The 263,697-nt window shown below is 49.9% G+C and overlaps 1 protein-coding gene across 4 annotated transcripts; it reads right to left on the bottom strand.

Moving 5' to 3' along the window:
• Positions 1 to 25,732: 25,732 nt before the first annotated feature.
• On the bottom strand, positions 25,733 to 239,285 carry LOC144828333 (casein kinase II subunit alpha-like). Of its 4 annotated transcripts, XM_078686445.1 has the most exons (14): positions 238,843 to 239,274; positions 129,226 to 129,359; positions 106,120 to 106,231; positions 101,963 to 102,064; positions 97,633 to 97,683; positions 93,799 to 93,876; positions 85,013 to 85,072; positions 58,038 to 58,121; positions 46,172 to 46,282; positions 44,961 to 45,062; positions 31,719 to 31,819; positions 29,428 to 29,576; positions 27,705 to 27,785; positions 25,733 to 26,261 (listed from the first exon to the last, which is right to left on the bottom strand). In XM_078686445.1, exons 2-14 carry the CDS (start codon positions 129,324 to 129,326, stop codon positions 26,146 to 26,148), a joined length of 1,248 nt encoding a protein of 415 aa, XP_078542571.1. In that variant the 5' UTR covers positions 129,327 to 129,359; positions 238,843 to 239,274; the 3' UTR covers positions 25,733 to 26,145. The 4 variants fall into 4 exon arrangements, with proteins under 4 accessions (XP_078542571.1, XP_078542572.1, XP_078542574.1 ...); XM_078686446.1 differs by lacking the exon at positions 93,799 to 93,876 and having other exon boundaries at positions 238,843 to 239,285; XM_078686448.1 differs by lacking the exons at positions 129,226 to 129,359; positions 238,843 to 239,274 and adding an exon at positions 109,975 to 110,127.
• Positions 239,286 to 263,697: the final 24,412 nt, after the last annotated feature.

Genomic DNA, 263,697 nt, shown 5'->3' with positions numbered 1-263,697 from the left:
CGTGCCCTTTATAATCGGCTCACATAGTTGTGGGATGATTTACACTGTTGTACCATCCTCCTTTCTTTGATGATGGAGTTTACTAAAGCCTGAACCTTCTTTCTAGCTCACTTAAGTTCTTATTTTCATACTTTCCATGAGGTAGTAGTACCTTCTTTCTTATCAGCTCGAGGTAAGAGGGCATCATATAGGACCAAAAGCAGGTGGATTAAACCCACCGTTGCTTTAACTTTACTATACTAATTTTCAACACTAATCCTTTATGGGTTCCGGAGTGGCGTGCTACTCGCCAGAAAAGCACTTCAACACCCATCAGGGGTAACAAGTGCTGTATGAATGCAAACCTTTCTTCCCCTTTTATCCCTCCCCTATCCTTCTCACTCCAAATAACTGACTAATATCCAACACTGAAATTACTTTCTTATTTCACGATATTAATTCACCACTAATCCTTTATGGGTTCCGGAGTGGCGTGCTACTCGCCAGAAAAGAGCTTCAACATCCATCAGGGGTAACAAGTGCTAGATTGCAAACCTTTCTTCCCCTTTTATCCCTCCGCTATCCTTCTCACTCCAAATAACTGACTAATATCCAACACTGAAATTACTTTCTTATTTCACCATATTAATTCACCACTAATCCTTTATGGGCTTCCTGAATAGCATGTTTCAACACCCCATCAGGGGTAACTAGCGCTATATAAATACAAACCTTTTGTCCTCTCTATCCTTCTGTTATCATTCCAAATCCAAATAACTGACTAACCTATCCACCACTTAAAATGTACTTGCATGTTTCACTATACTAATTCAACACTAATCCTCTATGGGTCCCAGAGTAGCGTGCTACCCGCCGAAAAAAAGCACTTTGACACCTCGTCAGGGGTAGTAAGCGCTATATAAATGCAATTACACTACAATACAATACAATACAATTATTCAGGACTAGATGTTTCTTTTCCTAAATAATTCAAGGAAGTTATGCCAGATGGCTATCTTCATCAAGAAATAAGTAGAGCTGGAACTTGGGAATCTTAACATACTCTCATTAATTATTCTCATTTGCGTCTCATGCCGAATGATGGAGAAAGTTGTGCTTCAGTTCTGTGAAATCCTAATTTACCATTTCTATGAACAGGATTTCTTTTTTGTTTTACATTTAAATTGTGGTCACCATTTAGGCATTAAAATGAACTTGCCTTGCATTTGATGGCCTTTGTTTACATTTCTTCTCAAAGGAATCTATGCTTAGGTATACCTCATGTAATGCAATGTAATGTAATGAGCATTTCTACCGCGCAGCTTCCACTCCAAGGAGTATCTTGGCGCATACACAACTCAGATGGAGGAGTTGGAAGGGGAAAAAAAAAAGAGGTGCTCTGATTTCTGATCACACATTACACTAAAGTCCTGCAAATGGAGTCGGGCAATGAAAAGATCCAAGTTTTCAATGCCTTCCTGAAGGGGGCTTCTTGAGAGAAGGACCGTAGAAAAAGAGGAAGTTTGTTCCAGGCTTTAGACCCGAGTACAAAGAGGGATTTGCCACCCTTTGTGGCTAGTTTAAAATGCGGAAGGGAAAGTAAATTCTGGCTTGCAGATCTCAGACATCGCGATGGATAATATCTTTTAAACCCATTATATAAATAGGTTGGGCCTCGTTGGTGGAAAGCCCGAAAGGTAATTAAGAGAAGTTTAAACAAGATTCTTTTACCTATTGGCAGCCAGTGAAGGGTGTTTAGGGCTGCTGAGGCTGACGATTTACGAGGCAGGCGTAAAACAAGGCGGGCTGCCGCGTTTTGGACCATCTGTAATTTGTGGAGGACAATTTTATTAGCTCCAACGTATAATCCATTACAGTAGTCCAGCCTAGAACTTATTAAGGCCACTGCGACTGTTTTCCTCGCCGATAAAGGGAGAAGATCAAAAAACTTCCTTAGTGCCTTAATGATTTGAAAGCACGTGCCTGCTACTGCTACAGCCTGGGGTTTAAAGGATAGCTGGTTGTCAAATTTCATGCCCAAATTGCGAGCAGATGCAATTGTATTGGGGGGCACTTCAGCATCCGAAGGCCAGCATGCTGTTGGGGAAAAATAATTGTAATTCCCAATAGGGAGAATCTCAGTTTTTCCGGCGTTACACTTTAAATGGTTATTAGTCATCCATTTAAAAATTGCTGCAAGGCAGTCCTTGAGGTCTTCCTCGGCACCTGGGCGCTCCTTGTCCAACACCAAAATCAGTTGGGTATCGTCAGCATATGAAATAGAACTGATCTTGAATGACGCGATCAGTTTCATCAGAGGTGCCATATATAGATTGAAAAGAACAGGGCTCAAACTAGAGCCCTGCGGCACCCCTGAGCTGACGTTTTTGGCCTCAGATTGATATGGTCCTAAAACTGTTATTTGGTGTCTGTTGGTAAGGAAATTCCTACACCAGGCCAACACCTGTCCCCCTACTCCTGCGGCAGCCAACCGGTCCACTAAGATGTTATGAGAGACCGTATCGAAGGCTGCCGACAGGTCGAGTAGGATGAGGACGGCCTTCTTTCCTTGGTCCATTGCTGCCCTAAGTGTTTCTGTGGTATATAGTAGGGCTGATTCGGTAGAGTGTTCTGACCGAAATCCTGACTGATTAGGATGGAGAACGTTATTCTTCTCCAAAAAGTTAGTCAACTGACTATTGACAAACCTTTCAGTCAGCTTGGAAAGAATGGGTAACAAGGAAATCGGGCGTAGGTTGGACAGGGTAGTAGGATCGGCCAGGGCCTTTTTTTGGAGCTGCTTAACAGCTGCCAGCTTCCAATCATTGGGGATATTTGCCGTTGCTAGAGAGGAATTGATGATTTTGTTAATCATTGGATTAACTGTCTCTATTAGAAGATGCAGCACCGGGGGGGGGCAGGGATCAAAGGGGGAGCCCGATTTGCTGGCTAAGATCGCTTTGGCGGATTCCTCCAAAGATACTGGGGCAAAGTCATCCAAGCAGGGGGAAGATATTGTCTCCCCTCTCTCTTCAACATCCATTGTTGCAGCAGTTCCTGATGGAAAGGCATTTGTAATGGCCAGGATTTTATTGTCAAAATAGTCAGATATCGCATTGCAAAAGTCTGGCGATGGAGGGATTGCTTGCGATAGAGCTGAAGGATTCATAAAATCCTTAACAATCTTAAAGATTGCTTTTTGTTCCTGGCCAGCCATAGATATGGCCTGCAGATAGTATGTTTTTTTTGCTGACTTTATTCCTGCATGGTACTTCCGTCTCGCTGCTATATAAGTAATACGTGCAGTTGTGTCGTATTTTCGACGCCACCTCCGTTCCATTGTTTTTACTTCGCCTAATTCAAGCTTAAGATTTGTTGAAAACCAGGGGGCATTCTTTTTTGCCTTCCTGGATTTGGGATTTTCATTTCTGGATGATTTAAGTAACGTACCTGCTTCAGCAATCCAGTGACAGAAAGTCTGATTATCAGTGGAGGTACAATCAACTAGAACTGGTAGGCTAGTCTTGAGTTTCTCAACAATGTCAGGTCTGCTGGCTAATAGCTTCCAATCCGGAAGAATTTTGGTATGCGATTTGTCATTACCCTTTAAAGGCCTTATAGAGGGTTTCGGAGTCCCAATTATATTAAAAGGAATTAAAAAGTGATCTGTCCATACCTGAGGACAAGGGGGTTTAACTACCAGACTGGGATAATTAGAACAAATACAGTCTAGTAGATGTCCTGCATGGTGGGTGGGTTCCTGATTCACAAGAGTGAGGCCCAGCACTTCAATTGTGTCTAAAAAACCGCTAACCCCAGAATCATTTGGGGACTCAAGGTGCAGATTGAGATCACCCAGAACTGAGAAGTTAGAGAACCTGAGTGTTAGATCGGTCAGCACCTCACCTATAGAGTCCAAGAATTTTATAGGAGAGCCCGGGGGACGGTAGATGAAGGCCCCCGAGAAAACAAAGGAGTCCCGAATTTCCAAAGAGAAGGCTAAAGCTTCTGCCTCTTTTATTTCGGTCAGTTCTTCGATGGAGCATTTAAAGATGTTTCGATAAATAATGGCAAGTCCCCCACCCCGTCGTTCATGTCTATCTAAACGCTGAATAAGAAAATCGTGAGGCAAGGCTATGGCAGGATTACACCACGGCTTTCGCCACGTTTCTGTGACCAAGAGCCAGTCCAGATGTGATTCGGTGATAAGGTCATGAATGTTCTGGGCATTTTTCACTAGGGAGAGTGCATTAATTAAACCACCTCGCACTAGAATAGTGTCTGTGGGTGTCTCTGTTACTGGTACAGGGCTTAATGTCATGTGACAATGGACACAACTAACAGGGCCATGCCAACTGTGAGGTAATATGGAACAATTACAGGGGCCGCGGGGCCCCTGAAATGATAACAAAAAATCACGAGACAGACCTGGATCAAGAGTTTGCATTACGGCAGGTATAGATTTTGTCAGAGTCAGCCGCCTTCCGCGCCTCCTTAGCGCTGACGGGCGCAGACGGGCAGACTCTGGCTTGACTCAGGCGAGAGTCAGGCGAGAGTCAGGCGCTTCCGCTGCGCGTCACCGCTGCGCGGAAAGGTGTGAGCTTTAAATAGAGCCTCACCTGATGTCCAATCAGAGCACTAGAGCGCTCTTGCAAGTGGCGTGGTCAGAGTCCATACCACCCCCAAGATGGCGGCAGGCGCCTCGAGTGGCAGTAAAAGAAACGCTGCAAGCCGCTCTACAAACGGTGAGGGGCACAATTACAGTGCAAGTCTGTGGGCGCAATGATAAATGATAAAACCAGGGGCTAAGAACACAATTTTAAATAAAATGACAAAAACGGGAATAGTTAAAATTTAAATAGCGCTGTGCACCTAGTCACCCTCTAGCGCTAACGCGCAATCTAAAACTAAGCACACCTTTCCCAAAGATCGGGAAACTCAAGGTGCTCGCCCTAAATAGAGCCTCACCTGATGTCCAATCAGAGCACTAGAGCGCTCTGGCAAGTGGCGTGGTCAGAGTCCAAACCACCCCCAAGATGGCGGCAGGCGCCTCGAGTGGCAGTAAAAGAAACGCTGCAAGCCGCTCTACAAACGGTGAGGGGCACAAATACAGTGCAAGTCTGTGGGCGCAATGATAAATGATAAAACCAGGGGCTAAGAACACAATTTTAAATAAAATGACAAAAACGGGAATAGTTAAAATTTAAATAGCGCTGTGCACCTAGTCACCCTCTAGCGCTAACGCGCAATCTAAAACTAAGCACACCTTTCCCAAAGATCGGGAAACTCAAGGTGCTCGCCCTAAATAGAGCCTCACCTGATGTCCAATCAGAGCACTAGAGCGCTCTGGCAAGTGGCGTGGTCAGAGTCCAAACCACCCCCAAGATGGCGGCAGGCGCCTCGAGTGGCAGTAAAAGAAACGCTGCAAGCCGCTCTACAAACGGTGAGGGGCACAATTACAGTGCAAGTCTGTGGGCGCAATGATAAATGATAAAACCAGGGGCTAAGAACACAATTTTAAATAAAATGACAAAAACGGGAATAGTTAAAATTTAAATAGCGCTGTGCACCTAGTCACCCTCTAGCGCTAACGCGCAATCTAAAACTAAGCACACCTTTCCCAAAGATTACTCATAAGTAATGACTGTGACAAAGAAATGGGATATAGAATATAATGGCCCAAATACTTACCGGTAATCTTCATTACTCTTTTTTTTTTTTTAAACATGTTTTATTGGTTTTGAAGTTGAGATGCACAACACAGTGCAACAGGCCTAAATGTAACATAGAATGTTCCCCAATAAAGCAAATACAAAAAATAAATGCCTTCTCGCCTTTACCCATCCTGCCCATAGACTACCATAGAAACATAAAAATGAATAAATTATTGAATTGTTCGTTCCGCTCCCTTCAGACCCCTCATTATCCATTGAGTGACTGGATCTCATCAGCGGACGGGTTCCAACAATATGTCCCGATAATCTGGCCAGGCCTGACAAATCTTGAGGTGTTTCTGGGGGCAGCTCCTCAGTTTGTAAATTGCTTCTATGCCCATACAGTGGTCCATCCCCTTCTTCCACATGGGCACCGAAGGGTGGATTTGCTTCCTTCTAGTCTTTAAAAAAAAATATATATTTTTATTAACTTTGCTCACAGGTACATAAAATACATAGCAGTGTTCAATTAGCAGGAGATAATTGGCAATTCCTTGTACATATATGGGCAGATCATAGCAGCTTCCTTCTATTCTTGAGCTATATCCCATATAGCTAGTGTCAAGCCTAAGAACAAGAGGGTTCATTTCTATCTATTGCCGCCAGATCCTCAGTGATGTGTAGTAGGGCCAGTTTCGGGTCCATTGGGATCTGCCATACAAAACTCAACCCATACAGGCCGTCCCCCTGCTCCGGTATCGATTCAATTCAGGGCAGCTCCACACTGTGCAGACAAACGTGCCATCTCAAGTACCACATGTAAGACAGGATGGGGAAGCAATCACTCCCATCCGTCACAGTTTATGGAGCGTATAATATACTCTATGCAAATATTTGCAGTAAGACATTCGGAGTCTAGCTGCTATTGCAGCCATGTGAGGTGTCCCCGGAACCTCTGTCCAGTCCTCAACCTCCAAGGCCCCAATGCCAGCCTCCTAAGCCACCTGGAGGGCACCAAATGCATCTGGCTGGTTGGATATTAGGGACGGATAAATTGTGGCGACTTTGTGTTGACTTGGGGAGAGGTGTGGCGCCGCGGCCAGGGCGACTGATGCTGGAATTTGAGGATCACGGTTCGATCCCTGGCGCCGGCGGCAGATTAGCCCAGCACCAGGTAACTCTGGGCAATAGCTTGCCTAATCGTTCCGACGGCCTCCAGCGCCTGGAGACCCTTACGGGTGATTGTTCACGCTTTACAAATGTGGATTATTATTACTTAGGTCTCCCATGAGGAGTTCACCCTCCAGTGGACTGAATTTAGGAAGGCCCGGCAGGGTGGCTACGTATGGGATGAGGGGATGGCGAAGCTGAAAGTATCTGTGCAATTGGCTGCGATGGAGCTGATATTCCTCCTGTAGGGTGTGGAATGATTTGAGGACTCTGCTGCACATAACATCTCCAAGGGTGGGAACCCAAAGAGGTTCCACTTCCAGAAACCTTCCAGGGCAGAAAACTGCCAGAGCAATTGGCCCCGCCTGAGCGGCATCTCTCACGTTAGTCTGCTCCACCACCCCATCCACTGGAGAGCCGAGCGCCTTATATTGAGGATGGTTCTCGTTGCAGGGGGAAGGTCGTGTCCCCCACCTCTGCCATAGAGGTATGAGACTAAGGGGGGTATCTCCCAATGCCCATTTTTCAGAGGCATACGCCGGGTCTCCCTGTACGTCATACCATGAGTCATTTACTATCCAAGATGTGACGCAAGTTAATATGATTCAACATCTGCAGAAGCCATTCCCCCACTAAAAGTGGATAGAAAACATTTACAGAGGGTGACCCGAAGGGGACCCCCTCCTCAGAGAAAAGTCGTGAGTATGGAGTTCAGCTTGCGGGACCACTGCCTTGGTATACTGTATGGGAAATTCTGCAGCTGGTAGAGAAACTGTGGTAGGTAAAAATGGCAGACTGTCCAGTCAAAGACAGAGGGAGAACAGTCCAGACCTTAACGCCCTCCAATACAGGAGCCAGAACTGGCTCTAAGTCAGCCAACCGCGCTAAAATCTTCATTACTATTAACTCTGCTCTTCGTTGTCACAGGCATTAAGCCCGCTCTCTATCCCTCACTATCTAAGCGGCCTTCAACAAATGTTGGTACTGACAGCAGAATACTGGAAAAGCCAACTCTATTATGGCATCCAGCGCAGAATGCACAAGGCTTGTATTTTTAGAATTTCTTGGCATTACCGTTCTCTAGAAGTGGGATTCACATAGTAAGTAATGACTGTGACAAGGCTATGTAGAATTAAGAGTAATGAAGATTACCGGTAAGTAGTCTGACCATTAACCCCCTATGTAAGGTTGACACATTTTAGAAATACTGTCACTTTTACATACTTTGAGGTTCTAAAAGGACTTGGAGATGGCACATAAACTATAGGTCATGAAAAATGATCTGTATTATTTTTTGGCACTGCAATTCTCTGTTTGAGTTTTTTTTTAAAACAGTGAGCACTAGCTTAGACGACTCTAAAATACTTTTGGTGTGCTTTAAAATTGTGTTTCTTGCTATAAGTTTATTTAAAAAAAAAAAGGAAAAATACAAAATTTGGATTCTTTTTTCATCACCAGTCGCAGCCTCAAAATACCATACAAGGAGGCAAACTACTAGTCAGGTGAACGTACCCTCCCACGTGACGGGCGTTGAGCACAGTCATTTCCATGAGACCATTTGGACCATCAGCCTGGAGGGTTGATCCCATCTCCCTGAGGAGCGTCTAGGTGAAGCCTTGCTGAGACTGTCTCCAAATATTTTACTAGGAGTAAGGAGTTGGTTCTTGGAGTTCACTCACAAGATGAGCTGAAGTTGTCGTAACCAGGAGTACAGTGTTCAGACAGCTGTGCATCGGTTTGAAGGGAGTGGACAAGAGGAAAGCGAGAATCAAACAGAGAGTCCAATGTGACTTGGGGAGAAACGTTTGTTAAATCTTTAAGGAACCTCAACACTAAAGGTGATTTGAGCAAAGAAGGCCGATCCGGCAAATGTAAAAAGGCCGACAAATAACCTTTAATGGTGCCTGTGAGAAACCTTTTTTTTGGGGGGGGGGGGGGGGGGGTGAGCCCTTCTCAAGTAGCAGCCAAAATCCCAGTCAGGGTGAATCACAATAGTCACTTAATTAACCTGTGCATAACCCTCTGGTAGCTTGGCACAAAAGGAGCCAGGCTTAAGTTAGAGGCAATATGTTAAGTGTTTATGCAGCACTTCAAACAGTAATAAAATGAAAACACAACACCAAAAAATCCCACATCAATTTTGAAAAATAGAGTCAAACTAAATGTAATAAATTATTTGACACCAAAATGACAAAAAAAAATTTGTAGAGCTGAAGTTATGTATTTTTTAACGTTTAAAGTGAAAAATAGTGGCTATAAGATCCAAGTGCCAACTGCAGACATCAAGTTGCGCAGGACCTGGGCAAAGTCGAAAGTTAGGACCGACTAGGATGGAGCGCGGGACGGCTACACAAAGTTGATTGGAGCCAGTCTCCGTTGACCTTTCAAGGAAAAACATCTGACAAGGTTAAGTTCAGCAGGGCAAGGCAGCAGGTGGTGTCTGAGGAGGAGGTATCATTGTCAGGGAGCCGCTGGATGAAATGGCGGTGAAGAATCCTACATTTGGACTTGGTCTCTTTTTCAAAAGTCAAAAAATCTTGACCAGGACGAAGCTGCAGGCTGTACTTAACAAGGGCTCCACGTTGCCAGATAACCCTTCGGCAAGGAGCCACTGAAAAGGATTTGTTGCTGCGGAGAAAAACATAGTGGAAGCTGCTACCAATTCAGGCCAACCGGTCATGCACCTTGAGCAGATTGATGAGCACATAGGTCCTGATCTTCTTTTCATTCTGTTAACACTTTCTGGGCAAAACTTATTTAAGTCCCATGTTTTGGATTTGGACTATCCGGGCACCTTTTGCACCACTTCCAAGGGTCCAGGACTTGAGGTGAGCCACTTGGAGGGCCAATACTTACTCTGGCTGAGACCAGGGGCAGGTTCAAGATGGTTGGAGTCTTTTCTGTCCCTAAGGCTCTGATCAGGAGGCAGGTCAACTAGTCCTTGGTGGCACTCTGGAAGTCCTGGGTTCAAGGGGGAGATCAGGTCTCAAGCAGCCTGGCAGGCATCTGAAGGCACAGGCAGGCTTCAGGCAGCAAAGCAGTCCTTCCTGGTACAGCAAGGCAGTTTTCTGAAATACACAGCTGGCCACAGCAGCAAGCAGTCATCAGAGTTCTTCAGCAGGTCCAGAAGGTGAACTGAAGAGTGGGTCTGAAGGTCCCATTATTATACTTGATGCCTGCATTAAAATGAAATAAATTCCTGGAGGCTTCTCTCAGAAGTGCCTGGAATTTCGTGTCTACCTATCCTTGCTCCAGCCTGGCTGCAGGCACTAAAGGCTTGTTGAAAGTTCTTTGTGTGTGAACAGGGCCCAGTGTATTGATGTATAAGTGGGGCTGTGAAACCCAATGCATCCTGCCTGAGATGGCCCTTTCAGGCACACCTAGTTTCTCTATTGTGTGGCTAAATAGGAAGAATAAACAAAAGGCCTATTGCCACTCACACCTAGTCATGTGACACAGCAACAGGCTGCAGATATCAAATGGTTAGGACAAGACAATGCTAACTTTCTAAAAGTGGAATTTTAAAAATTGGGACTTAAAATATGACTTTACCATTAAAGAAGATTTTAAAATACAATTTCTCTGATACCGAACATGACTTTGCTAGTTGCTCCCAATCAAGAGTTAGCACTTATTAAATGAAATAAGGTACGCCAATGTTACCCTATGGAAGAAGTAGGCCTCACAGTAGTGAAAAACACATACTTCAAAACATATGTCCAACTTTTTAATTACAATGCACCCTGCCCTATGGGGTGTCTAGGGCTTACCTTAGGGGTTACTAATATGTACTAAAAAGGGAGTCTGAGACTTAGCAAGGGTGTTATATTGCCAAGTCAACCTGGCAGTTTAAAACTGCATCCTGCCTGCAATGTCAGACCTGGGCCAGCTTTTAAGGCGCTACTTAAGTGGATGGCATGCTGCCTGCAGGCCCAATAGTAGCATTTCATTTACCAGCTCTGGGTATATGGTATACCACTTTACAAAAGTCTTATAAGTAAATTAAATATATCAATCAGATGTAGGCCAATTTTATCATGTTTTAGGAGTGAGCACAAGCACTTTAGCACTGGTTAGAAGTGGTAAATTGCACAGAGTCCTAAGTCCAACAAAAATGAATTCAGAAAACTAGCAGGGTGAAGGCAAAATGTTTGGGGTGACCCTGCAGAGAAGGCCAAGTCCAACAGTGCCCAGTGCAAGTCCTTGTTGGGACAGACATTTTAAAAAAAGCAAGACATCTGTCAGTTTGGCTTATAACAGGTCTGTAATGTGGGTGCTACAGCAGGCCACAAACCTGCCCCAGTGACCAACGTAGACAGACTTTGTAGACGGATGCCTAGCAGCACGGATGACATCCACAACTTTAGAAGGAAGATTGAATGCAGCCAACTGCCGTTGCTCAATCGCCGAGCATGGAAGTTCAGGGTTGGGTTCAGGACCCTGCCCTGATGCTTCAACAGAAGATCCTGGCGACCTGGGTGAAGATGTTGATTCCCAGAAGTTTCAGGTACCACTCTTCTTGTTGAATCCTGATCCACTAGGATGACTTGTGCCTGGCATTCCTGATCCTCATCAGAATTCGAGCAGGAGAGGCAGAGATGGAAAGGTGTGCAGGTGCCCCATGTCCACTCTATCTGGAATATATCTCTGAGAGAAAACCTTCTTGGAAACTCCAGCGTGTAAATGCTTTGACACTGTGTTTCCAATGGTGGCAAAAAGATCTAGCCAGAGTTCCCCGGTTGCTGCAAGATACCCGTATCAATGCACCCGCCATTTGTGATCAGCCAGGTGCTGCCAGATGAGTTTATCCACCCTGGAGTTCAAAGATCCTGCCAGGTGGTTCAAGGCCAGTGAAATTGCCTGACACTCCAGAGACAAAATGACTCATGACAGAGAACCAATGACCCCATCCCGCCTGCTTGTGGCGTTGCCTCTTTAATGGGCCATAGTAAGGCTTTCAGCAACAGGTGAATGGTCTTCAACTCCAACAGGTTGATGAGGATACAGGTCTCTACCAGAGAACAATCCTCTGACCTGGTGAACAACCTTTACAACGCAACTTTTACCACGCAGTGCCTTTACAACGCGGTATTTACAACGCAAACCATTACAACCCATTGCGCTGGGGGGCGCTCTAGGATAGGGAATAAGTTACATTTTTACTATCCAACACCTTCCCTAGTGTCCACGGGGACTGGAGTTGGAATAGTAAATGAAACTTTTCACTATCCAGCGCCCCAAAGCGCTATGCGTTGTAAAGGTTTGCGATGTAAAAGCCGTGTTGTAAAGGCATGCGTGGTAAAAGCATGCGTTGTAATGCCATACATCCCTCTGACCTCCACTCCTCCCTGATGGTCTCTTCATCCCAGCCATGACACATCCATCACCATCGTCAGCTCTGGGAGAGACAGGGAAAGGGGTGAATGGAAAGCTGATTAGGGGCATCTCCAGTGTACTTAATTTTACACATCTTTGCAATCTTCCAACAGTCATAAGATGTATCCCCTGCCTCTCGCTTGCCCAGCAGTTCCTCACTGAGATACTGTATTTCTTGTTTTTTTTGCATGTGCCAAAGCTCCCATTGAACCTGTACCTGCATGCCTTTGTAGCTTTGCAAGTGGACAGCACCCCGCTCCTCTTGCGGGCTAGCTCTGCACTTTATAAAAGGCCACAATAAAATATATAAAAACATCCCTGACTTTGTGAAAGATTTTTTTAAACACAGAACTGTAGTATCCCTCGTCCACAGCTCTCTGTCTGTTCTGCAAGTTCTGTTGAAAAGAGGAATATAAGGTGTTCCCAAGGGGATGGTCCCAGTGACCCACTGGTATCACATTTCACTGTGTTCTGCAAGTTCCACAGATCAACCCTTTGTATGCTGGAAAGATGTCCTTAATGTATTTGGTCTCCAGACTCTGGGCTGATCTCTGTGTTCTGCTCTGGAATCGTCAGACTCATCCATCAATCAGGTAAATCTGGAATACTTTCCTTTTATGCGGCTCTATTTAATGACCGTCTTGTGCTCTCTCTTTCAAGGCCAGGCTGGACATGTGTTCTGCTTAGCAGTGTTCTTTATACCTAGAACATGTTCCTTGGTGTGAACTTGCACTCTACAAATATTCAATCAAATCAAATTTTGAGTGTTCTCATAAATCTTGTGGCTTCTCCATCATCCAGAGACCCCGGTTACGTGATGCGATGATGGAGAAGGCCTGGTCTTCAGATCTCCTTATTGGAATCTCAAAATGTCAGTCTTCATTTCATGTCATAATTAAAGCTCCCTGTTTTATGGTATTTATTTTTTAACATGGATATCTGTATTTATCAATATTTATTTTGAATTTTGTGAAAAAATTAAACTGAAACTAGTATATTTCCACATTTATTTAACCGATAAATGTGCCCTCATACTTTAATGACCAACAGGTGTCATTGAACATGTAAACACCTACAGATGATAGATCAGTACACTTATACGAAAACATGAAAAATCCAGTTTCAACTTTGTGTACATCTACTGCTGGTTAAGACGTATTACTCAACTTACTTTCCTTGGTTTTTGTTAGCTCTCTTATGTGTTAATCCACAGCTATCAGCAGTCATAACGGACAATGGTTAGAATTCACTCATAAAACATCCTAATTTCCATATTTTAAGATATATACAGACAGGAAAATACATTATACATTACACTAGCAAATACATTATTTTATGTCTGTATTTATCTGTAAAAATAGAAAACAGGGAGCCTTAGTCTTAATCTGCGTAGACACAATTGTCCGTTACAGAGTATTACCCACATCCACCTCTCAATCCCTTAAGTATCCATCTACTATTAGCAGAAGTTGCTGATGAAGCGATGCACTGCAAAAAATCTGCACCGTCTTCGCCCATGGAGTCTTGCTGAACTCTGCAGGGACTGTAGCTGCTAGTTACTCTTTGGCTGGTGATAGATATCTGGTTATCTCTCTATTCACTAGTGCATCTACTCCAAGTAACCATACTTTTATGTAAGTTTCTTCTTTGTCTGAGCTGTAGCCACTCTTCTAGCTCCACGCAAGGCATTAAGTATAGCCGCTAGCTACTTCTCATTGACGAGGGTACGGCGTTTGTTGCTGCCCATCAGATCTGTTCCTGCACTTGGCAGTGATGTGTCTTTGTAAGCACTGCTCTTCATCCATGGCTGGTACCACTCCTCCACTATTAAAGGCTGCCCAACACTTTTGGTTCTGTGAAAGGACTCCTGGTTGGGCGGCCTGAGGTTCTCCTTTATATTCCTTGGAGCCGATGCTCACACTGTATTGATGTACCTGTCTCACAGCTAATGCTACAATTGCACTGCAGTTTTGAAAAGGTCTCAAATGCAATAAATATTATATATCTAAATATGAAATCATAGCACTGTTACAGCATGATTGTTGTCTTTGTTCGCCAGGGGCATTTAAATGCTCCACTTTGCCAGATCAGGGTGCATCTTGCAAAATCAACTCAAGCTCCCCCCAATAGCTTGAAGACTTTTGTTTTATGTGAATATATCATTTCTCCAATCACCAAGCTTTCTGTTGTCCCTTATATTTACATGGAGACACCATACCGTTTCTTTCTTTCAGAGCCTGCGATAATGTGGAAGTAACCAGGAGCGTAAATCTTCGCTTTAGTCAACTAATCTACCGTAACCGGATGCAAAGCATTTAAGTTCATAGGAGACCTGAGGAACCTGAACTGATGCCATGAAGAATAACTAACCATAACAGGATCTTTACTCTGCAGCATTGTCGTATCCTACACCCCCAGTCCCTTTTGGGCATTCATCAACCTAAATTCCAACCTGATCCCCAATCCATTCTCCCAACATTTGTTTCAGTACATCCAACCATTCAGGACAACCAATTGAACAATTGACTGACTTCTTACCCAAGACATCACCCACAGATATCACTCCCCACACCCGCTTCGATCATTCTAATAATACGATCCCAAGGAAACCACTAACTTGGCTCAACCATTAAAAGGCTGACAAATGGAAGGGTGGATCACTCACATTAAGCAGGATCAGGGCTTTGCAAAAGTACCCAACTGGGATAAGTGGTTTAGACTCCGGCCTAAAACAAAAATCATATTGGATGCAAGGGATTCCAATAAATAGTTAAAACCATCACACTCAAGAGATGGAATAGCGTAGATAAAGAGGAGACACTGGCTGAATTCTAAGATCCTGCAGCCCAATATTGTGAAAAACACTCATACCACACTTAGAATAATGTCACAAGAACTCAAATACCAAATAACGAAAATAGTAACCCATTAGGATAAAAGAGAAAGGAATTACACTTAGTAAACAATAATGAAAATCTCTATGCTGACCATAGACATCAGGAAAGCAAGTATTGAAAAGAGCTGTTTAGAAACAGTTAAGATACTAAATCACACCCAGGTAATATGGCGATGCATCAGGTATTCAGGAGGTTTTTTACAGCTCTATTCTTGAGGTAAGGTTTTGGTTTGTTCCCTTCCTGGCATGGTGAAGGATTCGACTTTGCATGCAGTCTTGTATCACAGTTGATTTTCCTTCTTCACGCCATGGTTTCCCTTCACCCTTAAAGTGATTTCTGGATTGCCTCATCGCTAGAAAAACTGAAGCAAATGCTGTGAGATGTTTTCTCCAAGTCCTGGTGCAGTTAGTTGGTGCTGAACCTCATCCGTGGTGGGTTCAGTCGATTGACAGAAGTGTCCCAGGGCGACAGGAACAAATGCACATAACTTGGGTTACAAAGGTATTCGTTGACTCGCCAGCTGCAGCATTTTTGAGCGGTTCAGGTTTAATGGTGGAAGCAAATTGGGAACCCATTTGTAGCAAAAACAGCAATTACCTAAACTGTCTCATGTCAGAGCTAGAAACTGTTACAATAACAGGTTTGTATATACATGTAGGAGAATGAAACAAATGTACAACACAAAAAAACAAAAGCTCCTAGCACTCTCAGGGTCCAGAATACCACCCCAACAGTCCTATATACTGCCTACTCGGGAAGGCCCTATAATTGAATTACCCCAGGAGACATAGGGTAAAGAACTGACAATAGTGAACTATTGAAACCCTCCAGAAATCGTTAGGTCAATTCTTTACATTGGACAATGTGCTAGAATGAATCTTAAACACATCATGCGACATGTGCCATTTCTGCAATTTGTTTTAGTTTCTCAACTACTTGTGGTTCAAACAGTAGGTGGGGGAGGTGGGCAGCTTAGGTTTGTGTACGTGAGAAAGCAAAAATCAAAGAAAAAAACCAAAAACTCCAATACTAGAAACTGACCTCCGATTCCTAACCCCCAAGAATGATGGTTTGATGTCAGTCATAGAAATTGGTGCCAAACTCAGAGGTTTCAGAGAAGACGGAGATCCCGTTGCTGATCTTGATGCCATCCTTAAATCCACTTCATGTGAAGATGACGTCTTACCCAAATACTTAATCAAAGCCCTCTTCAGAGATGTTATCCCACCCCTAGTCAACATTGTTGATGCCTCCCTCACTCAAGGCATCTTCCCTGAAGCTCTCAAAACAGGCAAGATCCTCCCATTACTGAAGAAACCAACACTAGATACTGACAACTTTGTTAACTACTGGCCCATCACTTATGTGCCATTCATGGACAAGATCACTGAATAAACAGTTTACATTCAACTCCAAAATCATGTCAGTGCCAACCATCTCTTACACGACTGCCTATATGGCTTTAGATCACATTGCTGCAAGGAGACGTCTACCTTACAAATCGTAGACAACACCCTCCCTAACCAGAGATGAAGATGACTCCTACAACCGGATATCGCTGAGCATATCAGATGTCTTCATCAATGTAGACCATTCCACCGTCAACCATACCCTGAATTAGGGATTTACTGGCAACGTCCGTCGCCAGTTACCCTTCTGCCTTTCTAACATCAGTCTGTTCACATTTGCACCTCTAGCTCCCATAAGAACACCATCACCTACAGAGTTTTCCTAAAGTGTTTGTCCCCAGTCATCTTCAACCTCTACCTGCTGCCCCAGGGGATTTACTCACCGATAGCAGCATTAAAATTCACCACTATGCTGACGATATGCAACACTTGTTGAAAGTCTCCCCCACTCCAGACATCCAGTCCCTCAAATAATGCCTGTACCTTATCCAGACCTGGATGTCCAGCATCTTTCTGAAGCTCAACTGAATCGGGGCAAAACTCCTGCTGTTTTCCTAGAACAATGGCTTGCACCATCCTCAAAATCAGCAGCAAAATTCACAAAGCCTTCACAACTAGAACTTCTACATATCCCGCTAATGAGCTCACCAGATACAGTGGCCCTCGTCACACCTCCAGCCGAGACTGAAGACAAAGAAGAACGAAACAAGGCCACAGGCCTTCTCCATCTATACACCCAGCATATGGAACCTGTAAGAAGTTGGCTTTCTATGTAGTGCACCAAAATGAGGTACACTGTGCAGAAAGTCCAGATGACCCCTATTGGTTTACAGGGTTCAATTTAACAATCCCAAAGGCTCTCTTTTGTGGTAATGTGGGCAAGCAGTTTATGCTTATCAGAGGGTAGTGTTAAGCATGTGTTGTACACAGAGCCAATAAAAGAGACACATGCTCAGGAAGAAACTCAAGACCAATCTAGAAAAAAAATACAGATTTTTATATTATTTTGAAACACCAAGAGTATCGCAATCAGAAACCCACAAATAAGTACTTTAGATGTTATCGATTTTTCACAGTAGAAATAGTCGAAAATGACAGATGTCAGATTTGAGACATAAGCCGCAAATGCAGTAATGTTATCCTATGAGAGAAACCTACATGGCATACGGACACTTGCAAACGACTTACAGAACTGTTTTGCAAATTACTGACAGGATGTTATTCTGGACTTAAAGTAAGTAGGAGCCAAGCAGTTAAAGTTTGTCTGCCCTGAGGTGCAGAGGTCCTGGTGGCAAAACTAGCCTCGAATTGTACCCGTTAAAACAATGGGAACAGTACCTGTAGAAAGAAGCAGCAAGCAGGGACTGCTGGACCAGTTCGGCAGAACCCTAAGGAGGGCTCAGTTCTTGAGGGTCTCTGGGGCACAGGGACATAGTCTGTTTCCTTGGACTCGGGCTGGAGTCCATAGGTGTTTTGTCCGTCGGGGTCGGGCTGTCAAGAGGCTCGCACTCTGTGCCGGATCCCTGGTGAATGGGGAAAACAGGGCAGCAAGGCCACTTTTGTGGCTGGTATCATGGATCCTGAAGTCTCTCAAAACTAGGCCGGTGTCGGTGGCGTCCAGACTGGACACGCAGCAACAGGCCTTGGTTGTGGCAACTGCTCCAGTACGCAGGGCATTGGTGCATGGCAGTTCTTGGGTGTCCTGGTACTTCAAAACTCAGTGGGGAGACGGATCTGACCTTGTAGAGCCTTGCTGAGCTACTCCTGGCAAGATGCACCCTCGGTGGATCCGATGGTCAGCATGACGAGATACCGGACATCTGCTTTTCGGTGCCTGCAGGGAAGTGAGTCCTCCACTTCAGGGGAGATCTTTACCAGTTGTTGAGGTGCTGGGCGGTTCCCCAAGGGTTTGGGGAGGGTGTACATCTCTTTGTGAAGTCGGCCTTGGTGGTTGGTGAAGTACAAGCAGCCGGGCCGGGTTTGGCACGAATCTTTGGTGCAGGTCCTCTGTTTTCGCTCAGTTGATCCTTCTGGGTCCTCTTTGGTTAATAGTAGTCAAAGTCTTGACTTGATCTGTTTTCCTGGTATCAGGGGACCACCTAAATACTACATTTAGGGGTGTTAAGGGGAGTGTAGGGTAGTAGCCAATGCGCTACTTACTCCTGGAGTCACTACGCCCCTTAGATGGCCACTTCCAGTGAGGAGAGGGCATCACCCTGTCCCAGAGTTCCTAATTTCACCACAAACAAGATGGTGAAATCCTTTCTTGGCTTTACACTTCCAGCTGCCCACCTTAAGGGTGTATCCAGCCTGGTAGTGCAACATGCCTCCTGACTCTAATTTCCCAACTGTCCAGGGCAGGGGGTGGCAAAGTCTGGTGGAAGCTGAGATTACATATCAAAACCGGCAGAGGCTTCGAAACCTCTGGCCTTGGGATGCAGATTCACCAGCAATCCTGCTGGAGGAAGTGATAACACCGCCTGAGAGCATTGACTCTCACATGCAGGGGTCAGAAATGTGTCTGGTGGCAGGCTGGAAGAATCTAGTCAGCCAGCACACTACAAGACTAGTAAGGTTTCACGGGGCCCGCTAAGGTGCCCTCTGGGTGAACGTCATAACAAATCGAGTACTGGCATCAGTACAGATTTAGTAAGACAAGGTGTTGATACCAAACGCTATAGGTTTCAGTAAAGCATCATGGGGCTGGGGAACTCGGACTGACCAGTGCCCAGTACATATACTTAAGATGGCTTCCCTGGTCACTTGTACTATCTAGTAATTGAACTAGACATCACTTGGCATATCTGCTCATGCAGATATGCCCTCACATGTAATATAATGCACCTTGCCTTAGGGATACAAAGCATTATGTAGGGGTGACTTACATATATTACCTGCAGTGATTTTAACATGGCACACAGGGAGTGTGCCATGCCATGTTTTCACTCATGGTTTACATCATGAAACGTAGTCTGCAATGGCAGCCTGCACGCAATTTGTGCATGGGTCCCTTAGGGTCACATAAGACATGCTTCAGCCCTTAGGGACCCTCTTTAGTACCCATGTCCTGGGTACCAAATACAAGGTAATTACAGGGGTTGCTAAAGTTCTTGCCAATTGGGTTTTCATTAGACTTTAACTTATTTTAGGTGAAAGAGCACCCGCACTGAAGTCTAGTTAGCAGACTTCAGTGCAGTCAGTCGCAAAAAAACACCCAGCAGTTCAAACGAAGACAAAAAGTGGGGGGGGGGGGACATCTGCAAAGAAGTCCAGCTTCCTATACAACCCCCCACCAGGAGACTAAGCTCACCCCAGGGTGAGTTTTCCTACTTTGTCAGGTGAGGAAGAAGGAAGCTGGCTGTACTATTGCAGGGCCTACTCTGCCTCACATCTTATTGTCCAGGTCACTTCTTCTGGGAAGCTGACCCATTTTAAAGTGAACCTTTCCTACAGCGGGGCCCTTTTCTTCCTCCCCTTTGAGCTTGGGTAATGAGGTGCCCACCTCAGCTATCCCTAACTTTGCTAGGGCAACACCTAGCTTACACAGAGGTTACCCAACACTTGAATAACACCACCATAACCAAGAGGTTCAGGGGGCCAAACTTGCTTTTTGCCATGGGGTCTGCCTCCCATGCCAAATATAGTGCTGCCATGAAGGCTAGCACCCAGCATAAGCTACTGACAGCTGTCGGTATTCAAAACCACACCCTACGCTCACTACTGACAAGTGGTTGAGCTGCTTTAGGGGCAACTGTGTGTTCTTGGAACCTCTCTTGATGTTTAAAGTGTGGAGCTACCACATCATGTGGCAGACACCCTTCTTCCACTCTCACTCCTGTCAGTGCCGGGGAGACAACCTGTAGCTCGACAGTTCCCGGGCTGCTCAGGACGTCCATGTGGTCAGGGGAAGCCTCACCAGTGCCAGCTTTAGTCTCTACCCTTACTGGGTCAGAAGCCTTTGGCCTACTGGAACTCTGGTTAAGAGTGGCTTCCCTTCCCTTCCCTCTTCTTTATCTATTTCTTCTCGGACCCCAGTTTCCTAACTACAGGGGCTGGCTCCTTAGAACACTGGGCTGGAGGTGCCCTGGGCAACCACTCCATCTGGGACAAGACCAACCTCTGGGAGGTCACTGCCCAGAATACCATCTAAGGGTAGGTCAGGACTGACTATCACCTTATGCCAGATAGGAGTACCCTCCCTCTCGATGGGCACTATGGCTACACGTGTAGTTGTAACCTCACCTGTGACTACCCTTCACTATCTCTCCTGGCACATACATGTCTCGGGACACCAACCTGTCACTCACTATAGTGTGACTGGCACATGTCTCAGGTCAGTGGTAGGGATCCCATTCACCTAAAGGGGGTGGAAGTGACTACTCCCCTCTCAGGGACTATTAACTTCCCATCTGGACCTGTCTCCCAGAAAAATGTTAAGATGGCTTTCTCATTTGAGGAGTCTTACCTTGTAGTTACACTGGACAGGCCAGTGCTGACCACCTTCTTGGAACAGGCTGGGTCATATCTTAAGTGATCTGACTGCTGGCAGTCATTCATTCATAAATACGGTCTTTGGTTATCCACAAAACGTAAAAACAGACCATGTTGTCCAAATGCTTTTTTTAAATTCTAGGTCTCGGTGCCCCCAGCTTGCCAGAGTTGCGGTGGGTGTTACTCTCCTCTTTTCTTTTAGGTATCTGGGGTACTGAGGGAGTTTCTTTGGTGGGCTGACCACCTCCCTCCTGTTTTCGTGGGGAGGATCCCCCTTCCTTCTTGGAGTCACCCCTTTGACGTTGTGGGTACCCTTGTTCTTACCCACTTATCAGCTTTCTTACCCAGCTCTCTGGGACTAGAAAGTGATATATATATCACATTTTGGTGTAACTTGTTAGATGTACAATTTGCTAATATGTGCTCGTTTGTTGCCAACTTAAAGAGCCCTTCAAAGTCCTGCACCTTGTTTCCTTTTAACCAGCCACCTAGTATTTTGACTGAGAAGTCCACAAACTCGACCCAGGCCTGACTCAAGGTTTTGCGAGTCTCCCTGAACTTAATTCTATACTCCTCAGTGGTGAATCCAAAGCCCTCAATCAGGGTCTCTTTCATTAGGTCAAAGGATTCAGTATCTGTCTCACTAAGGGTCAAGAGTCTATCCCTGCACTTGCCTGAGAAAAGCTCCCAGAGTAGAGAACCCCAGTGTCTCTGGAGCAACTATGATTCTACAAGCTCTCTTAAACGCTGTGAACCATTTAGTTATATTGTCACCCTCAACATATTTGGGGACAATCCCTTTGGGGATTTTAAGGTCGAAAGTTTCCTCTCTGTTTTGTTACTGCCACCATTCCTGAGTGCAAGACCCATGCCAGCCCTCTCTTTTTCTATTGCCAGGATACTGGCTTAAAGGGCTACTGTTTTGGCTAGTCTCTCCAAATCTAGGTCTGAACCCTCCAGTGCTTCTCTGTGCCTGGTTTGGCCTGGCCTACTCTCATGTGCATGCTTTGCACATAGGTTCCTTATCTTCTCTGCTTACAGGAGAGAGGGGGGCAACACCCTTGAGAACTGATAACAGTCTCATCATCACTGATCCCTCCTCTTCAGGAAGGTAAGGATTCTTTTTTTTTAACTTGGCTGCATCCAATGGGGCAAGCAGCTCCTGGAGCTCTTACTTGGTGGGAGTGGAGACAGTTTTTATCTTATTGGCTTTAAAGAGGTTCCTTAAGTGCCTCATACTAAGATGCAAGTAAGGGGTCAGGTTAAGCTACTGAACACTATTCTCTGTTCCAGAAACTTAGTACAGATGGGACCTTTTTAGAAAATGACCCAAAAAATCTAAATAGAGTTTTAAGGCCTAACCGACTAGTAACAGTTTTTAAATCTGTAATACAACCGGGCTGGGAGTCTCAACACAAGAGCCTAACAGTTATGATTAGAAAATGTAGAAAAAAAATTAAAATTGAAAAGTTTCAACAATGTTTTCTGAGTAATGGTAATTTGCGGTTTTCTGATTGCGATAATCTTGGTGTCCAAAATAATATTAAAAAAATATATTTTCTTCTAAATCGGTCATGAGATTCTTCTTGAGCAGGTCTCATTTACTGGCTCTGTGTACAATAAATGCTTAACACTGCCCTCTGATAAGTCTAAACTTCTCACCCATATTACCACAAAAGAGAGCATTTGGGATTAAATTAAGCCCTGTAAACAAATAGGGGTTGTCTGGACTTTCTGCACTGTTTACCTCATTTTAGTGCCTTACATGGAAAGCCGTCTCCCTACAGAACCACGTTCCTGTGTCCATCAGGATCACCCCAACCCTTCTCAGGTTAGCAAAGATCTGAAGACACTTAAATCACTTTAGAGAAACAGCCCACTTCTGCTCCTAAAACCCATCACCCACTCCAAGCACTCACGGACTGTATCGTAGCCTTCGACCGCATACAGCGTTCTGGTGCCTTTTGGCTATGTCTGCATTGTACAAATACCAAAAACATACGTAAAAGGCAACTCAACGTTTCTCTAGAAATTGACATCATAGGATTGTTCAAATTGTTCTTGAAAAGTAGTCCGCGCTCATGCCAAAAGGACGCACCCCAATGATCTAGAATACAAGGGAAATCATTTGTTCCCTCTCCGGTATAGGGAAGGGTGATACAGGTCAGATAGGTGAGGGGGCATAGCAGCCTTACCAATAGCCACATAGCCCTCAATGGTTCCTGAACTTCGATAACTCTCAGGTATCACAGATATCCTTCATTCATTTAATACCTAGGTGGCTGCAGTCATTTGGCTGCAGGGCATGGTCTTTTTCTGCAGATTCTACCTAACTTGGCCCTGTGTTAGTCCTCCGGGTATGGGCAGCGTTTCCCCTTCTCAGACAGTTCAGATCATTGGCTTCCACAGGAGGATGCAGCTGCCAGTCTAGGATAGTTCAGGACCTGATCAAAAACTTAGAGCTGGAACTAAATACAAGTTCTGTTCATGCTCAGAAGATACAGACAGAGCCAGGACCAATCATACAGTGTACCAGCTTCATAAATCAAAACTGCAGCCAATCCATGGCTCCATCACGGGATGTGAAGGTTGGCAGTAAAACAGAGAAAGGGGATGTGAATGACTACAGATTTTCTGAATACAGAGAGTTTCATGCCCAACTTTAAGGTCATACTCACATGTCTACAGCTTGCACCTTCGTTTTACCAGCTTTCTGAACTTCTCCATACCTCAATTGTTTCCACAGGAGATAGAGCCAATACTCATCTTGTGTCGGTCCTTATAGAGTCTACATAATGCACCTTTTTTTTTGTTAATTCCAGCTTTACCTTAGCTATAAACATTTTGAATTAGCATTACATTTTAAAATTGAAATAGAAGAAAGACATCTCTTGCAGCATCTGCACCAGATCAGACTTTTCTGAGCAAATGAAAGTAACGACAGCGAGGCAACTGTTGTATATCAGAATATCGTTCTACAGAAAGGTTGTAGCCAGAATATGGACTTCCACAATATCGCAAAGTTAAGTACATATGGGTAAGTAAAGATGAACTATTCTTAATGGGAAATGTCCTTAAGACCGAAGCCGGAATCCCGCTGTGCCTTTTCGGCAAAAGAACCAACGCGTCTTTAGAACGCAAGTCGTTATAACAACTTAGCGTGCTGTTGCACATACTGGAGTTGGATTAGTAAATTAACCTATTCCAAAATCCAGAGTCCCCCTAAGGTAAGTCGTTATAACGACTTGTGTGTTGAACGAATGTGTACTAAAGACACATTTGTTCTAATGACGGCGCTTTGAAGGCACAGTGTGATTCCGGCTTACGAATACCATCACACATTCATTCTTAACTCTACACCTACATATCTTGCTATATATATGTTCCACCACTTGGCCCCAGGTAGAGCGCACTCTTTCACAGCGGGTCCTTCCCTACATATCTTGATATATATATATATATATATATATATATATACACACACACACATACATACAAGTTACAGAGATGTGGAGCGAAGGCTTATAAAGGTACATTTGTCTGTATGTACTTACCTTCAGGATATTGTGGGAGTTTATCATCTGGATACGATATTGTGGCAGAACAATATGTAAAGCACAATAATCTGGTGAAACTCTCCATTGAAGCATCTTTATTTAACGTTTCCCTCACCATGTGTAATGCTATATGCATTTTTGTATTGTGATATTGTTTTGACCACTGACTCCATTTTGAATGTAGATTATCATTTTTGTGTTCTTGCATGATTTCATTTAGTGCCTTCTTGCAGCTTCAGAGGGATGTTTTTCTTTCTTCTCAGCACAGAGCAAAACAGCCTAGCTGGAACATAACGTGTGGGATGTGCGTTTGAAAGCGTGAGAGAGGAATGCCCTTCTCTGTATTGGAGTCAAAAGAGGGGGTTCGGACAGCTTTCGTCTTGGCCTTGAAATAGACATGTAGGTCAGCCTTGGTTTTACAATAGATGAAGGGAGGTGGGAAGTTCTTGATGTCTCTGTGTTAGTAAAAGGTATTAAAGTCAGGAAGTTTTGGCACTCATACAGAAACTCACTCGTGGGGTGGACGCAAAGTCACTGGGAAATTTTTGCTGTCCCATTTAAGACTTCAGGATGACTGAAAAGGGCTTCCCAGTCATGTTGACCAGAATGATATATTGTCAAATGGTGATGTATAAGCTAGAAGTTTAATTGCTCTGTGATGTTATCATGTTGTGTATACACGCTCTTTATATTGGAGTCTCATTTGACAGTGGTAATTCTTGGCATTTGACAGTGCTGGTTTCTTGCATTGGACGTCCATTATCTGCTTATGTTTTGTTCCTTTACATTTGACTTGTGAGTGTCCCATTATTATTATTATTGGTTTGTGTTTTATCTCATGCATTTGATTACTTGTGAGTATTTTATTATTACTGGCTTCTGCACATTTATTTTGAAAGTTTCATATTGCGCGAACAGTACCATATCTATATACATTTGTATGTTGTTTTACCCGTTTCATTTGACATTTGGGAAAGTCTTTCTGTTAGAGAATGTTGTATTAATAAAATATCATGCTTTCTTTTTTAGACTGCCTTTTGATTTGCTTCTTTTAGTGAGTGCCCAGTCTCCTTTACAGGTGTTTCTTCCTGCTTTACCCAGAGCCTCATCTTGGGAGTGCTAAATTTCTTTTGTTTGGGAGTGTATAGCAAGACACCAGGTTTCTTGTAAGCTATAGGAAGGAACCCGACGAGGGAGTGTCCTTTTAGGGACATATAAAATAAATTTTATTATCCATTTGAAATTTCTACATTGTAGCTGCATTACTAAACACCGTCATCAGGAAAAGAACAAAGCTAAATCTTTTATTCCGGCACAGACACAACAGAAAATTGTTTATTTTTGAGTTTTGTCTGTATCCATATATAATTTATATATATTTACTATTAGGGAAACAAAGGGAAATGAACCCTGTGATTGCTTTCAGTGTTTCTCTTTCTTTTGCTCATTCGTCTTTCATCCTGAACAAAAACAGAAGTGAAGTCCCAGCGAGGGTGTGGCCTCTGTCCTCAGGCTGGCTCCCAGCGGGTGATCTGTGCGACTGGTGGTGGGACTGGACCTTGGTGACGAGAGAAGTGCGGCACTGGTGGAGGTCAGGGATGGACACTGCAGCTCAGGGCTGACCGCCAGTTGCTGCCACCACCGGTGCACCCAGGGAGCTTGGAGATGAGATGACAGGAGATCCAGCAATGCCGCTGATGGGCTGAGAGGCCGCCATGGAGGCAATGCCTGTGGGAAGAGAGAGGACTGTGAGGAAGGGAAGCATCCTAGGACTGCAGTCATTGTACATTGAAACAAAACTGGATCAAGAAGAGAGGCAAGGTAAAGAGCTCATGGTGAATACTGGGTGCCTGGTCCTGCACCAAGGACAAGCAAGCGCTTCCAGTACCATGTCAGTTAAGGTATTCGGCAGTACTCATTTTTTACTTGTGGACTCACTATTCATGCAAACATAATGGGAAACCCAGCCTTGGCATCTCCCATGTTCAGGCACTGTCAGCCTTCCCTGTATCTGCTGGTCATTCGGTGCTACTCTGTGCCTATGACCTTGAGCAGCCCGCCTGATGGTTTACACCTCTCCCCACTTGTCTCCCCCTGCAACAGTGGCTGTGCTCCGCTCTACCCACTGCCTGTGGCCTTGCTTGTGCACCACCCGCTTCCTGTCCATAGTTTTTCCTCTCAGCCCTGATCATCTGTGGTCTGCCATTCTTAGCCAGTTTGCATGCTCTCCCTCACTTTCTACTGACTTACTCCAATCCCACTACATCCAATGTTGTAGTCCTCTGTAGCCCCCTTGTTCGCAAATCCACGGTCTAGCTTTGCCCCCCTAAAGCACAGATCCCAAATCCACACCATCACCACATCCAATCCAAGCCAAGCCAGCCTGCTCATCCCACCTTAAAAACCTTTGCCTAAACAGCCTTACTCCGCTCAGTAGCCATGCCCTCCCACGCCAATGGTTTTCCTCGTGGCTCTCCGCCTTGCACCTCACTTCCCAATGCCCACCACCTTGTACCCTAGTCAAAGCCAGCTCTGAGCACAGTTTTCAGCCTTACCACGAACTGCTGGTTTTCACAGCACCAAATTCAACTTAAGGAGATTGTTAAAGATCCTACATAACAATCAGGAGACAGCGTTTACAACGCTGGCAATACCACGCGGGTTAATAACGCGGTTGTTACAATAACTGCGTTGTTACCACGCGTGGCTTTACATCGCAAGTCGTTTCAATGACTTGCGCTAGGTGGCATGCAACACCAGGGAATGTGTTGGATTTTAAATCTAACACCTTCCCTGCGGTTGCGCTAACTGGAGCAGGAATAGTAATTTATACTATTCCCAAGTCCAGCGTGCCACCTAGCGCAAGTCGTTGAAACGACTTGCGATGTAATGCCACACGTGGTAACAACGCAATCATTGTAACAACCGTACTGTTAACTACAGCGTGGTAACACCATGCGTTGTATCGTCATACATTCATAACAATCTGATGTACCCTGGCCTTCTCTTCATCAGCAACTGACTCTTGGCCACTACATCTGAAGACCCCCGCTGCTGCAGAACTGTTTAATCCTGAGCTTTTTTGTTTTTAACTAAAAAATTACACCAAAGAGGCCAAGATGAAATGGAGACAGAAGGAGAGGCCCTGTAAGTGCAAAGCTGCGCCATTACCTGCCATCAAACTGGAGGAGCTGACAGGGGTGCTGCTGCCTGTCGCCGGTCCCATGCGAGTCACATCCTTTACCACTGGGTCTGCAAGAAACCAAGCAGGGAGATCACTCTTCAGATATACAGCCTTTCTTGTACGCTTCCTTCTATAGCTTCTAACCGTAGTCCAAGAGGACACAGGAGCCCATGCTGGTGCTCTGAATCTCCAGCACTGACGCCTCCAATCAGAGAACACTTAAAGTTTTGATAAAGTCAGCCGGTGTCACTCAGGACTGGCTGCCAAGTCAGCGTCCTTTCACCGGGAATCTGACAAAGGGCACTTATTTTATGTGCTATAAAAACAACCAGGCACTATCTATTTTATGATAATCTGACAGCTGCCCTGCTCTGTTGCTAGAGGACAGCTGATGGGACAGTGATTGGCTGCTCTCAGAGCAGGGCCATTGGAGCTGTAAGCACAGTGCAGCTGTCAGGCAACAATAACAGGGTCTGTGTACTACCTGCTCCAATGACCCTGCTATAAAAACAACCAGGCACTATCTACTTTATGATGACCTGCCAGCTGCCCTGCTCTGTTGCTAGAGGACAGCTGATGGGACAGTGATTGGCTGCCCTCAGCAGGGCCATTGGAGCTGTAAGCACAGTGCAGCTGTCAGGCAACAATAACAGGGTCTGTGTACTACCTGCTCCAATGGCCCTGCTATAAAAACAACCAGGCACTATCTATTTTATGATGACCTGACAGCTGCCCTGCTCTGATGCTAGAGGACAGCTGATGGGACAGTGACGGGCTGCTCTCTGGGCAGGGCCACTGGAGCGGTTAGCACAGTGCAGCTGTCAGGCAACAATAACAGGGTCTGTGTAGTACCTGCTCCAATGGCCCTGCTCTAACAACAACCAGACATCGTTGAATCAGGTGTACTCTAGAAACCGTGTACAGACCGTGTTATTGATACCGCAGTCCTACCACAGGTGCAGCGCTAGCATCGCAGAGTTACTGTTCTGTGCTGCTTTGTGGTGACAGCACTAAGGGACTGCAGAATCAACTCCAACATGCTAACAGCACCTAGAGTTGAACCGAAGCAAGAGTACACAGAAGCACTATGCGAACAGCTCTGGAATCAACAATTCTGCCAGCTGTACTGGCAGTGTCCTGTGAAATGGCATGTGCCAAGAGACCCAGTAGAGAAGAGAGTGCTAGCCAACTAAGGTAAGTCAGACTGTCAGTGCAAGCAAAAAGTTCTACTCTAGTTTGAGACCAAATCTGCTGCAACCACAGTATCAGTCTGGTGCCACACCTTACTGCAGCGACAACCCCCAGGCAACTGATCGAACAGGTGATCCGTGTGTCCTGGGCTTGTCGGATGCCACAACCATTGAGCCGCCATCCTGTTGACATGCGTACAGTCTGTGAGGCAGTAGTACACTGGCTCTCCTGCTTTTCTACTGGATTCAAGCTCGTCCAAACAGGTACGTACAGTATTCAGAAGAATCTGTGGTGTCCTCCTGTGATTATCAACTTCTGCCTAGAAGCTCTCGGCGTCATCTTTATATAGTATTAGAACACACATGCTTTCATACCCTTTGTTGTACAGTGCGAGGAGTAAGCGAGTACACATATAATGCGTATATAACAGACAGTGACTCTTGTTTCACTAGCATCTCAGCTGGCACATGCACAACTACCATCACCGTCCTTTACATGCGCGCGGTGTACGTTACGTACAGAAGTACGGATGGTCCATTGCTTCTCGTGCCGTGAGCCGTGCTTGGTGATCGTAGCGGAGCAGTTTGTCGAGGAAGTCAAGGGCCTCTGTGCTCACCAGGTGCTGGTTTTCGCTGTGGACAAAGCGCTCCCATCTCTTTCGGGAGTGTCTGAAAAGAAGATACATGTAAAAGGTATGAAAAACTCCAAGTCTGTGGGGCGGGTCGTTCTAAGGGTAACCTTGAAGTTATATGGGCCCAATAACAAGTACAAACCTATCCCATACCACCCCACACACATTAACACTCTTATAACCCAAGCACAATCTTCATAGCCTTTTTTGAATTGTGGGAGTATAAAGCCTGGGTAGAAGAACCTTTGACCACACACCCTGTGCCAAAACTTGCACCCCCAGAGCCTGCCGTCTTCACCTTTCGTCATAGGCAAAGGATTTGATCAAGTCTTCCTGCTGTACCCAAGTCTACAGTCCGCACCCACCCTGCTTGACAGACTGTGCATGGTGTCCTGCCCTTAGGGCCTATTTTAAAATTTTCTGTCCGTTTTAACATTTGGTTTCAAATCTGAGGACTTTGAAAATGACTGGTAGTGCCAAGATGGCAACCAAAATGATTCTGCGTTTTGGAACTGCATATGCTGCAAGTCAAAAATGTTTATGTTGGAATTAAACAGTGTCATGCTCTTAACTTTTCCCCTTATTACCATGGGGTCGGGTATTTCCCCATCTGCTCCCCAATATATTCCCTTCCACAAATCCATGGATCAAGTGACCCACAAAATGGCTCCTGCTGTATATCCAGGTCCTGAATGCTCATCCACGGGTATAATTATTATTATTTGTTTTACCTTTATATATTTTTTTTGATGGCAGCTTCTCTTCCTCGGTTATTCAACCATAGAGTCCCAGGTACGATAAGTTGCTTCCCTAACCCCTTGTACATTCCAAATTTAGATCAATTCAGTACTATGTGCTCCAGCAAAGAGAAAAAAACCATGGGCCCTAAAATGTAAACACCTTCTTAAGTTCACTACAAATACCTTTGTGCTCCTTGACTAATCTGGACACAAGTGAATGTAGCAAAACTAAGTTAAACCGGTCAAATGCCTTAGAAATTTGTAACACGACTCAAGAGTTACCATCAGACCAAAAAATGCAATTTTCCATAGAAAGTAAAACTCAACATTACAAGAACGGAAGGGTAGGTACTGCTTCCCCCAGCAGACTCACTACAAAGGCTTTTGCTTACCTTATCTGGGATACAACAACTCATGGTCATTAACCTGCTTGAACTGGAATATTAACGCCAATGTTGGACTCCATCCAACTTATTACTAGTACCGTGTCTTTACTGGGTTCTCGGGTTCATTAATCTAGCTTCCCAAGGTTGGCTGCTCACTTGCAGAGTACACCCTTGATTCCATACACCACTGAGTTATTTAATTGGAAGTTTTTTAAAGATCACTAAGGTGTTTTGCCACTGGAGATGGATCAACAAACTCGCCAAGCCTTTGGAACTACAGCTTGTACAACATTCATGCATAAGCTAGGTCCACTTTGGGGTCAACTTTAGATTTGAATTCACCCAAACTAAGACTTCTCCACTGCCAACAACTCCAGTGCCTTTGGTCCAGCACAGATTCTACTCCAAGTAAGCTCAGAGTTGGCCAACAGTGCAGCACCGCTGCAGGAGCACTCAAGCACTTAGGGCGTTGATGCGGAGTGAAGCAGGACAACATACCGTCTGGTGTTGTACATATTAAATAGGTAGATATTGGTGCAGCGAGTAATGCAGTCCAGCCCAGTCATGTCTAGTCGGGTCGTTTATGCATGCATGACCCCAGTCTCACAATGTTCAGTGCCGAGAACAACCCCTTAACACAACTCAGATGTCAAGCCATCACTCTGTAATGTGCGGCCTTAAACGGTAACATCTGGGTTAGCAAATGTTTTGAAACTTGGTTAGAAAGCTACTCTAGCAATTGATGTGTTCCAAGACGCAGTTAAGGACACCGGTGCAAGGGATCTCTCCTACCACCACAAGCAGGCTTATAGAGCTGCAATGCCAGTGTGTTACAATGGTTTATATTGGGTATACGCTAGTCCGCCCCAGTTACGCAAGCCGCTTTTCCCTCTTAGGGGCAGATGCTGTTTTAAGTTTTGACTGTTTCCCCTTGATGTGTTAACTGGCCAGGTGGGGACCTCCTGTAAAGGCAGACCTGCATAGATGCAGCCGGTGTGCACATAAAGCCATCCAAAAAGGAAGCCTCGAGGATGGACACGCAATGCTACCCACCTGCCTAGAATGTCGTTAAATCGAGGATCCAGTTCAATGTTGTATTTGTCAATGTAGTCGTACAAGTCTTCTGTGCCCAAAACCTTGGCGATCCGTACAAGCTGTTTTGGCGATAAACAAAAAGTGAGTTTATAAAAAACACACAAGAGCATAATTAGAGAAAAGGTTTGTTTGGGGGGAAAAATTGTGAGACAAGGAAAAGAGCATTTCAAACTGTAAATCAAATATCCTGCATCGTGCTATCAAGTGTTTGTATGATACAAGCTCATGAAGGCGGCATTAGTTTAACGGACGTAGACACAATGACCATGAGATTTTTCAATACCCTCAGTGCCCACCCTAATGGAAGGTGACCAGGCCTTTACACAGCAACACAATCTCATCCAACACAGAGGCCTGCTTGTTAACCACACAGGTAGTAAGGCACCATGGGATGGTGAGCACCTACTCAAGGCAAGCTGCATTGCCCAGAGCCATCTTGACAGTCAAAAGCAGAATGCACCCAGGATACAGAAGCTGGCATGGGCAGAGATGCCTGAATTATTGCAGCACGTGGTGGCCAGTTTTCAAGGTGTACCCACCTCTTCTCAAAACAGTGCAAATGTTATGGCAAGGATATAATGAGAGGCTAAAATGAACCCTGATCAAGCACTGCTCTGCAACGCTCACACTGCACTATGCAGACTGTACAGATGCTTCACTGAACTTGCCCCGCTCTGGAGTAACATTAATCTAAGTGGTAGATTATACAGTCTACGAGGCCATGTGTACCCGGCGCAGATGGGGCCTTAAATAGAGAGCAGTCTCTTGGAATCCAGATGAGGCGGAGCGCCTCATGCTAATGATGTGGCAGAAAATGGACAATAATGTCTCACTCTCAGGAGAAGAGGTGATAATTTGAGGAGATAGGGGAGACTCTGCAAAAGAAGACCTGGGAATGAGCAGACATAAGTATCAGGGTGAACGGAGAGTGAGGAAATAACAGGAGGCAAGTAAGTTATTAATATTGCAAATATCAGATAAGCGTGGCCTGGAAAACTGCAGGCTAAAGCAGGGGGTGAGGAGGAAGGACTCGAGGGACCATCACGAGGAAGTTTAAATGTCTATAATGCCATGGGGGAGATAAGAGGAGAGAAAGGCTGGGAGACCTTGAAGTAAAACAGGAAAGTTCAGACCACAGGGTATCAGGGGAGGAGGGAAAGGAGACCATCCAAGTGTCAAGTGATTCCCATGACGTGCAGCACCTTCAGACATCGCATGCTTGGCCTTCTGGTACCCGTGTCTTCATGGTCTAGCTGTTTGGGCTTCCATGCTGCGCATCAAGCAGTAGGCACTGCCAGGCGTGACTGTCACCGTCACATGGGAAACGACTTGTCAGTTGCTTCGATAGGGCAGTAAGTGCTGTACGAGCATCAGCAGGACATGAAGCCACTTGGCAGCTGATGAGACTGGGCAAGGCTGTGGGAAGACTGTGGGAAGGCTGTGGGAGCGGGAGAAAATGTCAAAGGAGGGGAGGGATGAAGAGACTAGGAGGCAAAGGAATGACCGGGAGCACTGGGGAAGAACAGGAGTAGAGACAACTGAGAATAAAAGGGAAGAGGTGAAGGGATCAAGAAGGACTTGCGAAAGACATAAGGAACGCAAAGAAGAAAGGTGGAAAGTCCATGAGCAATAACAGGGAAGAAATGACGCAACATGGAGTAACAAATCAGATTAGAAGACCACAAGGTACAAAGGAGGAGAGGTAACAGTGCATGGAGTAACAAGAGATGAGAATACCACGGTGTTTAAGGGGTAACAAGAGAGATGAGAAGACCCTGGGGTACAACAGAAGAGAGGTGACATTATACAGAGTAACACAAGAAGACCCTGGGGTACAACAGAAGAGAGGTGACACTCCATGGAGTAACACAAGAAGACCCTGGGGTACAACAGAAGAGAGGTGACACTCCATGGAGTAACACAAGAAGACCCTGGGGTACAACAGAAGAGAGGTGACACTCCATGGAGTAACACAAGAAGACCCTGGGGTACAACAGAAGAGAGGTGACACTCCATGGAGTAACACAAGAAGACCCTGGGGTACAACAGAAGAGAGGTGACATTATACAGAGTAACACAAGAAGACCCTGGGGTACAACAGAAGAGAGGTGACACTCCATGGAGTAACACAAGAAGACCCTGGGGTACAACAGAAGAGAGGTGACACTCCATGGAGTAACAAAAGAAGACCCTGGGGTACAACAGAAGAGAGGTGACACTCCATGGAGTAACACAAGAAGACCCTGGGGTACAACAGAAGAGAGGTGACATTATACAGAGTAACACAAGAAGACCCTGGGGTACAACAGAAGAGAGGTGACATTATACAGAGTAACACAAGAAGACCCTGGGGTACAACAGAAGAGAGGTGACATTATACAGAGTAACACAAGAAGACCCTGGGGTACAACAGAAGAGAGGTGACACTCCATGGAGTAACACAAGAAGACCCTGGGGTACAACAGAAGAGAGGTGACACTCCATGGAGTAACACAAGAAGACCCTGGGGTACAACAGAAGAGAGGTGACATTATACAGAGTAACACAAGAAGACCCTGGGGTACAACAGAAGAGAGGTGACATTATACAGAGTAACACAAGAAGACCCTGGGGTACAACAGAAGAGAGGTGACATTATACAGAGTAACACAAGAAGACCCTGGGGTACAACAGAAGAGAGGTGACACTCCATGGAGTAACACAAGAAGACCCTGGGGTACAACAGAAGAGAGGTGACACTCCATGGAGTAACACAAGAAGACCCTGGGGTACAACAGAAGAGAGGTGACATTATACAGAGTAACACAAGAAGACCCTGGGGTACAACAGAAGAGAGGTGACATTATACAGAGTAACACAAGAAGACCCTGGGGTACAACAGAAGAGAGGTGACACTCCATGGAGTAACACAAGAAGACCCTGGGGTACAACAGAAGAGAGGTGACATTATACAGAGTAACACAAGAAGACCCTGGGGTACAACAGAAGAGAGGTGACATTATACAGAGTAACACAAGAAGACCCTGGGGTACAACAGAAGAGAGGTGACATTATACAGAGTAACACAAGAAGACCCTGGGGTACAACAGAAGAGAGGTGACACTCCATGGAGTAACACAAGAAGACCCTGGGGTACAACAGAAGAGAGGTGACACTCCATGGAGTAACACAAGAAGACCCTGGGGTACAACAGAAGAGAGGTGACATTATACAGAGTAACACAAGAAGACCCTGGGGTACAACAGAAGAGAGGTGACATTATACAGAGTAACACAAGAAGACCCTGGGGTACAACAGAAGAGAGGTGACATTATACAGAGTAACACAAGAAGACCCTGGGGTACAACAGAAGAGAGGTGACACTCCATGGAGTAACACAAGAAGACCCTGGGGTACAACAGAAGAGAGGTGACATTATACAGAGTAACACAAGAAGACCCTGGGGTACAACAGAAGAGAGGTGACACTCCATGGAGTAACACAAGAAGACCCTGGGGTACAACAGAAGAGAGGTGACATTATACAGAGTAACACAAGAAGACCCTGGGGTACAACAGAAGAGAGGTGACATTATACAGAGTAACACAAGAAGACTATGGGGTACAACAGAAGAGAGGTGACATTATACAGAGTAACACAAGAAGACCCTGGGGTACAACAGAAGAGAGGTGACATTATACAGAGTAACACAAGAAGACCCTGGGGTACAACAGAAGAGAGGTGACATTATACAGAGTAACACAAGAAGACTATGGGGTACAACAGAAGAGAGGTGACATTATACAGAGTAACACAAGAAGACCCTGGGGTACAACAGAAGAGAGGTGACACTCCATGGAGTAACACAAGAAGACCCTGGGGTACAACAGAAGAGAGGTGACATTATACAGAGTAACACAAGAAGACCCTGGGGTACAACAGAAGAGAGGTGACACTCCATGGAGTAACACAAGAAGACCCTGGGGTACAACAGAAGAGAGGTGACATTATACAGAGTAACACAAGAAGACCCTGGGGTACAACAGAAGAGAGGTGACATTATACAGAGTAACACAAGAAGACTATGGGGTACAACAGAAGAGAGGTGACATTATACAGAGTAACACAAGAAGACCCTGGGGTACAACAGAAGAGAGGTGACACTCCATGGAGTAACACAAGAAGACCCTGGGGTACAACAGAAGAGAGGTGACATTATACAGAGTAACACAAGAAGACCCTGGGGTACAACAGAAGAGAGGTGACATTATACAGAGTAACACAAGAAGACTATGGGGTACAACAGAAGAGAGGTGACATTATACAGAGTAACACAAGAAGACCCTGGGGTACAACAGAAGAGAGGTGACATTATACAGAGTAACACAAGAAGACTATGGGGTACAACAGAAGAGAGGTGACATTATACAGAGTAACACAAGAAGACCCTGGGGTACAACAGAAGAGAGGTGACACTCCATGGAGTAACACAAGAAGACCCTGGGGTACAACAGAAGAGAGGTGACATTATACAGAGTAACACAAGAAGACCCTGGGGTACAACAGAAGAGAGGTGACATTATACAGAGTAACACAAGAAGACTATGGGGTACAACAAGGGAGAGGTGACACTATATGGCGTAGCTAGAAAAGAGATGAGCAGATCATGGGTTACAAGGCGACACTACATGGAGTAACAAGAGAAGAGATTAGAATACCAGGGGGTACAACACGGTAGAGGTGACAGTACATGGACAAACACAAGAAAAGAAGGTAAGACAATAGGGAATAACAGGGAAGATGTGAGAATAAATGGAGTAACAAGAGATCAGTGGAACACAGGGTACAACACAGGAGAGGTGACATTACCTGGGGGTAAACAAAAGGCAAGAATACAGGCCCTTTATTAAAACAGCTTCACTGGCTCTCTATCCGCCAAATAATTAATCTTAAGCTTGGTTGCCTCACTCACAAAGCTTTGTATGGCACAAGCCCCAGCTATCTGGCATATAAATTGAAAGTCTAGTGTCCCAATCGTCATCTTAGGTCAGAAGGGAAAAGGCTGTTAGTGGTTCCCTGGTTCAAGAAGCTTAGGACTTGCGGCAAAACTGTTGTCCATCTGGCCCCGAAATTTTGGAACGCCTTACCTATGGACCTGCGTAAATGCTCCAATTTTGAACACTTTAGGAAACTGCTAAAAACTGCACTTTTCAGGGTGTAATCTTCATCTGCACTGGGTCATCTGACTTTCCAGCAATGATAGCGCGGAGATATCCCTCGGGGGTGATTCCTGCGCTTTATAAATTCTATACATACACATACATAGAGGAACAGGGTATAGCAAGGGAGAGGTGATATTACATGAGTTACAATATACAAGAGTCAGAATGGGTCCAACACGAGAGAGGTAACAGTACATGGAGTAACGAGAGAAGAGACAAGAGGGCCACGGGGTACAACACGGGAGGGGTGAAAGTACATGGAGTAACAGGAGAAAAGAAGGTAAGACTACAGGGAATAACAGGGGAGAGGTGTCAGCACAGGGGTTGATTAGATAACATGGTCTCACATCGGTCTTCATTTAGAAAGGGTAAAAAGATGAAGGAAAGATTCCCAGATCCTACGTTGTGAGACCCTATTACTGTGCCTGGGGACTGTGAGGACCGTAGAAGCTGTTGTAGGGATCTGGAAGACGAGAGTAGCTCTGCAAAGAACTTCACTTGTAAAAATGATTCTGGAACCTCGCGTATATACGGGCATATATAATGTTTGTGACCATGTATCAAGATGCACTTCCTTCTAAATCTGGTTTGGCTTTGTTCATACTAATAAGATGTCGAAGAACACTCCAGATCAAGGGAAGGAGGTGTATTTAAATATCTGTCAGTACAAGTCCTGTTCCTTGCACAGGATTGGCAACAAATGCTGGGGGGGGGGGGTGGAGGGACATCACACAGTGGGTGCTGTACAGATTTGAAACAATGTGACCTGTAACTAGATGAAGATTTAAACTGGTGTGCAAAGGATGCTGACAGAATGTTTGAGCAGTGATGAAAGAAAGTATGTGTGGCTTTAAATAAGGTAGTAAGATTAATCATAATAACACACAAACAGAAACATCAGCCTGGCGAGCCCCCCATGGCGATAAGGAGTAGAGCTGGAGGGACCAATGGAATAAGCGCTGATGCTCACTCTGGGTTCTCCAAAATCCCCTGCGGTAAATGAGGTCAGGAGCCAGAGAGACCAGCTTTAGACAGGTTAGGAGACTTTAGGGAGGTGAAGTCTTGGTGTTAAGCTTTTTCAAATAATGGCGCCATCGAGTCAACTGTCTGCTTGGCACACGCTGCATACAGGATTCATTCAAGCAGCGAGGGCAAGCGTTCGAAGGCCCACCAGTGGACTAACCAACCAAGAGCAGCAGTGCACAAAGGGATCTCCGACCGCGGCTGATCCATACTCCATTCTTCTGAAGGAGCAATGAAGCCACAGAGCAGAGGTGCCTGCACGAAGGACAACCCCAGCTGTGTCCAGGCTGCTAGAGATTACTACAGGGCACTCAGGATCTCTCCTAAGATTGGGCAGCAACGGCGATGGACAGTCAGTGTGCAATACAGAAGCTCCTGTGCATGGGCAGCTGCCAAGTGTGCCCCACTACAGCTACAGAAGCAGAGAGATGAATATGCTACTTACCAGTATGCATCTGTTCTTGGCATGTAGGGCTGCTAACATTCATATCTATAGCATAGATCGCCGCCTAGTGTTGGGTCCGGATGATTGCACATTGTTGTCCTGGAAGAGTCTTCGAAGTATCACGAGATAGGTGGCTCCTCCCCTGGACTACAGTGCGCATGGGCATCGACTCCATCCCCAGATTGTTTTTAGCCATTGTGGCAAAGATGGAGTGTATTAGTGTAAGCGATGGCCATGCTAGAGATTGAATGCAAGAAAAGTCTGCAGCCGCTACGGGCGCCGGGGAGGAGGGCGGGCGATATAAATGTCAGCAGCCCTACATGCCAAGAACAGTTGCATACTGGTAAGTAGCATATTCAGTTCGAGGCATGTGGGCTGCTAAATTCATATCTATAGCATAGAATACATAGCAGTCCCTCCATTAACGGCGGCCGCCCGTGCCAGTTGCAGAAGTCTGAAAAAGTGTTTTAAGAACAGCCTGTCCTACAGCTGCCTGCTGTTTGGAATGCACATCTACACAGTAATGTTTGGTAAACGTATGTGGTGTAGACCATGTGGCTGCCTTGCAAATGTCTTCCAAAGGAATGTTACCTAGGAAAGCCATGGAGGCCCCCAACTTGCGCGTGGAGTGCGCCCTGGGGGGGACCGTTAACGTGCGCTTAGCCTTCTGATAACAAATCTGAATGCACTTAACGATCCACCTGGCTATTCCTGCTTTGGAAATGGGGTTGCCTTTATGCTGGGGTGAGAAGGCAACAAAGAGTTGCTGTGTCTTTCTAAAATGTTGTGTTCTGTCAATATAGTACATAAGCGCTCTTTTGACATCAAGTGTGTGGAGCATTCTTTCTGCTACTGTTTCTGAGTTTGGAAAGAATGCGGGCAGTTCGATGGTTTGGTTGACATGAAACTGCGACACCACCTTTGGAAGAAACTTGGGGTTAGTGCGCAGTACCACCCTGTTTGAATGAATTTGTATAAATGGCACTTGAATTGTGAGCGCCTGCAGCTCACTAACACGTCGTAGAGACGTGATGGCAATGAGAAAAGCCACTTTCCATGTGAGGAACTGAATCTCACATGAATGCAGAGGTTCAAAGGGGGGACCCATCAATCTGGTGAGTACCACATTGAGGTTCCACACAGGAGCTGGCGGGGTCTGGGAGGGATGACCCGCTTTAGCCCTTCTAGAAATGCTTTAATGGCAGGCACCCGGAAGACAGAGAGATGCTGCCTGTTTTGGAGATAAGCCGCTATGGCGGATAAGTGTATCCGAATGGAAGCGTATGCTAGATTGCATTTGTAAAGATGTAACAAATAGCAGATATTAGGAATGGATGCATCTAGCGGGTTGATATTGTGCTCTGTACAGTAAATTACAAAACGCTTCCATTTTGCTGCATAGCAAGCTCTGGTAGTGGGCTTTCTTGCCTCCCTGATGATGTCCATGCATTCAGGCGGCAAGTTAAGGTAGCCAAACTCTAAGACCTCAGGAGCCAGATCGCCAGATTGAGCTGTTGCGGATCTGGATGCTGAATGTCGCCATGGTTCTGCGTGAAGAGCCTGGGTGTGAGGTGCAGCCTTTGATGCGGTACCACGGAGAATTCCAGAAACGTGGTGTACCATGGTTGGCGAGCCCACGTTGGAGCAACTAGGATGAGCGTCATCGAGTGTTGCTTTAGCTTTCTTGCCACCAGCGGAATGAGAGGCGCTGGGGGAAAAGCGTACGCAAATTTGCCTGACCAGTTCATCCATATCGCATTGCCCTGCGACTGTGGGTGAGGGAACCTGGCGGCAAAGCTTTGGCATTTGGCGTTTTCCCTTGTGGCAAACAGGTCTATCTCTGGATGACCCCACTGCTGGAAGTACGGGTGGAGGACAGATGGATGTAACTCCCACTCGTGCATTTGGTGGCTGTACCTGCTGAGCAGGTCCGCCATCTGGTTGTCCTTGCCCGGGAGGTGTTCCGCCATGAGGAAGATGTTCCTCTGAATGGCCCACTTCCACATGCTCTGAGCCAGATGAGACAGCTGTGGAGAGTGCGTTCCTCCCTGCTTTTGAATGTAGAACATGGCGGTCATGTTGTCCGTCCGGATCAACACGACTTTGTTGCACAAATGTACTTTGAAGGACTTGAGAGCCATGAAGATTGCCATCAGTTCCAAGTAGTTGATGTGCATCTTGTTTTGCTGCGTCGACCATAGTCCCTGCACCGTGTAGTGGAGCACATGAGCCCCCCATCCCTGGAGAGATGCGTCCGTTGTTAGGACAATCTGTGGTACAGGCTCCTGGAACGGTCGGCCCTTGCAAAGGTTGTGTGGATTCCACCAATGCAGAGAGCTGTATGCCCGACCCGTCACCAACACTAGGTCGTTCAACTGTCCGTGAGCCTGATTCCACTGATGCGCCAAGCATTCTTGGAGCGGACGCATATGCAACCTGGCGTGCGGGACTAAGAAGATGCAGGAGGCCATCATGCCTATCAACTGCATGAACACTCTCGCTGGAAGTGAGTGTTGCGGTCTGAACTTTTGGATTAGCGACTGGATGTTGTCGATAGTCGCTGGGTTCGGCTGAGCTGTGGCAGCTAGCGTATTGATTGTCGCGCCCAAACACTGCCGCACATGGGCTGGCTGAAGGTGCGACTTGGGATAGTTTAGCGAAAACCCCAGACTGTGAAGGAGGTGAATGGTGTGGGACATATCTGCGGCGCACTGCTGGGCTGACTTTGCTTGAACAAGCCAGTCGTCTAGATAAGGGTAGACATGTATGCCTTGTCTCCGGAGGTGCGCCGCCACTGTCGCCAGACATTTTGTGAACACTCTGGGAGCAGTGGTCACTCCGAAGGGGAGGACCTTGAACTGGTAATGCCGGTTTTGTATGGTGAACCTGAGGTATTTTCTGTGGGACGGGTGGAGTGGTATGTGAAAGTAAGCATCCTTGAGGTCCAAGGTTGCGAGGAAGTCTCCCTGTTGTAACAAGGGAAGAACCTGCTGCAGTGTTAACATGTGGAAGTGTTCTGAAAGAATGTATTGGTTCAAGGGGCGTAGGTCTAGAATTGGTCTGAGTGAGCCGTCCTTTTTCGGGATTAAGAAGTACAGGGAATAAACCCCTGTTCCTTCTTCCTCCACTGGCACGAGCTCTATAGCGCCTTTTTGCAGCATCACCAGAACTTCCTGCTGCAATAAGTGCAAGTGCTCTGCCGACATAGGACGTTGGTTTGGGGGTATGTTTGGTGGAGTGGATGTCAGTTCCAAACAATAGCCGAACTGGATAAGTTTCCTGACCCACCTGTCTGTGGTGATGGACGTCCAGACCGGCAGGTACTGTTGGAGTCTCCCCCCGACAGGTGTTGGATGGTCGGGGGGCAGTGACATGGAGTCACTGTTTGTTGGTGGCAGAGGAACGGGAACTGTTGTTGCCTCTGCCTCTACCCTTGGCACTGTTTCCTCTGTAACCGCCTCTGCCCTGCTTGCTGTACGAGGATTGCGCACCACCTTTATTGAATGGCGTCTGCTGCGACATGTGCCCCCTGTTAACACCTCGAGTGCCTGAGCGACGAAAAGTGGACCCTCGAAACTGTTGTGACTGGAGAGCCCCCATGGACTTGGCAGTCTCCGTATCTTTTTTGATCTTCTCCAGGGTGGTGTCTACCTCTGGGCCAAATAATCTGTCTGGATTAACGGGCTGGTTGAGGATAGTAGTCTGTATCTCTGGCTTGAATCCTGAGATGCGGAGCCATGCCTGACGCCTCAACATCACACTAGTGTTGATTGCTCTAGCCGCTGTGTCTGCAGCGTCGAGCGCACATTTTATAGCCGCATTGGAGATGAGCTTTCCCTCCTGGATAAGCATTTCAGGTCCCTCTTTAAGCTGGTCTGGAAGGTGTTGCAAGAGCTGCTCTAGGGTGTCATAGTGCGCCCTATCGTATCTGGCCAACAGAGCTTGTGTGTTTGCTATGCGCCAGATGTTGCCCGCCTGCGCTGCTACCCTCTTCCCAGATGCCTCCAGCACTTTTGACTCTTTGTCCGAGGGAGGCGCTTCACCCGTTGTTTGGGAGTTTGCCCTCTTGCGGGCATTAGATACCACCAAAGAGTCCAAAGGCAACTGGCCTCTTATGTAAGTTGGGTCGCCAGGTGCAGGTCTGTATTTTTTTTCTATTCTTGGGTTGACCACCCTTGATCTTGTAGGTTCCTTGAAGATGTCTGCCGCATGCTTAAGGACCCCTTTTAACATCGGGAGAGTTTTGACAGTCTTTTCAGCAGCAGAGAAAGTGTCAAAAAGGAAGTCCACTTCCACAGGGTCAGCATGCATCTCCACCTTATGGTTTGTAGCTGCCCTTTCAATTAATGCATTAAAAGCCGCAGAGTCTTCAGTGGGTGATGGTTTAACGTTATAAACCTGAGGATCTTGGCCGTTTGCTGGTCCCCCTGATCACCTGTGTCCATCCACGAGTCCTGTTGCTCATCAGGCTCTGTATTTGTTGGGAAATTGTATTCCTCATCCTGCTCCCCTTCATCCCCCTCTGAGTATGTGGGTGAAGGTGTCGCACTTCTCCTAGGCTGTGGGAGAATCTGTTCCACCAGTACTGGAGTGTCTGTTGCTGGTTTTTTGCGTTTCAGAGGAATTGTATACGATTCCAGAGGTTGAGACGTTATTTTCCTCTTGTAGAGCGTGAGCTTCCCGGTGTCGGCATCGATAAAATGCTCCGACCGTTCTGCCAGCAAAGGATGTCGATGACTTGCAGTCCCAGTCTGGGGAGTCGGCTTCGACACAGTGTCTTTGGGCACCGATCGCGGTGCAAAGGCCTTCGGCGCCACCTTAGGCGGTAACGTATAGAGGATCGGCGTCGAGGCGGTTTTCGGCGGCTCAGCCTGCTTCGGAGTGGAAGGATTCTTCGGTTCCGATGCCAAAGCCTTGTCCTTAATCCGCTTGAGGGAGTCTGAGACCTGCTTGGTAAAGGACACGGATGGTTTCGTCGACGCGACCAGTGACCTCGGCCCGCTTCCGGGCGTCGATGACTTCGGTTTATCTGGTCGAGGCGCAGGAGTACCCTTGACCGGTGCGCTTCGATCACTGTCCACGGCCGCAGACGTCGAAGCCGACAGCTTCGGATCGGCAGGTTTACTTTTTGGCGTGAGAGCCTCCGACCTCGGCTCTGCGCCCTTGACCGACGGCGCCCCGACGGGCCTTGTGGTCTTCGGGTCGACAGTGTTGCCAGCTGCAGGCCCGACTGCCTTCCTGGGCTTCGGCTCGACCGCCTTGGACACTGGCTCGCTGCCTTTCTTCGAGCTTGGCTCCTTGACCACCTTCGGCACCTTTGTCTGGTCGACAGCTTTCATGGCTTTGGAGGCCTCCGAAGACGACGGCGTCGATTGCGGAGCAGACGTCTTCGGTTTCGATGGCGCCTCGGCCATCTTTGGTTGCGTCGATACCGATGGTTTCAGTTTCGTTTTAGGAAATGGCGGCTCCGCGGAGGTGTCCGAGGCCGGGCCGGAAGGCGGGGCCGTGGATCGAGGTGTAAGGTCTTGGGTAAGGCCGTGTGGCGATCCCGTGACCTGAGCCATTGTAATAGTACGAACGGGGCATAGCTCATCCTCCGAGCTATCTTCCGTGGCCCCATATGCTTCTTCGTCGTCCCCTACCTTCTCGACGATTTCCTCTATGTCTTGGCTGTGGACGTCCGCTCCGTCGCCGGACTCGACCTCCACCGTTGCCGGGGAAATCTGCAGGTGACGCACTTGCTCATTTGCTTCGGGGTCGTCGAAGATGTCCACCGGTGCTGGAGCCGATCGCCGGGCCTCGAGGCGCGCCACGCGCCGAAGCTTGATCGTCTTCTTCGATCGAAATTTTGAACAGGCCATACAGCTGGCCTCGTCGTGGTCCGGCGACAGGCACTTGTTGCATACGGGATGGACGTCGATGTGCGGGTACTTCGAACCGCACACGGGACACTTCTTGAACGGGCTCCGTTCCATGTTGTCGTCGATGGTCTTGCTGCGTTGACTAGGCCTCGATCCCCGAAGAGTCAAATGACCCCCCGGATATCCAATCTAATGAGTTGGAAGAAATTCGGGACCGAACGCAAACGATACCGACGGAAAAAGGAAGGCCTTTTGGCCTCGAAAGAGTTCCTTAACGATTCCGAACAGGAGACGTCGAAATCACATCCGAACCCAATGGCGGAAAAAAACAATCTGGGGATGGAGTCGATGCCCATGCGCACTGTAGTCCAGGGGAGGAGCCACCTATCTCATGATACTTCGAAGACTCTTCCAGGACAACAATGTGCAATCATCCGGACCCAACACTAGGCGGCAATCTATGCTATAGATATGAATTTAGCAGCCCACATGCCTCGAACCGTCATTTACTGATGTGAAGTTACAGCTGTTGGCACTTATTCAGCAGCGCAGCCTGTCTGCACCCCAATGTGATCTGGAACAAGCAGTGCTTGCAACAAAGACACTCGTAAAGCACTGGGCGCACTCACAATGAGGACCGACCGAGCGATGGAAGCTGCGGGCGTCTTACCTGGTCGTAGTTATCATGCCCGTGGAAGAAGGGCTCCTTCCTGAAGATCATACTGGCCAGCATGCAGCCTAAACTCCACATGTCTAAACTGTAGTCGTACATCTGTAACAAGAGCGAGAAGAGAGCAGTCACTGCTGGGGCCTCCTAACCACATACACAAGCACACACCGCTTCTGGCCACCAACAAATGACAAGCAAAGTCTTGGGGGTGGGGGGGGGATTGAAAAGGCAAGCTCACACACTGTCAACAAGGGAAAGACTGGGTACTGTGATCTCCAAACCCCAAAAAACAGAACTCTCTGCAGTGGACATGGCCGCCGGTGCCGGTTCCTAGTAATCATGATTAGAGGCTTAAGGGCTCATGATGAGAAAACACAGAGGTGTGAGAGTGTAAGTGTGGGAGATGCCAAGCACCCCAAGGGCAAACATGCATCAGCGACAGAGACTACCCCTAGGTCATCCCGGTCCTCAGTCTGTGCAGCTCTAACTCATCACCTTCTCTGAAGAGGGACCTTTATACCCATCATCTACCACCAATGTGGACGGCTTTTATTTGCAGATATAACAGATCACCAAAGAAGGAGAAAATGGAAATATGTCCCAGGCCAAGGCTGCATCGTGTGTGAGAGTTCAACCACCATGTCAGAGCGTTCACAGTGGTCTCCTGTAGCCACAGGGTGGCCTCTGTGTCTGGCAGAGCTGTGCAGGCCCTTTCTTCTCCAGTGCTTCAGTTTGGGAGTCCCTATCTAACTGGATTTGCCCTGGGTTTTCTGTCACCTCAGACCTCACTCTCCTGTGAGTGTTTAACCACAGAGGAGTTTTCCACTGGAGTGAAGATTCAGCTCGTGGAAGGAAATGGTAGGACAGTGAGTGGGGTACCTTCTTTCCAAGGTTTAAACTAGTCGCTGGACTGATGGTGAAGGCCATGCAGCTGGCTCTTGATCAGACTGATTATCAGGAAGGGACACCTAGTATTCAAGGGACGGAAGCCTGGCTCCCTGACTTATGTAGATGCCTTGTGAGTTCTGCCCCAGAGTCAAGAACCCTTGATAATCTGCAGCCAGTGCCAAGAGATTCCTTTTCATGAACCCTACTCAAGAAACTGAAGGGGATACGCAGCCCTACTAAAGTCCGCTTTGTGGATCCTTGTCACGAGTGCAGCACATGGAAGGACTGTGCATTAACCGCAGCGCTCGCGCACTTCCTCTTACCTGATAATCTACCAATAGTTCAGGTCCTTTGAAATATCGAGACGCTACTCGCACATTGTACTCCTGCCCAGGGTGGTAGAACTCCGCCAAGCCCCAGTCTATGAGCCGAAGCTAAAGTGGAGAGAAAGAACAAGAGAGACCAGGAAATTATCATGTTCATGCAATAGCAGGGTCATCACAGCAGAGGGTAACCACAGCAGAGGGTCACCACAGCAGACTGGGTCACCACAGCAGACTGGGTCACCACAGCAGACTGGGTCACCACAGCAGACTGGGTCACCACAGCAGAGGGCCACAAGAGCACTTTGGTCTGCTTGACTTCACAGCAGGCTGGAGGTACCCTCTGGCCATAAACAGCACTGGGTGGCCGGGAACCTTCGATGCGCTGTCAGTGCAGTGCCGGGTCAGAGGACATCCTCCATCCAACATAAGAGCAGTGCCAGGACGGGGGTACCCCTTACCCAACCTTAGTGTAGCACGGGGTCAAGTGGGACCCCCTACCCTTTGTACAGCACAGAGTCAGGACGTCTCCCTCTAATCATCGTTTGTATAGGATAAGGTTAGGAGTGTACACATACAGGGTGAAGAGGAAGTTCTTTATCCATCGCCTGCACAGCAGCCTCTAGCCACTATGAGTGCATTACAGGGTCTGGATGGAAACTTCCAATCATCACAAGTGCACATGGGGTCAGACCACCTTCTGTTTACCATAAGCACAGGGATTGGAGGGAACCTTCTATCCCTCATAGGAGCTGCACAGTGTTGGTGGGCACCATGTACATCATGAATTCAGCAGGAGATGAGGTCACGAATACAGCGCGAGTTCTAAAGTGCACCTCTAACCTCATGAATGCAGCACGAGGTCGAGAACGCGCCTCATGAATGTAGCACTACGTCGAGAACACACCTCTAACATCATGAACGCAGCAACGAGGTAGAGAGGGAACCTCTAACATTAACGCTGCACAAAGTCGAAAGGGCACCTCTAACCTCATGAACGCCGCACGAAGTCGAGAGGGCACCTCTAACCTCATTAACACCGCACGAAGTCAAGAAGGCTCCTCTAACCTCATGAACGCAGCAAGAGGTCGAGAGGGCACCTCTAACCTCATGAACGCAGCACAAGGTCGAGAGGGCACCTCTAACCTCATGAACGCAGCACAAGGTCGAGAGGGCACCTCTAACCTCATGAACGCAGCACAAGGTCGAGAGGGAACCTCTTACCTCATGAACGCAGCACGAGGTCGAGAGGGCACTTCATGAATGTAGCACAAGGTCGTGGGGGCACCTCTAGCTTCATAAACGCAGCACGAGGTCGAGAGGGCACCTCTAACCTCATGAACGCAGCAAGAGGTCGAGAGGCACCTCTAACCTCAAGAATGCAGCTCTAGGTCGAGAGGCACCTCTAACCTCATGAACGCAGCAAGAGGTCGAGAGGGAACCTCTTACCTCATGAACACAGCACGAGGTCGAGAGGGCACCTCTAACCTCATGAACGCAGCAAGAGGTCGAGAGGCACCTCTAACCTCATGAACGCAGCAAGAGGTCGAGAGGGAACCTCTAACCTCAAGAATGCAGCTCTAGGTCGAGAGGCACCTCTAACCTCATGAACGCAGCAAGAGGTCGAGAGGGAACCTCTTACCTCATGAACGCAGCACGAGGTCGAGAGGGCACTTCATGAATGTAGCACAAGGTCGTGGGGGCACCTCTAGCTTCATAAACGCAGCACGAGGTCGAGAGGGCACCTCTAACCTCATTAATGACGCATGCAGTTAAAAGGGCACCTCTAACCTCATGAACGCCGCACAACGTCGAGAGGGCACCTCTAACCTCATGAGCAAAGCACGAGGTTAAAAGGGCACCTCTAACCGCATTAACGCCGCACGAGGTTGAAAGGGCACGTATAACCTCATAAACACAGCACAAGGTCGAGAGGGCACCTCTAACCTCATGAATGCCGCACGAGGTTGAAAGGGCACCTCAAACCTCATGAACGCAGCACGAGGTCGAGAGGGCACCTCTAACCTCATGAACGCAGCAAGAGGTCGAGAGGCACCTCTAACCTCAAGAATGCAGCTCTAGGTCGAGAGGGCACCTCTAACCTCATTAACACCGCACGAAGTCAAGAGGGCACCTCTAACCTCATGAACGCAGCAAGAGGTCGAGAGGCACCTCTAACCTCATGAACGCAGCAAGAGGTCGAGAGGGCACCTCTAACCTCATGAACGCAGCAAGAGGTCGAGAGGGCACCTCTAACCTCATGAACGCAGCAAGAGGTCGAGAGGGCACCTCTAACCTCATGAACGCAGCAGAAGGTCGAGAGGGCACCTCTACCCTCATGAACGCAGCGCGAGGTCGAGAGGGCACCTCTAACCTCATGAACGCAGCAAGAGGTCGAGAGGGCACCTCTAACCTCATGAACGCAGCAGAAGGTCGAGAGGGAACCTCTTACCTCATGAACGCAGCACGAGGTCGAGAGGGCACTTCATAAATGTAGCACAAGGTCGAGAGGGCACCTCTAACCTAATTAACGTCGCACAAAGTTGAAAGTGCACCTCTAACCTCATGAACGCAGCACAAGGTCGAGAGGGCACCTTTAACATTAACGCTGCACAAAGTTGAAAGGGCACCTCTAAGCTCATGAACGCCGCACAACGTTGAGAGGGCACCTCTAACCTCATGAGCAAAGCACGAGGTTGAAAGGGCACCTCTAACCGCATTAACGCCGCACGAGGTTGAAAGGGCACCTCTAACCTCATGAACACAGCACAAGGTCGAGAGGGCACCTCTAACCTCATGAACACAGCACGAGGGCACCTCTAACCTCCTGAATGCAGCACGAGGGCAAGACAGCAACTCTAACCTCAAATACACAGCACAAGGTCACATTTAACCTCATTAATGCAGCACGAGATCGAGAGGGCACCTCTAACCTCATGAACCCAGCACAAGGTCGAGGGCACCTCTAACCTCACAAAACCAGCACAAGGTCACAACAGCATCTCTAACCTCATGTATACAGTACAAGGTCACATCTACCCTCATTAACCCAGCACAAGGTCAAGAGGGCACTCATAACCTCATTAACGCAGCAGGAGGTCGAGAGGGCACCTCTAACCTCATGGATGCAGCACAAGGTCACCTCTAACCTCCTGAATGCAGCACGAGGTCGAGAGGGCACCTCTAACCTCACGAATGCAGCACAAGGTCGAGAGGGCACCTCTAACCTCATGAACGCAGCAAGAGGTTGAGAGGGCACCTCTAACCTCACGAATGCAGCACAAGGTCGAGAGGGCACCTCTAACCTCATGAACGCAGCAAGAGGTCGAGAGGGCACCTCTAACCTCCTGAACGCAGCACTAGGTCGAGAGGGCACCTCTAACCTCCTGAACGCAGCACGAGGTCAAGAGGGCACCTCTAACCTCACGAATGCAGCACAAGGTCGAGAGGGCACCTCTAACCTCATGAACGCAGCAAGAGGTTGAGAGGGCACCTCTAACCTCATGAACGCAGCAAGAGGTCGAGAGGGCACCTCTAACCTCCTGAACGCAGCACTAGGTCGAGAGGGCACCTCTAACCTCATGAAGACAGCACGAGGTCGAGAGGGCACCTCTAACCTCATGAACACAGCACGAGGTCGAGAGGGCACCTCTAACCTCATGAACGCAACATGAGGTCAAGAGAGCACCTCTAACCTCATGAACGCAGCAAGAGGTCGAGAGGGCACCTCCAACCTCATGAACGCAACATGAGGTCAAGAGAGCACCTCTAACCTCATGAACGCAGCAAGAGGTCGAGAGGGCACCTCTAACCTCATGAACGCAGCACGAGGTCGAGAGGGCACCTCTAACCTCATGAACGCAGCTCTAGGTCGAGAGGGCACCTCTAACCTCATGAACGCAGCTCTAGGTCGAGAGGGCACCTCTAACCTCATGAACGCAGCAAGAGGTCGAGAGGGCACCTCTAACCTAATGAACGCAGCACGAGGTCGAGAGGGCACCTCTAACCTCATGAACGCAGCTCTAGGTCGAGAGGGCACCTCTAACCTCATGAACGCAGCTCTAGGTCGAGAGGGCACCTCTAACCTCATGAACGCAGCAAGAGGTCGAGAGGGCACCTCTAACCTCATGAACGCAGCTCTAGGTCGAGAGGGCACCTCTAACCTCATGAACGCAGCACGAGGTCGAGAGGGCACCTCCAGCCTCATGAACACAGCAAGAGGGCACCTCTAACCTCATGAACGCAGGAAGAGGTTGAGAGGGCACCTCTAACCTCATGATCACAGCACGAGGTCGAGAGGGCACCTCTAACCTCATGAACGCAACATGAGGTCAAGAGAGCACCTCTAACCTCATGAACGCAGCAAGAGGTCGAGAGGGCACCTCTAACCTCATGAACGCAGCACGAGGTCGAGAGGGCACCTCTAACCTCATGAACGCAGCTCTAGGTCGAGAGGGCACCTCTAACCTCATGAACGCAGCACGAGGTCGAGAGGGCACCTCCAGCCTCATGAACACAGCAAGAGGGCACCTCTAACCTCATGAACACAGCAAGAGGTCGAGAGGGCACCTCTAACCTCATGAAGACAGCACGAGGTCGAGAGGGCACCTCTAACCTCATGAACACAGCAAGAGGTCGAGAGGGCACCTCTAACCTCATGAACACAGCAAGAGGTCGAGAGGGCACCTCTAACCTCATGAACACAGCAAGAGGTCGAGAGGGCACCTCTAACCTCATGAAGACAGCACGAGGTCGAGAGGGCACCTCTAACCTCATGAACACAGCACGAGGTCGAGAGGGCACCTCTAACCTCATGAAGACAGCACGAGGTCGAGAGGGCACCTCTAACCTCATGAACACAGCACGAGGTCGAGAGGGCACCTCCAACCTCATGAACGCAACATGAGGTCAAGAGAGCACCTCTAACCTCATGAACGCAGCACGAGGTCGAGAGGGCACCTCTAACCTCATGAACGCAGCTCTAGGTCGAGAGGGCACCTCTAACCTCATGAACGCAGCTCTAGGTCGAGAGGGCACCTCTAACCTCATGAACGCAGCAAGAGGTCGAGAGGGCACCTCTAACCTCATGAACGCAGCTCTAGGTCGAGAGGGCACCTCTAACCTCATGAATGCAGATCTAGGTCGACAGGGCACCTCTAACCGCATGAACGCAGCTCTAGGTCGAGAGGGCACCTCTAACCTCATGAACGCAGCAAGAGGTCGAGAGGGCACCTCTAACCTCCTGAACGCAGCACTAGGTCGAGAGGGCACCTCTAACCTCAAACGCAGCACGAGGTCGAGAGGGCACCTCTAACCTCATGAATGCAGCAAGAGGGCGCCTCTAACCTCATGAACGCAGCAAGAGGGCACCTCTAACCTCATGAACGCAGCAAGAGGGCACCTCTAACCTCATGAACGCAGCAAGAGGGCACCTCTAACCTCATGAACACAGCAAGAGGGCACCTCTAACCTCATGAACACAGCAAGAGGGCACCTCTAACCTCATGAACACAGCAAGAGGGCACCTCTAACCTCATGAACGCAGCAAGAGGGCACCTCTAACCTCATGAACGCAGCAAGAGGGCACCTCTAACCTCATGAACGCAGCAAGAGGGAACCTCTAACCTCATGAACGCAGCAAGAGGGCACCTCTAACCTCATGAACGCAGCACGAGGTCGAGAGGGCACCTCTAAGCTCATGAAGGCAGCACTAGGTCGAGAGGGCACCTCTAACCTCATGAAAGCAGCACGAGGTCGAGAGGGCACCTCTAACCTCATGTATACAGTACAAGGTCACATCTAACCTCATGAACGCAGCAAGAGGTCGAGAGGGCACCTCTAACCTCATGAACGCAGCTCTAGGTCGAGAGGGCACCTCTAACCTCATGAACGCAGCAAGAGGGCACCTCTAACCTCATGAACGCAGCAAGAGGTCGAGAGGGCACCTCTAACCTCGTAAACGCAGCACGAGGTCGAGAGGGCACCTCTAACCTCATGAACGCAGCAAGAGGTCGAGAGGGCACCTCTAACCTCATGAACGCAGCACGAGGTCGAGAGGGCACCTCTAACCTCATAAACGCAGCACGAGGTCGAGAGGGCACCTCTAACCTCATGAACGCAGCAAGAGGTCGAGAGGGCACCCCTAACCTCAAACGCAGCACGAGGTCGAGAGGGCATCTCTAACCTCATGAACGCAGCAAGAGGTCGAGAGGGCACCTCTAACCTCATGAACGCAGCACGAGGTCGAGAGGGCACCTCTAACCTCATGAACGCAGCTCTAGGTCGAGAGGGCACCTCTAACCTCATGAACGCAGCTCTAGGTCGAGAGGGCACCTCTAACCTCATGAACGCAGCAAGAGGTCGAGAGGGCACCTCTAACCTCATGAACGCAGCTCTAGGTCGAGAGGGCACCTCTAACCTCATGAACGCAGCAAGAGGGCACCTCTAACCTCATGAACGCAGCAAGAGGTCGAGAGGGCACCTCTAACCTCGTAAACGCAGCACGAGGTCGAGAGGGCACCTCTAACCTCATAAATGCAGCAAGAGGCCGAGAGGGCACCTCTAACCTCATGAAAGCAGCACGAGGTCGAGAGGGCACCTCTAACCTCATAAACGCAGCACGAGGTCGAGAGGGCACCTCTAACCTCATGAACGCAGCAAGAGGTCGAGAGGGCACTTCTAACCTCATGAACCCAGCACAAGGTTGAGGGCACCTCTAACCTCATGAACGCAGCAAGAGGTCGAGAGGGCACCTCTAACCTCATGAACGCAGCACGAGGTCGAGAGGGCACCTCTAACCTCATGAACACAGCAAGAGGTCACCTCTAACCTCATGAACGCAGCAAGAGGTCGAGAGGGCACCTCTAACCTCGTAAACGCAGCACGAGGTCGAGAGGGCACCTCTAACCTCATGAACGCAGCACGAGGTCGAGAGGTCACCTCTAACCTCATGAACGCAGCAAGAGGTCGAGAGGGCACCTCTAACCTCGTAAACGCAGCACGAGGTCGAGAGGGCACCTCTAACCTCATGAACATCGCACGAGGTCGAGAGGGCACCTCTAACCTCATGAACATCGCACGAGGTCGAGAGGGCACCTCCAACCTCATGAACATCGCACGAGGTCGAGAGGGCACCTCCAACCTCATGAACGCAGCACGAGGTCGAGAGGGCACCTCTAACCTCATGAACATCGCACGAGGTCGAGAGGGCACCTCCAACCTCATGAACATCGCACGAGGTCGAGAGGGCACCTCTAACCTCATGAACATCGCACGAGGTCGAGAGGGCACCTCTAACCTCATGAACATCGCACGAGGTCGAGAGGGCACCTCCAACCTCATGAACATCGCACGAGGTCGAGAGGGCACCTCTAACCTCATGAAAGCAGCAAGAGGTCGAGAGGGCACTTCTAACCTCATGAACCCAGCACAAGGTTGAGGGCACCTCTAACCTCATAAACGCAGCACGAGGTCGAGAGGGCACCTCTAACCTCATGAACGCAGCACGAGGTCGAGAGGGCACCTCTAACCTCATGAACGCAGCACGAGGTCGAGAGGTCACCTCTAACCTCATGAACGCAGGAAGAGGTTGAGAGGGCACCTCTAACCTCATGAACGCAGCAAGAGGTCGAGAGGGCACCTCTAACCTCATGAACGCAGCAAGAGGTCGAGAGGGCACCTCTAACCTCATGAACGAAGCATGAGGTCGAGAGGGCACCTCTAACCTCATGAACGCAGCAAGAGGTCGAGAGGGAACCTCTAACCTCAAGAATGCAGCTCTAGGTCGAGAGGCACCTCTAACCTCATGAACGCAGCAAGAGGTCGAGAGGGCACCTCTACCCTCATTAACCCAGCACAAGGTCGAGAGGGCACCTCTAACCTCATGAACGAAGCAAGAGGTCGAGAGGGCACCTCTAACCTCGTGAACGCAGCACGAGGTCGAGAGGGCACCTCTAGACATCATTCTTTTATTACCCAGCAGTGCCAGCATGTAATGTAAGATCAGCTGCCCAGCCCAGCACCTGCCTATTGGACCTCCTTGGTGGGATGCGGCTCCCTGACAAAGCACGGCATCTGAGGTTACCAGGGTCAGTGGACAGGACGGGAGAGACTGGAGGAAGCGTGGTAGGTGGAGGCCAGAACTACCAAGTTCAGAGTCACCCAAACCAGCACAAGCTGGTCTGTACACAGTTACCACTCAATAACTGTCTGTACACTGCAGCAAAGGCAGGCCATTACACTACACTCATTCCAGTGCGGTACACTGCCGTACCTGATACTAATGCAGGCCACTGCTGTACACTCATTCCCGTGCAGTACATTGTGGTACACCGATACCGATGCAGGGCACTGCAGTACACCGTTACCAGTGCGGGCCGCTGCAGCACACCGTTACCAGTGCGGGCCGCTGCAGCAAACCGTTAACCAGTGCGGGCCGCTGCAGCACACCGTTACCAGTGCGGGCCGCTGCAGCAAACCGTTAACCAGTGCGGGCCGCTGCAGCACACCGTTACCAGTGCGGGCCGCTGCAGCACACCGTTACCAGTGCGGGCCGCTGCAGCAAACCGTTAACCAGTGCGGGCCGCTGCAGTACACCGTTACTAGTGCGGGCCGCTGCAGCACACCGTTACCAGTGCGGACCGCTGCAGCACACCGTTAACCAGTGCGGGCCGCTGCAGTACACCGTTACCAGTGCGGGCCGCTGCAGCACACCGTTACCAGTGCGGGCCGCTGCAGTACACCGTTACCAGTGCGGGCCGCTGCAGCACACCGTTACCAGTGCGGGCCGCTGCAGTACACCGTTACCAGTGCGGGCCGCTGCAGCACACCGTTAACCAGTGCGGGCCGCTGCAGCACACCGTTACCAGTGCGGGCCGCTGCAGTACACCGTTAACCAGTGCGGGCCGCTGCAGCACACCGTTACCAGTGCGGGCCCCTGCAGCACACCGTTACCAGTGCGGGCCCCTGCAGCACACCGTTACCAGTGCGGGCCGCTGCAGCACACCGTTACCAGTGCGGGCCGCTGCAGCAAACCGTTAACCAGTGCGGGCCGCTGCAGTACACCGTTACTAGTGCGGGCCGCTGCAGCACACCGTTACCAGTGCGGACCGCTGCAGCACACCGTTAACCAGTGCGGGCCGCTGCAGTACACCGTTACCAGTGCGGGCCGCTGCAGCACACCGTTACCAGTGCGGGCCGCTGCAGTACACCGTTACCAGTGCGGGCCGCTGCAGCACACCGTTACCAGTGCGGGCCGCTGCAGTACACCGTTACCAGTGCGGGCCGCTGCAGCACACCGTTAACCAGTGCGGGCCGCTGCAGCACACCGTTACCAGTGCGGGCCCCTGCAGCACACCGTTAACCAGTGCGGGCCGCTGCCGCACACCGTTACCAGTGCGGGCCGCTGCAGCACACCGTTACCAGTGCGGGCCGCTGCAGTACACCGTTAACCAGTGCGGGCCGCTGCAGCACACCGTTACCAGTGCGGGCCCCTGCAGCACACCGTTACCAGTGCGGGCCCCTGCAGCACACCGTTACCAGTGCGGGCCGCTGCAGTACACCGTTAACCAGTGCGGGCCGCTGCAGCACACCGTTACCAGTGCGGGCCCCTGCAGCACACCGTTACCAGTGCGGGCCGCTGCAGCCCACCGTTACCAGTGCGGGCCGCTGCAGCCCACCGTTACCAGTGCGGGCCGCTGCAGCACACCGTTACCAGTGCGGGCCGCTGCAGCACACCGTTACCAGTGCGGGCCCCTGCAGCACACCGTTAACCAGTGCGGGCCGCTGCAGCACACCGTTACCAGTGCGGGCCCCTGCAGCACACCGTTACCAGTGCGGGCCCCTGCAGCACACCGTTACCAGTGCGGGCCGCTGCAGCACACCGTTACCAGCGCGGGCCGCTGCGGCACACTGTTACCAGTGCGGGCCGCTGCAGCACACCGTTATACACCGTTACCAGTGCGGGCCGCTGCAGCACACCGTTACCAGTGCGGGCCCCTGCAGCACACCGTTACCAGTGCGGGCCGCTGCAGCACACCGTTACCAGTGCGGGCCGCTGCAGCACACCGTTACCAGTGCGGGCCGCTGCAGCATACCGTTACCAGTGCGGGCCGCTGCAGCACACCGTTACCAGCGCGGGCCGCTGCAGCACACCGTTACCAGTGCAGGCCGCTGCAGCACATCTCCACCTAAACCGGTCGAAAAGGAGCAGCTGCAGAAGCCACACTTTAGCTCTAGGAAGAATCTTTTTGCATTTGGGGACATCAATGGTGAGGATGGAAGCTGCCACCATCTAAGGATGCTCTGTTTGTGACTGCCCCAGAGTGAACAAGGGGACCTGTCCGAAGAGGCACTACAGCCAATGGCTGAATGGAGGAGTGAGGGGTACAGAGACCGGCATGGGGAGTCACAGGTCCGAATGTTTTCTAGATACAACATGCTGCGTCCTGCAAAAGGCATTTAAGTGGAAATTCCCATGAGAGAAGGCTGGGGGAGGCTAGAGGTGCAAGTCTACAACACCACAGGGTACTGTCAAAGTGTGAGATTTGCGAAGGGGCCTGGCCAATTGGAAACTAACTGCACCGCTTCAGGACAGGGAGACGGGGACAGGGACTACAATACCACAGAGGATTGCATTACTGTCCTCAAAGTATGAGACTTACAGGGCCTGGCCTGTTGTGAACTAATAAATAAATAAATAAATAATCCACATTTGTATAGCGCACAATCACCCGTTAGGGTCTCTAGGCGCTGGGGGCCGTCGGGAAGATTAAGCGAGCTATTGCCCAGAGTCACATGGTGCTGGGCTAACCTGCCGCCGGAGCCGGGGATCGAACCCTGATCTCCAGATTCCAGCGTCAGTCGCCCTGGCCGCGGCGCCACACCTCTCCCACAAACTGCACCTCTTCACAACAGGGAGCCGGGGACAGCCACCAGAACAACAACATTTCAGCACAAGGGATTGCGCAGTTGCCTACGAAGAGTAAGCCTTGAGTTCAAGTGTGCCACTTCAGTACAGGGAACCTACGGCAGCTATTTAAAGTAATTGCCTCTCGTTGGGGGATGAATAGAGTCTATGACAAATGTATTCCTCCAATCAAGCGCATGCATAAATCAGACTAACACGTCATGGGACCGTTCTTCATATTTATCTATTCAAATATGTTGCAGGGTAACTCCACATAGGCAGAGATGCTGTAGAGTTTATGAATAGGAGAGAAGATCCCAGGGTGAAAAACAATGTATGTCAATGGCGGGTATGCCACCCGCAACCCGAGTGCCTGTCCCACCCGCAACCAGAGTGCCTGTCCCACCCGCAACCAGAGTGCCTGTCCCACCCGCACCCAGAGTGCCTGTCCCACCCGCACCCAGAGTGCCTGTCCCACCCGCAACCAGAGTGCCTGTCCCACCCGCAACCAGAGTGCCTGTCCCACCCGCAACCAGAGTGCCTGTCCCACCCGCAACCAGAGTGCCTGTCCCACCCGCAACCAGAGTGCCTGTCCCACCCGCACCCAGAGTGCCTGTCCCACCCGCACCCAGAGTGCCTGTCCCACCCGCAACCAGAGTGCCTGTCCCACCCGCAACCAGAGTGCCTGTCCCACCCGCAACCAGAGTGCCTGTCTCACCCGCAACCAGAGTGCCTGTCCCACCCGCAACCAGAGTGCCTGTCCCACCCGCAACCAGAGTGCCTGTCCCACCCGCAACCAGAGCGCCTGTCCCACCCGCAACCAGAGCGCCTGTCCCACCAACAACAGGTCTTCCCCACATTTCAGTTAATTTTTGTGCAGACACAACTGTGTTTAGTAACTGGCAGGGATGCCACCAGGCCGCGGCCCTTCACTGTCCTGCATGGCAGGCGGTTACATACCTTTCTGTGCTCGTGGTCAATCATCACATTGTGCGGTTTCACGTCCCTGTGCATGATTCCCATACTGTGGCAGTAATCGAGTGCCTGCAAGAAGGAAGAGAGGAAAGTGATCAGTGTCCCTGTGCACACGAGATGCCAGTGCAATATGCAGACGCCAAAGCACCCTACACCACCTGCTATGGGGTCGAAGTGCATAATATGTCAGTCGGCCTTAAACCCCTTGGCAGTACATGTCATCATATGTTCCTGAATGGCCAATACAATGTGCAGACTCTCGGACGCTGCCTTTGCTGCCTAATTTAATCTGTTTATGCCCCAAGCCTCTTTACACTACACTGGAGTGACTAGTGTGGGGAGTGCAATCACCAGCAACACTAGCAGTACCAGTGGTGAGTCATGTCTGGAACACGGCATGAATAAATAAAATCTGTGGTGCAGCGTACACACCGGAAGGAGCTCTGTTTATCACAGAGGCAAAGGTCCCGTATTTATACCGGCACGGATTTGCCTGCCGGTTATTTTCGTTTACACAACCTGCATCGAGCGGGTGCAATGCACCACAGGTTTTATTTATTCATGCCTGAATAAACTTGCACTGTTACTAAATCCTCGTTTAAAGGACTCCTTGTTGGGAAACACATCCAGGATACATATACTGCGAATAAGAGGGATTATTTCTGGACACAAGATTTGTGCAGTCTTAACTGTGTGTCTAACATTGGACCCTATGGAATCCCATTCGGGACGGAAATACAACCGGATTTAAGGATCTTCACACATTGAGTGTAGCCCAGAAGAAGTCACTGAACAACCGTAAGCGCGAAAAACGTGTTGGCTTAGGCTGTTGTGAATAAACCGAAGCGCATGTTCCAGCAAAGACTCAAGCTTTTGTCACACTGCTATTGATATAATTGATACACTGTTAGCGTGTGCAGGGGACTGCTCTGTTTTACCAGTAGATACCCACACGTTGGGGAGAAGGGTGGCTCTACCTACCCTTATGCACCGCAATCCTCACTCAGTACGAGTGTACTTACCTGCGTATTGCCCAGGAGCACCAATACCCTATAGAACCACCTACCAAGCGGTTTCACTGTTCTGAGAGTCATTGATGCCAACCAGGCAACTTGTTTTCCAAGAGTCAGCCAATGTGCCAAAGAGGCTGCTTGTGCTCAGACAGACATCCAACGTGCCAAAGAGGCTGCTTGTGCTCAGACAGACATCCAACGTGCCAAAGAGGCAGCTTGTGCTCAGACAGACATCCAACGTGCCAAAGAGGCTGCTTGTGCTCAGACGTGCCAAAGAGGCTGCTTATGCTCAGACATCCGCGTGCCACAGGGGCAGCTTGTGCTCAGACATCCAATGTGCCAAAGAGGCAGCTTATTCTCAGTCATCCAACGTGCCAAAAGGCAGCTTATTCTCAGTCATCCAACATGCCAAGAGAGGAAGCTTATTCTCAGTCATCCAACGTGCCAAAGAGGCAGCTTGTTGTCAGTCATCCAACGTCCCAAAGAGGCAGCTTGTTTTCAGAGAGTCATCCAACGTGCCAAAGAGGCAGCTTGCTCTCAGACAGACATCCAACGTGCCAAAGAGGTAGCTTGTTCTCAGACAGACATACATACAACGTGCCAAAGAGGCAGCTTGTTGTCAGTCATCCAACATGCCAAAGAGGCAGCTTGTTGTCAGTCATCCAACGTGCCAAAGAGGCAGCTTATTCTCAGTCATCCAACTTGCCAAAGAGGCAGCTTGTGCTCAGACGTGCCAAAGAGGCTGCTTATGCTCAGACATCCGCGTGCCAAAGGGGCAGCTTGTGCTCAGACATCCAATGTGCCAAAGAGGCAGCTTATTCTCAGTCATCCAACGTGCCAAAAGGCAGCTTATTCTCAGTCATCCAACATGCCAAAAGGCAGCTTATTCTCAGTCATCCAACGTGCCAAAAGAGGAAGCTTATTCTCAGTCATCCAACGTGCCAAAGAGGCAGCTTGTTGTCAGTCATCCAACGTCCCAAAGAGGCAGCTTGTTGTCAGTCATCCAACGTGCCAAAGAGACAGCTTGTTTTCAGAGAGTCATCCAACGTGCCAAAGAGGCAGCTTGTGCTCAGACAGACATCCAACGTGCCAAAGAGGCAGCTTGTGCTCCGTCATCCACCGTGCCAAAGAGGCTGCTTGTGCTCAGACGTGCCAAAGAGGCAGCTTGTGCTCAGACAGACATTCAACGTGCCAAAGAGGCTGCTTGTGCTCAGACGTGCCAAAGAGGCAGCTTGTGCTCAGACAGACATCCAACGTGCCAAAGAGGCTGCTTGTGCTCAGACGTGCCAAAGAGGCTGCTTATGCTCAGACATCCGCGTGCCAAAGGGGCAGCTTGTGCTCAGACATCCAATGTGCCAAAGAGGCAGCTTATTCTCAGTCATCCAACGTGCCAAAAGGCAGCTTATTCTCAGTCATCCAACGTGCCAAAAGAGGAAGCTTATTCTCAGTCATCCAACGTGCCAAAGAGGCAGCTTGTTGTCAGTCATCCAACGTCCCAAAGAGGCAGCTTGTTGTCAGTCATCCAACGTGCCAAAGAGACAGCTTGTTTTCAGAGAGTCATCCAACGTGCCAAAGAGGCAGCTTGCTCTCAGACAGACATCCAACGTGCCAAAGAGGTAGCTTGTTCTCAGACAGACATACAACGTGCCAAAGAGGCAGCTTGCTCTCAGTCATCCAACTTGCCAAAGAGGCAGCTTGCTCTCAGCCATCCAACGTGCCAAAGAGGCAGCTTGCGCTCAGACACATGCAACATGCCAAAGAGGCAGTTTGTGCTCATTCATCCAACGTGCCAAAGAGGCAGCTTGTTCTAAGTCATCCAATGTGCCAGAGAGGCAGCTTGTTGTCAGTCATCCAACGTGCCAAAGAGGCAGCTTATTGTCAGTCATCCAATGTGCCAAAGAGGCAGCTTATTCTCAGTCATCCAACGTGCCAAAAGGTAGCTTATTCTCAGTCATCCAACGTGCCAAAAAAGGCAGCTTATTCTCAGTCATCCAACGTGCCAAAGAGGCAGCTTATTCTCAGTCATCCAACGTGCCAAAGAGGCAGCTTATTCTCAGTCATCCAACGTGCCAAAGAGGCAGCTTATTCTCAGTCATCCAACGTGCCAAAGAGACAGCTTGTTTTCAGGGAGTCATCCAACGTGCCAAAGAGGCAGCTTGCTCTCAGACAGACATCCAACGTGCCAAAGAGGCAGCTTGTTGTCAGTCATCCAACGTGCCAAAGAGGCAGCTTGTTGTCAGTCATCCAACGTGCCAAAGAGGCAGCTTGCTCTCAGACAGACATCCAACGTGCCAAAGAGGCAGCTTGTGCTCAGACATCCAACGTGCCAAAAGGGCAGCTTGTTCTCAGACAGACATCCAACGTGCCAAAGGGAAGCTTGTTCTCAGACAGACATCCAACATGCCAAAGAGGCAGCTTGTTATCAGTTATCCAGTGTGCCTTTGGGGCAGCTTGTTCTCAGACAGACATTCAACGTGCCAAAGGGGCAGCTTATTCTCAGTCATCCAACGTGCCAAAAGGGCAGCTTGTTCTCAGTCATCCAACGTGCCAAAGGGGCAGCTTGTGCTCAGTCGTCCAAAGGGGCAGCTTGTGCTCAGTCGTCCAAAGGGGCAGCTTGTGCTCAGTCGTCCAAAGGGGCAGCTTGTGCTCAGTCGTCCAAAGGGGCAGCTTGTGCTCAGTCGTCCAAAGGGGCAGCTTGTGCTCAGTCGTCCAAAGGGGCAGCTTGTGCTCAGTCGTCCAAAGGGGCAGCTTGTGCTCAGTCGTCCAAAGGGGCAGCTTGTGCTCAGTCATCCAAAGGGGCAGTTTGTGCTCAGTCATCCAAAGGGGCAGTGTGTGCTCAGTCATCCAAAGGGGCAGTGTGTGCTCAGTCATCCAAAGGGGCAGTTTGTGCTCAGTCATCCAAAGGGGCAGTGTGTGCTCAGTCATCCAAAGGGGCAGTGTGTGCTTAGTCATCCAAAGGGGCAGTGTGTGCTCAGTCATCCAAAGGGGCAGCTTGTTGTCAGTCATCCAACGTGCCAAAGAGGCAGCTTATTGTCAGTCATCCAATGTGCCAAAGAGGCAGCTTATTCTCAGTCATCCAACGTGCCAAAAGGCAGCTTATTCTCAGTCATCCAACGTGCCAAAGAGGCAGCTTATTCTCAGTCATCCAACGTGCCAAAGAGGCAGCTTATTCTCAGTCATCCAACGTGCCAAAGAGGCAGCTTATTCTCAGTCATCCAACGTGCCAAAGAGACAGCTTGTTTTCAGAGTCATCCAACGTGCCAAAGAGGCAGCTTGCTCTCAGACAGACATCCAACGTGCCAAAGGGAAGCTTGTTCTCAGACAGACATCCAACATGCCAAAGAGGCAGCTTGTTATCAGTTATCCAGTGTGCCTTTGGGGCAGCTTATTCTCAGTCATCCAACGTGCCAAAGAGGCAGCTTGTGCTCAGACATCCAACGTGCCAAAGAGGCAGCTTGTTGTCAGTCATCCAACGTGCCAAAGAGGCAGCTTGTTGTCAGTCATCCAACGTGCCAAAGAGGCAGCTTGTTCTCAGTCATCCAACTTGCCAAAGAGGCAGCTTGCTCTCAGTCATCCAACGTGCCAAAGAGGCAGCTTGCGCTCAGACACATGCAACGTGCCAAAGAGGCAGTTTGTGCTCAGACAGACATCCAACATGCCAAAGAGGCAGCTTGTTCTCAGACAGACATCCAACGTGCCAAAGAGGCAGCTTGTTCTCAGTCAGACATCCAACGTGCCAAAGAGGCAGCTTATTCTCAGTCATCCAACGTGCCAAAGAGGCAGCTTATTCTCAGTCATCCAACGTGCCAAAGAGGCAGCTTGTGCTCAGACATCCAACGTGCCAAAGAGGCAGCTTATTCTCAGTCATCCAACGTGCCAAAGAGGCAGCTTATTCTCAGTCATCCAACGTGCCAAAGAGACAGCTTGTTTTCAGAGAGTCATCCAACGTGCCAAAGAGGCAGCTTGCTCTCAGACAGACATCCAACGTGCCAAAGAGGCAGCTTGTTGTTGTCAGTCATCCAACGTGCCAAAGAGGCAGCTTATTCTCAGTCATCCAACGTGCCAAAGAGGCAGCTTGCGCTCAGACACATGCAACGTGCCAAAGAGGCAGTTTGTGCTCAGACAGACATCCAACGTGCCAAAGAGGCAGCTTGTTCTCAGACAGACATCCAACGTGCCAAAGAGGCAGCTTGTGCTCAGACATCCAAAGTGCCAAAGAGGCAGCTTATTTTCAGTCATCCAACGTGCCAAAAGGGCAGCTTGTGCTCAGACATCCAACGTGCCAAAAGGGCAGCTTGTGCTCAGACATCCAACGTGCCAAAAGGGAAGCTTGTTCTCAGACAGACATCCAACGTGCCAAAGGGAAGCTTGTTCTCAGACAGACATCCAACATGCCAAAGAGGCAGCTTATTCTCAGTCATCCAACGTGCCAAAAGGGCAGCTTGTGCTCAGACATCCAACGTGCCAAAAGGACAGCTTGTGCTCAGACATCCAACGTGCCAAAGGGAAGCTTGTTCTCAGACAGACATCCAACATGCCAAAGAGGCAGCTTGTTCTCAGTCATCCAACGTGCCAAAAGGGCAGCTTGTGCTCAGACATCCAACGTGCCAAAAGGACAGCTTGTGCTCAGACATCCAACGTGCCAAAGGGAAGCTTGTTCTCAGACAGACATCCAACATGCCAAAGAGGCAGCTTGTTCTCAGTTATCCAACGTGCCAAAGGGAAGCTTGTGCTCAGACAGACATTCAACGTGCCAATGGGAAGCTTGTTCTCAGACAGACATCCAACGTGCCAAAGGGGCAGCTTGTGCTCAGTCGTCCAAAGGGGCAGCTTGTGCTCAGTCGTCCAAAGGGGCAGCTTGTGCTCAGTCGTCCAAAGGGGCAGCTTGTGCTCAGTCGTCCAAAGGGGCAGCTTGTGCTCAGTCGTCCAAAGGGGCAGCTTGTGCTCAGTCGTCCAAAGGGGCAGCTTGTGCTCAGTCGTCCAAAGGGGCAGCTTGTGCTCAGTCGTCCAAAGGGGCAGCTTGTGCTCAGTCGTCCAAAGGGGCAGCTTGTGCTCAGTCGTCCAAAGGGGCAGCTTGTGCTCAGTCGTCCAAAGGGGCAGCGTGTGCTCAGTCATCCAAAGGGGCAGTGTGTGCTCAGTCATCCAAAGGGGCAGTGTGTGCTCAGTCATCCAAAGGGGCAGTGTGTGCTCAGTCATCCAAAGGGGCAGTGTGTGCTCAGTCATCCAAAGGGGCAGTGTGTGCTCAGTCATCCAAAGGGGCAGTTTGTGCTCAGTCATCCAAATGGGCAGTTTGTGCTCTGTCATCCAATGGGGCAGTTTGTGCTCTGTCATCCAATGGGGCAGTTTGTGCTCAGTCATCCAAAGGGGCAGTTTGTGCTCCGCCATCCAAAGGGGCAGTTTGTGCTCCGCCATCCAAAGGGGCATCTTGTTGTCAGTCATCCACCGTGCTGCAGACCCCCCAGGGCGCGTACACAGTCACGTGCTGACCGCTACACACGGCGCTCCCGCTGCTGAGGGTCAGAGGTGAAGGAGCACTGGAAAGGACTGGACGCCACCATCAGTCTGTGTGGAGGGCGCGGACCCTGGGGCCTTGGACAGTCCTGCACACAGCGTGCCAATCTAGTGGCAACGCCTATGACTATATGGATGAATTCAAGAGTCGAGAGCCGAGGCTTCAAGGCGCATCGGTTCACTGTTAGGCGCTTGGATCAAAGTCTGATAAAATAATGAAAGGAGCATTGCTGGACAAGAGCCTTCAAGCAGCCATGCAGCACAGAGCCCGGAGAGGGACTGATCCCAGGAATCAGCCTCCCCAGGCCAGGGATCTCAGAACGGACAGGATCCCGGCACTGCCCTCCGGCTCCACGCAGCAGCAGAGGAGGGCTCTGGAGCCAGGGACAACGCACGCCGACTGGACCGGGGCGAGGCGCACACCAGGGGCCCGAGGGGGGCAGCAGGGGTCTCAGGGAGGAGTGCACCAGGGGCAGCAGGGGCCCGAGCCGGGCAGCAGGGGCCCGAGCCGGGCACCAGGAACATGAGAGGGGGCACTAGGGGGGCAGGAGGCTTCTGATCAGAGGAGGGAGGAGGTAAAGTCCCCGAGTTTAGTTTATTTCCTGCGCAGCGCCGGCCCCACAGGGAGGGGGCGAAGACGCTACATCCGAGGCCTCAGCTTCACTACACCAGAGCCGGCGCTGACGGAGCGCCGAGGAAGAAAGGAGTGACGATGAAAGGCGTGACGATGAAAGGCGTGATGATGAAAGGCGAGGCCCTGGGGGCATCCCCGGTCCCCGCACCACAGGCCAGACTATCCAACCAGGAAGGGCAGCCTTCGGCCACAGGAGGGTAGAACCACGCGCTCCGAAACCACCAAACACTGGCCTGGCAACCGCGGGCAGCTGCCCCGGCGAGGACCTCGAGGCGCTACCAGGGCGCCGCGTCTCCAGGTGACTGAAACAAGGCCTGGCACGCTGGCTCCTCCAGGCAGGTACAGAGCTCATGCACACCACCAGCGCCGCTCGGAGGCGCTACACCCTTCCAGGACATCGAGGCGCTACCAGGGTGCAGTGTCTCCAGGTGACTGAAACAAGGCCTGGCACGCTGGCTCCTCCAGGCCTGGCCCGGATCAGGTACAGAGCTCGTGCACACCGCCAGCGCCGCTGGGAGGCGCTACAGCCTTCGAGGAGCCCTACAAAGGCTGCGGGGACAGGGAGTTACTACAACAGACCCTACACCGGCGACAGCGCTCTGAGAGTAACGGTTCACTTGGGAATAGAAGGGCAAGTTGGGGAAAGCTGCGCAGAAAAATAGGGCAAATATTCGACAAAAAACACAGATCAGCCATGTTGGAAATGGGATCCCCGGCTGGCCAGGGCTTTCGCCAAAGTCAGTCAGAGACCACCACTCCCAAGTCAGGGCAAGGGAGTTACACGCCAAGATAACCCCTACTCACCCTCTAGGTAACGTGGCGCGAGCAGCAAGGCTAAACTTGGAGGCGATGTAGGCTAAGTATTTGCGCACGCACCCCAGCAACAACAACCAAAGGCCCACCACAAAGGAAACTCCACACAAGGTTCTATAAAAATAGCCTTTGTATTACACCAAAACACATTAGATAAAACACACTTTACAATGTGCCAGAGGCACGGGCAGAATTTACAAGGGATTATTTACAAGACAGGGCCACCTGGACCACTGTCAGGAATCAGCACTTTTAGAAGTAACAATACAATACTTGTAGGCCTAGAACTTAGAACATAGCCTATCAGACAGTACCTTCCGTCCTGGTTGCACAGGATAATGCGAGTGACCTCCTTAGTAAGCTTGAGCGGGCGACCCAGCGAAGCGGCGCGGCTCAGGGGAGAGCGGCGCTGCTCGAGGCTTGGACGGGCTGCCGGCACGGTACAAGCGTTTCTCTGGGGCGACCAATGTGTGCGGCTCAGAAGAGGAGGGGGAGGCAGGATGCGGGCGACCCAGCGAAGCGGCGCGGCTCAGGGGAGAGCGGCGCTGCTCGAGGCTTGGACGGGCTGCCGGCACGAGCTGCCGAGGGGAACGAGCGAGGCACACTTCAGCGAGGCCCCAGGGGCCCAGGGAGATCAGACAAGTCCCATCAATTTGGCAGGGAAGGCACCATAGAGTCCACTGGTCCTGGGACTCTGGTCAGGGGGCAAGCTTAGTATCAAGCCCTTGGGATCACTTATAACAGAAGATCACTGTAACACAAAATAGGACATAAAGCACAAAACCAGTACCCACTGGTAACTGGTAAGTCCCCCCTACGCAATCCTAACCACCCTAGGAACAGGTCACGCAGGGAACCAGGACCTTACTAGCACCACCTGCACTAGCAAGAACAACCACCTCAGTATCACAATACACATAGGGGCATAGACCTGGGGACAAAACACATGATGCAGAACCTACATTCAGCGGTGTAAGGAACACATGACGCATCAACACACGTTCAGCGGTGTAAGGAACAGGGCACATAATGTATCAACAACACATTCAGAGGTGCAGAACACAGGGTGCGCAAAACATACTACACATTGTACATTTCCTAACACCCAAAAGCAATAGGACATAGATCAAAACAGCATCTAAACCTTTAGCGTAGAACTCACAAAGTCCAGGTTGCGCCACTGCGCCAGAACCTAAACGTAGCAGCTGCCCACTACTTGCTGGGCAGCTGAGGGACAGAACAGGGGGGCCTAAACGCTGCAGCTGGCACTAAGTGCTGCGCAGCTGGGGAAAGGCCAGGGATGAAGGAGTGCGCCTCACTCCTAAGTCCATAACATGTCTCTAGAAAAGAAAAGACCTACACGGTGCAGCTGCCCACTAATTGCTGGGCAGCTGGAAACAAATCTGCGACAGGGGCCCTCACTGGCCCCTCGGGAACACTGCCCCACATTGAGCCATCTGGCTCTCAGAATAACTGGCACTTGAGCCTCTCTGGGCTCGTAAAACAAGAATGCCCCCTGAGCCTCTCGGGCTCTCAAAAGAACGTTGGAGCCTCTCAGGGCTTGTGAATAGGGTGGGGGCCTTCGCTGGAGTCCCCCCTCTGGGAACTCGATATGGCCAACTGGGCAGTGGGGTCCCCTCCGGGGGACCTAGGAACACTTGGAGAGCCACTCTGGGCTCACGAACACGGTACTGGCCTTGAGCCTCTCAGGGCTCACGAAACGACATATGGCCGGGAGCCCCTCGGGGACTCGGAGCAAAGTATGGCCCAAGAGCCTCTCGGGCCCAGAACACAGGCGGAGTCCCTCTGGGGGACTCGGCATTAGGTGAGGCCCCACGGGCCTCGGCACACAACGAGCCTCGCTCTGGAGGGGAGGGGCGGGCACCGGCCATGTGCCCCGACGCCCCTCCTCTCTCTCTCACTCACCGGGTCTGGCGGCTGGCAGCGGGGCCCTCTCTCCTCGCTTTCCGGGGCGGCCCCGGGGCTCTCCCTCACTCCTGGGAGCCCCGGGCCGCAGGGATTCAGCCGGCTTTTTCCTTCCTCTTTTCCCCGGTGGCAGAGGCAGCCAATCGGGGCGCAGCGGCAGGCGGGACTTCCCTCCAAAACCGGAAGTCCCGCCCCGCGTCAGGCACCGTAGTGCCTGGCTTCCTGTTTTCCCGGCCATTGTCTTCTAGCGCGGCTCGGGCCGCGGCGGTGAATCTCGGGGGCATTAAAGAGGGGTGGGCACCCTCGAGATTAATTAAAACCAACCCAGCGAGGTGGGCACTCGCCAATTAATTAAATAAACGGGGTGGCACCCGTATTTAAGAAGAAAGTGCAACGAAGCACTCTGGGGCACCAGAGGGGCAGGAGCGCTTCCCTCAGAGGGAAAACGACAGCGCTCTGCCCAGGCATGAAAAATAAAGCGCTCACAGCGCTAGCAGGACACAAAGCGCTCCAATGCGCTAGGGACAGCACACAAGCGCTTCCAGGCGCTAGAAGCCACCAGTCAAGCGCTCCCAGCACCACTAGACAGGACAAAGGGCCTCCAGGCGCCTCAGGGGAACACAAGTCCAGCAAAAGTCCAAGCACAGCGCTAGAGGGGAATAAACAGCGCTCCCAAGCGCTATAAGGGACCAAAGTCCAGCAAAGCTCTTCAGAAGTCCAGGGGCTGGGCAGGGCCCAGGGGAGGCAAGCCTTCCCCCTGGGCCCAAGCAGCAGCACGCCCCTGGCAGATTCAAGCAGCAAACAAGAAGAACCTTTTTCAAGAGGTCACAGCCTCTTTTTATACAGAGCAACCCTTTGTCTGTAGGTGCAGGGTGGGGGCAGAACCAGATGCAGCTGGTTCTGGAGCACTCTTGATGGCCCAACCACCCATTCTATTCACTGGCAGGGCTTGGGTCATCAGTCACACCACAGGGGGGCGGAGCCAGCATTGTGTGGGGAAAACCCAGCCCATCCAGGACACAGGTACACTCCTCCCACACATCACTCATGCTAATCTCCCACTCACCACCGGGGCAGACCCACACAGACTTCCTGGAGCCTGGCATCCCAGCCAGCTCCAGCCAATCACACGCCAGCACCCTCACAGCACACGTACAGCCATGTCTAGAAATGGCCCTTCCCCACTAGACACATACAAGCCGGGCATACCGTTGCGCAGCATTCATTCCCACGAGTTCACACATACCAAACTCGAGCATGCACGCCTCACGCATCAGGAACTACCAGGGACACAGACATTCCCCATGCGTTCCTATGGGAGGGCAGGCCAGTCTCACTCCACGCACTCAGGGAGCGCACGCACTTTCCACTGCGCCACAGTGTCAAGGTGCGCAAAGACCAGAAATCACTACACTTCAAGGCAAAAAGTTCAGGGGTGAACCTGCCAGAAAGCCCAAGTCCAACACGACCCCCTTCCAGCCAAAACGCAGGGGAGACCAATCACCACCGTGATGGACTTCCCTGCTTGGGGCGATAGAACACGGACGCGGGCCCGCACTGCAGGGACACCCTCCGGTTCTACGCCAAGTTAATCCATAAGACAAGCACATCCTTAAAAAAAAACATAGGCCCAACTAGGCTACCCCACTGGTACTCCTTAGCTGTCCACGGCTAGGACCAGGCCCTAGGCCACCTAGATACCACTGGTCCTTGCCAATCCACAGAGTGGGGGGTAGTAACCCCTGGCCTACAATAGCCATTCTCCACTCCCTTTCTCAGCGTAGTTCCAAACTACCACTGATCCTTCAACCTAGGGTCCGCACCCTCAGGCTGACCAGAGGTCACGGGCAAGAATGCCCCACCCTACCTCTACTTCTGAAGCACCCTCCAGAACACAAATCTCCCACCAGTTTAGGACATGACTTCCTCAGCAGCAGTGACCACAGTCAGACCAGCACAAGAACGGTGTAGTAAGGCGTTGCACTTTGCGGGTTGCCAGATGCGGCGCAGGCGGCGGCTCGCGGACCGCGTCGAGACGGGGACGGCGAGCGGCATAGACTGCGCGGCCGAAGGCAGACGCGGCTCAGTGCGGTGCCTACAGGACACCAGGCTGGTCATGACAGATAGGTCACCACTCCCTTAACTGGTCTACCACCTGGGATTCAAATTCACCGGATGCACAGGGGTCAGACTCCCTCTGACCCCCTTCCAGAGTTCTGCACCCTCCCACTGTAGAACAGGGTCCCTCCACTTAAGGTAGGCCCCACCTGCTCTCAGGGTAGTACCACAACACTCAGCCAAGAACCCTAAAGATCCCTGCTAGGCCTGTACCACCCCTTCTGGGAAACACAGGGTCTCTTCACTTAAGATGAGCCCCACCTGTGTTCACAGGGGTACCCCTAGAAGACAAACCGGCCAGGACACTGGCTACAGTCGCCCTGCCGTCCAGGACAGGCAACACCTGACCCTGGCTCCCCAACCTAGGGATGCTACCCTTTGGTTAGATGCCTGGCGCACCAGGACTTCTACAAGTTGGAAACAAAAATCTAAGACTTTCTCTCCTCCTTCAGCAGCAAGGCAACCACTGCAGGTCAATACCCCATACAGCTTACCCGGTTCCTTCTCATCAGGCAGGAGTTCCCTCTTGTAACTTCAGGACACTACATACAGTTGCCCTTACGTCCAGATCCGGAAACACCGGCTACTGGCTCCCCAACCAAGGGACGTACCTCTTTGGTCAGATGCCTGGCGCACCAGGACTTCCTTGAGGGTGACACAACTAATGTGTCGTGTACAAGTCTGCCTGACACTCAGGACAGAAGTGGCATCACCATGGTCACTCACTGGCGACACAACCCTTCTGGTTGGCCCCTGACCCACTGGTTCTTCCACTGGGGAACCTATCCCCCTCGCACCCCTCCATCTGGACTTCTGCACCCTCCCAACTGGAGCGGTACTGCCAGACACCAGAACTACTGGAACCCTGGTTACAGAGGTTCCACGTTCTCCAGACACTCTGGAAGATCCTCCTCAAATGACCTATTGGTACAGCCTAGGCCCCCGACCTGATGTTCCCTTCAGAAACACTCCAGGCCCTGACACTGGGTTTCGGGCACCTGGAGACATGCAGTCCCACCCACTCCTTCTCCTCTTGAGACAGGACGTGAGCCCCTACACCGAGACCTAGCTGGGCTACACTGAACCTCTTCCACCACGCAGGGCTGGAAGACACCTCAGACACTCCTTTTGGAATCACTCCATCCCCTATGCCTCTCTCCTCCCAGAACATTACCAACTCCAAAATTCTGTCTCTCAACAGACCACAGAAATCAAAAAGCAGGCTCCACTATCTGCAGACGTTCTTGGGAAAAGTTCAACACACAGGACTTAGGTATCTGAACAAAACTAGCATTCAGCAAGCTCCCCATCCAGAGAACTCACAAACACATCCAGTGCCACACACCATTCATCCACACACACCCCTCCCCAGACTGGTAAGGCAGTTTCTACCACCCCTGACTTCTCAACCTGACCACACTTGACACAGGTACCATTACTCCAGGGCAGGGACGGGGGACACATGCACTGGACACACTTATGCTGCCACCACTGGATCCCACCCTTCTGGTGAATCCAGAAAACACACTGCACTTAGGGGGATGATCTACCCTCCCGAGCTAGGGACACCTAACTCAAAGTGCACAAGAAACACATGTCCACAGAAATGACATTTTTAGCAAACTCCATACAATAATCCCCAAAATGTTTTTATCTAAAATGCAGAGTTTTGTGGTGCAGCCAGCTGCTACTAAGGTACAACGCAAACACAAATCCTTATCCCACCGCTTGCCGCCAATGTTAGAAATGGGATCCCCGGCTGGCCAGGGCTTTCGCCAAAGTCAGTCAGAGACCACCACTCCCAAGTCAGGGCAAGGGAGTTACACGCCAAGATAACCCCTACTCACCCTCTAGGTAACGTGGCGCGAGCAGCAAGGCTAAACTTGGAGGCGATGTAGGCTAAGTATTTGCGCACGCACCCCAGCAACAACAACCAAAGGCCCACCACAAAGGAAACTCCACACAAGGTTCTATAAAAATAGCCTTTGTATTACACCAAAACACATTAGATAAAACACACTTTACAATGTGCCAGAGGCACGGGCAGAATTTACAAGGGATTATTTACAAGACAGGGCCACCTGGACCACTGTCAGGAATCAGCACTTTTAGAAGTAACAATACAATACTTGTAGGCCTAGAACTTAGAACATAGCCTATCAGACAGTACCTTCCGTCCTGGTTGCACGGGATAATGCGAGTGACCTCCTTAGTAAGCTTGAGCGGGCGACCCAGCGAAGCGGCGCGGCTCAGGGGAGAGCGGCGCTGCTCGAGGCTTGGACGGGCTGCCGGCACGGTACAAGCGTTTCTCTGGGGCGACCAATGTGTGCGGCTCAGAAGAGGAGGGGGAGGCAGGATGCGGGCGACCCAGCGAAGCGGCGCGGCTCAGGGGAGAGCGGCGCTGCTCGAGGCTTGGACGGGCTGCCGGCACGAGCTGCCGAGGGGAACGAGCGAGGCACACTTCAGCGAGGCCCCAGGGGCCCAGGGAGATCAGACAAGTCCCATCAATTTGGCAGGGAAGGCACCATAGAGTCCACTGGTCCTGGGACTCTGGTCAGGGGGCAAGCTTAGTATCAAGCCCTTGGGATCACTTATAACAGAAGATCACTGTAACACAAAATAGGACATAAAGCACAAAACCAGTACCCACTGGTAACTGGTAAGTCCCCCCTACGCAATCCTAACCACCCTAGGAACAGGTCACGCAGGGAACCAGGACCTTACTAGCACCACCTGCACTAGCAAGAACAACCACCTCAGTATCACAATACAAGTAGGGGCATAGACCTGGGGACAAAACACATGATGCAGAACCTACATTCAGCGGTGTAAGGAACACATGACGCATCAACACACGTTCAGCGGTGTAAGGAACAGGGCACATAATGTATCAACAACACATTCAGAGGTGCAGAACACAGGGTGCGCAAAACATACTACACATTGTACATTTCCTAACACCCAAAAGCAATAGGACATAGATCAAAACAGCATCTAAACCTTTAGCGTAGAACTCACAAAGTCCAGGTTGCGCCACTGCGCCAGAACCTAAACGTAGCAGCTGCCCACTACTTGCTGGGCAGCTGAGGGACAGAACAGGGGGGCCTAAACGCTGCAGCTGGCACTAAGTGCTGCGCAGCTGGGGAAAGGCCAGGGATGAAGGAGTGCGCCTCACTCCTAAGTCCATAACATGTCTCTAGAAAAGAAAAGACCTACACGGTGCAGCTGCCCACTAATTGCTGGGCAGCTGGAAACAAATCTGCGACAGGGGCCCTCACTGGCCCCTCGGGAACACTGCCCCACATTGAGCCATCTGGCTCTCAGAATAACTGGCACTTGAGCCTCTCTGGGCTCGTAAAACAAGAATGCCCCCTGAGCCTCTCGGGCTCTCAAAAGAACGTTGGAGCCTCTCAGGGCTTGTGAATAGGGTGGGGGCCTTCGCTGGAGTCCCCCCTCTGGGAACTCGATATGGCCAACTGGGCAGTGGGGTCCCCTCCGGGGGACCTAGGAACACTTGGAGAGCCACTCTGGGCTCACGAACACGGTACTGGCCTTGAGCCTCTCAGGGCTCACGAAACGACATATGGCCGGGAGCCCCTCGGGGACTCGGAGCAAAGTATGGCCCAAGAGCCTCTCGGGCCCAGAACACAGGCGGAGTCCCTCTGGGGGACTCGGCATTAGGTGAGGCCCCACGGGCCTCGGCACACAACGAGCCTCGCTCTGGAGGGGAGGGGCGGGCACCGGCCATGTGCCCCGACGCCCCTCCTCTCTCTCTCACTCACCGGGTCTGGCGGCTGGCAGCGGGGCCCTCTCTCCTCGCTTTCCGGGGCGGCCCCGGGGCTCTCCCTCACTCCTGGGAGCCCCGGGCCGCAGGGATTCAGCCGGCTTTTTCCTTCCTCTTTTCCCCGGTGGCAGAGGCAGCCAATCGGGGCGCAGCGGCAGGCGGGACTTCCCTCCAAAACCGGAAGTCCCGCCCCGCGTCAGGCACCGTAGTGCCTGGCTTCCTGTTTTCCCGGCCATTGTCTTCTAGCGCGGCTCGGGCCGCGGCGGTGAATCTCGGGGGCATTAAAGAGGGGTGGGCACCCTCGAGATTAATTAAAACCAACCCAGCGAGGTGGGCACTCGCCAATTAATTAAATAAACGGGGTGGCACCCGTATTTAAGAAGAAAGTGCAACGAAGCACTCTGGGGCACCAGAGGGGCAGGAGCGCTTCCCTCAGAGGGAAAACGACAGCGCTCTGCCCAGGCATGAAAAATAAAGCGCTCACAGCGCTAGCAGGACACAAAGCGCTCCAATGCGCTAGGGACAGCACACAAGCGCTTCCAGGCGCTAGAAGCCACCAGTCAAGCGCTCCCAGCACCACTAGACAGGACAAAGGGCCTCCAGGCGCCTCAGGGGAACACAAGTCCAGCAAAAGTCCAAGCACAGCGCTAGAGGGGAATAAACAGCGCTCCCAAGCGCTATAAGGGACCAAAGTCCAGCAAAGCTCTTCAGAAGTCCAGGGGCTGGGCAGGGCCCAGGGGAGGCAAGCCTTCCCCCTGGGCCCAAGCAGCAGCACGCCCCTGGCAGATTCAAGCAGCAAACAAGAAGAACCTTTTTCAAGAGGTCACAGCCTCTTTTTATACAGAGCAACCCTTTGTCTGTAGGTGCAGGGTGGGGGCAGAACCAGATGCAGCTGGTTCTGGAGCACTCTTGATGGCCCAACCACCCATTCTATTCACTGGCAGGGCTTGGGTCATCAGTCACACCACAGGGGGGCGGAGCCAGCATTGTGTGGGGAAAACCCAGCCCATCCAGGACACAGGTACACTCCTCCCACACATCACTCATGCTAATCTCCCACTCACCACCGGGGCAGACCCACACAGACTTCCTGGAGCCTGGCATCCCAGCCAGCTCCAGCCAATCACACGCCAGCACCCTCACAGCACACGTACAGCCATGTCTAGAAATGGCCCTTCCCCACTAGACACATACAAGCCGGGCATACCGTTGCGCAGCATTCATTCCCACGAGTTCACACATACCAAACTCGAGCATGCACGCCTCACGCATCAGGAACTACCAGGGACACAGACATTCCCCATGCGTTCCTATGGGAGGGCAGGCCAGTCTCACTCCACGCACTCAGGGAGCGCACGCACTTTCCACTGCGCCACAGTGTCAAGGTGCGCAAAGACCAGAAATCACTACACTTCAAGGCAAAAAGTTCAGGGGTGAACCTGCCAGAAAGCCCAAGTCCAACAAGCCAATGTTAACATGCGAAGAGGAGTCCTAAGCAATATATAAATGAAGACATGTGGGAGTAAAGTTTACATGCGGGGGAGGGCAGGGCAGATCCCAGGTGCATTCCCTGATGAGTGAAACGCACCTCATCAGGGAATGCACCTGGGATCTGCCCTGCCCTCCCCCGCAGGTAAACTTTAGACACCAACTTGGGGTCTAAAGGAAGTGCCTGATGAACAGATCACTAGGGGTCATTACTAAGGCAGACCCAGGAGCGACGGAAAGGGCAGGAGTGTGGACCTGCAGGTGTGCAGAGTGCAGCAAGTGAGGAATAACAGGGATCCTGACGCAGGGGCGGCTCCGCAGGCACCAGAGCGGGGCAGCAGGTTGTGCTGAAGTCTGCCTGCTCCCAAGTGAATGTGCAGATGAATCAGAGTGTGCCCCCGCTAAAGTGGAAGGCGTGGCGTCAAGATGGCGGTCACTCTAAGAGGGCTCCGGACCCCCCTCATCCGCTCCCATCCTCCCGCCCTCTGATTCTGTGTGTACCCCTTAAAGCGGGGGCGTGGCTAGGAGCGTCAAGATGGCAGTCACTCTAAGAGGGCTCCGGACCCCCCTCATCCGCTCCCATCCTCCCGCCCTCTGATTCTGTGTGTACCCCTTAAAGCGGGGGCGTGGCTAGGAGCGTCAAGATGGCAGTCGCACTCTAAGAGGGCTCCGGACCCCCCTCATCCGCTCCCATCCTCCCGCCCTCTGATTCTGTGTGTACCCCTTAAAGCGGGGGCGTGGCTAGGAGCGTCAAGATGGCAGCCGCACTCTAAGAGGGCTCCGGACCCCCCTCATCCGCTCCAAACCTCCGGCCCTCTGATTCTGTGTGTACCCCTTAAAGCGGGGGCGTGGCTAGGAGCGTCAAGATGGCAGTCGCACTCTAAGAGGGCTCCGGACCCCCCTCATCCGCTCCCATCCTCCCGCCCTCTGATTCTGTGTGTACCCCTTAAAGCGGGGGCGTGGCTAGGAGCGTCAAGATGGCAGTCGCACTCTAAGAGGGCTCCGGACCCCCTCATCCGCTCCCATCCTCCCGCCCTCTGATTCTGTGTGTACCCCTTAAAGCGGGGGCGTGGCTAGGAGCGTCAAGATGGCAGTCACTCTAAGAGGGCTCCGGACCCCCCTCATCCGCTCCCATCCTCCCGCCCTCTGATTCTGTGTGTACCCCATAAATCGGGGGCGTGGCTAGGAGCGTCAAGATGGCAGTCGCACTCTAAGAGGGCTCCGGACCCCCCTCATCCGCTCCCATCCTCCCGCCCTCTGATTCTGTGTGTACCCCTTAAAGCGGGGGCGTGGCTAGGAGCGTCAAGATGGCAGTCGCACTCTAAGAGGGCTCCGGACCCCCCTCATCCGCTCCCATCCTCCCGCCCTCTGATTCTGTGTGTACCCCTTAAAGCGGGGGCGTGGCTAGGAGCGTCAAGATGGCGGTCACTCTACGAGGGCTCCGGACCCCCCTCATCCGCTCCCATCCTCCCGCCTTCTGATTCTGTGTATACCCCTTAAAGCGGGGGCGTGGCTAGGAGCGTCAAGATGGCAGTCACTCTAAGAGGGCTCCGGACCCCCCTCATCCGCTCCCATCCTCCCGCCCTCTGATTCTGTGTGTACCCCTTAAAGCGGGGGCGTGGCTAGGAGCGTCAAGATGGCAGTCGCACTCTAAGAGGGCTCCGGACCCCCCTCATCCGCTCCCATCCTCCCGCCCTCTGATTCTGTGTGTACCCCTTAAAGCGGGGGCGTGGCTAGGAGCGTCAAGATGGCAGTCGCACTCTAAGAGGGCTCCGGACCCCCCTCATCCGCTCCCATCCTCCCGCCCTCTGATTCTGTGTGTACCCCTTAAAGCGGGGGCGTGGCTAGGAGCGTCAAGATGGCAGTCGCACTCTAAGAGGGCTCCGGACCCCCCTCATCCGCTCCCATCCTCCCGCCCTCTGATTCTGTGTGTACCCCTTAAAGCGGGGGCGTGGCTAGGAGCGTCAAGATGGCAGTCGCACTCTAAGAGGGCTCCGGACCCCCTCATCCGCTCCCATCCTCCCGCCCTCTGATTCTGTGTGTACCCCTTAAAGCGGGGGCGTGGCTAGGAGCGTCAAGATGGCAGTCGCACTCTAAGAGGGCTCCGGACCCCCCTCATCCGCTCCCATCCTCCCGCCCTCTGATTCTGTGTGTACCCCTTAAAGCGGGGGCGTGGCTAGGAGCGTCAAGATGGCAGTCGCACTCTAAGAGGGCTCCGGACCCCCTCATCCGCTCCCATCCTCCCGCCCTCTGATTCTGTGTGTACCCCTTAAAGCGGGGGCGTGGCTAGGAGCGTCAAGATGGCAGTCGCACTCTAAGAGGGCTCCGGACCCCCTCATCCGCTCCCATCCTCCCGCCCTCTGATTCTGTGTGTACCCCTTAAAGCGGGGGCGTGGCTAGGAGCGTCAAGATGGCAGTCGCACTCTAAGAGGGCTCCGGACCCCCTCATCCGCTCCCATCCTCCCGCCCTCTGATTCTGTGTGTACCCCTTAAAGCGGGGGCGTGGCTAGGAGCGTCAAGATGGCAGTCGCACTCTAAGAGGGCTCCGGACCCCCCTCATCCGCTCCCATCCTCCCGCCCTCTGATTCTGTGTGTACCCCTTAAAGCGGGGGCGTGGCTAGGAGCGTCAAGATGGCAGTCGCACTAAGAGGGCTCCGGACCCCCCTCATCCGCTCCCATCCTCCCGCCCTCTGATTCTGTGTGTACCCCTTAAATCGGGGGCGTGGCTAGGAGCGTCAAGATGGCAGTCGCACTCTAAGAGGGCTCCGGACCCCCCTCATCCGCTCCCATCCTCCCGCCCTCTGATTCTGTGTGTACCCCTTAAATCGGGGGCGTGGCTAGGAGTGTCAAGATGGCAGTCGCACTCTAAGAGGGCTCCGGACCCCCCTCATCCGCTCCCATCCTCCCGCCCTCTGATTCTGTGTGTACCCCTTATATCGGGGGCGTGGCTAGGAGCGTCAAGATGGCAGTCGCACTCTAAGAGGGCTCCGGACCCCCCTCATCCGCTCCCATCCTCCCGCCCTCTGATTCTGTGTGTACCCCTTAAATCGGGGGCGTGGCTAGGAGCGTCAAGATGGCAGTCGCACTCTAAGAGGGCTCCGGACCCCCTCATCCGCTCCCATCCTCCCGCCCTCTGATTCTGTGTGTACCCCTTAAAGCGGGGGCGTGGCTAGGAGCATCAAGATGGCGGTCGCACTCTAAGAGGGCTCCGGACCCCCTCATCCGCTCCCATCCTCCCGCCCTCTGATTCTGTGTGTACCCCTTAAAGCGGGGGCGTGGCTAGGAGCGTCAAGATGGCAGTCGCACTCTAAGAGGGCTCCGGACCCCCCTCATCCGCTCCCATCCTCCCGCCCTCTGATTCTGTGTGTACCCCTTAAAGCGGGGGCGTGGCTAGGAGCGTCAAGATGGCAGTCGCACTCTAAGAGGGCTCCGGACCCCCTCATCCGCTCCCATCCTCCCGCCCTCTGATTCTGTGTGTACCCCTTAAAGCGGGGGCGTGGCTAGGAGCGTCAAGATGGCGGTCACTCTAAGAGGGCTCCGGACCCCCCTCATCCGCTCCCATCCTCCCGCCCTCTGATTCTGTGTGTACCCCTTAAATCGGGGGCGTGGCTAGGAGCGTCAAGATGGCAGTCGCACTCTAAGAGGGCTCCGGACCCCCCTCATCCGCTCCCATCCTCCCGCCCTCTGATTCTGTGTGTACCCCTTAAAGCGGGGGCGTGGCTAGGAGCGTCAAGATGGCAGTCGCACTCTAAGAGGGCTCCGGACCCCCCTCATCCGCTCCCATCCTCCCGCCCTCTGATTCTGTGTGTACCCCTTAAAGCGGGGGCGTGGCTAGGAGCGTCAAGATGGCAGTCGCACTCTAAGAGGGCTCCGGACCCCCCTCATCCGCTCCCATCCTCCCGCCCTCTGATTCTGTGTGTACCCCTTAAAGCGGGGGCGTGGCTAGGAGCGTCAAGATGGCAGTCGCACTCTAAGAGGGCTCCGGACCCCCCTCATCTGCTCCCATCCTCCCGCCCTCTGATTCTGTGTGTACCCCTTATATCGGGGGCGTGGCTAGGAGCGTCAAGATGGCAGTCGCACTCTAAGAGGGCTCCGGACCCCCCTCATCCGCTCCCATCCTCCCGCCCTCTGATTCTGTGTGTACCCCTTAAAGCGGGGGCGTGGCTAGGAGCATCAAGATGGCAGTCGCACTCTAAGAGGGCTCCGGACCCCCTCATCCGCTCCCATCCTCCCGCCCTCTGATTCTGTGTGTACCCCTTAAAGCGGGGGCGTGGCTAGGAGCGTCAAGATGGCAGTCGCACTCTAAGAGGGCTCCGGACCCCCCTCATCCGCTCCCATCCTCCCGCCCTCTGATTCTGTGTGTACCCCTTAAAGCGGGGGCGTGGCTAGGAGCGTCAAGATGGCAGTCGCACTCTAAGAGGGCTCCGGACCCCCCTCATCCGCTCCAATCCTCCCGCCCTCTGATTCTGTGTGTACCCCTTAAAGCGGGGGCGTGGCTAGGAGCGTCAAGATGGCAGTCCCACTCTAAGAGGGCTCCGGACCCCCTCATCCGCTCCCATCCTCCCGCCCTCAGGGACTCCTGCACCTCCCCACGGACCCGCTGCTGCCTGTGGCCTGGTTCGGGCTGGGGCTCCGGCGCCCTTGGGCCCCAGTGCGGTGGCCACACACCATCGAGCGCTCCCCTTCCATCATGGACCTCCGCTGCCGTGACGCCAAGGTTCTCTTTCCAGATTACACGAGGGGGGTTCAGTGGCAATGCTGTTCTTACCTTACAGTCAAAGAGAGGCTCCGGGCACTCCAATTCTGAGCCAAACTCATATTGATCCATGTGAAAAAGTCCCACATCTTCAACACTACTGAATCTGCTTGGACATGGCTCACGGAGAGGCGCCCACTCCTCGGGCCAGATAGGGCTTCCTCGTGGGGAGCTGGACTCTCCCAACCACTAGGACAGCACCAGTGCCTAAACTAAGTCGATACTGTACTCGCTCATGAAAGAGGTGCAACACCAAACGCTCCACATCTTCTACGCAGTAACCCAAGACGTGAGATTAGTCCCCCTCTACGACATACTCCCCCAAGGCCTCTGATGCGGCGAGACATCCAATGCACCATGGGACCTTCCGGCAGCAACCTCCCCACCCCCTGCCGAACTGCCTGCGGACACTGATTTATCACAGAGCCCTGCACTAGGATTCCCTAATCACTCTTAGTTTCAGGACTCCGAGACGTTCATGTTGTGATTTGATTCCTGAGTTCTCCTGATGGCCATCATTTATCCTGTACCAAGGAGGGGCTCAACACTCCAGTCCCATGTTCAAGCTCTTTTGCATTTCAGTTTTCTTTCTCAGGGCCACAGATGCTTCTGGGGTGGAAGTACGTGGTGGGGGGAAGTTTGCTGGGGGGGTGGGGATTCAGTAATATGCTCTTTTCATTGAAAGTTTTGATTTGTTTGCATATTTGTTTGTTTTGCATTGCACTCCGGCACACAACAATCCTAGATTTCAAACAGCATGATATGGTAATGGGCCCTTGATACACACCGTGGGCAGGTGCTTGGGCTGCCGTATGCGGCGGAGCGTGACACTCCCGCCCGCCCACCCCACGCACGAGACCTTTTCCCTAGATGTGGCATCCCTGAAAGTTCTATCCTGAACATTAATGGACTCCTAGATCGCGTGAAAAGCGCTGGAGTCCTAGGTTTCGCACATCAACACCTTGCTAAGGTCCCGATGCTCCTAGAGACCCACCTTGTGGGTGTTCGCTGGCCCTTCTTGGCGCGTAAAGGCTATGACGGGGTCTTCCACTCTGGCTTGCTTCACTCGGGGCTCCCGAGGGGTGGAGAGTAGCAATCCTACTGCGTCGCTTCATTCCTACGATTGTTGCCTGCGACATTAGAGATCCCCAGGGCCCTTTCACTGTTAACCTAGTATGCGTCTATGCACCCCCCAGTGACTAGAAGTTTTTCTTCACGCCCAGTCTAAGGTAATTCTTGATCTCCCATAGGGACGGATGCTCATATGTGGCGACTTCAACGCAGTCCCCATCCAGTGTATTTATGCTAAGGATCACCCCTCTGTATCCCGACGTACTGGGGCCCGTCACCACCAATGGTTTCTGACGTGTGTAGGATATGGAACCCCGACAACGTCAACTCACACGTACCTCTGTGGCACACCATACTCATTGTAACAGAGCTTGTTTTCATGCCAGTCCTAGATTGTCGCACTGTATTACATGCTGAGATCCTCCCCAGTGGAAAACTGAACCATGCTCCCGTATCTCTTCACCTCTGCTCCCGCCAGGGATGGCCCGCATCCTTTTTTGGTGCCTATACAAATGGTATCTTCAAGCTAATCTTCAAGCTAAACCCTCTGAGCCACCAGCAAAGCGACCATTGGGGGATTTAACAGAGCCTGAATCTGCACGCAAAAAGAAGCCAGCTGCCTCTATACGACTTAACTTGAGGCCAGTGCCCTTAGGCTGGAGGACCGGCTCGTGGAAGGGCCTCAGGGCGCGGTCCCCTGGCAGCTGAGCCTCCTGCGTGACGAGGAGTCTCCAGTCTCTAGAAGCTGCCAAGCACCTCTGGTTCGCCACAAAAGCCAGGGTCTATTGATGGGGGCCCAAGAATGGGAACTACTATATTAGCTGGCCTCTCATCCGCAGGTGAATAGGATGGTGCCCGAAATCAGTGATGACTATGGTAATCCTTGCCGTACTCTCCAGGAGATCACGCAAACACTCGCCCACTACTATAAGCATCTATATGCGGCGTCCCCTCCGGTGAACCCTGACTGCCTCTCAGTTTCTCAATGGCGCGCTTCTCCCACACCTGCCCTGCACTGAGGCTCGGATGCTGGACGAGCCCTTCATGGCTGAAGAGGTTGGGGCGGCTATCTTTGCAGTGAATTCCGGAAAGACCCCATGTCCAGACAGACTCCCCGCAGAGTAGTACACAACATTCTGGTTCATCTGGGCTTCCCAACTCCTGGGCCCTTTATAATAAAGTAGCGCAGAAGGGCGCGTTTCCTTTGAAGATTAATGCCACCACAATTTTTATTCTCCCGAAGACACAGCCCCCCTCAAACGACTATCGTTCAAAATCCCTAATCAACAGTGAGGTCAAGATCTTCACAACGCTTCTGGCCACCCTTCATAAGCATGTCCTGCATTTGATCATGCACCGGGATCAATGCGGCTTTCTGCAAGTCCGCAGTTCGAGGCATTGCCTTCGGCACCTCCACGTGGCCCTGGCCCACAGTCATCTGCTTCCATCCAGTCTAGCCTTGTTACTACTCAATTTTGAAAAGACTGTTGAGACCGTGGATTGGGGATATTTAGGACATGTGCTGAACTGGGCTGGGATTGGACCTCGCTTCAGTGGGCTTGTTCTGGCATTGTATTCGAATCCCACAGCAGGGATTGATTCAGATTAAAATGGAAGGGTGGGGTCTCCAAAACCTACCGCACCCTGATCATAAATGCTCCGGATACCCTGAATCACCTCAGGGCCCGTTGGGAGGGCTGGCTGGGTCCCTTTGAGGATGATGATGATTGCTGGGAATCAATTATGGCACCTGGGACCTTACCCTGGCTAGGTTACACCCTGGGGAGGGGGGCTGTGGCAGGAAAAGTCTCCTTTCTGAACCCACCTGCCCTGGCTGCAAGAGCGCTGCTGCCGGCTTTTACCACATGGTGTGGTCGTCGTATTCCAAGATTCAGGAGTTTTGGACTGCAGTGGTGAGGGAAATGGCTGGTGTCCTGGGTTGGGATGTCACCCTTTCACCCATAGTGCTCTTGCTGGGGGTGCTGGAGGGCTCCGGGGGGTCAAAGGCAGATCGAACATTCCTGACTACAGCCCTCATAGTAGCCAAGTGGAACATCACTACTTGCTGGAAGAACTCTACCCCTCTCACCCTCTCGCAATAGAGGCGAGAGTGGACAGTTGTGCACAACAAGAGCAACCGGTCTACGAGGCCCGGGGATGCTCCCTGAAACATGTTCGAGTATGGGTGGGGGTGTCTAGGACGACTTGCCTAGAGCCTCACCTTTTGATACGTGCGTTGTTGTGTTGCCCTTGACTCATGATAGTCTTCTACCCTTCTGGCCTGCACGGTGTTTAACTACTGGAACACTTTTTACTGTAATAATTGTGTGCCATGTTGTACCTCTTGTGCAGGAGGGAGTACTCAGCAACTCACTCTTGCAGTGATGGTGGCCTTTCATAGAAGCTCGTCTTTCCTATCGAAGAATCCAGGGTAACCACAGACAGGCATCCAAGATGCCTCCAACAGCATAGCACACAATGGAGGAACTGAGTCTCATAAAGGCAGCCAAGCTCCAGCCACCAGCAGTGCACACAATAGAGGTACTGACCAGCCCCCGGGCAGCCAAACTCCAGCCACCAGCAGTGCACACAATAGAGGTACTGACCAGCCCCCGGGCAGCCAAGCTCCAGCCACCAGCAGTGCACACAATAGAGGTACTGGCCAGCCCCCGGGCAACCAAACTCCAGCCACCAGCAGTGCACACAATAGAGGTACCGAGTCTCATAAAGGCAGCCAAGCTCCAGCCACCAGCAGTGCACACAATGGAGGAACTGAGTCTCATAAAGGCAGCCAAGCTCCAGCCACCAGCAGTGCACACAATAGAGGTACTGACCAGCCCCCGGGCAGCCAAGCTCCAGCCACCAGCAGTGCACACAATAGAGGTACTGACCAGCCCCCGGGCAGCCAAACTCCAGCCACCAGCAGTGCACACAATAGAGGTACTGACCAGCCCCGGGCAACCAAACTCCAGCCACCAGCAGTGCACACAATAGAGGTACTGACCAGCCCCCGGGCAGCCAAACTCCAGCCACCAGCAGTGCACACAATAGAGGTACTGACCAGCCCCCGGGCAACCAAACTCCAGCCACCAGCAGTGCACACAATGGAGGAACTGAGTCTCATAAAGGCAGCCAAGCTCCAGCCACCAGCAGTGCACACAATAGAGGTACTGACCAGCCCCCGGGCAGCCAAGCTCCAGCCACCAGCAGTGCACACAATAGAGGTACTGACCAGCCCCCGGGCAGCCAAACTCCAGCCACCAGCAGTGCACACAATAGAGGTACTGACCAGCCCCCGGGCAGCCAAACTCCAGCCACCAGCAGTGCACACAATAGAGGTACTGACCAGCCCCCGGGCAACCAAACTCCAGCCACCAGCAGTGCACACAATAGAGGTACTGGCCAGCCCCCGGGCAACCAAACTCCAGCCATAATGGGGCAGGAGGGTGTTTCTACTTCAAGTCACAGAATCAAAAGAGCTTTAAAAATACAAATAAAAAAAAACACATACTAGTAAGAGAGCAGGAGAGGAGTACTTATGCAAGCTTGTGGTGATAACGTGTAAATGTTAAAGAGAGGTGTTGTCATTTGTGGCTGCTTGCGATGGACTGTAGGAGTGTCTGTGAAAGAGAACAAGTGTGTGTGTACGCGCCTGCGGCGTGGATGTCTAACACATGCCCATGGTCCGCTCCGAACCACCTGCATCTCTCAGGAGCAGGGCTAGACTAACTTTCAAAGACAGAGACAAACTAAAGGGCAGCAGCTGAAAAGAAAGCAGGACACCTCCAGAGAAAGGCCCTGTTCACTGTCTCACAGACTAGGCCACTGCAAGCGGACCGCACTTACCTTCAAAATCTCATACATGTAGAAGCGAATGTCGAAGTCTGATAACGTCTGGTACAATTGCTGCAAAACAAGATTGAAAGTAGGCGTTAGCACCCAGAATACCAACCACTCACCACAGTCCTCTGCACCCCACCAGGCTCCCCGCTGCTCCTCCTCCGTCAGAGACTTCTGTCGCTACCCCTCTTCCACTCGACCCACGGAGCGTGCCAGTGCCTTGGTACCTACCACACAGAGCACTAGTGACACAGGGCTCATTGAGAGTCCTTGTACCCCATCCCTGCCCTCTGCCCATTATAAGGATAGGATGACACGTGGCAGAGAGTGGCAAAGGGGGAGGTGCTGCGACCCACTCACAAAGACAGCCTCAATCATACAAGGGGAAGGTGCCAGGCCTGGACGAGGCACAAGGAGGAATGATGGTTCTTAGAAAGTCAGGAAAGTATAAATAGTCTTGGAACTTCAACCAGACCAATGTCCTGTCGTGGCTGTACAGGTTAACATGCTTTGAAAGAACCTCCATCTAACTGGCAGTAGGAAGCTCGTCGAGTGCACCCTGCCCAGGACAGACCAGAAGTCAAAATGGCCAGGAGAAACGTTCCCACCGGACAACAGGACTGCCCGACTAAAACTAATACCAAAAGATGTCGCATCGACCTCTTGCATGGCCTTCGACAACACGAAGGTCTTGGTTAGACCAGCCAATCTCAACTCCTACAGACGTGAACCTATCTGGTTGAGTGCAGTCACAATCGCGCTGAGTACAATGGACTCAACAATTTAGCCTCACCACACCCAAAAAGCATTTCAGCAAAACTATGGATCATGAATTAAATGCACTAGCTTTTGAAATGGAGACTGCAAGGGCTGCAGGCATTGAGCAGGATTCATTACTTCTAGGTTGCATCCATTAGACGTGTATGTGAAATGTTGTAGAGCAACTTATGTGACCTGCGAAAACCAAAAGGCAAATGGTTCAAACATAAGTTGGTTGATCTGTCGCACAAGACACTCCGGTAAAAAAAAAAAAAGTATTTATAAGGGAAAGGTGGTGACCATGGAGGATGGTCGCCCAGATAAGTGGCCTTATGAAGATGCACTCACTCAAGGGCAGGTAAAGCTTCATACTCCACCCAATGTCATGATTTAATGAGGATTTTAATTTACGTCCAGGCAGGAAATGGAAGAATCCATGTCCGGGTCAGAGCTGAATCTATCTGGAAGAATAGTTTGAGGAGAAGCCGAAGGCAGTTGAGGAGCAACATCTGGATTCCACTGCAGTAACGAAAGACCTCGGAAAGCAGGTGGAGCACAATCCTTTCAGAGAGGAGAAAATCAGGGATTTGACATCAAGGAAGGCACAACTGCAACTTGAACCCTGTCAAACTCAGAGGCCATAAGACCCGAGCAGCGACTCTTCTGCCCCGAGTTTAGAAGCAGCTCAAGATGAAGCATCTGGAAGAGGCGCCGGAGGACAAGTGATTGAAAGAGGAACCATGATGGAGATGTACTGAGAAATCATAAAGACAACTGGTCTCGGAACTGCTGTGTTTGTAAGTTACGAAGGAGGAGCTCTTACCACTGCAAACCCGAAGGGGAGTAAAACCTAAACCGGAAGGAGAAGGTTTGTTGAGGCGTTGAAGGGAAGTGGCAATCGATAAACAGGGCACAACCTAAGGTCCTTATAGAAGGAGCCGAGATCCCCATGGGAAGAGAAACCTGGTTGTAACCCTACGAGGATCCGGTCAAAGCACTGACTGGTCTCTGCATTTATTGTAGCCTATTAATCAGTAAACTTGCAATCTACCTTGCTATAAGCACAGACTATGAAAAGAGGTGCGTGGCGGGCGATGCGGACGGTGTCTAGATCATCAGGGGACATGTCCGCATTCCTATGACAGACTTCAAACAGTTCAAGACTTAACCCGCCGTCCGTCCAGCTGTTAGTCACGGATGGTGGAGCCACATTGTGAGCTTTGAGTTAAGGTGCCTTATGACTTGGATTGGCCAGAGGCTGTCAGGAGACGGTTAGAGAGTTCCTGAGACATGACCGGTCAGCAGGAAGGGAGAAAGGATGGCCAGCAGGGTAATGCCAACGAATATAACACAGAACAAGAGGACAAGTAGACGTAGAGCTTGGCTGGGTTGGGGCGGGTGGCAGGCTCGCCTGTGGGGCTGGGGCTTAGCAGGAGGGCTTGCAAGTACAACCCGAGATAAAGAAACAAGCAGAGACCACTGCTCTGTAAATAGGATGGGGTGGATGCAGCGGGAAACCACCAGAGCCTCACACCTTGGAAGGTCCCACTTCCCGCAGTTCACCCACCATTGGCACTTCCTGCACCTTTGTTGTTTTCCACCTCCCTCTTTGCATTTACTCTCTTTAAGACCTTTTGGCACTGATTTTTCCCAAAGATACCTCTGTTATTCCCATCTAGCAGACCGCACTGCTGTCTTCTATGCTCCTTAACCAGGAGATGGGTCTCCTGGCGCTTTTCGGGTTTTGTCACCTGTCCATTGTGGCAGATTTGTACTTTTATACAGCGCGCTGCCACCCAAAATTGGGTGCACTAACCACTAAAGAAAGAAACAAATAAGTACAATTAGAGTGAAAAGAAGTCAGCTTTAAGATGTTTACTGAACACCAGATTTGTGGAAGAAGCCCAAAGGAAAGCTTGTTTCATAGCACGCAGTTCAGTAATTGAAATTAGCAATCCCTCCTTTGAATAGAATGAATTTGGAGGCTATTTAGAGGTTTAGAGTAAGAGACTCTCATTGAGCTCACAGCACTATAACTGATAAAGATGCCAGCAATATACTTCAGAATTTAGTCAAAGGCTTTCAGCCAGAAACAGATTGTTTTAAAGATGCAGTGAAGGGCCTTGAGGTGGTGCAAAATAGGTGCAAACTTCTTGAGACCCAACTTTAGGAGGGGCGGCCACATTTTGAATTAGCTGTAACTTAACTTTTTGCTTTTCAGTAAGCCCTGAAAATAAAAAAATACAGTAGTCAAACTTCGATAGAACTGAAGCTTGAATTATGGTTTTACAGCTTTCTTTAGGTATAATAGGCTGTGCTTTCCCGATGACTTTAGAAAGGAACATGCAGGAGAAGACCACATTCCACTGTGTTCCTGGAAAGACAGTTTGGTGTCAAATAGGACCCCAAGAATATGCAAGAAACTGGAAAGTGATGGCTTTGACCCCAGCAGAGGTCACCACCAGTTCAAGTCACATATCGAGGCATCACCAAAAACATGATTACAGCTGAATTTAAGGCTGAAGACTTGGACATCATCCACTCTGCAATCTTAATCGTGAATTCCCTGAATCTTATTTTTAGTGTGGAGGAACCCTCTTGAACTATAATACTTAGATTATCATTAGCATAATCAAAATCTAGGCTGCCAAACGATTGTATAATAGCTGCCAATGGGGCCAAACAAAAAATAAAGTAGGGCTCAAAACCGAGCCCTGAGATACCCCACAAGGAGGACTTATCAAAGATGCTTTCTAAGGGGGAATCTCCACAGCTTGTGTTCTTTTTGACTAGAAGGAATGGATCCATTTTGGCCACCTATTCACCCGGTCTCCAACTTATGAATTAACGTCTTCGGTGAGACCACATCGAACGCTGCAGATAGATCCAGTAGATTCAAGATTGCCGGCTTAAAAGAGTCAGATTCAGATTTCCTTTAGCACAGAAATCAGCACCCTTGTCTAAAACCAGATTTGTGGCTATTGTAAACATAAGAGTTTTATGTGCTTCCAAATTCTTAACCAAGCAGGGAGCATGAGAGTAAACAGTAACTAGCATCACCCGAGGGCCTGCCTTAGGTTTTTTCAAAAAGGGCAGCACACCCGCCTGCCCATAGTTTGAGTGAGGCATGAATCAATCTTGATTAAACTTGAATAGCAGGGGATCGAAGGGATTTTGTTGGGAATACATCTGCGGGACAGCCCGACTTGATGGAAAAAATCTTTTCCTTAACTAAGTTGTCAACAAGTAACAGAAACTCAAGAAGGGACGGACTAATCTGCGTGGTGGATTTGGTATCTGAGGGAACTAAAAAGGCACTGTGATTAAAAATCTGCCATCATTTATAGATTTTGCCTGTAAACACATTACATAAGTCATTGCGTGGTTGCGGTGTTGGATGCACGTGGTTTGGCAGCAGTCTGCGTGGATGACACTGTTTAGGTGGAAAGGCTTCCTTAGGCCTGCTGTCTTCATCTGAAGCCCATAATAAGAAGTTGGAACCATTCTGACCATCGTTTTATAATCCATTAAACATTTGGTGTAGATGGCTCGGTCTTGCGGGGCAAAGTTCACTTTCCGTCCATGCATAAGCCTCCTGCATTCACTTTTCTTTCTTCTCAGGTCCCTCGATAACCATGGAGCAGAAGGGCGTGTTGTATGAGAGAGCTCAATTCTTTCAGGAAGCGTGGAGTAGAGCCTGGAGGAGACCTCAGTGTTGTGATCCTTGAGAGAGGCACTGATAGCTTGAGGTGGAAACAAGAACGCCCCCTAAAGAGGCCGAGAACTGGTAGAAAGTTTATGCCAGGCTCTGCTTCACTACACAGTGGTCTTTCCAGATTAGGGGGCTGGCCAAGCAGTTTTTAACTAGGTGGGGGTGCCAGAAAGTAAGGTCCAAAGTATGGCCTTTAACATGCATGACCTTTGACATGGGTAACACCCAAAACGTGTTATGCAACATATAATGCAAACTATCTGTGAATGCTTTTCGTACCATGTACTTCATTATACCTTACCCTCCAAAGAATCATTGCCAGCTATTTAATTGATTATGCGTTAATGACTAACTTCACAAGTCCAGCAGATGAGATGCCACAGCAGTGTGTTGTCTACCTGTCTCCAATGGCCTTTATACCCGTGCTCCCTTACCTGCCCTACCAAAGAAGAGCTTGGCGAAATATCGACAAAACCCGCCTCGAGTTAACCCAGTTGGCACCGTACCGACAGATGGACAATGCTACTGGGCCCTCGTTCATAGTTCTTTTACAAGGCAGTCTTTTTTGGGAAAACTTTTTCTGTCCATCCATGCAAGTGCACACATTCCAACCATATAGGAGCGTGGAAGAGCAGAATGACAGGAGGGATACATTAAACTAGACAATTTCTCAGAATAAAAACACAATTATGTCCAACCAACAGCCTTTGCTGGCCGCATAGAGTTTAAGAGAACCTGGCAGCGGGACCATCGACTGCTAGGCAATTGTTACTGGTTGCTGTTCCCAGGTAGATAATATTCAGCCTCTGAAGTCTTCAATGACCTGGACTTTTAAAATATTCAAGGTCCACAGCCGTCAGCCTATAGGCTCCTTGCTATAAGTGGGCTAGGAGGGATTTGGAAGGATTTCATTCTTGGAGAAATCACTAACTAGATAGGACATTAGTACAGCACCTCTATGACGCATGTCTCCATGTACAACACACCCAGGAAGCTGCCTGCAAAGGAGTGGGGACAAGTAGAAGAGCTTTGTCTCCATGCGATGACAGACGTTAAGGTGGGAAGCTTCAAGACACTAACCGGGATAAAGCATTCCAAGGTTGGGATCCAGAGCAGGAAATCAACAAGTTCTAGGTGAAATCTGAGTAAAGGTACATGGTGTCGCCCAGAACTCCAAAGATCTAGTTTGAGAATGGACAACTTTATTTGTGAGACAGCTTGGTCGATATGGACACAACATGAATGGATTATGCACAGACTAATCAAATACATACTGTCCTGTATTAGTAAGTCAGTGCAAGTTATGTCAGTCGTTGAATGCGTGATCCTGAATCACGCGTTGAGCAGGTAAAAATCTCTTAGGACACTTGTATCTTTTTATGATCCCTACTGATCAGCTATTTGAATAATCTAGCCTTGAGTTAGCCAATGAACTCAATAAGACGCGTCTAGGGTTGCTTGGTGTCAAATGAATGACATCCTGTGAACGGAACAGACCAGAGTAGAATAGAGCAATTCGCATTTTTTTACTCAAAGGCTATGTGTGAGTTCATGATCAGATGTTTTACTAAAGAAGTACACCACGCATCTGCTGCTGAACAAAAACTTGGACATCAATTACTTTGAGGCTCACTGTCCAGCCACCCCTTATTTGCACCTTGAAGTCAGGCACAGTTATTACAGAGTTCCGCAGATCCATCCACTTTAATAAATATTTATATTACCTTGTGCAAGAAACAACCCAGTATGCATGGAGAGTAAGAACTGCAAACACCTTGCGCTGGGAACAGGCAAAGGGGGTTTGCAAGCACCCATTACTGAAGCAGAAGATACAGAGTGGCTAAGAATAGCTGCTTTGAAAAAGAGACGTTCACAAATATTTACATTGGCCATGTCTGCAGTGGATCTTTTGCCTCATGGGCGTCACCCTCCATCCCACAAAAACAAGCCAGTAATACTAATAGTTGTATCTGAGCATCCGACCGAAGTTAAAGTTGCTGTGAATGTGGGGGCATGGGACGCAGCCATCTTACGCAGTTCTAATGACAACAGCTGTAGATATTGATGCTTGAGTAAAGAGCAGAATTCATTTCTACAAGGAGGAGGAGCAGCCATTAATGTCACAGTCAGTATACATTTCAGCAATGTTAACTCAAGCCTTGCACCAGTCAAGAGAATGGCGCAGGCACAAATCAATCCCAAATAAACCCCCTGCCTCCATGACCCATTGGTTTCACCCATCAATCAGCCATGATTCGGATGAGTCCCCAAGTAATACCATGTTCAAACCAGGGAAAGATTAGAAACTGGATGAAGAATTTGAAGAATTCTGATCTCTGCTTGGGTTGATTGGACTTTACGAGAATGCGAAGGTAATTGCACTGGGAATCGAGTCAAGCCAAGCAGTGGAAACCGTAACCAAAACAAGCAGGCCCTACTCCCATGGCAGCAGCATAGAGAAGTGATCACGTCGTGTGTAGCCTTCAAGTGTCCCTAGTGAGCCAAGGGACATAAGTAGACATACTCCAGGAACATGATCAACGACAAAGAAATACTAATAGGAACCAAGAAGAGAGTAAAGAGGAGGGCGATGGGTGTAGAAAGAGAGTAAAATAAGGAGAATGAGCAATAGTGCAAACAAAGGAAGACACCAAGGCAAGGTGAACGAGAAGCACTGCCTGAATCAAAACAATGACCAAAGAGAAAGTAAGAGGCACGAATGGAAAGGGAACAATGGAGAGAGAGAGAGAGCAAAGCAAACGGAGGAGACATGGGGCGAGTAAAATAAATAGCCTAAGAAAAGGAGTGAGCAGAAAGGGAATGTGAGCGAGACACAAATGAGAGAAGAGCAGAGAAACAAGTGGAAAGGAAAGAGCAACAGTGTGATATTTTATGTGTGAGGAGGAGAAAACATACAGAACAAAGGCTGCATGAAGAAGGAATGGACTTACACAGAGATGCAGACTTGAAGGAAAGGAAGAGGGACAACCAGGAGGGCCTGGCATGGAATGGAACACTTCAATGACCCTCACAAATGACTATTTAATCACTGCAACTGTGCACCACAACAACCACACACAAGTGCCATTTTTGTTTTATCACCTGTCTTTGGCACCAGCATGCTTAATTAGCCACAACGTTGCAACACCATCAGAGCACATCTCACCACCTCATGCATGACAGCAAACGCCTCCCAGATAGGATACAGTCACCTACATATCTCTTCCACACAGAGAAGGTATGGCTTGCCAAGACATCTACGAAGGCTCCATCATTGAGGGGCCAAACAAGTGGCAACCGGGCGCTATATACCAGACTAGGATAGCAACAGACAACATAGATGGTACTGGGGACAAAGATAGAAAGAAAGGTAACAAAAAACAACAACATTAAGACAGACGACTGGCCAACCAACTAAGATGGGAAGATGTGGACAAAGTGATCGAGAAAAGGGTGATAGCCCGGTTTGAGAACAAAAGGGCAAGAAATAATTTGTACCTGCTGGGTGTGGGAGAACAGGGCTGGTCAGTAGGATAAAGAAGTCATGAAAAACAAGATAAGGACACAAGGGGCAAAGGCACAAAAAGGTCAAAGTCATTGTACAACAAGAAGAAATAATAAGTAGATGTGCGTAGCGAAACACAAGGCAACAAAAAAAAAAGTCAAGAGCAGAATCTCAAAGAGTACAGCGAAGATCAATGGAAAAGAGAGAAAAAGAGACCAATTGATGAGAACAAGTAGGGATAAGGGGAGAGAGGGTAAGCATAAAGGATGTCGGCAGGGTGCAGACATGAAGAACTAATGGGCAAGAGCAAAGACATAAAAGAGGGAATGCGTCAAGTGTAGTAGAGGTGGTGGCGGTGGTTGGGGGGGGGGGGTTTAGATTGGAAGTCCAAACCAACGAAGGAGAGGTGAACCGTGGAGCCTTGGACTGAGGCACCTCTCACCGCTGGATCAGGACATCCTACAGACTAGTATCGTAAAAGGCAAACAAGCTGAGGAAAATACCCCACGGTTGGAGAGCAAGGAACACTCAGGGTAGTAATTATATCTAAAACCAGCTCTTCATGTCCTTGAGGAGTCATGGAAGTGTTTGTTAGACTAAACAAGAGAACAAAAGTACAGTGGTAAGTGAGACTTTGAGAAGGAAAAGCTGAGAGGAATGAGATGAAAGAACAAGAGTTGGGCAGAGAAGAGGCAGGTGGGGGGGGGTCAGAAAAGAGATGCAGGGGAGCATGAAGAGAGAAGAGCCCCATGAAAGAGATGATCTGGAAGGCGAGACAATACACTTGCAGGAAGAGGACGTTGTTCCAGGACAAACCTTCAGAAACCTGGCACTGGATTTGGCTCTACAGAAGCACACCGGGGGCCCGCAGCAGGTGTGCTCGCTAGGGCAATCCTACTTTAGGAGAGAGATGTTAGTGGAGGTGCAGCCTGAACCAACAGCAGATCCCGTAACATACCGAGCAGAAGACATCCTGGCCCTTCTTCTCCAACCCCCTCCAGCAAGACAAAGCAGCCAAAACACATCCATGTACCCTCACCGCTCAAAGAGATGAAGTCAAGAAAGAAAGGAGTTAATGCACAATCCATCCGCAGATGCCAGCCATGCCCACCCCTCCCAAGAAGAGGCCTAGGGGATTCATTGCCCTATCAACTCGCTCCAGACCAATGTCTGTACCAAAACCTCCAGACACAATACCATGATGACTGGTGCTGAGAGAGCTGGCCTAAAAAAGCACTAAGCTGGCAAGCGCCTCCTGTTAGTGCTCAAAACAGTAGTAAAAGTCACAAAGATAGAAGCGAAGGACACAGCAACTCCCAGCTAGGAGGTCACGGATGTGACATGCGTGCCTTGCTCCAGAGCCACCTGTTCTATGATGCAGGTACAAGGAATAAGCGATGTGAGCTACACCGTTTGTAGCCTGAGAGACCGCTGCTCAGTAGCATAAGGCGCGCAGGAGCTGCCTTGAAATCGATCGCCTTATAAAACACCACCTTACTTCGCCGTGGAGCCTCAGAACACCCGGAGAACAGGAACCCAGAGAACATTGCACCAGCAGAACCCCGGCATCTGCCCTCATGAGATCTTCCCAAATAGTGGTTACGCCTTCAGGCACACTCTCTATCCAATCAAAAACCACCAGGTGTATACCCTCTACCGAACTTAGGTTCATAGGGCTTGAGGGTCACCTGCCAAGCAGCACTCCTGAATGCAGCCCCCACCCCCGCCCCCCACTACCACCTTTCCCCATTTACTGCGGAAGTGCATTAACAGGGCAAACATACTGAGTGATTTCGAAAGCAATGAATCATGGGATATCCGCAACCTTTGCAGCGGGTTATCTGCAAACGCTAGCCAACGAGCAAAAACTATTCAAATTTGCTCTAAGCGGTGTTTCTGCATACCATCACACTTATTCAAATACATCCAGACTTTTCGACTACAGGCATGCTTATGGGATTGCCCCTTGTCGGTGTATTTTAGGAGGGCTCATTATTATTGTATCCACCCCTTTGGTTGGGCACCACATCTCTTGTGGATTGACTGGGTTTATACTAAGCTTGTTCACAAGACTACTCTTGCAGTGAACAGCAGAGGGGTGTCCCTGAGAAGAGGCAGTGTATGAGAGGCAGGTCCATCGAGTGACTTGCGTGGTAGAGAAGTAGGCCGAAGAGCTCGACTCCAGAGTGACTCTAAGGAGGAAGAGACCCAGGCTTTAAAGACTCAGAAACTGTTCCAGTCCCAGAAGTACAGATGCAAAGCTTCAGACATACTCCGCACCAGATCTTCAGCACTATGTATCATAGGTGGGGAAGCAAGGAATGGAGGGGAAGAGGGCAGCACGCTTGTAAGCACAGAACCAATACTCCCAGAGCAAAAATGATTTCCTCTAGTTTATCCTCTTTCACCAGCAGCACATCCACACTGCACTTCTGCAATTTTTGTAAATTTCCTGGGATTCTTTGTTTCGAATAGTAAAGCACTCTACACGTATAACAGCTGGTCCTGTTCTTTGAATAGTAAGTTCCTGCAACTCCATGGATAGCCACTTTTCTTACTACTCTTTAATAAGAAGTGACGGCTTGGGTTTATATGGAAATAATGTGATATCCACCCAAACTTTGCAAATTACCGGCTATATCCTTTCTGCACATTTATATAAAAAATTCCTAAAACTATTAAATAAGAGCCTAAAAGCGTGCTTCTATGTTGCTGAAACTTTCTTTTTTATATCTAGTACACTGTTGTCAAACCAACACTTCCTCAACCTGTTAGTCCGTATAGTACATTTTGTATAAATTGTAATACTACATTAGTTCAAATTTAAAACTAACTATTGAGTGAATTGACATCGTTGTCTGGCTGCCTACTTTTATCCTGCAACTCTCCTCAACTAACAGTCATCAGTGTTTATTTGAGATTGTTTTAAATTTCTTTAAGTGGAGTTGGAATCACATAATTCTTTCTTTTCTAAGCATGTTTCCTTTTTATTATTTTCTATTAAACTTTAAAAGCCTCTTTTTTCCAACACTTTGTTCTCAAATTCACAATTCATCAAGACTAGTCAAATTTAGAAACTGTAATTGAATTGCAATTGTTCCTACATAATTTGATTTAAGAACTTAAATGTAATTATTAATCTTCATATTGTACTTCATAATTGTTTTTAAAGTATAATTTAAATGAGAAAAATATTATACCCCTTTAGTGTCTACATTTAATTTGCTCTTATAACTGCACTTCAGCCCACACATTATACTTGTAATATATTCACTATCATTTGATACAAAAAGGACGTGTAAAAACAATAGTTTAAAACACTGGGTTTAAATAACATTTTAAAAGTGAGAGGTACAACTGGCTTTTACTCAACCCTTTCATGCGCGGTGAATTTTCGCGCTTTGCGGCCGTTTTAAAAGTCCGGCAGGATCATGATGGCCTTCAGCGTCATTCACAACACGCCCACCGTGATGCATGACGGACGGGGGCCGTCATCATCATGGAAGGGGTTAAGGGCTAGTCATACAATTGTTTTGAACCTTTATCTTGCATTCATATCAACTCAAAATTGTGCCATGCGATTGGAGGGATGGTTCCTGCCACTGTAGTCTGAATTCTACAATGGATAGTGAAAGTTTTTTTCCAGGTTAAATAAATATTTCAAGAATATAGTGTACTTAGTGATTAAATACATCTCACATTTCCTGTTTTTGTTTTGATTTCACTCTTTAGCTGCTAATATTTTTATCTGAGCCTTTTCTCTAGTGCGTTTAAATGCCAAAAGGCTATTACCTATAAATAGGATTATACTGGTCCCCTATTTGTTATATATATTTATATTTTTTCAAACTGTTTTATTATAAGCTTAATAAAGTTGTATAAAATAATTATCCTGATGTGATATCCCGCCTTCTTATACATTTGCCATATCGCCAATCTGTTTTGCTGCCATTACATGGCTATAAATGCATAACCAATCTACATCTTTAGAATGGCTCCCTACATCAAAGACATTGGTTGGCTATTTAAATCTTTCTTCTATTTCGTTATGCGTTATGATTAGATTTAGGTTTTCTTCAGGAAACGTATCATGGTGGTTCTTCTATTTTTATTTGCACATACTGTTAACACAAATGCAAGTATTATTCTAGGGAAAGATACATAGATAAACCCATATGAGTGACGTGGTTATAGGGAAGACTGGGAAATCTCTCAAGAATAATCGTGTTGTATTGATCCTGAAATTAAATTATTAGTTACAATAATGGCTCTGCTAAAACAAAAAAAATGTTTTAAAAAAAAATCTGTTCTGCTTGAAACAAATTTTGATTGTGCATAAAAAAAAGGGTTCTATGTGGTCAAAATCTACTAAGAAAAAATAACAGAAGAGAATATCAAAAATGACATTTGCGTTCACCTGCACTCGACTGCAATAATCTATACTGCAATGAGATTCACACTCAACTGAGACTTTGGCTAAACTAATTTTCTAAACGCTTTGTAGGAGAGCTGAGCCTGCCCGCTCCACCCAAACCCAGATGCAGATTCCTAAAGCGCTCAGGCCTGGACTTGGGATAACCGGGTAAGGAAGCCTTAACACATGGGGCATCTCAGTGATGCCACAGGGCACCTACTGAAACAAGTCCTTACCTTAAAGTCTGTGTTGTTCACATGTTCGAAGACCAATGCCGGCGTCCGAGACTAGTGGTCGATCCATTTGCAAGAAATAAGGAAAGAAAAGAGAGTCTTTTAGTGCTGTGTACAAACGCCAGCAAGCCACCTGTAAGGACAACGTGAACGTCAGACCAGCAGTCCCTGCGCTGTTGGGTTCGAATGAAATGAGAGTACTCCGTGTACATCAACAGGAACATGGACAGCGACCCAGCACTACTCCACCCCATGCAGTACCTATATAGAATGTATAGCATGGACCGCCTTCAGCCACTCTCACTCCCTACACTAATGTTTCTGTCTCCTTTGCTGGCTCATTGCACACACTGCATAACTATGCATCATCTAATGGGATTCTGTAACAGAAGATTAGCAAAATGAGGGAAAGGGCAAAATACAAGGAGGAGGTGACCTGGAAAAATAAAAGTGAGAAGGTGAAGGTTTCCTCTGCAAAGAGGACAACGTTTAAAAAAAAAAGCAGATCAAAGAAAAAATGCAGCAAATCTGAAAACGTATATGGAAAGTAAGGATCGGATTAATTTGACCTAATAAGGTAAAACATATTTTTTGGGCTGGTCAGATTAATCGCACTCCGATTGAAACGGAGTATGGCCTATGCTACGCCGTTGCCAGGATTGTATGCCCCCTCTTAACACAACCCTCCTATGCTAAACAAATACATGTAGACAAAACCTACACAAGGGACTGAGATGCAAGGACACACAAACGTCTATTTACTGCTGGTGCTCGTTTGACCAATCTTCATGAAATTTTCCCAAAAAAGTGTCAAGGTGGGTCCAATTGTCAATATGACTCGTATAAGAAGAGGAGCCTCGCCTACCGAGGTGAGGGGGATTGGGCATCGATTTAGGGCTTTAGACTGGGGGTGCTTTTTTATCTAAAAAGTACCTGGGGTGGTTACAGGGCTCAGGGAAGGGGTTGGGTATTTTAACAAGGGCTGGGGGCAGATGGGGGCAACGGGAACAAGTTTATGAGCAGGGGCAGAGGACACCATTACCACGCAAAGGGCTTTACCACACATGCCTTTACAACTAAAACCGTGGTAAAGGCATGGGTGGTAAAGTTAAATTCATTAAAAAAGAAAAGCGTGGTAAAGGTTATGCGTGGTACGGGTATTCGCATTGATTCTCATGCGTGGGAAAGGAATGCGCTGCAACGGAATACGTTGTACCATCATACAACCGCCATAGAACAGCACTGACAATAGGACAGTTTAGTGTTTTGTACATTGATTGGTTAAGAGTAATCAGACGACAGCCATCCCAATAAAATACAGCATAGGGGACAAGCTAAAACCCACAAACTTCAGTCCCGCCACATTTCACAAATACAGTCTGGAGGAAATGATTAGGTGTCCATGGGAGTAATATGGTGTAGGCGACCATCAGCTTGTGCTCCGCTACATACACTCCTGAGGATTATGTAGTCAGGAGCCGGATACTAAAAGGAAGAAGAAAGTTTGGTATTCAGAGGTAACCGGAAGCAAGACTGGTAACTTGGACATTACATGAATGCCCGCCCTGCCTCTGGGCTCACAGGTGTGCACATCAATGAATCTGCCCCCAACATAAGGAAGCTATCCGTGTTACTGAGACTCGGGTAGACAACGCTCTACAGTAGGCGGTGAGGCAGCAGCACCGTCCTTGGCATGTGGTACTGGCATCATGCAGTCAAAGTTGAATGCACTCACTGCCTTCAACTGAGATTCCTTGGGCTACAAATGAGGAATAACAAAGGGACTGATGTACTCAACATTTTCTTAAAATCACATGCAATAGCTAAAGTGCACCAACCTCGTCTGCAGGTTGGAAAGGCCTTTACAACTGATCAAGTGGGTTTCGAGAGACAATTCCTAATCACAATTACGAAGAGGAGGAAAAGGGGCGCCCCCCAATTGTGAGCTACAATTACAAGTCAATTGTTTGAGACACAATGGTCGTCACAAAGCACGCAACACACACTGTAAACCAAATACCCTCTCCTTTGTGATGCTAAAGTCCCAAGAGCAGCTTCCCCTTTGGGTACGGGTGAATAAGCCTTGTGAGAAAGATACTGGGCATGGGCTGACCGAGTTGCTGCGTCCAATGTATTCCAAAAAGACAGCTTGTTTGTAAAGCAGCTCCTGTTCCTTTAAGCATCACAAGCCGCCTTCTAAGAACAGGTTTCCCGTTTGGGGTGCAGACTTGGGGATGGTGGCCAGCTGTCCTATCCAGACCCCCATCCCTTCATCAGCAGCCAATAACAAGGGGTCAAATAGTGTGAACTGCCTTATTAATATTCAAAAGGCAGGCTGTTTGCAATTCACTGTTAATGGTCAATTGGTGATGGGACCTATTAGAGTATGGATTGCATTGCATATTGCACTTCCACTCACGCCCGGTCCGTATGATATAGATATATAGATATAGATATAGATATATAGATATATATATATATATATATATATACCTGGCTTGCGAATGGTGATCGTACACCGAGCTCAATATTGTGGCAGAAACGTGCAATCCTATACGACATCCTGGAGTCCGCAGGGTTAGTTTTAAAGATACTGCAGGAGGACCCAGCCCTAATCTGCATCCTGTATAGTACATTTAAGAGGGAGGTGTGCAAAGCCAGGAACTCATGGTAAACTTTATGGGGAGGGTCAAAGTACAACTTCAGAAAAAAGAAAAGATGTAAGATAAGCCCAGCAAGTGGAGTTCAGCACACAGTATGCAGGGTGTGACAGAAAGGAAAGTTGATAGGTAACTGTAGGGGCCACAACATTCAACATTATACAATTGGACAATAAGCAACAAAAAGTACATTGGACAAGTAGGAGCAGAGCTATTAGGTTATGAGGGAGGACGTCCTATGAATGTCTGCACCAGATAATGACCATGGTGTAGTCAGAAAGAATGTGTCCGGGTCACCAACTTCAAGTTATCTGCCACGTTTATGTATGTAAAGAAAGCTTACAGGGTTTCAGAAGGATGACATGGAAAATGTATTGAAAATTGTAAAAAGTGCAACAGCAAATGCATGACTCATGGCTTGAAATGTCCAGTTAGTGTGCTCTCTAATACTAGCTTTGACTGCCCTATCAGCTACAAGGAGTAGATTCACCACCACATCCCTTCTGTGCTTTCACCTCCCACACCTACACTCAGCTACTCCATCTTTATCTTCCCAGGTGGTGTATCACAGACTGGCGTTTACTACAATTCTGCTCTTACACCTTCCAAGCCTCATGATGAACTACTTTTGCTTCTTCTTGACGTGTTCTCTTACTCTCAGCATCATGTCTCCTTACTCTTGGACAATCAGAGGACCACAGGCTCAAACTACCTCTTCAGCACGCTCACCTATCTTTCACATTCCCCCTCACCTCAGCTCTCTAAGGAGGAAGAGGCTCACTGCTGACCCTCTTCTGCCTGTTCACCTTCCCTACATCGAACTTACCTACTTCCGCATGCCCTTCCTCGCGGCGTGGTACAGACTCACCCCTCTACGTGTTCACCTTCCCTACATCCATCTTACCTACTTCCTAATTCCCCTCTCTTTAGGAGGAGTACGGACTCACCCCTCTGCTGGTTCACCTTCCCAACATCGAACTTACCTACTTCTGCATGCCCTTCCTCACGGCGTGGTACAGACTCACCCCTCTGCTGGTTCACCTTCCCTACATCGAACTTACCTACTTCCGCATGCCCTTCCTCGCGGTGTGGTACAGACTCACCCCTCTGCTGGTTCACCTTCCCTACATCGAACTTACCTACTTCCGCATGCCCTTCCTCGCGGCGTGGTACAGACTCACCCCTCTGCTCTTTCACCTTCCCTACATTGAACTTACCTACTTCCGCATGCCCTTCCTCGCGTCGTGGTACAGACTCACCCCTCTGCTCTTTCACCTTCCCTACATTGAACTTACCTACTTCCGCATGCCCTTCCTCGCGTCGTGGTACAGACTCACCCCTCTGCTGGTTCACCTTCCCTACATCGAACTTACCTACTTCTGCATGCCCTTCCTCACGGCGTGGTACAGACTCACCCACCTGCTAGTTCACCTTCCCTACATCGAACTTACATGCTTCCGCATGCCATTCCTCACGGAGGAGTACGAACTCCCCCACCTGCTCATTCAACTTCCATACATCATCCTACCTACTGTCTCCATCCCTACTTGCGGCAGCATGGGGGTCTCCAGTACTACTAGGAGGCTTCATTACTTTCCATATATTGCTACCCCCCCCAACCCAAGTTCCCCGTTCCCTTTTCTTTACAGCCTCCCCTAGGGCCGCAGACTCACCACTGGGTCTTTCACGAGGTCGAGCAGTGAAATGATATTTGGGCCCCCTCTCAGGTTCTCCAGGATTTTGATTTCTCGCTTTATTTTCTTCTTCTTCACAGGCTACAGAAAGGAGAGAAACAGGACCGTGAAATCAAAGGGTGTCTGCAATGCGTATGCTTTTAAGCTCACTTGACTGCTAAGGAATTGTGCAGAAAGGGCAGGATATAGAAGTCAGAAGAGCAAGTTAAAATGAGTCTATAAACTGAAGCACCACCTGCAGCTGTGGGGGGCACCCTGCCCACAAAGACACCACCTCATAGGCTGCCGCTAGCTCCCAGCTCATTCTCTCCCATCTTTATGGATAATACATTATGAGATGGCTCAGATGGTGGGGCATGTGGGTATCATTACTTACTGATTCTTCTTGGGTATTTTTTTTATCAGTATTTCAACAACAAGGTATAGGTTTGAGATCAATACATGGCCCTCTCCATCTGTCCCCTGCTCGGTCTGTGTGCTCAATCCTTGATCCCTCTCTATCCGCCGCCCTCTCCAGAGGCTTCTCGGTCTGTGTTCAATCCTTGATCCCTCTATTTGCCACCCTCTCCAAAGGCTTCTTGGTCTGTTTTCAATCCTTCATCCCTCTCTATCCGCCTCCCTCTCCAGAGGTTCTCAGTCTTTGTGCTCAATCCTTGATCCCTCTCTATCCGCCTCCCTCTCCAGAGGTTCTCAGTCTTTGTGCTCAATCCTTGATCCCTCTCTATCCGCCTCCCTCTCCAGAGGTTCTCGGTCTGTGTGCTCAATCCTTGATCCCTCTCTATCCGCCTCCCTCTCCAGAGGCTCTCGGTCTTTGTGCTCAATCCTTGATCCCTCTCTATCCGCCTCCCTCTCCAGAGGTTCTCGGTCTGTGTGCTCAATCCTTGGTCCCTCTCTATCTGCCACCCTCTTCAGAGGTTCTCGGTCTGTGTGCTCAATCCTTGGTCCCTCTCTATCCGCCTCCCTCTCCAGAGGTTCTCGGTCTTTGTGCTCAATCCTTGATCCCTCTCTATCCGCCACCATCTCCAGAGGCTTCTCGGTCTGTGTTCAATCATTGATACCTCCATCCGCCTCCCTCTCCAGAGGTTCTCGGTCTTTGTGCTCAATCCTTCACCCCTCTATCCGCCACCCTCTCCAGTGGTTATCGCACTGTGTGCTCAATCCTTGATCCCTCTCTATCCGCCTCCCTCTCCAGTGGCTTCTCGGTCTGTGTTCAATCCTTGATCCCTCTACACGCCTCCCTCTCCAAAGGCTTCTTGGTCTGTTTTCAATCCTTCATCCCTCTCTATCCGCCTCCCTCTCCAGAGGTTCTCGGTCTTTGTGCTCAATCCTTGATCCCTCTCTATCCGCCTCCCTCTCCAGAGGCTCTCGGTCTTTGTGCTCAATCCTTGATCCCTCTCTATCCGCCTCCCTCTCCAGAGGTTCTCGGTCTTTGTGCTCAATCCTTGATCCCTCTCTATCCGCCTCACTCTCCAGAGGCTCTCGGTCTTTGTGCTCAATCCTTGATCCCTCTCTATCCGCCTCCCTCTCCAGAGGTTCTCGTCTTTGTGCTCAATCCTTGATCCCTCTCCAGAGGTTCTCTGTCTTTGTGCTCAATCCTTGATCCCTCTATATCTGTCACCCTCTCCAGAGGTTCTCGGTCTTTGTGCTCAATCCTTGATCCCTCTCTATCCGCCTCCCTCTCCAGAGGTTCTCGGTCTGTGTGCTCAATCCTTGATCCCTCTCTATCCGCCTCACTCTCCAGAGGTTCTCGGTCTGTGTGCTCAATCCTTGATCCCTCTCTATCCGCCTCCCTCTCCAGAGGTTCTCGCTCTGTGTGCTCAATCCTTGATCCCTCTCTATCCGCCTCCCTCTCCAGAGGTTCTCGGTCTTTGTGCTCAATCCTTGATCCCTCTATCCGCCACCCTCTCCAGAGGTTCTCGGTCTGTGTGCTCAATCCTTGGTCCCTCTCTATCCGCCTCCCTCTCCAGAGGTTCTCGGTCTTTGTGCTCAATCCTTGATCCCTCTCCAGAGGTTCTCGGTCTGTGTGCTCAATCCTTGGTCCCTCTCTATCCGCCTCCCTCTCCAGAGGTTCTCGGTCTTTGTGCTCAATCCTTGATCCCTCTCTATCCGCCTCCCTCTCCAGAGGTTCTCGGTCTGTGTGCTCAATCCTTGATCCCTCTCTATCTGCCTCCCTCTCCAGAGGTTCTCGGTCTGTGTGCTCAATCCTTGATCCTTCTCTATCCGCTGCCCTATCCAGAGGTTCTCGGTCTGTGTTCAATCCTTGATCCCTCCATCCGCCACCCTCTCCAGAGGTTCTCGGTCTGTGTGCTCAATCCTTGATCCCTCTTTATCCGCCTCCCTCTCCAGAGGTTCTCGCTCTGTGTGCTCAATCCTTGATCCCTCTCTATCCGCCTCCCTCTCCAGAGGCTCTCGGTCTTTGTGCTCAATCCTTGATCCCTCTCTATCCGCCTCACTCTCCAGAGGTTCTCGGTCTTTGTGCTCAATCCTTGATCCCTCTATCCGCCACCCTCTCCAGAGGTTCTCGGTCTGTGTGCTCAATCCTTGGTCCCTCTCTATCCGCCTCCCTCTCCAGAGGTTCTCGGTCTTTGTGCTCAATCCTTGATCCCTCTCTATCCGCCTCCCTCTCCAGAGGTTCTCGGTCTTTGTGCTCAATCCTTGATCCCTCTCTATCCGCCTCACTCTCCAGAGGCTCTCGGTCTTTGTGCTCAATCCTTGATCCCTCTCTATCCGCCTCCCTCTCCAGAGGTTCTCGGTCTTTGTGCTCAATCCTTGATCCCTCTCTATCCGCCTCCCTCTCCAGAGGTTCTCGGTCTTTGTGCTCAATCCTTGATCCCTCTCTATCCGCCTCACTCTCCAGAGGCTCTCGGTCTTTGTGCTCAATCCTTGATCCCTCTCTATCCGCCTCCCTCTCCAGAGGTTCTCGGTCTTTGTGCTCAATCCTTGATCCCTCTCTATCCGCCTCACTCTCCAGAGGCTCTCGGTCTTTGTGCTCAATCCTTGATCCCTCTCTATCCGCCTCCCTCTCCAGAGGTTCTCGGTCTGTGTGCTCAATCCTTGGTCCCTCTCTATCTGCCACCCTCTTCAGAGGTTCTCGGTCTTTGTGCTCAATCCTTGATCCCTCTCTATCTGCCTCCCTCTCCAGAGGTTCTCGGTCTGTGTGCTCAATCCTTGATCCTTCTCTATCCGCTGCCCTATCCAGAGGTTCTCGGTCTGTGTTCAATCCTTGATCCCTCCATCCGCCACCCTCTCCAGAGGTTCTCGCACTGTGTGCTCAATCCTTCATCCCCCTCTATCCGCCACCCTCTCCAGCGGTTCTCGCACTGTGTGCTCAATCCTTCATCCCTCTATATCCGCCACCCTCTCCAGCGGTTCTCGTACTGCGTGCTCAATCCTTCATCCCTCTATATCCGCCACCGTCTCCAGCGGTTCTCACACTGCGTGCTCAATCCTTCATCCCTCTCTAACCGCCACCCTCTCCAGCGATTCGCGCACTGTGTGCTCAATCCTTCATCCTTGTCTATCCGCCACCCTCTCCAGAGGTTCTCAGTCTTTGTGCTCAATCCTTGATCCCACTCGATCTGCCGCCCTCTCCAGAGGTTCTCGGTCTGCCTGTTCAATCCTTCACCTCTCACTATGTGCAGTGCCCTCTTGATGTCCTCAGTCCAAGTTCCATCCATGACCTTCTCACTCTGTTCGCCCCTCGACAGAGGTTCAGTCTGTATGTTCATTCCTTGGCCTCTATGTAACCTGAGAGAAGACACTATGGAATGTGCACATAAAACTACAGAATGTCCAAACCGCCAGATCTCTGCAGGCATGGCATATTCTGGACATCAACCAGAGTCCTTCAGGGGATAGCTTCAGGGCTTTAGCTCAATGCTAAACCAAGGACGTTAATATAACCTTGGTTCATCCATCCTCCTCGGGACATGCGGGCAATGAGAACCCTTTAAGGGCCGTGTACCCTATGGTTCACCTCTTCCTCAGAGCCTATGTGAGGCCGTGTCCTCCATGGCTCACCTCTCTTCCTGGACCCAGGCAGTGGGACCTGTGGAAAGCCATGTCCACGGCGCCCTGTACAGACCTCCACCTATGACGGTCGGTGAAGGGTGGACGGTGCACACTCGCCCTCTTACCTTCAATATTTTCACCACCACCTTCTCGTTGTTGGTGATGTTAATGGCTTCAAAGACTTCGCTGTACTTGCCGCGGCCCAACTTCCTCACGAGTTGATAATCGTCTTGATTCCTGTAAGAGTGAGATTCATAGGTCAGGAGGAGGAAACATCAAAGATCACAAGGCAGCAAGACAAAAACAGGGCACACCAAACATTCTTGGCCATTTACCCTCCATCCATTGGCCTGTTAGCAGCAACACTTTTACAAAATATCATTTTTTCCAGCAAGAGAGTTCAGCGCTCGCCGCTGAATCCTCTGCATCACGCGATCGGATCCCATGAAGTCCAGTTCAACTTTTCATCCTTTCGAGGTCAGTGCACAGAGTACTATCAAATTGAGCGATATTTGACACTGGTTTTTTACAGTGTTTAGAGTCTGTAACACTGTATGAAGCGCTATATAGAACCACTACTGAGTAAAGGAGCCCACCCTCTGACAAGATGGTTAGCCTGGACATAGAGTGTCTTCGTATTTTAGATCTCTTTTTTGCAACTGTATACGAAAGCGTGGGGCTGTCTCAGACATCCATCCAACGTGCAACACAAGGCGGGCCCTCATGGTTGAATCCCAACACTACTGAAATCAGCTTCACTGACATAACCAGCTGCCCATGCTCTGATGACTTAACCGCTACCGCGTTTTCCCGCTGTGCGCTGATTTTTGAAAAACGCGCGGTTTGTGACAAAGCCAGCTCGTCATCCGCGTAGCGCAGGTAACGCCCATGACGACCTGGCTTTGTCATCAGCGTGGAAGGGGTTAAAGACAAGGACTTCGGAATTGTGCGATTCTGTTGCCGCATAATTATGGCTTTGCCACTTTTGACACAATCCATCATCTATTTCAAAACCTGCAGATTTAAAAATTGTTCTTTCTAGTTCAGACAGATCAAAAATGACTAAAAATGAAGCGACGTGTGTTACTGTTCAGTTAAAGGCCTTCTGCAAAGTTGACTGGTCACTTTTCAGTTGCTTATTCTGTATTTGGGTGTCAAAGTGGTACTAATTCATTAAAACCTTTGGCAGATAATGTTAGCGTCTGGAAATCCAAAAATAATGAGGTAATACTAACACAAATGTGCTGCATAACGCTGCATAATTTGCTATTTCTTGGTGCAAAATTCAGCCAACTCTGCCACATAAGTCGACACACCTTTAGCACATAATTCTAGAGACCCTGCTTATATCCATCATGAGTGCCCGAGTACTCTGGCGCTGTCATACGGCCCAGGGAGACGCACCCCCCCCCTCCCCCCACACACAATGGCATTACCAGCCGATCCAGAGCTGGGGACTTCTGAATGAGGCATAACATGCGGTATCGAACTCTGCGCGCTGTTCTTTTACATAGTTTGAATTTGTCCTGTCTCGTATCCCCGTGCGGATTTTGCCAGTGCTTTTTCCTGGCATAAGCAGAACATTCTAACCTTGTATTTTTGCTGAGACTGAACTTGCATTGTAAATAAATCAATAAACCCACGCAGGATTCCAAGGTGTTTCTTCAGGGGTGCTGTGGAATTCCACAACCTTGCAAGTCTGCTTCCTGCAGGCCCTGGCCACCCCTTCTGCCCCCTCCCCCGTCCCTGTTTTTTAGGTCTCGCCTGTCGATGCGCATGCGCATCGAGCAAGCGAGAGTATTGGGACTTATCCACTCTTTATCCACACTGCAAGGAATCGTGGCGATTCCTTGCAGTGCCCGTGACTTTTAAGCTCAATGCGCATGCGCATTGAGCTTAAAAGCGCGTGCACGTCCGTCTTTGTTTACCCGCTCCGCCCCTTCCCGCCGTCTCGCATTTCCCCTGCCGCATCAAAGGCTTTCACGGCCGGCCGGCCATGCTTTCAGTTTCACGACCGGCCGGCCGTGTCAATTACATTCCAAAGCCCGCTCTCCCTGCTCCGCCCCCTGCTCCGGCCGAGACGCATTTCTCCTCCCCCCTCCCCTCTCTTCCCTCCGTCTTGTTTCCTTTAGCTGCCCTGGATGATCTATTCTTACTCAAACTTGCACCGCTTTTACTAAATCTTACCCTTTTAACCTTCGCGATGTTTCCCCCTTTTTACCTCCAGTGCTTGATATATCGTTCTCCCCTTTTTAACTCGGTTTTGCGAGGTCTCCGTTTATTTATCCTCTTGCTGGCTCCCCTTTTCTTTACCCCGCCCGGTCCGGAGGATCTCCTCTGCCATAGCCCGGTGCTGGATCTGTCCTCGTTAGCCCGGTGCTGTAATTGACACGCTCCCCCTTAGCCCGGTGCTGGATCGCCCTTCTCTTATCCCACACATGAGTTGCCCGACCGTGCTAATCCTGACTGCATGAATAAAATCCAGCACAGGCAAACGCACCCGTTCTCCTACTGTAACTTCAATATACTCGCAGGCTCGCCACCTCACCCAAACGTGCTCCCCCAAACAACGCGGCCTGCCACGCAAGGACATCAAACCTGGTTGCTGGTGGTCCCTACAGCTGCTTGAACCAGGTCCCGAGCTACAAAGAAACTCCAGCATTCAGCACCTCCTCGCCTCACCGCCTCGGTCTGCCTCTCACCTTCGTCGGCATCAGGCCTTCGCCCGCATCCCATAACTGCCATCTTGGCAGCGTAGTGCACCACAGGAAGGTTAAGGCGATCTCGCCCTCCAGACTTCTCCCCCAGGACTGCCGCCTCCGCAGTTTTCCGCTGTGAGTCTGCACGCCGAATCGCCTCCCAGCCGCTCACAAACAGAGTGCACATCTCCCGTTGCCGCAGCCGGTGGAAGTCTCCCCCTCAGTGTGCTGCCGTCATTTTAGATGCGCAGCGCCCAGCGCTCAATCGGGTGATTTTGCTGCACTTACACCCTTGTAACAGCACCAATGCGCCCCAGCAGCAGTCCAGCTCATGCACCAGGATTTCCGCAACCAGTTTTGCAGTAAGGGGCCACCTTAGAATCGCCAACCCCTCACCCTCAACACCTCACCCTCACTCACTCACCCTCAACCCCTCACCCTCAAACCCTCACCCACCCTCAACCCCTCACCCTCACTCACTCACCCTCAACCCCTCACTCTCACTCTCTCACCCTCACTCACCCTCAACCCCTCCCCCTCAACCCCTCACCCTCACTCACCCTCAACCCCTCACTCACCCTCAACCCCTCACCCTCAACCCCTCACTCACCCTCTCTCACTCATCCTCACTCACCCTCAACCCCTCACCCTCACTCACCCTCACCCTCAACCCCTCACCCTCACTCACTCACCCTCAACCCCTCACTCACCCTCACTCTCACTCAGCCTCAACTACTCCCCCTCACCCTCACTCACCCAAAACCCCTCACTCACCCTCACCCTCACTCACCCTCAACACCTCACTCACCCTCAACCTCAACCCCTCACCCTCACTCACCCTCACTCACCCTCACCCCCTCACCCTCACACTCACACTCACCCTCACCCTCACTCACCCTCACTCACACTCACCCTCACCCTCACACAGTGCAATAGTTCTCCGACCATTTCAGTTAGAGCTTTTAGAAATGTTTATGGCTTTTTTTATTTGTAATACTTTAGCATTGGCTACAGGAAACAAAAATGCTAAACATTTACAAAAAAAAACCCATAAACAATTCTAAAAGCACTAACTCTAATGGTGCGAGACCTATTGCATTTCCAATGCTTGTCTATCTTACTCTTCGGTCTTCTTTCTCCCTTATAGGTCTTTCTCTCTCTTGCTCTGGAACCAGGTACGATAATGATAAATGCATCCTGATCCCTAGACATGAGCACAGGTGGCCACCAGCCGCCCCCACCACCGGCACAAATTAAGCATGGGCACAGGGGTGTACATACACAAGCATGGCTGGCTAGAGACGCCTGTACTCCTCCTAGGGTGCCACAAAACTGCTCTCCCTCACTCCCTGTGAGTCCCGGCTCCTCCTCAGACAACCCTGTGCTCTTCCTTACACATGCCACTCCCGGCTCCTTCGGAGACAACTGCGGAATGTGGCTCATATCTATGTACCTTGGACCCGGCAAGGAAAACGCCTCAGTGCTTCATGTAACCACTGTCACTCAGAAGACATGGACTTCTAAAACAAGCACTGGCAAACCCAATCAGTCACATCTTTTTCCTTTGCTACTTCAGCCCTATTGGCTTTCCTAATGCTATCGGCTGATGCTGTGCAAAAAAGAAAAAAATAAGGGTTATTGCAGATATTGGTTAGCATAAACAAAGGGAAAAAAACAGATGCATGTGTCCTTCCACATGCACCTACTACGTCATACCCCTACCGCAATCCCCGCTTGATGAAGTGTACATGTGCATGCGTCCGCAATAGAATCTGTAATCTGCTGTAAAATGTTTAAACTGTGTTTAAGCGGGACTGTGCACTTCGTTTTTTGGCCAGGAGAGGAGTAAGGTTTTATACAAATAGTGTAGTTAGAGGACAGGTTTGTTGGGGGGTCCTTACCTGCAGAAGTTCAAAGTGTGGATTGAGCCGGTCTGTCTCCTAGGAGATTTCTGAAGAGAGGAGCAGCTTCCAACTCCCTGGTCAGCAAACCTTGTCTGCGGTAGCTGGGACCTTACATAGTCTGATATTGTTTTGTACGTGTGTACACTGATTGATGGTTGTATCTGATGTTTCTATTGGATTACGATTAGTGTCCTCATTGGTTGGGTATTTAAGGGTTCTGATTGGTTTCTGGGTCAGTGACTCAATCAATGTAGGGTTGGGACTGGGGCTAGGGTTAGGATTTCTATTGGAAGTAGAGACAAGGGTGAGTGCCTGTTTGAGCCTGTTAGCGACTTGTCGGGACCAGGGCCAGGAAGGCTGCCTATTTTCCCATTCATTAATACCCACCCTATGTATTTGTCCCTCTGTATATAAGCATTTATTTTCACTATTGAGATATGCCTATCTTTGTGTATTGCTTTGTATAAACATGTACAATAATTATGTTATAAAAAACAAAAACAAAAGAAAAAAAAATCATCTTTGGTCTACATGTACTTGCTTCCATTATGCATCTATGTACCTCCATGTACTTGGTTCTGTGTGTCCGTTACTTATCTCCTGAAAAAGCATATCCATTGCACTACCCTATTTCTCATCTGCTACCTCTATCAATATCTTTATTCTGCATATACTTACCTCCTTTATGCATCTATATACTTTCAATATACTTATGGATCTTTACATTTATCACTTCCTTCTAATTTAGTATTTCCAATGCACTACCCTATTTCTAAGCTTATACTTCTCTCAATATATCTTCTAGCCCAACTTTCTGACTCATCTCATACTTTTCTACTACTCTTTCCAATTCACTACCCTATCTCTCACCCTATACATCCATCACCCACTCTCTTATTTATCTCAAACCCTATACCACTACTATGTTCCCCAAATAACCCTTTGACTCTCCTACTCTACCCCTCCTTGCATCATCTGACACCTCTTTAACTATACAGATCCCCCAAAACAAAACTATCTAAACTCTTCCCTCTGACTCTTCCCCTCCAAAATCCCTTTTTACTCATCCAAAAGTCTCCTCCTACTGCTATGACCTAGAAAATAAATGCTTCACTCTTCTATCCCTCCACTATCCTTTTCAATCAAAATAACATACTAGCATGTTCTCTTCTCTAATGCCATAATCCACTATACTAATTCACCACTAATCCTTTATGGGTTCCAGAGTAGTGTGCTACTCGCCAACAAAGCGTTTCAACACCCATCAGGGTTACACGCGCTATATAAATGCAAACCTTTTTCCCTTTTTTACCCCTTCCCAAACCTTCTCAATCCAAATAACTAACTAACATTTTCAACACTAATCCTTTATGGGTTCCGGAGTAGCCTGCTACTTGCCAGAAAAGCGCCTCAACACACCCCATCAGCGGTAAGAGGCGCTATATGAATGCGCGGCATTCGAAACCGTTAACCATCAGATCTTAATTCAAAGGCTTCACAACCTAGGCATCTCTGGAACCGCGCTGGCGTGGTTCCAGTCGTTCCTTGAGAATAGATCCTTTCAAGTCTTTCACAACGAGGCTATCTCCAAGAAAACTCCTCTTTGCTGTGGAGTTCCTCAGGGCTCCTCCCGGAGCCCTACTCTTTAACGCTTATACTTGCACTCTAGCGGAGGCAGTTCTTCCTTTTGGAATCCATATTATTACGTATGCCGACGACACGCAACTAGTGATTGGACTTAACAAATCAGACAGTAACTCCCCAGGTCCCTATAAGTGCCTCCAAGAGAGAGCCTCTTGGATGAGGGACTCCTTCCTGAAACTTAACGGGGACAAGAGTGAAATCATGGTCCTGGGAAATCGTTCCCCACTCAATGCGAGAGAAATCTGGCCTTCTGTCTTAGGCCCTGCCCCCTCGCCCAAACCCCAGCTTAAAAGTCTGGGTGTTTGGTTGGACCAAGACTTGTCCTTCAAGCCACAAGCTAGGAAGACAGCCGCCACATGTTTTGGCATCCTTCAAATTGCACGTAAAATTCTTCCCATCTTACCGTTCGGGGCCAGGAAAATCATGGTACAATCCCTTGTCTTGTCCAGGCTGGACTACGCCAATGCGCTTTACCTAGGGTCCCCGTTGGCCACCATTTCCAGGCTACAAACCACCCAGAATCGGGCTGCCGGACTATTGCTCAATGTCCCCAAAATGCAATCAGCCAGACCAGCTCTGAAGGCTCTCCACTGGTTTCCTATCCAGGAGAGAATCAATTTCAAATCATTATGCATCGCTCACAAATCCTTCCATAACCTAGGCCCCCCTATCCTTAATAACATCATACAGAGGTATGAGCCCAATAGAACCCTCCGTTCCAAATCACTAATTCTGGCTTCTATTCTGAAAATTAAAAAAGCCAGAAGCGGAGGCCGTTTATTCTCCCTAAATGCCGCTAAATTGTGGAACTCTCTTCCACACCTTCTTCGGGCCGAATCCAACTATCTCTCCTTCCGCAGATCCCTCAAGACGTGGCTGTTTCCCTAAATCCCGCATGACCATCTGCCCTGGTTTCCTCAGAGCGCTGGGATGCCTTCGGGTAGCCATGCGCTATATAAATACCACTCAATTTCAATTTCAATGCAGACCTCTCTTTCCCTTCTATCCCTCCGCTATCCTTCTCACTCCAAATAACTAGCTAATATCCACCACTCAAATTACTTTCATATTTCACCATACTAATTCACCACTAATCCTTTATTGGTTTCCGGAGTAGCGTGCTTCTCGCCAAAAATAGCGCTTCAACACCCCATCAGGAGTTAGAAGCGCTAAATAAATACAAACCTTCTTTCCTCTTCTATCCTTCTGCTATCCTCCCGAATCCAAATAACTGACTAACATATCCACCACTTAAAATGTACTTGCATATTTCACTATACAAAGTCAACACTAATCCTCTATGGGTCCCAGAGTAGCATGCTACTCGCAGAAAAAGCACTTTGACGCCTCGTATGGGGTAGTAAGCGCTATACAAATGCAATTACAATACAATACGCAATGACCCTGCAGCACTTTCGAGTTTATCATTCGAATATGGAGAACACCAATCTTAGAGTAGTATATTTATATTAAAAAAGCAATAAAATGTGCTTGAAAGCACTTTTACAACAAGCACTGGCAAAGCCAATAGGTCTTGCCTACTCGTGAACTATTGTCTTTGGTAATTTTTTAGATGCACATTTACAAAGCCAACAGATGTTGCATAGGCAAGACCTATTGGCTTTGCCAATGGTTGTTGCATGTGATCAGTGCTAATATTAAAGCAAAACTGCACAGACAGAAAGCTGATGAAAAGCAGCCCTATGCCTCTGCTGTCTTCTATAAAAGCAGAGGAGCCAAAGGATTCGTCAAAAGAAAAGCAGAACAAAAAATCTAGAATCTGTAAAACTGTTTCACTCAAAAACCCAAAATCATTCGGATGCCACAATTAGCGCTGGAAAAACAATAATGTGATTAACACCCCTTTACGTTCTTGGTGAACACCGCTTTTCGTGTTCTGTGCTACACCTGCACTCTTGTAGTCACAACAATGTTCACATTTTAGGTACTGCCTTTTGCTTGTACTCAAGATCAGAAACTCCAGATCACCCCCATCGCCAGGTGTGCTGCAATACTGGCAAACAGCTGTCGAACAAAAAAATGCACAGGCCAACAACACTCCCAAATCGTGCAGGAGAGTTCCAAATGTTACTCTGGCCTCCCGTATCCCGAACGTGCTGAAAAAACAAATCAGTTGCTTTTGGCTTCCTGTAGATTTTAACAAACTTCAGTGAGTGAAGCTAAGTGGATACAATCGGAAAGCTAGTTTTAAAATGATTGACAGGAGACGGGAAAGTTATTGAAAACAAGAGTTTCCTATTAATCCTATGATTGGTTAGAAAAACACCCACCTGTAGAAAAGATGCCCCCTGCCCCCCTGTTGTCATGCACGCTTCTGGTAAGCGAAACTCCCTTCATCCCAGCTATTTAAAAAATAATTTCGCCTGTCACTGGTTGAAGTTTTTGTGCTACTTTAGTTACAAAAGCATTTTATTGATGGCTTATTTTAAAAAGCCTGATTTATAGCAGCAGTTTATGACTAACAGCTGCTATTAGAAACTGAGCACTAGTCATCCTATAAACAGGAGAGCTTTAAAAGCTCGACCAATCATTGGTAACACCTGTTAAATAGATCTGTGATTACAAGTAGGGCATCCAAACCGAATAGGTCAACAAAACAAGTTTGCATTTCAAGTCAGCAATTCTGAACCTCTGCTCTCGAATGCTCAGAAACCATAATCGCCTAGAAGTAGGTCACCCAGGAACAAACCACTACACAAAAACATTGACATGTTTAGACAAGTTAGGTGGGAGGAGATTTCCGGGCTGCTCGAAGAATGTAAACTAAGCAGCCATGCACTCCGAGCGCCGGTAACACTGGAATTTAAGCAATCGCTTTGAAGATGGAGGTAAAAAACAGCGTCTCATATTTGATCTCGATCTGAGAGGATGTGGGTAACGCCCAGAGCTGCCGACATTGGAACTGGGGAGCCAGGTTTGAGTCTCGGTGTCTGCTCTCCCAGTGCCTATAAAAACAAATGCCAATCGTAAACAAAATAAAACAATGGCGAAACTCCATAAAAATGCTGAATGAAAACAAGAGAGAGAAAAGGAAACAAATTTACAAATGCCGAATATGGATATTTAAGTTTGTTAGCACTACGGCAATTGTTGCTGAACCCCCACTGGGTAAACTTGCCCAAGAAAAGCCGACCTTTCGAAAACAGTGGCAGAAAAAATAGCGTGTTTAGACAAACCTACATGCACAAAAGGGCAAGACTACAAGTAGTATGACCATTGATCATTGGAAGGGTGGACACACAAAAAGGAGTGACATATAACAAACATTGCTCAGAGAAGCAAGCCTTTGTGGAGGACACGCAAAGCAACAAATGAAAAGCGATAGGCGGGCTGAAAACCCACAGAGTAGATACAGCATGTCTCGAAGAGTTAGCACACGCGCTGCCTAGGCAAGACCTAAAAAAAAAAAAACGAGAGGCCTAGTAGCAAATTTCAGCTGGTGGCCCACCTAAAACGTAACAAAGAAAAAAAAACCATTATAAACACAAGTATATTGGAAGGAGCTGTGGCTCAGCGGATGAGCAAGGATTTGAGGAGCAATTAAAACACAACCAGTGTGACCAGCAGTACTGGGAGAGGCGAGGGAAGCCTCTGGAAAAGTGGAGGGGAGGTGAAAAAAACACACATCGCATGGGTGGGAGGGGTCAAGTAAGGATGCGCAAGTGGGGAGATATGAAGAAAATAGTATTCTCAAATAGTGGTAAAAGAAAAAGAAAAAAGCATTGAATAAGTCAACAGGTCTCGCCTATACAAGAGCTATTGGCTTTGGCAATGTGTTTTTGCCATGCTGTACACCAGTGTGGCTGCTGTTCAGCATGGCAAAGAGTTAGGGGGCGATGAATGTCCTGGGCTGGATTAGCTGGAGTGGAGTGCCAAGAGAAAATAGTGTGTCATATAGTGTAAAGGGGCGGGGGGAGTAGAGTGTTGTAGCGTTGATTGGAGTAGAGTTCAGTGGCAGAGAGTGCGTGAAGTGCAGTGGAATGGAATAGGGTGGAGTGGGTTAGAGTAGAGCTGGGTGGACTGGGGCAGAGAAGAGGTGGATATGAGTGGGCGGACCGGATTGAAATGGGGTGGATTACAATGGGTTGAGGTGGATTGGACAGGGGTGAATTGGAATGGTTTGGAGTCGATTGTATTAGAGTAGGGTGGGTTGGAGTGGGGTGAATTAGAGTTGTGTGGGAAGATTAGACTGAACTGAAGTTTGGCGGATTTGACTGGAGGGGGTGGATTGGAGTGAGGTGGCGTGGTTTGGAGTGGGGTGGACTGGAGTGTTATGGACTTGAGTGAGGTGGGTTGTATGGATTGGATTGAGTGGGGTGTACTAAACTGCGGTGGATTGGACTGCAGAGGAGTCGGGTGGACTGGATGGGTTGGATTGGATTGAAGTGGGGTGGCGGGTTGGATTAGATTGGATGGAACCGCGGTGGGGAGGATTAGATTGGGATGGGGCCGACTGGAGAGGGGTGGAATGGAGTGGCATGGGTGGGATAGATTGTAGTGGAGTAGATGGGAGGAATGAAGTGAACTGGAATGGGGTGGATTGTATTGAGCTGGATGGGGTGGATTGGAGTGGGGTAGACTGGATTTGGCTGGATTGGAGTGGGGCAGACTGGATTTGATTGTATTAGGGTGGAGTTTGGGGCAGACTGGATTTGGCTGGATTGCAGTAGGGTGGAGTGTGGGCAGACTGTATTTGGCTGGATTGGAGTAGGGTGGAGTGTGGGCAGACTGGATTTGGATGGATTGCAGTAGGGTGGAGTGTGGGCAGACTGGATTTGGCTGGATTGGAGTAGGGTGGAGTGTGGGGCAGACTTTTGGATTGGAGGGGGGCAGATTGGATTTGACTGGGGAAGATTGAAGTGGGGCAGATTGTTTTGGATTGGGGCAGATTGTTTTGGATTGGAGTGGGGCAGATTGTTTTGGATTGGGATTGGACTGGGACATATTTCTATTTGGATTGAAGTGGGGAGGATTGGAGGGGGAAAGATGGTTTTGAATTGGAGGGGACAGGACTGGAGGGGGAAGATTGTTTTGGATTAGAGTGGGGCGAATTGGAATGGAATGGGTTAGGTTTGGAGAACTGGGGTGTGGTGGATTGGATTTGGGTGTGTGGTTTGGATTGGGGGTATGTGGATTGGTGTGGGGTGGAGTGGGGTGGGGTGGATTGAAGTAAGGTGGATTGGGGTGGATAGGATTGAGTGGGGTGGATTGGATTGAGTGGATGGGGTGGATTGGAGTGGTCCGGATTGGAAAGGGGTGGATTGGTTTGAGTAATCTTGATCGAGGGGGGGGGGTTGGGGTGTACTGCAGAATTACGTGTTAAAGGCTAAAGCATAATTTCAGAAATTACACACAAGAAACAATGTCGATTTGCATTATTTAGAGCAAGATAATCATCTTTTGAGAACAGCGCCCACAAACAAAAACAAAAGAAAACATGAGTGCCAAGTGTGAAAAGAGGTGACAAAATAAAAGAAAGGTAACTATAGCCGCTTAACCACGGCGCAAATTCCGCTGCGGTTTGATTAAATGGGTAGGGCCGCGTCGGCCAACGGACGTGTGCAGCACTACGGAGGTTGTGCTCGCGAAGGTCGTTGGCCGCCGACAGAAGCAGCGATGGGGATAGAAAATAAATTTTGCAATTTTGTTTGTCCTGCTTTGCAAGTTTTGGCCAGTCACATGGTTTCTGTTTGCAGGGCACTACATTTTTTAAAAAAAGAAGAACAAAATAGTACCTCAATCACGACCAGCGCCATGAAGGCCAACACATGGTAAGCAACAGGCAGACTGCAAGGCTCGCCCCTAAACTGAGTCCCTCAACATAGGCAGAAAGACACGAGTCGTCAAATCAGACCATAATAAAGATCAAGCATTAGAAATTCAATAGGTCTCGCATTTGCTTAATTTAAAGCTATTGGCGTTGTGAATGGCGTTGGAAATGACAATGTCTTTTACCCCCCGCTGACCCCGCCAGGCTCATCAGCATGTGCCCGTCATAAAAAGGAATATCAAAATCTAGGATTGTGCGACACGACAGCTCTTATGCAAAATACATCAGCATTTGTTTTAAACAATCATGCCTGTGACAGTTTTACAAAGCTATTTTCGTTTTTACCCTCACTGCTGATAACGTTTGAAAAATTCATGAAACTGTGAAGTTTTTTGAAGAATTGAACATGTGAGTTTCTGTAATTTCGCACACCCATCCCCTTACCCCTGCAAAATCCCTGAATCTGGTACGAAGACGCTGCTGTCAGCCTGAATACCACACACCTACGGGGCAGATGTGGCAGGTCACCGACCCGGACTTACTGCTCTGAAGGTGGGGCAGGTGAAAGAAGCATTTACAAGATAAATACAGTTAACTCCGTTTTGGAAAATTGCTAATGCGGAGAAGCTTTCCTCCCGCCCTTCTCTGTCACCGTATAGACCCTCGCAGGATCCTGCTCAGCATGAGACAAGCAGGTATTCAAGCTCCCACTCCGTTGGACTCCTTGGCTTTGCACACGTGTGAGCGCCCCCTCCCCCGGTTCCTTAGTGGCATTGCTGAGGGTTGAATGACATTTATGCTAGGTGAGAAGGGAGTCGGCGACAGGGATACCAATTTGAGTTCTGTCCATCTCTGTGCGCGTGGCTTTGGATGCGCTTTCTCTTTGAAGGGGTGTCACGCAGAGTAGCGCTGCGCCTTTTAAGTAATGTCGAGCACAGGGCTGTGTACCTCGCACACACAACCAACTGCACATCTACCACACATCCAGTTGCAAAATTGTCACATGGAGGTTGTTATTCTCACGCTCACACCACACACACATACACATCAACTTGGAGGTACAACTCAAACTGTCAAACACAGCAGGTAATCTCTATCAATAAGACATCTGTATATTTTATGCCCATACCCGGGCACCTCACACACAGACAAAACCAATCTCCCCATGCCTACCAAAATGAATGCGTTCTTGTGTAATGTAACTAGTGATCATGACAAGCGCTGCGATGCCTGTGGGTCAAGTTTGCGATAAGTAAAACTGCAAACACACACACACTTACACGGGTGTGAACCTGACATAGTGGATTGCGAATCTATCAAACCATGGCTGTCAATTTGATAAGCGGGCGCTGTTTCTCACTTAGCTTCGTGTATCCCACACCAGTTTACCTCACACATGAATCTATAGCGCTGCTTAATTTGTAAAAAGAATTTGCATCTATGTCCAAGGAAGCATGCCTTCAACGATACTTTGCATCACGCATTAGCATGTGCAACACGCATAGGGCACGGTACTACACCATGCTATAGCATACACTCGTTTTGCTAGATTTACATTCTTTGTTTTTCAGTAATCATCACGCAGCTGAACTGCGTATTTCCGACGGAAGAGCCTCGTGGCGTAGCCCTCTGCTGGCAGTGCTAGTGATTTCACTGGTGAATGTGCAAGGCTGTTACACTGAAATTGTGTAGTTTAAGCCGACGAGTAGTGCAAGTGACACGGTGCTCTGAAAGGTAACAGATCACGTTGCAGTGTTCGCCATGCACAACGATGGCCGTGCTTAAAAGGATGTTATACCACAGGGTGTGGACATGGGTCGGCCGGATGCAAGACATTCAAAGACACAAGGGCAGGAGGTGAAAACACGCTTGTTCAACTGAACAAACGTTGTCCGGCATTAATGGAGCACACGTTCCCCAGACAACAGAGCCGGTTCCTTAGTAGCATTGCTGAAGTCTGAATGACATTTATGCTAGGTGAGAAGTGAGTCGGCGACAGCGATACCAAATCGAGTTCGGTCCCTCTCTGCGCGTGCGGCTTTGGATGCACTTTCTAAGAAAGTGAAATCGCACGTTGTTCGTGCCTGGAGTGTGAAAAACTCATTAAACTCAGTACGCGCCTCCTAAAGATAAGATAAAGCTTCACGACAGCCATGAAGCTGACGACTCAGTCCGGATGGGCCGTCCAAAAGGGAGACAGGGCAGTAACCAAGAAGCATCCTTTTCAATGGGAAGGCTGCGTTTAGCATAAACGCAGGCGCGACCCAATGACAATGATTGGCGGGGCTTCACGTCCCCTTCTGAAATCTCAATCACAATAGTCCTCGCAGAGCGAGCAGCGCTTGGGCGCAGCAACGCTAGGCGAGACCTAAAAAAATGCTGCACAGGAAATAAAGAAAGAAGCTAGGCAAGAAAACCCCCCAGTAAATGACAAGGGTGTGACCCAGTGCCTACTATCTCTAAATAATTCAGTGTATGTAAAACTGGTTTTTGATAACTCACATTAAAGCGGTCTGTAGATGAGATCTAAAAGGCACCCGCTGACACCAGCTCTGTTCATGCACATGCTATGGCAACTCCAGCAGACATGTGCTTCAGATACAGCTACGTGTGGCACCATCTGGCGCCAGTGGCAGGATACTGCTATAGACACATTTCTGGATCCAGTCCCAGGCTTGGAAAGGGTTTCCATGCAGGAATGTCATTAGTGATGTTAAAAATGATGTCATTAAAGATGTCCTGAGTGATGTGATATGTGGGGTCATAAGTAGGGCATGGCTGGGTGTGATATGTAGTAAGCTCAGTGATGTATGACTGACAATTTCACTCAATTATAACCTTTGCTTTTTCATTGAACCTCTGGGCTTTTTAACATAAGTTACAACTATAATGCCACTTTAACCTTTGTTTTTTTCAGTACATTTTTTTTTACGTAAAATGACATCTTATCTTAGAACCATACCAAACTATAACGTAATTTTAACCTTCGATTTTTTTAGTAAATTTCGACGTCTATGGGATTCCAAACCCATGCAGCGCTCTGCCTGCTGCTCTGCATGGCATAGGGTTCAAAACAGGGACAGGCTTTTGGCCAGGCTGCAGTGCCAACCCCTTGCGGGGGCCAACCCAACTCCGGCAGTCGGTCAAGCCCCCCCCCCCCCCCGTGAGCAGCCAACAGCCCATGGACCCCCACTGCACATTCTTCCTTTTTAGAAAAGAAATCTTCAGTCCAGCGGGACTCTCACCAGAGCATATGGGTTTTCTGGCTCGCGTGGAAGCAGTTACAATCTCCTATGAGGGGACCGGTGGGACAAGCGTGGCCAAAAAAAAAAAAACATTTTCATTGAATATAATGTAAAAAAAATAAAAAAATTATATACAATACGTCATTTCAACCGAGAAACGCTGGGCACTTCGGGCTAATTGAAGAATATATTTATTGTAAATACAGTGTCTCGCCTTGGCTGACAAACAAGTTTCGGCCCCCTGGCCTTTATCAATGTCAGCACATTATTGTGATTAAACAAATTAAATACCCCCATGACGTACAACGTGTTTTAAGGCTTGACATAAACGAAGGACACATTTCATTACAACTTCATAATGCTGGGTAAACGTGGCGGCCATTTTGAGATGATGGATGTTGAACATTTATCTGCTTAATCTACTCAAATGTTTATATACATTTCCATCAATTGATCATAACATAATGGTATTTCATTTTGCCAACATCATAATCACCACTTACATTTATCCTAGATATATACTTATTTTAATTCCGCCACGTTTAGTGACTCAACTCCTAGTTTATTGTGTTTGTGTAACTTATTCATGTTTTTCACCTCCATTCTAAATATTCCATGAACATTTCACTCAAGCTCCACAATTCATTTGTAGGACTTTCTTTTTTTAATTATAAAGGAAGGGTGTCCGTGTTCCCCCCACCCCCTTCCCTAGGAAGTATTTGGCCCCGGGGACCTAGGCCCCTGTACCAGGCATTTTTTTTAATGGGGAGTCGGGCTGCATGGTTTCCCTACCAGGGCCTATTACAGCCCCAGTGACTCCATCCCCCGAAGCCCGGGATCTTTTTTTCCTGTTTTTTTAATTTAAAAATCCCATCCCGGGGCATGCCCTTTATTTTTTAGGTCTCGACTATTCTATTCCGCAAGGAATAAAGAGACAAGAGTCTTGTGGGCCAAATAAGCTTTGAAACCATAGCGGATTTCGTCGAGTGCATGTGCTCATGCACGCGCTTTTTACCATTTGCTCCCGAGCCGCCTGCCTCCCACTTCAAAGGGATCCGCTCCCCCGCCCACTGCTTCACACTTCACGGCCGCCAGGCCGCGTCTCGCATTTCTCTCCTCCCCCTCCCCCCCAGCCCACAGCAGAGCTGAACAAATGTATTACGGCGATTAGTCATATCGACATACTTGTAAGATTTGTGTAGTTTGAAATAATTCTCTACATCGAGTTCGGACACGAAAGCACTATTCAACAAATTATATCTGCTGCTTCTCTGTAAGTAAAGGTACTTGTAGAGCTGGAAAGGATCGCACAGGGGAGCAGGAGGATTAAAGGTTTATCGTAAGGAAGCAGATCGCTTCAATCCCACTGCATGTCCCACACTCAACGAGTTTCAAACTATTGGGCTCCCTTACTGATTTACTTGCAAACCTCTTTAAGAAAAGAAGCCCTCATTCCGTATTTAACAACATGACTTTACACGACTTTTGACGGCCGCTAGGCCGTGTCTCGCATTTCTCCTCCCCCCCTAATTATTCACCCCTGCTGTTGTAACGAGCTGCAGACCCCTTATCAGCAGCGGCCGGGCAGAGATTTGTTTCAGCTATGAATGGCGAAAACTGTGTAAACAGAGTTAACCAAGCACTGTCTGGGCGGGGTGAACTCGGGTTCCATTCTGCAGCGCTGTTGAGGGTGTCAGACTTGGAGAGAGAGGCATTCTCAGTATAATAGCGTCCACAAGCAAACAGGACATGGCAGGCGACATTTGCACACGCGGAAACAAACCGCCACTCATTTCAGTACATTTATTATTTAGGGCTGCACTTCAAACCCCATCTCCCCCATCCCATCTCCTCACACTTTTGCAAAAGGCAATAACCGTTATTAAAAGTTGGTTAGCAAGGGAAACGTAACTGAAGAATAAACGAGTGTGTTATATGGGCGTACATGTCATTTTTTTAACGTCAATTTTACGCCGTAGGCTTTGAAACAACATTAATGAAATGTATCTGCCAATTCAGACGGATTGATTTAAGGAAGCCAGGGTCCAGTGGTTTAGTGGCCTTATGCATCAGATCCAAGGGTGTGTGTTTAGTGCCAGGGTCACAGGCTCTAGTCCCATTAGGTCTATTCATCCTCTCAGGGTCCACGTCATTGGTAGCAATAAAATGCTATAGGTGTCACATTTGCGAAAGTTAAAACTATTGGCATTGTAAATGACAAAGCTATTAATTTCGCTATTTTCAAAACCAGCACAAATAAAAAATGTGGCATTTACAATACCAATAGCTCAAACTTTCCTAATGCGAGACCTATTGAATTGAAAATGCTTGTTATAAGACAGGGTAAGGGGGCCACAATACTGGGTGCCCTGGTCGCATAGACGCCCTCCCCTTCATTTTTAGAAATGGCCCTGGAGGATGGGGTCCACAGGGCCTAACAAGGCTTGGGGAAAGGGGTGGTCACTCACCCTCTCTCCCCTTTAATTAAAAAACAAATGGCCCTGGGGATTGGGGCCCTGGGGATTGGGGCCCCAGGGCCAGGCCCTCTGGCCAACCTCTCCACAGCACACGACTAAAGGCTGTGCACATCATGGAGTTAGCTGTATGGAGGGGGGAGGGGGGTAGCTGCAGAGCCTGGGGGGAGGGTGTTGCATTTAAGTATTACTTTAGCTTTTTAAAAAAAATTCTAGAAATTCACTGAAAAAGGTAAAAGTAACATTATAGTCAGGTGACTTTGTCAATGATACCATTAACATATAGAACTACAAAATACAGAAATGTACCAGTTATAGTTAGCAGCATTAACTATAACTTGCGCCCGCGCCATGCACAGTTTAGGACTTCACAAATGACATCACTCATGACATTCGCCCACTACATCATCCAAACTTCTTTTTCCTGCATATTGCTCTATACATTACTATGAAACATACATAAGGTGATGGGAGGCTGCTTGCAATAAATCTAACCATTGGCAATAGCTTGGGGTAGCACTCCAACTTGCCGCTCTTCGGCTCACCATGCCACCTCAGTTTGGACCCAGCCACAGGCAAATCAGTCTTGACCCTGCTCCAATGGGAACAGTCCAGCCCAAGCTGCCAAACCAAGTCCTCCCTGAAATGGAACACAGGCAACCCAGGACCGGTTCAAACTTCATTATGGGCTCATCAACTGGGTACAGCTTGGTTAGAATGACACCGTGAGCATGCAAAATAACAATGGATTGACATGCGGCCCAGAGTAATTACCAGTGGCTGAGGTTAATCCAAGCATGCCGTCCATCACTGTTTTGTGTACTATAACATACTATTATATTAGAGGCGCAACAGTACAAAATAGCTCAGGAAATTATCAGCCATCATTACTGCCATCACAGACACAACTCCCTTAGGTGTAGAAAGGAAGCATTATGTGCAACATTTACCCTAAACCATACACTTTACAGCTAGCAGAGTTCACATTTATCAATCAACCACAGATATATAGGAAACCCTCATGGAGTACTGTGTTCAATCTTCATACAGCTGTTCACAAAAAGTCAAGTTCCGTAAAATAGTTAATGTCAGTTCCAAAACAATCACCCAACTATGGGCAACATTTATCTGTATTAAACCCTTGAAACTCTCCAAACCTACATCGAGAAATGATGTTGATATCAGTAGAGAACGAAGTACTGTAAATGGTGCTTATTTTATGGAGATGGTTTACTCTGTAGCACACTGTATGCACAGTGAAACATTAATGAGAAAAACACCACAGAGTATTTAAAGGTATCCACTGAGAACAGTGTACACTCAGATGGTAGTGGCCCCAGAGAGGCAGTTATAGTCTCCCAATTTAGATGAATCCTGCTGAAAGCGCTCCACAGAGTATATTATAGAAGAGCCAGGCTCCATTGCCTCATCCTCACGGGGACTTGCCTGAGGTGTGGTGATCCGCAGGGAGACTCACCTCACACGTTTTAGCACTGCCCAGTGCTGGCCCACTTCTGGGGTGGTGTGCTGGGGCGACTTGAGAGTGGACCAGCACTGTTAATGTTCCCTGAGATCTCAAACTCATCCTTCTCCAGATCACAGATCTGGGAGGAACACGCTTTCAGAGGGCGTTTCTGTGGTTGGGCCCAATTATCGATAATAGGGACATTGCTAGGGCTTAAAGGGAGACATAGGCACCATCTGTGAAAATCTGGGCCATGGGCATGGATCACTGCATGGGTTTGGAACATCCGATATTTGTCACGGGACTGCTCCTAGAAACTATTTAGGATCTGTAAGGCATGGGCAGAATACAGAGGGATACAGTTAGAGCCCTCCACTGACAGCCATAGCTAATGACGGGGATACGGGACTCTGCAATGTAAATACACTATGCACAGACAAGGGGATCGGGCCGCGCCCTGCGATAGGGTTGCCTGTGGTTTTGGTGATTTGGGTAATGTGCAAGTTTCATGCCTTTTAACTGTATAACAAAGTGTTTTTTGACTTAATACATGGACCGCGCTTGACATGCTACTTCTTTCTTGAGCTGTAAAATCAATTAAAGAATATGTGTTTGTTTTTTAAAGAGATCAGTGTACGCTCCATGCAACACTTATCAAAAAAGACAAGATTCACTTAAAATAACTAGTATCTGAAGATACTAAACATGATACTACCTACCCTCTTTAAACTGTGATGTAAACTGTACAGGTAGCCCATCTTCTGAAGGAAAACAAGCACATGTACATAGGTTAGTACCTGGTGCACACAGTCTTCAATATTATGTAGAAATGATCATCCTGACACTATTCAGTCTAATAACTCAAGGCTGCTAACAAAAGTTAGTATCTAGTATGTAGAATATTACTTGTGTTGAAAACTTTCTGCAGAACCAAAAAACGTGTGTGGAACATATTGAACACCAACACCTGCACACAGAGTTACTCTTGAATGCAAAGATTTAGATTGTGTTCAATATCTCTACACAGGGTGCATTAGGAGCAGATGTATTTTGTAAATACCTATATTCATTAGCTGGACCCAGGCGGTACAAAATTAAGCAGACAATATTGTACTTACTCACCACTATGTAAACTATGAAACAAACTAGCACACTCATTGGATGATGCCATTTGAGATGTCATAATGCGAGGTCATATGTGAGGTCATAAGCAGAGCAAGTTGTAGTTGGCGCTTCTAACTATAACTGCTGAATTTCTTTTAATATTTTTTTAGCTCAAAACGTCAATGTTGTCATTGACAAATTCACCCAACTATAACGTTACTTTAATCTTAGTTTTTTTCAGTAAATATATATTTGGCTGGCGCTGGCACATACACACACAAATTATTCATGGCTGTGAAAGTAAATGTGGCCCAATAACTCATGCTATTCAGAGCAAGTGTACTACAGCGAAAAGTTCAAATTCAATTTATGACCACTACGCAGCAACAATTAACATGAGAAAGCCTGCCTTTACTGTCTCACAGGTTGCATGTTAAAATTACTTAACAGCGGCAAATATTTGCCCTTATAGTGAGGAAGATGCATGAATTAGATCTGCTCTTACTGAACAAGTTTAACCCCCCTAGCCGCCTGATTTTGGTTACACAGCTTTAGAAAGACACAAATATACAGGAAATAAATGCCATGGCACGTACCACGTATACAGGTGCAGAGTGTAACATGCTATTTATTACCACCGCTGAGCGAGAGGCGGGGCAACAAGCGCCACTTGAAGCTCCGCCTCTCTGCATCATGGCCATCAACCCGCTCAAAGACGCTGATAAATCGCATATGTCCACAGACACACTCATTTCCACAAGACTCGCTGGTCTTTCCTCTCCTAAATTAACTTGAACTAAAGGTTGGAAAAATAGCAACAGAGGTCTCAGTTTATCAGGTGAAGTAAACCGTGAGAACGTTTTAATTCATTTAATCCCCGTTCCTCTTGCGTCAAATATAGGTTTTTGCGTTGATATTAATACATCCCTCAAGATGAAGACGTAGGAGTGGTACAGTGTGAAGAATGTGACCAGCAATCACTTATGATCGAGACCACTCCAAGAGGAACTAGTAATCTGTGCAAAGACTTACTCGTAGAGCGGCTGCCCCAGTATTACATGGTTTTATGATTAGTTACCAAAACGATCAACTCTAATAGGGAGGAGGCCCGTTTCGCCTATTCAACAGCATCCTGCACATCGGCCATTACATTTAAAAAGGTCTGCGGGGTACCAGTGCTGCTCACAAATGCACTGAAAATTTGGGCTCACTATTGCAGTAGGAAAGTGCCCTGTGCTTCGGTCTTCCAATCAGTGAAGGTTCTTCACCTCTCTAATGGAGTTCAGCAGGCCTCTGGCCCTCAACGCTTCCATTCATAAGCACCATGAATTTCAACCTTCCAATCAGCGAAGGTTCTTCACCTCTCTAATGGAGTTCAGCAGGCCTCTGGCCCTCAACGCTTCCATTCATAAGCACCATGAATTTCAACCTTCCAATCACTGAGGTCTCCTAGTCTCACTACTGGTATTCATAAGCTCCCTGAACCACCCCTTCTGTTCTAAAGGTATCTGCGTTCATTACTGCAATTCACAAGCGTCAACTGTGACATCTCCATAGGTTCCATGCTGATGAATATTAGTCACATGGGCCCTCGGCTTCATCATTTACATCCCTACAAAATCCCAACCCTCTGAGTGATGCAAACATCACACGCTCTCTAAAAACGTCACCCGATCAGCAACGCTCTTCTCAAAGACTCGTTCGAAACTATCCTGCAAATACTGAGACTGAACAAGTCCATAGCCAACCAAAAAACCTGAGCACAAGAGATCACCCAGGTCATCAACGCTCTCCTGATGATCTGACAAATGGTACCCAACTAAACACCCCGACCACAGATATTCAACCAGAACGTCAACATTCTTCCCAACAAGCAGGCACATGCTATCCCGCTGGCACTACAAACACGAAGTCCGAACAAGGTCATGACCAACCAAACACCCTGACCAGAGGAAACCAACCAGATCATCAAAGCTCCTCCCAACGATCTTGTTAGTGAGAAGGCAATATATGTCCATCATTGACCCACGACCCTTGGTTTCATCATGACCCCTCAGCACAAATCGCCAACACTCACAAAGGCACACTGGACTGCCAAAAGACGAGCAGCCTCCGAGCACTAGACTGCTCTGGCGATGAGGCCTTACAACCAGGAAGATGATCACTCATCTTCATAAATATGCGAAACACAAACCTATGCACTAACATGAAACTTCACCTGCCCACCACCAATTAGACACGATACTAAAACACAACACGAACCAGGTTCGAAGATGCAGTCTGACGGCTGATGCACAGTCTCTCGTTACCACAATGTACAGAGGTGAACATACAATTCACTGTTGGGAGATGCAACATGCGTCCTACAGTGTCATTTCATCCCTTCCCGTCCATCCTCTTCCGCCTTCACTTCATCTTTCTGACCGCCAGTGCCAAGGATCATTTCCAAAGTGGTTGTTCGAATTTTAAACAAGCATTTCCTTTAAATGTTTTATTGATTTTCAATCGCTTTACAAGTCAATCGGTCTCCAATAAAAACAATGCTGACTAATCGTTCCTGCTTCCTTTAAAAAGGATCTGGCAGTGGTACCTGCTGAGTCAGGCTGAGACCTAGCTCACAGCAGGGGCTGTGGTAGGAGAAGAGACGCAAGATCTCCCATGACCCCGCAGTGACCAGAGGCAGCAGCCAGGTCTGTTTACTGCAGTCACATTGTTTTGGGCCAGAGACAGTATTGACATCAGTCAATAGAGTGTAAGGTATTTACATTGAAGATGAAAGACTGGCCCAACCCTCAGCTAAATTTAAATGCTTACATATCTAGGAAAAACCTTGTATTTGCCTCTTTCCCTCACTCCTACACACAGCTGCAGGTCTGTTTCCAGATGAACAAGAGAAAGGACTTACCCCCATTCTACTACGTGCGACTCGTAGTCCCAGTACTCGCGAGGTCTCTGTGTGTTGACGTCGGAGTAGACCCTCGCTCGGCTTGGCACTGGTCCCGACATGGTGCAACAAAGAGAAGTTCAACTCGGTGGGCCCTGAAAAACAAAAAGACAGACCAGGGGGTGAGATTAAATTAAACGTTAAACCACCGAACTGACACTCCACCATCACAAGTGTTAGAAAAGGAAAATCAAAGGAGGATTCTAGAGGCAAGGCACAAGTTCAGCAGGAGAGAAATCTGCCATGTGTGGTTGGACCCTGGTACCCCATGGCACAGCAGCTTCCTTCCTGCACAACACATGCCCCAAATCTGCCTTCAAGGTGTGAACTAATTCCTCACTTCATACCAACACATCTCAGCGTGACTCACACATGAAAACCTCCCAGTGCCACACGGACGCCTTTGACCTAGCTCATAAGCACCATGATACCTTGGCCAGGTGGTGACCATTCACACAACACAACACATCACATCAAAGCAGAGATTCACAGAGCCACAGAGTGGGAGGATCAATGCAATTAAAAGAGGCCATTATAGTTTATAAGACAGCGGTATTTACCGCATGAAAGCAACAGCGCTGCTTGGCTACATCTACCTGGAACAGTGAGCGTCCTAGTGCCCGTCATAGTGAATGCGAAACAACGAATGCAACACTTGACACTGCGTTACATTTCAAAAGTAATTTCGATACTTTGTGATGCAGATGAAGAGACTAAATTCAATTCTCATTCCTGAACGCCATACACGGAGGCTCCGATTTGACTGATAATCCATGAAATCAGCAATTAGAATTGAATGTAGTCTCTTCATCTGCATCGCAACGTATCTAAATTACTTTTGAGATATCGCACTGCCCTCATTGATTGTTCGTCATTATAGATTTCCCACCCATATTAAGAATTCATCAATGGTCTTTACTGTGGCCCTCTTCCCGACGAAGGCACCTTGGCTGTGCCGAAACGCGCGTTGAATTCCAGTCATTTGAATTTGTGCCACTCTATTCTCAAATGACAGTGTTCTGCATATATTGTGCTGACTTATCATTCCATGACAATGTGTTATTATTTCAACAATGTTTTTAATTTGTTTCCAGTATGGTTGTGAAGCTGTATGATGGATATGAAAGGCAATGAAGGATTTTTTAAATCTTTTTCATGGTCTAAAAACTTAATAAATATCAATTTTTGTATTTTTGATACATTTATTGTTGTCTTTGGTTCTGACAATTATTCCATATGGAGGAGCATCAATTATGGTCTACATTTTAGTTGCCTTAAATCTGCACATTTATTGAATTATTCCCTACGTTAAGGAACCTTATTGGAAACTGTAGGGGGCCTCTTCTTTGCGCTCATGTCCAGTGACGGGCCACTAACTGCTCCTCTCCCGTCATGGACCACTGGCTATGTATACTGCGAGATGTGCAATTAGCAGTGCATCTCCTGTGACCGACCACTGGCGGCGCGCCTCTCCAGTGACCAACCACTGGCGGCGCGCCCCTCCAGTGACCGACCACTGGCGGCGCGCCCCTCCAGTGACCGACCACTGGCGGCGCGCCCCTCCAGTGACCGACCACTGGCGGCGCGCCCCTCCAGTGACCGACCACTGGCGGCGCGCCCCTCCAGTGACCGACCACTGGCGGCGCGCCTCTCCAGTGACCAACCACTGGCGGCGCGCCCCTCCAGTGACCGACCACTGGCGGCGCGCCCCTCCAGTGACCGACCACTGGCGGCGCGCCCCTCCAGTGACCGACCACTGGCGGCGCGCCCCTCCAGTGACCGACCACTGGCGGCGCGCCCCTCCAGTGACCGACCACTGGCGGCGCGCCCCGCCAGTGACCGACCACTGGCGGCGCGCCCCTCCAGTGACCGACCACTGGCGGCGCGCCCCTCCAGTGACCGACCACTGGCGGCGCGCCCCTCCAGTGACCGACCACTGGCGGCGCGCCCCTCCAGTGACCGACCACTGGCGGCGCGCCCCTCCAGTGACCGACCACTGGCGGCGCGCCCCTCCAGTGACCGACCACTGGCGGCGCGCCCCTCCAGTGACCGACCACTGGCGGCGCGCCCCTCCAGTGACCGACCACTGGCGGCGCGCCCCTCCAGTGACCGACCACTGGCGACGCGCCCCTCCAGTGACCGACCACTGGCGACGCGCCCCTCCAGTGACCGACCACTGGCGGTGAGCCTCTCCAGTGACCGACCACTGGCGGCGCGCCTCGACAGTGACCGACCACTGGCGGCGCGTCTCGACAGTGACCGACCACTGGCGGCGCGCCTCTCCAGTGACCGCCCACTTGCAGCGCGCCTCTCCAGTGACCGCCCACTGGCAGCGCACCTCTCCAGTGACCGCCCACTGGCAGCGCACCTCTCCAGTGACCGACCACCACTGAACATCTCCTGTAAGAACCACTGGTTTGCATTTTTGTGCTGCGTGCCCCCTCGTGCCATGGCAGCATCCTTCAGGTGAAAAGCTGATTTGCCTGCAGGAGTTAGTCACCATGGCCACCCCCTGCCACACATTCCTGCACTTTGCACCTCAGCCTCCCCTCCCGTTGAAGCTCAGGCTTGCAGGACTGGGTGGGGCCACCACTTGGGGTCACATCAGAGGAATGCACTGGCCAGCCCCGCCTTACGTACCACGGAAGTGACCTTTGCCCCCAATGCACAGGTGCCTGAGCATGCCATGAGAGAGGAAGTAATCTCCCCACATGCACTTAACCAGCCCGATCGGGCAGACGGGAGAGAGATGACGGGCAGTCTTTTTTAAAAAGGTTTTAAAAGAAAGCTGCGGCAGTGTGGTAGAGGGCATGTCAAGACTACTTCAGAACCAGTCACCTTCTGCCCCCTCCGAGAAAACAGTATCAATCTTCTCCTTAAAAGAACATTTCCTCTTTCAGTGACCCGCAACAAGTATGTTTCTTTACTCTCCATTACTCCTCCCACACTTCTCAGCTCCCCATCTTTTGGGGGTGTCCCCCCCCCCTTGGATTCCTTTCCATCCTCCCGACCAGGCAGCAGCTTTCCAGATACTCCAGTAAAGGCCACCACACCTGGAACGTTCCCGTCCAAGAGCAGTGCTTCCCAAACTTCTTACAATCACCACCCACTTTTAGTAGGACAAACTTCTGGCGGAGGAATTGGGTGCAAAAATAATCACATACGCAGATGACACCCAGCTTTTATTTACGTGGGAGGACTCTGACCTGTCTACAGATCTCGCTCGAAATGGTCTCTCTGCTGTATTTAGATGGTTGGCTCAGGCTCAACTTAAATGCAATGACGACAAGTCCGAGATCCTTCTATTTGGCCAGTGCCCGCCCGCCTTCAGGGAGTCTTTATAGCCCTCTGATTATCCCCGCCCTCACTCTGTGGGCGCCCCAGCAAAAAACTTGGGTCTGGTTTGAGCAGGATCTGTGGTTTGCGGTGCAAATTAAGAAACTTACTGGAGTTTGCTTCAGCACCCTTAAAGCACTGATAAGGTTCTTTCCTTTGCTTCCAAGGTCGGCCAAGGAGATGGTCCTGCGGGCTCTTATTCTCTCCCGCATCGACTACGCCAATGCCCTGTATGTGGGAATCCCTGGGTACCTACAAAATAAGCTTCAGATCATACAGAATGCCGCGGCTAGACTTCTGTTTAACATCTCTGGAAGGTCTTGCGTAAAACAGCAACTACGTGAGCTGCATTGGCTGCCTGTGGCCCAGAGAATACAGTTTAAGGTTCTCACTCTGGCTCAGAGAGCTTTGTACGATCTTGGACCATTGTACATTAGGAAGCAATATGTCCAAACAGACCGCTGCGCTCAGCCTCCCTGAGACGGATGGCGATCCCACGTTTCCGCAGAATGCAGTTGGGGGGCCAGTCTTTGTCTGTCAAAGCAGCTATCTTCTGGAATTCCTTGCCTCTAGAATTGCGGCACATCCAAAACTTCAGACTTTTAAACAAGCAACTAAAAAACTTCCTCTTCAAGCAGTTATGTTAATCGGCTTCTTTCCATCGGGTCACTTATTTTTCGCGCCAGAACACTCCTGAGTATTTGCGCGCGGTATAAATCCACTATAACACCCACCTAGCTTTAATGGACCGGGGAAGGAGGACACTAATGCATTGTATGGTACCACACATTTACCATTGAAATAGTTACTAAATTTGCACAGACAGTTTTACTGATAAAACCATACTGCACACAAACGATAACATCGGGGTTCAGTGAATATTTATCATTTGCACACCATGTAAAGGGTCTAGTTGCTTTGATCATACTAAAATCTTAGCTACCATCACAAATCAAAATTACAAATATATGTATGCTTTTTTTGCTTTCCTAACTGCTGGATGCATACAGTTCATTTAGAGGTATTTGTCTTTTGTTGTGCGGTACACAAAGTTTCGCACTTCCTGTTTATACCCGGAGAGGATTGACACACAATTCACAGTATTATTCTTTCTCGGACTGTAGAGCCAGAGGAGTTCATAAGCGCCAGGCCCCACATTTGTGTGAAGATGTAGCCTGGCTGGCATTTGACCTCTGTCTTTGAAGCGCAGCAAATGTGACAAGATACACACAGAATTTAAAGGCATCACAACAAACACTCCGCCCTCTTCCTGCAGACACAACGCCTTGAAAAGAAGGAACGTTTGAGCACTTGACAACTGGTATTTTATCCCTGGATGCTATCTTTATATGGAATGTAAGTAATACAAACAAGCATTTGTAATGCAATAGGTCTTGCATTTGCGAGAGTTGGAGCGATTGGCATTGTAAATGATAATGCCTTTTATTTATGTGTTTACAAACCTGCAAGGACTACGTAACCACCGTTTGCAGGTTTTGTAAACACATAAATAAAAGGCATTGTCATTTACAATGCCAATAGCTCAAACTCTTGCAAGTGCGAGACCTTTGTGGCACTTGCGCTTTAGCTTTTAACATGGCAACATTTTGAGAAATTGAAAAATCTGCATTTAGCGCTATATTTTAGCTGTTATAAAGAAGGGGAAAATGGAGAGAGAGAAGGTGAAAGAGAAAGATTGTTTTAAGGAGCTTCAAAGAAAGATAGAGTGTGAGGAACCTTTAATGACATTTGATCCGTTTGAGGGAGAAAAGTTTTTGTGGTAAATGCTGCAAATGTATATTCTTTTTTAGGTCTCGCCTGTCAATGCGCATGCGCATTGAGCGGAGGGAGACTATAGGGGCTTAAACAGAGTTTACCTAGACTGGCGATTTGATGTAGTGCATGTGCGCTTTTAACTCAATGCGCAAGCGCAATGAGTTAAAATGCGCGTGCACAGCATCAAATCGTCAGGTTGGTGCCGCCAGCAGCTCTTCCCACTCCGCCCCCTGCTGCATCAAAGGCTTTGTGCTCTGCCTCAGCCCAGCCATTCTCCTCCCCTAATTGCCTCCTGCTGCATCAAAGGCTTTTTCACGGCCGGATGGCCGTGCTTTCAGTTTCCCGGCCGGCCGGCCTTGTCTCCTTTTCTTTTTTCATTAATTGAATGCGCTCACAGCTGCAAAGGTCTGCGCCCTCCGTCACTGGTAATCTCCCCATCTCCTGCCCACAACGAATGGATAACCAAAATGTATAAAACCGCCTCATGAGTGTTGCAAAGCCCACGGCCCCCCTCTCCTCCGACAATCTTTAAGAAATCCAGTAATGCTGCTGATTTCATCTGTCGTTAAGAGTCTGCAGCGTCTCAGAACCAGCTTGATTTTTTTTTTAGTCATGCCATAAGTATGCGCTATATCCACATCCACCACCACTTCCACCACCACATCCACCACCACCACCACCACATCCACCACCACCTCCACCACCACCGCCACATCCACCACATCCACCACATCTACCTCTACATCCACCACCACCACCGCATCCACCACCACCGCATCCACCACCACCGCATCCACCATCACCACCGCATCCACCACCACCACCACCACCACATCCATCACCACCACCACCACCACATCCACCACATCCACCACCACCACCACATCCACCATCACCTCTACATCCACCACCACCACCGCATCCACCACCACCGCATCCACCACCACCACCGAATCCACCACCACCACCGAATCCACCACCACCACCGAATCCACCACCACCACCGAATCCACCACCACATCCACCGCATCCACCACCACATCCACCGCATCCACCACCACATCCACCGCATCCACCACCACATCCACCATCACCATCACCATCACCTCCACATCCACCATGACATCACCGCCACATCCACCATGACATCCACCGCCACAACCACCACCGCCACATCCACCACCACCACATCCACCACCACCACCACCACCACATCCACCACCACATCCACCGCATCCACCACCACCCCATCCACCGCATCCACCACCACCACATCCACCGCATCCACCACCACCACATCCACCACCGCATCCACCACCGCATCCACCACCACATCCACCACCACATCCACCACCACCTCCACCATCACCTCCACCATCACCTCCACCATCACCTCCACCATCACCTCCACCATCACCTCCACCATCACCTCCACCATCACCTCCACCATCACCTCCACCATCACCTCCACCATCACCACATCCACTACCACATCCACCGCATCCACCACCACATCCACCACCGCATCCACCACCGCATCCACCACCACCACATCCACCACCACATCCACCATCACCTCGACATCCACAACCAAATCCACCACATCCACCACCGCATCCACCACCACCGCATCCACCACCACCACATCCACCACCGCATCCACCACCACCACATCCACCACCGCATCCACCACCACCCCATCCACCACCGCATCCACCACCGCCGCATCCACCACCACCGCATCCACCACCACCGCATCCACCACCACCGCATCCACCACCACATCCACCACCACTTCCACCACCACTTCCACCGCATCCACCACCACCACCACATCCACCATCACCTCCACATCCACCGCCACATCCACCGCCACCATATCCACCACACCCACCACCACTACATCCACCACCCCATCCACCACCACCACCGCAACCACCACCACCGCATCCACCATGACATCCACCGCCACATCCACATCCACCACCACATCCACCACCACATCCACCACCACATCCACCACCACATCCACCACCACATCCACCATCACCACCACATCCACCATGACATCCACCGCCACATCCACCACATCCACCACCACATCCACCACACCCACCACATCCACCACCACCACATCCACCGCATCCACCACCACCGCATCCACTACATCCACCACCACATCCAACACATCCACCACCACTTCCACCACCACCGCATCCACCACCACATCCACCACCACCACCGCATCCACCACCACCGCATCCACCACCACATCCACCATCACCTCCACATCCACCATGACATCCACTGCCACATCCACCACCACATCCACCACCACCACATGCACCACCACATGCACCACCACTGCATCCACCACCACATCCACCACCACATCCACCACCACCACATCCACCACCACATCCACCGCATCCACCACCACATCCACCAACACATCTAACAAATCCACCACCACTTCCACCACCACCACATCCACCACCACATCCACCAACACATCCACCACCGCATCCACCACCACCGCATCCACCACCGCATCCACCACCACCGCATCCACCACCACCACCACACCCACCACCATCACATCCACCACCACATCCACCACCACCACCTCCACCACCACATCCACCACCACATCCACCCCCACATCCACATCCACCACCATCACCACCACATCCACCACCACATCCACATCCACCACCACATCCACCACCACATCCACCACCACCATATCCCCCAGATCCACCACCACCACATCTATATGTGTGTGTGTGGCTCTGTGTGTGTGTGTAGGTGCAAATGCAATGTTCTTGGATTTTCGTCACAATAAGATACACTGAACATAATCTTCACAAAAGTTATTTACAAACGTTTAAGCTATTGCCATTATAAATTACAATACATTTTATTTAAGTATTAATTATTTACAAAATTAAAAGCCATTGTTAGTTGTAAAATACCACCACCACATCTATGTGTGTGTGTGTGGCTCTGTGAGTGTGTAGGTGCAAATGCAATGTTCTTGGATTTTCGTCACAATAAAATACACTGAACATAACCTTCACAAAAGTTATTTACAAACGTTTAAGCTATTGCCATTATAAATTACAATACATTTTATTTAAGTATTAAGTATTAATTATTTACAAAATTAAAAGCCATTGTTAGTCGTAATATCAATACATCTAAGTCACGTAAACAACACACATTGCATTACAAATGCTATAGGTGTCACATTTGCGAAAGTTAAAACTATTGACATTGTAACTGACAAAGCTATTAATTTTGCTATTTTCAAAACCAACACATAAATAAAAAAAAGTGTCATTTACAATACCAATCACTCAAACTTTCCTAATGCGAGACCTATTGCATTTCCAATGCTTGTTGCTTAAAGATGTTGAGCCCAACGTTATTTGTTCTCCTTGGCCCCGAGTAATCATAACAGAGACTATCCTGCAGGAATTTGTGAAAGGGACAAGCCAGTCAAGACCATGGACCACTAGGAAATACAGTGATGGACTCTGAGTGACAACCAGAACGGAAAGTGCCTAAACTAGTACTGTAGAAGGAATTTACAGAAACATTCCAGTTTAATCACCTACTGTAACCTTAATGACACTTTGCACTTGCACAAAACATGCTGCATTCCTTGCACTAGGGCGTTCCAAACGAAAGCAAGTGCGGGCGCTGCAAATGAAAGCAAGAGCGGGCGCTGCAAACGAAAGCAAGAGCGGGCATTGCAAACGAAAGCAAGAGCGGGCACTGCACCGCACCAGGAAAAGCGCCTCGCATCCACGGAGCAGCACGCCGCCGTCGCTGCTGTAGTTGTCGCATTGTGCGGAAGCCTCTCGCAGCGCCGGAGAAGAGAGCCGCAGCAGAGGCTGTTGCCGTCGCATCGCTGTACAAGGGTGTCGCCGCTGCAGAGGACGCATCGAACCGAGACTTCTCGCATTATCAGAGAAGCGTGCCGCATCCAGAAGATCTTCACGTCTTTATTTCTTTGCACCAGAACTTTGCCACATTTCCATCGCTGCAACATTGCTTGTTGTGTAAGCGCAACGCATCACAAGGTAGATTGACTTAAAGTGTTGCATCTTAAGAACTGACCAGAACTAAGCTAAAACTACCATCTTAAGTACAGTATTGTGGATATTTGTTGTTTATGCTCGTGTTCAAATCTATATAAAGAATACTTATTTGTAATATACAACTGTGTGGTGTCTCTCTGTAGTGTTGTCACTTGATTACTGTATGTGGTCACAAATGCTTTACACACTGCCTCTGAGATAAGCCTGTCTGCTCATGCCAAGCTACCAAGGGGGGGCTAGGCAAAGGCCCCTTGGCCCTCAGAGGATAAAGGATTTTGGGGTATAAGTACTGGGACCCTGATCCCAAGAATTTAGATCACTTTTAGACAAGAAGAAGAAACCTTTGCTGAGGAGTGGAACAAGAAAAAACTGAGGAGAGACTATCCCTAAGCTGAAGTGCTGCTTGGGGGATTGGCCTGCAGTGGTTGCCTGACTGCCAAAGAGAGGAGAAAGGGACTTTGTGTACTTTTATCAACTTGTAAGGATCTCCAAGGGCTTGGAACAGAGCTTGCCTCTTGCTAAAGTCTAAGGGACAACAGACTTCAAACCCCAGCTCCCCAGAGTTCCTTGGTAAGTACCTGCTGCTGTTTTGGGCCTTCTGAGGGACTGCGTGTCGCAAGGAGCTGGAAGCGCGACTCAAGAGGAAGAAGAGTGTTGCCGTCGCTGCTGCTGCAGTCGCATCTTGGATGTCGCCGCTGTAACTGTCGTATTGCTCCGAATCGAGACAAGCGTCCCGCAACGAAGAGGAAGAGTGTCGCCGTGCTGCTGCCGTCGCAACTTGAATGTCGCCGCTGAAGCTGCCTTCTGCACCGCATCGCGAGAAGCGTCTTCGCAAGGAAGGAGAAGCGTGTCGCCATCACTGCTGCTGCCGTCACATCTTGGATGTCGCCGCTGAAGCTGCTGTATTACACCGCATCGAGAGAAGCATCTCGCACTGAAGGAGAAGTATGTCGCCATCGCTGCTGCCGTTGCAATCGTGGATGTCGGCGCTGTAGTTGTTGAACTAAGCTAAAACTACCATCTTAAGTATAGTATTGTGTATTTGTCATTTATGGTCTTGTGGTAAATCTATATACAGAATACTTATTTTTGATATAAACCTTGTGTGGTGTCCATTTGTAGTGTTGTCACTGGGTTACTGTATGTGGTCACAAATGCTTTACACACTGCCTCTGAGATAAGCCTGTCTGCTCGTGCCAAGCTACCAACGGGGTGAGCAGGTGTTATTTTAGGAATGTACCCCCTTACCCTGACTAGAGGTAAGGGTCCCTATTTGTCACAAGTACCTACCTGTGCCAACTAGAGACCACCAAATCTAACAACAAGGGAAACCAGAAAAGAAAAAAAAGGCTTTTTCTAATTATTTACTTTTGAAGTGGCACCCGCGCTTTAGCTTAAGTTGTTTATAGCTAAAGCTGGGTGTGCCCAGATTGTAACAAAAGTAAAGGCGCTGGATAAAATAAATCAAAGCATTGGAAGAGAGCATGTCCTGGCAGGAGATTAACAAAATAGTGCTCACAGGCTGTAATTAAAACAACGGGAGTAACAATACATGGGAGGTTACAACAGGTGAAAAGGAGGGACTACTAAGCCTACTGAACAAAAAAAAGCCACCATTTACAAAGGACAGTAACTGCAGCAAATTAAAAAGATGGGTGAAAAGTGGGCGGTGCTTAATGCCCATATCCTGAATACAGAAAAGGGGGTGGTGATGAACAGAGTGTCTTAATTAAGCAGACCACTCTTACCCAGTCCAAAGTTCAGGGCTTGATCCATCACCGTTATTTAGCTCACTGCCCCATCCCAGCTCAGAACCTGGCTATATGCAAATTAGTCTGTCCCTGGCCCAGTGCATCATGGGAACAGGGCAGACCAAACTACCAAGCCAATTCTTCACCAGAAAGGAGACAAGCTTCCGGGGACCGGTTTCTGCCATTCCAGGCGTCGTCGGCCCGGCTTGCTTGAATCCTGATGGAGCAGTGAGCAAGGGACTCATGTCTGAGTATACCCTGCCACGCTTATGGTGGACAAAATGATTCAGAAAAGGGGGTGGTGATGAACAGAGTGTCTGAATTAAGCAGACCACTCTTACCCAGTCCAAAGATCAGGGCTTGATCCATCACCGTTATTTATCTCACTGCCCCATCCCAGCTCAGAACCTGGCTATATGCAAATTAGTCTGTCCCTGGCCCAGTGCATCATGGGAACAGGGCAGACCAAACTACCAAGCCAATTCTTCACCAGAAAGGAGACAAGCTTCCGGGGACCGGTTTCTGCCATTCCAGGCGTAGTCGGCCCGGCTTGCTTGAATCCTGATGGAGCAGTGAGCAAGGGACTCATGTCTGAGTATACCCTGCCACGCTTATGGTGGACAAAATGCTTAATTCAGAAACTCTGTCCATCACCACCCCTTGTTGTTAAATATCCTGAATACAGCATATCTCGAAGAGACAGCGCAAGCGCTGCCTAGGCGAGACCTAAAAAGATGCTCCTATTTTAATTAGCCTTTTGCTTAAATGGGCATGCTGTTAATAACTCAGATAATGGTTTTGTGATAGAAGTATGGATTGTGACACAGATGACCTAATGCAGCATGCAAAAGTTGTAAACTTTGCAGGTGGGATGACACACTAGGTTCATTGTGAAGGTTTGGCATATGTTATAGTTTTACATTTTAACAAATACAAACTGGTTAAAAAAAAATCTACATTTGCCTTGTCCTTTGATAGGAAGATGGCTAGGACATCCTAGTGCAGAGGCCAGGGTGTGTTAAATGCAACTGTGCAGAAAGCCACAGCTATAAAGACTGTTGGGCTGGAGGAAAACTCACAACAAGCCATGCTAAGAGAGAATACATGGACAGGCAAGAGACTGTCCAGAGAGATGTATATGGGACCAAACTAGGCCATTCTCTGCGGGAGCATCTTTGTTTACTTAAAAATGAAGTGGTCTGTTAAGCTGCCCTCCTCATCATCATCGTCATGGTGGCAAGACCAACAAGTCATTTAGACTAAACAGAGCGAACTGAACTTTAAGCCTGATAATCAGTCCTTTCACATCATTTTATGGAGGTACTTCTGCTCAGTAATGCGACAACCAGCTTTTTTGTTGACATCTTTATGACCAGCAGATGTATTCTGCAACAGTTGTTTTGGTTGATGATGGACTTTGGGCTTCCCACTAAAATAAGATATCCTTTGCACTGTGACACAATATAACTTACAGACTTAACTAAATCTGCTGAATTCAAAAGTCTCTGAAGAAACTAACTCCAAGTGTAGCCAGGACTATCTACATGTGATCAGATCCAAACTGAGCACTAATAATTCTACACAAGAAAAAGTAAGCAACAAATGAACTGAATGTATGCACAGAAACCGACATTAACAAAATTGGTCATGAAGTGATTGAGTGCCACCAATTGCGCTTGTGAGGAAAATTAATGAGAAGTTTGAAATTGTGAAGACTTTAGGAGCGTGCTGAAGCAACAACGCCTTTGAGATCATTTAATGTCACCACACTTACAGTAATGGTTTCATGTGGAGGGAAGAGTTTCAGTGTGTATTTAAAGCTAGTTTATCATCCGAGATGCACTCCATTTCAATCTATTCAGGACTGGCCTAGAAAGCGTGCAGCACATCACTGAAATCAAGGGACCCTGGCCTAAGCAATTTTGAAGACTTTAGCCATAACTCAATACACAAAAATACAGAAAAAAAATATAGTACAGCGCCAAGAGACCTGTTGGTGAACGTGCGATCTACAAATTTTCAATAACATAACATCCATGAAACAACTCTACAATGAAATACTTATTTCACAAACCAATTAAAAAATAGCAACATTTTAATTTAAAGTTTGAAGCTATTCTCTATTCAATTGAGACCACCCACCTTCCATACAATATTCTGATAATACACCTGCACTACTCCCTCGAATAAATTGGAGGAAACCAACTTAACTTTGTCTCTAATTTCAAATTCCTACATTTTAAAATATTCAATAATTAATTTTCCTTCATTATTTGTATACACTCTATTAATATTATTTAATCTTCTACGCGGTTACAGGACCCAAGAATAGCCGTTGAGGACCCCAAGGGAACCCTGAATCACAGGTTAAGAACAACTGCTGTCTAGGATTACAAAACATGCACTCGTCAGACTGGGTAGCTTTGCCAATACTTATGACTGATGGGATGTATACCATTGGATTAGCAATACAGGATATACACAGTATTGTCAATATGTGAAAAGAACAAGCATTGGTAAAGCCATTAGGTATTGTCATCTGTATAAAGTACCGAGCAGTTGGCTATGTCTATGTCGATCTGAAAAGTATTCTTTAAAAAATCTAAAACAAAAAAAGGATTTAAAAATACCGGGGGAAAAGCAAACATCTTATGATATCTCAAAACTGTACAGTGATTTCAATGTCTTTAATATTTATAAAAAGGCCTGGTTTATTTTTTTAAGCGTTTCTACTCAGGAAAATCTGAACAGAATTTAAAACGAACAAGGAAGTGTTATACTGTAAAAGGAAATGCTTATTAGGGCCTAATTTACTTTCCACAGGATTCAGCGATTTGGTCCAAAAACCTATCAAACGGGTTTGTGTGTCTCCAGCAGAAGTGTCCTGCCGAGTACACCTTCTGTCACAGACGCTGGCTGAGTGACTGCAGCAGATTGCCCTTCGCCTACCGCCATGAGAGCATTTGTGTGCCAAAGCTTGTACACTCATGTAATATGTAGAATGCATGAGGTAAAACAAAAATAACCTTTAAAGTCTGCTCTTCAGCCATCCACAGCAAAAATAATTCTGTTGCTGTGCTTTTACATGCAAGCTTGCAGGGATGAGCAGCAAATGAGCAGAGGGGGTATTTAAGGAGGGAAGTAGCATATGAGGGAGAGAGACAGAAAACACATGCACTCTCGGAGTGCTGAATGGAAAAGAAACAAGCATTTACAATGCAACGGTCTCGCCTTTGCAAAAGTTAGAGCTATTGGCATTGTAAATGACAATCTTTTTTATTTATGTGTTGGTTTTGAAAACAGATAAATAAATGGCATTGTCATTTACAATACCAATAGCTTAATCTCTTGCAAATGCAAGACCTATTGCATTTGCACACACACACAGAGACACACACACACACATAGATGTGGTGGATGTGTTGGTGGAGGATCTGGTGGATGTGGATCTGGTGGTGGTGGTGGATGTGGTGGTGGATGTTATGGTGGCTGTTGTGGTGGTGGATGTAGTGGTGGTGGATGTAGTGGTGGTGGATGGGGATGTGGTGGTGGATAAGGTGGTGATGTGGTGGTGGTGGACGTGGTGGTGGTGGATGTGGTGGTGGATGTGGTGGTGGATGTGGTGGTGGATGTGGTGGTGGAGGATGTGGTGGTGGAGGATGTGGTGGTGGAGGATGTGGTGGTGGAGGATGTGGATGTGCCTCAAGATGGGGCGGAAGACTGCAGCACCTAGCAACTACACATCATCCTTGCGCAACCTCAGAAGACTGCGCGTTAACCCTTACACTTCTCAGGTGGCACTTGGGGCGCTTTCCCAGTGCAACCCCTCCGTTCGTAACAGCCACCTCGCACCCCTACCGTGAAATATTATGAAGTCCCACCTCCGGCCCACACTCTGCCATCAGTCTTGTGATCCTGGCAAGCCGCAGTTAAGGTTTCTTTTTACCCTGACTGTAAAAATGGAGACCTCGACAGGGACCCGTTACGGCACCTGCTTTTAAAAACTGCTGGTGCTGAGCACCGGCAGGAACTGGCTCACTTAAAGCTCTGGATGGCAGCACCCCCCACTTCAAAAATGGTTCCAGCCCGAGTGCATTCACTCTCCGCATCTTCTCACCCTTGACCACCGTTTGTATTCCTTCCTCTCAGACCCCATGGAAGACCAAAAACAGCAGATGTAATCACAGCCCCACCTCCCCCCCTCCCCTTTCTCCTCTCTTCCCATCTCAAGCTGCCTCACACGCGAGTGCATGATCTGACCCCTGGATTTCATTTTCTTTACTCTCTCAAACAGACTACGGGACACATCCGTGTGCCTGGTTCCACACATGGAAAAGGTCAATCTGCTGAAGCAAAACACAGATCGTTTCATAGCACGTGTATTACATTTCACCCTAACCGCAGGCCGTATGCAATCCTGACTCTTTTCCTCGTTGTACCGAAGGCATTAAATAGAAGGATGCTCTTTGAAATGCAAAGTTACTTTTCTCGTGCATCTACTTTCATTTCCACCTCAAAATTCAGAGGTTGCGTAGCAGCGCTGCGTCACTCCAAAATAAAGCAGTTTTGAAAACCCAAATAACTATAATGTTGCCTGTTAAAACCACAAGAGGGAATTATGCTCCTATCTGACGTAAAAGAAAATCTATAGGCAAAGAAAACGACCCCAAGCGTGAGAAAGGAAGTCATCCTGGTCTACTCGTGGTCGTGCGACCATTATGTGTATATCTGACGTCTGCCTGTGCCAGAATGGTCCAGGTGGAACAGGGGCGCAATGCAGACCACTGCAGCAAAGCAGGGGGTGTGTGGGGGTGGGTGGGTGTGTGTGTGTGTGTGTGTGTTCGTGTGTGTGTTCGTGTGTGTGTTCGTGTGTGTGTTCGTGTGTGTGTTCGTGTGTGTGTTCGTGTGTGTGTTCGTGTGTGTGTTCGTGTGTGTGTTCGTGTGTGTGTTCGTGTGTGTGTTCGTGTGTGTGTTCGTGTGTGTGTTCGTGTGTGTGTTCGTGTGTGTGTTCGTGTGTGTGTTCGTTCGTTCGTGTGTTCGTTCGTTCGTGTGTTCGTTCGTGTGTTCGTTCGTGTGTGTGTTCGTGTGTGTGTTCGTTCGTGTGTGTGTTCGTTCGTGTGTGTGTTCGTTCGTGTGTGTTCGTGTGTGTTCGTTCGTGTGTGTTCGTTCGTGTGTGTTCGTGTGTGTGTGTTCGTGTGTGTTTGTTCGTGTGTGTCTGTTCTTGTGTGTGTTCGTGTGTTCGTGTGTTCGTGTGCGTGCGTGTGTGTGTTCGTGTGTGTTCGTGTGTGTGTGTTCGTGTGTGTGTGTTCGTGTGTGTGTGTTCGTGTGTGTGTGTTCGTGTGTGTGGTTCGTGTGTGTGTGTTCGTGTGTGTGGTTCGTGTGTGTGTGGTTGTTCGTGTGTGTGGTTGTTCGTGTGTGTGTGTGTGTGTGTGTGTTCGTGTGTGTGTTCATCCCTTCAGAGGACCCCCATTCATCCCAAGACCAATTAATATTTTAAAGAGATGGGAGGCTTCGGGCCCCTTTCACACCCTGCGGGGGGGTGGCATCATTTTACGCTACGTCTCTGCTGCCGGACCCAGTGCCACATGGGGAAATAGATGCGCAAGGGCTCGCAAAATGGAGGCGGTTAATATGCTCGCCACCTTCTCTCATTTATTCAGTCAGAAAAAAAAAGTACACGCAGTTAATGAGATGATCCCACTGCTCGTTTCTCTCGGTCTGTGATGAGGTCTTTGTTGGGTTAATTGAAGCGGCTCATAATGACGCTTTCTGTTTTCTCTCCATTATTGTCGTCGCTGTTCATTCGGCCTCGCCATCTGTGAACAGGCATGAGCAGTATCCTGGATACCGTTCTTTTCTTTCTGCTGATACACGCCAAACTCGTGGTCATCTGCTTTCACTTTTCTTTCTTGCGCCTGCTTCTTGTTTTATCTCTGAAAGTTTTCACAGTCAAGCAGGGAAACAAGCTAACTTCTGTGGCTCAACTTGGCCTGTACCAAATAGCTTGTAAATGCGCAGTGCGCTTCCAGTCCAGCTGTGAGACAGCCTTTTGTCTCGAAGCCCCGTCCTTTTCAGACTGGGGGCGTGCTTTTGACTGAGAACGTCACTAGGTAGAAAGAAAGTAAAAAACACGCCCCCCAATCGCAAAAGGACGGGGCTTAGGTGGAAAAAACAAACGTCACTGGGACCTTTTCTCCACTGGGCGGGTCTTAACCTTGATACTCAGTCATTAAATCTCGCCAGCGAGACTGCGCATGTGCGCAGCCTACGCTAGCCGAGACCAAAAAAGTAGTTTCCGAAATGTGAGCAGTGGAACAATACAAGTCAGCCAATCAAAAGGATTGTAAAGAGGATATGCTCCAAGGGACGACAAGAAGAGAATCCCAAGACATTGAATAACAAGCAAGCAAATTAGTGCCAATAAAGCCAGCCAATGATAAGCATTGGGCCATCTGTAATCCCACTTTAAGATAACAGGCCTTTTGCAACCAGACAGCTTGTGCGATCTGGTAGGTTAGACCTAAAAATCGACAAAGATGATGGACAATTACACATGCCACATTTACAATCCATTTTACATGATGTGCTCGCAGTAACAGAAATAAAGTTTAAGACTTGTGCTTGTAACAGAAAGTCAGTTCATGACCTCAGAAAACCAGCAACTTGGGAGATAACGGTTTAAAATGTGAATTCTATGAAGATTGCTTAATGTTATTTGCATGAGTTGAGAGATTGGAGGAAAGCGTGCAAGACTAACAACCCCATCTGTAACTGATGACTCCATAGGACGCTACTAAGAGAGAAACAGAAAGACTGATCACCCATAACTGTATCTGATGTAGGGTGACAAGACGTCCCGGATTTCCCCGGGCAGTCCCAGTTTTCAGAGTACTGTCCCGGTGTCCCGACGATTTTCTTAATTTTGAGCGTATGTCCCGGTTTTTGGGACAAGGTCAAATCAACCTGTAAAGGAGAAGTGAAAGGTGTGCGCTCAAGTAATTTGTCCTTTTTCAGGCAGCACAGGAGCATATGGGCATGCTTGCTGCAGCAGAGGGGAGACAAAGTGGGGAGGAGGGCAGGAAAAAGGCGATGCCATGGCTAATGTTCTGTAAGATTAGCTTGTACATGTGTGGCTATATTAAATATGCTGCCCCCAAGCAAAAAGAAATAATAATAAATAAATCTGGACAAGCCAGTCATAATTGGGGCTAAAGACCTACTTTTGTGTCTGGCCTGTCCTGGTTTTTTCTTCTCAAAATCTGGTCACCCTGATCTGATGCCAAATTCACCTGGTACAGAAAACAGTTGGTCCTGGACTTACTCGTCAAGCAACAGTCTCTTAGAGTATTCACAATTAGAATGCAGATTATTGCATGCATATAGTCAGCAAAAAAGACAGAGTCCTTAAATGTGCACAGGCATAAAGAACAGCATTGGCACCTATTGATTTTATAAGAACATTTTTGTTTTTTATTTTTATTCACAGATACATTTCCAAATTTGGAAATACCAAAATTCACTTGGGCGCGCATTCATCCCTCCTTACAAGGGGTGTGGTGTGCCGCCACCAACAATCATTATTTTCTTACAATCTATTCCCCCATTTATCGAACCATTGTTTTCCTATTTTTATTTTTCTGGTGAAGCGTGTCAATTAAGAAAAAAAGAATGTTTTAAATAAAAGTTATTTTCACACATACTAATGACAAAAAGGATACACATTAGGCTTGAACTGTAAAAAAAAATACAAAAAAATAATAAGTGTAGGGGGCCAAGATTTTTCATACGCGCAACCTACAGGCACTACCAAATGCCAGGATCACTGAATACCAAGGCTTCCCAATCTGATTTCACTTTGTGTCTTTCGCCCACACATGCTGCCTCCGTCTCATGAATACCAAGGCTGCCGCGTCTTGATTCCACCTCATGCCTCTTTCTTTCAACGCCCACATGTGCTGCCTCTATCTCATGAACACCAAGGGTAAGAAACTGGATTATTGGCTGAGGGTGGTAAATTCAAACCTCAGGTAATAATCACAATCCTTGTCAGGGGAACTGCTAAAGTCACTAAATAAAGAGGCGCTCAACCCCCTGAAAGCTGCGAAACAGAGCAGACAGGCTCAACTTGGAGGTAATGTGTAAAGCATTTATGTAGTACTAAAGCAGTAAAAAGGGTAAAATGCAAAACAACGAAAGTCCCCATACAAATTAGAAAAATTGATTAAAATGTAAGTAACAAAATGACACCAAGAATACAATAAGGGGAACCCGAGAAATGATTTTAACATTTTTAAGTACGAGTAGCATCAAATGCCTGTGATCGCGGTAGAACAGGACCTGGATGTAATTTGACAGACCTTGATGAAGCACGGGTTGGCTATAACTAAGATTGTCCTAGTCAAACATGTTACCTTCTGACTTTAGTCCTTTACGTCCCAAACCACCAAAGGAGTAGACTTCTAAAGCCCCCCAAGAACACAGGAGAGGCACTTAGAGACTCAGAGGGTAGCAGGCAGAGGCCTACAGGAGGGTTCAGACCAGGTCCAGTTGCTACTGGTCAGCTACAGTAAAAGGCCTCTTCTAGATTGTTGTGTCCCTGTAGCTTTAACAGTAGGTCAGCATTATGACCCTTGGAAGCCATGTCTTTGTCCTGGGTACAGGAGGGAGCAAGTCTAGTCCTTCAGGCTCCTCTCCGGTCACAGGCAGCAGATTCAGTCCTTTTCTGATCTTTCGTAGGTCTAGGAGTGTTCATATGCGAGAGCCTGGAGAGGCACGTTTATCCCGGACATGAGCTAGTGGCTGAGAATGACCCCTCGAGTGAAGGTTCCCAGGGCTAACCCTACCCACTTTTGCTACTTTCCCCCCAGCTTTAGCAAAGCCAATAGGCCAGGATTTAATGGGATACATAGCAGATGTGCATGCAGTGCAGGTAAAGCGCTTTTGTGAATAGATGCGTTTACGTGTGTTGGCACATTCAAGCCAGACATTCAAGCCAGACCCACAGACTTTGCCAAAGCTGGTTTACTATATTTCATCTGAGTCCCTTTCAGAGTTTCTCATCCATCAATTCAATCCAGACAGGTTTTACCTCTAAGTTACTGTGCCAAATGGTCAACATCAGGATGATGGTGCTTTGTTTTTTGTGTTGTGATTGGCTTTCCATTCTCTTTCCATTCTCTTTCCACTTCTGGGTTATCATAAGTGAGCATCTGCACCTCTCCAGGCATCATTAAACATGCATACTTGCGAACAAGAGATACATGACAAAAAAGCAGGTGTGCAGCAGTCTCTGAAAAAGGGTAGTGGCCATTTACATCAAGAGTCAATCGGAGAGGGTCGAAAGTGTGTGTGTGTGTGTGTGTGTGTGTGTGTGTGTGGGGGGGGGAGGGGGGGGTTGGTAGTTTGGTTATTTTTGCTCTGATTAACCTTGCAAAACCACATAACAGGCCCAGCCAGTTGGGCATCTACTGCTCTATATGGCCAGGTGTGTAAAATTCTGGTGTACCTTAATCTAAAAAAAACAACACCAACAAAAATATACAATAAACAAAGTAAACCTGACCAAGCGATGTCTTTATCAATGACAATGAGGGAGGTCAAGGATGTCTGAGGCCGGAAAAGCCACTTGGACCTAAATAACTAGTATGCCATTGTCCATTGAAGGGACCATGAGGAAAGTAATAAAAAAAGGGAGGGACCATGGTATAAGTAAAGTGTTCTAGCATAAGGGGGCACAGGTGGGGCGCCAGGAATACTAGTGGTTACCCCCAAACACACATCTGTTTAGACAGAGGTTACTTTGCCACCAGAACTGGCCAGAATACCCAAGTCCCTGTTCATTTATGTCCTCGCCGTGCCTGTAATTTGTAGTTCATGGTAGCATAGCGTGTAGGACCCATGTGGTAAGCTCCCAAAACCAGTGTTACAGCAAACAAATGATGGACGGAATGCTGACAATGCAAACATTCTCCCCCAGTCAAAATCCATTGTTCTTTTGCCCACTACGCCACCCCAGTTTGGACCCAGCCAAATGCAAATCCGTCTGGATCCTGTGCCCCATGGGAACAGTCCAGCCTGAACTGCCAGGCCAGGTCCTCTCTGGCCCAGAAACAAGCATCCTGGGACCAGTTTCAGGGTATGTCACCCTTCTTCAGCCAGGTTAGTTTGAATCCAGTGGCACAGTGAGCAAGGGACCCACGTCTGGGCATACCAATCCCACTTAAGGTGAAAAGTGTTACAGCAAACAAATGATGGACGGAATGCTGGCAATGCAAACATTCTCCCCCAGTCAAAAGATCTGGGTTAAACTCATTATTCTTTTGCCCACTATGCCACCCCAGTTTGGACCCAGCTATATGCAAATCTGTCTTGACCCTGTGCCCCATGGGAACAGTCCAGACCAAACTGCCAGGCCCTCTCTGGCCCGGAAACAAGCATCCTGGGACCGGTTTCAGGGTATGTCACCCTTCTTCAGCCTGGTTAGCTTTAATCCAGCGGCACAGTGAACAAGGAACCCACGTCTGGGCATACCCATCCCACTTAGGGTGAAAAGTATTACAGCAAGCAAATGATGGACGGAATGCTGACAATTGTTTTTGCATTTGTCACACGGAGTGTGAAAGGTATGCTCAGACATGGGTCCCGTGCTCTCCATGCCACTGGAGTCAAGCTATCCTGGCTGATGAGGGCTGAAAGCCCGAAACCGGTCCTAGGATGCTTGTTTCCAGTCCAGGGAGGACCTGGCCTGGCAGTACGGGCTGGACTGTTCCCATTGGGTGCAGGGTCAAGACTGATTTGCATATGGCTGGGTCCAAACTGGAATGGCATGGTGAGTAAAAACGATGGATTTAGGCCCAGATCTCTGTACTGGGGTGAATGTATGGCATTGTTCTGCATTCTGTCCATCAATTGATTTTGCTTTTGTCACCCCAAAACCAGGGCGCTGCTGCTGGTTTACACTGACTGCAACCGGACAGTCTGTGGCATCTCCAGGTATACATCAGAAGTCTGGACCCACACACAGTGCACATCATTGCCCTCCTAACACACTTCTACAGAGATGAACAATGGCCCACATGGGGCTTCTAGAGGAGAGGTCCCTTTCGGATCTGCGGATACACATGTCTGATCCAGACCCGGAATTTCTAGTCCTTGCAGTTTCAGCTCCTACACCAGGACTCCCTCTACAAAGCAAGCTCTTTGTGCCAGAGTGAAAGGGTCCATCTAGGGGACACATCATCTACTCGGATACAGAGGTGGGGCTCCCACTCTGAAAATGGAGCCCTTTGGTAATGGAGATCTTCAGCATCAGGTTCAAGCTGGTCAACAGTACCCTTAGAAGCCATGGTATGCAGCACCCTCTGTGCTGGCAGTCTGGATCGTGCACCTATCGGGATCGGTGGCACTACACGGAAACCAGAAGAAACTTCCACCCTGCTAGAATGATACCTTAAAGCTGCAGTTTGCAACCCACACCTCTTACAATGAGCCTCCACTTCCAAAAGGCGCTTCTTTTAGGGTAATAATGCAGAAGTTAAGCAGTGGGGTTGAGGGGGGCAGCCCTGAGGGGTTTGGGTAGAACCAGATCATCTTCTGGTGCAAATCATACCAAGCAGATACTGGCGCTGCGAGGAGTGACGAGAATCCATCTCCCAAAGGATCCAACTTTGAGGCCAGGAGTCGAAAGGAGCTTTGTCTTAAGACTTGGGGCCAGATTTAGATTTTGCTGTAACAACGGTGACAGATATCCGCCAAAATACAAATCCCGTAGGATATAATTTGAATTATATTTTGGCGGATAGGATATCCATCACCGTTGCGACAGAGTTCGAAATGAGGCCCTTAGCTAGATGAGTGAAGCCGGTGCTCGGTGATCCAGAACCTCTTTCTGGTACTAAGGTGACCAGTTTCTGGAAGAACAAGTACTCTTCTACCTGGTGAAAGTGGTCATGGCTCCACGTGTCACTGCAGCCGTAAACACTGGTAAAGCTGCTCTACATCAAAGAGCCCTCTCATGGACGTCACGTCCAATGCATCCTTGCTCCTCGTGTGCATCAAGCACAACCCTTGTACTTCAACTGCTGAAGACAATTTCTTGCAGCCCTCAAAACAACCGCAGTACATCGAGGTTAAGAATCCATCTGAATCTTAGTGCCAGAGCAGGCGATGCACATTTAATGACATTTACCTGCTGCAAACTATCCCTGGAAAGGATGTGATGCGATAGATCACCTTCCAGCCCAGTACTGGTATTCTTAGTAAATCTACTATAATGTCACATCAGTATGGAACACTACTTAATTAGGGATACAGCCTATACGTTTGAACGATATAACCCAAAGGCTTTTCACGCAGCACTACACGATCTACAGTGCACTTCCCCGCTGCCCTACAATGTCCCCCAATGTCTATGGTGGCTTCAGTGCAAGTCGAGTTTGGACAAGATGAGACGCAGGTGCAAGCTTCACCAAGCAGTCACCACACTGATACCTGGAAGGTCAGTGTTATAATGTGGGCTTGTGGAATCTTGAATATGTCATGGGGATGTACTGTCTTCTGGGCGGTGTACTACTAAAAGCTCAATCCTTCCACAAATAGAGAACTGGGTGCAGAGCTTTCTCAGGTATCGCACCGAAGATTTAGAACAACCTTTCCCCAGATGTACGCAGAATCTCTTCTTTTACTGCCTTCAAAAAAGAAACGAAAATGTTTCCCATGAACAAATTAACGTCCTAAACCTTTAACTTTCTGATGCCTACTTACCACTTCAAACAGCAATGTCTACCTCATTTGTATTATATGCGATTCCGGATTGTATGTATAATATGTGATAATTATGTAGTGTAATGCGCTCTGATACCTCCGTGGGTCATGTTCGCGCTATATAAAACTTTATAAATAAAATAAATAAAATCAATCATGGGATTCTGTGACGCTTGGGAGATTCATTGTGTAGGTGTCTGACCTGTCAGACACAGGTTGTTCATTTGCCATTAAATCTTTAAAAAGACTCAAAAGTGTTGCGTTATGATTACAACACTTTTTTTGGCGACGAGGGTGGATGTACCAGGCATCTGGAAGGTGTAAGTGCAGTCCGGTGAAAAATTGCCTGTGCCACCCCGGGGAAGCGACAAGTGGAGAAGTATGTGTGTGGCCTGTTCATCTGCCAATATATCTTTAAGAAGACTCAAAAGTGTTGCGTTATGATTATAACAGTCAGTTCGAACAGTTCCTAGTCTAAAGAGCCCTCACCCATAAGGACAAGTGATTGCGGCTCATGTCTGACAGCCAAGCTATATGTTTACCTTCTCAGCAGAGATGCTTGAAAGCGGTCATGTCGGCTTACACTGGCGCCATCTTGTCTGCATCTCTACGCAGAGGCAGCAGTCTCACTCCTCTCTCTTGGACCACTGGAGGTATCAGTGGAGCTGGAGGATGCTCCTCTTCAGCAGGTGTGGCCTCAGTGCCACACTAGCGGATGCTCTTCTTCAGCAGCTGAATCTTCCAGACAGGCCACATCTCCCGTTTCGGCCAGACCGCTTCTACGAGGCAGAGCCTCATGTTGGCAGAGGCAGCGCCAGCCCATTGAGCTGCAAGGTGACCAGTTGGCACACTGTTGCTTGGCTCAAAGTTTCCTTTATGGAATTCACCATGAGAACCGGGCTCTGGGAGACCGGTCAACTCGTCATGACACGGGTCGGCTGAGGTGATGCTACCATCAGGCAGTCGGCGTCATCTTGGTGTTCTATGCACCAGGAACATGGCTGGACTTGACCTAGAGAGTCTCTCCTCTTCCAGGGTCAGGTGCTCTCCTTCCCTCTCTAAGCCGACCCACAGCTTCTCCAGCAAGATACAGACTTCAGGTGATGTCCCCTCTTCTCTGGAAGACTGTCATGCAGCCACCATCCCTGGTATCTCAGCCTACGCCGCTCTTTGAGTAATCTGCAGGGCACTCCCTTCCTAGGTCATGAATGATTTGGAAGTAGAACAAAGTGGGGTGATTTAGGCCTCACCCTGCTACCATTTTCTACAAGGGGAGCTGTTGATCCATTACCTAAAGTCCTGGAACTGGTTTGGGGTGCAGCCTTTGTGCAAGGGGACAGCTTTCGCAGCAGGTGGTGATGGGGATACTGGCACCAAGCAGAAGTGCCCGAAATATGGGCACTATGATGCGTTAAGACTGAGCACCTAGCTGTCATCAGTCTTTATCAGGGAATGACGAGAAGGACAAGACCTGCTTAGAAACTTCCCCAACACCAGTATTTACTTTGAGCCAGAAGTTACAGATGGGGCCCACCAGCACTCATGTTTGGGGACCGGCACTAATTTGATCATAGGACTTTGATACAGAACCACAGACAGAAAAACATCAGAAGGAAGAGAAAGACAGAAAAATTGTGGCAAAGTGAGGGGAAAAAAAGGATGAAAAGAAATCTGCAAGAGTGAGAAAGAGGCAGTCAGTGTAGAGTGGTGGACTAAAGAGGTCTGGGGTGGAATCGAGCTTAGGCTGCCTTGGAATTTAGCATCAAAAAGTGCCGGATATTTGCTTCGGAGCAATACTTTGGCCACTTGCACTTATTGTTTTACAAACTAAGCACAGCCCAACAAAATCTGCTGACCCCCCCCCCCCCCCCAAAGAAATGGCAGTGCTCAGCAAAATCTGATCAGCAATTCCTTCTTAAGAAGTCTTCTTAGCATTTCTAAGTTAAGCCTTGGGTCCATCCTCCCTTACTTACAGTTACTTGACCATCACCCTCTTCACTCCCTCTCGGAAGCTGTATCCGTCCTCCTTCACCCTCTTCACTCCCTCTGGGGACGCGGTATCCGTCCTCCATCACCTCAAAGCCTGGGCCTTCACCCTCTTCACTCCCTCTGGGGAGCTGTATCCGTCCTCCCTCACTTCAGAGCCTGGGCCTTCACCCTCTTCACTCCCTCTGGGAAGCTGTATCCGTTCCCCCTCACCTCAAAGCCTGAGCCTTCACCCTCTTCACTCCCTCTGGGAAGCTGTATCCGTTCCCCCTCACCTCAAAGCCTGAGCCTTCACCCTCTCACTCCCTCTGGGAAGCTGTATCCGTCCTCCCTCACCTCAAAGCCTGGGCCTTCACCCTCTTCACTCCCTCTGGGAAGCTGCATCCGTCCTTCACCTCAAAGCCTGGGCCTTCACCCTCTTCACTCCCTCTGGGAAGCTGTATCCGTCCTCCATCACCTCAAAGCCTGGGCCTTCACCCTCTTCACTCCCTCTGGGAAGCTGTATCCGTCCTCCATCACCTCAAAGCCTGGGCCTTCACCCTCTTCACTCCCTCCGGGAAGCTGTATCCGTCCTCCCTCACTTCAGCGCCCTGACCTTCACCCTCTTCACTCCCTCTGGGAAGCTGCATCCGTCCTTCACCTCAAAGCCTGGGCCTTCACCCTCTTCACTCCCTCTGGGGAGCTGTATCCGTCCTCCATCACCTCAAAGCCTGGGCCTTCACCCTCTTCACTCCCTCTGGGAAGCGGTATCTGTCCTCCCTCACCTCAAAGCCTGGGCCTTCACCCTCTTCACTCCCTCTGGGAAGCTGTATCCGTCCTCCCTCACTTCAGCGCCTGGGCCTTCACCCTCTTCACTCCCTCTGGGAAGCGGTATCCGTCCTCCATCACCTCAAAGCCTGGGCCTTCACCCTCTTCACTCCCTCTGGGAAGCGGTATCCATCCTCCATTACCTCAAAGCCTGGGCCTTCACCCTCTTCACTCCCTCCGGGAAGCAGTATCCGTCCTCCATCACCTCAAAGCCTGGGCCTTCACCCTCTTCACTCCCTCTGGGAAGCTGTATCCGTCCTCCATCACCTCAAAGCCTGGGCCTTCACCCTCTTCACTCCCTCTGGGAAGCGGTATCCGTCCTCCCTCACCTCAAAGCCTGGGCCTTCACCCTCTTCACTCCCTGTGGGAAGCTGTATCCGTCCTCCATCACCTCAAAGCCTGGGCCTTCACCCTCTTCACTCCCTCTGGGAAGCTGTATCCGTCCTCCCTCACTTTAGCGCCGGGGCCTTCATCCGCGTCACTCCCTGTGGGAAGCTGTATCCGTCCTCCATCACCTCAAAGCCTGGGCCTTCACCCTCTTCACTCCCTCTGGGAAGCGGTATCCGTCCTCCATCACCTCAAAGCCTGGGCCTTCACCCTCTTCACTCCCTCTGGGAAGCGGTATCCGTCCTCCATCACCTCAAAGCCTGGGCCTTCACCCTCTTCACTCCCTCTGGGAAGCTGTATCCGTCCTCCCTCACTTCAGCGCCCTGACCTTCACCCTCTTCACTCCCTCTGGGAAGCGGTATCCGTCCTCCCTCACCTCAAAGCCTGGGCCTTCACCCTCTTCACTCCCTCTGGGAAGCTGTATCCGTCCTCCCTCACCTCAAAGCCTGGGCCTTCACCCTCTTCACTCCCTCTGGGAAGCTGCATCCGTCCTTCACCTCAAAGCCTGGGCCTTCACCCTCTTCACTCCCTCTGGGAAGCTGTATCCGTCCTCCATCACCTCGAAGCCTGAGCCTTCAACCTCTTCACTCCCTCTGGGAAGCTGTATCCGTCCTCCCTCACTTCAGCGCCCTGACCTTCACCCTCTTCACTCCCTCTGGGAAGCGGTATCCGTCCTCCCTCACCTCAAAGCCTGGGCCTTCACCCTCTTCACTCCCTCTGGGAAGCTGTATCCGTCCTCCCTCACCTCAAAGCCTGGGCCTTCACCCTCTTCACTCCCTCTGGGAAGCTGTATCCGTCCTCCATCACCTCAAAGCCTGGGCCTTCATCCGCGTCACTCCCTGTGGGAAGCTGTATCCGTCCTCCATCACCTCAAAGCCTGAGCCTTCACCCTCTTCACTCCCTCTGGGAAGCGGTATCTGTCCTCCCTCACCTCAAAGCCTGGGCCTTCACCCTCTTCACTCCCTCTGGGAAGCTGTATCCGTCCTCCCTCACTTCAGCGCCTGGGCCTTCACCCTCTTCACTCCCTCTGGGAAGCGGTATCTGTCCTCCATCACCTCAAAGCCTGGGCCTTCACCCTCTTCACTCCCTCTGGGAAGCGGTATCCGTCCTCCCTCACTTCAGAGCCTGGGCCTTCACCCTCTTCTCTCCCTCTGGGAAGCTGTATCCGTTCCCCCTCACCTCAAAGCCTGAGCCTTCACCCTCTTCACTCCCTCTGGGAAGCTGTGTCCGTTCCCCCTCACCTCAAAGCCTGAGCCTTCACCCTCTCACTCCCTCTGGGAAGCTGTATCCGTCCTCCATCACCTCAAAGCCTGGGCCTTCACCCTCTTCACTCCCTCTGGGAAGCAGTATCCGTCCTCCCTCACCTCAAAGCCTGGGCCTTCACCCTCTTCACTCCCTGTGGGAAGCTGTATCCGTCCTCCATCACCTCAAAGCCTGGGCCTTCACCCTCTTCACTCCCTCTGGGAAGCGGTATCTGTCCTCCCTCACCTCAAAGCCTGGGCCTTCACCCTCTTCACTCCCTCTGGGAAGCTGTAACTGTCCTCCCTCACCGCAAAGCCTGGGCCTTCACCCTCTTCACTCCCTCTGGGAAGCGGTATCCGTCCTCCATCACCTCAAAGCCTGGGCCTTCACCCTCTTCACTCCCTCTGGGAAGCTGTATCCGTCCTCCATCACCTCAAAGCCTGGGCCTTCACCCTCTTCACTCCCTCTGGGAAGCTGTATCCGTCCTCCACCTTATGCCAGGCTGAACCACGGGCCTCTAAAATAGATCCCACTGCTCCCAGCAATCATTCTCACATTGCACAGTCACCCCTTCATGTATGTGCGCCACATGCACAAAATTCACACGCACTCTACATGCACACAGAATGTCAAAATTGAAGGTCTTGGTGCCACATTCACCCGGAACTTTCACCGAGGGGGGCTGGCAAGCCACACAACTTTCAGAGACAGAAACAAGGGTTTGGACAGGACAGGTGATCTTCTGTACCCCGCCATCATCACTTCATGCAAAAACCCTAGGTCGACAGAAGAGGGCAGACTTGGGCACCACCCCCGATCACAGAACCATGTCTGGGCCTTGGCATGATCAGTGACGGGACCAGGTGACACCGCGCACCCAGGGGAGGGTGCTAGCTGGGCCGGTTTGAGATTAATTTCACATGCAGTGGGTTCACTCAGGGCAGGGGTAGATGTGTCTCTATCGTGCAGCGAAATCTAGATGTAAGAGGGGAATCTCTCCCACAGCCCTGATGCAGAGAGGAAGCACATAGCAAAGTTCTGTGCAGTCCGAGGCTCCAAGTGTAACCTTAGCAGGGGGTGTGCAACAGAAGGCTCACAAGCACAGACTTTCAGGAGGTGGCAGTGTGGTGCCAGGGGGTTCAAGAGACATCAGTGGGAGTTCAGCAGCGAGCCAGGCGGTACAAGCAGGGGTCGGCAGGCAGCCACGTGGAGGGGGGAAGAAGGGGGGGCGGAGGGTGATCAGCTGCAGCAAACGGCCACTTTACAAAATACAAAGGCATTAACATACCATCATGGCTGGGGATAGATGGGGTCTTTAACCAGACACAGCAGCTCTCCTTTCGTGGACTACGATGCACTCCACTCAGGCCTGCTCTCCTTGTGTGCACTCCATGTACTCCGCTTGTGTGCACTTGTGTGCATTCAGCTTGGGTGCATCTCGGATCTGTTCTCCTTCAATGCACTCCGCGTGTGTGCATTTGTATCTGTTCTCCTTCAATGCACTCCGCTTGTGTGCATTTGTATCGGTTCTCCTTCAATGCACTACGCTTGTGTGCATTTGTATCTGTTCTCCTTCAATGCACTACGCTTGTATGCATTTGTATCTGTTGTCTTTCAATGCACTCCGCGTGTGTGCATTTGTATCAGTTCTACTTCAATGCACTCCGCGTGTGTGCATTTGTATCGGTTCTCCTTCAATGCACTCCGCGTGTGTGCATTTGTATCTGTTCTCCTTCAATGCACTCCGCTTGTGTGCATTTGTATCTGTTCTCCTTCAATGCACTCCGCTTGTGTGCATTTGGATCTGTTCTCCTTCAATGCACTCTGCTTGTGTGCATTTGTATCAGTTCTCCTTCAATGCACTCCGCTTGTGTGCATTTGTATCTGTTCTCCTTCAATGCACTCCGCTTGTGTGCATTTGTATCGGTTCTCCTTCAATGCACTCCGCTTGTGTGCATTTGCATCTGTTCTCCTTCAATGCACTCTGTGTGTGTGCATTTGTATCGGTTCTCCTTCAATGCACTCTGCGTGTTTGCATTTGTATCTGTTCTCCTTCAATGCACTCCGCTTGTGTGCATTTGTATCGGTTCTCCTTCAATGCACTCCGCTTGTGTGCATTTGTATCTGTTCTCCTTCAATGCACTCTGCTTGTGTGCATTTGTATCGGTTCTCCTTCAATGCACTCCGCTTGTGTGCATTTGTATCTGTTCTCCTTCAATGCACTCTGCTTGTGTGCATTTGTATCGGTTCTCCTTCAATGCACTCCGCTTGTGTGCATTTGTATCTGTTCTCCTTCAATGCACTCCGCTTGTGTGCATTTGTATCGGTTCTCCTTCAATGCACTCCGCTTGTGTGCATTTGTATCTGTTCTCCTTCAATGCACTCTGCTTGTGTGCATTTGTATCGGTTCTCCTTCAATGCACTCCGCTTGTGTGCATTTGTATCTGTTCTCCTTCAATGCACTCCGCTTGTGTGCATTTGTATCCGCTCTCCTTGTGTGCCTTCAGCTTGTGTGCATTTGTATCTGTTCTCCTTCAATGCACTCTGCTTGTGTGCATTTGTATCTGTTCTCCTTCAATGCACTCTGCTTGTATGCATTTGTATCCGCTCTCCTTGTGTGCACTCAGCTTGGGTGCATTTGTATCTGTTCTCCTTCAATGCACTCTGCTTGTATGCATTTGTATCCGCTCTCCTTGTGTGCACTCAGCTTGGGTGCATCTCGGATCTGCTCTCCTTGTGTGCACTCAGCTTGGGTGCATCTCGGATCTGCTCTCCTTGTGTGCACTCAGCCTGGGTGCATCTCGGATCTGCTCTCCTTGTGTGCACTCAGCCTGGGTGCATCTCGGATCTGCTCTCCTTGTGTGCACTCGGCTTGTGTATCCGGTCTCCTTGTGTGCACTCAGCTTGGGTGCATCTCGGATCTGCTCTCCTTGTGTGCACTCCGCTTGTGTATCCGGTCTCCTTGTGTGCACTCAGCTTGGGTGCATCTCGGATCTGCTCTCCTTGTGTGCACTCAGCTTGGGTGCATCTCGGATCTGCTCTCCTTGTGTGCACTCCGCTTGTGTATCCGGTCTCCTTGTGTGCACTCAGCTTGGGTGCATCTCGGATCTGCTCTCCTTGTGTGCACTCAGCTTGGGTGCATCTCGGATCTGCTCTCTTTGTGTGCACTCAGCCTGGGTGCATCTCGGATCTGCTCTCCTTGTGTGCACTCGGCTTGTGTATCCGGTCTCCTTGTGTGCACTCAGCTTGGGTGCATCTCGGATCTGCTCTCCTTGTGTGCACTCCGCTTGTGTATCCGGTCTCCTTGTGTGCACTCAGCTTGGGTGCATCTCGGATCTGCTCTCCTTGTGTGCACTCAGCTTGGGTGCATCTCGGATCTGCTCTCCTTGTGTGCACTCCGCTTGTGTATCCGGTCTCCTTGTGTGCACTCAGCTTGGGTGCATCTCGGATCTGCTCTCCTTGTGTGCACTCAGCTTGGGTGCATCTCGGATCTGCTCTCTTTGTGTGCACTCCGCTTGTGTGCATTTGTATCTGCTCTCCTTGTGTGCACTCGGATTCTCACAGGCACCTCGAGCTGCACTTCACACCTGACGCAGCCGGGACAGCACTAACCTATAAATAAGGGCTCTTTCTGGGAAAACGATTTAATCTCCATAATCAAATCAGCAGCAAGCTGCTAGTAACACCCCCCTCCCACCCCCTCGCCACCTGAAGAGGGCTTCACTAGGCACCAGGGCGCTCGCATCACAGATCAGCCTCCTCAAACAATCTCTTCTGCCACAACCACAGAAGTCCCAGGGGGGCACCTCATCTGGAAGGACTCGGGGTGAACGTTGTGAGAAGTTGGCCTGGTATATGCTGACCACTAATTATAGTGGGCACCTTGTCCCAGTCCAAACAACGCTTATTGATGATTAGGTCAAAGACAACCTTTATTGAAAGCTATCCTAGTGGTAGCTGTGGAGAGCAGCCTTCAGGCTAAGTCTTGAAGGAATGTAAAGCAGCTTGTTTTACCAGAACAGAACCTCCTGAATGACCAAATGAAAAAAGAACCGCACAAGAGATATATAAAATATATGTATTTATTACTAAACACTCTCTACTAACCTCTTTATGAGATTAGAGAACAAAGCACACAATATTAAGTTACTAGAACGACAGTAAATAGCACAATACACAGCAGGCTCCAGGGGGAGACTGAACCATATACTAAGAAAGTGGTATAACAACCACGACTTGACTAGACAGTGCCTAGAGCACGTAGAATCGCTGGGACCAAAAGGAACCACCCAAGGTAGTGACGCAGGGGACCACCAGTGGATGCGTGCAGTGTGAGAACACAGCCGCGAGCTCCGTACAACTCTATGGGAAAGTCGAGGTTGGAATTTTATAGATTAAGGACACTTTGGAGAGGACTTTGAGCAAACCCTTTCAAACTTAGAAGGTTCTAAGGCCAGCACCCATGTGAGCACCGGAGTACTCGTGTTACCTAACCCAGGGAAGCCGGGTGCATAGGTGTCAAGCGATGTCGGGAATCTTCGTAGTTTTCAATGGCGTGATGCAGAAAAGTGCTGCTGCCGGGAAGAGGAAAAGTGTCCGGTTGAATCCAAGCCTGTATTTGAGGCGAGAAGAACCAGAAAGCAGAGGGGACAGAGTCTGGGTCACTTCAGGGTGACCAAGGGCTCGGTAGACGAATGCCCACCGATGTTGGGTGCTTCAAGTGAGTTGACATGATGCTTGACTCTTCAGTCAAGGGGACCAGGATACGTAGAGGACGACCAAAGTCCAGAGGTGAGCTGTCCCACGAAGGATGTAGAGTGCTGCGGGGGCAGTGTCTGGAAGGAACACAAACAAGCCTTGGCAAGTGCAACCCACGCGGTCAGAGGAAATCAGCTTCGGTGAGGACCAGCAAGTTCCTGGGGACTCTCCAAGCAATGGAGAGTCAGGGCACGTCTGGAGCAACCAGGAAAGCACACGGAAAGTTAGTTACCTTCACAGGGACCCACAGGCCAACGGACTTGGGATCGCGAAGGGACCTCGAGAGGAATCCCGAAATACCAGCCCACGGAGCACTCGTGGAGTGTAAGCCAGAAATCTTTGGTGAAAACACTGCTCGGGGTCAGGACTACAAGTAGCCCAAAGCACAGCCTCAAGGGTTGCCGGAAAGCATATGCTGCTGCAAAAGAGCACAGTGCACAGGGGTTCGGGTTGCACGGTCCCCACGAGGGGGGACCGTGCAGATCAACCTCAGAGACCTCGGGAACCCACCTCCTGTGTTGCAAAAATCTTCAGAATCCTCAGGAGCTTTGGAGATTCAAACCGGTCAGATGCGTTTAGGTGCCTGCTTAGCAGGGGAGTAACTCCTTTACTCCAAGGGAGATTCTTCAGTCGTCCAGCGAAGTGTAGATCGTCAAAGTACTTGGTTTCTGTAGCAGAGTATAGTCAAGGTAAAATCTAAAGTCCTGTAGTCAGGGTCTCCAACTTTATAACCAAGGAAAGGATGGGACAAACTCTGGGGACCCACCTAAGGGAGGGTCAGGACAGAGGGGTGGTTACACCCATGTCCTTTGTCCAGTATCGCACCAGAGCAGGAGCCAATGGCTCCTGCAACTGGTTTGAACTGGACTATACGAGGAACACCAAATGTACCCCAAGTGCACACTTTCAGGCACTCTCAGAGTGCACCAACCCAGCCACAATACACTAAATCCTGTCTGGGAGGTGGTCACACCTCCCTGTGACAGGAGACCTATTGTCAAGCCTTCCCCGGCTTGAGCTCAGCTCCGTAGCAGGAGGGCAGACTTGTGTCTGTGGCAGCATCCTTTCTGTGATGCCCAGGTCGAGAAAGCTGGTACCGGGTGTACAGGTGTTTCACATAAGTCCCTCTAGAAGGGTGGAATCATACCTCCCCAGCCAGTTACTGGCACCTCACCTGGAAGGACGCCCGGGGAGCACCTCACCTGGAAGGACGCCCGGGGAGCACCTCACCTGGAAGGACGCCCGGGGCGCACCTCACCTGGAAGGACGCCCGGGCGCACCTCACCTGGAAGGACGCCCGGGGCGCACCTCACCTGGAAGGACGCCCGGGGCGCACCTCACCTGGAAGGACGCCCGGGGCGCACCTCACCTGGAAGGACCCCTGAGGCTTGTGCAGTCTGAACCACCTCAGGGCCCTTTACAGGCTGCCGGACCCAGTGCAGGCTGCACAACAACAAGGCCCACTGCAGGCTGTGCTACCACAGGCTGGGCCACCTCAGGGCCCTTTACAGGCTGCAGGGCCCAGTGCGGGCTGCACCTCGGCAGGGCTCTTTACAGGCTGAGCTACCACAGGCTGGGCCACCTCAGGGCCCTTTACAGACTGCACAACCTCAGGCCCCTTTACAGACTGCACAACCTCAAGGGCCCTTTTCAGGCTGCACAACCTCAAGGGCCCTTTACAGGCTGCAGGGCCCAGTGCAGGCTGCGGCGCCTCAGGGGGGCTTCGGAAGGTGAAGCCTCCCAGGGCCAAGGTGCTGGGGTGGAAACAACCACAAGACTCATGGGCACCCCCCCACCCCCCACCAGGTTGGAATGTGCAAACATCCTGTGAAGACAAGCGAGGCTGCCTTCCCGGGCTCCTCTCAGAGGGAGGGGTGCTCTTCCCGGTACCCCACGGCCTGACTGCTCACCCTAGAATCTCCTCAGAAGCCACGAGGCCGGGCGCAGCAGCTACTCGGCGGCAGAGGGCCCTCCTGCTCTCCATGACCGACCACCACGGAGGGGAGAGGGGGAGTGGAGAGGAAAGTGTGTGGCCAACCGCCCTCACCAGTCACCTCCCACACTCCCTGCAACAGACCCGCCCACCCTGGGAATGGAGCAATGGGCGGGACACGTATGGAGGGCGTGACCAGGTAGATTCCCTATATGAACCGATGGTGTCTGCTCGTCAGAATGGACCATCACAGCACTGACCTTGTGAAACAGAAACAGCGACAAAAAAGCTCAAAATGAATGTGGAGCAGTGAGGATACCGCCTCAGCATACAAAACTCGTCACTATCAGAAGGCATCTTGACAAAGACAAGACCCTGCGATAAAACTTGCTGACATTTCTGCAATCCCACGTGACCGCTACCCACGGCCCATCAGAGCGATGACCTAGTGGACCAACTTCAACTGTGACAACGTGTAACATCAATACGTAAACCGAAACAGCGGCTAAAAAACTCAAAATGAATGTGGAGTAGTGAGGCTACCGCCTTGGTATCCAAACACTCATCACTGACAGAAGGCATCTGACAGACAAAGAAAAGACTCTCTCTCTCGTCAGGATGGAGAAGCGACGAGAAACTCACCCTGCATGGTAGAAACTCCAGCGGACACTTGGGGGGGGGGGGGGGGGGGGGGGGGGGTAAGCAATCCGCGGCGGACTGGGGGAAAAAGTCTGAGATGAACGGGCAATTCACGTGAAAGATGGAGTAATGTATCCAAAGACCCTTGATATGTATGTAAAGAAGTAAACCCACAGGTGAAACCACAACCTTCTAGTTGGAGCCATTCTTCTGAGAAGATGATCTCACAGCCGGGTAATAGCACGGGCCCCGCACAGGGCACACTACATCCGGGTCCGGCATGGGGCGCCCTGGGCTCAATACGGGTAGTGTAACCTCCAGGTTCAGGACGGAACGTGCCACCGCCTCAGAGTCTGGCACGGGACGTGCCACCGCCTCATAGTCTGGTACGGGACGTGCCACCGCCTCAGTCTGGCACGGGACGTGCCACCGCCTCAGTCTGGCACGGGACGTGCCACCGCCTCAGACTGGCACGGGAGGTGCCACCGCCTCAGAGCCTGGCACGGGAGGTGCCACCGCCTCAGAGTCTGGCTCGGGATGTGCCACCGCCTCAGAGTCTGGCACGGCACGTGCCACCGCCTCAGAGTCTGGCACGGCACGTGCCACCGCCTCAGAGTCTGGCACGGCACGTGCCACCGCCTCAGAGTCTGGCACGGCACGTGCCACCGCCTCAGAGTCTGGCTCGGGACGTGCCACCGCCTCAGAGTCTGGCTCGGGACGTGCCACCGCCTCAGAGTCTGGCACGGGACGTGCCACCGCCTCAGAGTCTGGCACGGGACGTGCCACCGCCTCAGAGTCTGGCACGGGACGTGCCACCGCCTCAGAGTCTGGCACGGGACGTGCCACCGCCTCAGACTGGCACGGGACGTGCCACCGCCTCAGCCTGGCACGGGACGTGCCACCGCCTCAGCCTGGCAAGAGACGTGCCACCACCTCAGAGCCTGGCATGGGATGTGCCACCCCCTCTGGGCCCAACACGGGTGTGTATCCTCCAGGTCCACGGCATGCCATCTCCGGGCCCAACATGGGGCATACCAGCCTGAGCCCAGAACAGGGTCTACTACCAATGGGACATACAACATTTCAGCCCAGCACTGGTCCCGCCTCTGCCGCCCCCCCCCCCCCAAGCACTGCTAGTCCCCGCCTCTGCCCCCCCAGCACAGCAGGTCAACGCCTCTGGAGTCCCCCAGCACAGCAGGTCAACGCCTCTGGAGCCCCCCAGCACAGCAGGTCAACGCCTCTGGAGCCCCCCAGCACAGCAGGTCAACACCTCTGGAGCCCCCCCCAGCACAGCAGTTCAACACCTCTGGAGCCCCCCCCAGCACAGCAGGTCAACACCTCTGGAGCCCCCCCCAGCACAGCAGGTCAACACCTCTGGAGCCCCCCAGCACAGCAGGTCAACACCTCTGGAGCCCCCCCCCCCCAGCACAGCAGGTCAACGCCTCTGGAGCCACCCAGCACAGCAGGTCAACGCCTCTGGAGCCCCCCCCCCAGCACAGCAGGTCAACGCCTCTGGAGCCCCCCCCAGCACAGCAGGTCAACGCCTCTGGAGCCACCCAGCACAGCAGGTCAACGCCTCTGGAGCCCCCCCCCCAGCACAGCAGGTCAGCGCCTCTGGAGCCCCCCCCCCAGCACAGCAGGTCAACGCCTCTGGAGCCCCCCAGCACAGCAGGTCAACGCCTCTGGAGCCCCCCCAGCACAGCAGGGGAACACCTCTGGAGCCCCCCAGCACAGCAGGGGAACACCTCTGGAGCCCCCCCCCAGCACAGCAGGTCAACGCCTCTGGAGCCCCCCCAGCACAGCAGGTCAACGCCTCTGGAGCCCCCGAGCACAGCAGGTCAACGCCTCTGGAGCCCCCCCCCCAGCACAGCAGGGGAACACCTCTGGAGCCCCCCCCCCAGCACAGCAGGTCAACGCCTCTGGAGCCCCCCAGCACAGCAGGGGAACACCTCTGGAGCCCCCCCCCAGCACAGCAGGTCAACGCCTCTGGAGCCCCCCCCCCAGCACAGCAGGTCAACGCCTCTGGAGCCACCCAGCACAGCAGGTCAACGCCTCTGGAGTCCCCCAGCACAGCAGGTCAACGCCTCTGGAGCCCCCCCAGCACAGCAGGTCAACGCCTCTGGAGCCCCCCCAGCACAGCAGGTCAACGCCTCTGGAGTCCCCCAGCACAGCAGGTCAACGCCCCTGGAGCCCCCCCCCCAGCACAGCAGGTCAACGCCTCTGGAGCCCCCCCCCCAGCACAGCAGGTTAACGCCTCTGGAGCCCCCCCCCCAGCACAGCAGGCCAACGCCTCTGGAGCCCCCCCCAGCACAGCAGGTCAACGCCTCTGGAGCCCCCCCCCAGCACAGCAGGTCAACGCCTCTGGAGCCCCCCCCCCAGCACAGCAGGTCAACGCCTCTGGAGCCCCCCCCCAGCACAGCAGGTCAACGCCTCTGGAGCCCCCCCCCCAGCACAGCAGGTCAACGCCTCTGGAGCCCCCCCCCAGCACAGCAGGTCAACGCCTCTGGAGCCCCCCAGCACAGCAGGTCAACGCCTCTGGAGCCCCCCAGCACAGCAGGTCAACGCCTCTGGAGCCACCCAGCACAGCAGGTCAACGCCTCTGGAGCCCCCCAGCACAGCAGGTCAACGCCTCTGGAGCCCCCCCCCCCAGCACAGCAGGTCAACGCCTCTGGAGCCCCCCAGCACAGCAGGTCAACGCCTCTGGAGTCCCCCAGCACAGCAGGTCAACGCCTCTGGAGTCCCCCAGCACAGCAGGTCAACGCCCCTGGAGCCCCCCCCCCCCCAGCACAGCAGGTCAACGCCTCTGGAGCCCCAGCACAGCAGGTCAACGCCTCTGGAGCCCCCCCCCCAGCACAGCAGGTCAACGCCTCTGGAGCCCCCCCCCAGCACAGCAGGTCAACACCTCTGGAGCCCCCCAGCACAGCAGGTCAACGCCTCTGGAGCCCCCCCCCCCCCAGCACAGCAGGTCAACGCCTCTGGAGCCCCCCAGCACAGCAGGGGAACACCTCTGGAGCCCCCAGCACAGCAGGTCAACACCTGTGGCCTCCGGTAAAGCAGGTTAGCTCCTATGGACCCCAGTACAGCAGGTCAACGCCTCTGGAGCCCCCCCCCCCCCCAGCACAGCAGGTCAACGCCTCTGGAGCCCCCCCAGCACAGCAGGTCAACACCTGTGGCCCCCGGTAAAGCAGGTTAGCTCCTATGGACCCCAGTACAGCAGGTTAGTTCCTATGGACCCAGGTACAGCAGGTTACCTCCTATGGACCCCGGTACAGCAGGTTAGCTCCTATGGACCCCGGTACAGCAGGTTAGCTCCTATGGACCCCGGTGCAGCAGGTTACCTCCTATGGACCCCGGTGCAGCAGGTTAGCTCCTATGGACCCCCGGTACAGCAGGTTAGCTCCTATGGACCCCGGTACAGCAGGTTAGCTCCTATGGACCCCGGTACAGCAGGTTAGCTCCTATGGACCCCGGTACAGCAGGTTAGCTCCTATGGACCCCGGTACAGCAGGTTAGCTCCTATGGACCCCGGTACAGCAGGTTAGCTCCTATGGACCCCGGTACAGCAGGTTAGCTCCTATGGACCCCGGTACAGCAGGTTAGCTCCTATGGACCCCGGTACAGCAGGTTAGCTCCTATGGACCCCGGTACAGCAGGTTAGCTCCTATGGACCCCGGTACAGCAGGTTAGCTCCTATGGACCCCGGTGCAGCAGGTTAGCTCCTATGGACCCCGGTACAGCAGGTTAGTTCCTATGGACCCCGGTACAGCAGGTTAGCTCCTATGGACCCCGGTACAGCAGGTTAGCTCCTATGGACCCCGGTACAGCAGGTTAGCTCCTATGGACCCCGGTACAGCAGGTTAGCTCCTATGGACCCCGGTACAGCAGGTTAGCTCCTATGGACCCCGGTACAGCAGGTTAGCTCCTATGGACCCCGGTACAGCAGGTTAGCTCCTATGGACCCCGGTGCAGCAGGTTAGCTCCTATGGACCCCGGTACAGCAGGTTAGTTCCTATGGACCCCGGTACAGCACGTTAGCTCCTATGGACCCCGGTACAGCACGTTAGCTCCTATGGACCCCGGTACAGCACGTTAGCTCCTATGGACCCCGGTACAGCAGGTTAGCTCCTATGGACCCCAGTACAGCAGGTTAGCTCCTATGGACCCCAATGCAGCAGGTTAGCTCCTATGAACCCCAGTGCAGCAGGTTAGCTCCTATGGACCCCAGTGCAGCAGGTTAGCTCCTATGGACCCCAGTGCAGCAGGTTACCTCTTCTGGAGGTAATGCATGTATCTTCTTACCCCAGTTGAGCAAATGTCTCCTCTAGCCACAATAATGCTCATACTTCCTCTAGCCTTGGTAAGGTACTACCTCCCCTGCCCCCGGTACAGTACTGGAGACCTGCTTAGAACTGCAAGAACACACGCCTCCCCTGGGCTCAGAAGAGCACACAGACCCTCTGGGGCCGACACAGCACCTCCCCTGGGCTCAGTAGAGCACACAGACCCTCCCTCTGGGGCTGACACAGCACCTACCCTGGGCTCAGTCGAGCACACAGACCCTCTGGGGCTGACACAGCACCTCCCCTGGGCTCAGTAGAGCACACAGACCCTCTAGGGCTGACACAGCACCTTCCCTGGGCTCTGTAGAGCACAGACCCTCTGGGGCTGACACAGCACCTCCGCTGGGCTCAGTAGAGGACACAGACCCTCTGGGGCTGCCACGGCACCTTCCCTGAGCTCAGTCGAGCACACAGACCCTCTGGGGCCGACACAGCACCTCCCCTGGGCTCAGTAGAGCACACAGACCCTCTGGGGCTGCCACGGCACCTTCCCTGAGCTCAGTCGAGCACACAGACCCTCTGGGGCTGACACAGCACCTCCCCGGTTCGCTGTGGAGCACACAGACCCTCTGGGCCGGATGCAGCACCTCCTCATAGCTCAGTAGAGCACACAGACCCTCTGGGGCCGACGCAGCACCTCCCCTGGGCTCAGTAGAGCAGACAGTCCCTCTGGGGATGGCAGAGCGCCTCCCCTGGGCTCAGAAGGGCACACAGACCCTCTGGGGATGACAGAGCACCTCTGGGTCTCACGCACCACCTCCCCTGGGCTCAGTAGAGGACACAGACCGTCTGCGGATGACATAGCACCCAGGGTTCAGAAGAGCACACAGACCCTCTGGGGCTGACACACCACCTCCCCTGGGCTCAGTAGAGGACACAGACCGTCTGCGGATGACATAGCACCCAGGGCTCAGAAGAGCACACAGACCCTCTGGGGCTGGCACAGCACCTCCCCTGGGCTCTGTAGAGCACACCAGGGCCGGCCTAAGGCATGTGCAAGCTGTGCACCTGCACAGGGCCGCCAGACCCACTGGGCCCGACAGAACACCTCCCCTGGGCTCAGTAGGGCACACAGACCCTCTGGGGCTGACAACACCTCCCCTGGGCTCAATAGAGCACACAGACACTCTGGGGCTGACACAGCACCCCCCAATGGCTCTGTAGAGCACACAGACCCTCTGGGCCCGACACAGCACCTCTCCTGGGCTCTGTAGAGCACACAGACCCTCTGGGGCTGACACAGCAACTCCCCTGGGCTCAGTAGAGCACACAGACCCTCTGGGGCTGAAAGCACCTCACCTGGGCACTGTAGAGCACACAGACCCTCTGGGGCTGACGCAGCACCTCACCTGGGCTCAGTAGAGCACACAGACCCTCTGGGCTCAGCAGGGCACACAGACCCTCTGGGGCTGACACAGCACCTCACCTGGGCTCAGCAGGGCACACAGACCCTGTAGGACGGAAACAGATCGTCCTCTGGGGCGGACACAGCTCCTCCTCTGGCCCCAGAACAGCTTCACGTGCCAGGGTGCTGTGGGGTTCGGGCAGCTGAGGTGTCACACTATGAGAGGGGACACTGAGCGACAGAGGCCCACGCCAAGCACAGCTTTGCATTTCTGAGGTATGCAATTAACTTGTACTGATGACTGGCCTACTTCCGCCAGTCTCACGCAGCGCCACGGGCAGCAGGGGGCTCGGCCGGGTTTTTTCCATGTCCACGGCCCTGCAGCAGGACAGAGGGCTGAGAGCCTGGGCGCGCAAAAGCAACCCCTACAAAAGAAAGAAACACTTGTTCAACAAACAAGGTGCAGCGTGTATACAGGGCAGAGAGAGGCCTGGCCCAGTCCATGGATTCACAGGGCAGAGAGGGGCATGGCCAGGTCCATGGAGTCACAGGGCAGAGAGGGTCCTGGCCCAGTCCATGGAGTCACAGGGGGTCCTGGCTCAGGCCATGGAGTCACAGGGCAGAGGGGGTCCTGGCCCAGTCCATGGAGCCACAGGGCAGAGGGGGTCCTGGCCCAGTCCATGGAGCCACAGGGCAGAGGGGGTCCTGGCCAAGTCCATGGAGCCACAGGGCAGAGAGGGTCCTGGCCCAGTCCATGGAGCCACAGGGCAGAGAGGGTCCTGGCCCAGTCCATGGAGCCACAGGGCAGAGGGGGTCCTGGCCCAGTCCATGGAGTCACGGCAGAGAGGAGCCCGGCCCAGGTGACGGGCTCACAGGGCAGAGGGGGGCCTGGCCCAGTCCATGGATTCACAGGGGAGAGGGGGGCCGGGGCCAGTCCATGGATTCACAGGGCAGAGAGGGGCCCGGCCAAGGCGACGGGCTCACAGGGCAGAGAGGGGCCCGGCCAAGGCGACAGGCTCGCAGGGCAGAGAGGGGCCCGGCCAAGGCGACGGGCTCGCAGGGCAGAGAGGGGCCCGGCCTAGTCCATGGATTCACAGGGCAGAGAGGGGCCTGGCCCAGTCCATGGAGTCACAGGGCAGAGAGGGGCCTGCCCCAGTCCATGGATTCACTGGGCAGAGGGGGGCCTGCCCCAGTCCATGGAGCCACATGGCAGAGGGGGTCCTGGCCCAGTCCATGGAGCCACAGGGCAGAGGGGGTCCTGGCCCAGTCCATGGAGCCACAGGGCAGAGAGGGTCCTGGCCCAGTCCATGGAGCCACAGGGCAGAGAGGGTCCTGGCCCAGTCCATGGAGCCACAGGGCAGAGGGGGTCCTGGCCCAGTCCATGGAGTCACGGCAGAGAGGAGCCCGGCCCAGGTGACGGGCTCACAGGGCAGAGGGGGGCCTGGCCCAGTCCATGGATTCACAGGGGAGAGGGGGGCCGGGGCCAGTCCATGGATTCACAGGGCAGAGAGGGGCCCGGCCAAGGCGACGGGCTCACAGGGCAGAGAGGGGCCCGGCCAAGGCGACGGGCTCACAGGGCAGAGAGGGGCCCGGCCTAGTCCATGGATTCACAGGGCAGAGATGGGCCTGGCCCAGTCCATGCAGTCACAGGGCAGAGAGGGGCCTGCCCCAGTCCATGGATTCACTGGGCAGAGGGGGGCCTGCCCCAGTCCATGGATTCACTGGGCAGAGGGGGGCCTTGCCCAGTCCATGGATTCACTGGGCAGAGGGGGGCCTTGCCCAGTCCATGGATTCACTGGGCAGAGGGGGGGCTGGCCCAGTCCATGGATTCACAGGGCAGAGAGGGGCCTGCCCCAGCCCATGGATTCACAGGGCAGAGAGGGGCCTGGCCCAGTCCATGGATTCACTGGGCAGAGGGGGGGCTGGCCCAGTCCATGGATTCACAGGGCAGAGAGGGGCCTGGCCCAGTCCATGGATTCACTGGGCAGAGGGGGGGCTGGCCCAGTCCATGGATTCACAGGGCAGAGGGGGGGCTGGCCCAGTCCATGGATTCACAGGGCAGAGAGGGGCCTGGCCCAGTCCATGGATTCACAGGGCAGAGAGGGGCCTGGCCCAGTCCATGGATTCAAAGGGCAGAGAGGGGCCTGGCCCAGTCCATGGATTCAAAGGGCAGAGAGGGGCCTGGCCCAGTCCATGGATTCAAAGGGCAGAGAGGGGCCTGGCCCAGTCCATGGATTCACAGTTCAGAGAAGGGGCCCCGGCCCAGTCCATGGAGTCACAGGGCAGAGGGGGTCCTGGCCCAGTCCATGGAGTCACAGCAGAGTGGAGCCCGGCCCAGGCGACGGGCTCACAGGGCAGAGGGGTGCCTGGCCCAGTCCATGGATTCACAGGGGAGAGGGGGGCCTGGCCCAGTCCATGGATTCACAGGGCAGAGAGGGGCCCGGCCAAGGCGACGGGCTCGCAGGGCAAAGAGGGACCGGCCCAGGCGACGGGCTCACAGGGCAGAGAGGGGCCCGGCCCAGTCCATGGATTCACAGGGCAGAGAGGGGCCCGGCCCAGGTGACGGGCTCACAGGGCAGAGAGGTGCCCAAACCAGGCGATAGGCTCACAGGGCAGAGAGGGGCCTGGCCCAGGCGACGGGCTCACAGGGCAGAGAGGGGCCTGGCCCAGGCGACGGGCTCACAGGGCAGAGAGGGGCCTGGCCCAGGCGACAGGCTCACAGGGCAGAGAGGGGCCTGGCCCAGTCCATGGATTCACAGGGCAGAGAGGGGCCTGGCCCAGTCCATAGATTCACAGGGCAGAGAGGGGCCTGGCCCAGTCCATAGATTCACAGGGCAGAGAGGGGCCTGGCCCAGTCCATAGATTCACAGGGCAGAGAGGGGCCTGGCCTAGTCCATAGATTCACAGGGCAGAGAGGAGCCCGGCCCAGTCCATAGATTCACAGGGCAGAGAGGAGCCTGGGCTCAGTCGACTGGTTCACAGGCCAGACGGGAGACTGGGCCCAGGCGACTGGTTCACAGTGCAGAGGGAAGCCTGGGCACATGCGACTGGTTCACAGGGCAGAGGGGAGCCTGGGCCCAGGCGACAGGCTCACAGGGCAGAGAGGGGCCTGGCTCAGTCCATGGATTCACTGGGCAGAGAGGGGCCTGGCCCAGTCCATGGATTCACTGGGCAGAGAGGGGCCTGGCCCAGTTCATGGATTCACTGGGCAGAGAGGGGCCTGGCCCAGTTCATGGATTCACTGGGCAGAGAGGGGCCTGGCCCAGTTCATGGATTCACTGGGCAGAGAGGGGCCTGGCCCAGTTCATGGATTCACAGGGCAGAGAGGGGCCTGGCCCAGTCCATAGATTCACAGGGCAGAGAGGAGCCTGGCCCAGTCCATAGATTCACAGGGCAGAGAGGAGCCTGGGCTCAGTCGACTGGTTCACAGGCCACACAGGAGACTGGGCCCAGGCGACTGGTTCACAGTGCAGAGGGGAGCCTGGGCCCATGCGACTGGTTCACAGGGCAGAGGGGAGCCTGGGCCCAGGCGACAGGCTCACAGGGCAGAGGGGAGCCTGGCTCAGTCCATGGATTCACTGGGCAGAGAGGGGCCTGGCCCAGTCCATGGATTCACTGGGCAGAGAGGGGCCTGGCCCAGTTCATGGATTCACTGGGCAGAGAGGGGCCTGGCCCAGTTCATGGATTCACAGGGCAGAGAGGGGCCTGGCCCAGTCCATGGAGTCACAGGGCAGAGAGGGGCCTGCCCCAGTCCATGGATTCACAGGGCAGAGAGGGGCCTGGCCCAGTCCATAGATTCACAGGGCAGAGAGGGGCCTGGCCCAGTCCATAGATTCACAGGGCAGAGAGGAGCCTGGCCCAGTCCATAGATTCACAGGGCAGAGAGGAGCCTGGGCTCAGTCGACTGGTTCACAGGCCACACAGGAGACTGGGCCCAGGCGACTGGTTCACAGTGCAGAGGGGAGCCTGGGCCCATGCGACTGGTTCACAGTGCAGAGGGAAGCCTGGGCACATGCGACAGGCTCACAGGGCAGAGAGGGGCCTGGCCCAGTCCATGGAGTCACAGGGCAGAGAGGGGCCTGCCCCAGTCCATGGATTCACAGGGCAGAGAGGGGCCTGGCCCAGTCCATAGATTATATCAATGGGGGCGTAGGAACATCCCACGCTGAATCTTGAGGAGCGCCAATGGGCCTTGGCCTCTAGATTGTCAAACGTTACTGCAGTTTAAAGTTGAATATATCTTTATTCCAATTATATCGTCATTGTAGTATATTTGAACATCATATAATCAATTGTAGATTAGTCATTGGAATCGACATTTGCGTTACAATCCTTTGAAATTCCCGTAGTTAATCCCAATGCATTTCGGGACATGGAGTCCCTTCATCAGGGGATCTAATGAGGAGATAAACATCGTATTAGGGCGGACACAAGGATAGGGCTCATCTAACACCCGTGGGATTAAAGAAATAAGAAAGTGAGTATGTCGCGTGAACCGAATCCAGTTACTTGTTATATGGTCCATTCAAAGTCAGGGTGATGTTAACATGCAGGTGGTTTAAAACATAAAAAACATAAAAAACATAGGCTACAAAAATCTGAAGTCGGGTGAAACGAAATAAAGTTAAAGTCTAACGGAAATCTCTGTTTTGTTCCAGTCCATAGATTCACAGGGCAGAGAGGGGCCTGGCCCAGTCCATAGATTCACAGGGCAGAGAGGAGCCTGGCCCAGTCCATAGATTCACAGGGCAGAGAGGAGCCTGGGCTCAGTCGACTGGTTCACAGGCCACACAGGAGACTGGGCCCAGGCGACTGGTTCACAGTGCAGAGGGGAGCCTGGGCCCATGCGACTGGTTCACAGGCCAGACGGGAGACTGGGCCCAGGCGACTGGTTCACAGTGCAGAGGGAAGCCTGGGCACATGCGACAGGCTCACAGGGCAGAGAGGGGCCTGGCTCAGTCCATGGATTCACTGGGCAGAGAGGGGCCTGGCCCAGTCCATGGATTCACTGGGCAGAGAGGGGCCTGGCCCAGTTCATGGATTCACTGGGCAGAGAGGGGCCTGGCCCAGTTCATGGATTCACAGGGCAGAGAGGGGCCTGGCCCAGTCCATGGAGTCACAGGGCAGAGAGGGGCCTGCCCCAGTCCATGGATTCACAGGGCAGAGAGGGGCCTGGCCCAGTCCATAGATTCACAGGGCAGAGAGGGGCCTGGGCTCAGTCGACTGGTTCACAGGCCACACAGGAGACTGGGCCCAGGCGACTGGTTCACAGTGCAGAGGGGAGCCTGGGCCCATGCGACTGGTTCACAGGGCAGAGGGGAGCCTGGGCCCAGGCGACAGGCTCACAGGGCAGAGGGGAGCCTGGCTCAGTCCATGGATTCACTGGGCAGAGAGGGGCCTGGCCCAGTCCATGGATTCACTGGGCAGAGAGGGGCCTGTCCCAGTTCATGGATTCACTGGGCAGAGAGGGGCCTGGCCCAGTCCATGGAGTCACAGGGCAGAGAGGGGCCTGCCCCAGTCCATGGAGTCACAGGGCAGAGAGGGGCCTGCCCCAGTCCATGGAGTCACAGGGCAGAGAGGGGCCTGCCCCAGTCCATAGATTCACAGGGAAGAGAGGGGCCTGGCCCAGTCCATAGATTCACAGGGCAGAGAGGGGCCTGTCCCAGTTCATGGATTCACTGGGCAGAGAGGTGCCTGGCCCAGTCCATGGAGTCACAGGGCAGAGAGGGGCCTGGCCCAGTCCATGGAGTCACAGGACAGAGAGGGGCCTGCCCCAGTCCATAGATTCACAGGGCAGAGAGGGGCCTGGCCCAGTCCATGGATTCACAGGGCAGAGAGGGGCCTGGCCCAGTCCATAGATTCACAGGGCAGAGAGGAGCCTGGGCTCAGTTGACTGGTTCACAGGCCACACAGGAGACTGGGTATGAAAAAAGAGAGTACTCCCAAATATTTTGAGGCCCAACACCCCTGTCTTGGATACGCTTTGGTCAAGTACATCATAACCAACAGAACCACTCCATCTAGGTTCCTATACGTACCCTCTCAAATACACCTTAGAGCTACCACTTATGTTAGTCAATGTCTTGTATAATTTTGTTTAGCTGTATTTGTTAGGTATGTTCGTTATTATATTTTGATATTGTGTGACAAATGTGTGTTTTTGTGTCTCTGATCAATAGGATCAATTGTTACTAGAGGGCATTTTTGGTATGATAGGACTATCACCAAATGTATGTAAAATGTTGATTTGTGAAATGATAATGCAATGTATTTTTTATATATGAGTCTTTAAAAAAAAAAATTTTATTATAAAAAAAAAATGACAAAATAGTCTAATAAAAATGTTCCATGTTTGAATAACATTTCAAAGATCTTTTTTTGGCATCTTTTGACTAAACATTTAGGATATATTCAATGTTGAAAGAAATATAGGCCCTCCAAGAGGTTCTGTCTCCTTGTCACACAGGAGACTGGGCCCAGGTGACTGGTTCACAGTGCAGAGGGGAGCCTGGGCCCAGGCGACTACCTCAGAGGGTAGAGAGGAGTCTGGGCCCAGGCGACTGGTTCACAGGCCAGAGGGGAGCCCAGGCGACTGATTCATAGGGCCTCTCGGCTACTTTAGAGAATAATACAAGGTGGAAGCAGAGGTGAAAACACTTCAAACTTGCAGGCACGGGCATTTATACCTCAAAGGAAAGGCCTGCACAGAGGGGCCAGGGCCACCTTAAACATGACTTCTCATGCCCAGAGCATGGGGCTCAGGTTCAGAAACAAGACTCTGGGGTAAAGGTTGGATGGACGAGGAAGACCGGTGGATAGGTGTCACTGGTTTGTGAGTGCAAGAAGGATCAGAGAGCCCACTGGAATTATGCGATTGTGCGGCCACTGCCATTTTCACACAATGACAGATTTGGCGCCTCTCCCACATAATCCATCATCTGCTGTATAATCTACAGATTTTAACAAAACAAAATTTGGGTTTCTAGCTCAAATGGTTCAAAAGTTACTAAAACCAGGTGCGGCAAACGCAGCAGGCAGAGGTGGCTAGTGCGGAGACGTCTATCCTGGCCCTGGAGGCGGACTACCAGCAACGGAAGGAGGAAGTACTACTTAGAAAACTGTTAGATGCACAAAGGCACTACAGGGAGATGGTTACTGGTGAGGCACATACTCAGGCAACTCTCCACCGGTTGTATGAGGTGGGAGATAAGTCCGGCAAACTCCTGTCATAGCTGGGACGGAAAGAAAGGGCGGCGAGGTGGGTGGATAGGATCACGTTGACGGAAGGCAGACAGGTGCACACTGACGAGGCTATGGCGGACGCCTTTGCGACGTACTATGTGAGCTTTTATGAGGCCAGGGATCTGGGTACGGGCGAGGACGCGCGGCAGTACATAGGTGACATGGAGATACCGACTCTGTCCTCCGAGGCCAGCGAGGCGGTGGAGGCGGAGGTGACACTGGAGGAAATATCTGATGCCATAGCCTCGCTGAAGTCAGGGAAGACCCCGGGGTAATAACGGACCTCGTACATATGGACCAGTCAGGGTTCCTCCCGGACAGGGCGACCAAGTTGAACCTCCGCCGCACACATAATTGGCTGCAGGAGATTAAGGAGAGAAGTGAGCCCCACTGGTTCCTCTCACTGGACGCGGAGAAGGCCTTCGACGCGGTACACTGGCCTTTCTTGATGGAGACGCTGCGGAGGTTCGGGTTTGGTCCTAAGTTTCAGAAGTGGGTACGGCTCCTCTACTCAGCCCCGAGGGCGCGAGTACGGGTCAACGGGAGGTTGTCCCGCGAATTTCAAATAGGCAGGGGAACGCGCCAGGGCTGCCCACTATCCCCCCTTCTGTTCACTCTCACTATTGAAATTCTAGCGATAAAGGTTAGACAAAACCACGGGATTCGGGGTTTCTCCTGGGGCGGATCTGACTCTACGCAGGAGAAAATATCCTTATATGCCAAAGACGTGTTATTGTTTGTAACCGAGCCAGACACGACAATACCGGAATTGTTCAGGGAGCTGGGTGGCTTTGGTGCCAGGGCAGGCCACACCATTAATTGGCACAAATCAGTCCTCTATGACCCGCAAGGTTTGGAGAGGAGGGAGTGCCTGCCGGGGCTACTCATACATACCAAGGAGGGCTTTCAGTACTTGGGAGTATTCGTCACCATAGACAGGGGATTATCCTTTGCCAAGAATATTGCCCGAGTTATGGACTGCGCAAATACAGAGATGAACAGGTGGCGACAGCTCCCGCTCACCCTATTGGGCCGAGCGGCAATCTACAAAATGATTATCCTCCCGAAGTTTCTGTACGCGCTCCAGAACGAGTACTACCCGCTGCCAGAAAAAACGATGACCAAAATCCATGCGGATCTTCGGGCCTTCCTGTGGTTAGGGAAACAGCAGAGGGTGGCTCTGTCCACGCTACAGCGTCACCAATACAGCGGAGGGATTTCCCTTCCTAACTTAGAGGCGTATTATTGGGCGGAGCACCTTGCGCCGATCAATGAGTGGCTGCACGCAGCAGCAGATCACCCCACATATGCGTTAGAGAGGTCTAAGTTGTCCCACAAAAACCTACTGTTCTATCTATACGGGGGGACGGTGGGAACGTCGTTGCTACCGGCCACTAGGATCACGCTGACAGCGTGGAACAAGGCTGCGGGACGGATGGGGTGGGACAAGAGGCCTACCCGACAGACGCCGCTGTGGTACTGTAAATGGCTGGGGGAACTCAGCAAACTGCGAGGCTTCGGGAGGTGGGACGATATAGGTATCTCAACGGTGGGAGACGTGATTGCAAGGGGGGAACTGAAATCCTTCCAGGTACTTCAGCAAGAATTTGGTTTGCACAACACTCAGTTTTATAAATATGCACAGTTGAGACATGCGTGGAGGGCACAAAACATCACGCTCACAGATATTCCAGAGTATGCACCGCTGGAGGGTAGGTTGCTACAGGAACAGATCTTGGGGCGGGCGGTATCCCTCACATATAAAACACTGACTAACAACATGTTAGGCGACTTGCAAGGGTTACGGAGAAAGTGGGAGGCTGATGTGGGAGGTATGGAAGATTTGGATTGGGAGATGGTCCTCATGCACCCACGAGAGGTGGCGATTAAATCGAGGCTACGCCTCATCCAACTGAATGTGCTCCACAGAACTTATTTTGACAGAGTGCGACTCTTTAAAATGGGAAGGATAGCATACTCGGCGTGCCTTAGGTGCCGCCGCCAGAGTGGCGATTTTTTTCACACGATTTGGGGATGTACCGCCATACAAGCGTACTGGGAACACATATTCACGGAGCTAAGTGAGGTATTGGGAGTGGATTTAACGCGCGACCCTAGATTAGCACTGCTAGGCATGACAACTGAGGTGGACTTGGCACGCCCTTTGCTTATCTTCCTGGTACTTGCATTGGTGGTGGAAAAGAGGGATATTGCAAAACACTGGGGGGCACCCGAAACACCAGACGTAGAGGAGTGGAGGAGGGGACTGGACTTGTATATGGCCGCCGAGAGAGTAACTTATAAAGCTAGAGGTTGCCCGAAGAAGTTTAGGAGAGTGTGGGCAAAATGGAGACAATACCATGGCTTGGAGGGAGGCCGCTAATGAAAAATGTGTGGAATGACAGGAGGGCATACAACGCAGTGGATTGGCAAGTAGTGAGCATGGGGGCGGCATGAACATTGACTGATCGGACAACGTGAGAGGGAGGGAGGTGCCTCGCTGGGGGGAGGTGGGGTGGGTCTGGGGGGGTGGAGGGGGGAAGGGAATGTATGCTGCCGTTTTGGGGGTTGTGTATACAAGACAGTATCCCAAACGGTATAATTAAATAAAGCAATAAACAATATCTAATAAGGATATCTATACAGTATTATCCTAAAAGGAGAATCAAGGAGTCAGTTATTTTGTACATGATTGTGCTAAAAAGCATCAGTTTATAATTTACAAAAATTATGGAAGGAAAGGACAATTAAATACAGATAGTTGCAGCACTGTATAGACAAATAAACAAATGACATATCAGCCCAAAGGGTATGTACAAGGTGCACGAGTGCAGTGGGTTGTGACACTACGGCAGCGCAAGTGACAAAGAGTACAGCGTGAACGGCGCAAAGTGCAAGGTGCAAATATATACAGTGAAAATACACAATGGTTTCCAATTTAATAGTATCCTGGTTCAATGTTCATAAGGAGAACCACTGTGGGGGGCCGTTTTGGGGGTGGTTTTCTTATGTTCATGTCATAGATTTACGTATTACATTGATAATTGTGAAACAAAAGTTGCGCTGCTGACGGACAGAGGCGGAATGTTGACGCCCTGCCGACTGCTGATTTTCTTCATTTATGATGCTTCTGATGCAACAATAAAAAGAATTTATATTAAAAAATAAAAATAAAAAAAAGTTACTAAAACCGCATAGGCATGCGTTACTGTGCAGTGGAAGGCATTTTGCAAAGGTTGGCTGGTCACCTTTTTAAGTCAAGCCAGGGCAGCGAATGCGCTGTTCTGCGGCATGCTGTATTGAAGTATGGAATAAAAGCCCCGCCCACTCTCTGCCCATATTTGCATTGGCTTCAGCCATTGTCCTTCGTAAATGCTGGTTTCGGATTTGTTCATAGGCTTGTAATTCCCTCCTTAGTACTGCTTTGCCTTCATTTGCAACCTCCCATGAGGACTGGCCCTTTTACTTCGGTTGTTACACGGTAGGTCTTTTTTAGTCTGAAAGCACTATTTTCTTTAATGAGTTTCTTTTACTACAGGCACGACCTGCAACAGATTCAGCGCGCCATTGGTGCTTTCACTTTCGGAGCAGCGAGGACAATTGCGGCCGCTTTATTGAATAGGTCTCACATTTACAAGATTTTGAGCTATTGGCATTATAAATGACAAAGCCTTTTATTTATGTGTTAATTAGCAAAACAGATAAATAAAAGGCATTGTCATTTATAATGTCAATAGCTTAAATTCTATTTATTTATTTATTAAAACATTTATATAGCGCGAACAAAGGCCCTAGGGCATCTCGGCGCTGAGGTTTCTGCAGTGTATAACCATCAAGGGGACTGAAGTATTATTGTTTAAAAAGCCAGGTCTTAAGCTGTTTGCGAAACATCCATTATAACAAATGCGAGACCAATTGCATTGCAAATGCTTGTTGTAGCTTATTGCTCTTTTGGGTTTTAAACTGGTACTAATGAGGTGCACTCAAAACTCACTGTGTTAATTGTAAAAAGTACAAAATAATGAAGTAATATGATTTTTTTTTTTTTAAAGGGCTGCATCACAATGCATAATTTGGCTTTTCATGCTGCATAATTTACTCAACCGTGCTGTGTAATTTGCCCCCCTCCTGCCGAATAATTCTAGTGGCACTGGTAGAGAGTAGGTCACAGGTGGGTATATACTACTGGTCTGTGAGCGTCACAAAGGGCCCAAAGATTAGCACAGGATAGTAGCCAGTGTGAGCTTATCCACGGCTATTGAGTACCATTTTACAGCTTACATCCTCAGAGGGCATTCTACAATTAACATCCATAGATTACTTGCTATCTCAGAATGCTGCCTCCCACTACACCCCTAAAACACTGCATGAATCAAGCATTGAAAATGCTAATGGTATTGTATAGCAAAGCAATGGCTTTAACTTAATGAAAGGCGAGACCTATTGCATTTTTAATGCTTGTGTTTAGCGTACGTGTTTAAGTCACGCCCATAATCACAATGGCCACGCCCCTTTGAGGGACCCCCCCGTTTTTTCATCCCACTTAAAGTCCTGCACGGGGCTACTGAGAATGGGCCATTTAAACCTACAGTTAAGCTGTGCTCTGTTTATGGCCAGTTGTGTAGTACTGCCGGCGCAAGAAATATATTAGATACTGGACTGAGCTGGAACCCTCCACTAGGTAAGGAAGAAATAAATACTTTGGTGAGACTCGGTGCTTTCAACCTAATGAGTTATACTAACAACCAATGGACACGATCAGAGTTAACCTTCCTGTGAGAAGCGGCTGGTCTTAGCATAAATATCTCATCTTGCAGCTTCCATACTCGCCTCTCGACTCGTATATTCTTTATATCAAATGTGCTGCATGGGAAAAAGTCTTTATTTCTTGCTTAGCAAGTTTCCTGTAGTCACTAAAGAAGTGCAGTGCGCATTCAGGACAGCCACCTTCAATAAATATAGCGATGTGCGCCTTAAACGTGCCTGTTGCAGAGGCTGGGGAAGCTTCAATAAGCGCGAAAGTGAAAGCATTTTGCGCGCGCTTGGAACAAGCCGCGCCAGAGAAATGCGCGGTAATACCAAAAAAAAGTGCTCAGTGGCTAATTAAGAGACACTGTCTCCAGCCGCAAGTAAAAGAGCCAATCCCAGTGGGCGGGGCCGAAAGTGGGCAGGGTGGTAACCAGGAGGGACTAAAAAGCCTCCTGGACAATCATAACACCCGGTTTTGCATAACTGGTGACAAAAATGACACGCACCAGTGGAAAACACGGGCGGAGCACAAAGCGAGCTTCTAGAATCGTATTTTTTTAAATTTCAAATCATTTTCATCGAAGTAAAGGGAAACAAAGAAAGAAAATACAATACAATAAAGCTTCCAATACATTGATCAAGACAGAAACAGTGTTCGAAAACAATACACAAATCCAACCGAAATCACATTATAAGCTTGCCCGGTAATGTCTGTAAATGGAGTTACATGGGAATAATGACAACGATTAAATAAATGACTAAAAACAAAAGAAGTACAGATACAAGACAATTCCAGCATACGATAATTAGGTCAGTCACAGAGTTCCGCATTTCGAAGGGCTATAATACCAAGTGGTACCTCACGGGGGATCAAAGCAGAAGGAGGACTCGTCGAGTGATTTCCAGAGTCTCCTATTGGAAGGTCGCCAGGTAGCAGATTGTAGCGCTGGGTTATCTGCTCCTCTCAGGAAGGAGAGCCACTCCTGCCATATCCTAAAACTAATTTCTGATGCATTCTTCCATTTGCACAAAATCACCTTACATGCCAGTGTTAACATCAAGTCCAAAAGTTGGCGATCCTGTGGGCTAGGTAATTGTGGGTCGAGGGCCCCCAATACAACATAAATAAATTCCCTCACTGGCTTCAGGTGGAATACACATTGAATGCAGTCGAAAATCTTATCCCAGTCAGTCTGCAGAGAGGGACAGTGTATGAGCATATGGGCGAGATCACCTTCCCCTAATTGACAATTCCAGCATGTGGGGTATCTCTCAATTGGTACTTAAAAAGTCAATTGGGAGTCCAGAACGCTCTGTTTAGTAGCATATATTTTGTCTGGGACAAGATTGGCAACAGCTTATTGGTTAAAGCGGTTCTGTGGATCATATCCCAGTCAAAGCCTATCCCAGTGGAATTGGGCTCTGATTCCCATTTTAGTTCAGCCTGTCTGTGGGAGTTCTTGGGCAGAGGGAGTAGTAGTTTATATACTCTAGAGACGAAGTGGCCAGCGGACACGAGGCGTGGTAGGTGGGACACGAGCCATGGTGTATGTGTGACAAGGCCCCGGGCAGATATGATGGTTTTCAATTTCAGGAATTCATAGAAACCATGGGTGTTAGGTCATATGTTGTCTGTAAATTCGAAAAGGGAAGGGGCTGAGTCCCGTCATATAGATCGGTTACCATGTTAATACCTTTGGTGGCCCAGGATTCCCAGTAGAGGGTTTTGCCATTTAGTTTAAAAGAAGGGTTTCTCCAGAGAGCCACAAACGTGGACTTTTTAATTGTTAAGTTGGTTTTGTGGGACTGATCTAACCTTAACAGGGCCCTCCTTGTGTTCAACATAATATATTTAGAGTGGGGTAAGTGTGATAGATCCATGGTTAGCAGGGCCGGGAGAGGCGCATGAGCGATGATAGATTTTTCAATGTCTAACCACATTGGCGTAAAGGATGGTGAGTTTATCAGCCATTGTCAATCAATCAATCAATCAATCAATCATCGCATTTATATAGCGCACTACTTACCCAGTGGGTCTCAAGGCGCTGGGGGAGGGTGATCTGCTACTGCTCGAACAACCAGGTCTTGAGTTGCTTCCTGAAGGCGAGGTGGTCCTGGGTCAGGCGGAGGTGGGTGGGGAGGGAGTTCCATGTCTTGGCGGCGAGGTAGGAGAAGGACCGTCCCCCTGTGGTGGCTCTACGGATGCGGGGGCGTGGCTGGTCGATCGAAGCTGGCGTTTGGGAGCGTAGAAGTTGAGGCGGCTGTTGAGGTATTCTGGGCCTTGGCTGTGTAGGGCTTTGTGTGTGTGGGTGAGGAGACGGAAGGCGATTCTCTTGTTGACCGGGAGCCAGTGCAGGTCTCTCAGGTGTCCGGAGATGTGGCTGCGGTGGGGGATGTCCAGGATGAGTCGTGCTGAGGCGTTCTGGATCCGCTGGAGTCTCTTCTGGAGTTTGGCGGTGGTTCCGGCGTAGAGGGTGTTGCCGTAGTCCAGACGGCTGGTGACGAGGACCTGGGTGACCGTCTTCCTGGTCTCGGTGGGGATCCACCGGAAGATCTTACGTAGCATGCGCAGGATGTTGAAGCACGACGAGGAGACGGCGTTGACTTGTCTGGTCATGGAGAGGGAGGAGTCCAGGATGAAGCCCAGGTTGCGTGCGTGGTCTGTTGGTTTGGGTGCGCTGCCTAGGGCGGGGGTATATGGAAAACAACAATGGTCCCTGACAACAAGACAAATAATTGCAAATGAATATAGACTCAGTCAGTTCTATATTATGGAAGACATGCCCAGCCGGGCAGAGGTCCTCAAAACTTATATTTAAATCAAAATTTTTTACAAAACACAATAACACCTTCAACAATTCACGTGCGTGGGGCACAACCTGTACCCAGCCATAACAATACACGAACAACATACATAAAAGGGCTTGTAAGGCAAAATCAACAAACTCTGAAAACTTCAAATTCAGACAGAGAATTTCTTATAGGTACCATTACACATTTTTTGTAACAAGTAATATCACAGGTATATGGTACACACTAGGTCGACGACGTTTCGGACCCCTTGCTAAATGATGGGGTCCATCATCAGGACAAAACAATGGTTGCCTTTTTAGTGTAAAAGCCTCTTTTGCCAGAGGGGTAAGGTAATGGAGCTCAATTAGACGCGGGATCACTAAGTATAATTGGTAATCCGCTAGAACTGGTATATCAATGATGCAGAATATAGATTATTATTTTAGAATCCAGGGCAATTGAATTAAGAGCTCGCAGGACGAGCGCACAGACAAGGCCCAAACCGGGAGGTATTATCCACTAAGTCGGATCATCCGTGGATCAAGTACGCTAAGTTGAGGGTCCGGCGGTTGAGGAGTATAATCTTGTATCCACATGTACCTTGTGTGCCGGGTAATACCGGGAGCGCCGCGTCACGCTGGGATCCTGGAACCAGGGGGCCGGATCAGTCGGCAACCTCGATCATCGCATTTATATAGCGCACTACTTACCCAGTGGGTCTCAAGGCGCTGGGGGAGGGTGATCTGCTACTGCTCGAACAACCAGGTCTTGAGTTGCTTCCTGAAGGCGAGGTGGTCCTGGGTCAGGCGGAGGTGGGTGGGGAGGGAGTTCCATGTCTTGGCGGCGAGGTAGGAGAAGGACCGTCCCCCTGTGGTGGCTCTACGGATGCGGGGGCGTGGCTGGTCGATCGAAGCTGGCGTTTGGGAGCGTAGAAGTTGAGGCGGCTGTTGAGGTATTCTGGGCCTTGGCTGTGTAGGGCTTTGTGTGTGTGGGTGAGGAGACGGAAGGCGATTCTCTTGTTGACCGGGAGCCAGTGCAGGTCTCTCAGGTGTCCGGAGATGTGGCTGCGGTGGGGGATGTCCAGGATGAGTCGTGCTGAGGCGTTCTGGATCCGCTGGAGTCTCTTCTGGAGTTTGGCGGTGGTTCCGGCGTAGAGGGTGTTGCCGTAGTCCAGACGGCTGGTGACGAGGGCCTGGGTGACCGTCTTCCTGGTCTCGGTGGGGATCCACCGGAAGATCTTACGTAGCATGCGCAGGATGTTGAAGCACGACGAGGAGACGGCGTTGACTTGTCTGGTCATGGAGAGGGAGGAGTCCAGGATGAAGCCCAGGTTGCGTGCGTGGTCTGTTGGTTTGGGTGCGCTGCCTAGGGCGGGGGGCCACCAGGAGTCGTCCCAAGCGGCGGGTGAGGATCCCAAGATGAGGACTTCCGTCTTATCTGAGTTCAGTTTCAGGCGGCTGTTCTTCATCCATTCGGCTACCTCTTTCATCCCTTCGTGAAGGTTGGCTCTGGCGGTGGCGGGGTCGTTGGTAAGGGAGAGGATCAGCTGGGTGTCGTCGGCGTAGGAGATGATGTTGAGGTTGTGCTGGCGTGCGATGTCTGCGAGGGGGCTCATGTAGATGTTGAAGAGGGTTGGACTGAGCGAGGAGCCTTGAGGGACGCCGCAGATGACTTCGGTGGCTTCAGATCTGAACGGAGGGAGGCGGACTCTCTGTGTCCTTCCGGCGAGGAAGGAGATGATCCACTCCAGTGCCTTCTCCTGGACTCCGACGTTGCGGAGGCGTTGTACTAGGGTACGATGGCAGACAGTGTCGAAGGCCGCGGAGAGGTCGAGGAGGATGAGGGCCGCTGTTTCTCCGTTGTCGAGCAGCGCTCGGATGTCATCGGTGACTGCGATCAGGGCGGTCTCGGTGCTGTGGTTGGCCCGGAAGCCAGACTGCGAGGGGTCGAGGGATCCGTTCGTCTCGAGGAAGGCGGCCAGCTGCTTGTTGACGGTCTTCTCGATGACTTTTGCAGGAAACGGGAGCAGCGAGATGGGGCGGTAGTTTTTGAGGTCGGTGGGGTCAGCCGATGGCTTCTTGAGTAGAGCGCTGAGTTCGGCGTGCTTCCAGCTCTCTGGGAAGGAAGCGGTGTCGAAGGATGTGTTGATGATGTCCCGCAGGTGGGGTGCGATGACAGTTTCGGCCTTGTTGAAGACGTGATGAGGGCAGGGGTCGGTCGGAGATCCGGAGTGGATGGAGTTCATCGTGCGGACGGTGTCTTCGGTGCTGATCGGAGACCAGGCGCGGAGGGTGGTGGTGGGGGGCGGTGGTTCGGTCGGGGTGTTCGTCGGTTGAGTGCTGAAGCTGTTGTGTATGTCCGCGATCTTGTTGTGGAAGTAGGAGGCGAGGGAGTTGCAGAGGTCTTGCGAAGGGGTGATGTCGTTGTTTCCGGCGTTGGGGTTGGAGAGCTCTTTGACGATGTTGAAGAGTTCTTTGCTGTTGTGTGCGTTGTTGTCCAGTCGTTCCTTGAATGCAGTTTTCTTGGTGGCGCGGATGAGTTGGTGGTGTTTTCGGGAGGCGAGCTTGAGGGCAGTCATGTTGTCCGGTGTTGGGTCTCTGCGCCCCCTGTTTGCAGAGAAAAGCTGTCTGGTAAGTCCTGAACGAGGGAAGACCCAGGCCGCCCTTTTCTTTTGCTAATTGTAGCTTCTTCAGTGATACCCTGGCTCTTTTACCTTGCCACAGGAATCCGCCAAACAGCTTGTTCACCTTATTAATGAATTCATCAGTGAATGTCATAGGAAGCATGCTGGCCAAATAATTCACCAACGGGGTGCACATCATCTTAAGGGTCTCCGCTCTGCCCCACCATGAAAGGAATTTAGGTGACCATCCTTCTAGAAGGGAGGAGATCTTTTTTAGGGTAAGTTCCTCATTGATTTTTAGGGTGGAGATCAGGTCTTTGTCAAAGTCGAGACCCAGATATTTAAAACATTTTGGTTGCCAGGTTAGACCAGAGTCTCCAAGGATATCCTTATTGCCTATGTTGTTAAGGAGTTTGACTTCCGTTTTCTCCTTATTCAGTTTGTAACCTGAGACCCGGGAAACCTCATCAATAGTTGTCATCAGGGCGGGTATTGCTTCACCAGCTCTCTCCGACATAATTAGTACATCATCTGCATATGCTGTGAGTTTTACATTACACCCTTGGAATGGAATACCAGCAAATGCGTCATTATGTCTAATGTGGTAGAGAAATGGCTCGATCTCCAGTAAAAACAAAGAAGGCGACAGGGGCACCCTTGCCTCGTACCTTGCTTCAACTGCAAAGGGGATGAAAAAGAGCCACCCGCCTTAACTTTAGCCGTTGGACAAGAGTAGAGGGACATTACCAATTTCGTGAAGGTCGTCCCCAGGTTGAATTTGTGTAATACTGCCTCCAGGAAAGACCAGTCAACCTTGTCGAAGGCCTTCTCGGCGTATAAAGTTATTGCCGCAGTGGGTGTGTCGATTAGTTTAGCTTTTTCCAGAACATGTGTCAGTACCCTAGTATTGTCGCTTGATAGTCTATTCTTCAGAAACCCTGCTTGGGAAGGGTGGATCAATTTTGGGAGAACTCGTTGGAGATGAGTGGAGAGGATCATTGCCAAAAGTTTACAATCAAGGTTAAGGAGGGAAATGGGCCTGTAGTTCTTTGGGAGAGAAGGATCTTTACCATCCTTTGGGAGAACAGCTATTATAGCTTCGGACAGGGTACCTTTAACTTCACCAGTGTCGTTTATTTCCCGAAAAAGATGTAGAAGGGGATCTACTAACAGGGAGGGGAATGTCTTATAATAACGTGCTGTGAACCCATCAGGGCCGGGGGCCTTGCCGCATTTCAAAGATTTAATCGCTTGCTCTATTTCGGTAACTGTGATCGCTGAGCTAAGTCGCAATTGCTCATCAGAGGAAAGCTGGGGGAGGTCACATTCATTTAGATAGTCCTGAATTTTATCTTCTTCTACAGAGGCGTTTTTGGCATATAGTTTCATAGAATTCTTTAAATACCTCCGCTATCTTGTCTGGCTCTGAATGGGCGACCCCTGACGCGTCCTTAACGGTATTAATTGTGTTTTTTTTAACCTTGAATTTCAAATATGCGGCCAAGCTCTTACCAGCCTTATTTGAATCGCAAAGTTTAAACCTTCTTCTTCTTCTTCTATCTAGCCATACCCCAGCCCTTTCGCTCACTATTTTATTATATTCATATTTTTTGTTAGCCAATGTATTTAATATCATGTCACCCCTGATTATCCGGTGTTTATGTTCCAGGTCTGAGATTTCCCGTTCCAAAGTTTCTAACTTCATGTTATGATCTTTATTCATCGCTGATCTAATTTTGATGCATACCCCCCTAACAGTGCTTTTCAGGGCCTCCCAGCGGATGAGATCGGAGGTGTCTCCCCTCTTATTGATGTCCAGATATGAGTTAATAGCATATTGAATAGTAATGCGGTGTTGTTCTTTGTCTAATATTTCGTCGTTCAGGCGCAATGACGTTTGACGGGGTGAGGTCTTTACGTTGGAAATGGATAGGGAAATGCAGGAGTGATCGGATATTACTCTTGGTTCTATTGAGGTATCCTCTATTCTAGGAACCCCATTCTGTGTTATAAGAATATAGTCTATTCGTGAATATGAATCATGAGGAGCGGAATAGAATGTATAATCTCTGGCCGTGGGATTCTGCAATCTCCACGCATCAATGAGATGGAAGCGCTTGCATAGGTTAATAAAAGCTTTATGTGATTTGCTAGGCCTGAATGGACATCGGGAGTCCCTATCTAGGATGGGATCCATGGGAAAGTTGAAGTCTCCAGCTAATAGATGTACGGCCGAGTCTGGTATGGTCTCAATTTGTTTAGCAAAGTCCTCCCAAAATTTTAAATCGTTAGTGTTGGGGCCGTAAACATTTGTTATGTAGAATTCTGTGTTATCCCTACTAAGTTTAGCTGTGACGCACCTCCCTTTATCATCTGTGGTGGACGAGAGGAGTTCAACTTTTGACTTTTTCGCTAGTAGTAGTAATACCCCATTCTTCTTACCCACTGCCTCCGACCCCACAACCTCAGAATAATATTTATTCCTCAATGTATAAAATTGTTTAACGTCAATTTTAGTCTCCTGCAGCAGGACAATGTCCCCTCGTTGTCTACGCAGGTAGTCTAGTATCTTTTGCCTCTTGATGGGCTGGTTCAGACCTTTCACATTCAGGGACAGTATTTTCAATTTGTCTATAGCGGCCACACCAAGCGGTGTATCAATTGTAGGATGCACCATCTGTAAACAATACGACCAAGATCCAAGCCTCGTGACCCCTAGGTGGTCTTATTATCTGCGAGTCATCCCGCGTGAGAACAGTGATGTACCTGAAGGTTTTACCAACTACCTTAACCGACCAAATCAGAGTGTATGTGGTCGTAGAAGCCTGCGAATATGTCATGCAATAGTCAGATAATTCCAGGACAATAAGTACATAAAAGGAAAGAAAAATACTACACATACTACACCTACCCCCCCAGCCCTCTCTCCCCCCACCCTCCCCAACAGTAAACAGTAAGCATGGTGACTTAAGAGAAATCGCAGCAATTCCCTCCCGTGGATATCAAACTATTAGAAACATTGGAACGGTTTCTTCAAACAAGAACATCATAGCCAAATTTAGCTAGAGAGTAAAGTTTCTGACACATGGCACTTGAGGACAGGGTCCCATCATGTAACAAATATGAACTCAACATTGCTCCTCTGGGTTAAACCGAGGACAAACACATATCCAATACCAACTCCACACCAAAGATCCCCAAAGATCAGTATAGATGTAAAGCAAGAAAGCTTCAGGCATAAAACAACTGACATATATAACTGTTCCATATGAAAATAGCATTCCAAGTATAAATTGCATTTCAAATATGAGTTGCACTGAACTTGCATTGAACTTCTGTTCGTTCCACTATCTCTATTCACACAAGTTATCAAGCGCAATTGTATGTATCACATTGCACACTTGCCGGGCTGGACTTTAAATGCCCTGGAACCATCATGGCACATGACGAGGAGAGTCAACAGCCTGGAAAGTGCCGGACGGTCGATAGACTATAGAGAGTGACAAGAAGAGTGTTCCATGAGCCCACCCAAGTGTGAATGAATACCAACAGCACCCAATTGCCCTACCAATATCAGTGTTACTGTACAATCTATGGCCGTGGAGAGACGCACCTATGGCCGCAGCACAACCAAACAACAAAGGAAAGATTTATTCAGCCAGCTTTATGAACAAAGGATACTCATTTGTAGCCGGAAGCTGAGGCAGCCATGCCTCCCGAGTTGTTAGTGTCCATATCTTGGTCTTTAGGGCCCTCCAGCATTCGCTGGAGTTTCATCGTATCTGAAAAGATATGTGGGGATCCTTGTATGATCACTCTGTACTTCGCTGGTCCTATGAAACCGTACTGATATCCCATTGATTTGAGCTGCGGGCGGAGTGCCAGAAATGCCTTTCTCACATCCACTGTTTCTTTGCTGTTGTCCTGTGAAATATATACTTTGGCATTTTTCCATAAGATGTGATTGTTTTTCCGAACAAATGAAAGGATCTGTTCCACGTGCTGGTAACGAAGTGGTTTGCAAACAATGGGCCTAGGACCTTTTTGTGTTTTGGAGATCCTACCTGGGACTCTATGCGCCCTGTCAAATTCTAACGGTTGATGGAAGGTCATATTGGTGGCCTGCGCGAACCATGATTCCAGAAATGGAACACAGGAGCCCTGTGAATCCTCAGTCCCTTCCGGAATTCCAAAAATACGGAGGTTCCCCCCTCCGATTTCTGTCCTCCAATTCGGCTAGCTTCCTAGTTGTTTGATCCGATACTATGGACAGGCGCGTAAGAGCTCCGCCTGTTTTGGTTTCTATATTTTCCAAACGGCTAATCCTCGATTCTGACTCTGTGAGCCTTGTATTAGTGTCCCGTATATCCTGTCGTATCGCTGCCACCTCTTCCTTAGTTGATTTGGCCAAGTCTCTCACCTCATCCAGTCTGCTCAGGATCATTTCCATTGCTTCACTAGTATCCTTTTTGCCTTTGACGGGTGAGCTTGGTTTTGAGTGGTCAGATTTGACTCGTTTCAGGGTTTTTTGTTCTTTGGTTTCCATACTTCCGTTTCCTGGCAGTAGCCGCCAGAGCGTGTGGTTAACAGTGACTCAACAGCTGTGTGCTTGCAGGGCAGTAGGCAGTGCTTTCTGAATTGCTCCCTACTGGCTTAGTAGATGAGGTACGGTTTGGTTAACTAGGAGACAGCGAGTGTGAGGAGAGGGTACCGTGCATGGAAGAACCTCAGGTTGGGATTAGGTAGCGCGAGACACACATGATACAATCATGAGGGTGGCGTCAGGGCGAAGTGACCTGTTTGTAAGTGCAATAGCATGTCCCCCTGAGGCCCACATGCAGTGATGGATACGCAAGGAGTGGTTGAGTCGGGAAACACGTGGTCTCCTTTTTATAGTGCCTGCGTATATGATAGCGTAGATAGTATGCAGAACCGTTTTCAGGGATGGACGTCTGCGTCTGTTCTTAATTTGGTCAGGTTAGCGTTCATGCGCACAACACGGAGCTGACGAGATCATACATTCACTCCCTTGTGCATGCGTTACTTGAATGGGCCCGGCTGGACTGATACCTTACGCCTTACAGGTTCTGAGCGTGCAGTCATGCAAATTGCCCCTTCTTCTGGTCATGGGAAAACGTGTCCGCCATTTTACATGATCTTTTTCAGATATGGCAGCATAGCATTAATGGTGGTGCATGATGTGCGCAGGATTTGTTAGAAGTACACCCCTTGCCGATCTCATGGAACAGGAGCCATGTCTTAGCGACTTTAGATGGTTTTAAGTCTTAGTGTTATTTTGAGGTATTGGCGGCGGTGGGTTATAGAAGCGCAAGCAGGTAGATCACTTTTGTATGCTACAGGAGCCTTTGAACCCACTTCACATGCAGCCTCAGTGCCCAATATATTAAGACTTGGTAGACCCTCTTCATGTATGACCGGGGCCAGGCAGGTGTAGCGCGATCAAAAGCGCCGGATCATTTTCGGACTGAAAAGCTCTCGTCCGCCATCTTGGAAGTGTTCCAAGCGTGTGATAAAACGGTCCTGCGGTGCTTTAATGGTGGCCGAGATGACAGGAAGGGGTACTCACACATGTGCCATGGGGTTCCAGACGCTCGGCATAGCCTCCAGCAAGGATCAGCAGGCTCCGTGCATGGTAGCTCGAACGGCCTCCGTCCGATGCCTGTCCCGGCCAGCCGTCGTGAGCTCGCGTACCCGCCGATATCAGGCGCGGGCGCGCTCAGTGTCTTCGCAGAGTTTGAAGCACTCCGGTCTCCTCTGCGACCGAAAGTCAGCTCATTCCGTGCCTCTCACCTTCCGATCCACGAATTTGTAAGTGGATCCGCTTTTGGCTTGGTGAACGAGGTTCCAAATAGTAAAGCGAGACCTCGTTACGGGAGGAGGGAAGCGCTAAACCGCCATTTCTCTTGGCATCCAAACCACGCCCCTTCTAGAATCGTATTGATTCAAGAAGCCATCGCATGGCGAGAGCAGCACATGCGCGCTGCTAACGCCAGGCGAAACCCAAAAAGGAACTTGACTACCGCTTGATTTCTTTTAGCTTGATTCCCCTCTAATTTTTCATCAGAGTGACCGTCTTCTTCACTTCCATCCTCCTCGTGCCTTCTATTTCGGAGTATAACCTCCTCCCAGTCTCATGCCGGTTTGCTTTAATCTCTCATTGTGATCTGCAAAAGGCGGACACCTCATTTCACAGATTACAACCTCTCCTGCTTTAAAACCCTATCCCTGCAAACTAACTTAGTAATAGGATTTATATAGCGCTTGCTACCCCTGACGAGGCGCCAAAGCACTTTTCTGCAAGTAGCACGCTACTCTGGAAGGAACCTAAAAAGGATTAGTGGTGAATTAGTATAGTCAAATTAATTTGAGCGGTGTTTCTTATTTGGATTGAAAAAGAATAGTGGAGGGATGGAAGAGGGAAGGGTTTTGCATTTATGTAGCGCTTGTGTTTAAGCACATGTTGCATGAGCACAGCATGACGTTGCACAGAAAGCAATGTGGGTTTAAGTGCGTGCTGCATTGACAGCATGAAGGTGCACAGAAAGCAATGTGGGGTTAAGTGCGTGCTGCATTGACACAGCATGATGGTGCACAGAAAGCAATGTGGGTTTAAGCCTGTGCAGCATGGGCACAGCACGAGAAAATGTAAAAAGCGACGTGGGTTTAATTACATGCTGTACAGTCACAGCATCAGAATGTACGGAAAAGACATACCAAAGGCAGCAAAATGGTATAACACAGCCAAATGACCAAGTTCTAGAGTCATGGCACAGTTGTGCCCTAAACAACCGACTCATTACAAGGCTGCACAGCAACGTCACAACAAACTTACTGCTCTTCAAAGGTAACACATACAATGAACTGCACACCACACATACTGCATTTTACACCAAACCCACTGGAACACTTTTGTGCCCAGCAAGGACTCTGAACGTCACTGTACTGGCAGGTCGCTGATCTGTACAGCACCGTCAAGCAAAGGTATGCATGCCACACTCACTTCACAGCGCACAACTATAGCCTAACTTTCTGCCAGCCTATCTATCTCACCAACAATTCACCTTAGACCACATACCCCCTACTGATGATCCCACCCGACTGGTATTAAGGGAAAATCACAAAGTAACTAAAGTAAAAGAATGCAATGTTTTTAGGTCTCGCGACCTATCGATGCGCGCAAGCGCGCGGAGCGAGAATTCAAGTAGCCAAAATCCTCGTCAAACTAAGGGCTTTCCGCTGGCGTTTTGTTTACGTTCACGTGAATCACGTGATCAAACACGAACGAGCATCAGCCTCCCTCCCTCCTAATTGCATTTTTTTAACGGCCGCCGCACAGCACATCAAAGGGCTTCGCCCAGCGTGCGCTCTGCGGCTTCTCGGCTTCTCCTCCCCTAATTACTCTTGGATGGCCGGCCGGCACACAGCCTTACTTGGATTTCTCCTCCCCCTCCCCAGCCAGCTTCCCCCAGGCCGTGTTCCCTCCCCTGCTACCCCATCCTCACTCATCCCTCGCACCCCCTCCTCCTTCAGGCCCCCACCATTTGCTTTTGCTTGTTTTTTTTTTTTCAGCTTTGTAACGTGCTTTGTAAAGGCTTGCAGGTCTGTCTGTGTGTATTCACTTTACAAAAGTCAAACCCATTCGCTTTGTCGTTGCTTGTTTAAATAGCCGGCTTTCCCTCGTTCGTCTTTTCTCACTTTTACAATCTTGGCTTAATGCTCCTCCCCCTCCCCCAACTCAGAGCGCGTCTCAGAGCTGCGCGTCGTTTTTGTTGCTTGTTAGTTTTCCTAGTTAGCAACAGTTTGAGATTGTCACTTTCATTTTAAATTATTGCTCTTTTCAGGCTCCATAACAAGTGTTATTCCAGTTCGGGAGCATTTTAATTTGTACAGTCACATAGATACAAACTGCTAGAATGCTGTAATTCTTTAACCAGCACTGCAGCCGATAACAGAACCTCTAGTTCTCACTGCTCAGCAAATGCCGTCTGCAGTGTCCGGCTCCGAGCAACCGCAATGTTCAAGAATGTGTGAGCTTACCTCAGATCATTAGCCCAGCAGCTCACCAGCAAGTGCTACACTTGTTTTCTTTCTTCGTCTTAATTCGATCTTCCAGAGGAAGATCATAAAATATACACAAAAGAGATCATACAATAAAAACATCTACAATAAAAACATTTGATAACTTACATTCATGGGAATAAACGTGTTTAGATCTTGGTTCAATACCTCAAGATGCTAATGGTAGCATATTATACGAATAAACTCACATCCCCAGCAGCAGCTTTAAGGGATTTAAAGTGCATAGGTCAAAATTTAACATCATGGTAAGTGGCCAACAATCCATGATACATATTAATATATATACACTATTATTAAAACTGCTTACTCCGTCTTTCTGGCTAAAATGCTTTTCAAAAAGCAAGCAACTGAATAACGTGTCACAATCGTTGAGTTGCAATAGAAACAAGCATTGGCATAGCCAATAGGTCTCGCCTTTGGGACCTTATAAGTACTTAGCTATGCAGCACAATATCCTTGGTGAAACAACATCAACTGTTGCATGGCTAAACACTTATAAGGTCCCAAAAGCGAGACCTATTGGCTATGCCAATGCTTGTTATTCTTGAGAGCAAATGACTAATCAAAATACTCAACATTTAACCACCGGATTACCCACTAACCTTGGGTTGCAGAGTAGCATGCTACTCTCCGTAAAGCGCTTCAACGCCTCGTCAGGGGTACTAAGTGCTATATAAATACAAATACAATACAATGTGTCCAAGTTGCCCGTATTTACCAGAGAGTAGTGAACACCATGTGATCAGAACAGTGCGCGCCTGCCTTTTACCAGTGAGTACCACAGGATCAGTGCCAGCGTGAGCTCATTCGTGCCTGGTGAGTACCATAGGATCAGACCAGTGTAAGGCTGCCCTGTACCAGTGAGTACCACAGGATCAGTGCCAGCTTGAGCTCATCCGTGCCTGGTGAGTACCATAGGATCAGACCAGTGTAAGGCTGCCCTGTACCAGTGAGTACCACAGGATCAGTGCCAGCTTGAGCTCATCCGTGCCTGGTGAGTACCATAGGATCAGACCAGTGTAAGCCTGCCCTACACGAGTGAGTACTACAGCATCAGTGCCAGCGCAAGCTCCTCTGTGCTTACTGAGTACCATGGTATCAGTGCAGTGCGAGCCTGCCCTGTACCAGCGAGTACCACAGTATCTGTGCCAGCATGAGCTCATGAGTGCTTACGGAGTACCATGGGATCGGAGCAGAGTGAGCCTATTCTACTCTAGTGAATACCAGAGTATCTGTGCCAGCGTGAGATCATCCGTGCCTAGTGACTACCAAAGGATTGTAGCAGTGTGAGCCTGTCCTATACCAGTGTGTACCACAGAATCAATGCCAGCATGAGTTCATCCATCCCTACTGAGTACCATGGGATCGGAGTAGAGGGAGCTTATTCTACTCCAGTGAATACCAGAGAATCCGTGCCAGCGTGAGCTCATCCGTGCCTAGTGAGTACCATAGGATTGTAGCAGTGAGAGCCTGCCTTGTACCAGTGAGTACCACAGGATCAGTGCCAGCTTGAGCTCATCAGTCCCTAGTGACTACCATAGGATCGTAGCAGTGTGAGCCTGTCCTATAACAGTGAGTAACACAGAATCAGTGCCAGCATGAAATCATTTGTCCCTACTGAGTACCATGGGACTGAAGCAGTGTGAGCCTGCCCTGTACCAGCAAGTACCACTGACTCTGTGCCAGCATGAGCTCAAGAGTGCTTACGGAGTACCATGGGATCAGAACAGTGTGAGCATATCCTAAACCAGTGAGTACCACAGAATCAGTGCCACCAGGAGATCATCCGTCCCTACTGAGTACCATGAGATTGAGCAGAGTGAGCCTATTCTACTCCAGTGAAGACCAGAGTATCCGTGCCAGCATAAGCTCATCAGTGCCTAGCGAGTACCATAGGTTCAGAGCAGAGTGAGCCTGTTCTACTCCAGTGAATACCAGAATATGTGTGCCAGCATGAGCTCAAGAGTGCTTACCGAGTACCATGGGATCGGAGCAGTGTGAGCCTGTCCTATACCAGTGAGTACCACAGAATCAGTGCCAGCATGAGATCATCTGTCCCTACTGAGTACCATGGGATCGCAGCAGTGTGAGCCTATTCTACTCCAGTGAATACCAGAGTATCCGTGCCAGCATAAGCTCATCCGTACCTAGTGAGTACCATAGGATCGTAGCAGTGTGAGCCTATCCTATACCAGCGAGTACCACAGCATCAGTTCCAGCATGAGCTCATCCATGCCTAGTGAGTACCATAGGATCAGAGTAGTGTGAGCTGGTTCTAAACTAGCGAATCTGCACCCGACATTGCCACTGATACGCCCCCGGATACAAGATAATTCACCGCGACCACCCCAACAGACCTGCAAAGGGCGTCGCCATCATCCATAAAGACTCCCTTGAGTGCATTGCCCTGGACGACAACCCTGATCATGGAACACCTTAACTTCCAGAATAAACCCAATGCCAAAATCACCATCATAGGAACCTTGCTTACAGACCTCAAGCCCCCCGTGCCAGCTTCTGCAACACTATCCCGCCCACAAGCAATAGACTTTTACCACTACATGTTCTTGGGAGACCTCAACTTCCACCTCGAAGACCCCGTCGACCCCAACACCACCTCTCTTCTCAAAAACGTGAGCACCATCGTCCACGCTCAACTGGTCACCACCTGCACGCAGGACACATCCTGGCCCCATTTTCTCCACCAACGACTGAACCAAGTTTTCCCACCGCGCTGCTCACTTCTCCATTGACTACCCATGAGAAGCTTGCCATGCGACACCCCGTTCCTCCCCCCGTTCCTCCAACTGGAGCAAAGACACCAAACCCTTCTGGACTGCTGCCCTGAACGAATCCAGACCACCCTCTATGGACTTCTCCAACTGGATTACCTCTGCCGCACCGCCCCGTGGAAGAAAACTCCCAGTCGTAGAACCACCAAGCAAGCCAGATTGTTCACCCCGAAACTAATGACCCTTAACACTAGTGCAAGAAGCTGGCGCTCTGACAAGACCCCGGCAAATCGCAGCACCTTCAAGACCGCCCTCAAGAATTACCACCACTGGCTAAAGTAAACCAAGAAAGAAGCCCTCACCGTTCACCAAGAGGCTAGCACCAACCACACCAAAGAGCTCTTCAACATGTCCCTCCACAATGAGAACACCATTCGCCCCTCCCAAACCCTTTGCGACACACTAGCAGACTTCCATCACTGCAAGATCGCCAATATCCACAGCAACTTTGACCCACAGCCCAACAACCTCTCCCATCCCAGCGGCTTTAGCAACGACACCCTACACGTTATCACCGAATGGAAGCAACTCTCGTTGAAAGACACCATCTCCAACTTCTTCTAATGCAGATCCCCCTCGAACCCCTGCCCACACCACATGTACAACCTAGGAAGCGAAGTCATTGGACAAACCCTTGCTGGACTCCTGAAATCCTCTATAACCACAGCCACCATAACAAACACCTTGAAGCACGCCGCGGTCGAACCCCCTCCTCAAGAAGCCCTCAGCCAACCACAACAAACTCAAGAATTACTGACCCATCTCGCTCCTACCTTTCCCCGCCAAAGTCTTGGCGAAGGCAGTCAACCGCCAGCTCACAAACTTTCGAGGAGAACCTGCTCGACCCCTCCCAGTCAGGATTCCAACGAAACCACAGCACCGAGACAGCCCTGAGTGCAGCCACCGAGACATCAGACGCATCCTCGACCAGGGCAGCTCGGCTGCCCTCAGCCTCCTCAACCTCTTAGCAGCCTTTGATGTGGTCTCCCACTACACCCTTATCACAAGAGTCCACAACATGGGCATCTAAGGCAAAGCTCTCGACTGGATCGCCTTCTTACTCTCCAGACGAACTCAAAGTATCCACCTTCCACCCTTTGCCTCTGCATCCCAAAAAATAATCTGTGGCGTCCCCAAGGGCGCCTCCCTCAGCCCCACCCTCTTCAATCGTACGTGACTCCTCTAGTCAACTCACCCGCACCCACTGACTCGACATGGTATCCTACACTGAATACACCCAGCTCGTCCTATCCTTCTCAGGAGATCCAGACACCAGAAGACTCAACTTTCAAACCTCCATGACCAGCATCGCCACCTGGATGAAAGCCAACTGCCTTAAACTCAATTTGGACAAGATGGAGGTCATCATCTTTGGAAACCAGCCCTCTCCCCGGGATGACACCTGGCGGAACCTCCGCACTCGGCCCAGCACCTACCCAGTCTCATGACACCCACAATCTCAGAATCATCCTGGACGCCCACCTCACAATGAAACAGATCAACTCAGTCTCCGCCGCCTGCTTCCACACCCTCTGCAAGATCTTCTGCTGGATCCCCATATCAACCAGAAAATAATAACCCAGGCCCTAATCTCCAGTCAGCTCTACTATAGAAATGCTCTACGCTGGAACCACCAAACAACTCCTCAATCGCCTCCAAACCATCCAGAATTCGGCATCAAGACTCATCCTCGACCTTCCCAGAAGACCCAGCATTACCCCTCTCCTTATGGCCCTCCACTGACTCCCTGTTCAGAAAAGATGCCTCTTTAAGCTCCTCACTTAAGCCTACAAAGCACTATACGAAACTGGACCAACCTACATCAACAAACTCCAGACTTTCCACCGTCTGAACAAAGAGCTCAGCTCCTCCTCCCCCCACGCCATAGCCCAAGTCCCATGCATCCGTCGGAGAAGACAGGGGGCCGCTCCTTTTCCTTCCTCGCTGCCAAATCCTAGAATGATCTCCCCCTCCAGCTACACACGTCTCCCTCCCAGAGGGAATAAAGGAAGCTGCTGAAAACCTGGCTCTTCGACCTCCACCTCTCTCTGACCGAGGATCGATTAAAGCCCACAGTGCCTGGAGACCACCCAGGGTGACAAACCACGCAACACAAGTCTCTATGATTGATTGATTCACAGACTAAAAGAGCCATGTTAACCGAGAACCAGTGAGCAGAGTTAAAATAGTTGGGAGCTAATGCACGTGTTTAGGGGTAACCTGCACCATAGATTAATCATACGATATCCAGTCCAGTGAGGGGACCGCCTGGACCATAAGGTGGGGCCAGACTCAATAATGGGAAAATGCGTCGACCTACTCTAGCTCCAGGACACTAAATTGCTTAACTATACACTTCCCTATATGCAGTATTTAGTTCTTGTGTGCATTAAAAGTTATTTTCACCTTGAAAGCCAAGCACTGGGCTCAACAATTATTTATTATACAAATGCGTGTTTGTTGAGGGATGAGTTTGAGCACTACATGCCTGAGAAGACTGGGACTGCAGGTCATCGCTATCAATCAGTCAAGTGCAGAAGGGAATATATTTGGTCCAGTTTGCAGAGCAAAAGTGTGACGGAGCTCTGGATATCAGGAGCAAAATACTTCAACTCCCAGGACTGAAACCCAGTAGCCCACTCTTGGCCCCTGCCTGGACACCTGAACGAGGTCTGACACCATATGATCGTAACTAACTTGAGGTATGCTGGAATTAATGGGTACTATACAATCAGAGTCAATACAAGCGTTTTCCATTGCAGTCAATGTAAGCTCCGCCTGTTCCCAGGGAGTACTATATGTTTATAGACCAAGTGAACTCATCCGATCGGTACAGGGTACCATATGTCACAACCAGTGTATGCTTGCCGCTAGTGGATACCATTAAAACCTCAGAAAAAGTCATCAAAATATATACTGTAGACATCCTGTGTTCCCCCTTCTCAGACCAAAGCCTTGACACAGCCTTAAGTACACAAATCAGTGAACGATGGAATGCTTGATGTAATCTCAGCCACTGGTAATCACTTGGGCCGCATCCCAATACATCGGTATTTTGCACACCATGCCACCTCAGTTTGGAGCCAGCTGTATGCAAATCAGTCGTGACCCTGCTCCAATAGGAACAGTCAGCCCAAACTGCAGCCTTTGGCATGTAGTGTGCTATATACCTTAATAGTTAACTATACAGTCACATTCAATGGGGATTTATGAGTTTGGCATGAACGATAGATTATAGTGAATGAAAGCTAATTCGATACCCTGTGGATATTGCATGAACACAACAGTGCTAACATACTGCCTCCCCGATGGAAATCATATACATAACAGAGTAGTTAATGTGAGCTCATCCTAGCCCAAACAGGTCATCACAGCCTGGATACGCCCATCCACTCGCCAACAGATACTATGCTGCAACAGCCAGGAGCTCATCAAATCCCCCAGGGATAGATAAGACGGCTGTGTGCATTTCTTTCACAGGTTGTGATTGGTTGTGCTCCAGTCGACGGACATACATTGTGATTCAAACAGCATAGCAGCACCCCTAATAATAGAGATCTACTCTGCCTTCAATATGGTGCAACACCCCATGCTCCTACAGAGCCTCTCACAGAAGAGTTCATGGAACTAACTAGAAATAGCTCTCCTCACACCTCACACATAGATCACATCTCACGACTTAGCTTCAACATGGAACCACTCAAATTCTCAGCTGACATATCCAAAGGGTCATCCACTGCTCATTCTTCCTTTTCATAGTTTACTTTACACCGCTACCTAACCTAAGCTTTCTTTTGATTTCTTCTGCAATAACAACGCTGACATCAATCATCCTAAAGCTTGAAAATCCATTACAGACTCTTGTACTATCGACAAGGCCTACAGGAGACTAGATGGTAACTAGCCATCTTGAAAAAGAAGACTGTAGAAAGTGACAAAGAGACCAGCCATCATAGGTCCTTATGAACTAGGGCCAACTCGTACTGCTGAAGTGAGGAACCATGGGGTGGCTAGGACTCCAGTCTTCAACTGTACCTCAACTAATTCCAATAAAAAAAAGCTAGTACCCAACGCTGTAGACGGAATTACTCACAACTTCCCATGGAAAGTAAAGAGAATACAGACGGCATCTCAACCAACTAACACAAACTCAGATTATATAGGGCATCGTACCCCTAAAGTGACTGGCCACCAGGGATAGGGCAGACCGCCACCTTCAATCTCATCTACAGGCCTCATCGAAAAAAATCTCAATTCTCCACACCATGTCCATCTGACATGCCCACATAACCCTCTTGGTGGATTTCAACCTCCCACACAACAAAAGCTCAGGGGGGAAAAACACACACACACAGACACCCTTCTCCGATCCATCAATGTGTCACAAAACCAACACACTCCAAAGATCACATCTTCAACCTTGCCTTTTCAACATCACCAACAATCTAATATAAACCACCCACACCCAAGTGACTTTGCTACCCCCATCTCCCTGCCCAAATTAGTCCCAGCAAACCAAGGTCAGTCCTAAGAGAAGACTAAACCATTGTAAGCTTTACAGACTTCTCCATAAATGACCCAATGCTTGAACTCATCTCACACTTTATCAACTCCACATTTGACTAAAACATTCTTCTGAACAACTTTAGACACTTTTTTGGGAAATGATAGGAACATCCACACCTCAATTAAAACACACAAGTGCAAGACAAAGTCTACAGCAGACTGATACTCTAAAGACCTCGCAGACAATGTTCAAACCACCTGCAGACAGGAAAGAAAATCAAAAACTCCAGATGACCTAATTTCCTCCATGCAACAAGCTCAAAGTAGAATACCAAAACCACCAATGAAGACACCAACAGAAGCAGAATGCTTTTCAACACAACCACCACTGCCTCAAACCCCTGCCAGGCCCACTTACTCCTCACTCCACACAAAAGTGCAAAGCCATCAACCTCTGCTTCAGAGAAAAATACAGAAAAACCGTCAGCATATCAACACCACCAAGCCTGCTTCATCTCGAGCCCACCCCTTCCCATAGAATCCGGCAATGGCCATACGTCAAAGCCCTCTTAGTGGCAGATCTCATTGCTATACTCAACTCCCTTAAACACACTGCTTATGAAGATTATGTCTTGCCCTAATCGTTCATCAAAGCTCCCTCTGGAGATGCTCTCATGTCATGTGGGAGACACCATCCTCCACTGCATCCAGAAAAAACTCAAGACCCCCTTAAAGACCAGTCACCTGTGCTATGCCTCCCTCAGCCTCGCCTACACCCCCGCATCCATTGCAGCAACAGTGCAGGGTGCTCCTTCTCCTACCTCGAAGCAAAGTCCTGGAATAACCTCCTACTTCACTTCCAGACCTCATCCTCTCTGCTGGAATTCAGAAAAGGACTCAGGAGCTGGCTGTTCAGCTGAACCCTCCCTGCTGCAGTGCTCTTAGCACCTGGATACCCTCATGGATGATTAGCCGCGCTATGCAAATCCAGATTTATTGATAGATTGATTGAAACACTATTGCCAGCACATCCATCTCTCAAGGCATCTTCCCAGAAGCTCTCGTTACAGGCCAGATCTTGCCACTCTTTAAAAGAAAGATTTTTTTTTTTAAATAACCGAAGACCATGCTCACTACTGGACCATCACTCACCTACCATTTATCTGTACGATCATTTTGAAACCAGCCTACATACAACTCCTAGATCACATCAAATGCTAAACATCTTCTGCACGACTAGACAACACTGCAGCACGAAGTCCCCTACCTTACACATTATAGACAATGCCCTCTTCACAATGGACGAAGAGGCCTCTTGATCATGCTAGACCTCTCAGCTGCCTTCGAAACAGTTGATCACCCTACGGTCATAATCACCCTGGAGACTTGAATGGCATATACCAGCAATGTCCTTCATCCCACCAACCAGTTTGTTCACTTGATCATCTCCAGTTCCCAAAAGATCACCATCACCTGTGGTCACCCATGGTTCCATGCCATCTCGGGTCATCTTCAAATTCTACATGGAGCAGCCTGGTAATCTATCCACAGACAGCAGCATCAAGATTCACCAATATGCCAATGGGGCTCAACCATTTAAAAGTCTCCTCTGATTCATCTATGCAACAGCTCACAAACTGCACACAATCCAGACCTGCAGCTCAACCCAACCAAGACAGAATTCTTGTTTGTTGCCAAGACCGGTGAACAAGAAACTGTACAAACTAGGATCCATGACCTGTACCATGAAGACTTCAAACCCAACCTTCCACCAAATAACAAACCTCACTCTCAAGGAACACATCACCAGAAAAACAAAAACAGCCTGGTATCAGCGCTCTCTTCAACAAAAAAAATAGACTTTCTCTTCTAGAAAGCGACTTCAGAACTGTGTTCAAGCACTCACACAGTCACATCTGGATGGTGTTAACACCCTGCTCTGTGGCATCCAAGGCATCACACTGGCACTCCTTAAGAATGTCCAACACACCGCAGCACGACTCATTGGTGGCCTAAAGAAATATGATCTCAACACCCCCATCCTGATGGAACTCCATTGGCTCCACTTGCCAGGCCGAATCATCTTCAAAACCACCTGCATAATTACAATGCCATTAAGGCCAGAACAACTGATTAATTCAGAGATGAGCTTACCAGCTCTGGGGGCTCTCAGCACACCCACAGGCAGGCCATCCATCAGACTGAAGACTAAGAAGCGTATACTAGAAAAAATCAAGGCAGCAGGTAGTTTCCATCTGTGCATCCAGGATCGGGAGCAACATCCCTGTATCCGGCAGAACTGCCCCAATTTAGGAAAGAGTTGAAGACTTGACTCGTCTACTTGCAGAACACTACATCACAATGCATTAACAACCGACAAACTAGCTCCCACACCTATCCTACGTTGACTTTAAGATAGTCTTTGACCCTGTATAGAGCTCTGTTGTCCTTTGTCTAGCTTTCGCTAAAGAAACACCACGGGGTGTGGAATGTCGTAAAATACCTACTTGTACAAGGAACAGAATGCTCTGAAATTTACTGGTCCTGTAAGAAAATCCACTGGTCCCTTTTGGGGCCATGTAGAGATAAAAGCTGTGATAATAGCTTAACAGATGATACCAGAGCCCATGTTAGATCAGGGTTTGGATACTAGTAAGGATCTAATTATGCCACCTTTCTGCAAACCTACTTAGTCCTCAATTATGAACTCAGCTGAATTACCACATGCAATCATGTATGGGCCAAAGTGATTTACTGGGTGGAGGACACCTGACAAAATTTAACCACCAGGAAAATCCAGCCAGTAAATTCAATTTTAGAAAAGCCTGCACCTGTTTTCCTACTACCGCCTAACCCTCAGCAAAGGGACAGGACATATGTAATGACTAAAGTCCCCCGTCTTTCCCACTATAGTACTTACTTCCCCTCGCCCCATAGCAGCCTCCCTGCCAGAGGTTTACCACTAGGTCAAAACATGTGGTAAATGTGAGGAACAAACCCCACAAAAGTGGAAATACCGTGCAGAAATCCCCTCCGTATTGATGGAGCTGCACCGTTATTTCCGATTCCATGCGGATAAGTTTGAAATTGCACCGTACCATTTTTAACGTGTGCCTATTTACCAGACTGCCAGCACAGTGCACCCTATACCCTGACCCTAGGAGGGGCTTGAAACTGGGAGCATTGGTATTTCCAGTGTTGCAACGCTCTGCGAGGTGTGCACATCCACAAACCTATTTGTTTAAGGGTATTTACCAACTTCTCTCCAGTCTTTTTTTCACATAAAAAATGGGGGAAACTGTACTCCAGACAAAGACGGGAGTAAAGTATTATTCATGGCGGGGAGTAAGGGATGTGAATTTGCACTTGTTCATCAAACGTACTCAAAAGCAAATATACACATATAATATATATTGAAATCACAAAGGTTTGCAAGGAGTACGTTTCCAGGTTGATTTCTGTTAACACCTGTGAATTCCTGAAACTCTTAAATATGCGCTAATATAAGGAAAAACATGTGCAGGTGCACTTCGTTTTTTAAATTATATTGGCACACAAACACTTAATTTTTAATCATGCCTTACACATGGTATTTAACTTTGCACAATCGTTTAGTAAAGCGTTTTTCAAGTTGCAATTTTCTTCTGCACATCTTATTTGTTTAATTGTTAAGTAGTTACTAATCTTACTTTAATGCTTTTGCATGTATTTGCATAAAATCAAGAAGCCATCTGGGGACATGGTTACATTTTGTGAACATATGTATATATTTTTTTGTACTGCATCCACGTCGTTAAAGCAAACTGAGTGCACTGCATATCCTTAGTGCACTCTGCTCAATAGTAAAAGGATTTAGCATTAAGGAATTACTTGCACAAAGTTTGAAAAACTTACAAAGTTTTGCTTTAGTGACCGGCAATCCAATGTCACAGATTTATACAGTGGGAATGTAAACTGGCAGATCAGCTAAAGTATGTGTGCTGCAGAGGATAGGGCCCACTTGTCCGCGGGACAAAATAAACAAAAAAGTGTTGTCATTCACCCCAAACAGTATGTTGTGGGCGTCGGGCGATAGGAATTCCACACTGAAGGTAGTTAGTTGTTCTCCGTGCTTCAGAGGGATCTGAAGTTGGATTGGTGGTCGTGCAAGAGATGGGGGAGGTGGACGTGAACTTGAAGCTGTGCAAAGACGAGCTTTTCAATGATCTTGCCAAGGAAGCATAGGCAAGTGAGGGAGCTGGCAAAGTCGTCATGGCCTTATGCCGTTTTCTTCCGCAGTGGCAGGATCTGGTCTGTCCTAAGAGCTACTAGAGAAAAGTCTTCAGTGAGGAAAGCATTTACGATGGTGAGAAGGAAAGCAAGAGATTCTCCGTAGAGGGCTCGGATAAAGGGCGAGGGTATAACAAGCACTGGCGTTGCCAATAGGTTTCGCATTTGGAAAGTTGGAGCTATTGGTTTTGTAAATGACATTTTATATTTATATGTCGTTATTGGCATTGTCAAAAACAATATATAAATATAAAATGTCATTTACAAAACCAATAGCTCCAACTTTCCAAATGCGAAACCTATTGGCAACGCCAGTGCTCGTTTTTTTAGGTCTCGCCCTGGAACAGGGACGGAGACTTATAGTCGGCTGATGCCGGGGAATGAGGGACACAAAACTGGCACGATTTTTAGCAGTCGGATTTGGCTGCGCGAACGCGCACGTTCCGTCCTGCGCCGCCCTCCCAGCCTACTGCGCATGCGCCGCCCTCCCAGCCTACCGCGCATGCATGCACACAGACACAGACACACACACACACACGTCGCAGACAGACACTCGCTCACACACACACCCCCTCCCCCACAGTCACACACACGCACTCCAAGACACATACGCACACACATACACACACATACACAGGCCGCCCCCCCCCCCGCGCCTACATGCTCCTCTCCCTCCGCCCGCCCGCCGCTCAGCAACGCACTCACCGGCTTCCTCTCCTCAGCTGCAAGGCCCGGCAGCAGGACTCTTCTTCCCTCCTTCGGCACCGGGGCGCAGGGTAGGCTCCTGCCTGCTCCGGTGCTCCCTGCTCCCAACACGGCTCCAATCGCGGCTCTTCCGTGGGAGGCGGGGTAGGCTCCCGCCCTCCTACTTCCTGTTTCCGGGTGTCGCGCCGGCCTGCCTGACTTCCTGGTCGCAGGCCGGCAGAGTAACGAGGATGTTTTGCGGTATGTATTTATTTATTTAATTATGCATTTTTATATAGCGCAGACTTTACCCGAAGGCGGTATTTATTTATTTATGTATTTATGCATTTTTATATAGCGCGGACTTTACCCGAAGGCGGTATTTCTTTATTCATGTATTTATGCATTTTTATATAGCGCGGACTTTACCCGAAGGCGGTAATGCTTGCCTTAGCGTAATGGTGTTCCTTCTTAATTTATTGGTGGTGTCCCTGTTAGAATTATTCCCACTTTTAGTCTAGCAATGCTTGGCATGATGTTGGCATCTTTGGCATTATTGAGCCCATCCCTGGTATAATGGGACCACAACGTATTGTGGGCATTCTTGACCCAATTGTGCTTCTCTTCACCAGCGGTGATGGTCATCCCTGGCATGCGATGGGTGTTCATGGAATTGGATGTTGATATGTAGACATGTAAAGCCAGACTCTGTCCATGGGGCAGTAATATTCATGAGTACTTGATGACATGGAGATCAAAGATACAACTAAAACTGAAAAGCCATTATTTTGAGAGACTGTCATATTTGTTTTTGGGAATCAGAAATATTTATTAAAATGAAATGCTTGTAATAACAAGCCAATGCATGATTACCAGCTGTGATCGTGTTTTCAAAATGTTTGTAAAGTTGATATTAAAGTGATAATTCATGCTAATTTCTGTAGTCTTATTTACATCTTGTTTACAATTATACTATACTACTAATGTATGTTTACTAGCCATAACTGTACTGTTATATGTTACATTTTAATTACAGTGTTTGCCTTTTACAATCATTTTCTTACAAACTACCTCGTAAAACAAAAATATTTATGGCTAAAATATTTTGCACTGTTTGCACAATATATTTGTGATGTTTACACTTACCTATTTGAAATTAAAATGTACAAATGGACATTTAGTCAATTACCATTAAAAAGTTTAACTTTTTTGCTAAGATATTCTTGTAATCTTTTATGCAAACAAATTTAAATACTGCATAAATAATTTTAACAACAAATACTTTATATGTAGCTTTTTATGTACATAAGAAAACTATAGCATAAAGCAAAAAACATTGCCATTTACAATAATAATAGCTCAAACTTAAATAATGCGAGACCTATTGCATTGCAAATGCTTGTCTTTTTAGCATCTTTTATCCTGCAAGCAGCGCTGCTTAGGAATTCCACGGGGTATGTGTGTGCTTTTCCAAATAAAATACTATGGCCTATGCCATTGGGGCTTTAATTTAAAAAGACAGTAGCATGTATTCATTGTCCTAGGTGGCAGAATAGTAAGTTCCCCGCTATCCTCGGACATTTTTCATTTTTTTAATTTTTTTACATTTGTTTTTAAGTCCCAAGTCAATGGAACCACGGAGCCTAAAAGGATAGTTCAATGTTTTAAAGAGAAGACGATTTATGACCATTTGCTTTCTGTCTATGCTTTGCAGCAGCCCTCTAGCAGCGGGCAGCACCTAGGTAGGTTGAGCTAAGAGTTTACCTGCATATCACGCATTACAAAACTGTTTTAAACACTCAAAACTCCCCATCCACATATGAATTGGGATTATGACCCGCAAACGAATGAGTGTCAAGCCAGAGACCAGCAACAGTTAACAGATTCCTAGACTCCACAACGTTGACTGAGTTAATGTGGCATTAATTTCTTGTGCCTATTGGTTGATGCAGTGACTACAAACCGGAGAATGAGAATAGGCTAGCACACACGGGCTCCGTTTGGGTAGCACAATGTGAAGGCACACATCAAAGTGAATGGCTGGGTGTATTCAAAATGTATTGGACTTCTACAGGACCCATCTGACCCACAGCTTTTCACCTGCAAAAAATGATTTAGCATGAGAGGACAGCCCCATCTTAAAACTTGAAAGTTGGCAATTGTTTTTCTAAATCTGCTGCAGGCCTGAAGAATATTTCTCAATGCTCTCTTTGGGCTAGAAAAGGGAAGATACGTGTTTACTTAGTCAAGATTGGTACTGAATGGAATTGGATTGGTTTAAAAAAAAAATAAAAGTAACAAGCTTGTGATGTCACAACTCAGGTGGTGAAGCACAATATAGGGTTGAATCCAGGTGAGCGTGTAACAAACAGGAGGGATGCGGGGAAGTGGCACGGAGGACAGGCTAAAGTAACACCGGGGTGCGCAGGCAAAGCAATATGGAGGGCGTGGGTGGGGGAAGTAGCACGGGTGGAGGAACCAAATGTAGTCAGCAGTGTGAAGGAGAGGTGGAAGCCAATGAATAAGAGTGAAAAGTGGGGTTAAAAACCATGGGACAGTAGTTCAAAGGACGAAGCAGTATAGAAGTGAAAGTAGACGTAAGAGGCTGGAAGGAAAATACATTTGCTGGGAGGAGTTGGAAGCCGGATGGGGGCGGGAGAGCCTGGTGGGGGGGGTGGGGGGGGGGGGGGGGGGGGGGAATGCGAGCGAGGGGAGAAGTGTGGCAGGCAGATCCGCGGAGGGAAGCCGGATGGGGGCGGGAGAGCCTGGTGGGGGGGCGGGAATGCGAGCGAGGAGAGAGAAGTGTGGCCGGCGGATTAGGGAGATGCGCGTGCTTGTGTGGTCACGTGACTGACTCACATGCACTGTGAAGAAACCGCAGTGGTTTCACGAGTCGGATCAAGCCCTTGAATTTTCGCCTATTACATTCGCAAGCGAATGATAATAGGCGAAACCTAAAAACATAATAGGAGGCAAGCTTTGAGGAAACTGGGTATATTAGGCAGATCTGCAGAGACAGAGTTTGAAAGATGATCACTGTAGGATGATAAGGGGGTGGGAAGGGGAGAGGAAGCAGAGCTGGTGTTAGACCTTCTACTTTTCATTGAAGATGTTGCTTGCACTAAACTGGTCTGTGGAGTGTGGGAATAGGAGGGCCAAGTAGGAGTTGATGCAGTGTTTCGTGGCCTTGAGGAGTGTTTTACTCCTCCTGCAGCTTCAGCGATGGCGCCATCATAGAATTTGGCTTTGATCACTGATGAGTTGTCTGAGTGCTGTGTGGGACCATTTAATTTCTTTCCCATCTACTTATTTGGCGTTAGTTGTACTCAAGGCCTTTGGAGTACAAGGGTGCAGAAGGAGTGGACCTGCATATATTAGTTGGAGCGTTACATGTTTCAGGAATACACAGAAGCCATTTAGAAGACTGTGGATGTCAGATGTGTTGGGCAAGGTATATTGGTTGAACATGGAACATGGTGATGGGGTGGTGTCCAAACAACCCTGCAAACCAACAATGGTAGCAGCATACTTTAGGTAATCTGTGTAGAAGGTGGAATCTGACTGCATGGTTACCCCCACTTTTTTTCCTGGTGTTTTGCTGATTTTTTACTAATCCGACTGGGATACTGCTAATCAGGACTCCAGTATATCTGCTTTCTCGCTAAATTGATTGCAGGTACACTCCAGATTGGCTACTCTGGTACCCTTATCAGTCCCTAGTATATGGTATACTATGTATCCAGGGCATAGGTACCCCAGAGACCTCCCAGGGGTTGCAGCATGTATTATGCCACCCCTGAGAAACCATTCAAACTGACACCACAGGTCTGCTACTGCAGCCTGCGTAAGGTGGTGCATGCACCCCTTACTTCGATATAGGTTCACTATATCTATTCTAAATCACTTCACATATAAACCTATCAGTCACCCCTAAGGCAGGCCTTATCAATCCTGAAGGCAGGGTGCTGCGTTTTATGTGAGAGGGTGCCTCTGCATGAGCAGAGCCCTTCTGCAGCCTTCGGAACTTATTTTCCGGGATTGTTTATGATGTAGCCAACAAATATATATTTAAGTGCATTATAACCTCGCGGTAAATGCTAACTTTAAAATAGGTTCTTAAAAACATGTTGTGTTTGGTGTCAAACACCGTGGAATCATACCTCCACACCAGTAACTGTTGTGGGAGGTATGATTTCACCCTTCTAGAGGGACTTATGTGAAACACTGGTACACCTGGTACCAGCTTTCTCGACCTGGGCATCACAAAATGGATGCTGCCAGCCACAGGCACGAGTCTTCCCTACTGCTGCTGAGCCAAGCTCGAGCAGGGGAAGGCTTGACAATAAGTTTTCTGTCACAGGGAGGTGTGACCACCTCCCAGACAGGATTTTGTGTATTGGGGATGGGTGGGTGCACTAAGAGTGTTTGAAGGCTGCACTGGGGGCACATTTGGTGTCCCTTGTACATACTCCAGTTCAAACCGGTTGCAGGAGCCATTTGCTCCTGCTCTGGCACGAAACTGGACAAAGGACATGGGTGTAGCCACTGGGGACCCTCCCATAGGTGGGTCCCCAGACTATGTCCAACTCCTTCCCTGGGTATAAAGTAGGAACCTTGACTACAGGACTTCAGATTTTACCTTGACTAAACTCTGCTACATAAACCAAGTAATTCGACGATCCATACACTACGCTGGATGACTGAAGAATCTCCCTTGGAGTAAAGGAGTTACTCCCCTGCAAGGCAAGCACCTTTAACGCACTGGTTTGCATCTCCCGAGCTCCTGAGGACTCGAGAGATTTCTGCAACACAGGAGGTGGGTTCCAGAGGTTGATCTGACCTCTCAGCAATTCGAAGACCCGTATCCCACGTGGGGACCGTGCAACCCGAACCCATGTGCACTCTGTACTTTTGCAGTAGCATATGCTTTTTGGCGATCCCTGAAGCTGTGCTTTGGGTTACGTGTATTCCTAGCACTATTTCCACCGAAGATTTCCGGCCTCATTCCACGAGTGTTCCGTGGGCTGGTATTTCGTGATTCAGCTCGAGATCACTTTGCGATCCTTGGTACATTGGCCTGTGGGTCCCTGACCCACAGGCCAATGAAGGTAACTGACTTTCATTGGGTTTTCCTGGTTGCTCCAGACGTGCCCTGACTCTCCATTGCTTGGAGAGTCCCCAGTACCTTGCTGGTCCTCACCGTAGCTTGTTTCCTTTGCCCGCGTGGGTTGTAGTTGCCAAGGCTTGTTGGTGTTCGATCCGGACACTGACCCCCCCCCCCCAGCACTCAACATCCTTCGTGGGACAGCTCATCTCCTGACTTTTGTCATTGTCGACGCCTCCTGGTGCCCGTGGCTGCAGAGTCAAGCATCCTATCTTTTCACCTGAAGCACCCGACATCGATGGGCATTTGTCTACTGAGCCCCTGGTCACCCTGAAGTGACCCAGACTCTGTCCCTCTGCTTTCAGGTTCTTCTCACCTCAGATCCAGGCTTGGATTCCACCAGATACTTTTCATCTTCCCGGCAGCAGCACTTTTTCGCATCACGCCATTGAAGACGAGGAAGGTTCCCAACATCACTTGACCCTTATGCACCCGGCTCCCCTGGGATAGGTAACACGGGTATCTTGGTACTCTCAAGGGTGCTGGCCTTAGAACCTTCTATGTTCCAAAGGGTTTTCTTAAAGTCCTCTCCGAAGTGTCCTTAAACTCTAAAATTCCAACCGCGACTTTCCCATAGGATTGTATGGAGCTCGCGCCGGTTTTCTCACACTGCACCCGTTCTCCGTGGGTCCACTGTGTCACTCCTTTGGGAGGTTCCTTGGGGTCCCAGCGATTCTACGTGCTCTAGGCCATGTGCCTAGTTAAGTCGTGGTTGGTATACCACTTTCTTAGAATATGTTTTGGTCTCGCCCTGGAGCTCGCTGTGTATTGTGCTATTTACTGTCGTTCTAGTGATTTAATATTGTGTGCTTTGTGCTCTAATCTCATAAAGAGGTTAGTAGAGAGTGTTTAGTAATAAATACATATATTTTATATATCTCTTGTGTGGTTCCCCTTTCATTTGGTCATTCAGGAGGTTCTGTTCTGGTAAAACAAGCTGCTTTACATTCCTTTGAGACCTAGCCTGAAGGCTGCTCTCCATAGCTACCACTAGGATAGCTTTCTATAAAAGCTGTCTTTAACCTAATCATCAATAAGGATTGTTTGGACTGGCACACGGTACCCACTTTAATTAGCGGTCAGTATATACCAGGCCAACTTCTCACAATCTGCATCAGCAAGAAAGGTATGAAAACTTTTTAGAGGTTTGGATCACACAGAAAAAAAAGTTCTCTTTAGGAGTTGTTGAACTGGAGCCAGTTTTGGGTTATCTATTGTTGAGTCCCTGCAAACTGTCAACTTTTCCAATGCACTGGTCTATCATTTCATGTACAACTGGGAGATGAATTTGGAGGCAGCTCTCTTAGGAGAGTCGGAAGACGCATCTCATACATTATCAAATAAGAACAGCACTGGGGAGCCTCCCGGCACCAGCCATGCCACCCTAAAGTTTACACATGATTTCACCCTGACTGGAGCCAGTGGAAAACCTCTTGATGTGGATGGACGAACTTCTTAAAAGCCACTGTTGGACAAATGTCAGCAGCGGTGATAGGCAATAGTTATGTGTGTCTGAAAGCCTATCATGCACTGCAAGAAGAATGGTCTTTACCACATGGTTCGGACACAGCCAAAGTTAAAAGGTAACAAATCAGATGAGTGTTTATAGTCAACCCAACCTCCTACTGCACACACTTGGAGCTCACGTTAGGATAGCCTATTTGGGCTGCTAGAATGGCCTGGGTCCAAATGAGGTTGATTATCATATTTTAGATAGGATGCATCAAGCCCATTATCACTGATGGTATTTGCACAGACGTCCTCCTTATATACCCTGCTAAGGCAGAACTTGGCAAAGAGGTGGACTACTTGAGTTTAGCTCACGTTTTATAAATCATGGCACGTTACTGGACTAAAGAAAGAAAAGGGGCGGGCTATGTTTCGATTGACAGTTTTCAGGTCTGCCACTGGCTTAAACAAAGGTTGTCCTTTATGAAAACTCTCCTTTTAAAGTATTTGGTTAGATTGTTGCATGACTGTATGATATTTTAAGTAACGGTGCCTCATTGTGGTGGATTTCAGTGTCCTGTACTGACAGAATGCCTTGCAGTTCCATGCATTGTTATATGCAATCAGATTTCCTTTACATGGGTTTGATGTCGTGATTATGATACAGAGGAACGTGCGATCCTTGTTCAAGGCTAAATAGGTGCTACGGTGTTAAAACCAAAGTGAAGCGTGAAGCTCATGATTTAATTTTAGAAGCTCATCAGGGCGGCTCAGAAACAGAAGCCAAGATTCGGGATGAATACAAAGTACTGGAGAAATATAAAACCAGTGTGAGGTTACGGAGGTAGCTAAATCACTGAGCCTGTGCCCAAACAGGAGTACACAGTTGATGAACCAGACTATTATCACAAGACTATGCATGGGAATAAACGAAGATCTGCTTTGGAAGCCAGGGCAGGCTAGTTATCAGAAGATAAATGTTATGTAGGTGCTGGACAACTTCTTATTCTTGGTTGCCAACCAACTATGGATGGCAAAGTGTATGCAGTCTCAAGAAATGGATACAGAGCATTCCACCACTACATCTGAGCACCTACAATACCTCAATGGTAGAGACTCTAGAGCCGGGTTAAGCAAGCTCTGGGCATTGATGGAGCCCTGGAAACTATGGAATATATAGTGGTTCTAGGAGAGGAATAGCAACACACTAATACCAGTTGGCTTTAGTAGAGAAAACGATGTTACAAAGAGCAGTACTTGCTGCAACCTATGCACTGATGACATTCTGGACTAGCGCGGTCTGGTGAGTCACATCATCACGTTTAGCCTAAACCGAGATACTGGCAAATGGTTGATACAGGGAAAAAATCCATAAGGAGAGACCAGTTTTCGTCTCTAGGATTTTCCCGATATTTGTTAACTGCACTTCTCAAGAGACCACAAGCAATTTGCTTCCCCTGCTTCAATATCATCCTCTCAGCCCTATATAAAGAACTTCCGAGTCCAAGACTGTTCATACCTTCTGCACCCCTCCATCAGTAGACCCTCTCTCCAAAATAGGGAATTGATTACATTTATAACTACTACTTTAATCTCATAGAAAATAGTACTATAAACAGAAATGAAAATGTATTATCACCTATAGCGTTAAGAAAGAGTCTAAAAGTAATACAAATTCTATAAAACAGTAAAAACTGAAGGAGTTATAGAGGAAGAAGAGGAACTAGAGCTAGCAAAACCCAGAAATAATTTAACTCTGGCAAATCAGGAAACGATAATAGGAAGTGCCTATTTCTGAAGCGGTGTCAAACCGAAGCAGATAAGACAGTAAGAGAGACCTGGTAACGCCAAGTTCCGTCCACAGCATCACAGCTGTAGAGAACGCAAGGCTGCAAAACTGATGGCCAAAATGTAGGGGTGTCCATCAACTGGAAAGCTTTCCTCCATGCCTTCCTGGGGCCTACAAATCCCCAATCAAATGGACAAGTCCAGAAAGATAAAGTGCCTAGAAGATCACACGTTTCTTACAATAACCACTGCACATTTTACCATCGAAAGATTTCCTTCAGAACCCACAGGGTGGCACACTTAAGGAGTAGAATAACATTAATTCTATAACCAATATGTATAATAAAAAAAATATCTATGTACTCGGAAAAAAAGGAATGAGTTTGTGTGAAATAGAAAACAAGCATTTACAATGCAATAGGTCTCGCAGCATTAAAGTTTGAGTTATTGGCATTGTGTATAACAATGCGGTGCATACAATTTTAGCAAACTTTGAATTGGTGAGCAGTGAGCGTGTGTGCAAGAGTATGCTGTTTTTGAAAGCAGTGTGGTAGAGTGTGCAAGAATGTGGGTTACCTGAGCAATGTGGATGATGCACCTCACGCACGGGGCTGCCGCAGTTATTATTCACACAGCTCCGATGGTGCACTTCACGCACGGGCTCACAGCTGTTATTATTCACACAGCTCTGATGATGCACCTTACGCACGGGGCTGACGCAGTTATTATTTACACAGCTTTGATTATGCACCTCAGGCACGGTCTCACAGCTGTTATTCACACAGCTCTGATGATGCACCTCAGGCACGTGCTCACAGGTGTTATTCACACAGCTCTGATGATGCACCTCGCGCACGGGGCTGACGCAGTTATCACACAGTTCTGTACCATCATCAGCGCCTTGATGCCTACGGGTTTAGTTGCGCTATCTATAAATCTCCATTAATAATAATAATAAGTTCTGATGCACCTTAGGCACGGGCTCACAGCTGTTATTATTCACACAGCTCTGATGATGCACCTCCGGCACGGGCTCACAGCTATTATTCACACAGCTCTAATGATGCACCTCACGCACGGGCTTACAGCTGTTATTATTCACACAGCTCTGATGATGCACCTCACGCACGGGCTCACAGTTGTTATTCACACAGCTCTAATGATGCACCTCACGCACGGGCTCACAGCTGTTCTTATTCACATAGCTCTGATGATGCACCTCACGCACGGGGCTGACGCAGTTATCATTCACACAGCTCTTATGATGCACCTCAGGCACAGGGCTGACGCAGTTATTATTTACACAGCTCTGATGATGCACCTTAGGCACGGGCTCACAGCTGTTATTATTCACACAGCTCTGATGACGCACGGGGCTGACGCAGTTATTGACACAGCTCTTATGATGCACCTCAGGCACAGGGCTGACACAGTTATTTACACAGCTCTGATGATGCACCTTAGGCACGGGCTCACAGCTGTTATTATTCACACAGCTCCGATGATGTACCTCACGCACGAGGCTGACGCAGTTATTATTTACACAGCTCTGATGATGCACCTCAGGCACGGGTTCACAGCTGTTATTCACACAGCTCTGATGCACCTCACGCATGGGGCTGACGCAGTTATTTACACAGCTCTGATGATGCACCTCAGGCACGGGTTCACAGCTGTTATTCACACAGCTCTGATGCACCTCACGCATGGGGCTGACGCAGTTATTTACACAGCTCTGATGCACCTTAGGCACGGGCTCACAACTGTTATTATTCACACAGCTCTGATGATGCACCTCACGCACGGGCTCACAGCTGTTACGGTGTTTCCTTCTTTTTACTGGGGGCAACCTGGCTGGATAAATGAAGTGAAGTTTCTCAATGTAAAGACTTTGCTGCCTCAGCTGCATGTTTAAGTCTAAGCTCGGGAGTAAGCTCGGGAGAGGATCCATGCAGTACAGGCCAGACCCCACTTCACTCTCACGGGCTCTCTTCCACCTGTTGCCCCGCAGCAGGAGCCCTCGGGAAGCATCACACGGGTCGTGAGGAGAGTTCAGCCCACAACGTACAAAGTGTTCAGCAGTCGGAAAAAGATGTCCCCCTATCAGGCTGTTCAGGGGCCAAACCAGTAATAACGAGCAACACCTTCGGGTAAAGTTCGCACTATACAAATTCGCATTACATAAATAATAATAAAAAAAACGATCGCTATTGTAAAAAAAAGGTAAAACCCATACCAGATATGCGACCCCAGGGTGAGAGAGCAGAATGAGCGGAAGCAGGAATAGACGTGCGCGTGCACTGCCGAAACCTGCCGTGGGGCGGGGCTTCCGTTTCTGCTGGAAGCCCGCGCCCACGGAGTGCCCGGCCAGAGGAGCAGTGGTGACGCGGGCTCCCATGCCCGAGGTAGAGCGCCGCGGTAGCAGCTGAAGTCCGCAGTGAGGTGAGTGGGGCTTAGTTGAAGTGGGGGGTGGTGGCGGGGGAGGGGGTGTTTCTCTGTGCGCTGGTGTGTGTGTGTGCGCTCGTGTGTGTGTGCGCGCGCTCTTGTGTGTGCGCGGCAGGGGGGGTGGGTGTCTCTGTGCGCTCATGTGTATGCGTGCGTGTATGTGCGCTAGTGTGTGTGCGTATGTGTATGTCTCTGCGTGTGTGCAAACAAAATGAAAGCTGGCAACACTGTCGCTCTAACCGCGCACTCCCAGAGCCATCTGGACAGCAGGTAAAACGAAACTTAAACAAAGTGAAAGCACTGTCTCTCTAAGCACGCATTGGAAGGGAACCATAAGCTGCTCAATGGAACGCGCGTTCGCATGAGCGTGGCAACACTGTCGCTCTAACCGCACACTCCCAGAGCCATCTGGACAGCAGTAAAAACGAAACTTAAACAAAGTGAAAGCACTGTCTCTCTAAGCACGCATTGGAAGGGAACCATAAGCTGCTCAATGGAACGCGCGTGCCCCGCTCAATTCCGACTCTTTCACTTGTCTCCTGGAAAGCAGAGTCGTTAACAATAGGTCTCTGGCGAGACCGCGGTTAACGCCACGAGACCTAACTAGAGAAAAAAAAATAAGAGAACATGAGCAAAGCCAATAGGGCTAGTTTGCAACGAGTCCAGAGTGAAACATAAAAAAAGCACCTGGAGCAGAGTTTAATAATAACAAAAAAGCAATTATGTTCTGTATACAATACATTTATGATAAAGAATTTCATCCAGGATGATGAATCCGAGTACTTATGAGATGGTAAAATGAACCCTCATGCTTTGCAATGTAAACACTCCATAGGAGGTGGATGATGCACTACCGCCAATAGCATGCAGGGAGAGAAAGGATACTCTGGAAAGAGCCAAAGCCCACTCTATGGGAACTGAAAGAACTGCTAACAATAGATCTGCACACAGTCTGCACTATCCAGCTAGACCAACAAAGGACTGGAGCTTTGCTTGGGTGAGTAAGGTACCAAATTTAGAAAAGGTCAACTTGTGACTAGATGAAACCCTGGGATCAAATCAGTCCACCCAATTATCACTGTCGACTTAACACAACGTGTCACACTACTAAAGAGCCCAAGAAAAGCCAAAGCAGAGGTTGAAAGAAACCAGGATGGCAAATCCAGGACAGAGCAACACTTGCAATGCGTAGATGCCAGATACTGTCTGACTGTTTCATCCACTCAACTATTATGTCAAGTCCATGGTCATAAATTCTGTTGTGGAAAATTACTGTGAAAGTCTTGTCCAAGTGGAAGATGGTCCATTCCCCCTCCCTTCCAAGGCTTCCCCCCTCCTGCATGCAGGAACCCCGAGACCACTTGGCAATCAGAGAGTAAAGAACACCATGATTGGCTCTTTTTGGCCAGCTGGTACGTATGATATGTTTACCGCCTTACCCAATGTACCCTGTTTGTAAGCCACCTGTAGTGATTTCTCCGCAGGATCCTCCGATACTTGGCCTCACTAGGATGGTCGTGACATCAGAAAATCTTTCATTAAACAACTGAAATTAAAGAGGCGCTGCAGGGTCCTCTTGGGAAAGGACAGCAGCATCAGCCAGTGTGATGGAGCTGATACCCTTAGACAGGGAGATCAATAGCCAATCAATGCATGCCCTTGATTTCAGCTGGGAGCCACTCAACATCCAAAAAGACTAGTATCCCTTTAAGTAACAGCCGTCAAGCGTTGCCCATCAATTTTTTAACATATTTTTTAATGAATTCTGTTGATTAAAGCTGTATTTACCTGATCCTGTGGAAGCATGGGTACAACACTTTTTCCAATAATATAAAATAAAAGCGCTGTGGTTGCATACTTGGATGTGTAAATGAATACAACAGTTGTGTAATAAACTTGCAGGTTCTATAAGTTAATCTCTCTTTCTGGAGTAAGCTCCATCAATGGTCATACACGGATCCTGTACATGTCCACCTGAACCATCTCTGACTAGGAGGGCCGGGTACCACTCCAGCAGCATCACGAGTGTACACTGCGTAGACGCGGCTTTACAGTGTCACTCTCTGATGATGGGCTTGTGCTCCTATGCTTGAGGGTGACAACATCCCATATGAGCAGGTGGAGTGTTAGGAAGTGTTTGGGCACCCTATTTTATACATTTATTTTACATTTTTTTAAACACTCCTCTCCAAAACGGAAATGTGGTGCTGTACAATAATGAAAAAAAGAAATGAAGAATGAGCAAAACCATCATAAAATACTGGCGGCCTAACTACTGATGGGCGAACATGTGATCCCTCATGTAGCGCTGCTTGGCGATTTACTGGCCCCGACCTCTTTGCATCTGTATCATCCTCTGCAGCCAACTATCCATTAAACAACAAGTAAAAGCGGGCGCCTCCTCCTGCTTCCACACCCTGTGCAGACTCTTCAGGTGGATCTCAATCAGCACCAGAAAGACCGTCACACAGGTCCTCGTCACCAATTTCCACCCAGCTCTTCAAAAGACTCCAGATCATGCAGAACACTGCAGCCAGACTCATCATGGACCTCCCCAAACAGGCCCACATCACCCCACCTCAGAAACCTCCACTGGCTCCCCATCCAGAAGAATGCCCATCTAAGATCCTCATGCATGCCTACAAAGCCCTACACGATCAAGGACCATCCTACATCAACCATCGACTGAACTGCCAATTGCCCACGAGACACGCATGCTCCACCTCACTCGCACACCCTACCTCTGTCACGCTCCTCCTATATTGCCGCCAAGCCCTGGAACGACCTGCCCCTCCACCTCCAAACAGCACCCTCCCAGGTGGACTTCAGAGAGTGACTCAAGACCTGGCCATACGACAGAGACAGGGTTCTCTCAGCACCCAAGCACCACTAGGGGTGACCGTGCTGTTCTATACAAATACAGATTGATTGATTTCCATCCCTAGGAGAAGCACAGAAAGCAACCTAGATCCTCTGGAAGAGAAGAATGGCAAGACACCTTGCTGGCGCCAAGACAGGCAACTGCCTCTGCCCAATTCAACCGGATTCAGTTCAATGCCTTCACCACGTCTACCCAACAAGTAAAAAGATCTGAGAGATCCAAAGTAGGACCTCCTGGGCATGCCTGCGATGCGGAAAATGTGTGGATGGCTTAAAAAAACATGACTTGGCTCTGCCGGGAAACGGCCACTACAACGAGGCCGTTTCAACGAAGACCTTAACCACGCATGCATTACAACGCATGCGTGGTTACAACGACAGCCTTTACCACGCATACGTTTACTACGAAGTACGTAGTAAAGGCATGTGTGGTAAAGGGTACAAATAAAAAAAGGGGGGTTGGGGGGGCTTGCCCCCCCAAAAAAACCACTAACCTTTAGAGGAGATGTGCAGGAAATCGGCGGCGCAGGGGAAGGAAACGGCCGTTTCTTTTTTTCTACGTATGACGTCACCACGGAAAAAACGTGGAGAAGGAAAAGCATGAAAATAGTATTCCGTAGTAACGCATGCGTGGTAAAGGCATGCGTTACAACGGAGTTCGTTTTAAGATCATACAACCGGCTCTGCCATGCTATATAGACATGTTGGCAGGGTGTTGCCTATTCCTTTTAAGAGGCGATGAGTTGGTCAGTGACCCACCTAACATGATCGAGCTCAACGTCCTATTAGACGTAGATTTACAGAGATGCTCTCGGGCATATAGGTCTCATTGTAGCCAAGAGGGGTACTGCAAATAGACTGCCAGTTACAGAGCAACCACACCCCACCCTTTCCTATGTATGACCCTTAAGATCCTAGTATGCCAAGGGACTCTCAATAGGGGCACCTTAAGGGGAGGAGATACGGGTAGGGCTGCAGGGGTAGTAGTGTCCCCACTTTCTCATGGCACATCTCTCAGTGCCAATGGTAATTGTATTTACATGCTAGAACGACCACGTATGGGTAAAGGTACCGGCTTTGTGGTTCTTACAAGAACATTTCAATACGGCTATTCATTAAAACATTACATTGTAAAACTAACAAAAAACAAATCCAATGCGGTTGCAGGTTGGGTGCCAGGAGAAAGTCTTTGGTGCTCAGCAGCGCTATCTGCACATTTAGTGCTCATTACTATGGCCGAGTGTGAAGGAGGGAGTGTGGAAGGTTTCCGAGGAAGGCTACCTGGTGTGTGGTGAGGAACCAAGATCACGTGAGGGGGCAGTTGGCACCACTGGGCCTTTCGGTGGGGAGGGGGCGGGAGGGAGGAGAGATAAGAGGTGCCTGGGAGTGGAGAAGGGGCATGGCAAAAGTCTTGGAAAGTGTATGATGGAAAGTGGGGCACCTGGAATAGGGACGTTTGCCAGCGGCGTGGGGGGCTCTAAGAAGGGGCTAGCCAGGAAAGGATAGCTGGAAGGGAGGCCGTGAGCAACCCAGGACACCTGAGGGAAGAGGGGGTCCGGGTGGAGAGAGCACATGGTACCTTACCGCAGAAAACGCCTGGTGATAGAGGCTTGGGAGAAGGTAGAGTACGTAAGAAGAGCGGAGAAGGCAGAATGGGGGGGTGTAGGCAGAGCACTGGGGAGCTGGGAGACAGAACTGTTCAGGGAGGAAGGCGCATTGTACAGGGTACCAGTTTGGAGGATGGGAGCAGCAGGGAAATACGGATTGCAGGGTACCAATTTGGGGGGTGGGAGTAGCAGGGGAATGAGGGTTGCAGGGTACCAATTTGGGGGGTGGGAGCAGTAGGGGAATGGGCGCTGCATGGTACCTATTTGGAGGGTGAGAATAGCAGGGGAATGAGGGGTGCAGGATACCAGTTTGGAGGGTGAGAACAGCAGGGGAATGAGGGTTGCAGGGTACCAATTTGGGGGGGGGGGGGATAGCAGGGGAATGAGGGGTGCAGGGTACCAATTTGGGGGGTGGGAGTAGCAGAGGAATGAGGGTTGCAGGGTACCAATTTGGGGGTGGGAGTAGTAGGGGAATGGGCGTTGCAGGGTACCTATTTGGAGGGTGAGAGTAGCAGGGGAATGAGTGTTGCAGGGTACCTATTTGGAGGGTGAGAATAGCAGGGGAATGAGGGGTGCAGGGTTGTGGGAGAGGTGTGGCGCCGCGGCCAGGGCGACTGACGCTGGAATCTGGGAACCACGGTTTGATCCCCGGCTCCGGCGGCAGGTTAGCCCAGCACCATGTGACTCTGGGCAATAGCTCGCTTAATCATCCCGACGGCCCCCAGCGCCTAGAGACCCTTACGGGTGATTGTGCGCTTTACAAATGTGGACTTTACTTTACTTTACCAGTTTGGAGGGTGAGAATAGCAGAGGAATGAGGGTTGCAGGGTACCAGTTTGAGGGTGGGAGTAGCAGGGAAATGAGGATTGCAGGGTACCAATTTTGGGGGTAGGAGGGGAATGAGGATTGCAGGGTACCAATTTTGGGGGTAGGAGGGGAATGAGGATTGCAGGGTACCAATTTTGGGGGTAGGAGGGGAATGAGGGTTGCAGGGTACCAGTTTGGAGGTTGAGAGTAGCAGGGGAATGAGGATTGCAGGGAACCAATTTTGGGGTGGGAGTACCAGGGGAATGAGGATTGCAGGGTACCACGTGGGAGTAGCAGGGGAAGGGGTGCAGGGTACCAGTTTGGAGGGTGGTAGTAGCAGGGGAAGGAGTGGTGCAGGGTACCAGTTTAGAGGGTGGGAGTAGCAGGGGAAGGAGTGGTGCAGGGTACCAGTTTAGAGGGTGGGGGCAGCAGGGGGAGGAGTGGTGCAAGGTACCAGTTTAGAGGGTGGGAGTAGCAGGGGAAGGAGTGGTGCAGGGTACCAGTTTAGAGGGTGGGGGCAGCAGGGGGAGGAGTGGTGCAAGGTACCAGTTTGAGGGTGGGAGTAGCAGGGGAAGGGGGTGCAGGGTACCAGTTTAGAGGGTGGGACAGGATGGTGCAGGGTGCCAGTTTGGAGGGAAGGTGTAGCAGTAGAAGGGGGGGGAGTTCAGGGTACTAGTTTGGAGGGGGAGAGTAGCAGGGTGAGGGATGCAAATTACCAGTTTGGGGAGAGAGAGAAGCATCGGAAGGAAAGGTAAGCAGTAGCAGTTTTGAGGATAGGTGCATCAAGAAAGAAGTGGTGCAGAGTATCAGTTTGCAGGGATGGTTGGAATTCAGGCTAGAGTTCCCTCTAGGCTGCACGCTTGCCTCCCCCACCCCCTTCTCTCTCTCTCGTCATAGATGTTGCACTACAGCGGTTCGGAGAGCCTCCCGTAACGCTCCTCCCTGTGCAGCATAAGTAAATGTAAACATGCTGCCCCTTGAAAGAAATTCAGCAGGATCATGCATTGCAAATTCTATTACAGGACCGGAGGCTTCGGATTATGCTTACTCTTTCTTTACTGTAAAATTCACAGCAGCCAATAAACACACAAATAGTATAGAAAAAACTACATTGTCCATAATGCTTTGCATCCACCACGCCTACTTTGCCCTCATAAGAGCCCTGGGAACAGTCCCATCTTCCTCTTTCTTTGCTGCTCACAACAAGAGATAAGTACCCTACACAATAATACTTGTTTACATAACTTGGTTCATGTTTATTGGTCATTAGCGCGCTGAGCTTCACATTATATGCTTGAAAGGAATATATTTGTTTGACTTTATTTGGGGTTAATTCTCGTAATTTGTCAGACCAATAACCTCTAACGTATCAAATGCTTAGCCGCGTCGCGTTTACTCGTTATTGGGATGCATAATTTTATTGTTGTTGCCCGGTTTTCTCACTGTTAATTATTGAGGAGTTTTCTTTGTTTATTCACGCTGTCTTCAGCGTTTTTTTCTGCGGGCGCTCTCGCGCTGTGTGCCGGAGCTCTGCTCCGATCCTTTATTCCATTGAGTAGTGAAGCGCTGGACAGCGCGGTAGGTACCGGGCGGCTATGTAGACCGATTTCATCGGTCGCGCTTTGGCGCTGATGCACGCAGGGCTTCCTAATCGCCCGGGGCGCCGCAAGAGCCTCCGGCCGACGTGCGCAGCGCGCACACGCCCCCATTGGGCTGTTTTTGGTTCTTTTGGGCGCGCGTTGGGCTCCGCCCAAAACAACCGGATTCGGCCCGTTTTGGTGATTTTCACCGTGTTTTCTTGCCTGGATGCTGGTGGTGTTGGACGCCTAACTGGCTGTGACAGCAGTGCCCTACAGGAGTGTGCACACGCTCCATATATACTTTAAATTCGGATCCTATGCCTTTCTGGGCTGCAAAAACCTGAGTACAGCTTTGCTGAGGGGGTCTTGGTACTTCTTTCGACTGGATAAAAATGTTGGTGTTCATTTGGGCTGACCCCCCCTTTACTCCTCCGGGATTGCCTTCCTCATTGAACTTTAATTGATCATTTCATTGACCCACTGTAGTGCTATTATGGAGGAGTGGGTGCAATATGATGAGGATGTGGAGGATTGATTTTATGAGGAACAGCCTGAGACTGTTATTAAAGACAAGATTGTGGAGGCTCTGGACGAGTCTGTCCAATCCTCGGTAAACAGGGCAATTGAGAGTGCAGTACCCACAACTGTGCAACAAGCATTGGCAGCTGCTCTTAAGCCAATAACAAAGCAGCTTGAAAGTTTTGCAAAGCGTCATGGGTTCACCAAGGATAAATCTAGCAAGGTTACTCCACCAGCTACTGAGTCAGTAAAGGAAAGTCAATGGCCGCACGCTAGTGCCTTAAGTTCCCTTCCCCCTGCATCTGGCGTGGATCATGCGTATGCTTCCAGTGGTAAAGCAAAGAGCAAGCAGAAGGTCTATGTTGACACGGACACTACCAATACTGATACTGACACCATCAATACCAACGAGGAGGCCCCTCCCAAGAAAAAGACAAAGAGAGTTGCCTCTTCCAGTCCAGTGGCTCCGGCTAATACACCTTTTACTTTCAACGGGAGTGAGATTGTTCACCCAAGGTCATCTGATTGGGCTCCGGCGCCAGAGGTCGCGGAGTATCTACAAGAGAACATTAGGAAAGGATTCGAAAAGAAGGTACGGAACAGACTTAGGTCAGAATGTCCTCGATCCGATCTACCCCATAAGGTCGCTGACACCCCAGAGATAGATGTTAGTTTGCTTACGTTCTTAAAGAAATTCACCAAAGATCCGAAGAAAGGGATCGACCGCGCTTGGCGTGGTTGTCAAGACAAGCTAATTGACGTTGTTGGCCCGCTCGGAAAGATTCTGGAGATGGTCTTAGCGGCCAAAGAAACCAACATCCCGATATCCTTGCAGGTTGGACACAAAGAGCCATTTGCTTGCTAGGCAATGCCAATTGGGCAATCTCCACAGAACGACGCAAGTCCTTACTCATGAGTATGGACACGAACCTTACACATCTAGCGGAAGCGGAACCAGGGCCCCTGGCCGAGGGCAACCTCTTTGGTGATCCCTTTGTGAAGGATGTGTCTAAGTACGTCGGCACCTTCACCTCGCTTGATAAAGCACAGTCAGGAATCAAACATGTTTTCCAGCAGGGCCTTTTTAACAGGGCCGGGTGAGGCAGGGGACGCTCGCCAAGCCGCTTCTCCAATCAGGGTCCCCCCAGAGGTGACTACGGTCGTGGTAGAGGAGAGTGGGACTCGACAAGAGGAGGCACCTTTTATCCCACTCGATGCCGCTTTAACAGACGGCAGGTTCCAAGGTGGTGGCAATAGAGCTGGTTTCCACGCCCAGAATTCCTCTTGTGAGCGTAACGGTGTTAGAACTGGCTATTTCTGGTAGGCTAAGGCTGACGCCAAAGCCAGGCAGAAACCACCATTCTAGTCAGGGCAAGGAAGTCACACGCCAAGATAACCCCTGCTCACCCCCTTGGTAGCTTGGCACGAGCAGTAAGGCTAAACTCGGAGGCAATGTGTAAAGCATTTGCGCCAGCACACAACAGCAACAACATCCTAGGCACACCACAAAAGGAACTCCACACAAGGTTATATGAAAATAACTTCTGTATTGTCAAAACACATCAGATAGAAATCACACATGTACATTGTGCCAACTGGCACGGGCAATATTCACAAGGGATTATTTACAAGACAGGGCCACATGGGCCACTGTCAGAATCAACACTTTTAGAAATACTGTCAGAAATTAGAATAAAGGGATATAAAAACACTGTAGCACAAAGTAACAGTTATAAATCACAACCAGTATCTACTGGTAACAGGTAAGTACCACCTACGCAACCCTAACCACCTTAGGAGAATGTCACGCAGGGAACTAGGACCTCACTAGGACCACCTGTACTAAAAAGAACAACCACCTAAGTATCACACAGCATTGAGGGGTATAAGCACAACACATTACACATGATGCATGAAAACACATTCAGCGGTGTAGTAAAGGGAAACACATGATGCATAAACCTACACATTCAGCGGTGTTAAGATCAAAGCACATGATGCATCACAAACACATTCAGAGGTGCAGCGCTAGGAGACACACGACGCCTCAAACATTCAGAGGTGCAGCGCAGGGAAAGAAAGACACAACTCAATAGCGCAAAGACACATGATGCCTAAAACATTCAGAGGTGCAAGGAAAAACCACACAATTGCGCAAAACCTTACATAAGCCACCACCTGTGGCAGTCCCTAGGCCAACTGGCCTTGTTGGGGCTAGGACGCCCTGTGTCTCAATGTCAGGGGCCTAAACGGTGCAGGTGCCCACTACTTGCTGGGCACCTGTGGACAATCCCAAGCGCCTAAACGGTGCAGCTGCCCACTAATTGCTGGGCAGCTGGGAGTTAACAAAAACGGTGACAAGGGGCTCTCACTAGCCCCTCTGGGCAAAACTGCGCCCAATCGTTGGAGCCACATAGGCTCTGGGCATATCACATGCCCCAAACGCTGGAGCCTTGAAGGGCTCAAAACAAATGCCACCGAGCCTCTCTGGGCTCTAAACTGCAAATGCCCCCAGAGCCTCTCTCAGACGCTCAGTGAGTAAAAAAATGCCCATGAGCCTCTCTCAACATATCTGGCGCCTTGAGCCTCTCTGGGCTCGGGAAGCAACTGCTGGGCCTTGGAGCACCTTGGCTCCTAAAACCAATATGGTCCCGTCGTTGGGAGTCCCACTCGGGGGACTCCAAGTCACTACATGCCCCCGGAGCCTCGTAGGCTCCCAAGATCCAAATGTGGCCCCTTCAGTGGAGCGGCCCCCTATCAGGCGAGGGCCGCTCCTCAAGAACTAATCCGGGCGCGCTCCCCGCACTCCCCAGGACTCTCCCTGGGCTCCTCTTGGTGCTCTCTCCTCCCCCGCCTTCCTCCCCGGCAGCGCCACTCACCAGCTGCCTCTCCGGGGCGGGGGTTCGCACCACGCTTCACCCGGTCCCCCATCTCGGGACCGGGACTTCGGAAGGGGGAGCCCTCGTGGCTCCAGGCTCACTCTTCTTCTCTCGGGACTCCCTCTCGGTCACGGGAGCCCCGCAGCGGCCGCCGCCATCTTTCCCTCCTCAGCCGGCCGGACTGACCAATCAGAGCGCGGCAGCAGGCGTGACTTCCTCCGAGAACCGGAAGTCCCGCCCCACATCAGGCACTACGGTGCCTGACTTCCTGGTTGCGGCGGTGATTAAAAGTGGCAAAATGAGAGGTGGGCACCCTCGGTTGGCAAAATAATAATAGAAAAGGGGCGAGCACCCGCTAGACAATTACATAAATGGGGCGGCACCCATGAATAAAAATAATTAAATAGGGGGACCGGGTGGGCACCGGCACTCGCACATAAAGCGCTAAAGGCCAATCCACAGCGCTCCTAGCGCTAGAACAGCAACCAAAGCGCTTCAGGCTATAATAAGCCCTGGCAAAAGCAAGACAAAGTTATCTGAAAGGAAATGCAGCTTCTCCATGCTGCCAAAGGTCCCAGAGATTCCAAGGGGCAAAGCAAAGTCCCCCCCAATCAGCCCAGGCAAGGCAGAGGGGTCCCCCAGGCAAGGCAGAGGGGTCCCCCAGAAGTCCAGGAAAGTCCATCAGGTGTCCAGGGGCTGGGCAGGGCCCAGGGATTCCCCTGGGCCCAAGCAGCAGCACGCCCCTGGCAGATTCAAGTCCAAAAACAAGAACATTTTGGAAGGGGACACAGCCCCTTCTTATACAGAGAAAAGTCTTTGAAGTCTTTGTGCAGGCAGTGTGAGAACCAGCTAGAACTGGTTATAGGGAACTCTCTTCAGTGTCAGGGACAGAGGTGACAGTCGCCCAGCGGGGAGGTGGAGCCAGCATTGTGGTCAGGCAGGCACAGCACTTCACTATCAGGTGCTATCTCCTCCCACTTCCCTGGCAACAGATGCTGCCTTTCATCCACGGGCTGACTCAGACAACCTCCTGGGGCTCCCCAGCCCCTGTCATCCTCAAACCAGACAGTCAATCCACAAGCAGGCCCAGGCACTCCTGGGCCAGGCTCACCAGCCAATCACACGGCAGCCACAAATCACACGAATATGCCAACTTCTAAAAGTGGCACTTCTAGACTAGACACAATCATGCCGCATACACCATTACGCAGCATTCAATCTCACGAATTTGCACATATCAAACTCGACCCTGCACTCCCCACACATCACGAACTACCATGGGCATACATATTCCCCATTCATTCCTATGGGAGGGCAGGTCACTCACCACACATACACAGAGAGCTCATGCACTTTACACTGTACCACAGTGAAAAAGTGCACAAAGGCCTAAAATCACCAACACCAGGTTCCAGAAACAGGCTAGGAAAAAGCAAAAAGTTTAGGGGTGAACCTGCCAAAAAGGGCCAGGTCCAACAAACGGATTGTTTTCTTTTACCATTTGGGGGTTGCACTCAGTTCTTCCTTCACAATTAGCGCCTCCTTACTCAGGACACGTGGGTCTTACAGACGGTTCAGGGATTTCGTCTAGAATTTTACGAAACACCCAGGCAAGACACACTTCCGAGGAATCTCCATTTTTCCCAACAAGAGAGAGTTTTTATAGACAGCTAAATAGAAGAATTGCTTCAAAAGCACGCCATAGCATTGTGCGTCAACAGTCCGCACGGGTTTTGCAGCAATATCTTTCTAGTTCAAAAGAAGGGTGGAGGTCACAGACTAGTTTTGAATTTGAGTGACTTCAATCATTTCCTAGTCTACAATCATTTCAAAATGGAGGGAATCCACCTGTTGGCGGATTTGTTACAGCAAGGAGATTGGCTGGTCAGACTAGATCTCAAGGATGCATACCTGTCCATTCCCATTTATCCTCCATATTGTCATTTCCTTCAGTTTCAATGGAACGGTCGGTGGTATGAGTATTTGGTCCTTCCTTTCGGGCTTTCCTCGGCTCCTTGGTGCTTCACCAAGGTGATGAAGCCGGTGGTAGCGCATGTCCGGGAGCAGGGAGTGCGCTTGATAATTTACCTGGACGACATACTGATCATGGCTCACAGTCCAGAGTTAGTGTCGTAACATCTGCAGATGACTATTTCGTTGTTACAGAACCTAGGGTTAGTGATCAATCATGCCAAATCGGATTTAAGCCCATCTCAGTCGACGGACTTTCTGGGCTTTGTGATAGATTCCCAGAACGCTCAGTTGACCCTTCCGAAGTCGAAACTGAAAGACCTGAAGAAGGAGATTGTGTCAATTCTCAGCAAACAGATGGTTTCACTCAGGACGATCGCCAGAGTAGTGGGGTAATTGGCGTCGTCCATTCAGGCAATTTTTCCAGGGCCCCTTCACTACAGGGCGTTACAGAGACTCAAGATACAACATCTTCAGAAGGGTCCGGCTTATACGGACCTGGTTCCCCTTTCGCAGGAGGTGAGAGACGAGATGCGCTGGTGGCTGGGCCATGTAGAGGCGTGGAACGGAAGAGCCATTTTTGGCACTCAATCCAAAGTGGTCCTAGAATCCGACGCCAGCCATTGGGGTTGGGGAGCGCGCTGCTGTGGTGTTTCCACAGGCGGAAGGTGGTCTCCTCAGGAGTTAGCATTGCACATAAACTGTCTAGAGCTCCTAGCAGGGTCGTTTGCAATCCGGACCCTGTCCCCCCGGCAGACCTCGTGTTGCATTCTTCTTCGGATTGACAATGTGTCTGCGGTGAGGTACAGAAACAAGTTGGGGGGACGAGATCGTCCATGCTAGTGGAAATAAACAAAGATTTTTGGCATTATTGCCTCAATCGTCAGATCACGATTATAGCAGAATACATACCGGGGACAGTCCAATGTCATAGCGGACTGGAACTCGAGAAATCTCAGGGATTACAGCGATTGGAAGCTTCTTCCCAGTGTATTCCAATGGTTGCAGGACCTGTGGGGTCCGTGTCGGATAGACTTGTTTGCATCCAGGCTGAACCGGCAACTTCCCAGTTTTTTCAGTTGGAGGTCGGATCCAGCAGCAACGGATGCATTTCTCCAGGATTGGTCGGGAGCAGTGAATTATGCATTCCCACCTTTCCTTCTCATTCCAAGAGTGACTTCTCACATTCTCAAGCAGAGAGCGGAGGTTATATTAGTGTCGCCTCTGTGGTGATCGCAGCCTTGGTGTCCGGTTATGTTGGGGATGAGCTGCGATCTCCCCAGGATGCTCCCTTGGTCGGAGTCTCTTCTCCAGGGTCCTCTCGGGGAGCAACACCCACTGATTCGGTCACAGCGACTTCGCCGATGGCATGGAGGCTTTCAGGCAACAGTGGGATTTGCCTGAAGTTTCGGGAACGGCTTCTGACTTCATCAAAAAAGCTTGGGCCCCGTCCACTAGGAAGCGATACTCCTCTGCCTGGAAAGGCTGGGTGGGTTGGTGCGTGGAACGGGACTTTGATCCCGTGGGGGCAGGACTTTCCCATATCGTGAATTTTCTTTCAGAAAAGGCCCATATCGTGAATTTTCTTTCAGAAAAGGCAGCTGGCGGTTTGGCCTATAGATCAGTGAATAATTTCCGGTCGGCCCTTTCCGTGGGTCATACCCAAATAGACGGGAAACCGATGGGTATGCACCCTATGATATGCAAACTTCTTAAGGGCATAAGAGTACCAAACCCTCCTAATCCAAAGTACTCTGGGTTATGGGATGTCTCATTGGTCATTAAGCTCTTCGATAGTTGGCCTACTAACGATCTTCTCGAGAAAACAATTATTTGCAAAGTTAGCTATGCTTTTATGCTTGTCGGCTTGCAGATGTTCATCGGATGTACGTGCGCTGGAGATTACAGGTAGAGTATTTACTCCGGAAGGAGTTTCCTTTACTATTACGGGACGTACGAAAACTCTATCCAGGCATGTTGAATATAATGCTTTTCCAAGTAATGCTAAACTATGTGTTGTCCACAGCTTGAAAACTTACGAGGAATGTACTCGTTCTCTGAGACCAGTGGGTGTCACCCAACTTTTGATTGCCACCCAACTTTTGATTGCTGTGCAAAAACCTTTCAAACCTGTGTCCACTGCGACTATTGCCAGATGGCTCAAATTTATCATGAAAGAAGCTGGTGTTGATATTCAACTGTTTGGTGCACACTTGGTGCGTGGTGCCATGGCATCAAAGTCATATATGCTGGGAGCTAACATCCAAGATATCATGCATTGTGCTGATTGGTCGCCTGAGTCGACATTCAAACAATTTTATTATAAGCCGGTGGGCAATATAACATCTGTTGTTTTTGATAAAGAGTTGAACTAGGATAATCCGAAGCCTCCGGTCCTGTAATAGAATCAAAAATTAGCTAGCATTCGCGCCAAGAATTTTCAATTCTATTAAGGACACGGAGGCGAGGATTATTATACCCGGCTATGTTTCAATGTATTGATAATGCTTACCCTCCCGTTGTTATGAAGCTTAATGCTGGTGCTAAATAGAAGTTACGGTTTGTTCATGTCTGTTTTTCCTAGGTGCTGATAAGAAGAATGAGTGGCAAGTTCTTCCGTTGAAGAACTGCGTTGGAACTGAGTTTCCTGTTAACTTCCATGTTGGAGGATGTTATAAGACTGTTGGTTAATGAACTTTTTTCTGCAAGTTCGAGCAAAGAAAGAGGAAGTTGGGACTGTTCCCAGGGCTCTTATGAGGGCAAAGGAGGCGTGGTGGATGCAAAGCATCATGGACAATGTAGTTTTTTCTATACTAATTGTGTGTTTATTGGCTGCTGTGATTTTTATAGTAAAGAAAGAGTAAGCATAATCCTCGCATCCATGTCCTTAATAGAATTGAAAATTCTTGGCGCGAATGCTAGCTAATTTTTGGTCCCCTGTGCACCGTTGCACCTATAGCTGCAAATACTAACAGTTGAAAGTTTCTTTGAAGCCCCATGTATCAGAGCATGCCCGCTGTCTTTTTATTATGCTCACAATTGTTGCCCGTCTTCACACGGGTAGTTGAAACTCATGCACATCTTCAATACCTACCACTTAAAATATCTGTCAGTTTCAGCGACTACAGGCCACTCACCGCTGCGTGGACAAATATGGGAGCTCGAATGGGGATTATTACGTTTTCCATATTAGTGTACCTATAATGCAGAATGTACTTCCTTTCATGAGAGGTAGGGTAGGGGTTGGCTGGCTCTCTGTAACAGGCCTAGCAGTGTAACATTCTCTAGGACACGATCAGTCTCCTCGAAAGCATGCAAGCTAGATATAGACCGTATCGAGAGAGGTGGTACAGCGGGTCACGAGACCATCCCATCTGTATGACCCTTACCCCTGCTTCTGCCGAGCGTTGTTCCGTCGACCCTTACTTCTGCTTCTGCCTGAGCATTGTTCTGCCTTTACTGGTGTATTACTTATCACCAGCTGAGGTATGCAATGTAAACAATGTTCCCCATGGCACACCTGGTCATGGGATTGGACCTGCGCAGGCGTGTGCATATTAAGGGATATACCATGCATGCAACGTAACGCCAATGTTAGTTGTTTTACTGGAAAAGCAGCACTTCAGAACATCCCTTTGAAAACTATTTGGTACTAAACGCATTCACTTAACTTTAATGCAGCTCCAAAATTGCTTCAAAACTTCCCAAATGCATCGCTCCAATCCAAACATTTTTCAGCATCTTAACAATTTTTCATTATGTTTACATATTTATCAGTCTTTCTACGCAGTTAACACAATATTGCGTAATAGCCAAGACGTTGAGATTTCATTTTGGTTGATGTGTCAAAAGTCATTGCTCAGACAAACCTGAGACATAGCAGGGTTGAAGCAAAAACGTCCACCTAAATACTTGAGCGAGACTTATTGCGATGGTCTTTGAGCCTTTAAAATACCCTGGATAGTGATGAAATGTACCCCGATTGTATTTACTTTGCCTGGCATAGCGCTTACATTGCTCATTGGCTCCCACTGTGGCGTTGGTTTCCTCTGTGTCACTGCTTGTTATTTTTTTTAATGTTTGCAACTCTTGCTCCTCCACTTGTTCAACCCTTCTCCAGCCAATGTCAACTGAAGACCCTTTTGCTGATTGGCTACACAAGGGTTACCTGATCGAGCTTGCTTGGCTCCCCAAGACACCCAATGACCCCATTTGGCTGGTCTTCTCAGAACGAACAGCCATGATAGCCAGGTAAAGCATAGAGAGCTCATGGGTGTCTTCTTATGGCATATTGCCTATTAGGGGCTCTACCTCGAACATATGCCCCCTCCACCTCAGTGCTTCCCTATGTCTTCACCCTACTACCACTAACCCATATCTTCCCATCTCTCTGATAGCAGGATTCCTAAGAATTAGTACTCTATGCACAATGAATGACCACATATAACCAGGGCCACTGGAATTATACGGCTGGGACAGGTCAAATTATGCCGCAAGGTTCACTAAATTATGCAGCAAGAAAAGGCAAGTTATACATGTAATGTGGAACATTACTTCATTATTTTCATATGTTAACACTTGTTAACATTGTCTGGGTAAAGGTTGCACCTCATTAGTACTGGTTTAACTCTCAAATAAGGCAATCAGCAACAGAAAGGTGACCAGTCAATCTTTGCAAAGAGCCTTACACTGTGCAGCAACATGCTAAGCTGCATTTTATTAACTTGTGAATAGTTTGAAATAGAAACAATGTTATTTGTTAACATCTACAGATTATGCAACAGATGATGTATTATGTGGTAAATCATTACGCAGCAGAAAATGGATTATATGGCAAATGTGTCAATTCTATCATTATGAGAAAAACACAGCGTCTGCACATTGCATAATTCCAGTGCCCTGCATATAACTACTCGTTACTTTTGATTCTGCACACAGTTGAGACAAGAGCACACAGAACCATGCTGGTGTCACACACTAGGAAAAATAATTAGAGGGAGCATTGGAGACGGGTACTGTGGAAGGTACTGGCAAGAGAGAAAAGGGTCCCTGGAAGGGCTTACTTATGAAATAGAAAGTGTGTATATAGGAGAAACTAAATGTAAGTTTCAGAGCGGGTAGGAGTACATTTGAGAGGAGAGGATGGGTATATGTATGATGGGAGAAGCAGGACTGAAGGGTAGGAGTACTGAGATGATGGGGGCTGAAGGTACAAGAAAGATCCCCTAGTGGAGGGAAAAGACTTGCACACGGAAGAGATTTTGAAATGGTGAAGTGACAGTAAGAGGACAAAGGTGGAACAGGGTGCCTGCGGAAGTACATCATGGTACAGCAAGCTATCCAGGAGTTAGGGGTGGGCACAGCAGGTAGGGGGGTTGGTACATAGGGATGCGGATCCAGCCGCCTGACCGAAGGCAATGAGAGTGACAAGAGGGAAGAGCGCCATCTGCAGATTCTTGAGAGGGTAGGTGAGATGAAGGGGGTAGCCACTATGAAGAGGGGTGGAGACAGTGTGCTGGGAAGGATGGGCAAGATACCTGGGGTAACAGGGTACTCGTGGAAGCAGACACCTGGATGATATGGGGACATTTAAGGGGTAGTCCTATGGTCACAGAGGCCCTAGGGATCCAGCTCCTGACCCAGGGCAGTGAGTGCGACACCCCATCTGCCCCTTTTCCAGACTTTTGAGGGTGTAAGTAAGATGAAGCAGGAAGAGCCAGAAGAGGGATAGGGACTGGAAAAAGGGAAATACCTGGGGTAGCACGGCCACAGCAGAATGCAGATACCTGGGAGAGCATGAACGGGCAGAGGAGGTGGTTCCGAGGCTGTAGGGCACCTAAGGATGCAGGTCTCAGCCCCTGAATGTGACAGCCCAACACCAGACTTTTGATGGGATAAGTCAGATGAAGCTGGTAGAGCCAGGAAAGGAGTGGGGACAGGGTACCCGAGCGGAAAGGAGGGAGATACCCGGGGAGGCAAAGTGTCAGTGGAAGCACAGTCCCAGAGTACAGTTGGAGATACAGACACCTGAGAGAGCTTGAATGGGCAGAGGAGTTAGTTCCAGGATTGCAGGGCATCTGAGGCTGCAGGACCGAAAGCAGTGAGTGTGACAGGAGGGCACTGCACAGTTTCCATATTCTAGAGGGAGTGTGCGTGATGAAGAGGGCAAAGGCTGGAGAGATGTGGGCACTGGGTGAATGGGAAAGAGGAGGGGGTACCTGGGGTGGCAGAGCACCTGAGGCTCCAGGACAGCGAGTGTGACGGGAGGGCAGAGCCTCATCTCCAGACTCTTGAGGGGGGTGAGAGATGAAGAGGGTAGAGGCAGGAGAGAGGTGGGCATTGGGTGTATATGAAGGAGGGATGAGGGGTACCTGGGGTTGCAGAGCACCTGCGGCTCCTGGGCAGCGAGTGTGAGGGCAGTAAGAGTGAGGGTAGCGCCTCATCTCCAGACTCTGGAGGGAGTGTGTGAGATGTAGAGGAAGGAGAGGTGGGCATAGGGTGTATATGAGGGAGGGGTGAAGGGTACCTGGGGCGGCAGGGCACCTGAGGCTCCAGGACAGTGAGTGTGACGGGAGGGCAGAGCCTCATCTCCAGACTCTTGAGGGGGGGTGTGAGATGAAGAGGGTAGAGGAAGAAGAGTTGGGCATAGGGTTTATATAAAGGAGGGGGTGGGGGGTGGAAGAGCACCTGGGGCTCCAGGACATGAGTGTGAGGGGAGTGAGGGTAGAGCCTCATCTCCAGATTTTTCAGGGGGTGTGACATGAAAGGATAGAGGTGGAGACAGAGTGCCTGGGAAGGATGAGGGGTACCTGGGGTGGCAGAGCACCTGAGGCTCCAGGACAGGGAGTGTGAGGGGAGGGCAGACAGAGAAAGGGGAGAGCCTCATCTCCAGACTCTTTAGGGGGGTGTGAGTTGAAGAGGGTAGAGGCAGGAGAGAGGTGGGCATCGGGTGTATATCAAAGAGAGGGGGTGAAGGGTACCTGGGGTGGCAGAGCACCTGAGGCTCCAGGACAGTGAGTGTGACGGGAGAGCAGAGCCTCATCTCCAGACTCTTGAGGGGGGTGAGAGATGAAGAGGGTAGAGGCAGGAGAGAGGTGGGCATCGGGTGTATATGAAAGAGAGGGGGTGAAGGGTACCTGGGGTGGCAGAGCACCTGAGGCTCCAGGACAGTGAGTGTGACGGGAGAGCAGTGCCTCATCTCCTGACTCGAGCGGGGTGAGAGATGAAGAGGGTAGAGGCAGGAGATGGGTGGACAGAGAGTGCCTGGGGAGGATGAGGGGTACCTGGGGTGGCAGAGCACCTGAGGCTCCTGGGCAGTGAGTGTAACAGGAGGGCAGAGCCTCATCTCCAGACTCTTGGTGGGGTGTGTGAGATGTAGAGGCAGGTTAGAGGTGGACACTGGGTGCCTGGGACGGATGAGGGGTACCTAGGGTGGCAGAGCACCTGAGGCTCCAGGACAGGGAGTGTGACGGGAGGGCAGAGCCCCACCTCCCCCTCTCCCTGGGCCTCCCCCTGCCCTCGCACACCCCGACCCCCCGCTCCCAGCCCTCCGGGGCTCAGTACCTCTCCGCCGGGGTCTGCTCGGGCCGCTCCCCGGCGCTGGCGGCTCCTCTCCCGGCGGCGGGCGGTGCTCGGGAAGGGGCGGCTGCGGGGGAGGAGGGAGGAGCGCGGCCTGCGCGGGCCGCCAGGAGGCGCTGCGGAGGAGCAAACGGTGCAGGCCGAGCTGGAGAAACGGGATGGGGCGAGAGCGCTTAAGCGGTTCTGAGGCCCGGAGCGGGCGGCGCCCGGAGCCCCGGGGACCTAAGGCCTCGGCGGGCTGGCCCCGCTGGCGGTGGCGTCTTCTCTGTCCCGAGCCGGCCGTCCTCCTGCGCTCCCCTGGCCGCGGTGCGCATCCCTGCGGGACGGAGCGAGCCTCTCCTCCCTTCGGCCCATGACCCGGGGTCTCGCTGCCCCCATACAGCCTGATATCGGGGTGTCCTCCTCTGCGCCCCCAACTTCCTGGAAAAGGCCTCTTTCTACGTCCATGGCGCAGGCCAAGTCGGCCATCTTGAAAGCTGGCAACGTTAACAGACCCATGTGGGAGTAATGAAGCCTTAGAGGAGGCGGCCATCTTTGGGAATACTGCCACACTGTTCAGCTGGGTCCATAGACATTAAGGAAGGACTCAGTTCCATAGACATAGAGGAGGGACTCGGCTCCAGTCTGCTGAAGTCCGTACTTCCCTGTTGACCCTATGCGGTGTTTCCGTAGTGTCAGAGGTTAGAACGTCACAGACTGGCTGTGAACTTGGCACGTGATCAGGGCCAGAGGAAGTATGCGGCACGAAAAGCCAAATTAAGCGGCATAACGTGGCACATTTTTAGTATTCCTTCCTTATTATGTCATTTTACTCAAGGTAATACTGCCTGGGTAAAGATTTCTCCTATTAGTACCAGTTTAACAAGCACATATTGAAACAAGCTTCTGAAAGATGACCAGTTAACCTTTGCAAAGGGCCTTCCATCACACGCTTACACATTGCCCCGTTTTTAGTAAGTTTTTATCCATTCGTGCTACAAATAATTTTTGGTTAAAATCTGCACATTATGCAGCAGATGATGGATTATGTGGCAAAAACGCTAGGCTGGTGGCAGCTGCCTGGCTCTCTTGGGGAACTTTGTGGTACACTACCAATACGCGCAGCAAAGGACAGCAACTGTTGGCGCTCTGGCGCGATTGCGGCGCCAGCGCTTTGACAAATGTAAAAATTTGTAAAAATTTTAAAAACTGAAATTTTATTGTGCTACTCACTGCTAAAATTACCTACTATTCAAACGCATTGATCTACTTACTGCTGCCCGCCCCGTTCCATCGCGGCTGGTGCCGTTTGCGTGGAGGGTGAGGCGAGCCGCCATCTTGGGCAGGGCTGGACCGGAGTTAGCGGTCTAGTCACCCCGAGACAGAGGCTACATAACAACCCCCGGCACAGAGCCTACCGAGAACGCTAGGCTGGTGGCAGCTGCCTGGCTCTCTTGGGGAACTTTGTGGTACACTACCAATACGCGCAGCAAAGGACAGCAACTGTTGGCGCTCTGGCGCGATTGCGGCGCCAGCGCTTTGACAAATGTAAAAATTTGTAAAAATTTTAAAAACTGAAATTTTATTGTGCTACTCACTGCTAAAATTACCTACTATTCAAACGCATTGATCTACTTACTGCTGCCCGCCCCGTTCCATCGCGGCTGGTGCCGTTTGCGTGGAGGGTGAGGCGAGCCGCCATCTTGGGCAGGGCTGGACCGGAGTTAGCGGTCTAGTCACCCCGAGACAGAGGCTACATAACAACCCCCGGCACAGAGCCTACCGAGAACGCTAGGCTGGTGGCAGCTGCCTGGCTCTCTTGGGGAACTTTGTGGTACACTACCAATACGCGCAGCAAAGGACAGCAACTGTTGGCGCTCTGGCGCGATTGCGGCGCCAGCGCTTTGACAAATGTAAAAATTTGTAAAAATTTTAAAAACTGAAATTTTATTGTGCTACTCACTGCTAAAATTACCTACTATTCAAACGCATTGATCTACTTACTGCTGCCCGCCCCGTTCCATCGCGGCTGGTGCCGTTTGCGTGGAGGGTGAGGCGAGCCGCCATCTTGGGCAGGGCTGGACCGGAGTTAGCGGTCTAGTCACCCCGAGACAGAGGCTACATAACCAATGTGTCTATCGGAGCGCAGCGGACGAGCGCAGCGGGCGCGACGAGTGCGCGCCGAAGTCGCGCTCAAGTCAAGCCCGTCTGCGCCCGTCCGCGGCAGACCGGGGCCTGGGGCCAGTTCCCCTGGCCAAATATTTACTTATACCTCCTCTGACCTGCTAGGTCTGCGTTCCCTAGATAACGATGGCCCCCCCCTACCCGCGCATGTTTTAAAGCGTGCTGCCACTCACGGCATTCTACTTCCTAAGTTCATGGGCGATATCTCCACGCGTCCTAACCCTCTCACTGCCTCCACCTCCCTGTTGGGGGCTGAGTCAATTTTTAAATGTCACTACTTAAATACTAGGTCCATGGTGAAACACCAAATCGACATATTTCTTTTACTTCAGGCAGAGCAACCGGATATTTTACTCCTTACGGAGACATGGTTGAACGCCGACTCCCTACCTGACATCTTGGCTGCAGTCCCCTCAAACTATTACATCCTGCACGAGGACAGATCTGCCAATAAAAGGGGTGGAGGAGTTGCTGCGATTATTCTTAAAAATCACATCTTTTCTCTCCTTCCATCCTTTGACCTGCCGGGATCGGATAGCATGATTTTTAGGATGGACACTAACAGTGGAGCTTTACTGATGGTCCTCATCTATCGTCCACCCCAAAGCATGCCCACATTTGCTGCATCCCTGGCAGAACATCTGGCCCCCTTGATAATCAGTCACCAGAAAATTGTGCTGCTGGGTGATTTTAACCTCTGGATGGACTCTACTGAGTTGGTTGGGCAGGCAGCTGCACTGAAAGAAACTCTCTCAGATCTGAATCTTACCCAGCAGATACATCTCCCTACTCACGTCAAAGGACATAGCCTTGACCAGATCTGGTCACAGAATATCCCTCTCACCATCAATTCCATTACCCCATGTATCTGGTCGGACCATTTTTTGATCAACTTTTCCATCACTATCACTGAAAGCAGGAAACAGCTGTTTCAGCAAGGAGGGAAAGTTAGACTCTGGAAGCACGCTGACCTCCCTGCCTTTATTGACACTTTAACATTATCCCTCCCCCTGTTAGACCAGGACATTGAAGGGATGGAAAAAACTTTTTCTAGCTGGCTACTTCAGGCAGCTAATGTTCATGCCCCTTGTTCCAACTTCCCTCGCTCCCGCACCCAAGATGCTCATAGGTGGTTTACACCGCACCTTAAAACCTTGAAACTGCAAGTCCGTCAAAAGGAGCGAAAGTGGCGAACAGCGTATTTAGATCTCGACAAGGCCGACTACTGCAGGGCGCGAAAGGAGTATCAAAAACTCATCCACAAACACAAAACCGACTACTTCTCTGAAAAAATCCTTCTATCTCGCAACAAATCCAGAGAACTGTTTAAAATTGTGGAGAGCCTCAGTGGTAGCGACAGAACCTCCTTAGCTGTGGCTCCAACCCAGGACCTCTGCAATACACTAAACGCTTTCTTTTTTAATAAAATCTGTGCCATAAAGCAAAGCATTCCCATCATCTCATCCCCCCCTCCGACTGATCTTTACTATAACCCATCCACTTTGGAATCTTTCCCCCCCATTGATGCTGCCTGCCTATCTAAACTCCTTTCTAAAGTTAAGTCGGGCTCCCCTGAGGACATCTGCCCCCCATATATTCTGGGCGAGGTGGGAACTGCCATCCCGGAGAGTATTCTCTCTATGCTGAACGGATCCCTCTCTCAGGGTTTAGTCCCCGCCAGTTTTAAAAAAGCCCTCCTCATCCCTTTGCTGAAAAAAGCTGGGGCTAATCCATCGGACCCCCTTAACTATAGGCCCATTTCTCTGCTGCCGTACTGCGCCAAACTTTTGGAGGCTCATGTCTGCGATAGTATCTCCAAATTTTTGGAAGACTCACAGTATCTTGCGCCTAATCAGGCTGGCTTCCGCCCCCTTCACTCAACTGAAGCAGTCATCGTCTCAGTCCAGAACACTCTGAGGCGGAATGCCGATGAGGGGATCCATCAGGCTTTGGTGCTACTAGACTTATCAGCGGCATTCGACACGGTTGACTATACCATCTTGGTCAACCGTGTCGAACAGGCTGGTCTCAGGGGCTCGGCCTTGAGTTGGATCCGCTCATTTATTACTGGCCGCACACAATCGGTGAGGCTGGGCTCCTTTACTGCTCCCACCATCCCCACAACATGCGGAGTCCCTCAGGGCTCCTCCCTGTCACCGCTGCTTTTTAATTTATATTTATGCCCCCTGCTGTACTCTCTCAGGAACACGGGAGTAACCATACTCAATTATGCGGATGATCTGCAGCTCATCTTCCCCTTAAACACCGAAGACTCAGTGGCAGTGTTTCAAAACACCATGTCTCACATCCTGAGTTGGATGAGCTGCAGTCACCTGAAACTCAACCCAGGCAAGACTGAGTTGGTCTTGCCTGGGCGGAGCGCATTGAGCTGGAACCCTGGTTTCTGGCCAGTCAGCATGGGAGCTCCACCATCCAAGTCGCTCTCGGTCAAGAGTCTAGGAATTCATCTTAGTGAAGATCTTTCTCTGAAAAGACAGGTCGGGGCAGTGGTGTCCTCCAGCCTATTCCAGCTGAAGAAAATCAAGAAAATTGCTCGTTATTTTTCTCTGGAGGCGCTCACACAGATTGTCATCTCCCTGGTTCTGTCCAGATTGGACTTTTCCAACAGCCTGTACCTTGGGCTCCAGGTTGGTGAGTTGAAACGCCTCCAGCTGATTCAGAATCAGGCAGCCAGACTAATTCTTAACCTAACTAAGAGGCAGTCTGTTAGATTAGGCCTAAAACAACTACACTGGCTGCCTGTTGAGCAACGGGTGGCTTTTAAGACCGGGTGCACTTTATTTAAGTCCTTACATCAGACTGGCCCCCTATTCATTAGAGACCTGTTCAAAAAATACAATCCCTCCCGGAATCTCCGTTCCATGCACAAATACCTTCTGATTGTCCCTTCTTATAAAAGGAAACGTCTTGGAGGCTGCTGCTTTGACCACCTTGCAGCGACCTTCTGGAACTCTCTTCCCCTGCACCTAAAAATGTGTGACAATATTCTTAGTTTCAGACGTTCCCTTAAAACATGGCTCTTCTCTCAGGCGTTCTGAAAAGCTCCTCCATGCGTCCTCTGGCTGTTGCAATGTGTTCCTGTCTATAGCGCCATGAAGCCCCCGGGCGAACGAGCGCTCTACAAATACATTTCAATATCAATATCAATATATCAAATCCGTAATTCTGCAATAAAAACAAAAAGCAGCACCCGCCGAATTGCATAATTTCAGTGTCCAAATCAACAGGAGACTGTACAAAATACTATTAGCATGACAATTTCCAAATTACTTTGTTCACCAATAGACTAACCAGGTGAAACCTCTGTGCATCAACAATTAACAAAACCAAAAAGTCTAGCTTCTTTGATTTACAAGTTTGTGTGTAATTATGTGGAGGGAGGGAGTAAATATATGTGAAAGTGCAGCTGAGCTCTCAAGTTTTGAAAATTCTTAAGATTGAAAGCTAATTAGCACATTAATGGTGCCTCAGTAAAAGAAGTCACAGACCATTTAAGCATAATAAGCATACTGATGATATTACAGAAAGTCACACCAGCAAAATGATAATTAATGTAACTTTAATATAAGAACATCATACTATAATAGCCATACAAAATCAGTCCTGCCAAGGATCACGCAACTGACGTGACACTAACGCATTTCAGTGTGGTACTCCGCCTTACCGCACTGAAATGCATTGTCACGCATATGCTGTGTGGTGGTTGTCACAGAAAGCACTTAATAAAACTTAGAATCTGTGGCTTGCCTGTGACTTCAGTGCGCTGCTCCAGCAGGCTTGAGGCTCTCAGCTGAATGCTCACTGAACTGTTACAGTGTATATATCATAGTGCTTCCAATCCCGGGGCGCGCTCTCACTGTCAGCAGAACGTCATCGCGGTGGACGTCACGTCGCTTCCTACTACTGGAGCGCTGGCGGCTCGCTAATTTATCATGGCCGGAGGGAGGGCTGCCTATAATCATGGCTGGAGGGAATGAGCACAGGATAATACCGTGGCCAGAGCGCCACAAATAACTGTGGCCTGAACGCTACAAATTATAACGGCCGGAGCTCTAGATATATTCATGGCACCGGGTTTAAATGAAGAATATCACCCCTCCGTGAATTGTCGAGGGAGTGACTCAGTGCCGAAGCCAGGACGACCGAGGAGGCGGCCGGCCCACCACCGTGGTAAACCCATCGCCGTGACTCCGGCTTCGCAAGTTAAACAGTAAGTGCTGCAGCCAGCCACGCATGTGTGTGTTAATTTAGTAATGTGACGAGGGAAACATCATTTACTACGAAGGCATCCCCACGCATAACGTTTACCACGGTACACTTACCACGCAAACGTTTTTTCAACGTGGGTGCCTTCCACGACCGTCTATACCACGAAAGTACGTTCAGCGTGGGTTGGGGGGAGACGTGGTATTCCGTCCAGTCGTGCTGGGGGGGCTGGGGGAGGGTTGGGAGGGGGTCTGGGGGGGCTGGGGGGGTCTCCCCCCCAAAAAATAACAACAATTAAGGAGCGATTTAGATTTTTTAAAAAAACGCTCTGTGTTATTAATGAAATAAAAGGAAAGAGCCTCCCCCAAAGACGTGCAGTGTACGTCAAAAAAGAAGTCCTTTATTTATTTTGGAAGACGTGTTTTGACGCTTGTTTCCATGGTAGATGGAAGTAAGGGCTGCTGGAGAAAGACGTGCAGGTAAGACGTGGTACAATCCTTCGTTGTAAATTCCAGCGTCGTAAAGCCACTTGCGATGTAAAATTCGCGTGGTTATGCCATGCGTGGAACTTGAAATCGTTGAAAAATCATATATTCATGTGACGATGGCCGCCGCCACATGTGTTTCTGATTGCACTCGCTTCAGTGCACTTTGAGCATAATCTGATCTACTTTGTAAACTTACTGCCAATTTCGTTTCAAAGGATAGGTGGCAGTGAACATACGTTCTACAGCATGCCTTTGCTTTTCTGAATGATTTTCATGACTGTGGAGCCACAGGATAATTAATGTCCGCGCTTTATAAAAAATACACAAATAGGGAAATACCTCTGCGTAGCATTCAGTCCTGTACGGAAGCCCGCAAATAGAGTGACAGAAATGTTTGAAATAACAGAGGCCTTTTATTCATGCCCTGCCAGGGGACTCCTCCGCCCACACTGGCGCTGGCTGCCTCAGTCCCTTTCGAGCTGCCTTACTTCGGGAGAACTTAGTGTGTGGGGTGCACTGATGCTTTGAAGCAGTTTTAAGATGGGTAATAGAGTTCTTTCGTTCCTCAAATGGATGTCATTTCTGTAATTCATGTTGCACATGTCTTCACTGCTTGATTTTTGTTAGCGACAAAGTGTCACTCATAGTTCTTGAATGTCACTCATAATTACAGTGACATTATAAAAATGTCACACAAATGCAATTTGAAACCTTGGCAGCTATGCAAAATAAAAATTGATTTGATGGATAGTGTACCTAGTGGCCCAGATAAATGATGCAAAATATATTATTGCCAACATTTAGAGCATATGTCCTGGGTGTGCAAAGCAGGTGCTCTAGGAGGGGTCCTTTTTGGAAGGAGGACTTCTTACACCCTGTTCAGCTGTCTGGTGCTGCTCTGCACCTAGCAGATGTTTAAGCAAGGTCTACGTCTAGCGTTGGAGTATGGTTATTACCACATAATTTAGCACAGAAATGTGCTATCTGAAATATCAAGACACGTCTGAAAATGTAGGAATTGAGTCAGGAGTGGCACTACTTATTCAAACAACTAAACAATAAAGGTCAATGACACATCATTAATCAAAAATAACACCATGCAATCTAGTAAGTAACAAGTGTCAAAGGCACATCGCAGATCATGAGCAGAAACATGCAACCTGGTAAGTTCAAAATCACGACAATGCAAAGAAGAAGAGAGAATGAATATCAAAGTACAATGAAGCATTATAACCTCAATCAAAATGCTAAATAAAACTGTTAACCAGGAGCACTTCACCGTGAAAAACCATTGTGTGAAATAATCAACGAATGGGCTGGTAAGTGGCCCTTTTATACACTTTTAATGATGAACCTTTGACCGCTAGATCTAACTTTAGCATGTGGTGGACTGCAGAACATAACAAAAAGTTGCATATTTTATCAAAAACAATTTGTGTCAATTCTCAGAAGCTTTAAGGCGGAAGCTCCTTATAAGGCTATTGTTTATTTTAAGCCCTGTCGCTATCTTAGTTTAAAAGCTACGGAAAGTCCCAGCTGGGTCCTACTCCTACTCTTAACCCATCTTGTTTTTCTAGATGACAGAGGCATCCTGTTATTGGTACATCTTCTTGATGTTCAGAAAGATGTACACACAGAGGAGAGGGGCTCAGAGACTTGTTCATCGGAAAGACCTGAGGTTATTGGCCTTCATAGAAGAGGTACATCTGAGGTTACAGGAGGATGTGAGGCCTACTGCCTCTGTAGACAATCAAGGCAGTGTGAACAATTTTAGCACAACCCTGTATATGGGCTGGCAGGGACATTTGAGACTCTTATGCTTCAGATGTTGACAGAATGGGCCTGGGGCACTATATGGCAATCCCTCCTCTTGTTCATTCTTGAACAAAACACTTACAGCATTCTTTGCAGGCCTTCTTCCTAGTTGGAGTATCCTAGGGGTACCATTCACATTGGAACATTGGCTCTCCTGCATCTTCCTTAACTCTCTATACTCTCCTTCAGGTATGTCAACAAGGGAGGTACAGTTTATCAGTGTTGGATGATCGTGTATCTACATTTAAATCCTATCTCAGTTGGTATCTACTAGTGGTGAGGTGGGGGCTATTGACCTGGCACTTGGTAATCGTAGGGGGCTGCAGTAAGTGTTGTCCTGGCATTGTGAAATCAACTTGTAGCTGCGCTAAATTATCCCTATTCATTGTTCTATCCATCTTGTATATAGGCATTCTGAAAGTTCACTATTTCTACAAAATACATACTTACTAATTTACTACCAGTATTTTTAGCACAATGACAGACCAACTGTACGGTACAACAGAGGAGGAACAGCACACCGAAAACTGGTAACAACATTTTCTAGAATGGCAGACAGCCCCAAAGGCATCCAGTCAAAGTTCAACCAATCAGTGGCTGTGTCTGCTATGGCTCCTCCTTCAGCAATCATTTTCTTCTCTATGTTGTTCAAGTCCTCGATGACCTTGGTGATGGAGCCTTTTTCTTCATCGTTGGCTGGCACTTAATGTGCAGTACAACATCCCTATCCGAAGGCATACCCTCTTGGTCTTTCAAAGCCAGTGTGCATTCCCCTTGATCTGGAACATCATAATGATGGTGTTGGAAAAAAAGAAAGCTGGACCTTGTTAAATAGGCAGAACTCCTGGGGTATGTCTAAGAAGGCTGTCCACCCAAAGTAATCAGCACACCACCGATATCGGTGGAGCAGGATAACAGAGCCAGTCATTGGATGGGCATGGATGTGGGAGATATTGGCTGTTGCAACGATCAGTGAGATTTCATGCATTGTTCTAATGAGCACAGGCTGCTCCATCAAGGCGGCAGTTGGAGATAGAGACGTTCCCCGCAAGCCCAGTAGAAATCCACTAGGCTGGAGGTGCCATATTGCATGTCCAATTTATAGATGGTGCTGTTGCATCCAGAGTTGCGCCGAACAGGTACCACACCATTTCCTAGAAATCAGAGAAGAGGTGACTTTAGTTTGAAAGCTTTTTTATGTTTGGACATTTTCTCCCCACCCCAAGTGTACCTTCCAATCTATCCCATCTAAATTTGTGCAAATAGACTTAGAGCAGTTCTATTTTGGCATGGGCAACGTAAAGAGTCATTACAGTCTGAGGGTGATCTTGTTATCCTAAATCCATTCTTCCTAACAAAAGCTGCACTAAGGTTGATGTCAGGAACTCCTATCTTGAGCATCTTTGTTACCTCCCCCTCTATTCTGGAATTGTCATTGATAACCTCGTGCATTATTGGGATGTGGTCCCATACTGTGGTATTTACGAGCACTTCAGAGATGTTGGCCTCAATAATCTGACCTTGCCCCCGTATTCTGTAGAGGAACAGGTGTAGGAGACATTCAAGGGAAAATCAGTCTATCTGTGGCTACTGCATGGGGAATGTTTGAGCACACATAACAGTATTCATTAGTCTTCTGCCTCCATACTATTGTCATCTGGTTTTACCACATATTATCCTGGCGAGAATCATGGACATTGTGCTGCCAGGCCAATGGTGCATCCCTACAATGACAGGATGACTTAGAGGGAGACACTGTAACATTAGTAGTACCATCACAGGCAATGGAGGTATTGAAACGCGTTGCGTTATTAAAGGTGTCACTACTACTGCTACAAGTGTCAGCAGGTGAAGGGGAAAAAAGATATGGGATGCACAGTAGTGTGGACAACTTCAACCTTTTGAGTAACACAAGCCTTCTCAGCCAAGCAATAAGGAAGAAAAGTAAACCAATTAAAACATTGTCAGTGCCACTCCAACAATAAGATAAAGACACAAAATAAATCAACATATCTTGTTATAAGGATCTTTTGCACTGCTGGTGTTGCGGCTGTATCCGTACACTACAAAATTAATCACATTCTTCTTCTCAGATAGTCAATGAGAATAAGTTGTCCTCCTCTTGTTCATTGTTCAGTGCTGAGGTGGTGCAGGGTTGACCCTGATGTTGCTCCGATGTATCGATGTTCTTCAGCTGTGGGTGAGAAGTCTATGACTTTAAATGGTCCTTCAAATTTTAGTTTTTTTTGCCCGTGGAGACCTTTCTTACAAGGATCTGTGTTCCGGGAGTGATGAGTAGGAGCTCAGGATTGATGGTGCCCTTCTCCTGCCGCTTGGATATCTGACTAGGAAGAAACTTCGCAGCACGTGGTAACTTATACAGATACTGATACTTTTCTGCTTTCAAAAGTTCAGAAGAACTTTCAGTATGAATTTAAAGTCTAGTTGCTGGTACTGATACATTTATTAATTGTTCCTTGACAAGCATATGGGACGTTAGGTGGTGGTCAGAACTTGGAATATTTCTTAGGGAAAAGGATATTTCTGAATATTTTGCAGGCATAATATTCAGAAATAAAAAATTCCCTGGTGGAACTCCTAACCAGACATGAGGAGCTGGAAACGTGAACATTGAGCATATGTATGCAAACATCTCGAAAACAGGAAACCTACTACACTGCTTAGGGACGAAGGGAGGAACCCAAAAATAATAATGTCTGCCGTGTGCAAAACCTCTAAATATCAATTAACTCTGAAAGCGAAAGAAGAACCAAAACATTGTACTATAATTGCTCCCAAGAGATAGGCACATCTTAGAATCTCCATCCCAGGAACACAATTGGGAAACAAAAACTCATAGTGGTTGTTGGACCCGGCCTCATGGCGTGGTCCTACCCCTCCCGCATGGCGGGCCCAGGACGACATCGGCCCTCCACCCAGCATCGGGCGGCCCTTTTGCCCGACACTGCACGCCCCAACATTGCTGGTCCGGTCACCATTCCGGACCCCCCCCCTGCCGGCCTGGCCCCATCGTGGGCCCCTCACGACCTAAGCACGAGGCAGCGCCCGACTCCATCTTGGGCCCACCACGTCACGACCACGTGGCTCCGGCCCCGGCCCAGGCCCAGCGAAGCCCAGACATCGAGGCGCCAAGATCTACCCAGGTGGTCGAGTGGCCACTCGACAGATCCCGGAGGAGGGGAGTTTCGATGACCCTCCAACCGTCCCCGGACGCCTGGTATCGATCGCCCCCGGCATCCCTGGGTGCTGGCCCCACCCCCCTGCTGGGTGTCTGGATACCATCTTCCCGGCCCCTCTGACCCCCAGGCGCGAGGGTCTGGACATCAAAGGACTCCAGTCCTATATCTGGGCCAGCCCCGGAGTAGGACGGCAGTTGTATCCTGGACTGGAAAACCCTGCTGACGCTGTCACGGCCGACCCCAGAAGAACTCATTTCCTGGAACCTGAAGAGAACTTGAGAGCCTGCTGGCGCTGCCGCGGCCCACCTTTGCCGAACCATCTTGAGAGCCTGCTGGCGCTGCCGCGGCCCACCTTTGCCGAACCATCTTGGGAGCCTGCTGGCGCTGCCGCGGCCCACCTTTGCCGAACCATCTTGAGAGCCTGCTGGCGCTGCCGCGGCCCACCTTTGCCGAACCATCTTGAGAGCCTGCTGGCGCTGCCGCGGCCCACCTTTGCCGAACCATCTTGGGAGCCTGCTGGCGCTGCCGCGGCCCACCCTTTTGCCGAACCATCTTGAGAGCCTGCTGGCGCTGCCGCGGCCCACCTTTGCCGAACCATCTTGAGAGCCTGCTGGCGCTGCCGCGGCTCAACCTCTCGGAACCCCCGGCTCGAGGATTGAGAGCTGTGCGCAGGGTATCCCTTCATACACCCCAATCGAGACTGTCCCACTTCCCTGACCCCCCTTTTTCGAGACTTTACAGACCCCTCAGTCTACTTGTACATATCGCTGCGAACCAGCGGCCTTTGTTTCCTGATAAAGTTTACGAACTCGACCTCTGGTGTGATGTCCATTTGTAGTGTGTGGTTACTCTGCTGTGCGATCCTAGGAGAGGGCCCTCACCCAGGAGGCCTCTCAGTAACGCTCGGCTGCTTCTTGATGGAGAGGTGGACCTAGGGGTGGTCAGTCAGACATCTTCTGCCTCCCCCGGGGTCGCCTTTCTAACATTGGTGGCAGGCGACGGGATCCGAGCCGACGCAGATCGTACAAGAGAGTAATTCGCTCACTACCGAGAAAAACACACCGCGACCATGACTACTCAGGAAACCAGACCGACAGCGGAATTCCAGAAAGAAAAGATGGAAGATTACAGCCACAAGGAATTAAAACAATTCTGCAAGGACCTTGGCATCGCTACCACGGGCCTCAACACCAAAGAGGACTTTAAATCAGCCCTGCAAGCCTGGGCGGACGCCGATAACGCGCCGCCCCAGAATGAAGATAACCCGGGCCCGAACGGGCGCCCAGAGACCGACGCGAACCCAGCGGGGGAAAGACCCGCAAACCTGGCCACGGGCCTCCCCCACGGAGACGCCCGAGAACAAGAGAGGAACCGGCTCCACGAGTTGGAGCTCGCCCGACTCCGACAAGAAGGAGAGATACAGCTGGCAGAAAGGAAATTAGCCCTCGAGCAACGACGGCTAGAAGGAGACCTAGAGGAAAGGCGAAGACAACGAGACCTCGAAGAAAATAAACTCATGCTCGAGCATGAGCGCGGCCTCAAAGAACTGGAAATCAAGGCCAAGACAACAGAAGCCGGCACCGCCGGGGGTAAGACCTCACCCCCGCCGGTGGACACGAAGGTGCACATACCCAAGGAGGTCGTCAAAGAATACTATAAGAACGACGACATCCAACAGTGGTTCAAAGCCTACGAGGTCGCCATGACCGCCCATCGAGTACCCCTCAAAGACTGGGGCGCCGGCTTATGGGGAAAGTTCATCAACGAGGGGAGAGACGCCCTGCTAGAGCTCCCCGACGCCGAGATGACCTCGTACGAACACATGAAGACCGCCCTCCTCACTCGCTACGGACTCACCCCCGAAATGTACCGGCAGCGATTTCGAGACTGTAAAAAAATCCCCGGTACCACTTGGGTGGAGTACGTGAACTTTTACAGCAGAGCCTTCGAAGGGTGGATCAGAGGCTGCCAGGTCACCACCTACCAGCAGTTGGTCGACCTCATCCTATGGGAGCATCTTTCCAATAATTGCTTCGTCGAACTCCGGCAGCACCTCCTCGACAGCAAATTGACAGAGCCACGAAAACTCGCTGTCGAGGCGGATAGATGGGTGAGCAACCGAGTTCCCCGGAGTCCGATGGGAGACTACGGCCGGCGATCCCCGGGGAACCACCGACCCCGAGGCGGCGGAGGAGGCCAGAGCAGGGGCCGAGACACCCCCGCGGGGTCATCCCCTACCTCCCCGTCGCCATCCCTGGGTTGGAGGGGAGGCCCCCCAGCCAGGCCCGGGCCCCGCCCGAATGTTACATGCCACAGATGCCAGCGACAGGGCCATTATGCAAACAACCCTCTCTGCCCGATGAACCAGCGACCCGGCACCACCGGTCCCCCGAGCCGCCAGATCGCGGCCGCCGCCCTGAGTGCAGAGGGAGGCGAAGAAGAGGGCGACGACACCGAGCAGGCCGAGTGGGAGCCCGCAGCCATGATCTTAGCATGCCTGGGTGATCGAGACATGATCCCCCGAGACCCGATCCCAGGTAACACCCATTAATACCGCCAATGGGTCACCATCAATGGACGCCGGGCCGAAGCCCTCCGGGATACTGGAGCCAGCGTGACGGCGGTCCGCTGCCACTTGGTGACCCCCGAACAAATTCTCCCCAACGTCTTGTGCCCAGTGCGGTCGGCGGACAACTCTGAAAGTTTGTGCCAGATGGCCCGCATCCCCTTCAAGTGGGGAGGGGTGTCGGGCATGCTGAAAGTGACTGTCCGAGACGATGCCCCCGTGGACTGCCTCCTCGGGAACGACCTGGAAAGTTCCCTCTGGGCCGGCGTAGAGCGGAGAGAGCATCTGGGGATGCTAGGCCTTCCCGAGTGGGTTTGTGCGACCACCCGCTCCATGTCCGCCCGGGCCTCCCCCCCAACGGAGGAAGCCCCGATCGAGGAGCCGGAGTGGCCCGCACCTCCACCGCCCGCCGTCCCCGAGGACACCGACCCTGAACCCGGCCCCCAGGGGCCCAGCCATGAGGAAATCACCAAGCTCGGCCACCTGCCGGAACTAGCTCAGTGGCGCCAAGAAGGTGGCCCCACCCGCAAACAATTCCGACAAGAACAGAGCACCTGTCCCTCCCTCGAGGGGATTCGACGGCAAGCCGCCACTCAAGCCGCTGGAGACCCGGCGGGGTCCCACTGGGTCTATTGGGACAACGACCTTCTCTACAGTGGACAGAAGATGGCCGAACTAGGGGCCAGCCGGGTGCTGGTCGTTCCCCTCCGATTTCGAGACTTCCTCTTGAACTTAGCACATGATGTGCCCCTCGCCGGGCACCTGGGGCTGGACAAAACTTACAGCCGCCTGGTGACTCATTTCTACTGGCCGAAAATGCGCAACGATGTGCACAATCACTGCAGATCCTGCCCGACCTGTCAAGCCAGCGGGAAGAGCGGGGGGAAAGTCAAAGCCCTGCTCCAGCCGTTTCCCGTGGTCACCACCCCCTTCGAGCGAGTGGGGATAGACATCGTGGGGCCCCTGGACCCCCGCACCCCTTAAGGGCACCGCTTCATCCTCGTGCTGGTGGACCATGCCACCCGCTATCCGGAAGCCATCCCCCTCCGAACCATCACGGCCCCAGTAGTAGGCCGAGCCCTAATGGGGATCTTCTCCAGAGTCGGCTTCCCCCGAGAAGTCGTGAGTGATCGGGGCACAAACTTTATTTCCAAGTATATGCGATCCCTGTGGCAACAGTGCGGGGTCACATATAAGTTCACCACCCCGTATCACCCCCAAGGAAATGGACTTGTGGAGCGGTTTAACCGAACACTGAAGGGAATGATCAAGGGCCTCGAGGAGCCACTACGACGCAAATGGGATGTTCTGCTGCCTTGCCTCCTGTTTGCCTATCGCGAAGTACCCCAGAAGTCCCTGGGGTTCAGCCCCTTCGAACTATTGTATGGGCACCCGGTCCGAGGCCCCCTCAGCCTGGTCAAAGAAGGCTGGGAGACGGCTGTCCGAGGTGCTCCACCAGATGTCTACCAGTACCTCCTGACCCTCCGCAACCAGACTCGGAAGTTCCGGGAACTTGCCGAAGCCAACCTTGAAGCCAGTCAGGAGGAGATGAAACGCTGGTATGACCAGAACGCCTCGTCCATCGAATTCGAACCGGGCCAGCAGGTCTGGGTCATGTCCCCGGTTGAACCTTGTGCCCTCCAAGACAAGTGGACGGGGCCCTTCAGAGTGGTGGAGCGCAAGAGCCCCGTCACCTATCTGGTGGACATGGAGTCCCCCAGGAACCCCCTCCGGGTTCTACACGCTAACCGGCTCAAGCCGCACTTTGCCCGCACTGAACTAAGTCTGCTGTTAGCGACCGATGAAGGAGCTGAAGATGACTCCGAACCGTTGCCAGATCTCATGAGCACCACTGAGAAGGACGGCTCCATCGAAGGGGTCACGCTCTCCTCCACCCTGACCCCGGAGCAGCACCATGACTGCCGGCAGCTGCTGGGGCAGTTTGCAGATCTGTTTTCCCTCACCCCCGGAGTCACCCGGTGGTGTGTCCATGATGTAGACACCGGAGACAGCCCGCCTGTAAGACACCGAGCTTTCCGAGTGCCCGACCGAGTTCGGGCCTGCATCCAGTCCGAGGTGGCCAAGATGCTAGCGCTGGGGGTAGTCGAACCCTCCGACAGTCCGTGGGCCAGCCCAGTTGTCCTGGTCCCTAAAGCCGCCGCCCCCGGCACGCCCCCGGAGCTCCGGTTCTGAGTTGACTACCGGGGGCTGAATGCCGTCACCAGGACCGACGCCCATCCCATCCCCCGGGCGGATGAACTGATCGATCGCCTGGGGCTGCGAAGTATCTCAGCACCTTCGATCTCGCGGCCGGGTATTGGCAGATCGGCCTCACCCCTGGAGCGCAAGAGCGATCAGCCTTCTCGACCCCTGATGGCCACTACCATTTCAAGGTGATGCCCTTCGGCATGAAAAACGCCCCGGCCACCTTCCAGAGACTCGTGAATAGAGTGCTGGCCGGGCTAGAAGAGTTCAGCGCCGCCTACCTAGACGACATTGCGGTGTACAGCCTCCGCTGGGATGCACACCTGACCCACCTCCGGGAGGTCCTGTCGGCCCTCCGACGGGCCGGACTAACAATAAAGGCCAGCAAGTGCCAGATCGGCCAAGGGTCCGTGGCGTATCTGGGACACCAGGTGGGAAGCGGCCGGGTGGCTCCCCTCCAGCCAAAGATTGACGCCATCCGGGCCTGGGAGCCCCCAATCACCCAAACAGCCGTCCGAGCCTTCCTGGGGCTCACAGGATACTATCGGCGCTTCATCAAAGACTATGGAAGCATTGTGGGGCCCCTCACAGAACTGACCTCCAAGAAGCTACCCCAGAAGGTGTGCTGGACCCCAGAGTGCCAAGCAGCCTTCGAGACTCTAAAGACTGCCATGTGCACCGCCCCTGTGCTCCAGGCCCCCGACTACAGCCGAGAGTTTGTGGTCCAAACCGTTGCCTCGGAGCACGGCATTGGGGCGGTCCTCTCCCAAGTGAACTCTGAGGGAATCGACCTTCCCGTTGCCTTCATCAGCCGGCGGCTGCTAGCCAGAGAACAGCGCTGGAGCACCATCGAGAGGAAAGCCTTCGCCGTCGTGTGGGCCCTAAAGAAGCTCCGGCCCTACCTCTTCGGCACCCACTTCCGGGTCCAGACCGACCACCGGCCCCTGCGGTGGTTGATGCAGATGCGGGGAGAAAACCCGAAACTGTTGCGATGGTCCATCTCCCTGCAAGGGATGGACTTCACTGTGGAGCATCGCCCCGGCAACAACCACGCCAATGCTGACGGCCTCTCCAGATTCTTCCACCTCGGCGAGGAGAATCCCCAAGAAGATGGGTGACTCTCCCCTGCCTTCAGCTGGGGGGGACGCGTGTTGGACCCGGCCTCATGGCGTGGTCCTACCCCTCCCGCATGGCGGGCCCAGGACGACATCGGCCCTCCACCCAGCATCGGGCGGCCCTTTTGCCCGACACTGCACGCCCCAACATTGCTGGTCCGGTCACCATCCCGGACCCCCCCCTGCCGGCCTGGCCCCATCGTGGGCCCCTCACGACCTAAGCACGAGGCCGCGCCCGACTCCATCTTGGGCCCACCACGTCACGACCACGTGGCTCCGGCCCCGGCCCAGGCCCAGCGAAGCCCAGACATCGAGGCGCTAAGATCTACCCAGGTGGTCGAGTGGCCACTCGACAGATCCCGGAGGAGGGGAGTTTCGATGACCCTCCAACCGTCCCCGGACGCCTGGTATCGATCGCCCCCGGCATCCCTGGGTGCTGGCCCCACCCCCCTGCTGGGTGTCTGGACACCATCTTCCCGGCCCCTCTGACCCCCAGGCGCGAGGGTCCGGACATCAAAGGACTCCAGTCCTATATCTGGGCCAGCCCCGGAGTAGGACGGCAGTTGTATCCTGGACTGGAAAGCCCTGCTGACGCTGTCACGGCCGACCCCAGAAGAACTCATTTCCTGGAACCTGAAGAGAACTTGAGAGCCTGCTGGCGCTGCCGCGGCCCACCTTTGCCGAACCATCTTGAGAGCCTGCTGGCGCTGCCGCGGCCCACCTTTGCCGAACCATCTTGGGAGCCTGCTGGCGCTGCCGCGGCCCACCTTTGCCGAACCATCTTGAGAGCCTGCTGGCGCTGCCGCGGCCCACCTTTGCTGAACCATCTTGAGAGCCTGCTGGCGCTGCCGCGGCCCACCTTTGCCGAACCATCTTGGGAGCCTGCTGGCGCTGCCGCGGCCCACCCTTTTGCCGAACCATCTTGAGAGCCTGCTGGCGCTGCCGCGGCCCACCTTTGCCGAACCATCTTGAGAGCCTGCTGGCGCTGCCGCGGCTCAACCTCTCGGAACCCCCGGCTCGAGGATTGAGAGCTGTGCGCAGGGTATCCCTTCATACACCCCAACCGAGACTGTCCCGCTTCCCTGACCCCCCTTTTTCGAGACTTTACAGACCCCTCGGTCTACTTGTACATATCGCTGGGAACCAGCGGCCTTTATTTCCTGATAAAGTTTACGAACTCGACCTCTGGTGTGGTGTCCATTTGTAGTGTGTGGTTACTCTGCTGTGCGATCCTAGGAGAGGGCCCTCACCCAGGAGGCCTCTCAGTAACGCTCGGCTGCTTCTTGACGGAGAGGTGGACCTAGGGGTGGTCAGTCAGACATCTTCTGCCTCCCCCGGGGTCGCCTTTCTAACAGTGGTCGAACTGCAAAATATTTGCAACCACCTCTAAAGTCTGCACATGTAGTCTAAAAGGCATTTTTAAATCTACACACATTGTATTCTGAGAATATTGCAATACTGAGCATCGCTACATAATGCATATTGTCCTTCAACATTGAAATACGCTTTATATTATCACATATTATTCATTCTTTGTATTTCCTAGCATTGGGGGGGGGTGTGGAGGAAGTAGGTGTGGTGGCTATCTGTGGTAATTTATCCCTACGGTTGTCTGGCCATTGTACCATGTTTCGTTTGCTGCACAGAGCTGCACATATCCCACAACTATTCCTTCCTTCCTGCCACACAGCTGTACTCCTAGTGCCCCTGTGTTAGGAAGGCCTCTAATGTGTCACAATTTAGAACAACAATCAATTAATAAAGGGATGTCCCAATCACTTCCATTGGACACGATTGTGTGGCAGAGCCTGAGGCCCGCTTGAGGTCTGCTGCAGGGGGAAATATTCTGAGAGCTGTGCCCTGAAGCTTTTATTAATTACGCCGCTTGGCGATATTTTTAACAAAAATCTTTTAAAACTGCATTTCTGTGTTCTGATGCACTAACCCCATTTTTGTTGTGCAGGATCCCGGCGCTCCCATACTCCTTCACGGTCTTCCCTCGTCGATCCTCACCGGCCCCGGTGCCGAGAGAGTAGAGGGCGGCCGCCATCTTGGGAAGGGGAGTCCCACGAGCCTGGCCGGAGTTAGCGGTCCAGTGCTCGGGTGGGACAGGATACAAAAGGGCCAGTTGGGTAGGGGGTCGCTGCGATCTTCAGGCTGTGGCAGAGCCTGAGGCCCGCTTGAGGTCTGCTGCAGGGGGAAATATTCTGAGAGCTGTGCCCTGAAGCTTTTATTAATTACGCCGCTTGGCGATATTTTTAACAAAAATCTTTTAAAACTGCATTTCTGTGTTCTGATGCACTAACCCCATTTTTGTTGTGCAGGATCCCGGCGCTCCCATACTCCTTCACGGTCTTCCCTCGTCGATCCTCACCGGCCCCGGTGCCGAGAGAGTAGAGGGCGGCCGCCATCTTGGGAAGGGGAGTCCCACGAGCCTGGCCGGAGTTAGCGGTCCAGTGCTCGGGTGGGACAGGATACAAAAGGGCCAGTTGGGTAGGGGGTCGCTGCGATCTTCAGGCTGTGGCAGAGCCTGAGGCCCGCTTGAGGTCTGCTGCAGGGGGAAATATTCTGAGAGCTGTGCCCTGAAGCTTTTATTAATTACGCCGCTTGGCGATATTTTTAACAAAAATCTTTTAAAACTGCATTTCTGTGTTCTGATGCACTAACCCCATTTTTGTTGTGCAGGATCCCGGGGCTCCCATATTCCTTCACGGTCTTCCCTCGTCGATCCTCACCGGCCCCGGTGCCGAGAGAGTAGAGGGCGGCCGCCATCTTGGGAAGGGGAGTCCCACGAGCCTGGCCGGAGTTAGCGGTCCAGTGCTCGGGTGGGACAGGATACAAAAGGCAATGTGCTTCCGGGAGCGCAGCGGGCGCGACGGAGGCGCGCCGAAGGCGCGCCAAAGGAAAGCCCGTCTGTGCCCGTCCGTGACCGCATGGGACCCGGGGCTTGTCATCATGCCCGATTTGTCCTGGAATACTAGCCCAGCCATTTACTATCCTTATCCAAGAGCTACCCCGTAGACCCAGCAACGGCCTCCCATATTTTGGCCCGAGACATTACCCGACTCCCACCGCCACTGGAGGCTATCAACCCCCTGTCGACACCCCCCAGCAGCCCCCCGTACCCGGGCACTTCCATCGCCTTATTAAATACTAGGTCAGCAGTCGCGCATCAGCAGGAGATCTTCAACCTCCTTGACAGCGACAGCCCCGACATACTGTGTTTAACCGAGACATGGTACCGCCCTGACTCCCAACCCAGTGTCTTGGCGGCCCTTCCTTCTTCTTATTCCATTCTTCGGGCTGACCGACCTGATGGGAAAACTGGTGGTGGGGTTGCCTTAATTTTCCGTGACAACCTCCGGTTTCAAATACTGGCATCCCCCTCTTTGCCTGCAGCGGACTGCTTGGTCGTGCGCTCTGTCTTATCCAAATCCCCCGTAACCTGTGTGTTGGTTTACCGCCCCCCCCAACCCTCTTCCCAGTTTATCCTTGCTTTTCAGGAGCTGCTGGCCCCTTTAGTGGTTAACAACGCTACTGTACTTGTGCTTGGCGATTTTAACTTCTGGCCTAGTGATCCCGCAGAAGACCTCACCTCCAAGGATTTTACCTCACTGTTATCAAGTTTAAATTTTATTCAACACGTCCGTGCCCCTACACACACCCGGGGCCACATCTTAGACCAAATATGGACCCTTAACCTACCCGCCACCAACCTGTCCATTACTCCTTGCGTATGGTCCGACCATCACTTACTGTCCTTCTCCTTGGACCTTCGCTTGCGAAATGTCCCCCTTAGTTCTAAAACCCTTTGGGCTAGGAGCTGGAATCGTGTTGATATCCCTGCGTTTTGCGAATCCTTAACTGCCACTTGCCCTGACCTCACTGATGTGCCTCCTCAATTTCAGTTGGCCACTTTGGATAGTTGGCTAATTCACCTCCGTGATCAAAAGGCCCCTTTGAAGAAAGTTACCATCAATCACCATCACCACGCTAATAAGTGGTTCACCCCTGCTCTGAAAGCAATGAAATTAACGGTTTGTCAAGCAGAACGGGCTTGGAGGTCGAAATACTGCCCTGTTAGTAAAACTAACTACACCACCTTGCTTTCGGAGTATAAAAAGGCCATCCAAGAGGCCAAGAAAGATTATTTCTCGCAACGCATACTGGCAGCAGAATGCCAGCCTCGTGAAATTTTTGCAACTGTTCACGAATTAGCTCTATCAGACAGGCCTTCGCCTACGATCATGCCCTCTCAGTCACTGTGTAACTCACTGAACGAGTTCTTTATTGATAAAGTGGCACAAATAAAAGCACACATCCCTCTCCCATCAAACCCTTCATTAGACTGCTCTTCACCACAGAACACCCAGTGCCTTACTCATATCCCGGAGCTAACTAGTGAGTCCCTGTTTCCGCTCCTCAAGCGCGTAAAATCAGGGTCTCCATCTGACACTTGCCCGGCTCGCATTCTGGCCCAGGTGTTCTTGGCCTGTCCTGTTCCCACCCTCACTGTCTTAAATGACACTTTCTCCAATGGCCTAGTCCCTACTGCATTCAAATCTGCCACCATTATCCCCATTTTAAAAAAGCCCGGGGCTGATCCTTCTTCCTTAGTCAACTACCGTCCCATATCCTTGCTCCCCTATTTGGGAAAGGTAGCTGAGGCACATGTTTCTCAGGTGCTGAGCTCCTTTATAGAGGACAGCAATTACCTGGCCCCGTGTCAAGCTGGGTTCCGTCCACGACACTCAACCGAGAAGGTGGTGATCTCGGTCATGGACCAACTTAGGGAGGGACTCGACGCCAACACCCCCAAGATTCTGGTCCTCCTGGACTTATCCGCCGCCTTTGACACTGTGGACCATGACATTCTTCTGTCACGTGTCAGGGCGGCGGGGATAGGGGGTCCGGCATTAGCTTGGGTCGAGTCCTTCCTGATGGACCGCACTCAGACAGTCCACCTAGTCACCTTCTCGGCTCCTCTGTGTAATGTCAACTGTGGTGTTCCCCAGGGGTCCGCTCTTTCCCCGTTATTATTTAATCTTTATATCTTTCCACTGGTGTTTGCTTTACAGAACATGGAGGTCACTGTATACAACTATGCAGATGACCTACAACTCATTTTTGATCTATCCACCCCTTCAGGAGTTGGCAGTTTCCAGTCCGTCATGTTATTTATCCGAGACTGGATGAACATCAATCAGTTAAAACTTAATCCGGATAAAACAGAACTAGTGGTGACGGGCGGTGCTGCCAACCCCTGGTCCCCCTCTTTTTGGCCCCTCTCACTTGGGTCCCCTCCTCTCCCTTCTTTTTCAGTTAAAACACTTGGGATCACGCTCAACAATCAACTAACTCTTCATTCACATATCAGCTCGGTGGTGTCCTCCTGTTTTTTTACACTACGAGTCATTCGGAAAGTTGCCAGGTTCTTTACCACCTCTGCATTAAATGATCATAATGGCCATGGTCTTGTCAAAGATCGACTATGGCAATATCATATATAATGGAGCTCCTGCCTATGCCCTGCAACGTCTGCAGTTGGTACAGAATCAGGCGGCCCGCCTGGTTTTTGGTTTATCCAGGTCCCACCATTCGACCCCTTTGCTCAGAAGCCTACACTGGCTGCCTATAAAACAACGGGCCAGGTTTAAGTTGGGGTGTTTGACTTTTCAAGCAAGAGCGGGCACGGCCCCTGCTTTTATCAACTCGGCAATCTCTTCCTATGTTCCCCCCAGGGACCTTCGCTCCTCTAGCCTGGCCTTGTTAACTACGCCTCGCTTTAAAAAGAAACGGTCAGGAGGGCAGAAGTTTGCTGTCCTTGCACCCACCTACTGGAATGACCTCCTTCTATCTTTAAGACTCTCCTCTTCCTATATGGAGTTCCGGAGGTCACTAAAAACGTTCCTATTCCAGCAGGCTTTCGGCTCCTAGCTCTCTCCTTGTACTCACTCAGTGATCTTGTCAGCGCCATGAAACTGATTCAGTGAACGTGCGCTTTATAAGTCTTTTTAAATTCAAATTCAAATTCAAATTCACGATTCTGACCTGCCATATTTTGCCACCCTTCGTGGTCATAATCTGTAAAATGTGCCACTGTAGGACATGAGTATATTTATATATCCATGTACACTTAACTGTCTTTATTTCAAGCAGTGGTGATGCTGGTGGTATTTCATGTAGTGACATAGGGCCAGATGTAGGTAAATACTATTTACCTATTCTTAACTACCGAATCATACCGATTCGGTATTTAAGAATAGGTAATTAGTATGTAGGTAATTTTTCAGTAAATTTTACCGAATCTGTAAAATTCTGTATTTACCGAATCGGTATGTTAAGATTTCGGTATTTTACCGAATCCTTAAATTACCGATTTGGTAAAATACCGAATCCTACAAAAATGCCACCTACATCTAAAAAACCCAATACCGGTCGGTAACGGGCGAAATTCGGTAATTCGGTAATATTGGGCGACCTACATCTGGCCCTTAATCTTTTATTTCACTTTCCTGCTTCTGCCAAAAAAACACATTTCTTACATACTGCAACCTGTCACTTGTCCTGGCATTCATTAAAGATCGCAAAGTGGACCCTATAACCTAATTGTAGGGAGGTCTAATTCACACACTTAGAATGAGGGAAGTCTGTGAGCAAAGCCCTGATGTGCTGCACCAGCAGGCCGAATGCTCTTATTCACGAAACAAGCCCACACTGAACCCAGCACAGTGCTTTGAAATAATGCCAGGCAAAGAGGTGGTCGGGCAGGAGTGTGTCTGTAGTACAATGAGCATAGGGGAGCGAAGCATATATATATATATATATATATATATATATAAGTACATATATACACACACACATTACCTACTGGCGGTCGCCAGTAGGTATATATAGTTAGGATTTTTTCTCTATGGGATTTTTGAAAATTCTATGTCTAATAACTTTGGCGTTTGTGGACGGAATTGGCTGAAATTTTCAGGAAAATGGCACATTTTGTTTCTGAGCAGCCCTTGAAAATTTGGGGGGGGTTCGTCGAGGGGGGGCCGAGAAAAAAGGGG

The sequence above is a fragment of the Lissotriton helveticus genome, chromosome 4_1 (genome assembly GCF_964261635.1).
Source record: "Lissotriton helveticus chromosome 4_1, aLisHel1.1, whole genome shotgun sequence".
NCBI classification, from domain to species: domain Eukaryota; kingdom Metazoa; phylum Chordata; class Amphibia; order Caudata; family Salamandridae; genus Lissotriton; species Lissotriton helveticus.
This window is presented reverse-complemented; position numbering and strand designations above follow the sequence as displayed.

What these genes read in the sequence shown, in the direction of transcription:
- LOC144828333 (XM_078686445.1), bottom strand. Translation starts at nt 129,326, where the DNA reads ATGTCGGGACCAGTGCCAAGCCGAGCGAGGGTCTACTCCGACGTCAAC. An exon ending in TCGCACGTAGTAGAATGGGG is followed by an intron (nt 106,232 to 129,225) that starts GTAAGTCCTTTC and finishes TCACTCTTACAG; the next exon opens with GAATCAAGACGATTATCAAC. An exon ending in ACCTCGTGAAAGACCCAGTG is followed by an intron (nt 97,684 to 101,962) that starts GTGAGTCTGCGG and finishes ATCGACCACTAG; the next exon opens with TCTCGGACGCCGGCATTGGT.